Here is a 288,358-nt window from a genome sequence, read left to right as displayed (position 1 = left end):
CTCTCACTTCCCAGTCGTACAAATTAGGTGCGCCGATAAGAGATTCCTCTCATATGACAAACGTATTATCAGTAATCCCGTGTATGACACAGCACACGTGTTTTCCGGTGGAAGATTCGGTTGACTTGTAGCCTTGTCATCAAACTTTCGAGTTTCCCATTCGAAAGCCACTTCCTTTCCGCTGCTAATAGAGTATTTGTGCAGAATCAGCTGTCATTATAGGTACTATCTTAAACCTCGCTCAAGTTAACGGACGTTACACCATGATACAGACATGAATTTGAATAAAACGAAAAGCGGAAAAAATTGGTACGGGAGATATTTAAACACGTCTCACCCACTTGCAGTGCAGAACCATAACCACTTAACCACGACGCCATTTCCCTTGCCGCCTGCTCTATATTTTACTTCTTGCCTTTGGACCGTTCACTGTTTCTTTGAGTTCACTACACCTTCTTGCTGTTTTCATTCTTGATCTGTGTTCAGGTTTTGACCGGCTGTCCACTGGGCCCTCTTACCACTAAATCTTAAGGATGTGCGATAGAGTGTTTTCCTTGTCAGGTGCCTAGTCCACACTCTAAGTCCTTGAGCTATCCACAACGATCTGTTGCTGCTTCTCTACTGTACTGTAACACAATACTCCAACATCACCTTTTATTCCGGCGGGCCCGCGCTCTCGTGACATGTAGTGGCTAGTTCCACGTTTCATAGGACTGCTCGGACACTTCTAATGACACAGTGTGTGTTGTGAACATTAGATATCCTATTATACATTTTTGGATCACACCAGATGGTACTTTCGTTTCGGTGGGACATCCGCCGTCGGAAATATAACATGCTTGGTCCTATCAGCGAAATAGATCCAGAACAAATGACGTATCTGCGAAGATATGTGTCATTTTTAGTAACCGATGGTGCAGCTAAGTGTCTAACGCCTTTCGAAAATTTAAGACGACGGAATTCACCCTTCATCTACTTCAATTGCTTGGAACACACAGTGTAAAAATGAATCAACCATGGTACACTTCGAGTGAATCCGCGCTGATTCTTTGAGAAGCTTGTTTCTGTGCAGTGTCATCATAATGCTTGCGCTTAGAATGAGCTCTAGGAACCTGCAATGGATGGACGTCAATGACACTGCCCTGCAATTGTGTAAATCCAATATTTTACCCTTTTTTTAAACCGACGTGACCTGCGCTCTTTTTGAGCCACTCTGAAAGGTAGCCGTCTTATTTGCGTTGCCATTTCCAAGAAGTTTTGACCATACATTTAAAGAAAATTGTGAAGTTGATAAACGTACTCAACATTTGTAGTATCGATATAACCATATTCTTTGTAAATCTGTTCTTGAGACCACACATGTTGGTCAGAGAGGTTCCTTCTTTTCATGAGGATAACAGAGTGTAGTGTGTGTTAGACAGTCTGGAAATGTACTTGGTTTGAAAAGGATGGAAGTTGGGCCTCCATTTAGTGGAGGCAGCATCATTTAAAAATGATTTTGTGCTAATATGTTTTGAAGAAAGGAAACGATATTATATCAACAGAAGTATGTCAAACAGGCAGTTTTTAAGGTAACTAAGTTTTTTTATATATTGTAACTGTATAGTTTCTTTGCGACAGAACACAGCATATGATTGAAGTTTACGTAGGAATTTTATAATACAACATATGGTTTTGTTTTACAGTTGAAACAAATGTCAAGGAAAGGAATTGTACACAGGAAAGTTATTAACAGTCCAGCGACGCAGCTAATCACGTGAAATGCCCATGGTACGCTCATGATGTATGCAAGTAACTTTTAGGAGTTAGAAGCGAGCACAAAATGTCCTGTTGGGTGAAATAAACTCAGAAGGAGAAGAAAGGGGCAATATTTCGACGCAATTTAAAGGTAGGCCCTTTGAGATTGGTAGAGGTACTTTCCACTAGATGAAAGAAACGCTCCCATTGGTCTGAAAAAGCCACGACATGAAGCACGAAAGGTCACAGAGGGGGGACAGTTTGCTATGAAAGACAAGACTGAAAACTTCGGGGACTCTCCTCTGAACCATCGTCAAGTGTAGAACAGAGCGCATCACGCCTGTGTACGACGCCAAAAATGGAATTTTGTGTGAACACTGCGTTACTTTGGCTGACATTCAGCTAGAAATTAGCTGAAGAGTCGTTGAGCTCCAAAAGTAGAGAAACGGAACAGCCACATAGTTAATTGTTCTAGCGAGAACTGAGAGGGCATTGAAGAATACACACCGCACCATCTACACAAATGTATATTGCCACATTTTCCAAACTTGGGATGAGTGCATGTTTTATCGCGTAACTAGAAACATAGGACAGTTTCTACTGATAAGATCAGTAAAGATTTTGATTAGCTTCTTATAGGATCTTAAGAGGGTAAGAGCAGCCATGCAGCCGACAGCACATCGCAGCTAAAAGGTAAATGCCATTGGCAGAGGCGTAAACTTATTGGTTCACCAGCTTGCGTCCATTGTGAACTCGAGCAACCTTGAGTAATCTTTGGCTCATCTTGTCACAAAAACTAACCATCCTCAGCAGACTTGATTGTCATCCTAAATAGCACCGAACTTAGAGCCGGAATCGGATGATTTGTCGTAATATTGGCCAACTTTACGGTGTATAAGTAAGAAAAATCTTATAGAGAACCTCCTACTTAGATTTGATATTGTTCCGTTCAGTGTTATGTCTGCTGAACTAAAGGTAATGCATTATCTTGACAACTGTCCTGACACTGTCATGTCACAATCTATGTAAATTTGTGTACTTTTTTCACAATAATTCTGAAATTAAACAAATGTATACAGTTGAACACCAATGTGTTGTCATAGAACAAGGGTCCACTCCTAACCCCAGTCATTTATTCTAATGACGCTAAGGTACTCCCAGGGTGTTTTTGCTGATGTCTGACAAACTTAAAAAAGGAGTGGAGTGTCATAAAGGATAAGAGTTTACTAGTAGCAGGAATTACGATCTCTTTAACCTGACTGTCAGTTCAGTTTAAGTTATATCCTCCCATGTAAGTAGCTTCGAAACCGTCACTTTAACATTTGTCAGTTTCATAGTTATGTGTATTACATCTGACGACTGATTGCTTTCAGAATGCTTGAAAATGACCACGTGCTGAATCTGGAATCGCAGTGAATAATATTTTAACAAACTAAAGGGGAATGATTTCATTTAAAAACATACACAATGTTTTACAGTATGGAAAACCTCGACTCCGTTGTGTAGTAGAATACTACAAGCGACTTTCGGGACTACAGGTCGGTATTTTCCTATCGCCCCTGGTCTGCAATAACATTTGCCTGCCAGGAACTATCAGTAAGCAATAGAATGTTTCCAATTTCTATCAGCAGGAGATACTACAGACAGAGTGTGTTTAGAGCTGACTCCCTCTCCCCCCCCCCCCCCCCCCCACAGTTTACAAAGCCTTTTTGCATCATACTGTGTGTGTCGTTCTTTTTCTTTCTGCTAACTAACGTCAAAAAACAATTCTTTCTTCTTCACAGTAGTTGACTTATTAAACACATTTTTGTTAGGTCGCTTTCTTGGCTGTTTTTCTGTTCGGTAAAAAATTTTGTAGTTGATTTTAAGCTAAATTCCCAGGAAATCAAGTCTGTAAACTTTTCAATTTAGCTCAGAACTGAATGATAATGCAATATTAACTCGCTTTGTCCGGTGTGCGACGGGGTGTCCTATCTGTAAAATTGCTATTTTGCTATTTTTCTATTCCAGTTGTGCCGTCCTTTTGCGAGACACACAAAACCAATATATTGATTGACTCAGGTGAAGAGAAACTGGAGTTTACCTGAAATTTGCTACACATGTCTATTGTAATCTGATACAAATATTTGAAATATAGTGAGAAATTTCAAACACGCAAGTCTAAAATGCAGAAAATAATTATTTAAATGAAAAACTTTCTAATATAACACGTTTTTAAAACGGACTAAAGCGCATAAAATAATTTATCCTAGCCTCATGTCCATCCCTATCCCTATACAGTCTTGAAAATTTGTGCTTGTGACTGTTTAAAAGCTGTGACAATAGTTGTAACATTTAAAACGAAAAACACGGGGTGAATGCAACTGATAATTGCTGCATGAATAGTTCACCTAAGTCACTAAAGAATTTTATTGCAATGTAAATAATATGTACTGTTATTGTGACTTTTTTTACGACAGCTACTCTCTATGTTCCGTATTATTATCTGTTGCAGACGCCTCACGCTTTTTCATTTTGAATTTTACAAATATTACCATACCTATTAAAAATTGACAACCATAGATTTTCAGTGTACCATATGGGGCTTAGGAGAATTATTTTATACCTTTTAGTCCGTTTTGAAAAACAGTTACCTTAAAATTTTTTATTCAAATAATTATTACAGTTTAGACAATATCCAATAACAGATATTTTTATCTAATTATCTTCTTATTTAAGCACAGTGTAGGCTTTTTCTTTTGTCAGATATTGTAAAATCTAAATCACTTTTTGTATTCACATATTTGGTCAACTGGTGGTACGATACTAAAGAAAAATATCACGTGCAACCTTCGCTAAGTGTGACGGAAACAGATCAACATGTAAAATAAAGATTAAGAAGGCTCAGAAGCACAAAATCCATTACTATACTGCCTTAACGCTCCTGACAATTTGTTATTCGTCTTAAACTATTGGTTGTTTGCATTTAGACATCTCACATAGCCAAGTTTTGCTCCAGTCCTTGTCTTTATTTCATGTGGAATCTCCACATACACGTTCGCACCGTGCACCTTAAAGAAGACACCTATCAGATCCAAACTTATGCAGAGGTCGGACAAGAACCATGACATCTGCTTTACAAAGCAGATGCGAGTGTGGTTGAAACTGGAATGATCGTAGCTGCTCTCAGACACATTCCACCCACATCGGTGACTTTCTGATAGATTTCACATTCCACTCTCAACAGGCAGTGATATACTGGCGAAATGTTATGAAGTCTGAATTTTGACTAGGAAACTCTAAAACACTGGCAGCAGCTACCGGCAATATCTTTCGACGTGTTCTGAAGCCACAACAACACGCTTCGCTGGAAATCATGAGCACAGGCCTTCGACGTGTGCTGAAATCAAAGCGGCAAAACTTCGTTAGAAACCGACGCCAGCAGCTTTCGACTGGCGTGTGAAAGTGTACCCATTATTCGTATAATTCCTCGAAATATGTCAGTTATTTGGATTCCATGGGCACAGAGCAGCACATAAAAGCCAAGGTCATCCAGCTGAACGCTCGTCACCCATTACAACAGGGCACAGTGGGTTCGGAAACACAGCGTGATCGCTGGAGCGACAGTTTGTGGTGTTATCGCGTAGTACCCGACAAAGAGAGTTGAAGATCTGGTCAGGGTTGCAGTATCGTCGAGAAATCGGAAGCCAGAAGTAGTAATAGTGCACCCTCTAGTATCCCTACAAGTGAAATGCGGTCATGTCTGTATTTATTTTTTTTAACAATACTCATCACTGTCATTAAACTTACTCATATCTGCATGAATACACGTCTTGCCTACATATACCAGTAGCCACTTTAATTCTTACGCTTCGTTACTTCGAAAAAATCTGCTATAATTTATCTGTTTATGCGCCAGTTCTTGTCCGTCTGTCTTTCTAACACGTTTGCGCATAGCGTTCTCTACGGTTTCCTTTTCGCGTACTGTCGGACCTAGTACGCGAAAAGGAAACCCTATTACAAATCCCGTTCCAGAGAGAACAGTTTCTCTCGTGCTTCTTTGCTAGCCTTGAAGGCAAGTTATGAGCTACAAAAGCTGTTACGTATCGCAGGCTTGTAATTTCCTTGTATTTTATAATATCGAATAAATTTCTAGCTTTTTCGAGACCCTCAGTGGAATATTTTTTGTGTGCGCCATATTGTATCTTCACTGGAGTAAATATCTGAATCCCGCCGCAGTATGCATTGCGCTCCTATAGCCGTAATTTCGACTTACTCAACTTCGATATTTTTCTTCCACGTCCCGATAACTTTCCTGGCAGCATAGTCACTCCCTTGCCGGTCGCATCGTCAGTAAGGCTAATGACGTTAACAGAAAGCTGTAGGAATGCCAGCGAAGGCATTGTTCGCTATCACTTTCTTTTTGGTGAGGTAATTAGGGAATTGCCTTGAACTGGACTGTGGCTGTATTGACTGACGTGAAAAGTTAATTCGCACCACCGTGGGTTCTACGGTTCGCTTTGCCGAGTAATATGTATATGGCTCCGGCATATGTCATGCACATATTGTTTACGTAAGCACAAGGTTCCCATGAAAAACCTGCCACAAGACGCATTGTGGTATTGGTTCAAAATTCTAGATGATGTATTCGCGTAGTGGTTATATTCTTCGGTCTGTAGATGTTAAAGTCCATCTGAAAATAATTTCCTGTTGCCTATGTTGTGGCAACAATTTGGAAATTACACTTTCATTTTTCGATACGAAAGTGGTCCATTCGTAAAGCGTAAAGCATAAATTAGCAGTATGATGATACATCACTTGTTGAAATGAAATATAGATCAGGGCACCAACAGACACATTAAATAATCACAGAACTGTTTGCTACGTTGTGGGGAAGAGGGTAAGTTCTATTTAGTTAACTTTCTAGTCTATTTGTCAGTTGTACGATACATAGTAACGACACGAGACATTCACATTTGCGTGTTATTTAACGTAGTTCCTATTTAACCAGGATTATATGTCGAGCATTTGCAGATTAGTTCGAATCGTGAACGAGAGACAGAATTTGCCAGCCTAAAGCAACGACAGAACGTCGCAAGATACCTGTGATCCCTGTACATCCTCCAGCGCTTGAGAAACCACTAAAGGTTTAGTCTATACTGAAGAGAAAGGAGGAGGCTGTGGAAGACACGCAGGTGTTAACTCTGTAAATTCTAATGTCTTGGTAAAGCTGTTATATAGTATATAGTCAAACAATCATATAGAATACTTACTTTAACAAGTCATGAGTGCAATAAATAAGCTAAAAATTGTTAATAATAGACAGAGGTGCCCGAAGAAAAACAAAGAGAAATTAAGTTAATCTTAGTTGAAACTTTTTCTGGATCCTTTCACTTTGCTATCTATCTCTACATCCGAATTTTGGATTGTCTGAGACACATATTATATATGGTTTCACAATAAAACAAGTCATCTGTCACTTTTATATCAGCTTGTTGCCGCGACTATTAGAAGACGTATGTCTACAAATTGGTTCAAATGGTTCTGAGCACTATGGGACTTAACATCTATGGTCATCAGTCCCCTAGAACTTAGAACTACTTAAACCTAACTAACCTAAGGACATCACACAACACCCAGTCATCACGAGGCAGAGAAAATCCCTGACCCCGCCGGGAATCGAACACGGGAACCCGGATATGTCTACAATTTCGAATAGCAGTTTCTCGTTAATTTACACGAAACTCAATTTCATGTTCTTCGATGCGAAGTGTGCCTTAGATCCATTGTTCACATGCAAGATTTTGTTTACCGATGAGACAGGATTCACAAGAGATGGTGTGGATTTCCATAACCAACATGTATGCGCAGTTGTAAATCCCCAAGCAATTCAAGGAAGTGGGCATCAACACAGACTGTCTACCAACGTGTAGGCAAGCGCACTTCGCGATAGATTAATACGGCCATACGTGATACCACAAAGGTTAACTGGGGCGCATTATCCGGACTTTCTCATTAATGTATTCCCTACCTTGCTGGAGGCTGCGCCACTGCAGCAACAAATTCAAATGTAGTTCAAGCATGATGTCGCACCAGCACACTTTCGTCACAATGTGCGCCAACATGTGACGCAGACACTTCAGGACCACTAGATTGGTTGGGAGGACGGGGAGGGGGGAGGGGGGGGGGGAGGGGCACACCCAAGACCTCAATACCCTGGACTTTCACTTATGGAGACACTTTAAGGAATTAATCTACGGCACATCTATCAACAGTGTGGGAACACTACAGGCTCGCGTCTTCAATGCATACCAGCAGCTACACCAACAGCCAGGTATACTTCAAAGGGTGCGTCATTCCTTACGCTGGAAGGGCAGAGGGGTGCATTGTTATGAATGAACGCCACGTTGAACACCATCTGTAAACATATGTTTATCGCAGAGAGTATGCATTTCCGGACCCATATCTAATGAACGTGTTTTTGTTTTGATGAATACTACCACCACTCAAAGTATTGTTTGCACCACCCTGTATACCATAATATTCGGGAAGTATCTTAGAGCAGCTTCCGACATTTTTCGTGAAAATAAAACGTCAGTCATGGGATAAACGTGAAAACGAAACGTCGGAGTTGGGATGGTTACAATTTCATGTTACTCATCGTTCAGCATGTATTCTATGAAAGCACTCTCACAGTGAAGGGAAATCACAGAAGCATGGCAACCCCCTTCGACCCATAAATCAGTAAAACGGCACTGCGTAGGATCCTACGGTCTTGGCGTGCATCCGTGCGTCGCTGCGGTCCGGTCCCAGGTCGACGGGCACGTGCACCTTCCGCCGACCACTGGCGACAACATCGATGTACTGTGGAGACCTCACGCCCCACGTGTTGAGCAATTCGGCGGTACGTCCACCCGGCCTCCCGCATGCCCACTATACGCCCTCGCTCAAAGTCCGTCAACTGCACATACGGTTCACGTCCACGCTGTCGCGGCATGCTACCAGTGTTAAAGACTGCGATGGAGCTCCGTATGCCACGGCAAACTGGCTGACACTGACGGCGGCGGTGCACAAATGCTGCGCAGCTAGCGCCATTCGACGGCCAACACCGCGGTTCCTGGTGTGTCCGCTGTGCCGTGCGTGTGATCATTGCTTGTACAGCCCTCTCGCAGTGTCCGGAGCAAGTATGGTGGGTCTGACACACCGGTGTCAATGTGTTCTTTTTTCCATTTCCAGGAGTGTAATAATAATAATAATAATAATAATAATAATAATAATAATAATAATAATAATGATAATAATTAGTAGTAGTCTGAGAAAAGAAAGAATAATAATAATGACTGTATCTGATGGTGAATCGTCCGGGAGGTATGATCATGGTCAGTGTAGCTTTACCGTTCGTGATGTTCCGTCCAGAACTGTGATGAGTTCAGAGGTGCTCTTGGTTGCGCTGAATGTTGCCGACTGACCGATCGGACGTTGGATAGCGACATAAATAGTGTAAAAAAAAGGGGCGTGGTAGACGTTTGCACGGGATCGGCGAAGATAAAACTTAACTACAGAACTGTTGTCTGTTAAAGATAAAACTGATGAAGTGGGACTTTAGGTCGCAATGGCAAGAAATAGTTATCTGGACCTAAAGGATAAATTATCTACGCAATTCTTCCTTTAGTTACTTTCATTTCATCAAAAAATGGCTCTGAGCACTATGGGACTTAACATCTGAGGTCATCAGTCCCGTAGAACTTAAAATTACTTAAACCTAACTAACCTAAGGACATCACACACATCCACGCCCGAGGCAGGATTCGAACCTGCGACCGCACCGGTCGCGCGGTTCCAGACTGAAGCACCTAGAACCGCCCGGCCACTCCGGCCGGCTTTATTTTATCAATGACATCTAGTTAAATTAAATAATCTGAAATCGTATATAGGTATATTCAACCTGAGCGTTACGACGCCAGAGAAAAGCAAGCAAGCTGTCAGGGATTAAGAACGAATTACGGGTACTCTTTTAATAAGATAGGTATAGCTCTGCAGTGAGCTCTTCTTCTTGTGGTTGCTGAGCACAGGCAGACGTCATGGACTGTCAGTCATGAGTTGTCAGTTAAGGGGACATGGGAGGCAATGTCACCTAGTATTATGTATACTTGAAATTGTGCGTTCTGTTCTGAAGTTAATGTTAGAAATGTGTACTTCCATGAAGTGAAATAATAAGTGAGTTACAGACGATAAAAAATGCGTATCAGATATTGTTTCAAGTTGTGTCACAAAAGAGCCTTACAGTAAAAGAATTCTGGTTCAAAATGGTTCAATTGACTCTGAGCACTATTGGACTTAACTTCTTAGGTCATCAGTCCCCTAGAACTTAGAACTACTTAAACCTAACTAACCTAAGGACATCACACACATCCATGCCCGAGGCAGGATTCGAACTTGCGACCGTGGCGGTCGCGCGGTTCCAGACTGAAGCGCCTAGAATCGCTCGGCCACCCCGACCGGCAAGAATTCTGGACAAAGGAAATGAAGTCCATATAACTTCACGACGACTGAACTTCTACGCAGGATCTGGTGAACAATTCATCCACTGTGTGATCAAAAGTATCCGGACACCCCCAGAAATATGCGTTTTACATATTAGGTTCATTTTTCTGCCACCTACTGCCAGCTATCCGTATCAGCGACCTCAGTAGTCATTAGACATCGTGAGAGATCAGAATCGGGCGCTCCGCGGAACTTACGGACTTCGAACGTGGTCAGGTGATAGGGTGTCACTTGTGTCATACGTCTGTACGCGAGATTTCCACACTCCTGAACATCCCTAGGTACACTGTTTACGATGTGATAGTGAAGTGGAAACGTAAAGGGACAAGTACAGCACAAAAGCGTACAGGCCCACCTCATCTGTTGACTGACAGAGACCGCCGACAGTTGATTGGGGGTCTAATGTGTAAAAGGCAGAGAGCTATTCTAGACCATCACACATGAAGTCGAAACTGCGTCAGGATCCACTGCAAGTACAGTGACAGTTAGAAGAGAGGTGAGAAAACTTGGATTTCATGGTCGAGCGGCTGCTCATAAGCCACACATAGCGCCGGTAAATATCAAACGACGCCTCGCTTGATGTAAGGAACTTAAACATTGGACGATTGAACAGTGGAAAATCGTTGTGTGGAGTGACGAATCACGGTACACAATGTGGCGATCCGATGGCAGTTTGTGGGTATGGCGAATGCCCGGTGAGTGTCATCTGCCAGCGTGTTCAGTGCCTTCAGTAAAATTCGGAGGCGATGGTGTTATGGTGTGGTCGTGTTTTCCATGGAGGGGGCTTGCATCCCTTGTTCTTTGCATCTTTCAACACGATTGAGCACATGTTCATAAACCACGGCCTGTGGCGGAGTGGTTACACGAGAATAACATCCCTGTAGTGGACGGGTTTGCAGAGTTCTGACCTGAATCCTATAGATCACCTTTTGGATATTTTGGAACGCCGACCGACGTCGATACCTCTCCTCAGTGCAGCACTCCGTGAAGAATGGGCTGTCATTCCCCAAGAAACCTCCCATCACCTGATTGAACGTATGCCTGGAGAGTGGAAGCTGTCATCAGGGCTAAGTGTGGGCTTACACCATACTGAATTCCAGCATTACCGATGGAGGAGTCATTTTTTAGCCAGATGTCCGGATACTTTTGATCACAGTGTACATCACCGCCTCATACACAAAATAAGAGATACAAGGTACTGTCAAGACTGATCAGAAAAACTTATAACAGTAGAGAACAGTTCTGTGTAGAAAACATACTCTGTAGGAAGTCGATTTAACTACGCAGCGTCTGAGGACTAAATGATGGTACTGTAGGGCTGTATCTACAGGTATCAACTTCCAATTCAACAAATTTAAATACAGGCGTATACTCTCGTTTATATAATTAAATAACATCTCTTTATTGCTCATTTTTTGTAATTGCATTTTTATTAGATCCTGCTACACTGATCTTTCTTTCTGTACAGTTACTGTCCATAAATCAAGTTTCACAGAGAAACTATCGAAATTCATATCTTTGACCGAAGGCATTTCCAGAGTTAATTTTTGTTTCTGATAAGGATTATCTCCGTCGCTCACACATAAACTTCTACTACACTCTATTTTCATAGTATTTAACTGCCTCTCCGACAACCTAACCGTCAGTCTGCAACACTCAGCAGAATCACGAGCATTTGTGAAGATGTCTAGAGCAGCTGTGTACGAAATGTCAGGAAAGAAAAAGTTTCATGAATTAGGACGATGTAACACCGAAAATTCACCAGCGGCTAACACATCCGGTCGTGAGAGACTTCATTGTATAATTAAGAATGAAGCTTTAGAAAAATACGTCGTGCTTCAATCAGCCATTGCCACCGAAGTATCCGGCGTGCCGAGTAATTTGTGACCATCGCACCTGTTACACTTGGCTCCGTCGCCCTGGTTGCTATTTCGTGCGGGCCGACTTTATACAGTCTCCCCAAAGATGGTCCACCAACGTCACTGCCTTTTAGAGCGCGCCTGTGTGAGACATACCTTCCATTGCATGTCACACGATTCGAAAGCTCCATTCGATTGCAAAACACGATACGCGAGCCTCAGCGCAAAGGTTGGCTACGAGCTTGTTCCGAAACGCGCCTTCCGCCACTGTATCTATCTTATGATCAACGGCGACTATCTTCGTGAAGTATAAATTAAACAACTGCTATAGTCAATGTAAGACTCAACAAAATACTCTATACAATTGCGGCATATAGTATATTGCCTTTCCTGCAGCCTCCTGCGGCAGATAGGTGAACTTCTGTAACATTCTTGCGTAAGTCGTGAAAATTCCTTATTGACTTGCAGCTCCGCTACCAGCTTCTCTCATTTCTTCACTCATTCAGATTTGTCGAAGTCCTCAGAAAACGCGAACATTTACTTCAGGATAGATTAGGCGAGTTTTCAATGATTATTTGTCTACCTGTAAAGCAAGATCGTCCTCCCATTGAAATGTAGTGTCGTCTCATTGATCTCAAGACACAGCGATCGTCCTATCCTACATGTACGTAACTACTCGGCAATTAACACTTAAGTGCCCGGCAGCGACTGCATCAAACCACCTTTAGACTGTTTTTCTGCCATTCCTCTCCGGACCAAAGCTTGGGGAAAGTGTACCTTAAGTCTTTCTGTACAAGCTCTGATTTTTTTTCTTCGTATATCACTTCTGGTTTACTCGATGACTCTCCGTAGATTACTACGGACAATGATCTTTCTCAGGAGATATCACGAATCCAGTCGTATAACTGACAAGATATCCCAAAAATGGTTCAAATGGCTCTGACACTATGGAACTTAACTTCTGAGGTCATCAGTCCCCTAGGACTTAGACCTACTTAAACCTAACTAACCTAAGGACATCACACACATTCATGCCCGAGGCAGGATTCGAACCTGTGACCGTAGCAGTCGCGCGGTTCCAGACTGAAGCGCTTAGAACCGCTCCGTCATCGCGGCTGGCAGACGATACCCCAGGGGCAAGCAATTTGATTAGGAGTCTCTTTTGAGGAACGGTGTCAAAACTCTTCTGGAAATCTAAAAATCGAGAATCAACTTGAGATCCCTTGTCGATAGCACTCATTACTTCGTCGAATCAAGAACTAGTTTTGTTTCTGAATCCGTACCAGCTGTTAGTTTTCTTCGAGGTAATTCGTGATGTTCTAACACAATATATATTCCAAAACTCTACCGCAAAATGACGTAAGCAATATGAATCCAAAATTGAAGGCATAACTATTTCTTTTGAGTATTTGTGAGACCAGTGAGGTAGATCACGAACGATTCCTCCATTCGAGAAATATAAGGTTACTTACGCAACTTAAGACACTTCCGCATACGTTTTGAACCAACTACTAGTTGCTGCACCTAATTTTCTGTCAACATTCCTGAATTTCAACAACTCTCACTAGATAACGTTTCTAAAAAATGCCATCGTCTGCGGCGAATCCTACAGGGTTAGCAACGCTAATTATTAAGTCGCTTACACAGGTCTGCCGTTAAAGGAAATGAATACTTGCGTATTTACACTGAAGAGCCAAAGAAAGTGGCACACCTGCCTAATATCGTGTAGGACCCCACGAGCACGCAGAAGCGTCGCAGCACGACGTGGTATGGACTCGACTATTGTCTTAAGTAGTGCTGGAGTGAATTGACATCATAAATCCTGCAAGTCTGTCCATAAATCCGTAAGAGTACGAGGGTGTAGAGAACAGCCCATTGTAAGGCAACAATGTTCATGTCTGGGTAGGTTGGTAGCCAGGGAAGTGTTTAATCCAAGAAGAGTGTTCCTGGAGCCACTCTGTAGCAACTCTGACGTGTGGGGTGTCGCATTGTCCTACTGGAATTGCCCAAGTCAGTCGGAATGCACAATGGATATGAATGGCTGCAGGTGATCAGACAGAATGCTTACGTGCGTGTCACCTGTCAGAGTCGTATCTATAGGTCCCCCATATCACTCCAGCTGCACACGCCCCATGCCATTACAGAGCCTCCACCAGCTTCAACAGCCCCTGCTGACATGCAGTGTCCATGGATTCATGAAGTTGTCTCCATACCCGTACACGTCCTTCCACTCGATACAATTTGAAAAGCGACTCGTCCAACCAGGCAACATGTTTCCAGTCATCAACAGTCCAATGTCGGTGTTGACGGGCCCAGACGAGGCGTAAAGCTTTGTGTCATACTGTCATAAAGGGTACACGCGTGGGCCATTCGCTCCGAAAGCCCATATTGATAGTGTGGCGTTAAATGATTCGCATGCTGACACCTGCAGATAGCCCAGCATTGAAATCTGCAGCAATTTGCGGAAGGGTTGCACTTCTTTCACGTTGGATGGTTATCTTTAGTCGTCATTGGTTCCATTCTTGCAGGATCTTTTTCCGGCCGCAGTAATGTCCGAGATTTGGTGTCTTACCGGATTCCTGACATTCACGGTACACTTGTGAAATGGTCGTACAGGAAAATCCCCACTTCATCGCTACCTCGGAGATGGTGTCCTCCATCTCTAGTGCGCCGACTATAAAGCCACGTTCAAACTGACTTAAATCTTGATTATGTCCCATTGTAGCAGCAGTAACAGATCTAACAACTGCGCCAGACACTTGTCTTATATATGCGTTGCCGACCTCAGTGCCGTATTCTGTGTTTACATGTCCCTGTATTTGAATATGCATGCCTATCACAGTTTCTTTAGCACTTGAAAGTAGATATGCATGCTTTTGTAAGTATTTTCTTTTGTTCCTTTACAGTCTTCTTGTTGTAGAAGATAAATATGTTATAAATTATGATATTTGTTTTGTGAAAGAGCATTGGACAACAAACAGTGAATGAGTATGGGATAAGTGCAGTGACTAACTTGTGAGACGCCTGCGAATCAAGCTCGCTATTTGTGATTAAGTGACAAATTTGGTCTAAGTGGCTTCATGTTTGGTGCGGAGAACCAGTTAAAACTCGAGTAGGAGGGCATGGTGACTTGAACGCAAATTATGTGGCACTGTGATATAACGTCCATGTGTCGAGACACATCATGCAGTAATTATGTATAGACCAAAAAATTGATCGTCTTCATCATGGCCAGTTCTGTAGACTAATGTTTAAAAGAACTCGCACAAGATGATGGCGTTATTCTAAAAAATTCTGTTTGTCAAAACAACTTTCCAACTCAAACACTTTCGCCTTTATGATCCAACAGAAAATCTCCCTTTACAATACCGAACAATAATTTAATCACACTATAACAACAATTTATAAAACACTTCTTCCTTGCTGGACGAAGCTGAAAATTATGTTTCAATGTGTACCTACGCTTCAAGACAGAGAGGGTTTCTACTCTGACAAAGAGGGATGATCTTTCGATTATGCTCAACCTATGTGTGATTTGTTTGGGTGAGAATTGCGCAGTAAATGAATAGGTGAACTGTCACGACGATTCCGCGATTTAACCCCTGCTGAAATTTACTTTTAGGTGCGTTATTAAATGAGACGTTTGTGAAAGTAAAAGCCACACACATAATGACACCAAAGAAACCATTCATGAAGCGTGTCTTAACACCGACTACATCGATAGTTGTGGATTAAAAATGCTTTCCGGTGGCACTGCTTTACTAAAAACTTGAATCAGTGCTGAAGTTCAGTGACTAATACTTGGACAGAGAACTAATAATAGCAAAATGTATGTTACATCGTACTCTGAGATTACCACGAAACATCAGTACGCAGTGTGTCATTATTTTCAGTATTTATTCAGACATTCTATAACTATTGAAGTATTTTTGCAGCGGCAGTACTACAATACATCCACGAAGTATATTTGACGGTAACTTCTTTTCCGATGTTGGCTGCCAATCTAAAACGATATGCTGAACTCTACCTGTTATGGTATCCTGGATGCGGTTGTTGATCAGATCGGATAGTCTAAGCGCGAACTTTTATCTTATTACTAAATGCTGATGCGGAATTTATGTGATTCGCGAACAACGAAGCTTCAAAATACTGCCACACACCGTATCGAGGTGTGAAGAAGAAAAGCTAGGGAACGACTTACGCCTTAGCTGATACTTTAATTTTCCTGATTTACGTTCTGGCAGCCATGACCCACCTGGACTCAGAATTTCCAGTGCATTGGTATCAGTCAGTATTACTGATTAAGCTGAAGGTTCGTTTATCCACCGACTTCCTTCGCTCATACATACATCTGTTGCTCGCGAAGTACAAACGATGTGTCGTCGTGCGTCTACAATTATACACAAGAGCCTAGTACTGTCTGTACGGTTTACTGTTGAGTTTGTGTTGTCGTTGAGGGAAAGAAGAATCTGATACCCGTTGCGAGCACAGTCTTATTCCACTCTAGTTTTAGCGTTCTTATCTGACGGACCAAACACCAAAAGGCCGACATATCCGCTCCCAGGTGTGTACACCGGAAAAAAGGCTGGAAAGTTTTCATCTGGTAAAACACGGGGAACTTTTAGAATTCCAGAAATTTTTCATTCCTTTATTTTTCAGTTAAACTTTTGAAACTTTGACAGGTGAGAACTGAAGCCGAGACTCTGACAAAGAATTTTTCTACAGCCCGTTACCGCAGAATACTCCTCCAGCAATGAAGCATAAACAAGAGAATAATACCAAAATAAATCGTAAGCTGCAAAGAAAATGCGCCTTTTACAACAACAAAATACAGTGCACACACAAGAGTCTGCCGACAGTAAAAATATGTTTAAAACTTTAGAACGAAGACTGTGCAATCCTTGGTAACAACAAACTGCTTTCAACGAGCTTGACGTCACAACTGTTTAAATTTTTAAGTCGCAGAAAAGTATTGCGAATGGTGGTTTGAGAAGCGTTACTTTCAAAGTAAGTTTCCTTTTACGTAAGATGAATTATGCTACATGCGATAATGTGCGATGAATTTCTTAAATCATCTAGCGTTTGACTCTCAATCGAAACTTAACTCTTTGAAGACCAACCAGTTACAAACATCAGTGCTTCAAGATACCGTGCTGTATTTGATGGAATTCGTATTTATACTTTCGTGATACGAAAATATGCAGCGTACGCTTTGTTGTGGTTCAAAGATCTTTCCAAAACACGCAGTTTTTTGCTGTGTTTCGCTTCCTAAAACGCTGGGAAGCTCTACGGCGGTGTATAAAATCTTTACATTTCAAAGGATTGATAAATTTCACAGCTCTGAGCGAAATTATATTTTCACCTAACATGGGAGAAATTTACTTTTACCTTTAACATCGAGATCTGAGAAAAATCCAGGATTTTTTTTTTCTTGTCCGCATATACACCTCGCCCTCTCCACAAGGCACTGCGGAGACGTTCGGACATTGGCGCAAAGCACGGTAGTCACAAATTTCGCCTCTTATCAGGACTCAACCGGGTTACCTCCAGTCAGAGTGCCATGCCACGAGAGCGTGTTAACTCCCTCTGATTTCTCGTGCAACACTATCGTATTTTACGGACTGTAAGACGAACTTTTTCTTTGAAAAATTGCCTCCAAAATTCAGATTATCTTATATTCAAAATCAATATAAAAATGTCCAGTGTTTGCTTTAAAATTCCCGCCAGTCTTAAAATGTTCAAATATGTGTGAAATCTTATGGGACTTAACTGGTAAGGTCATCAGCCATTAAAATTGCTACACCAAGAAGAAAGACAGATGATAAACGGGTATTCATTAGACAAATATATTATGCTAGAACTGACATGTGATTACAATTTCACGCAATTTGGATGCATAGATCCTGAGAAATTAGTACCCAGAACAACCACCTCTGGCTGTAATAACGGCCATGATACGCCTGGGCATTGAGTCAAACAGAGCTTGGATTGCGTGTACATGTACAGCTTCCCATGCAGCTTCAACACGATACCACAATTCATTGAGAGTAGGGACTGGCGTGTTGTGACGAGCCAGTTGCTCGGCCACCATTGACCGGACGTTTTCAGTTGGTGAGAGATCTGGAGAATGTGCTGGCCAGGGCAGCAGTCGTACATTTTCTGTATCCAGAAAGCCCCGTACAGAACCTGCAACATGCGGTCGTGCTTTATCCTGCTGAAATGTAGGGTTTCGCAGGGATCGAATGAAGGGTAGAGCCACGGATCGTAACACATCTGAAATGTAACGTCCACTGTTCAAAGTGCCGTCAATGCGAACAAGAGGTGACGTGTAACCAACGGCACCCCATTCCATCACGCCGGGTGATACCCCAGTATGGCGATGACGAATACACGCTTCCAATGTGCGTTCACCGCGATGTCGCCAAACACGGATGCGACCATCGTGATGTTGTAAACAGAACCTGGATTCATCCGAAAAAATGACGTTTTGCCATTCGTGCACCCAGGTTCATCGTTGAGTACACCATCGCAGGCGCTCCTGTCTGTGATGCAGCGTCGGGGGTAACCGCAGTCAGTCTCTGAGCTGACAGTCCATGCTGCTGCAAACGTCGTCGAACTGTTCGTGCAGATGGTTGTTGTCTTGCAAACGTCCCCATCTGTTGACTCAGGGATCGAGACGTAGCTGCACGATTCGTTACAGCCATGCGGATAAGATGCCTGTCATCTCGACTGCTAGTGATACGAGGCAGTTGGGATCCAGCACGGCGTTCCGTATTACCCTCCTGAACCCACCGATTCCATATTGTGCTAACAGTCATCGGATCTCGACCAACGCGAGCTGCAATGTCGCGATACGATAAACCGCAATCGCGATAGGCTACAATCCGACCTTTATCAAAGTCGGAAACGTGATGGTACGTATTTCTCCTCCTTACACGAGACATCACAACAACGTTTCACCAGGCACCGCCGGTTAACTGCTGTTTGTGTATGACAAACCGGCTGGAAACTTTCCGCATGTCAGCACGTTGCAGGTGTCGCCACCGGCGCCAACCTTGTGTGAATGCTCTGAAAAGCTAATCATTTGCATATCACAGCATCATCTTCGTGTCGGTTAAATTTCACGTCTGTAGCACGCCATCTTCGTGGTGTAGCAATATTAATGGTCAGTAGTGTACAAGGGTTGGATCGACGAGGCTGGTTTATTAATTATGTTAGTTATGGATTAAAAGAGTGTGGGAGAGAACGAAAGGTGCCTTATTGAAGAAGAGCTCTCTTCTTGGGCTAGATGAGCTTAGCAGTCATTTGAAAAATTCTGTGAAACAGAAATTGAGACAGGGAAACAGAGTTTGCCGTTATTCCGGGACGACCTGCTTCATAATTGCAACCTCCTGATGTCTCGATAAATAAACCATTTAAAGTGTATATGACAGAGGAATGGAGCAAATGCATGAAACCCAATATGAATTCATGCTGAAGGAAGCTTTAAAAATGACCTACAATCAAGTAAGTGTGGCACTGGATAATAAGTCGTGGTCTAGAGTGAGAGAAGGCATTATTGCTAAAACTTCTAAGCACTGCGGAGTAAGTGAAAGCCATCTTATATACGAAGAGGACAGCGATGACGATTGAGAGGAAGAAGGAAGTAAGTTCAGATGACTTTCAGGGATTTTAAAGGTCACTTCGATTTTATAAACTAAGATATTTTAGTCTGGTTTTGCAAGCTAATAATAAAAATGGTAAAAATGCTTTTTTAAAAAAAAGAAATTGCTTAAAACTGAAGGAGCGTCTTGTAGTCTGCAAACTACGGTAAACAAACTGCTTTGTCCGCCATCAGTGTCATCCTAGTTTTGCGGCGATGCCTGCCAGCAGCTTATGTTCTTGGAAAGAGCGTGTTGTTGCAGATAGAAATACAATTTGGACTCCACGCAAGTACAACAAGGCAGAGAGGAACGGCTGTAGTGATGAAAGTACTGGCAAACTGCTGGACTGGCGGACACGTTGCAAGTTAGTCTCTCCACTATTCTCATAGTCTTGAGCGTTTCCTGTTTTGCAGCGCTATTTCAAAATACAAATGTACATCTACTTTTACAACATCCTTGTTCCAAAAGAGTTAATACGAGGGTGGTTTGAAAAGTTCACGGAATCAACGCGAGATGTCAGCGCTAGCGCAACGAGATGGTCACGTGACATTCATTGGACTGTTGCCTGTAAACACGTGCCACGTCACTGCTCTCGGAAGGCAGCTATGGCGGTGACGTGATTCTGTTGTTGTTCCCGTTTAGTAATTTGCGAAGATGTAAAAAATCGAGATTCGAGCAGTGATTACGTAGTTCATAAGGAAAGGTATGAAAGCAAAGGACACTCATGCCGATTTACATAACACACTGGGAGTCTTTGCTCCTTCATATTCAACTGTTGCCTAGTGGACAAATGAATCTAAATTTGATCGGGAGAGCTTAGATGATGATCCGCGCAGTGGTCGGCCAAAGTGTGTCACTACTCGAGAAATCATTGCAAAAGTGCACAAAATGATCATGGAGGATTGCCGATTGGAAGTGCGTGAAATTGCTCACGCTTGTCAGATGTCATCTAAAAGGGTGTTTCACATTTTAACTGCAGAATTAGAAATGAAAAAAATTATCTGCAAGATCGGTGCCGCGACTCTTGACGCTGGATCAAAAGATGTGCCGTCGCCATAACAATATTACACGAACTGAAGTACGAATTGTTGCCACACTCACCTTATTCACCTGATATGAAGTCAGCTTCCATCTTTTTCGCGAAACACAAAATTTATCTTGGTGGATGAAGATACACGTCAAACGAAGAATTAATAGCCGGAGTTGACAACTATTCTGCAGGCCTGGAGCAAACTCATTTTAGAGATACGGTCAAGGCACTGGAACATCGTTGGACCAAGGTGCATTAATCTGAAAGGAGACTACATACAAAAATTTAAAAAAGTTTCAGTGATGTAAATACTTTTTTTCTATTCCGTTCCGAGATCTTTTCAAACCACGATCGCAGATACTGTTACTAAGTCGCTGAGTTTGCTCGCAGATGATGCAGTCATTGTTAGAGAAGTGATACAGTTATCTTGGGAGAGTCGTTCAAGTTCAGAAATACTCACAGACAGTTGGACAGTGATGAAAATGGAACGCCAACTGCCGTAATATACTATTACGAATCACACCACAGTGGATGGCGAACCCCCTTACTTTATTCCAACTCACGAAAATGCTTCTGGCGAAGCAGCCATCGATAGCTGGACAGAGGCGGCCGGTGTGGCCGAGCGGTTCTAGGCGCTTCAGTCTGGAACCGCGCGACCGCTACGGTCGCAAGTTCGAATCCTGCCTCGGGCATGGATGTGTGTGATGTCCTTAGGTTTGTTAGGTTTATGTAGTTCTAAGTTCTAGGGGACGGATGACCTCAGATGTGAAGTCCATAGTGCTCGGAGCCATTTGAACCATTTAAGCTGGACAGAACACTGAACTGGTCCCCATACAAAATGGTTTCAAGCTGTTGATGTCCATCAGAACTTGCTTCAGAAGCATCAGTTACCAGCGAATACAAATTTTTCTTACGATGTTACGACTTCATGGGGAAATAATATATGCAGAGCTGATGACCCCACCTGAAGTGCAGTATACAAAAGCCTAAAAATGGGTAATATTCTGCCGTAGGATGACTGTATTACTTCCGCAGTTTTTGTGGGATTGTGAATTATACAACTCTAGTTCCAAATCAACACTCTTTCCAACCGAGAGTTATCGCCGGCGTGCGGAATACAGTCTAGCCGAAGTCGAATTTGTCTGCAGCCGATTCGCGTTGTGGACACCACTGCTCCACGGACTGGACCCTATCCTATCCTGTTAGGTACAAACAATATTTATATCTGTGGCAATGTTTTTCATTCGCTAACATTCGCTATCATCTTAGAGTGGTGTGACTGTAAACTAGATTTTTCTACCCTTATTTATGGAATGCTACTGCCACAGTTCATCACATCTACTACCCGTCAGACTGACTTACTAGGACTGGCATAGATTTATATTTTTAGACCATCAGAACTTATTTTTCGTAAACGTGACAAATCACCCAAGCAAAAATGACCCCTTGAAACCTCGGAACACTTTAAACGTTTAGTTATGTATTATTATTATTTTCACTTTTTTTGTATCTTCTAAGTCGTTTGGCCAATGCTTGTAATTTCTGCTTCTTTTCATCTCTTTGCTCTATCGCTTCTTGTTGTGAGATTGTACCTAACCTTTTTCGTTTTTGTCTGATATTTCATTTCTTACAAATTGTGTTAGCTGTCCGATGTCTTTTCTCAGTTTTTCTATTCTGATCTGTAGCCTGTGTTGCCATGCTGGTTTTGTGAGTTTCTTCTGTGTGTTGATTGGTTCTGATCTCTGCCTAGTGTGTATATTTAGTGTAGTGAGTGCTCCTATATAAACCAGTAGTTTTAACTCTTCCATAGTTGTATTTTCATTTCTTTTGTTGTGTATGATTGTGTTGATAGTTGTTATTGTTGTTTCGACTTCTGGGTTATTTGGTGGTCTGTGCAAAAATGGTCTAATGTCTGTATCTGTGTCTTTGTATTCTATATATGTCAGCTGAAATTTTTCTTCTATATCTAACATGTGTGTCACTTCGTGTTCTATTTGTGCTTGTTCTGGTGGCTGTCTTAAGATGTCGTTTTCCTCTGTTTAATTGATGCGTGTTGTTCTTTGTTTGTTTGCTCTGGGATGTTTGAGTCCATTACTGTATTTTCTTGCACATTATTTTGTTCCCGTATTTGTTGTACTTGTTGTTTGATGTTTTCTAATTCTGACCGGGGTATCCTGTTATTTTTTATTATTAGACGGATCTGATCAGCTAGTCGTTGTTCTGTTAAAAATTTTAATTCTGGGTATCTGGTAATAAATGTTGTGTATACTTGTGATCTCTAGCCAGTTGTGTTGGTTCCTAAGTTTGTTGCTTGGTAATAACAGAACATGAGGTGTCGATTAACTTCATCTGACCATCTCATCCTCTGTCTTTGTTTTCTTTCTAGAGTGGTTGCAGGAAGCATGTCCTGCAAAACACCACTATTTGGATTTAAATCGTTTTCCGTGTGGCTAGCAGTGTCGTTACCATTGTGGACGGGCATAGGGTTCAAGCCTCGTCCCCGACCATGACAGCGCTTGTCCGAGACTTCATTAGTTGTGTCCTGAACCAACTAATCACACTAAAAGGGGGGTTAGCCCTATTTGTGATTTGTTCTTTTCGTCGCCTTTTACGACTGGCAGAACATACCGGAGGCCTATTCTTTTCCCGGGCCTCCGCGGGTTTTATTATTATTATTATTATTATTATTATTATTATTATTATTATTATTATTATTATTATTATTATTAGTAGTAGTAGTAGTAGTAGTAGTAGTAGTAGTATTTATATGCCCCAATTCTATCAGTTGCCAGTACAAACGCTTGGAGTCTCAGTCTTCGCCTTCGATCGTCCCTTAAACTAAAAAAGATGTATACATCCTAAGTGTTCAGTTTACATACAGTTTTCTTTAGTTCACAAACAGAACAAATAATTTGCAAATCTACGAAATTAAATGGTATCTTAAAGTGCAACACTTCAGATAACAAAAGGCCCGTGACAAATTGTTAAAGTCCTAGCGACCCACTATAGTGGCAACGAAAAAATAAACATTACGAATTTAGGCAGCACCCAAAATTTAATAACGAACAGCTACCAACACCAGCCACAGTAGGAAGATGGATGAGCTCTCCTTCGGCCCGTCGAAATCTAGTTCACCATCTCAGTTGGAGATGGACGGGGAAGGAATCACCCATGTCCTGTCTTACATCATGTACCTTAAGCAATTTCGGACACATGGCAAGCCTCAATACACATGAATGATATGATAGCCGCTGCGTAAAAGGTCAAGCTCTGCTATACCATTCCACTTGAAGCTCCTGATCAGAGTCTGCTTCATTCTACGTGCCGACTACAACAGAGCGCCTCTCACTAAATTCCTCCATCTTTAGTGTACCACTTGAAACAACAGTGAAAGGAAAACTGCATGTAATTACCGTAAAATACTATCTCCTAGCCATGCAAAATCTGCATTGTAAGAAAATTGTCTACTTGGAATATTCTGAGTAAAGAAGAAGAAGAAATTAATTCAAAGGTCTATGCCCGCAAACAGCTTGCCTGGATGGTCTACACAAGAAACAGCAAGCGATTGCCGGCATAAACGTCCTTCTCAAGGTTGAAACTGGCATCAAAAGCAGGTTTGTAGAGACGAAGGCGACGAAAAAAAGCAGCAAAAAGTTATATAAAGGCTGCCGCAGTCGCTACTTCAGGAACAAGCATTGCTAACTACGCTTAATCCGTTCCCCGTGCGTGAACAGGTAGTTTATAAATAGCTTAATCCTGTTTGTCGCATAGCATAACGTAAATCTCACGACGGGCTCTTGATATAGTGTGACATAGTAGTTTGATCGTGGGACGGGTTTTCAACCAGTTCAGTCACGTCCTTCGCAGCTGATGTATGCACTTTCAAAATAGCTACAGCCTGTTTTACTTTTGTTTCTGCTATCACACGTCGTGAGGAGTTTACGTTTAAGAACGTGATTAATTCAAAAAAGTTCATAAATATATGTTAGTAACTAGACGGAAGTTGTAAAACTCAAACACTGAAATAACTTATAACTAAAAAGATGAGAGATACTTAGTTTTTGAAAGATGTTCAGTTGGCCATGAAGTTCGTAAACCGCTTCAGCTTCCACAGAGCGGCCACTTACCTACGAAAGAGAAAATTCATAAGTAAAGCATACAAATGTAGCGATAATATTGCTATTTATCACTTTTACGATTTATAACTCTAATATGAATCATGGTGTCATTTTATAAGTGGTAACGAGACAAATACTTCCTGAAATCAAACCTACCAACTAAGTTTCAATTTTTTCCAAGCAACAAGCTTCGATTTAGTTATTATTCGTTCCCAAGTGTATTAAGTAATAATTTTATTCCAGCTCACAAAGACACATTTCGACAGATTTTAAATTGCAACCACGCTATTTTATTCTCATAAATAGTTTAATTGACAACTTGCGCCTCTTATTTCGCAAAACACGCAATCAAAATTTCCCGAATAGCTCTGTCTGTTCGATGAGTGGTAAACTGTCTGTTCGATGAGTGGTAAACTCACTCTCTCTCATACCCATACCCACACACACACACACACACACACACACACACTCTCTCTCTCTCTCTCTCTCTCTCTCTCTCTATCTCTCTATCTCTCTCTCTCTCTATCTCTCTCTCTATCTCTCTCTATCTCTCTCTCTATCTCTCTCTCTCACGGAGGGATGGAGGGAGAGACTTTAGTTAGTTGAAACAAGCAATGCATAACATGAAATAAATTAGTGTTCAGTTCCTAGTTCGGTACAAACTAAATTTAGAATGATAATAAAGAGAGGAACAGTTTTATAACTGGGACACGAACGTATGTAGAGCAGCGAGTACAAGCTTTGTAACTAGAAACAAACTATTATTACGTCACAAAAAATCGGAAAGCAGCAGAACTTTTTACAGCCTCAATGTACAGCATACAAAACAAATTAGTGTAAACACCAAATATTTCAGGCCACTGATGATGCCTTTCAAATAATGAAGTCTAAACGCGTGTGGCACGAAACATTCTATTTATTAAGTTGTAATTATCAACATAATATTGCATGCAACTGAGGATTGGTTCAAATGGCTGTGAGCACTATGAGACTTAACGTCTGAGGTCATCAGTCCCCTAGAACTTAGAACTAGTTAAACCTAACTAACCTAAGGACATCACACACACCCATGCCCGAGGCGGGATTCGAACCTGCAACCGTAGCGGTCGCACGGTTCCAGACTGTAGCGCCTAGAACCGCTCGGCCACTTCAGCCGGCGCAACTGAGGATGGTAGGACAACAGAAGTCAAGAGTGGCATAGTAGTTACCGCATCTGCCTAGTGAACAGGAGACCCGAGTTCGAATCCTGGCCTTGCTACAAATTTTCATTCGTCGCTTGAGTCTGCGCACATACATCATAGATGTTTGAGAGTTGAAAAGTCTCTGTAACCAAATAGTTTGATTTGATTAAAGTTAGGAATGCTGCATTATTTTGTGGAAGATTGTCGGGATAAGGTATCGAGATGTTCACTCCTAGTGGTGGTATCGGCAGCAGGTGCATCATTACCTAGGAGCGTGGGCAGAGCGCGTGCCCGCGCTCCCTAGTCCCCAGCCCGGCTAATGAGGCAGGGTCTCCCGTTGTTGTTTCAATGAGCGCTGATGAAGAGCCGCCGTCCACAATCACCGTGTGACGCAACCATCACCGCAACGGCTCCGACCAGCATTGCTCGCAAACGCACTTCGCACAAGCCAGCTCCCGGGGACTCCAGTCAGAGTAGGCCGTTCGCACGCCTTGCGACTTGAAAGGAACGGAACGGGCTGGCGACTGAATCTGTGACTGATTAGCAACGCAGATCCGCACACGGCGCAGCTCCGAGCTGACAAACTGCAGTTGCCGTGTGCAAGCGTGGAGGAGAGCGAAAATCGATTGGTGCACCCGGGCATCTTTTAGGTACACTCGGCACGTCGGATACAGATTCAAGCTCAGGGACTTGATACTCTATAGGATGTCAAATCAGACACCTTTCAACCGTCTGATTTCCAAACTTATTTTGTTTGGCTACCAGTTTCGGCGATTTACTACATCATCCTCAGACCCCGGGAGTAGACAACATTCCATTAAAACTACTAATAGCCTTGGGAGAGCCAGCCCTGACAAAAAACGACCATCTGGTGAGCAAGATGTATGAGACAGGCGAAATACCCTCAGACTTCAAGAAGAATATAATAATCCCAATCTCAAAGAAAGCAGGTGTTGACAGATGTGAAAATTACCCAACTATCAGTTTAGTAAGTCACAGCTGCAAAATACTAACGCGAATTCTTTACAGACGAATGGAAAAACTGGTAGAAGCCGACCTCGGGGAAGATCAGTTTGGACTCCGTAGAAATGTTCGAACACGTGAGGCAATACTGACCCTACGACTTATCTTAGAAAATAGATTAAGGAAAGGCAAACCTACGTTTCTAGCATTTGTAGACTTAGAGAAAGCTTTTGACAATGTTGACTGGAATACTTTCTTTCAAATTCTAAAGGCGGCAGGGGTAAAATATAGGGATCGAAAGGCTATTTACAATGTGTACAGAAAGCAGATGGCAGTTATATGAGTCGAGGGACATGGAAAGGAAGCAGTGGTTGGGAAGTGACTGAGACAGGGTTGTAGCCTCTCCCCGATGCTATTCAATCTGTATACTGAGCAAGCAGTAAAGGAAACGAAGGAAAAATTCGGAGTAGAAATTAAAATCCATGCAGAAGAAATAAAAATTTTGAGGTTCGCCAATGGCACTGTAATTCTGTCAGAGACAGCACAGGACCTGGAAGAGCAGCTGAACGGAATGGACAGTGCCTTGAAAGGAGGATATAAGATGAACATCAACAAAAGCAAAACGAGGATAATGGAATGTAGTCGAATTAAATCGGGTGATGCTGACGGCATTAGATTAGGAAATGAGACACTTAAAGTAGTAAATGAGTTTTGCTATTTGGGGAGAAAAATAACTGATGATGGTCGGAGTAGAGGGGATATAAAATGTAGATTGGCAATGGCAAAGAAAGCGTTTATGAAGAAGAGAAATTTGTTAACATCGAGTATAGATTTAAGTGTCAGGAAGTCATTTCTGAAAGTATTTGTATGGAGTGTAGCCATGTATGGAAGTGAAACATGGACGATAAATAGTTTGAACAAGAAGAGAATAGACGCTTTCGAAATGTGGTGCTACAGAAGAATGCTGAAGATTAGATGGGTGGATCACATAACTAATGAGGAGGTATTGAATCGAATTGGGGAGAAGAGGAGTTTGTGGCACAATTTGACTAGAAGAAGGCATCGGTAGGTAGGACATGTTCTGAGGCATCAAGGGATCACCAATTTAGTACTGGAGGGCAGCGCAGAGGGTAAAAATCGTAAAGGGAGACCAAGAGATGAGTACACCAAACAGATTCAGAAGGATGTAGGTTGCAGTATGTACTGGAAGATGATGAAGCTTGCACAGGATAGAGTAGCATGGAGAACTGCATCAAACCAGTCTCTGGACTGAAGACAACAACTTCAAACCCCTAACCGACTTTTATGAAGATTCCACCATGTTTCTGGTCGAAGTAGGGGGCCAGCATTCACATTCTGATATTTGTAGATTTCTGCTTGCTATAACGATGAATTCAACCATTATCAACGGACCGTTAGATAAATAGTCGGCAGATGATGGCTGAAGTGATCGCTGCAGTAAGCAGAAATCTACAGATACCAGTATTTGAATGCTGGCCCATGTTTTGATCAGAACCGAGATCTTCCTACATGACAGTCAGGAGTCTGAAGATGGCGCAGTAAATCGCCGAAACTGGTAGCCAAATAAAATAAGTGTGGAAATTGGATGGTTGAAAGGTATTTGATTTGACATCCTGTAACAAACAGCCGAATCTCGCGACCATCTCTGAAAAGAGGGACATACAGACACTTGACACTCTTGTTAGTACACATTAACGAGAAAACGAAGAGAATTTGTGCTATTTCACCTGCAAATGTATTAGGAAATTACACTGAAGAGCCGAAGAATTATGATCACTGCCGCCTGAAGGTGTTGTAGGCGTGTTACGAGGTGTGGGAGTATAAGAGGGGTAGCGAAGAAGGGTCATCACTTTAGCGACTTTTAATGACCGCAAATGAGAAAATCCACCGACACAAGCGACTTCGGAAAAGGGCCAGTTAATCAGATTAGAATCTGTATGATCCCGTCATGAGAAGCGATCGTCGAATATAGATAATGGAGAAAAGAACAGCAATCGATCGCGAAAGCTAGATTTCAACTATTACGGAATCATCTTCAGCGCACATAACAGTAGTGACATTAGTAATGAGTGTCACAAAGTAAACAATATTGGTTGGTGTAGAGTGTATAGGAGTCTAACATGAAGATGACTATGTAACAGTTGACACCTAGCTCTGCTGAAAAAAAAAAAAACGACGCATTTCGTGGTCGATTGCTGTTCTTTTCTCCATTGTCTAACGGGCAGATTGTTAAGGCCTGACACCTGGCAACGACTATCTCTGAAACTGCGAAGTCGGTCGCCTTATTACACTACAAAACTGTAAGTCATTTTTGACATTCTTTATCTTCACATTTATGGTAGTAATTTCAGATTATAGATGTATATATTTTGTCATTTTACGGTCAGTACTAATTATCTGGAGCCGGCCGTGGTGGCCGTGCGGTTCTAGGCGCTCCAGCCCGGAGCCGCGCTGTTGCTACGGTCGCAGGTTTGAATCCTGCCTCGGGCATGGGTGTGTGTGATGTCGTTAGGTTAGTTAGGTTTAAGTAGTTCTAAGTTCTAGGGGACTGATGACCACAGCAGTTGAGTCCCCTAGTGCTCAGAGCCATTTTTTTTTATTATGTGGAGTACTGTAACGCAAATTTATTGCAAATCATTTAAAACTACTACTGTAAAGGAATGTATGAGGAACAGCCAGATGAAAACCGTACACTCACAACAACGGGACCATAGAATGGTTTCATTCAAAAGTATATAATATATATAAATGACCTAGTAGATAGTGTCTGAAGTTCCATGCGGCTTTTCGCGGATGATGCTGTAGTATGCAGTGAAGTTGCAGCATTAGAAAATTGCAGCGAAATGCAGGAAGATCTGCAGCGGATAGGCACTTGGTGCAGGGAGTGGCAACTGACCCTTAACATAGACAAATGTAATGTATTGCGAATACATAGAAAGAAGGATCCTTCATTGTATGATTATATGATAGCAGAACACACACTGGTAACAGTTACTTCTGTAAAATATCTGGGAGTATGCGTACGGAACGATTTGAAGTGGAATGATCATATAAAATTAATTGTTGGTAAGGCGGGTACCAGGTTGAGATTCATTGGGAGAGTCCTTAGAAAATGTAGTCCATCAAGAAAGGAGGTGGCTTACAGAACGCTCGTTCGGCCTATAGATGAGTATTGCTCATCAGTTTGGGATCCGTACCAGGTGGGGTTGACAGAGGAGATAGAGAAGATCCAAAGAGGAGCGGCGCGTTTCGTCACAGGGTTATTTGATAAGCGTGATAGCGTGTAAGGTCATGATGACTTTCGAATGCAGGAGTCCTCTACTCGCCGAGTTCCTAGAGAGTGGAATAACAATCTATGCGCAGCGCTATGAAGACACTTTGCAGAAACAGCGAAGCGCCATAATGTCTAAACGCCCAGAGGTGCCGTCTGACGGACCCATTCTGTTACACGATAACGTCGGCCCCCACTGCCAATCGCATGGGGGCTACGCGACAGCGATTTAGTTGGGAAACACTGCAACATCCTCAGTACAGCCCGAATCTTTCACCGTGTGATGTTCAAACCTTTAGCTAACTGAATAGAGGCACGCGTGGAAGTCGGTTTCAGTCGGAATAGGAAGTGTTGGAGTGGTGCGGTTGTGGATCCGTCAGCGGCCGATCGTAGTCTCGTCTCTCCGTGTGATAAATGCCCTAACGTGTGTGGTGATTACTTTTGAATGGAACCATTCCATGGTCCCGGTTGTTGGGTTTTCATTTGACTGCCCCTTACAGTAGACACTTTGGCAGCGTCAAAGTTTTCGCAACGTACAACAACCACCTCTGACTACAGATGATCTCTGCGTGGCACTAACAGCTTTGGTACGTGAGACCGCGCACATAGCGTTGGCAGTGAGAAAGATCGGACGTGTGTAATGGCGTAAGCGCTCGAGTAACAGTCTGTGATCTTCACAGTGATAAAATGTCGGGCAAGGCATTGTGGAAACAAGGAGTAGTTTTTGTTGTAGTAGTAGTAGTAGTAGTAGTAGTAGTAGTAGTAGTAGGAGACACAGAACCATAATTGCCGGCTGGTGTGGCCAAACGGTTCTAGGCGCTGCAGTCTGGAACCGCGCGACCACTACGGTCGCAGGTTCGAATCCTGCCTTGGGCATGGATGTGTGTCATGTCCTTAGGTTAGTTAGGTTTAAGTAGTTCTAAGTTCTAGGCGACTGATGACCTCAGATGTGAAGTCCCATAGTGCTCAGAGCCATTTGAACCATTTTTTGAACTATAATTATTTGAGAAGAGCTTAGAGTGTATTTATGGCCCCAAGTATTTAATTTTGTTCATAAACGAAAGGAAGAGACTGTTGCATTACCACCAGTAGGATCCTGATACCATAATTGTAATAACGTAGAGCCGCATAAATGAAACTACTACCAATTTAAATTTACGGAAGAACCGGACTGCAAACCTTAAATTTTGTTAGTTCACAGAAAAGTGAAGTTTTACGATTTAACTGACAATGTAGATTAATTTTGCAAAATTATCGAGTTTCATTACTTTTTTGAGAAATACATATATAAATCATTTACATCATTATCTCTGGAAAAATATTAGTACGTAATTTATTTCTACTGTGTTAAGTTCAAATGGTTCTGAGCACTATAGGACTAAACTTCTGAGGTCTTAAGTCCCATAGATCTTAGAACTACTTAAACCTAACTAACCGAAGGACATCACACACATCCATGCCCGAGGCAGGATTCGAACCTGAGACCGTAGCAGCCGCGCAGTTCCAGACTGAAGCGCCTAGAACCGCTCGGCCACTCCGGCCAGCTACTGTGTTATGTGAACATTGTCTTTTTTGTTTTGTGCTTCTAAGCTTTTGTGCTTTCGACGTTGCCTGTTTCCGTTACTGCTGATAGTGAGGTATTCAGTGCTAATTTATCGTGTTCCTAATAATGAGTTATGTTTACTGAAAAGGAATGATTAGGGAATATTGATGATACCGAGCATTAAAGTGAATCAACGTTCCTCTATCATAATCGTGTTACGTTTGACAACAATTATGAGTTGATGATTTTTGATACTGAGTCATAACAAAGCGTTCAGTGTAAAGCATTTTTAACCGAACTCTCGGGTTCACTGACCGTCACCGTTCACAGAAATTTCAGTCACCACCATCACCATCAGGTGTAGCCGATTACTCTTGTTTTGAAAACCCAGATATCTTTAAATGTATGTACTCTAAATTGTGGTGGTGGTGGTGGTTGTGTTTTTGTTCCTTAAATCATTTGTATGTCAACATCATTGTGTCTAGGCAGATCGGAGATTTGTGGTATTTCTGTCGTTTCCACCATTCTTTTGCACAGATAATGTAATTTTGCAGGACGACATGAGCGCCGCTAGTCACGCTATAGAATACTCCAGATTTTTAGATTCAGTATATGTGCAGTGCGGTACATACTTGCCATTTGGACTGCATGCCTAGTCGCTGCCAACACGTTGCTAACGATGTGCTGAAGCAGGGTCGTCTGCAGAGTTCCATACTCCCACAAAGGAAATTACTCGCAAGCGACCAGTTACAAACTCGCGTCGTCACCGAGTTTCATTTAAGTTGCCCCGTGTGTGGAGAGAGTCACTGCCAATTACCTATATTTCTTAGGCAAACAGTGTTAGGATGAACGGATTCGATTTCAAGCTGCCAAGGCTTTCTTGTTCATTTCGTATCAAGGCAGCAAACAAATCCTAAACTAAATTTGCGTAACGATTATTTTCTACTAGTAAACTGATCGAAAACTGTGCTGCGCCACGCTAGCAGAGTCCGATGCTTTATTTCTCTTTTTAAATCAAACTTTCTCAACTCTTTTGGCTACAGGGAATCATTACGCAACAGTGTAATGAGGTATTTCTGTGTGAATCTTGTGCTGACTGTACAGTCTGTCATCTTGCTTCTAACGATCCTTTCTGGCTTGGACCTTGCACAAACTGTCATGTTATGGGAAGAGGGGTTGTCAGCAAGAGGATGATTCCGACGAATTGGCGTACACCACATCCATCCGCGAGCAGCGACATCATTCGGACATTCACCCGTCAATGTGAGAGACGAACCAATGAACATTTGACTCTTAGCGGTCTTCTGCGGTCAACATCACCAGCTGCTGGTAGCTACCTGCAAATTATGACGAAGGTACTCCAAGACGGCAAGGGCAGAAAAGTGCAAGTAAGTACGGGAACTATCGCGCCATCAGCGTAACGGCTCAAACATCCTAGTGAGTGGCAAGAACAGTAAGCGGAAGAATGGAAGAAAAAGTTGAGAATTTGTATGATGATGATCAGTTCGGTTTTCAGAAAGGTAAGGGTACCAGAGAGACAATTCTGACGTTGCGAGTAAAAATTGAATATATATTTAAGAAAAATTCGAAACACGTTCCTAGGATCTGTCGACCTAAAAATGCATTCAACAACGTAAAATGGCGCAAAATCGTCAAAATTATCACAGAAATAGGAGTAAACTATAGCAAAATATGGGTAATATTCAGTATGTTCAACAATCAAGAGAGAAAAATATAATTTTTTCGGGCCTTGTATATATCGAAGAAGCAAATGGCGGAACTAAAAGAAGGGTTCACGAATGGGGTTAAAATTCAGAGCTAAAGGATATCAATGATAAGATTCGGTGATAACATTGCTATTCTCAGTGAAAGTGTAGTAGTATTGCAGGATGCAGAGAATGGAGAACATTCGAGTGACTGCAGAATGTAAATTAACAGTAAAACGAAAAAGTCGAAAATAATAATAAGTATTAGAAATGAGGTTAGCGATAAACTAAACATCAAAAGTGGGTGTCAAAAAGTAGAGGAAGTTAAGGAATTCTGTTATATTGCAAGCAAAGTCATAAATGACGGACGGAGTGAGGAGGATATAGAAATCACAGGCAGAATTGGCATTCCTGGCCAAAAAAATTTTTAGTATAAAACATCGGCATTGATCTGAGGAAGAAATTTATGATAATGTATATTTGGAGCACAGTTGTATGGCAGCGAAACGTGGATTGTGGGAAAGCTAGAAAAGAAGAGAATCGAGGGGTTTGAAATGTTGTGCTATACGAGGTAGCTGGAAATTAGATAGACTGGTACGGAGTGGTGAGGTTCTCCACCGAATCGACGAAGAAAGGAACATATGGAAAACAGACAAGAAGAAGAGGGAATGATAGGACATGTGTCGCGACACCAGTGAGTAACTACCATGGTACTAGAGGGAGCTGCAGAGGGTGAAAACTGTAAAGGAAGACACAGACTGTAATAACAGTACTTCCAATAAATAACCGAAGATATAAAGCGGGGGAACTACTGTGAGATGAAGAGGTTCCGTAACAGAGGAATTCAATGCAAACCGAAGTGAACTAGCCGCAAGACCTGATGGCTCACAGCACTGTGCTGCACGGAAAATATGAGCTACCGAACACCTGATACAGTACCTGTGTCAGTGACATCAGGCTCCCTTCATTGACGATCGCGGGGTTTTTCTGACGCCTGACGATTTAGGTAGAGATGCGTGCAGGTGTCCAGGTAACAATACACATACCGGGCATGCAGTGCCACAGGTCCAGAAGTGACGTGGGTCAGTAACTTTTTGGGCTGGTATCACAGATGTCGGAGGCCTGTCATCGGTATTGAGGGTAATTTGAGGGCTGTGCAGTACAAGACAGAACCCTCCAATTTATTGCCCAGCCCTAGTGTCTACATTTCAGTGACTGATTGGTCTTTCAATGCGATAAACACAAGCACAGCATTCACATCCCTGTAACATCTTCCTCCTGGCGGCGTCTGCTAACTTTGACCCAGCTGAGAATGCTTGGTACCATTCGAAACTTGCAGCATGTCGTCACAGACACATCCCCCCCCCCCCCCCCCACTGGATATTCTCAGGAAGACAGCTATCTAAACGCTGGTGCAGGACAGAGCAACAATTTATCTACGGTACGGCACACAGTTTTAATCTGCCAGGAAGTTTCATATCAGCGCACACTCCGCTGCAGAGTGAAAATCTCATTCTGGAAACATTCCCCAGGCTGCGGCTAAGCCATGTCTCCGGTATATCCTTTCACACAGGAGGGCTAGTTCTGCAGGGTTCGCAGGAGAGCTTCTGTGAAGTTTGGAAGGTAGGAGACGAGGTACTGGCAGAAGTAAAGCTGTGAGGACTGGGCTTGAGTCGTGCTTGGATAGCTCAGTTGGCAGAGCACTTACCCGTGAATGGCAAAGGTCCCGAGTTCGAGTCTCGGTCGCGCACACAGTTTTAATCTGCCAAGATGTTTCAAGTTTCAATTTATCTACTAGTTTTCGGATAGCATGCCCAAGAGGATACGAACACAGCCACAGTCAAGATTGTCAGGATATTGTAGAAGTACAACATAAAAACAATTTTCCGTTCAGTGGTTAAAATGAACATGCTTGGGTAATCAAAGGCCAACTATGGCTATGACCACTGGGCATCTATAGCATCAGTTTCTAGTGTGGGATGCAGTACATCAGCCAAACCGAGAAGTCTCCTGTGGCAGAGCACAGTATAAATGAAGGACACACATTTGTTTTAAACAGGTAAAGACGCTATCCCATTTCATTGTGTTCAGGGATTCGGTCACCAAAGAAGCAATGGAAATACAACTACATGACAGTTTTGTCAACCAGGACAGCGGTTGCCAACGGAGCTCTGCAGGAAATGTGGCGCTAGCGAAAACACATCAGGAACACTCTGATGGGGAAGCGGCGAAGGCAGCAAGCAGAATAGACAGGCAGCACCAAAACTGGAAGCTCAGAGCTCCTGTCCACCCTGCTAGGAGTTTGTACCCTCCCCTCTATCAGAACACCCTTCCTCCTTCCCACCCACCACCAGTCACTACATCTCTTCTGGAGGCATGCGACTGGCCCACGTCTTTGACCCTTGGCAGAAGTGTCTGCGGTCCAGTAGCTAGAAAGGAACAAACTGGGCATGGACCAGACACTTCGCCTGAAGGTAAGTAGATAACTCGACAGAACGCACATTGGAGGCAGAAGAAGTACAAACACTCTCTGCTACTTTGGATCGTCAAAGGGTTTTCATCAGTCCCTAGTCCTGGAAGCACGTTTTGGTATCACTGATGTATAAATACACAGATGGGAAAAAAATCCTAATACCAAGTAACAATTAATGTAAAATAATGAAATTTCGGGAATACATTTGTCTAGGTAAATTATTTAAGTGATTTTCGCTGCAAAATCACAAGTTAATGCAGTGCGAGCAAAGCCATTGAGAAATGCTGGTGCACTAACAACTACAAGCGGATTCGACTCGCCCAGAAAGCGGAGCGAGTACACGAGTTCTGAAGTATAATTGCAGACTCGCGCCACATTTTCAAAAGCTTTAAACGAAATTTCGGTCGTTAAACGGAAGACTACTGTTGATTTGCGCTGGACGAAATTTGTGTCTTCTTCCTTTAAAGCGGGGACTATAGCGCGCAACTTTTTCCTCCTCTAACGGAACGCACTTACAGTTGTATACTCCGCATCAATTAATGTTTTTCTTACATCGTCCACAGTCTCACAAAACCCAGCTTCCTGAGAGGTCATTTGATCCCGACAATTCATCATTTGGCCCTGACAGTGGTACTTCCCAGCAGCAAAACCTGTACTCATTTTCTGTATTAACAATAAGTCACAATTAGCCTTACACCTCTTCAGTAAGAGAAAACGAGTAGACGAGTACTCATATGAAGCAACCGCAGTGCCACAGTTCTCAGACTCGTACTCGCGGAAGTACAGCGGGAACTAAGACAGCCCGTTATCGCTGATATAATATTCTTAAATCTTTTATTCTTCTTGTTTCCTAATTGTTTGCACCAAACACGCATCGATTTAATAGCTGAAGATCTACTGAAGACTCTCACACAAAAGCGAAACGCCACAAGACCACATCTGGAAAGAATTTCGTGCCTTTCAGCAGTAAAGGCTAGAACCGTAAGGAAACAGATCCACATATACTGAGAGGAAATGTAAACCCTGTTGTACATGCAGTAGCTGCCAGGCTAATGTTTCATTGGCTGAACTGGGGAGGCCACATCAATTGTAATGAGACAGCTGTATGCAGAGAGATCTTTAGTGGGACCTCATACTATGCACATGACATTTCACATACATGAACTCAACTTAGCCCTAAGCTACCTGAACAGTAGTAAAGTCAGTGGAACTAATGGGTTGTGTTCCGAAATCAAAGACTGTTTAAGAAAGCTAAGTGATCGCAGTTACCGAAACCAGGAGAATAAGATATTGATGTGGCTACCTGTCAACCTCTCTGTCTACCCGTCACGTCGTAAATTACTGGGGAGGCTAATTCTCAATCGCATCGAAGATGTAATCGATAAAATAACCCCCGTCTAAAAGGGTGGATTAACAAAAAATTGGAATTGGTGCGATCATGTGGTAAAGCCTGCATATTTTCAAACTGGATATCAGACAGACATATGAAATCCGCTTTAAAAGTGTGTTCCACGTACTTGTAACCCTGTGGAATGCTACCGTGCTGTTCTTCGGTGTTCACTCCAAACATTTCATTCCAGTGTCCACTGTAATCTACACTGCGCAACACAGTTAAAGTACCACTTTCCCAAAACGCTGTGATTGTCTTCTATTACAACGTATAAGTTTGAAATCTGGCTGCAACCTTCCTCTGTAACCATGCAACAGCGTGGCGTCCTGCATACCATCCTCGGGCTCTGAGACGCTTCGAACAGCAAGGTGTCGAAACATGCGAAAAGAAGGCCACAGGTCAGAAGTTCATGAGAGCTGAAAGGTGGGTTAAAGGTGTCATAGTGGCACCAAATTTCACCACAATTCTGGCCAACGCCACCATGGATGTAACTTATGATGCAAAGATCGTCACACCCTCTCTTACCCACATTACACCCAGCGTTGAAATGACGCGGTTTTCTTACGCGTGACGAGGAAAACATTTCAGACACACCGGCGCCGATAATCGACACGAAAAGACCTCAGGTGGTGACTTAAAGGGCGTCAATAAAACCAACGGTTCCCATGGGCCATTGATTCCAACACATCTCGCGGTCGAAAGCGACAATACGCAATGCAATCAGCAATAGCACGACGTTCTTGAGATATCGAAAGTGCTGTAACCCCTGGGTGTCTCAGCATTACTCTGACATCATGGGGCTGTAACACCATTGAAGTTGATCTGACCCCTTTTGGAGTGTAGTGCAACTGCTCTGCTTGCTCCTGTATACTTGGTGGAACCACTAGGGACTGATAAAAACCCTTTGACGGTCCGAAGTAGCAAGGAGTGTTTGTACTTCTTCAGCCTCCAGTTTGCGTTCTGCTGCGGCGTGGTCACTAAGTGTTGCAACATTAAGACCTGCTGAATAAAACGACAAAGGGACCCCACAGTTCGGCAACATCTTCGGTGCCACCCAAGCCCCTTTCTGAAGCACGTTAAAAATGTACCTGCCAAAACCTTCAACACACGTTCAGCCTCTCGACCGCTCTAGCGTCTGCAGAAAGTCAAACCACACCTAAGGGGTGTAGGTCGAAATAGGTGGCGTAACCCCATGTCTGTTGTGTTTTCTGATGAAAATCGGTGCTTATCCCATGCACCATGACTACATCTTTGTACATCAATCTGGCAATTCGAACTGTTGTACAGCCATTAATTAACAGCATTCCAGGGGGTGTTTTCCAAAAGGATAACACTCGTCCACATACTGCTGTTGTAACTTAGCATGCTCTCAGATCTGTTTCCAGTCTAGCACACGTGGACCATCATCGGACGAGAACTATGTGATTCACAGTATTAATCGTCCATGTATTGACTAACCAAGTACGACAGGCACTCACTCAAGGACATCCCACCAACTGACATCCGCCTGTGCGACACAGTGCATGCAAGTTTGCAAGCTTGCATTCAACTTCTGCTGGTAACACAGCAATCTGCAACAATATTAAAATAAACACACTTCTTACATATGTAACTTCATTACAACCGTTCTGTGAGCACGTTTCTAAAAAGAAGAAAGCTTTTTTTCTGCGATTTGTGTGTCCAGTCTTTGCGCCTTGAATTTACAAGCCACCTTTTACACCGACCTGTCTGAAGGAAACCGACAGAAATTATAGCGACCACGTCTGCTACTATTTCAGCAGTTTGGAGCTGCACACCCAACCATTTGACGATGTGGAATAATAAAATCCAGAAAAACACGCTGATTCACTTTCCTACGCCACGCGAAGCGTACAACACTGTCCTCGGATTGGGATTCAAAATGGCGGATTGTTCAGCCCGCTATATACGGTGGTTTAGTCACAGCCTGCTTTTCTCGAGGGTGAACGACCTTCATCTTCATCTACATCTACATACATACTCCCCAATCTACCATACGGTGCGTGGCAGAGGGTACCTCGTACCACAACTAGCATCTTGTCTCCCTGTTCCACTCCCAAACAGAACGAGGGAAAAATGACTGCCTATATGCCTCTGTACGAGCCCTAATCTCTCTTATGTTTGTGGTCTTTCCGCGAAATAAGTTGGCGGCAGTAAAATTTTACTGCAGTCAGCCTCTAAATGCTGGTTCTCGAAATTTCCTCAGTAGCGATTCACGAAAAGAACGCCTCCTTTCCTCCAGACACTCCCACCCGAGTTCCTGAAGTATTTCCGTAACACTCGCGTGATGATCAAACCTACCAGTAACAAATCTAGCAGCCCGCCTCTGAATTGCTTCTATGTCTTCCCTCAATCCGGCCTGATAGGGATCCCAAACGCTCGAGCAGTACTGGAGTATAGGTCGTATTAGTACTTTATAAGCGGTCTCCTTTACAGATGAACCATATCTTCCCAAAATTCTACCAATGAACCGAAGACGACTATCCGCCTTCCCTACAACTGCCATTACATGCTTGTCCCACTTCATCTCGCTCTGCAATGTTACGCCCAAATATTTAATCGACGTGACTGTGTCAAGCGTTACACTACTATTGGAGTATTCAAACATTACGGGATTCTTTTTCCTACTCATCTGCATTAATTTACATTTATCTATATTTAGAGTTAGCTGCCATTCTTTACACGAATCACAAATCCTGTCCAAGTCATCTTGCATCCTCCTACAGTCACTCAACGACGACACCTTCCCGTACATCACAGCATCATCAGCAAACAGCCGCACATTGCTATCCACCCTACCCGAAAGATCATTTATGTAGACAGAAAACAACATCGGACCTACCACACTTGCCAGGGGCACTGGGGCCTTGGCGCAATGGTAACTCCCGTTCCAGTCAGATCACCGAAGTAAAGAGCTGTCGGCCTGGGCTAGCACTTGGATGGGCGACCATCCGGTATGCTGAGCGCTGTTGGCAAACGGGGTGCACTCAGTCCTTGTGAGGCAAACTGAGGAGCTACTTGATGGAGAAGTAGCGGCTCCGGTCTCGTAAACTGGCATACGGCTGGGAGAGCCGTGTGCTGATGACATGCCCCTCCGTATCCGCATCAAGTGACGCCTCTGGGCGCCGGCCAGAGTGGCCGAGCGGTTCTAGGCGCTTCAGTCTGGAACCGCGCGACCGCTACGGTCGCAGGTTCGAATCCTGCCTCGGGCATGGATGTCTGATGTCCTTAGGTTAGTTAGGTTTAAGTAGTTCTAAGTTCTAGGGGACTGATGACCTCAGCTGTTAAGTCCCATAGTGTTCAGAGCTATTTGAACCCTTCTGAACGCCTCTGGGCTGAGAACGAGACGGCGGCCGGTCGGTACCGTTGCGCCTTCACGACCTGTTCGGGCTGAGGTTAGTTTAGTTTGGCCTCGCAACAGACTTAGGTGACGAGTGGACTCAAAAATGGTTCAAATGGCTCTGAGCACTATGGGACTTAACATCTGAGGTCATCAGTCCACTAGAACTTAGAACTACTTAAACCTAACTAACCTAAGGACAGCACACACCCACGCCCGAGGCAGGATTCGAACCTGCGACCATAGCAGCAGGTCGGTTCCTGACTGAAGCGCCTAGAACCGCTCGGCCACAACGGCCGGCGACGAGTGGACTGCGGCGGTGACTGGCGAGCCGAGTCTACGGGCACACGGAGAAAGCGTGTTTGGAGATGACGTCACAGGATTCGCTAGCGAGTTTAAAGTGAGTATACGGGGCTTATTTCTGATCTCCTGTTCCCAGTCACGCTCCTGTTTGATGTTGCATTAGTTTGCCGGGAAACTTCAGTGGTCCCGGGCTACGCGAAACAGATCTGTAATCGCCCGAACCAATCGACTAGTCACGGCGAAACGGCGCGGCTGCCGCGTGGAGCAGTTGTTGACTCGTTCGGCGATGAGTGGAGAGGTGAGAGCCACTGGCCCCGGCGCACGATTCGTGACGCCGCGTTTCGCACAGCCCTCACGCACCAGCGCCGGCTGCGTTTGAACTGCCGCGAACTCCTCAGCCTCTCCGAGCGGCTGAGCAAACGGCGGGCGGCGGGCGGCTTCTGGCAAACGCACGTGCGGCACGCACAGTGCCAGAGGCTGGCCGAAGCCGCGGCCCGTATTTCACCGCCGTCCGGCCCTCCTCGAAAGTGGGGTATTTTAACTCCTCCGCGCCGCCGCCGCCGCCGCCGGCCCATATTTTGCCTATCTCTAGGGGAAATAAATTAAGCGGACAAACTTCGCTTTCGTGTGAGGTAGTCAAAACAAACTCCAGTAGCCGGCACTTTCTGAACTAGTGGCACGGCGTCTCCACACCCTGCGGACGGTTTGTCGCTGTTTTGCCGCAGAGAAACAAACAATGTGACCGTAGTTAATGATTGGTATTCCAGTTCGTGCAGCAGCCAAGTGTGTGTTCTTTCTCTCCATCCATCTGTGTCAGCTGGAAATACCTTCTGCACTTTATTCAACTGCGTGACTCACTCAGTTGATACAGTCGGTGCATCGTTTTGAAAAATGTTCAAATGTGTTTGAAATCTTATGGAACTTAACTGCTAAGGTCATCAGTCCCTAAACTTACACCCTACTTAACCTCAATTATCCTAAGGACAAACACACACACCCATGCCCGAGGAAGGACTCTAACCTCCGCCGGGACCAGCAGCACAGTCCATGACTGCAGCGCCCTAGACCGCTCGGCTAATCGCGAGCGGCGCAGCGTTTTGTACCGGGTCTCTCTCGCGTTCGTAATATCTTCTTTGTCACCGTTTTCTTGAAACTAAACCGGTTGATCTACGTCTACATACATACTCAGCAAACCAACATGCGGTGCATGGTGGAAGGTACTTTGCGCCATCACTAGAGTGGCCGTCACGAAATGAACACCTAAAGGTCACACCCGCTGCCTACAATTCTCAGGCGCCAACCACTTTTATTCACCCGCCTCATAGTTTTGTTGCCACGTACAAACTTAACAGTGCAATACGCCAGCGCCAGTTAAATAATCAGAGTTTCCGTCCGATATCGCGTGTTCGCCGTGTGGTTCAGTCTTCCGTGGAACGGTGCTTTGACTTTCGTTTGGTAGCAAGCGAAATGCAGGAGCAATGGTCTACGTGTATGGCTGCTTCGTTCAGAATGCGTAAAGAGCTGAAAGACATCCGAAAAAAATCCAAAATTGCCGTACCGAATGTACTGAAGTTCCTTATTTGTTTGGCCAGCAGTGAGGAAGCCACGAACAATATAAAGTTAAAGCAAGTTCATAAAATAACAAAGCCTTGTGGTATTTACGAATCGACTGTATTCCGCATTAACAGTGCAGTAACATCGGTAGACTGTCTAGCTGTGGGTATGTGTTTTGATTCCCCAAGAAATGGATGTAAATGAAAATGGAAATATACAAAATTTTTACGAGTTTCACCAAATAAATAAATAAATTAATTAATTACTGCGTACAACTGTGCTTCGATACGGCGACAGAGGAGAGTATACGAGGGCTATAAAAGTGCAGGATGATATGCGTGGAAAAAATTAAATATTTTGCTTCAGAGGCCTCCGTTCCTTGCCTTCTCCGCTAACTTTTTTTTCGATTCAGTAAGTGTAATGACGGACGAAAATTTTTAAGGGAATACAGGAACGCTACAGGACCAAGAACGGAGTTTTCTGTGCAGTGCACTTACTGCGCGCTGAGAACAATAATCCTGTAGTACACTTCGATAAAACTCAGGTTGCACATGACCGTACGGATAAATATATTTTTCTCGAATTCAACGGAGACATTGACTTGAAAGTAACTACAGTCACTTTTGTATACGGTACGTCGGCGGTTTGAATGATGGGTGCAGTGGTGTCGGGTCAGAAAGAGATCTAAACAGAAAATCTTCGGGAGGTAGGGAATAGTCTCGGTCGTATTAAGTACAGTCGTCAGAACTAAAATTCTGGCGCTGCACAGTAGATCTAGAGGGCTGCCGCGCATCTAGTCTCTCGTAAATAAAATGAATTTATACGTCACACACGACAATATTGACGCCGCAGGCGTTACCAAAAGTTCTATAGTAAAAATAGAGGTCATATTTTTTCAGTTTTACTAACATTTGAATTTTTCGCTAACTGGCAATGCTGGAAGATAGCGAGATGACCTTGAGGTGCCTGTTTTCGTGACGGCCACTATAGTCAGCCCCTTTCCTGTTCCACTTGCAAACGGAGCGAGGGAAAAACGGCAATCTATGTAGCTCTCTATGGTCTCTAATTTCTCTGGTCTTCTATTCGCTATCATTACGTGCAATATACGTTGTTGGCAGTACAATCGTTCTGCACACAGTTGCAAGATCTGCACTCTAAAGTTTCTCAGTAGTTTCGAGGGAAGATTGTCGTCTTTCCTCCAGGGAATTCCGTAATATCCGCGTGTCGATCGAGCATGCCGGTAACAAATCCAGCAGCCCGCTTCGATGTCTTCCTTTAATCCGGCACGCGAACAGATGACTGGTAGAGAAACGGGGTGACGTTACGAGTGTCTTTGCCAGCAGCCGTTTGATAGCTACTGTGGGATAAAGATGTCTTCAGTTACTTTCATCTGTTCTGAGCCAATTGTTTTACGTCATCGTCTGGTACTCGTCTTGGTCTTTCGCTATCTTTGGCGTTCAATAAACATTACTATTGATCCATTTACATCCACTCACCTGGCTGCAAGTCTCTCCCAACTGTGTTTCACTTTCATAACAGACAAAATAACGTCTTTCATCACAGGTCGTTCGTAGGTCCATTTGTTTGTTTTCCTGTCTCCTTTTCAATAGTTCCTGCCATTTATCTCTCCGCTGCTCGCTGAGCAATCTTCACCGGAGTGAAATACTAAAGAAAGTGCCGGGCCATTGTAACGAAAGCGCAGCTACACGTGGAGATCCAGTTTGAGCTGTAATTATTGTATGACATCGAAATACGGTAGATGTGCTAATGCAATAATGAGGAACCGATTTACGTTGGGAAAAAAATTAGTTCCGATACTGGGCATCAGGTGCAAATCTGGCGCCGTACCGCATCTCATCGACGTGTTTGGTAATTATATTGAACAAACTGTGTAAGTGGTGCTTAATTATAAAACCAAAAGGATGCTTTTCTCACTTGTGTGACCTTTTCTGCCCACCTCCTGTTCCTAATCCACTGCATATGGAAAACAACTCTGTATGTCTTTCTTGAATTCACAGCGCCAGATTTGCGCCTGGTGCCAAACCTGGAACTAATTTTTTTCCAGCATAAATCGGTTCCGCGTTTACATATTGGAATATCTACGAAGTTTCGCTGCCACACGACAATTACAGCCCACTCTGGACCTCTGTGAGTAGCTGCACTTTAATTATAATCGCCTAATGATCAAACTGCCCATCTTGACATTTTTTGGCGTACTGAATGAACGTTTTTTTATCGAGTGAGGTTTATCAGCTGGGCACCTTGCAAAATACACTACTGGCCATTAAAATTGCAACACCAAGAAGAAATGCAGATGATAAACGAGAATTCATTGGAAAAATATATTACACTAGAACTGACACGTGACTACATTTTCACACAATGTGGGTGCATAGATCCTGAGAAATCAGTACCCAGAACAACCACCTCTGCCCGTAATAACGGCCTTAATACGCCTGGGCATTGAGTCAAACAGAGCATGGATGGCGTGTACAGGTACAGCTGCCCATGCAGCTTCAACACGATACCATAGTTCATCAAGAGTAGTGGCTGCCGTATTGTGACGAGCCAGTTGCTCGGCCACCATTGACCAGACGTTTTCAGTTGGTGAGAGATCTGGATAATGTGCTGGCCGAGGCAGCTGTCGAACATTTTCTGTATCCAGAAAGGCCCCTACAGGACCTGCAACATGCGTTCGTGCATTATTCTGCTAAAATGTAGGGTTTCGCAGGGATCGGATGAAGGGTAGAGCCAGGGGTTGTAACACATCTGAAATGTTCAGAGTGCCGTCAGTGCGAACAAGAGGTGACCGAGACGTGTAACCAATGTCACCGCATAACATCACGCCGCGTGATACGCCAGTATGGCTACGACGAATACACGCTTCCAATGTGCGTTCACCGCGATGTCGCCAAACACGGATGCGACCATGATGATGCAGTAAACAGAACCTGGATTCATCCAAAAAAATGACGTCTTGCCATTCGTGCATCCAGATTCGTTGTTGAGTACACTATCGCAGGCGCTCCTGTCTGTGATGCAGTGTCAACGGTAACCGCAGCCATGGTCTCCGAGCTGATAGTCCATGCTGCTGCAAACGTCGTCTAACTGTTAGTGCAGATGGTTGTCGTCTTGCAAACATCCCTATCTGTTGACTCAGGGATCTAGACGTGGCTGCACGATCCGTTACAGCCATGCGGATAAGATGCCTGTCATCTCGACTACTAGTGATACGAGGCCGTTTGGATCCAGCACGGCGATCCGTATTACCCTCCTGAACCCACCGATTCCATATTCTGCTAACAGTCACTGGATCTCGACCAACGCGAGCAGCAGTGTCGCGATACGATAAACAGTAATCGCCATAGGCTACAATCCGACCTTTATCAAAGTCGAAAACGTGATGGTACGCATTTCTCCTCCTTACACGAGGCATCACAACAACGTTTCACCAGGGAACGCCGTTCAACTGCTGTTCGTGTATGAAAAATCGCTTGGAAACTTTCCTCATTTCAGCACGTTGTAGATGTCGCCACCGGCGCCAACCTTGTGCGAAAGCTCTGAAAAGCTAATCATTTGCATATTACAGTATATTCTTAATGTCAGTTAAATTTCGCGTCTCTAGCACGTCATCTTCGTGGTGTAGCAATTTTAATGGCCAGTAGATTATCATTTCCTTGTCGCGCCTGTGTATTCGTCCTGTGGCTATTACGTATACCAGAGCTGGGTTCCCAGCATCTGAGGGAAACAAGTTTTTCTGCAACTTAGTAGTGATAGGTCGATCTTTACCCCATTTCGCTAGATAGTTTCTGGTAAAAACCTATGAGGTGTGTTCAAGGGTGTGTGATTTTTCTAGGACAACAGATGTTTATTAGGAAATGTTGGAAATAAAGTTTTGAAAGGCCCTGTCCAAAAGCGGCAGTGGGCTGTTGTTAAAACGAACAGGAATTGCCCAGCAAAGTTGGGTGCTTCCAGCTACTGAATCCTGCTGGGCGAAGGTTGGATCGATTTGGAGCTCGCGACAGCGATCGGGAATCGCTCAGCAGCCCGCTTGGATTTGGGGTGGTAAGTCGTGGCTCTGAAGGGCAGAGCTGGTAACGTAATGTGTGTAGCTGAATTAGATTAGAGATTTCGCGATACTTTGTGATCAACGGAGTTACTTTTCCAGTAAGGGAACACTACAAGCATCAAAACTTTGTTTCCCGTGTATGGTCGTGGAATTTTGTTTAAGTCCTCTTCCGGTTTTCTAGGCGACTATTGACTTTCACTGAGCGTTCAAATACTCTACACGAAGAGATATATTGAGAGAGTGAAGATATTAGCCAGCTGGAGGTAATGTTTACTGAGCAGAGTGAACCTGGGAAGTTCAGTTGATGCTAACAACTTCCATTTCTTTCCATAGAAATTTGAGAGTGGTATTTTTGCATGTCCTTTTCCCTATTGTGGTTGTACGCCTTCCTGCTTTTGTTGTTGTGTAGGTCATCGATGGAACTTGCTAGAGACTAGCTGGTGGTGATGTTTGGGGTATAAGCTGATAGCGCTGTACAGTTCCAGTCCGGTGATCAGATACTGGAAACTTTCTGTCGTTAGATAGCTGCAGGTCTTTAATTACTGACATTGGAGTAGTGGCAGTCCTCATCTTTTCGCGAGTGAAAGCGAGGCTGCCGATCACAATTTAAACTGATTTAATAGTTTAGCAGTGCAGAGGGTGCACTCGGGTTCGCCAATAAACGTTTCCATGCACTGACTAGTCTTACACGCCGCACAGCGCCAGGAGAGTGCTAATTCTGGCTGCACCGTACGTGTGACGTCATGGAAGAAAAACTCTTCAGCCTGCTAGACATCTTCAGGGTCTGTTCCACCTACTATTTGAATTCTGGACGCTGCCGATCATGATGCATGCCTTAAATCGGCTGAAACGTTCGTTGGTCTGGGACAGTTTACGATAAAATATGGGGAGGTCTCATACTGATGTAATTCCACGGACAGAAGCTAGCTAGTTTACTCAAAACACGTTCTCTGATCGACGATTGCCTTTTTTTTTCTGAATGGCAAAGCTAGCAGCTGAAGATCCTCGAGGCTTAATTTCAGGATGAACTATCCGGAACAGTTTTCCGACACCTCCTTGGAATTTTTTTTTAACTCACTAGAACACGTCGGCACCGGAGATTTGAAATACTATAGTTGTATTAATTGTCATCTTATATTCAGTATTGTTGTGCGTATTGACTTTTCCAATATCTAATGTGCTTGTATTGCACATGTGAGATTTATTCGATCAAATAGAAATACAACAGACAACAATGCAATACAGTACTTCTGTTCCCAAGACAGCAATGTCTTAAAAACCTGAATTTCAGAGGAGTATTTTGTAACAAATGATTTCTCACAATAAATTTTATCATAAGTTTAAGCACAACAGAACCAAGAACAATGACCTGTCTCGGTTATCAGTCGTAGCTGCCATTTGCAAGTTCCCGACATGCCAGCTACCACTACTTGTTTTTGTTGTCTACAGTCGAAAGACTGGTTTGATGCATCTCTGTATGCTACTACTGCAGCCTACATCTTTCGAATCTACTTACGATATTCATCCCTTGATCTCCCTCTACGATTTTTACCCCCCCCCCCTCCCCCGCTTCCATACAGTAATAAATTGATAATCACTTGAGCTCTCAATGTGTCACATCAAGCGATCCCTTCTTCTAGTCAGGTTGTGCCACAAATTTCTTAGCTCCCAACTTCTATTTAGTACCTCTTCATTAGTTTCGTAATCTACCCATCTGATCTCCAGCATTCTCTGCTGCAGCACCACATTTCACAAGCTTCTGTTCTCTTCTTGTCTAAACTGTTTATCGTCTATGTTTTACTTCCATACATGGCTACTATCCACACGAAACTTTCTGAAAAGACGTCCTGACATTTAAATCTATACTCGATGTAAACAAAATTCTCTTCTTCAGAAATGCTATTCTTGCCACTGCCAGCCTGCATTTTATATCCTCTGTGCGTCGGCCATCGGCAGTTACTTTGCTGCCCAAATAGCAAAACTCAACTAGTGTTTTCAGAGCCTCCTTTCCTAATCTACGTCCCTCAGCATCATCTGATTTAATTCGACTACATTTTGTTCTTCTTGTTTTGCCTTTGTTGTTGTTCATTTTATATCCTCCTTCCAAGAAAATGTCCACTCCGTTCATCTGCTCTTCCACGTCTTTTGCTGTCTCTGATAGAACTACAATGTTATCGACCAACCTCAAAGTTTTTATTTCTTCTCCTTGGACTTTAATTCCTACTCCAAATTTTTCCTTTGTTTCCCTTACTGCTTGCTCAATGTACAGGTGGAATAACATCGGGGATAAGCTAAAACCTCTCTCGCTTTCCATCCACTGCTTCCCTTTCATGTCCCTCGACTCTTAACTCTCGATTCTTTGGTTCTGGTACAAGTTGTAAATAGCTTTTCGCTCCCTGTATTGTACCCCTGCTACCTTCAGAATTTCAAAGAGATTATTCCAGCCAATATTGTCGAAAGCTTTCTCCAATTCTGAAAATGCTGTAAATGTTGGTTTTCCTTTCCTTAATCTGCCATCTAAGGAGAGCCGTAGGGTCAGTATTGCTTCGCGTGTTCCTACATTTCTTTAGAATCCAAACTGATCTTCTCCGAGGCCTGCTACTAACGCCAAGAAAATCCAGTATGGAGATGACCTAGCGGTAATATATCAGAACAAAGATAATAGGTATTGTGAGAGTAGCCCGTGGTTCCTCTTCACACGAGGATTCTCCGGAACATTGCAAGAATGAGACCTCTCCCCAGCTCGCCGCCATACTCGTCAGTGATGGTCAAGCACGATAGCGCAAGACCGCGATTCATCGCCGATACCAATTCGACGCCATGTGTCAGCTGCCAATACTTCGCTGTCACGTCACCATTCGCAACGCAGCCGTTTGCGTTGCGACGTTAATCCAGCATATGCACGGGATGGTAATTCTCAAGTCTGATTGCTGCTGGACTCCGATCATTGCTGGGGAATAAAACAGAATGTTACAGTATGTCCATTACATGTTCTGGGATGACAGGTGCAGATGTGAAAGACTTACGATGTGCTTGGTGTGCAGTGCGGCCATTACCCATTCTGGTTGTCAGACATGGTCGATAACAACCTCGACGAAGAATGGATATTGCACGATTAGACCAGTCGGCAAAAGGGAGACCCACAATGTCGCCTCTTTCAAACTATGTCATGTGCTGATACCGCTTTCTCACATGACCACGCGTACTACTGTCAGTGATCACTCAACATCCGACACTGTTCACGCCCCCTAAATATTCTACTAGGCCTCATAACGACACTAAACAGGGAGGACTGTAATGTACACTGGTGGCCGGTCTACCTGTCACAAAGAATTGAAACTAATCATTTTACCGAGCGAGGTGGCCCAAAGGTAAGCACACTGGACTCTCATTCGGGAGGACGACGGTTCAAACCCGCGTCCGGCCAACCTGGTTTAGTTTTTCCGTGATTCCCCTAAATCGCTTTAGGCAAATGCCTGGATGGTTCCTCTGAAAGGGACTGCCTACCTAATGCGATGAAACCGATGACCTCTCTGTTTGGTCCTCTCCCCCAAGTCAACCAATCACCTAATTCACTTACACACCCGCCGATGATGTGTACTCGTACGAAGTCAGATTGACATTCTACTATGTCCTCTGGATGCTTCCCTTTTTTTTGTCAAAATGGCTCTGAGCACTATGGAACTTAACATCTGAGGTCATCAGTCCGCTAGACTTAGAACTACTTAAACCTAACTAACCTAAGGACATCACACACATCCGTGCCCGGGGCAGGATTCGAACCTGCGACTAGAGCGGTCGCGCGGTTCCAGACTGAAGCGCCTAGAACAGCTCGGCCACACTGGCCGGCTCTCTTCATATCATTATCATCATTTTTTTAGGATTTACAGTGCAGAGGTAACGAAAGGCTCAATAATTGAATCGGTAAGTTCACCTGATAAAGTATTAGCCTTCCTTTTAAAAACGCAGAAGGATCGAATTAGAGTGTTGCAGGCGGTGCGGAACTGGTACAAAGCGGTCATGTCAGTGCTCCAGTGCGACGTAAGTCATGTCAGTGAAGTGAAGTGAAGTGAAGTGAAGTGAAGTGTGCGTGTGTGCGCGTGCGCGTTTGTGTGTGTGTGTGTGTGTGGGGCTCATAATAAAAACGTACTATTTAGAGAAAGCTTTTATTGTCGGTTTTAGTTTTCTACAAATCTAATTCATGATTTTGCGTAATCGCCTTTCATATTATCGTGTGCACTGGTTTGGATTGCACGTTATATTTTATCTCCCCATATAACGTGTGGTACGAGCCGGTAATTAAGTCGAACAAACGCAAGGGTGTACCACCTCCATCAGAATTTTGCCGACTAAAGGACTCTACAGACCGATTCAGCCTTCAGAGTGAAGACGGCCTTTTTGTTTCACTCGAGTTTTATTCAGCTGTCTATCCGTTAGTCGCCGCCAAATAGCAATACGCGCACATAAAATTTAATCAAATGTATGTAAGTCATACAAATGACATGTAGCATTACCGTAATTTCTGTCGTGTGATTTGCGAAAAGTGCAACTGACATCAATTTCATTGGAAGCATAACGCCGAAATACCCATGGATTATCAGCGTCATACACACCTGAAAACCGGATATTTGTCAGGACTTCTTTTGTCAAGCCGCGTGCCTTACAGCCCATTTTTGAAATATTCCCCGGAGGATAGGAACGTGTTTCATAGAAAGATAAACCGGTTCTGAGATTTGCATATAGGCTGAAAGGCGGTATTTGGAAGTGAGAAATGATCAGCTGTTTGTGATCGTTTGAACGATGGCCGTAGTAATTTTTAGGGACGTGCTTAGAATCCGCTGAGCGAGCGGTATTCAACTGTTGCGAAATGGTAGCCGCGAGAGGGCACCGCTGTTTTGCCGGGCACCTGCTCCTCTGAGATACTGCTGTAGGACGACTTTCACAGAAGCATAATCAAAAAAGAAGAGAACTATGTGGCAGCGGCGGTCGACTGCTGTGTCATACACCTGATGACGAGCGAGCGGAACAAGTTAGAGAGGGATTAAAGACTGGCTACTTTTTGTCGCTACGTCGCTGCTACGAAAATGTCGCTCTGCCTAAAACTCATGTTTTTAAATAGAAGCCTGTAGTCGGGAGCTACTATTTAGTAACAGCTACAAAGCTGTGTGACACGGTACATTTTCGTCCCTAGTCATTAGGTACACGATTTTTCCAAGCTGTTTTTTTTTTCTTTTCCGTCGCGCTTTAATGTCTTTCTGGCAGCAGGGTCATTAGAGACCCTGCTAGTTCAGGTTCAGCCATTGTGGGTGGACGAAGCCTGCAGTATCCTTGTCGAAAGAGCTTTCTCAGTATCTGCGAAGCGTGGTTTTAGCAAACGACAGAACAATTCCGTTCAACGTGAAAGTTCTCCGACTGGCCCATCCTCTGAGTATTGTGCCTGCTTCTGCCTGCTTTACCACCACATGGAAGAACCAGAATGTGGGTTAGCGTTCTTAGTTACAACAAATGTACAACAGGAGCGGCCTGTAACTGCAGAACAATGATGGATCCACCCACGTCACGAGCAAGACGACAAACTTCCTGGACACACAGATTTTTCACAGCGTGTCCTGTCTTCGTACAATCCTGAGATTCAATCTGTTTGGCAGAATGAGGAAATATGTAGGGACCAGACGAATATATAGGATGAGCCATGTAACACAAAACACCTTTTATTTCTTGAACGGTTCAACACACCGAAACGAGGTTTTCCCCAGTTGATAACATGCTGAGGGGCACGTAACCTATGTGGACAACGCTCTGAACTCTGGTATCAACCAACATATTGAAACTGTGCTGGCGTAATCTGTCACCAGCACACCGGTCGGCAAAGAGCTTGCAAGAAGACCGAAAATAGGCTCTGAATCAAGCTCGCCTATCAGGATAGAGGCCAAAGACAGACTCGCAAGCAAAGGGCCATCAACACCCTCTCGACCGCCAGTATTTATATCGCCGCCGGGGACCGGAGGGCCCAGTCAGAGACAGTGAACCCACTCACAGACAGAATCATTTGCAGTCAGCTCAGTTACTTGCTCGGTCACAATTCTAGTTGGCGTTTGTCAGTTCACGTCACCAAATATGGGAGTGTAGTGTTTATAGCGGGACTTGTACTTCACCAGCAGTGAGGTCAGAATGGACTATTACGGAAGAGCTTGTACCACAACACATGGACTAGTTTAAAGATGAGTAGCTTCTTGTTCTTGTTAATAAAGAAACATGTTACTACATGTGTGCAGTTGTGTTGCAGAAAGGGGATACCGGCCACCAAACAACGTCCTCTCCCTTTCTTCCCCTGGTACAGGACTACAGTGTTACCGATGACACAGAAGAAACAAGTATGTTTTGTTTTACTGGGACTGTATACGTTTCATAACTGCATTCAGTATCCCTTGCAAACACAATTACAGTGATATAGGGATTGTTGGCATTGACGTTGATACCTTTCGGAAAAAAAGCCCGAGAAGTTCACTGAACTGGAAAGCAATCCGGCTAGGGATAACTACACTACTAGTCACTAAAATTGCTACACCACGAAGATGACGTGCTACGGACGCGAATTTTAACCGACAGGAAGAAGATGCTTTAATATGCAAATGATTAGCTTTTCAGAGCATTCACACAAGCTTGGCGCCGGTGGCGACACCTACAACGTGCTGACATGAGGTACGTTTACCAGCGATTTCTCATACACAAACAGCAGTCGACCGGCGTTGCCTGGTGAAACGTTGTTGTGATGCCTCGTGTAAGGAGGAGAAATGCGTACCATCATGTTTCCGACTCTCATAAAGGTCGGATTGTAGGCAATCGCGATAGCCGTTTATCGTATCGCGACATTGCTGCTCGCGTTGGTCGACATTCAATGATTGTTAGCAGAATACAGGATCGGTGGGTTCAGGGTAATATGGAACGCTGTGCTGGATCCCAACTGCCTCGTATCACTAGCAGTCGAGATGACAGGCATCTTACCCGCATGGCTGTAACGGATCGTGCAGCCACGTCTCGATCCCTGAGTCAACAGATGGGGACGTTTGCAAGACAACAACCATCTGCAGGAACAGTTCGACGACGTTTGCAGCAGTATGGACTATCAGCTCGGAGACCATGGCTGCGGTTACCTTGACGCTGCATCACAGACAGGAGCGCCTGCGATGGTGTACTCAACGACGAACCTGGGTGCACGAATGGCAAAACGTCCGTTTTTCGGATGAATCCAGGTTCTATTTACAGCATCATGATGATCGCATCCTTGTTTGGCGACATCGCGGTGAACGCCCATTGGAGGCTAGGATGACAGGCATCTTACCCGCATGGCTGTAACGGATCGTGCAGCCACGTCTCGATCCCTGAGTCAACAGATGGGGACGTTTGCAAGACAACAACCATCTGCAGGAACAGTTCGACGACGTTTGCAGCAGTATGGACTATCAGCTCGGAGACCATGGCTGCGGTTACCTTGACGCTGCATCACAGACAGGAGCGCCTGCGATGGTGTACTCAACGACGAACCTGGGTGCACGAATGGCAAAACGTCCGTTTTTCGGATGAATCCAGGTTCTATTTACAGCATCATGATGATCGCATCCTTGTTTGGCGACATCGCGGTGAACGCCCATTGGAGGCGTGTATTAGTTACTGCCATACTGGCGTATCACCCGGCGTGATGGTATGAGGTGCTATTGATTACACGTCTCGGTCACCTGTTGTTCGCATTGAGGGCACTTTGAACAGTGGGCGTTACATTTCAGATATTTTACGACCCGTGGCTCTACCCTTCACTCGATCCCTGCGAAACCGTACATTTCAGCAGGATAATGCACGACCGCATGTTGCAGGTCCTGTACGGACCTTTCTCGATACAGAAAATGTTCGACTGCTGCCCTGGCCAGGACATCCTCCACATCTCTCACCAATTGAAAACGTGTCAATGGTGGCAGAGCAACTGGCTCGTCACAATACGCCAGTCACTACTCTTGATGAACTGTGGTATCGTGTTGAAGCTGCATGGGCAGCTGTACGTGTACACGCCATCCAAGCTCTGTTTGACTCAATGCCAAGGCGTATCAAGGCCGTTATTACGGCCAGAGGTGGTTGTTCTGGGTACTGCTTTGGTTCAAATGGCTCTGAGCACTATGGGACTTAACATCTATGGTCATCAGTCCCCTAGAACTTAGAACTACTTAAACCTAACTAACCTAAGGACATCACACAACACCCAGTCATCACGAGGCGGTACTGCTTTCTCAGGAGCTATGCACCCAAATTGCGTGAAAATGTAATCACATGTCAGTTCTAGTATAATATATTTGTCCAATGAATACCCGTTTATCACCTGCATTTCTTCTTGGTGTAGCAATTTTAATGGCTGGTAGTGTATTTGAGTTGTAAACAACGCCAAGAAGAGCTCAAATGTCATGCTGCGTCGTCGTATGTGCAGCAAGATAGGCTTGTGCTGCTAAGAAAGAACCTCTTTTCCATTACGACATACGGTATGTCATCAAAAGTATCCGGACACCCTCAAAAACATAAGTTTTTCGTATTAGGTGCACTGTGGTGCCACCTACTGCCAGGTACTTCATACCAGCGACCTCAGTAGTCATTAGACAGCGTGAGAGCAGAAACGGGCGCTCCGCGGAACTCACGGACTTCGAACGTTGTCAGGTGATTGGGTGTCACTTGTGTCAGAAGTCTGTACGAGAGATTACCACACTCCTAAGCATCCCTAGGTCCACTGTTTCCGATGAGAGTGGAAACGCGAAGGGACACGTACAGCACAAAAGCTTACAGGCCGACCTCGTCCGTTGACTGACACAGGCCACCGACAGTTGAAGAGGGTCGTAATGTGTGATAGACATCTGTCCAGACCATCACACAGGAATTCCAAACTGCATCAGGATCCATTGCAAATACTACGACAGTTAGGTGGGAGGTGAGAAAACTTTGATTTCATGGTCGAGCGGCTGCTCGTAACCCACACATCACGCCGGTAAATGCCAAACGACGCCTCGCTTGGTGTAAGGAGCGTAAACATTGGACGATTGAACAGTGGAATAACGATGTGTGGAGTGACGAATTACGGTACACAATGTGGCGATGCGATGGCAGGGTGTGGGAGTCGGTGTGGGGTTATGCCCGGTGAACGCCATCTACCAGCGGGTGTAGCGCCAACGATAAGATTCGTAGGCGGTGGTGCTATGGTGTGGTCGTGTTTTTCATGGAGGGGGCTTGCACCCCTTGTTATTTTGCGTGGCACTATCTGTGCACAGGCCTACAGTGATGTTTTAAGCACTTTCTTGCTTCGCACTGTTGAAGAGCAATTCGGGGATGGCGATTGCATCTTTCAACACGATCGAGCACCTGTTCATAATGCACGGTCTGTGGCGGAGTGGTTGCACGACAATAGCATCCCTGTAACGGACTGGCCTGCACAGAGTCCTGACCTGAATGCAACAGAACACCTTTGGGATTTTTTGGAACATCGACTTCGTGAAAGGCCAGCGTGTGTAGTGCCAACAGTAAAATTCGGAGACTTTAAAGTTAAGGTGTGGTCGTGTTTCTCATAGAGGGAGCTAGCACCCCTCGTTGTTTTGAGTTTCACTATCACAGCCCAGGCCTACAGTGATGTTTCAAGCACCTTCTTGCTTCTCACTGTTGAAGAGCAATTCGGGGATGGCGATTGCATCTTTCAGCACGATAGAGCACCTGTTCATAATGCACAACCTGTGGCGGGAGCGGTTACACGACAATAACATCCATGTAATGGACTGGCCTACACAGAGTCCTGACCTGAATCCCTTAGAACACCTTTGGGATGTTTTGGAACGCCGACTTCGTGTCAGGCCTCACCGACCGACATCGATACCTCTCCACAGTGCAGCACTCCGTGAAGAATGAGCTGTCATTCCCCAAGAAACCTTTCAGCACCTGACTGAACGTATGCCTGCGTGAGTGGAAGTTGTCATCAAGGCTAAGGGTGGGCCAACACCATACTGAATTCCAGCATTGACAATGGAGGGCGCCACGACCTTTTAAGTCATTTTCAGCCAGATGTCCAGACACATTTGGTCACAGTGTTCTTAGATACACGGTCACCTTTAATTTTTTTATGTTGAACTACAGCATGAGCTGTATATGCTAGCCTCTGGGAAATGTAGAAGGAAAAATGACCTAGGGACAGACAACGCGGTTTCTGATTGTTCTGCATTGCAAACAAGTGAACAGTCGAAAGGTTTAATCATACAATGTAGGCTTTCATGGCCGGTGTTGTCTTCAGTTGAAACTTCCGGGCTGAGAGGCCGTGGTCGATGTATAAAATTTCCACCTAACGTTTCGTCTCCATCTGCGGGAGACATCTTCTGAGGTCGTCCGGCGACTGCCACTGAGGCTCCAGGTACTCTCGCATTTATAGAGGGCACCACCATTCGTCACGTGATGCCGACGGTATGCTTATCTTCGGAAAGCGTCATCATTCTCGATTAAGAGCAATCGATTGTCATTCTGCTGTCGCAACGTCGACATCCATATTTTGTCCAACTTTAAAACTTCCTCCTTTCTACTAAAATTACTGTGTGTTTGTGAATCTCTATTGTTTCTCTATACATGCGTGCATGATAATGGGATGTTCGTGCTAGAATGCTTGTCTCATTAAATTTAATTTCGTGGCTCCCATCTCGAAAAACATGCTCAGCTACGGCCGATTTTTCTATATGTCCTAAGCGACAGTTTCTTTTATGTTCGGCTAAGCGGGTGTTTACACTTTTTTTCGTTGTTCCAATATATACTTGTCCATAACTGCATCGAATTTTGTATACCCCAGGTGTTGCTATGGGGTGTCGGGCGTCTTTTGCAGTTCTTAAATATTCCTTAATTTTCGTGATGGGTCTGAAGATTGTTTCGATCCCATACTTTCCCAGAACTTTCACGATACGGCCCGTGATTTTATTAATGAACGGTAGGAAAACTTTACCAATACGTGACCGTTGTAGCTCTGGAATTCTGGCTTCTTTTCTTCTCTTATGGAGAGTTCGATCAATTTCCTTGCTGGTATATCCGTTTTTCATGAAGGCTGACCGTAAGTGACTTAGTTCATCTTGCAAGTAAGCTGGCTCGTAGATTTTGTTGGCTCTGTCCACCAAGGTTTTTTTGCCTAGGATGATGGTTTGATTCCTTGTGGAGGTATCGATCCGTGTGAGTGTTCTTTCTATGTACCTTGCGCCCCAGCGTCTTATTTTTCGGATTCCTTTGTGAATAGTTCCTACCCCAAAATTAACAAGCATTAAATCACCGTACTCATATTTTCAAGCTCTTTTGTAGGCCGTTAAAGTACAACGTTCCACACTGAAGCGCCAAAGAAACGGGTATAGGCATGCGTACTCAAATACAGAGAGACGTGAACATGCACAATACGGCACTGCGGTCGGCTAGCCTATACAAGACAAGTATCTGGCGCAGTTATTACATACGTTACCGCTGCTACAACTGCAGGTTATCAAGATTTAAGTTAATCTTAACGTGGTGTTATAGTCGGCGCACAAGCGATGGGACACCATCTCCGACGTAGCGATGAAGTTGGGATTTTGCCGTACGACCATTTCATGAGTGTATCGTAAATATAAGGAATCCGGTAAACATCAAATCTCCAACATCGCTGCGGCCGGAAAAAGATCCTGCAAGAACAGGACCAACGACGACTGAAGAGAATCGTTCAACGTGACATGAGTGCAACCCTCCCGCCAATTTCTACATATTTCAATTCTGGACCGTCAAAATGTGACAGTGTGCGAACCTTTCAACGAAACATTATCGATAGATCTATGGGGTTCCGGAGCAGATGGCCCACTCAAGCACCCGTGATGATTGCACGACACAAACCTTTACGCCTGGCCTGGAACCGTCAGCATCGACATTAGACTGTTGATGACTGGAAATATGTTGCCTGGTCGGACGAGTCTCGTTTCAAATTGTATAGAGCGGATGGACGTGTAGCGGTATGGAGGCAACCTCATAAATCCATGACACTGCATGTCAGCAGGGGACTGTTCAAGCTGGTGGAGGCTCTGTAATGGTGTAGGGCGTGTGCAATTAGAGTGATATGGGTCCCTGATAGCCTAGATATGACTCTGACAGGTGACACGTACATAAGCATTCTGTCTGATGACCTGCATCCATTCATGTACAGTGTGCTTTCCGACGGACTTGGGCAATTCCAGCAGGACAATACGACACCCCGCACGTCCAGAATTGGTACAGAGTGACTCCAGAAACACACTACTGAGTTTAAACACTTCCACTGACCACCAACTTCCCACACAAGAACATTATCGAGCTCATCTGGGATGTCTTGCAGCGTACTGTTTAGAAGAGATCTCCACCCCCTCGTACTCTTACGGATTTGTGGACAGCACTGCAGGATTCCTGGTGTAAATTCCAGCCAGTACTTCTTCAGACATTAGTCGAGTCGATGTCATGTCGTGTTGCGGCACTTCTGTGTGCTCGCGGGGGCCCTACACGATAATAGGCAGGTGTACCACTTTCTTTGGCTCTTAAGTGTATATAAACTGGAGAGGCATGCCTTAAGCAAGTCGCTTAAGCCCTGAGACTAGCCAGGAAATTTTACTCCTTGATGTGGAGAATCTTAGAGGGCAGCATTGTCCGTGAACAAATGGACCAACTTCTCTTCCGCTTGCTGCCGCATGGACTTGTTTAGTGTAGACGATGTGTCTTGTGATACTGAAATACACACACTGAAGTGACATCGTCAAAGACTTTGGTGATAAGATTGCTTGTTTCGGTGTATTTGCGTAATTGCGCATTACGTGGTTTTCCAGATTTGTTTACATGAGATACTTTGCGATTATATTTCACGTGGGCATCACTAGTTATTAGAGTTCACTGCTTGATTAAAACAGATGGAAATCTACATCAGCTGAAATTGGTTCTCACATTGTTCTGCAATCACTGAATAATATTATGGCCGTCAATATGAATGTGATGATTATTATTACTTTCCGTTGTCTTTTGTGAATGTATCGTCTTGTAAAATTAGATAGTCCATTCAAGAGCTCTCTTATGAGATTTTGTACACAATAAGCACAGATGTATTCAGTATTAAGGTATCCTTGTGAAGTTATTTTTCACTCCTCTGGTCTATTCAAATACTCACTTACGTTCTAATACGAACTTTGTTCATGAAAAAAATTCGTTCGTTTTCATTACATTTAAAGTCAAGAGAGAATAAATTGCTTTCAGAACAGACGATACTTTCACAGTGATGTTCAGCTAACGAAGTGTGTACGTGAAACTTCCTGGCAGATTAAAACTGTGTGCTGGACCGAGACTCGAACTCGGGACCTTTGCCTTTCGTGGCCACGTGCTGTACCACTTGAGCTACCCAAGCACGACTCACGACCAGTCCTCACAGATACAGTTCTGCCAGTACCTCGTCTCGTACCTTCCAAACTTCACAGAAGATCTTCTGCGAAGGTAGGAGACGAGGTATTGGCAGAACTGAAGCTGTGAGGACTGGTCGTGAGTCGTGCTTGGGTAGCTCAAGTGGTAGAGCTCAAATGGCTGTAAGCACTATGGGACTTAGCATCTGAGGTCATCAGTCCCCTAGAACGTAGAACTACTTAAACCTATCCAACCTAAGGACATCACACACATCCATGCCCGAGGCAGCATTCGAACCTGCGACCGTAGCGGTCGCGCGGTTCCAGACTGAAGCGCCTAGAACCACTCGGCCACAGCAGCCGGCAGTGGTAGAGCACTTGCCCGCGAAAGGCAAAGGTCCCGAGTTCAAGTCTCGGTCCGGCACACAGTTTTAATCTGCCATGAAGTTTCATAAAAGCGCACACTCCGTTGCAGAGTGAAAATCTCATCTGGAAAGTGTGTGCGTGTTGTTGTGGATCTTCAAGGCACGTCCTCGCACTGATGAAGACGTCGATATTTACCTAGCATACCAGCTCATCTTATTAGCTGTTGTAGGATACTGTATTGAAGTACATTTACATTGCACAAATAACGCTTAGGAGTGATTCATTAACACAAATGGGGAGTAGCAAAATGAAATCTGTTGTACGATTTCGGTTTATCTTGGGTTAGCTTATGTTAAATTCCCCTTTCATACTTCCGTTGTGCTATGAAAAAGAACTTTATCACTACAGTATGTAAAATACGTTTAGCTGGATCGGGTTTTTGTACATTTATGGGCCAGATTTCAGATAAAGAAGTATGTTTTCAGGGCTTTAGAACCGTAAGTATATTATGAACTCGCAGGCAAAAATGTGATGTAGTGAAGGTTTTCGTGGTTTATCGGAAGGATAACCTGTAATATTTAAAGGGTACCGTCCGGGAAAGCGTTAAAAATGCCTCCTACACACATCTCGCGCGAGACGAACGTGATGGTAAAATGAGATAAATTAGAGCTCATGCGCAGACACTCATCGACAGCTGTTCGTCCCACGCTCCATTTGCGAGTGGAACAGGAATAGGTGAAATTTTGGTGATATTGGGGACATACTGCGCCATACGGTAAGGTTTCTTGTGTAGCGTATGAATGTGAGCACTCCCTCGCTTCCTAAGGCCCGTTCTTGTCCGTAGAGTTTATGAAGTCCAACGCCATTCACTTGGCAAACGTCTCCCACGTTCTAATACTAAGGCTAGTCACGTATACAACATTTTTATTTTTTCTGATCTATTTTTGCTGGACTGGTAGTACATTTACACGATTTGGCAGGTCTGTGTGTAACGTTGTTGCTTTAATTTGTGGTGTATGAAAGCGGTGCTGATAGCCAATAAAAGCGGGTTAAAAGCTGTGAGCTGTCTGGGGAAGTTAACCTTGCATTACTGCGCAACTGTTTCACCAGGTGTTCAGTCTAGCTTACCAAATTCCCAACCAGACTAACATTAATTATAATCTTTTAATAGTCATACGACAACCGGTGATCTATATATAAAAAAGAGAATCTAAATTAAAAGAAATAAATCAGTTTATATTTGGAAATTTATTTTAACATTTATCATTGAAATTTCAGCATATTAAACGTGACTCATAACTAAGCTGGTGCCTTATTTAGGACTGTGAAAATGTGAGTTTGTAATCTTACGGAACACATCAAATATGGAGCCAAGATTGGGAGACTGCATACAACACTGCATTCATAAAATAACACACGAAGAACGTTGAAACATATGCAAGAGGAAATTAACCACAACCAACCGATTCAATTTACACCCAAAGAAGTCACGTTCGTAACACAATCCTGTCAGTCATGAAATTACCACACACTGGTATACTAAATTCATACTAACTCTCTGTGAAATCTTCCCGAAAAGAATAGCTGAGGGCTACTTTGATGATTACGCCACATGCTTCACGTGGTCAACTTGGTTTACACAAAGAGTGTAACTCCACAATAATTTTGATAATTAAAATAAATTACATCAAACGCGTTTTACTAAAGAAAAACCTCGAACTGGTTACTATCGTCTTACTATTAACCTGATGGGTCAAACAACTGTATAAGCACGTGGTACTGGTTTCACAAAGTACACCCCACGTGGGTTGAACATCAAGAAAATTTGCTATATTGAAAAATATTGTCAAGACGAGACGTTATAATCTCACGCACATTCGCATTTAAGATTGATGATCTTAGTTAGAGTTACTGATCAACACGTGGTTCCACTTTACTCACAAAGTAGTGACAAAGCAACTACCGGAAGATATTCTGAACTTCACACGCGAATTACACTGCGTTGCAATTTAAGATAACATTAGATATTTTAGAGCTAAACCTGAAATAAAGGTGATTAAATTTTCAGTTAGGCTGAACTTAAGAAATCCATTGTCCTACGGACTTAGCAGAGACGCGCTTAGCCGGAGATCTTACCACTTCAGACGCTCGCCACGGACAGACTGCTCTGGTCCCTTCCTGAGGGTGGCTCACAAATACAAACGGAAGTGGCCAGAGGGGCAGCTTCCTATACCAACATGACAAGGGACGGACAGGACTATACTAAGGATAGAAACCTCTTTGCTTTTAGAAAGCGTAGCTACCTGTTCCGACGTTGGTCCTACTGTTCTCTAGCAGACAGGCTTGTCTGCTACCCTCAAGCATGCAACTAGAAATACATTTGCTCATTCATCCTCTCACACACAGAAGAGAAGGGGGATGACAGTATCTTATCATATACAGTGTATAAAAGAAAGCGGGTGTAGGTTCCGTATGAGACTGTGTGACATGAATTACATATAAACTGTGTTTTAAAGTGTAGTAGTGTGACAGATCGTTCTTGTTTATGTGTAAAAGTAACACGTTCCACTACTCAGTCTCCTCCCAGATAGAAACGCCACAGTAAATTTAGAAGAAGAATTTATGCCGTAAATGACAACAGATTTAAGAAATTAACATGAAAGGAATCCAACAGAGACCTTTCATGTGCTACGATCTACTGGCTGTATATGTAACTGACTGAAATGCGTAAATTATATTATTAATTTTTTGTGTAACGTTTATACGTGTAAACCATTTGTCGCAGAAATGTAGCAAATCAGTGATAACATTTATATTAGAGAGTACTTTTAGACAACACCTACATTGCGAATGGTCAACAGGGTATTATGACACTTTTGAAATACACTCCTGGAAATGGAAAAAAGAACACATTGACACCGGTGTGTCAGACCCACCATACTTGCTCCGGACACTGCGAGAGGGCTGTACAAGCAATGATCACACGCACGGCACAGCGGACACACCAGGAACAGCGGTGTTGGCCGTCGAATGGCGCTAGCTGCGCAGCATTTGTGCACCGCCGCCGTCAGTGTCAGCCAGTTTGCCGTGGCATACGGAGCTCCATCGCAGTCTTTAACACTGGTAGCATGCCGCGACAGCGTGGACGTGAACCGTATGTGCAGTTGACGGACTTTGAGCGAGGGCGTATAGTGGGCATGCGGGAGGCCGGGTGAACGTACCGCCGAATTGCTCAACACGTGGGGCGTGAGGTCTCCACAGTACATCGATGTTGTCGCCAGTGGTCGGCGGAAGGTGCACGTGCCCGTCGACCTGGGACCGGACCGCAGCGACGCACGGATGCACGCCAAGACCGTAGGATCCTACGCAGTGCCGTAGGGGACCGCACCGCCACTTCCCAGCAAATTAGGGACACTGTTGCTCCTGGGGTATCGGCGAGAACCATTCGCAACCGTCTCCATGAAGCTGGGCTACGGTCCCGCACACCGTTAGGCCGTCTTCCGCTCACGCCCCAACATCGTGCAGCCCGCCTCCAGTGGTGTCGCGACAGGCGTGAATGGAGGGATGAATGGAGACGTGTCGTCTTCAGCGATGAGAGTCGCTTCTGCCTTGGTGCCAATGATGGTCGTATGCGTGTTTAGCGCCGTGCAGGTGAGCGCCACAATCAGGACTGCATACGACCGAGGCACACAGGGCCAACACCCGGCATCATGGTGTGGGGAGCGATCTCCTACACTGGCCGTACACCACTGGTGATCGTCGAGGGGACACTGAATAGTGCACGGTACATCCAAACCGTCATCGAACCCATCGTTCTACCATTCCTAGACCGGCAAGGGAACTTGCTGTTCCAACAGGACAATGCACGTCCGCATGTATCCCGTGCCACCCAACGTGCTCTAGAAGGTGTAAGTCAACTACCCTGGCCAGCAAGATCTCCGGATCTGTCCCCCATTGAGCATGTTTGGGACTGGATGAAGCGTCGTCTCACGCGGTCTGCACGTCCAGCACGAACGCTGGTCCAACTGAGGCGCCAGGTGGAAATGGCATGGCAAGCCGTTCCACAGGACTACATCCAGCATCTCTACGATCGTCTCCATGGGAGAATAGCAGCCTGCATTGCTGCGAAAGGTGGATATACACTGTACTAGTGCCGACATTGTGCATGCTCTGTTGCCTGTGTCTATGTGCCTGTGGTTCTGTCAGTGTGATCATGTGATGTATCTGACCCCAGGAATGTGTCAATAAAGTTTCTCCTTCCTGGGACAATGAATTCACGGTGTTCTTATTTCAATTTCCAGGAGTGTAATTATTTGTTGTGTGACGGTCACGCAGTAACAGAAATGCGACCAGACGTGTGACTAAGTGTTGAGAATTTTGTAAATGGGATATATCAAGATTCTTACAAGTGAGGAGAAGATGCCCATATCATTACTCGTGGAGATGCATTACGGTTAACAAAGTGTGAAATTCCTCATTGACGAAGCTGGGGGCGCTGGCAACATCTTTGTTGTCAATAGCTATTGTAACATGCTGAGGAACTGCTATAACTCAGTTAGGTCCCTGTCAGTTTTGTAGATTGATCACTCAGTAACTTTATACACAGAACTGGGAATATAGTACTTCACATGTACTTTAGATGTGCTCTGTCCACGTGGAATATTTTACGCTGAACTGAAGTTTTAAGTTCGGCATAGAATCCTATGTTACTCGTAGTAGCTACACGCTGAGACCATTCCCAGCAGTCGAACGGCGGATCACCTCCCCCCCCCCCCTCTCGACCCCACCCAATGGTACACGGGACGCCGAACCCAGCGCCAGGGTTAAGTGGTGGGGGAGGCAGCCGCCACTTAGGTATACAGAGCTCCAGGGCGTAACATGTATAAGTGAGACATTTGTATTCGTTGTAGCTTAATATGTACGCAGATGTGTGTGTCGGTTTTTTTCTCCTATGTCGAACAGTCTTCTCACACACACGTCACAAACCTGACGAATTGCTTTTTTTTTTCAGTCCTAACTTCGCCATTAAGTGAACTACGCCTAACAGTATAGACTACCCGTTTTGCGTTCATGTGTGTAGACTTCAATATCAGACCTGCTGCCTAGGGGAAAATAAGCGTTAATGGCTTGCTGTTGCCGCATGTACTTGGAGGTACTAAGCAACCTAGAAACATATGACTAGTGGTCGCTGTAACTATTAGCCTGCAGCTGGAGTAAATACGGACGTGGTGTTCAGTATGCTGTACTCAGTCGATAAAATTGTTTGCCCTATACCAGACACACCCAGAATATTTGGGACACCTGCATTATCATATCACTTCTCCACAAAGTGATCACAGTCACACTCATCAAAATGTAATTTTAAAGCAGCCATTTGGAAAAACCCTGAGACAGTTTCGTTTTCAGTATACTCCGGGAAAGCCTACATTCACCTATATTTCAGTTAATAAACTATTGCTACTTCACGCACGACAGTTAAAGTGCACACAACGCCAATGCGCATATGACAGTATAGGTTGTTTAAAAAGGAATGACCTGATTTCCGAACTCATTCATTGATAAAAACATTCTACAAGCATGGGATGAACTGCAAAATGCTCACAAAATCTTAAAGTTTTACCTATGCTATTACAAACGTTGTGTGTGTGTCCAGCAGCAGCAGCAGCAGCATGAACATCTAGACAAGCTTTACACAATGTATCTGCTTTTGCAGAAGTTATGGCAGCTGTTATTCTGTTCGCCGGCCGGGGTGGCCGAGCGGTTCTAGACGCTGCAGTCTGGAACCGTGCGACCGCAACGGTCGCAGGTGCGAATCCTGCCTCGGGCATGGATGTGTGTGATGTCCTTAGGTTAGTTAGGTTTAAGTAGTCCTAAGTTCTAGGGGACTGATGACCTTAGAAGTTAAGCCCCATAGTGCTCAGAGCTATTTGAACAGTTTTTTTTTTTGTTATTCTATTCTTCTCTTCTTCTATGTCACGAGGTATGAACATGAAGTGCTGCTTCATCACTGAAAATTAATCCGTGGTAATAATGTATCGTCTTCCATGTCCTCTAACGGAGCACTGCTTAAGTCTAACAGTTTCCTTTTATCGCCAACCCGAAGAGCTTGCACTATTGTACTGTATGTATGGTTTACATACCAAACGACCTCTTAACATCCGCCAGACGGTTGTATGGGGCATTGCCAGTCTCTGCTTGTGCTCCGAGTAAACACAAGTCGACTCCGTTCAAACGTCTGCCGAATTCTTTCCACCATGTCATCGGAAGGGCGAGGTCGACATGGACTCGTACCCTTGCACAACCATCCGCTCTCTTCAAATTGGCGATACCAACAACGAATGTTGAGTGCAACCGGATCAACGCCAAAACTCCGACGAAAAGCACTCTGGACCGAAATCACTGACTCACTCCTCACAAATTACAGAGCACAAAACGCCTTCTGTTGACCGGACGCCATCTTACTTCTGACTGACTGCTCGCGTATCATGTCGTTTTTGGAAACCCAGAATCTACTCTGTAAGAATCAACATGGATTCCAGAAACAGCAATCGTGTGAGACCCAACTCGCTTTATTTGTTCATGAGACCCAGAAAATATTAGATACAGGCTCCCAGGTAGATGCTATTTTCCTTGACTTCCGGAAGGCGTTCGATACAGTTCCGCACTGTCGCCTGATAAAGTAAGAGCCTACGGAATATCAGACCAGCTGTGTGGCTGGATTGAAGAGTTTTTAGCTAACAGAACACTGCATGTTGTTATCAACGGAGAGACGTCTACAGACGTTAAAGTAACCTCTGGCGTGCCACAGGGGAGTGTTACGGGACCATTGATTTTCACAATATATATAAATGATCTAGTAGATAGTGTCGGAAGTTCCATGCGGCTTTTCGCGGATGATGCTGTAGTATACAGAGAAGTTGCAGTATTAGAAAATTGCAGCGAAATGCAGGAAGATCTGCAGCGGATAGGCACTTGGTGCAGGGAGTGGCAACTGACCCTTAACATAGACAAATGTAATGTATTGCGAATACATAGAAAGAAGGGTCCTTTATTGTATGATTATATGATAGCGGAACAAACACTGGTAGCAGTTACTTCTGTAAAATATCTGGGAGTATGCGTGCGGAACGATTTGAAGTGGAATGATCATATAAAATTAATTGTTGGTAATGCGGGTACCAGGTTGAGATTCATTGGGAGAGTACTTAGAAAATGTAGTCCATGAACAAAGGAGGTGGCTTAAAAAACACTCGTTCGACCCATACTTCAGTATTGCTCATCAGTGTGGGATCCGTACCAGATCGGGTTGACGGAGGAGATAGAGAAGATCCAAAGAAGAGCGGCACGTTTCGTCACAGGGTTATTTGGTAACCGTGATAGCGTTACGGAGATGTTTAGCAAACTCAAGTGGCAGACTGCAAGAGAGGCGCTCTGCATCGCGGTGTAGCTTGCTCGCCAGGTTTCGAGAGGGTGCGTTTCTGGATGAGGAGATCTCCCGAGGAGATCACGAATGTAAAATTAGAGAGATTCGAGTGCGCACGGAGGCTTTCAGACAGTCGTTCTTCCCGCGAACCATACGCGAACGGAACAGAAAAGGGAGGTAATGACAGTGGCACGTAAAGTGCCCTCCGCCACAGACCGTTGGGTGGCTTGCGGAGTATAAATGTAGATGTAGATGTAGAAACTGAGAAGACGCATTGATTGACATCTAACGGAAATTTCCTGAAACTCTAGGCCACGCCCTTTCAAACAAGACATTTCCTTGCCGGCGCGTCCCACGTTACGTAATTATTACCGCCCAAACTCAAGGCAATTCTTTTTGAAATCTTGGTATTACGAGGAGCTTTTGAGTATAGAATAATTCCTATCTGTCAGCAGATGCTTCTGTCACTCCAGTCTGAAGTTCTATATGTAGCAATGATTTTCTCGGATTTCTTTGTAAGGTCGCTGCTAGCTCTGAAACGTTCATTTTCGTCCGTCCTCTTCAGCTTTTGTGGCGTCGCGTAAAATCTCAGTCGCGGCCGCTGCCAGAATCCACTTACTCTTGGCCGTAAGCGGCGCGCTACACAAAATATGCGACGCAATGCTCCGCAGATTTAATCGTCAACGTTTACTGATGGTCCCGGGTTAACTCTCTCTTCAGCTAAACTATCAAATCGCTCTAAGTAAGGGACACCAGTCTCGCGAGACAGGCTTAAGCATCTCATTAGTCCGACGTCAATTATCAAAGCCCAGCAGCGATCCAACTACTTGCAGCAAGATTCCGAGATGTGAGCACTCGAGTGGAACGTGTTCATGACAACGAGTTTAGTACACCGCCTACGACTGGCTACTGATATCTCCCCTCTATAATCACCGCAACAACAAAACAGGAACACAGTTTGTATTAACATGGAAAGAGCCACACACACACACAAAAAAAATCGCTCTCAAATTTCCACGGGTACAAATCTGCCTATTTCGCTAGAACACCACTCGCCAGCTAGCTGCAAGCTCCTCGCCGATTGTGCAGAGATCTTTCTCATTCCTTATCAGTCCATCAAATATTCAGCATCCTTCTATAGTACCACCTCTCAAGTGCTCCGATTTCCATCTGTTCTAGTTTTCCTTCTGTCCACGGTTCACTACCGTACAATGCTGTGCTCCAAACGTACACCTCCTGAAAGTTCTTCCTCAGATTAATGGCAATGCTTGGCACCACGAAACTTATCTTTATCAGAAATGCAGTCTTTTCCTGTGCTGGACTGCCTTTTAGTCGTCCCTGCTTCGCTAGTCCTGTGTTTTTGCTTCGACAATAACAGAATTCCTTAACTTCGGGTCCCCAGTTTTGATGGTAAGTTTAGCGCTAATTAAATTTTTGCTAAAGCTCATAGCTTTCGTTTTACTTCGGTTTACTCTCAGTCCATGTTTTATACTCATTACACTACTCATCCCAAACAACATGTCCTGTAATTCTTGTTCACTTTCACTGAGAGTAGAGTAAGCTGCCGATTTTTGAGGTGTTGGGGCTGGTGGTTTAAAAATTTTGATCTTTAAGTGTATATATTAAAACGGCTCTTTATATCTCACATAATTAAATAGCTACGTACTAGAACAATAACAAAATAGTTCTTTTTACTGTGGAATTAGACAAAGATCTAATTTAATTCAGTTTGTTACGCATAAATGCAAAAAAATCTTAATCATCATCAACAATAATTAGCTAACGCCTAGGAAAAAATGGACAAGGGATCCGGGATATGATTCAAATGAACACATATCTAGATAAACATTTACATTCACGAAAGTCGTACTGTGATTTCTGAAATTTAGTACGAAAGGATGAAACACCTCAAAGAAGAGTGTGCGTTTGCTCTACAGTCGGAGTTGAAAGCATGTTCAGCCTCTAACAGCAAACACATCTTCAGAATTTTCTTTCATTTCCGTCATTGCTTCTTTGATCTAGAGATCGAACAGCAAGGTAGAAATACTAAATCACTGCCTTACGTCTTTTTTAATCCGAACGGTTCATTCATTCTTGGTCTTCGAGTCTTTTTGTTATCTCTTGATTTTTATGCATATTTTGTATTATCCAACCTTCCCCATAGCTTAGTCCTATTTTTCTCAGATCTTCGAACCTCTTGATCATTTTTCATTACACAAATCTTTTTGTAGTTCGACAAATCCTATGTACGTGACTTGATTTTTCTGTTGTCTTGCTTCCGTCACGAAGCGCAATGTCAGAACGGTCTCTCTGGTGGCCTTACCTTTCTGAAAGCTTGACTGGCTGTCATCTGATGGATCCTCACTTTTCTTTCGTACATTATTCTTGTCAGTAATTTGGATGCATGAGCCATTAAGTTGATTGACCAATTGTTCTTGCACTCGTCTGCCTACCCATATCTGATATCGTGTGGATGATATCTTTTCGAAAATCTGACAGTATGTCTCCAGTCTCATTGAATCTGCGCTACACTTTCAACAGTGGCTTGGTAACTACTTGCTCATATGGTTTCAGAAATTTCAGAGGAACATGATTTATCCCTCCTGATTAATTTAATCGCGAGTCTTCCAAATCTCTGTTACAAACCGCATTCAGAGTAGTAGGCCATCATCTGGTAGTAACTAGCTAGCGTGCACAAAAGATTAGTGCGTAATGGTGCGAATCCTTTAGAAAGCCCAAAGGGGCATCACGTGCTTATATCGTGAATTTTGAGAGTTTTTAACATTACTGATCAGATTACATTCCGCTATTTGTGCAGTCCAGTTAGAGCGTTGTGACTGCTCTTCGAAGACGTTGGTAAACAGGTCACGTCACGCTGTAGGAAATTCTCCCTCGAACAAATGAAGCGCCCGGACGACAAGTTGTAATCCCAGTGCGTGGCTGGAATGTAAACCGGAGGCGTTCCCCCCCGGGGCCTGGTGTTGAGTTGCACCTGCGGCGCCCGTTCCCAGAAGCGTGTGTCTCTCAGCGCTGGTTGCGGGCCGCCGTAACGAAGGGCCGGCCCTCGACCTGCGCCTCTTAATCGCCGCGGCTCGCCCGTCCTATTCCTGGTCGCGTCTGTCCCCGTGTTGTTTGCGCCCCGCTCCACAAATCTCCCGATACCGGCAGCTGTATTTCTGTCAGCGCCTCGCGACATCAGGCGGCCTTCTCTGCTGCCGCCGCCGCCACGTTTCGCCTCTGCGAGGCGGAGGCACGCCACTGCATCAAACCACTGCCCGGCGGCTGTGGCTCTCCTGCCCTGTGGGGCCGGTTTCGAGAATCGGGGTATCCAGTCTGGAACTGAACTGCAATGAAGCACTGTGTAGCCCTCATGTGACTGTTGTACAATGTAAAACACTCCGTCTTCAGGCCACGAGTGGCCTACCGGGACCATCCGACCGCCGTGTCATCCTCAGGGGAGGATGCGGACAGGAGGGGCGTGGGAGCAGCACACCGCTCTCCCGGTCGTTATGATGGTATTCTTGACCGAAGCCGCTACTATTCGGTCGAGTAGCTCCTCAGTTGGCATCACGAGGCAAAGTGCATCCCGATAAATGGCAACAGCGCTTGACGGCCTGAATGGTCACCCATCCAAGTGCAGACCACGCCCGACAGCGCTTAACTTCGGTGATCTCACGGGAACCGGTGTATCCACTGCTGCAAGGCCGTTTCCTGTGTTGTGTTGTACAATATACCATTGCTAAAGCCTCTACAACCTCTACAAGAGACGTGATAGGAGAAATGTCAGTGACTACTGACCCTTTTCATCGCCGACATCATTTTCCAAAATCCTCCGAAAGGTGAAGTATTGTAGAATATATCATGTGAGCGACATTAACACCTTAAGTAAACGCATTTCGGGTTTCAGAAGAGTTGTTCAACTGAGAACCACATTTACGCATTCACTCGCCAAATTTTACAACCGTTAAACAACACACAGGGCGAGAATTATATTTTCACTCTGCAGCGGAGTGTGCGCTGATACGAAATTTCCTGGCCCATTAAAACTGTGTGCCGGACCGAGACTCGAACTCGGGACCTTTGCCTTTCCCGGGCAAGTGCTCTATCATCTGAGCTACCCAAGCAAGACTCACGCCCCGTCCTCACAGCCAGTCTTAATCTGCCAGGAAGTTTCATATCAGCGCACACTCCGGTGCAGAGTGAAAATCTCATTCTGGAAACATCCCCCAGGCTGTGGCTAAGCCATGTCTCCGCAGTATCCTTTCTTTCGGGAGTGCTAGTTCTGCAAGGATCGCAGGAGAGCTTCTGTAAAGTTTGGAAGGTACTGGCAGAAGTAAGGCAGTGATGACGTGGCGTGAGTCATGCTTGAGTAGCTCAGATGGTAGAGCACTTGCCCGCGAAAGGCGTGCGGTTCTAGGCGCTAGTCTGGAGCCGAGCGACCGCTACGGTCGCAGGTTCCAATCCTGCCTCGGGCATGGATGTGTGTGATGTCCTTAGGATAGTTAGGTTTAATTAGTTCTAAGTTCTAGGCGACTGATGACCTCAGAAGTTAAGTCGCATAGTGCTCAGAACCATTTGAACCATTTGAACCAACGAAAGGCGAAGGTCCCGAGTTCGAGTTTCGGTCCGGCACGAAGATTTAATCTGCCAGGAAGTTTAACATACAGGGCGAATTGAACTATATGAAATCAAATCGTCATTAGTTCTGAATGTTCAAACTGCACGGTAGATCGCGGGGCACGATGGGATATAGTATGCGCAAGTGCACGCGTCTTGTTGCTGTCGGCCGTGAAAATGTCTCGGTACAGACTGCGTGACCCTATAGCGCTTGTGAAAGCCTACTACGCGAGCAATAATAGCCTACCTGCGGAAGGAGGAAGTTTGCGACCGAGTTCAAGCTGAAGACAACCGGTCCAAGTGTGCTAGCAATTACGAATTAGAAAGTCTGAGAAATCGGGTAGTGTTCTTGATGACAGTGTTTCCAATATCGGTCGTCCAAAAATGGGGAAAACGCCTGAAATCATCGAGAAGACACGCGCTGTGTTTCGAACCAGCTCCAGGAAACCGATCAGACGAGCCGCACAACAGGTGGGAATCAGCTGGGATACACTGTGACAAATTGTTGTTGACGACCTGCTTCTCTTCCCATGGAAAATTCTAACCCATCAGCCATTAAGCCCCAGGACCGTGGAACAGCGGTTGTGTTTCGCTAACACTATTGTCCACAGAATTGACAAACAGGACTTTGACGTGAATATGGTTTGGTTTAGCGAAGAACGCCACTTTCATTTGGATGGGTTCGTCAGTAAGAAAAATTGGCATTTGGGGGATTGAGAATCCGCATTTAGCGATCGAGAAATCCCTTCACCCTCAACGGGTGACTGTGTGGTGTGCAACGTCCAAGCCGAACGTTGTGGCCCAGCGGTTCTAGGCGCTTCAGTCCGGAACCGCGCTGCTGCTGCGGTCGCAGGTTCGATTCCTGCCTCGGGCATGGATGTGTGTGATGTTGTTAGGTTAGTTAGGTTTAGGTAGTTCTAAGTCTAGGGGACTGATGACCTCAGATATTAAGTCCCAAATTGCTTAGAGCCATTTGAACCATTTTTCAACGTCCAGTCACGGAATAATTAGTACGATATTCCATGATGGCGCGGTGACTACCGAACAATACGTGAAAGTTTTGGAAGATAATTTCGTCCCCATTACCCAAAGTGGCCCTGATTTCAACAAGATGTAGTTCATGCAAAACGGAGCTCGACCCCACCGAAGCAGTAGAGTGTTTGATATCCTGGAGGAGCACTTTGGGACCCGCATTCTGGCTCTGGGGTATCCAGAGGTCACTGGCATGGGCTTCGATTGGCTGCCATATTCTCCGGATATGAGCATATGCGACTCCTTTTGTTGGCCTATATTAAAGACAAGGTGTACAGCAACAACTCCAAAACCACGGCTGACGTGGAAACAGCCATCCAGGAGATCATCGACAGCGTTCACGTTCCGACGCCTCAGCGGGTCATGCAGAATTTCGCTATTCGTCTGCGCCACATCCTCCCCAATGATGGCAGGCATATAGAACTTGTCATATGCCTACATCCGAATACCTGTAGTGAGTTGACGTGTTGAATGAAAGGTGTGCACGCCGTAGTTTGTAACTAATTTACTTTTTTCCGTTTTATTCAATGATTGTCACCCTGTAACAGCACCAGTTCGTATTTTCCGTAAGCTTGCTAGGGCATTTGATTGTATGAACCCCAATATTCCCCTGGATAAACTGAGGTTTCATGGAAATTATGGTACATCGAACCAATGGATGATGTCCCACATACCCAGAAGGATGTAGAAAGCTGTGATTAATACTTCTACCAATGTAATCAGTACAGATTCTTCTGAATCAGGAAAAATCAGTTGTGAGGTTCCACGAGGCTCAGTTTCATGCATGTAAACGACCTTCCACCCGATACACAACAAGCAGAATTAGTTCTTCTCGCGGATGACACTAGTACAGGGCTATTACAAATGATTGAAGCGATTTGATAAATTCACTGTAGCTCCATTCATTGGCATATGGTCACGACACACTACAGATACGTAGAAAAACTCATAAAGTTTTGTTCGGCTGAAGCCGCACTTCAGGTTTCTGCCGCCAGAGCGCTCGAGAGCGCAGTGAGACAAAATGGCGACAGGAACCAAGAAAGCGTATGTCGTGCTTGAAATTCACTCACATCTGTCAGTCATAACAGTGCAACGACACTTCAGGACGAAGTTCATCAAAGATCCACCAACTGCTAACTCCATTCGGCGATGGTATGCGCAGTTTAAGGCTTCTGGCTGCCTCTGTAAGGGGAAATCAACGGGTCGGCCTGCAGTGAGCGAAGAAACGGTTGAACGTGTGCGGGCAAGTTTCACGCGTAGCCCGCGGAAGTCGACGAATAAAGCAAGCAGGGAGCTAAACGTACCACAGCCGACGGTTTGGAAAATCTTACGGCAAAGGCTAAAGCAGAAGCCTTACCGTTTACAATTGCTACAAGCCCTGACACCCGATGACAAAGTCAAACGCTTTGAATTTTCGGCGCGGTTGCAACAGCTCATCCTCTTCGGATGCGTTCAGTGCGAAACTTGTTTTCAGTGATGAAGCAACATTTTTTCTTAATGTTGAAGTGAACAGACACAATGTGCGAATCTGGGTGGTAGAGAATCCTCACGCATTCATGCAGCAAATTCGCAATTCACCAAAAGTTAATGTGTTTGGTGCAATCTGACGGTTTAAAGTCTACAGCCCCTTTTTCTTCTGCAAAAAAAACGTTACAGGACACGTGTATCTGGACATGCTAGAAAATTGGCTCATGCCACAACTGGAGACCGACAGCGCCGACTTCATCTTTCAACAGGATGGTGCTCCACCGCACTTCCATCATGATGTTCGGCACTTCTTGAACAGGAGATTGGAAAACCGATGGATCGGTCGTGGTGGAGATCATGATCAGCAATTCATGTCATGGCCTCCACGCTCTCCCGAGTTAACTCCATGCGATTTCTTTCTGTGGGGTTATGTGAAAGATTCAGTGTTTAAACCAAGAAACGTGCCAGAACTGCGAGCTCGCATCAACGATGCTTTCGAACTCATTGGTGGGGACATGCTGCACCGAGTGTGGGAGAAACTTGATTATCGGCTTGATGTCTGCCGAATCACTAAAGGGGCACATATCGAACATTTGTGAATGCCAACAAAAACTTTTTGAGTTTTTGTATGTGTGTGCAAAGCATTGTGAAAATATCTCAAATAATAAAGTTATTGTAGAGCTGTGAAATCGCTTCAATCATTTGTAATAACCCTGTATTGTAATCAATCCAAACGTACATAAAACAACAGGAAGAAATAGTACATAACATTCTTGACAGTATTATTGCGTTCTTTTCTGCAAATGACTCCCTCTCTATTTCAGAAAGACACAGCATACTCAGTTTTGCACATCTAGAGGTATCGCACCCACATTAAGTGTAACACATGCTGAGGGAATAACTACAGTAAGATGACGAAAGTCATGGGTATACCTCTTAGTATCGTGTCGGACCTGCTTTTGCTAGGTGCACTGTAGCAGCTCGAAGTGTCAGGGACTCAACAAGTCGTTGGACGTCCCCAGCAGAAATTCCGAACCGCACTACCTCTACAGCCGACGACAATTGCGAAAGTGATGCTGGTGCAGGATTTTTTGCCCGAACTGACCTCTCCCCATAAATTTTCGATGACATTCATGTTGTGCGATCAGGGTGGCCAAATAATTCGCTCTAATCCTCCAGAATGTTGTTCAAATCAATGGCGAACAGTTGTGACGTGCTGACGTGGACGCTTCGTTGTTTGGGAACATGAAGTCCATGAATGATTCCAGATGGTCTCGAAGTAGCTGAGTATAAGCATTTCCAGTCAATGATTGGTTCAGTTGGACAAGGAGACCCAGTCCATTCCATGTAAGCTACGGCCGCAGGTTTGAATCCTGCCTCGGGCATGGATGTGTGTGATGTCCTTAGTTTAGTTGGGTTTAATTAGTTCTAAGTTCTAGGCGACTGATGACCTCAGAAGTTAGTCGCATAGTGCTCAGAGCCAGCCATTCCATGTAAACAAAGTCTACACCATTATGGGGCTCAAAAAATGGTTCGAATGGCTCTGAGCACTATGGGACTTAACTTCTGAGGTCATCAGTTCCCTAGAACTTAGAACTACTTAAACCTAACTAACCTAAGGACATCACACACATCCATGCCAGAGGCAGGATTCTAACCTGCGACCGAAGCAGTCGCGCGGTTCAGGACTGAAGCACCTAGAACCGCTCGTCCACCGCGGCCGGCGAAAACAAGGTAATCGAAGTGTTTGTGAAGTGGTGCAGTAGAAGAATGCTGGAAAATAGGGACAAATAAGATAAGAACTGAGGTGGTTCTCCACAGAATAGTCGAGGAGAGGAAATTTCGGAAACCACTGACAAGCAGAAGGAAGAGTATGACAGGAGATACTTTAAGACTTTGGAGAATAGCCTCCATGGTACTTGAGGGAACTGCTGAGGGGAAAAATGTTAGTGATAGGTAGCGATAGGAATGTATCCAACAAATAACTGTGGACGTTGGATGCAAGTGCTAGTCTGAAATGAAGAGGTTGGAAGAAAAAGAATATGGTGTTTGAGAAACTTCTTGACAGATTAAAACTGTGTGCCGTACAGAGACTCGAACTCGTGATCTTTGCCTTTCGCGTTCAAGTGGTCTACCGATTGAGCTGCCCAAGCACGACTCATGACCCAACCTGACAGTCTTAGTTCCCCCAGAACCTTGTCTCCTATCTTCCAAACTTCAATCGGTAGGGCACTTGCCCGCAAAGGCGAAGATCTTGAGTTCGAGTCTCGGTCTGGCACACAGTTTTAATCTGCCAGTAAACTTCGATCAGCGAACACTCTTCTAGAGAGTGCACGTTTCATTACGGTATGTGAGGTCTGCAGACGATATGGTCCTCCTAGCAACAGGTCAAAAACAATTACGGGCTGTAATGGATAACATTGATGCTAAAGGAAGTAGTTATGGAATGAAAATGAATACAAAGATAACGTAGGTAGTGGCACTGGGAGAAAATAAAAACGTAGAGATAATGCCGAATGGGCAAGTATTACAACACGAGGAAAACTTTATATACTTCGGAAATGAGATGCAAACCGACTGGAAGAGCAGCACAGAAATTAAAACTAATAGTAATGGAGAAAGAGGCATTTTATAAGAAAAGGAGAATTGTCTGCAGAAATACGCACATAAATTTATGTTAAAGGCTGATGAAATGTTTTATATGCAGTGTCCTCCTGTGTTGTGCTGAAACGTGGTCACTGAGGAAGAATACTGGAGGCTTTTGAAATGTGAACATGGCGGAGGATGGAAAGAATAATTTGGATGGCTAAAGTGAAAAATTTAGAGGTACTGAGAAGAGCGAGTAATAAACAAAAGAAACGACACTGGATTTGACATACATTAAGAAAGAAGAAGGAGGAGGAGAAGGAGTTATAAAAACAGTCTTAGAAGGCTATGTGGAATGGAAGAGAAGGCGATGGAGGGAAGAGGTTTCAGATTCTGGATGATGTGATCGAGGGAACCACATTCACCGACATTGGGAAGGATGTAATGGATCGCATGAAACGGGGACACAAAGGACCTGCTAATATAACAGAAAACTGATGACGATTATTAGGATCATCATGATCATAATCATCATCATAATAATGAGTATAAATTCAGGTTAGGGTCAAAGATTATATTTTAAGGTAGTCGTGATCGACTTGAACAATAAGCGATAGTCGACTATGAAACTGTATCACAACTGGGAGTTTGCCACTTCTTAAAACGAGTACGTGACGACCGCTAGGCTGATATGCAAGGACTGGCGAGCGCCCTAGGTGGGTGTTCGCCGTCAACTTATTGTGTAGTAAACTGAGGGGCGGTCTCGCTTCACCTCCCCTCCATCCCCACCCCCCGTGCACCGCTCTCCATTGAGTAGAGTACAGAGGGAGCCGGCAGCCGGGCAGGGCAGGGCCACAGAGGGCCGCTGATTAGCCGGGCCGCGCCCGCCTGTTTACCGGCCGTTTCCCCACACCACACCACACCACACCACACACACTGGCCTAGCGGGACCCCCACCCCACCTCGGCAGCACAATGGGTGCGGCGCGTGCCCGCCAGCTCGGCGGAAGCAGCTGCCGAAGCCGGCACCACACGGGCCGACAACTTTCGCCTGTTTTGAACGATACTCGCGACTCACGTTTCGAGACCAGCTGACGACGGCGCCCGTCTCCGACAAACACTGAGGAGTCAAAACATTACAACCACCTGTTTAGTAGCGTGTCGTGCCATCAATGAGACACAATACAGTAGCAGTTCTCTGTGGCACGGATTCGACAAGTCGTGGTTTACCTTTGCGGAGGTACGAGGCAACAGACGTCTAAGCACAGTTACACAATTCCTATAAATTACCAGCCCTGGTTTGTGGCCCGATAGAGTTCCACATGCGGTTCATCTCAGGCGACAGCACTGAAATACCTAAGTCGAAACAAGACCCCGGAAATAGGTATCATTCCGTTAGAACTACTGATAGGCCTGGGAGAGCCTGCCACGGCAAAATTTTTCCATCTGGTGAGCGAGATGTATGAGACAGGCGAAATAGCCTCAGACGTCACAAAGAATATAATAATTCCAAATCCAAAGAGGGCAAGTGCAGACATGTGTGAGAATTACCGAACTATCAGTTTAATTCGTCACGGTTGCAAAATACTAACACGAATTCTGTACTAACGAATGGAAAAACAGGTAGAAGCCGACCTAGGAGGAAGAGCAGTATCGATTCCGTACAAAAGTAGGAACAAGCGAGGCAATTCTGACCCTACGATTTATCTTAGTAGAGAGGTTAAGAAAGAACAAACAAACGTTTATAGCATTTATAGACTTACAGAAAGCGATTGGCAATGATGACTGTAATACTCTCTTTCAAATTCTAAAGATGGCAGGCGTCAAATACAGGGAGCGAAAGGCTATTTACAACTTGTACAAAACCAGATGGCAGTTAGAGTCGAGGGACATGAAAGCGAAGCAGTGATTAAGAAGGGAGTGAGACAGGGTTGAAGCTTATCCCCGACGTTATTCAACCTGTTTATTGGGCAAGAAGGAAAGAAAAGAAAAATTTCGAGTAGGAATGAAAATCCAGGGAGAAGAAATAAAAACGTTGACGTTTGCCGATGACATTGTAATTCTGTCAGAGACAGCAAAGTACCTGGAAAAGCAGGTGAACGGAATGGACACTGTCTTGAAAGGAGGTTATAAGATGAACATCAAGAAAATCAAAACGAGGATAATACACTACTGGCCATTAAAATTGCTACGCCAAGAAGAAATGCAGATGATAAACGGGTGTTCATTGGACAAATATATTATACTAGAACTGACAAATATATTATACTAGAACTGACAAATATATTATACTAGAACTGACAAGTGATTAAATTTTCACTCAATTTGGGTGTATAGATCCTGAGAAATCAGTACCCAGAACAACCACCTCTGGCCGTAATAACGACCTTGAAATGCCTGGGCATTGAGTCAAACAGGGCTTGGATGGCGTGTACAGGTGCATCTGCCCATGCAGCTTCAACACGATACCACAGTTCATCGAGAGTAGTGACTGGCGTATTGTGACGAGCCAGTTGCTCGGCCACCATTGACCAGACTTTTTCAATTTGTAAGAGATCCGGATAATGTGCTGGCCAGAGCAGCAGTCAAACATTTTCTGCATCCAGAAAGGCCCGTACAGTACCTGCAACATGCAGTCGTGCATTATCCTGCTGAAATGTAGGGCTTCGCAGGGATCGAATGAAGGGTAGAGCCACGGGTCGTAATATATCTGAAATGTAACGTCCACTGCTCAAAGTGACATCAATGCGAACAAGAGGCGACCGAGACGTGTAACCAGTGGCACCCCATACCATCACGGCGGGTTGATACGCCAGTATGGCGATGACGAATACACGCTTCCAATGTGCGTTCATCGCGATGTCGCCAAACACGGATGCGACCATCATGATGCTGTAAACAGAACCTGAAAAAAATGACGTGTTGCCATTCGAGCACCCAGGGTCGTCGTTGAGTACACTATCGCAGGCGCTCCTGTCTGTGATGCAGCGTCAAGGGTAACCGCAGCCATGGTCTCCGAGCTGATAGTCCATACTGCTGCAAACGTCGTCGAACTATCCGGGCAGAGGGTTGTTGTCTTGCAAACGTCCCCATCTGTTGACTCAGGGATCGAGACGTGGCTGCACGATCCGTTACAGCCATGCGGATAAGATGCCTGTCATCTCGACTGCTAGTGATACGAAGCCATTGGGAAGCAGCACGTCGTTCCGTATTACTCTCCTGAACCCACCGATTCCATATTCTGCTAACAGTCATTGGATGTCGGCCAACGCGAGCAGCATTGTCGCGATACGATAATCCGCAATCGCTATAGGCTACAATCCGACCTTTATCAAAGTCGGAAACGTTATGGTACGCATTTCTCCTCCTTACACGAGGCATCACAACAACGTTTCACCAGGCAATGCCGGTCAACTGCTGTTTGCGTATGAGAAATCGGTTGGAAACTTACCTCATGTCAGCACTTTGTAGGTGTCGCCACCGGCGCCAACCTTGTGTGAATGCCTTGAAAAGCTAATCATTTGCGTATCACAGTATCTTCTTCCTGTCGGTTATATTTCGCGTCTGTAGCACGTCATCTTCGTGGTACAGCAATTTTAATTGCCAGTAGTGTAGAATGTATTGTAATTAAATCAGGTGATGCTGAAGGGAATTAGATTAGAAAATGATACACTTAAAGTAGTAGATGAGTTTTTCTATTTGCACAGCAAAATAACTGATGATGGTTGAAGTAGAGAAGATATGAGATTTACACTGCCTATGGCAAGGAAAGCGTTTCTGAAGAGAAATCTGTTAATACCGAGTATATATTTTAGTGTCAGGAAGTCTTTTCTGAAAGTATTTGTATGGAGTGTAACCCTGTATGGAAGTGAAAAATGGACGATAAACAATTTAGACAAGAAGAGAATAGAAGCTTTTGATGTAGTGCTACAGAAGAATGCTGAAGATTAGATTGGTAGATCACATAACTAATGAGGAGATACCGAATAGAATTGGGGAGGAGAGGAATCTGCGGCACAGTTTGACTAGAAGAAGGGATCGGTTGATAGGACACGTTGTGAGTCATCAAGGGACCACCAATTTAGTATTTGAGGGAAGCGGGAGGGTAAAAATTGAAGAGGGATCCCGAGAGATGAGTACACGAAGCAGATTCAGATGGATATAGGTCGCAGTAGTTATTCGGAGGTGAAGAGGCTTGCACAGGATAGAGTAGCAAACAAGTCTTTGGACTGAAGACCACAGCAACGTAAGTTGAATTTGGTGACCAAGACAACAACGTGAGCCGGCCGCGCTGGTCTCGCGGTTCTAGGCGCTCAGTCCGGAACCGTGTGACTGCTACGGTCGCAGGTTCGAATCCTGCCTCGGGCATGGATGTGTGTGATGTCCTTAGGTTAGTTAGGTTTAAGTAGTTCTAAGTTCTAGGGGACTGATGACCACAGATGTTAAGTCCCATAGTGCTCAGAGCCATTTGAACCATTTGAACATCAACGTGAGCTCACCATCATGCTCCTCACAAGACTACCACGATACTGGCCTTGTGACACTGACAGTTATCATGCTGGAATACGCCATCTCCATCCCGGAAGACGTGGAGTATGAAAAATGAAAGTTGTTCGTAATAATGGGAGTGGTCCACTTCTAATCTGGCTCGGAAACGGGAGGGTCGAGCAATATGTGGTGTAAGTTCGCGAACCTCTTGTTCACCACTGTTCAGTAGACTGAAAATTCTGACAGTGGCCTGTCAATACAATTTTATTTAATGTCGTTTGTTGTTAACTATATCAGCTTCTTTCCAAGAATTAGCAGCTTTCACTCAGTTAGTCGAGGCAGAAATCCAACCTGCATTTGGAACACACCTCCTTCACTTTTGTACAGAGAGACGTGTAGTATTCTGCTGCATCCATTTTCAACAAGCTTCCACAAAAATTCAAAAATCTTAGCAGTAATCCGAGCATTTTTAAGTCTAAACCGAAGAGTTCCCTCACGGCTCACTCCTATTCTGCTGGGAAAATTTAAAAATTAAGCAAATTCCCGTGTTAAGTAGTTGATTATGTTTATTTAAACTTATGGCTTGCCGTCTGCGTACGATTCATACATGTTACATTTTGTCTATTACTATTCTTTTGTTGTAATTTCATGTACTGACTCGTTCCATGACCATGCTGATTTGTTCCTTAATTTCGTCCTACGGAACATTACAAAATTAAAAAATAACGTTCGCGTAGTACACAGGTGTTGTGGTGCCTTCAATTACTACCTCAAGTCCCATAAAGTCCTTGTTAATTTCCGCTATAGCATAGTTAAGTCACTCGCCTCAGTTACACTATGTCGGCGATTGCTGCGCAAACAAGTTCTCCACGTACGCATACACCACCATTACTCTACCACGCAAACATAGGGGTTACACTCGTCTGGTGTGAGACGTTCCCTGAGGGGTCCACCGTAGGCAGAACCGCAAAATAACGCTGGGCTCGGTGTGGGGGCGGCGGAGCAGTGAAGTGGACTGCGGTAGTCGTGGTGTGGTTGTAGACCACTGCGGCTGCGGCGGGGACGGAGCCTCTCCGTCGTTTCTAGATCGGTAGATCATCTGAACGATTCTTTTATCGAAAGGATGTGGAGCGAGTAAATTTACAGGTTATGTGTAAGTGATTAGTGTTAACTCTAATGAACTTTTTTTTAACCCTACTCACAGAACTACACTTAGTCTTTTTTTTTACAGGCTACCAGATTCCAAATAGAAATTTATGGCATAGAATGAATTGTCCTGGAGAAATAATTTAGGTAACATTTAAAATTTGCTTTTGTACCTGTTATACAGTTCATGTTTTTTGGCCAAATGATCGAAGACTTTTGTTAGTGCATATTGATCTCCTTACGGAGCCAATGACAGCTTCGATAATCTATAATGAAGTTTTTTTTCCTTCTAGTGTTGTAGTAACGGATCTCACTGTTTTTCTCAAATTGTGATGGATTATTTATGACGAATTTCATTAGCGAACATACTGTATTGTGACGGCGCAATTGAAACACCTAGCTCGTTGAAGAAATTCCTACATGACGCCCGTCGGTGAACGTCACATATTATCCTTACTGCTGCCTTTTATGGAATCCGTACAGTCACCCCAAGAGTTCAGTTATCCCACAAAACTGTTCCGTAACACGTTATTGAGTAGAAATATGCAAAATATACATAGGAATTTCACGAAGAGCAGAAGCTGCTGAACGCAGTAGTATGAGCATCTCAGTAATATGCTTGTGCCACTTCAAGTTTTCATCAATACGAGGTCTGTTCAAAAACTTCCGTAACTTTGTGCACAAAATTTTTTCTGAGCTTACGCTTTAATTATTGTGCATGGTCTCCTCCGAAATACACCCCTCCGCAACTGATACACCACTCCGCTCCAAATTCCGTTTCCACTTCCGGAAACAGTTTTGGTGCGCCTCTTGCTGGATCACGCGAAGCGCCGTCTGTGAGTTTTATTTTATCTCGTCTATCGTTGCAAATCTTTGTCCTTTCAAAGAGATTGTCAACTTTGGAAATTAAAAAAAAAAGTTTCTTCAGGGGCTAGGTCTGGAGAGCACGCAGAACGAGGTAGCACACAGATTTTTTTCCCCTCTTCAACAGTCACAAACCAACAGGGGTGAATGTGTGGGTGTGTCATCGTGATACAAGAGCCGTGACTTGTCTCGCCACATTTCAGGCCGTTCCCTTGCCACATATTCTCGCAGGTGTCGCAACACTTCCCAATAGTACCATCGACTGACAGTTTGTCTCTGATGCACGAATTCACGATTAACTAATACTTAAGTAAAACAAAACTATCAGCATGGCTTTTACATTTGGCCTAATTTGACCAGCCTTTCTTGGTATTGGAGAGCCTTTCTCGGCCCACTGAAGACTGAACCTTCGTCTCAACATCATAACCGTAGACACGCGTCTCACCACCAATTATGATTATCATTTGCGCGATCCAATAGCTCTTCACAGATTGCGAGACGTAGATGTTTCTGGTCTTGGTTCAAATGGCTCTGAGCACTATGGGACTTAACATCTGTGGTCATCAGTCCCATAGACTTAGAACTACTTAAACCTAATTCACCTAAAGGACATCACACACATCCATGCCCGAGGCAGGATTCGAACCTGCGATCGTAGCAGCCGCGCGCTTCCGGACTGAAGCGCCTGGAACCGCTCAACCACAGCGGCCGGCCCCGTTCATGTGCTACGTCAGTTGTTGACATGAAATTGATTCAGTCAGGTAACAGTTTCCAATTCATCCAAGCAGGAATCCAGATGGCACGGTGCCCACTGTAATCTTATTTGACGACACCGTTATATCGACACTAGAACACGTTGTAGCCGCGTGCTTCTGGTCCCATGTACAATAATGTGTGCTGAATGGTTTGCTGGTGTGCTCCGAAGTACTTTTGCCTGCACCAGCGGTGTACTCTTACCAGATCAGCCACAGATCCCGTCCTACCCTGCTTTACGGAGCAGGCACGCCTCCGATCTCCACGTTACGTGACGAGGCGCGGACGTCCGACAACTTGTCGCTCGCTTGTGCTTTCACCGTCCTTCAGCCGCTTTTCTTAGACCGTCACAACAGCAGCACGTGAACAGCTGACCTGCTTAGTCCTTTCCGAGATGTTCGTTCGCAGGTGCCAGGCCTTAACAACGTGCCCTTTGTCAAAGTCCCTTAGGTCAGTGGGCTTCTCCATTTGTGTCCCGTATTGTCGCCAGAATGATACGCCTTTTGTATCTGATCTACGAGGTGCATTCAAGTTCTAAGGCCTCCGATTTTTTTTCTCCGGACTGGAAAGAGAAACATGCGCATTGTTTTAAAATGAGGCCGCGTTCAATGTCAATACGTCCCAGAGATGGCAGCACCGTACGGCAGATGGACTTTTACCGCCAGCGGCGAGAATGAGAACTGTTTTAAATACTTAAAATGGCGACGTTTTCCTTACTTGAACAGCGTGCAATCACTCGTTTTCTGAATTTGCGTGGTGTGAAACCAATTGAAATTCATCGACAGTTGAAGGAGACATGAGGTGATGGAGTTATGGATGTGTCGAAAGTGCGTTCGTGGGTGCGACAGTTTAATGAAGGCAGAACATCGTGTGACAACAAACCGAAACAACCTCGGGCTCGCACAAGTCGGTCTGACGACATGATCGAGAAAGTGGAGAGAATTGTTTTGGGGGGATCGCCGAATGACTGTTGAACAGATCGCCTCCAGAGTTGGCATTTCTGTGGGTTCTGTGCACACAATCCTGCATGACGACCTGAAAATGCGAAAAGTGTCATCCAGGTGGGTGCCACGAATGCTGACGGACGACCACATGGCTGCCCGTGTGGCATGTTGCCAAGCAATGTTGACGCGCAACGACAGCACGAATGGGACTTTCTTTTCGTCGGTTGTGACAATGGATGAGACGTGGATGCCATTTTTCAATCCAGAAACAAAGCGCCAGTCAGCTCAATGGAAGCACACAGATTTCGGGTAACCCCCAGTGCTGAAAAAATGATGGTGTCGATGTTCTGGGACAGCGAGGGCGTAATCCTTACCCATTGCGTTCCAAAGGGCACTACGGTAACAGGTGCATCCTACGAAAATGTTTTGAAGAACAAATTCCTTCCTGCACTGCAACAAAAACGTCCGGGAAGGGCTGCGCGTGTGCTGTTTCACCAAGACAACACACCCGCACATCGAGCTAACGTTACGCAACAGTTTCTTCGTGATAACAACTTTGAAGTGATTCCTCATGCTCCCTACTCATCTGACCTGGCTCCTAGTGACTTTTGGCTTTTTCCAACAATGAAAGACACTCTCCGTGGCCGCACATTCACCAGCCGTGCTGCTATTGCCTCAGCGATTTTCCAGTGGTCAAAACAGACTCCTAAAGAAGCCTTCGCCGCTGCCATAGAATCATGGCGTCAGCGTTGTGAAAAATGTGTACGTCTGCAGGGCGATTACGTCGAGAAGTAACGCCAGTTTCATAGATTTCGGGAGAGTAGTTAATTAGAAAAAAAATCGGAGGCCTTAGAACTTGAATGCACCTCGTACTTACACACTTCCGTCACCGCTACATTTGAACTGAAAGTGAAGAGGGGAAGAAAGAAAATGGAGCAAGGGAATCACTGTCGTCAGCTACATCCGGACATTACGCGGATCTGCGGCGATTGAAAATGTGTACCGGATTCGAACACGGGATCCGCTGTTTACTAGACAGGTACGTTAAACACTGCACCATGCGGGGCCCAGCGTTACTGCAACCGCGCGGACTATCTCAGCACGCCTCACGGCCGACCCACATTGCCACCGAGCGCCACATATCCGCACTACCCGTCCATTTCCTCCATGTTCGCTCTCAGTAGGAGGGCGGACGGATTTGTGCATCCGCACTGAAGAAGGTGGACCGATTGCCCAGCCAGGCCTATCAGATTATAGGAATGCGGACAAATCCGAAAGAACAGTGTAAGTAGGCTCTTTATGCGTCTGTATGTTGGCAGCGCTATATAGCGCTCTGCATTAATAACTCAGACAGCGCTGTGCGCACTCTGTAAGAGACTCTGTGGCTGTTCGGACTAGCAGTTGGAGGTGAATCGCCAGCAGTGATGGAAGTTGGAGGTGAACAGCCAGTAGTGATGGAGGTTGGAAGTGAGTAGTTAGCATTGATGGAGGTTAGAGGTTTGAAGTGTTAGCGAAAGCGGACGATCTGTACGTGTCCGACTTGGAGATTGAATATTATTCATGATTGTATAATTTTTGGAACGGGATATCACGGTCGATTATACAGCAGTTAGAGCCCTCAGTAGAGCTAGTTACAATCTTTTATTAAGCTGGCAGTAATTGCGCTTGCTGTATTGCAATTGTTCGTGTAATGAAGATTTTTGAGAGGTAAGTGACTTATGAAGTGTATGGGTTACTGTTAGGATTTCATCTTATTCAGGGCCATTCCTTTGAGTTAATTTGAAAGCAGTCAGATCACGTTACCTTTGAATTTTGTGGGTAATTAATGAATAGAAAAAGTTTGAGCTGTATTAATCAGGGAAAATTCTGTGGGTCAGTGTTGAAATGGAACGATAAAGACAAGTAAAGAGACAGTATGTCCAATTTCACTCAGCGATACAAGCAAACAGAAAAATTAAAGGAGTTCCGACAGATAAGACACATTCATATAAATCCGTCACCGCGGCAAGTGTCCGCAGTCCCACTACACGCCACCAGTCTAGCTGTGGGATGTGATCACGATGTTTTCGTTACCGCTGTACGCGCAGCAATGCCATAAACTGCCGTCTACATCTATTCTCTGCAAACTTTTGAGAAGTGCATGGCAGAGGTTACTTCTCATTGCGCCACTTACTACGGCTCCTTCCCCGTTCCATTCCCAGAAGCAGTGTGTGACCATTAACTGCTTCAGTCCTTCTGTGTGCGATGTAATTAGTGTAATTTTGCATTCGCGGTCCCTACAGGAGGGACAGGCAGGTACTTGTCCTATAACCCTAGGTTAATCGCTGAAAGCCGGCGTCGAAAATTCGTAATTAGTCTTTCACGAGACAGTTTGCGTTTGCTTTCGAGCGTCGGCCATTTCAGGTTTCTTAGCATCTCCAACACACTCCAGTGGGTCATAGAAACTTGTGACCATTCGTGTCTCCTTATTTGTATACATTCAATATTACTATGTTTGAGACACACATAATAGAGCAATATTCTAACACTGAATGCATAAGTGACTTGTAATCAGTTTCCTTGCTTATTCTCAAGTATCTTGTCAATGAACCGAATTATGGTTCAAATGGCTCTGAGCACTATGGGACTTACTATCTGTGGTCATCAGTCCCCTAGAACTTAGAACTACTTAAACCTAACTAACCTAAGGACATCACACACATCCATGCCCGAGGCAGGATTCGAACCTGCGACCGTAGCAGCAGCGCGGTTCCAGACTGAAGCGCCTAGAACCGCTCGGCCACAACGGCCGGCGAACGGAAGTATGGCATCAGCTTTGCCTTCTACTGAGCCTTTGTGATCACTGCGTGTTTTATATGCACTTAAATTGCTGTACCTATGTACACTTTATTTTTCTTAAAGTGGCACTCCTCGAATGAATTATCCGAATGCGACGGAAATCGGTAGATGTGACGTTCATGTACAGACAAACAAATGATTACAATTTCAAAGAAACTGGATGATTTATACATGAGGAAGGGCTCCAGAAATTGAGAAGCCCAAAGCGTTGGTCCACCTCTGACCCTTATGCAATCAGTTGAAGGGCCTTCCCCAAAATGCTCCGAAGTTCCTGAATTGGAGAGGGGTCGATCTACCTTCCTGGACGAGGTAGGGTTTGACAAGCAGTAGAAAGTCTCGCAGTGTGCGGTCTGGCATTATATTGCTGAAATGCAAGCTCAGGATGACTTGCCATAAAAGACAACCAAAAGGGGGCGTAGAATGTCTTCGACAACGTAAGGGGTCCTGCGCTGAAATGAAATGGCACCACAGACCATCACTCCTGGATGTCGGTGCGCATGGCGGGCGACAGTAAGGTTGATATCCCAACGCTGTCTGGGGCGTCTCCCTGACACGTCTTCGACCTGGACTCTCATTGACTGGGTTAAAATTGTCTTTAGTGATGAGTCGCGCATCGAACTGAGCCCCGATGACCAGCAACGACGTGGCTGGAGACTCCCCAGACAGGGCCGGCATACCAACCAGATTGTGTCCCGCCGTACAGCCTGACAAACAAGAGTGGTCGTCTGGGGTGCCACTTTATTTCATAGCAGGACCTTTTGGTTGTCGCCGGCCGGTGTGGCCGAACGGTTCTAGGCGCTACAGTCTGGAACCGTGCGACCGCTACGGTCGCAGGTTGGAATCCTGCCTCGGGCATGGATGTGTGTGACGTCCGTAGGTTAGTTAGGTTTAAGTAGTTCTACGTTCTAGGGGACTGATGACCTCAGATGTTAAGTCCAATAGTGCTCAGAAGCATCTGAACCTTTTTTTCTTGGTTGTCATCTGCGGCACCCTCATAACGCAGCAGTACGTCGACGGTATTCTACGCCCAGTTTTGTTGCCGTTCATGACAAGCCATCCTGGGCTAACGTTTCAGCAATACAATGCCCGTCCGCACATGGCGAGAGACTCTACTGCTTGTCGTCGAGCTTCCCATATTATAACTTGCCCAACAAGGTCGTCGCATCACTCCCTAATTGATAACGTTTGGAGCGATATGTGCAGGGCCCTCCAACCAGGTCGGGAGTTTTACCATCTAACGCGCCAGTTGGACAGAATTTGGCACGATAACTCTCAGGGGACATCCAACAATTCTATCAATAAAAGCCAATCCGAGTAACTGCTTTAATAAGGTTCCTATGGCTCTGAGCACTATTGGACTTAACATCTGAGGTCATCAGTCCCCTAGACTCAGAACAAATTATACCTAACTAACCTAAGGACATCACACACATCCATGCCCGAGGCAGGATTCGAACCTGCGACCGGAGCGGTCACGCGGTTCCAGACTGAAGCTCCTTTAACCGCACGGCCACACCGGCCGGCTTTCTATTATTTCCCAAGTATTAATAAGCAGTAGAATAATAAACAACCGCAAAACGAAAAGACAGACGAAGCACTTCGGTGATCTTCAGATCGCGCCTAACTTGGATGGCGGGCGAAGTGGCTCGGCTGTTGTTGTTGTTGTTGTTGTGATCTTCAGTCCTGAGACTGGTTTGATGCAGCTCTCCATGCTACTCTATCCTGTGCAAGCTTCATCTCCCAGTACCTACTGCAACCTACATCCTTCTGAATCTGCTTAGTGTATTGATCTCTTGGTCTCCCTCTACGATTTTTACCCTTCACGCTGCCCTCCAATGCTAAATTTGTGATCCCTCGATGCCTCAGAACATGTCCTACCAACCGATCCCTTCTTCTAGTCAAGTTGTGCCACAAACTTCTCTTCTCCCCAATCCTATTCAATACCTCCTCATTAGTTACGTGATCTACCCACCTTATCTTCAGCATTCTTCTGTAGCAGCACATTTCGAAAGCTTCTATTCTCTTCTTGTCCAAACTAGTTATCGTCCATGTCTCACTTCCATACATGGCTACACTCCATACAAATACTTTCAGAAACGACTTCCTGACACCTAAATCTATATTCGATGTTAACAAATTTCTCTTCTTGAGAAACGCTTTCCTTGCCATTGCCAGTCTACATTTTATATCCTCTCTACTTCGACCATCATCGGTTATTTTACTCCCTAAATAGCAAAACTCCTTTACTACTTTAAGTGTCTCATTTCTTAATCTAATTCCCTCAGCATCACCCGACTTAATTCGACTACATTCCATTATCCTCGTTTTGCTTTTGTTGATGTTCATCTTATATCCTCCTTTCAAGACACTGTCCATTCCGTTCAACTGCTCTTCCAAGTCCTTTGCTGTCTCTGACAGAATTACAATGTCATCGGCGAACCTCAAAGTTTTTACTTCTTCTCCATGAATTTTAATACCTACTCCAAATTTTTCTTTTGTTTCCTTTACTGCTTGCTCAATATACAGATTGAATAACATCGGGGAGAGGCTACAACCCTGTCTCACTCCTTTCCCAACCACTGCTTCCCTTTCATGCCCCTCGACTCTTATAACTGCCATTTGGTTTCTGTACAAATTGTAAATAGCCTTTCGCTCCCTGTATTTTACCCCTGCCACCTTCAGAATTTGAAAGAGAGTATTCCAGTCAACATTGTCAAAAGCTTTCTCTAAGTCTACAAATGCTAGAAACGTAGGTTTGCCTTTTCTTAATCTTTCTTCCAAGATAAGTCGTAAGGTCAGTATTGCCTCACGTGTTCCAACATTTCTACGGAATCCAAACTGATCTTCCCCGAGGTCGGCTTCTACCAGTTTTTCCATTCGTCTGTAAAGAATTCGCGTTAGTATTTTGCAGCTGTGACTTATTAAACTGATAGTTCGGTAACTTTCACATCTGTCAACACCTGCTTTCTTTGGGATTGGAATTATTATATTCTTCTTAAAGTCTGAGGGTATTTCGCCTGTCTCATACATCGTGCTCACCAGATGGTAGAGTTTTGTCATGACTGGCTCTCCTGAGGCCATCAGTAGTTCTAATGGAATGTTGTCTACTCCCGGGGCCTTGTTTTGACTCGGGTCTTTCAGTGCTCTGTCAAACTCTTCACGCAGTATCGTATCTCCCATTTCATCTTATCTACATCCTCTTCCATTTCCATAATATTGTCCTCAAGTACATCGCTCTTGTATAAACCCTCTATATACTCCTTCCACCTTTCTGCTTTCCCTTCTTTGCTTAGAACTGGGTTGCCATCTGAGCTCTTGATATTCATACAAGTGGTTCTCTTCTCTCCAAAGGTCTCTTTAATTTTCCTGTAGGCAGTATCTATCTTACCCCTAGTGAGACAAGCCTCTACATCCTTACATTTGTCCACTAGCCATCCCTGCTTAGCCATTTTGCACTTCCTGTCGATTTCATTTTTGAGACGTTTATATTCCTTTTTGCCTGCTTCATTTACTGCATTTTTATATTTTCTCCTTTCATCAATTAAATTCAATATTTCTTCTGTTACCCAAGGATTTCTATTAGCCCGCGTCTTTTTACCTACTTGATCGTCTGCTGCCTTCACCACTTCATCCCTCAGAGCTACCCATTCTTCTTCTACTGTATTTCTTTCCCCCATTCCTGTCAATTGTTCCCTAATGCTCTCCCTGAAACTCTCTTCAACCTCTGGTTCTTTCAGTTTATCCAGGTCCCATCTCCTTAAATTCCCACCTTTTTGCAGTTTCTTCAGTTTCAATCTGCAGTTCATAACCAATAGATTGTGGTCAGAATCTACATCTGCCCCAGGAAATGTCTTACAATTTAATACCTGGTTCCTAAATCTCTGTCTTACCATTATATAATCTATCTGAAACCTGTCAGTAAGCTGTCGGCTGTAAGATGAGAGATTATACGGTAGTCTCGCCGAGGTATCAGTTAAGACTTACTTAGCACTGTCTAGTGTGCAAAATCAGAGCCGATTTGGTAGTGTCGGAAGAAAGACACGCAGTCTGCCACGTTCACTATTAGTTAAGACTTTATTAGCAAGGTATGGGTATTCGGACATATAGTTGAGAACAGTGTGATACTAATTACGGAAATATGCAGTTCATTATTTTGTTGAAGAATAAAAATCATTTGTGGCTCGTAATTGTGCAGTTTCTAGTGTTCTGCTAATAAAAAGCGAGTGCCATTCCGTATACACAAAACTCATTGGAAATTTAATCATTTCTAAAACAACAGTTCCTTGCTAAGAATTTCTTACAGCCTCGAGATTATGGATTCACGACCTAAATACTGTTTGCTGCGCAGACTGCAGGCTGGTGAACTTTTATCAGAACTTGTGCATTCCGCTCAGGGCGGCGGAAGCAAACAGGCACCTCGCGTGTACAGCGATCGTAGTACAAATGAGATCAGTGACACGTCATCTGTGCTAACACAGAGGAGGTATGGAGAAGAGAAATATTTTTGTGTGAAAGGTCTTACCGTATATCACGCCCCCCCCCCCCCTCTCTCTCTCTCTCTCTCTCTCTCTCTCTCTCTCTCTCTCTCTCTCTCTCTCCCCGTACATGCTACAAATGCTACAAACACAGACTTATTGACTGTGGATAGTAGGGAAAAGATGTAATTTCTTTCTCACGCTCAGTGACTCGACCTTCGACTTTTCCAGTCGTGTCACTAGGACACTAGCGCGTTTTTTCTATAGCGAAAAGGAAAGGCTGTGTTCCCGCAGGGTTCCTCCCCGCCTAACAGAAGACATGAAGAGTAACGAAGGACTATCTCTGCGGAGTTGCTTGCTAGCTACAAGGCTGATCGTGATAATTTTTTTTTTTTCGGGCAGAGTCACAGACGATGAAACATGGCTTCGTCACTTCGAACCGGAAACAAAACGGAAATCCATGGAGTGGCGACACCCCTCCTCTCCTCCGAAGAGGAAGTTCAAAGCCGCAGCCTCAGTCAGCAACGTCATGACGTCGATTTTCTTGGTCTCTGTACGGGTATTCTGTCTGATGTCCTCTTTCATGATGGATCGATCAACTCCAAAGTTTATTGTGCTACCCTAGAAATAGAAAAAACTTCAACTGTTCGTCGCCAAAAAATTCAAGCGAACTTCTCCTTGTCCAGGATAACGTAATTTCTTTCTCACGCTCGGAGTAGTGACGCAACTTAAATCACTTAATAAAAGCAAGTCTTCTGTTCCAAACTGTATACCAATAACGTTCCTTTCAGACTATGCTGGTGCATTAGCTCCGTACTTAACAATCATATACAACCGTTCGCTCGACGAAATATCCGAACCCAAAGACTGAGTTGCACAGATCACACCAATAGGAGTAATTCATTTAATTACATGCCCATATCATTAACATCGATATCCAGCAGGATTTTAGAAGATTTATTGTATTCGAACATTATGAATTACCTCGAAGAGAACGGTCTAGTGACACATAGTCAACATGGGTTTAGAAAAAATTGTTCTTGTGAAACACAACTACCTCTTTATTCGTATGAAGTGTTGAGTGCTACTGACAAGGGATTTCAGACCGATTCCGTATTTCTGTATTTCCAGAAGGCTTTTTGACACTGTGCCACATAAGCGGCTTGTAGTGAAATTGCGTGCTTATGGAACATCGTCTCAGTTATGTGACTACATTTGTGACTTCCTGTCAGAGAGGTGACAGTTCGTAGTAATCGACGGAAAGTCATCGAGTGAAACAGAAGTGATTTCTAGCGTTCCCCAAGGTAGTGTTATAGGGCCTTTGCTGTTCTTTATCTATACAAACGATTTGGAAGACAGTTTGAGCAGTCGTCTTAGGTTGTTTGCAGATGACGCTGTCGTTTATCGATTAATAAAGTCATCAGAAGATCAAAAAAAATTTCAAAACGATTTAGAAAAGATATCTGAATGGTGCGAAAATTGGTAGTTGATCCTAAATAACAGAAAGTGAGAGGTCATCCACATGAGTGCTAATAGGAATTCGTTGAACTTCGGTTACACGAGAAATGAGTCAAATGTAAAGGCCGTAAATTCTACTAAATATCTGGGAATTACAGTTACGAACAACTTAAATTGGAACGAACACACAGAAAATGTTGTGGGGAAGGCTAACCAAAGACTGCGTTTTATTGGCAGGACCCTTAGAAAATGTAACGGATCTACTAAGGAGACTGCCTACACTACGATTGTCCGTCCTCTTTTAGAATACTGCTGCGCGGTATGGTATCCTTACCAGATAGAACTGAGGAGTATATCGAAAAACTTCAAAGAAGGATAGCATGTTTTGTACTATTGCGAAATATGGGAGAGAGTGTCACTGAAATGAACAGGATTTGGGCCGGACATCATTAAAAGAAAGTGTTTTTCGTTGCGGCGGAATCTTCTCACGAAATTCCAATCACCAACATTCTCCTCCGAATGCGAGAATATTTTGTTGAGACAGACCTACATAGGGAGAATCGATCACCACGGTAAAATAAAGGAAATCAGAGCTCGTACAGAAAGATATAGGTGTTCGTTCTTTCCGCACTATGTTCGAGAGTGGAATAACAGAATTGTTGTGAAGGTTGTTAGATGAAACTTCTGCCAGGCACTTAAGTGTGATTTGCAGAGTATCCGTGTAGATGTAGAACGTAAGGCCTCCCAATGTCTACGCACCCTAGAGGAGCTCACGAAACTTCATTGGACTGTTCTTCCTCATCCATCCTACAGCCCGGGTCTCGCCCATTCCGACTTCCACATGTTTGGCCGTATGAACGATGGACTCCGCGAGAAGCAGTACTTGGATGATTGGGAGGCGATTGATGCAGGAAGAAGTTGGCTCCGAGGTCGACCAGTAGAGTGGTACCATACCAGCATACAGACCCTCCAAGCAAGATGGCGTAAGGCCGTCACCCTGAACGGAGATTATGTCGAAAAATAGAGTTGTGACACTGACGTCTGGAAGAAAACGGCTGCTCTAGAGAGACTCAATACAGAAACTTCAAGGGCGCTGCAGTATTTTCACTTGTAACGAGCAGTCCGTTGAGACAAAGTCGATCGTGCAAAAGAGGCAGTTCAGTAACTGCGGTGCGACGACCACCCTAGTCGTACATGGGGAGAGTGTCTCAGAGCAACGTCCGGAAAAGTTTCCAAATTGCAAACTGCGAGGGAGCTGGTAGACCCCCCTTTGTCTGTGGCCTTACAGGGATGCTGGGTTTTCCCCCCGCATCTGAGCATAGGGAGGCACACGTGGTGCGTTCAGTGCGCGAAGCACTCAGACGGTCTCTCTCGCGTGGCAGTGGAAGCTTTCCTGGTATTTAACTGGCTTTTGGGAGAATGGGGCTAAAGTCTACAAAGAGAAAAATAATACACAAAATCAGCGAAAGTCACGTGAGAGTTTTAAAAGCGCAAAGTCAAGAAAGATGAATTAGTATTAAGAATTTGTAAATCAGAGTTACAATTTGTTACATCTGCCGTTCAACTTGTACGTCGAAGCAGTAGTGAAGGAAGGGATATAATATTTTGGAAGAGGGAAAGAACGTGTAAGCGGAACAAATACAGATGCCAAAGGTCGCAGACGATAGAAACTTTCTCGCTGATCGTAAAGGAGTCTCGGAAGACATGTTGGGAGAAATGAACATGTAGCTTTTGTGTCTCGGAGCTCCATGTCAGGAAACTTTGCTTTTAAAATAATATTGAATGACGAGTAGCGTGTCTAGGGAGGATGATTTCAAAGATATAGTCAGATTAAATGGTGAATTAACACTTACGGTCACTAAGACGTAGATATCCTCTGAGTAGTAAATCAATTTCAGTCACTTAATAAAAGTAAGTCTTCCGGTCCAGATTGTGTACCAATTATGTTTCTTTCAGAGTATGCTGATGCAGTAGCCCCATTCTTAACAATCATATACAACCGCTCGCTCGACGAAATATCCGTACTTAAAGACTGGAAAGTTGCACAGGTCACACCGATATTCAAGAAGTCAACAGGCGTAATCCACTAAATTACAGGCCCGTATCGTTAACGTAGATATGCAGCAGGATTTTAGCACATATATTGCGTTCGAACATTATTAATCACCTCGAAGGGAACGGTCTATTGACACACAGTCGACATAGGTTTACAAAACATCGTTCTTGTTAAACAACTAACAATTTACTCACACGAAATATTGAGTGATATCGACAAGGGATTTAAAATTGATTCCGTATTTCTAGATTTCCAGAAGGCTTTCGACAGTGTACCTTACAAGGTTATGAGGCTGGATTCGTGGTTTCCTGTCAGAGAGGTCACAGTTCGTAATAATTGACGGGAAGTCATCGAGTGGAACAGACGTGATTTCCGGCGTTCCACGAGGGAGTGTTGAAGACCCTCTGCTGCTGATTATCTATATAAACGATTTAAGAGAGAATCTGAGCAGCCGGTCCCGGTGGAGGTTCGAGTCCTCCCTCGGGCATTGGTGTGTGTGTTTGTCCTTAGGATAATTTAGGTTAAATAGAGTGTAAGCTTAGCGAATGATGACCTAGGCAGTTAAGTACCGTAAGATTTCACACACATTTGAACTTTTTTTTTTTGAGCAGCCATCTTAGGCTGTTTGCAAATGATGCTGTCGTTTATCGACTACTAAAATCATCCTAAGATCAAAACCAGGTGCAAAACAATGGAGAATGCCTACACTACGCTTGTCCGACCTCTTTTGGAGTGCTGCTGCGCAGTATGGGAGCCTTACCAGATAGGGTTAACGGAGTACATCGAGAAAGTTCAGAGAGGACCAGCACGTTTTGTATAATAGAGAAATAGGGGAGAGGGTGTCACGGACATGATAAAGGATTTGGGGGTGTACCTTATTAAAACAAACGCGTTTCTCGTTGTGGAGAGATCTTCTCATGAAATTTCAGTCACCAGCTTCCTCCTCCGAATTCGAAAATATTTTGTTGACGCTGAATTAGATAGGGAGAAAGGATCATCATAATAAAATAAGGGAAATCAGAGCTCACACGTGTTCGTTTTTTCCGGTCACTGTTACAGAGTGGAATAACAGAATTGTTGTGAAGGTGGTTCGATGAAACTTCTGCCAGGCACTTAAGTGTGATTTGCAGAGTAACCATGTGGACGTAGATTTAAACTGGACCTGCTCCCCTAAATACTACTTCCACTCCTGTCCTTAGATAAATGATAGCTTACCTGGAGATACACTGAGGTGGGGATAAAAACTAATGGGCAGAAGATAGGCATGCTACGTTATGCAGATGATATTGCTGTAGTCACGGAGACAAAAGAAGAGCTAGAGGAAGTCCTCTTAACAATAGGAAAAATTCTATGTAATCAGTATGGAATGAGAATAAACAAGAAAAAGACTAAAGTGATGGTATGCAGTACAGGAGCAGAATGTGACCCTTTGAGAATGAGAATTGGAAGAGAGGAGATGGGAGTGATAGAAGAATTTACTTACCTGGGAAGCAAAATCACAAGAGATGGTAGAAGCTGGAAAGAAATTGCGACCAGAATACAAAAGGCCAAAATGGCATTTAATCGGAGAAGGAACTTACTCACCAGCAACAACATCAGTCTGAAAATAAGGAAACGTGTCATGAAAGGTTTCGTTTGGAGTGTGGCCCTATACGTATGTGAAACTTGGACGATTGGAAGAGAACAGAGAAGACGGCTAGAGGCCCTGGAGATGTGGTGCTATAGAAGGATGATGAAGATCAGCTGGAGAGACAAAGTAACACAAATTAAGAGGAGTTTAGAAGAGTACAGGAAACCAGATCTCTGTGAAGGCACATCCAGACAAGATACAAACTTGTAGGGTACATCCTACCACACAACATCATCATTGGAACAATAGCCGAAGGAGCTACTGAGAGAAGGAATCGACGGGGGCGACCAAGGATATCATACATGCAACAGATCATGAATGACGTTGGATATAAGACATACGTGGAAATGAAGAGGAAGGCAGACAGAGGAGAGGAATGGCGCTCTGCTGCAAACCAACCTCAGGGTTGAACACTAAAAGAAGACGACCTGGAAATCTTAACGTGGTAGTATTTGTGTTGGAACCCACAGCAGGTGCTTCAGTCAGAAAATATCGTAGAATAAGTGACATGGGAAGGACACAAACACCTAAAAGTAAGGCACAAAGTCAATTGTTGAACTCAACTGAAAACAAAAGAAAGCGTGCCAGTATTAGGTTACGGGATGACACCAGGCCACAATTTCGGATTTTCTGTCTTATCACTACTCCTCTACAGGGATAAAATTTGTAAGGAAATTCATCAAAGTTGAGTAAAATGTTCAACTGGGATATAAGTAGTCCTCATAACGGGAAACCACGTTGAGAAGGAGATGGGAGATATTGTCGACTATGAGAGAAACGCGGATCAGGATTTGTGCGCTCGTAATGCTGGTGACTGTGGTGGGCGCGTGGATCCTCGCGCAGTATGATGGGGTTGTTAACGATACACACTGAAATGACGAAATTCATGGGATAGCGATATGCACGCATACAGATGGTGTTAGTATCGCGTACACAAGACATAAAACGACAGTGCACTGGCGGAGCTGTCATTTGTACTCAGGTGATGCGTGTGAAAAGGTTTCCGAAGCGATTATGGCAGCACGATGGGAATAAAAAGACTTTAAATGCGGAATGGTAGTTGGAGCTCGACACATCGGACATTCCAACTTGGAAATGGTTAGGAAATTCAATATTCCGAGATCCACGGTGTCAAGAGAGTACCGAGAAAGGCATATTTCAGGCATTACCTCTCACCACGGACAACGCAGTCTCCGACGGCCTTCAGTAACGATCGAGGGCAGAGGCTTTTGCGTTAAGTTGCCAGTGCTAACAGACAAGCAACACTGCATGAAATAACCGCAAAAATCCATGTGGGGCGCGCGAAGAAGGTATCCGTTAGGACAGTGAGGCGAAATTTTGAGTTAATGGTCTTTGGTAGCAGTCATCGACTGTATAAAACAAAAGTAAAATTTGCACTTTAGACTGCTTTTTCCTTCTACTGATTAAGAGCAGTTGCTGATCGACAGCTACTCTTACATGCAGGAAGTTCACACGGAGCGAGGTTCGCCGCAAGTTTGCGAGGTGGCGTGCATGCCTTCCGGCTTGCAGGGAAAGAAGCCGGCTATCTTCCATGCCGAAGCTCTCCCACGGTGCAAGATCGGCAGCTAGTTGTGTTGTGATCGGCAGCATGTTGTACCGAACGAAGACGGCTGCTTCAAGTACAGATGTTCAGAGCAAACTGGCGTTATTAGCTGTTTTGGTGCTAAACGATGCAGAAATGCATGCTAATGAGAGAAGAAGGAAGAAAGAATGGACGAAAAACTAGATTTAGAGGAAAAACGCTGGAAAAGGTGTGCTCTCCATGCTTCATAAGGAGTTGTGGTTAGTCGATAGAAGATCTTACATCCTTTGCAAATTTTAAACGAATAGATGTGCTTTTTCTTGGCAAGTAATGATCCGCCAAAAACAGTTGGAAAATGGTTCAAATGGCTCTGAGCAGTATGGGATTTAACATCTGAGGTCATCAAGTCCCCTAGAACTTAGAACTACTTAAACCTAACTAACCTAAGGACATCACACACATCCATGCCCGAGGCAGGATTCGAACCTGCGACCGCAGCGGTCACGCAGTTCCAGACTGAAGCGCCTGTAACCGCACGGCCACACCGGCCGGCTCCAAAAACAGTAACTTATCATAATACCATAAAGATGGTTTGTATATCTGCAAAATTGTAAGTTCATATTAACATAGTAAAATGTTCGTGGGAAAGCTACATCGTAATCCATTACCATTCAAAATTATGTGCTTTCAAAAATCGGGTGAATATTCAGTGTGATATTTCTAGGAAATAGTCTTAAATGTGTCCAATTTTTGCAAGTAGTAGGTTTTTACATTCAACACAAAATTCATAGTTTTGTACTTACGTCGTTTATCCCAGCGCCACTACTTTTCGATGATTTTACTTTGGCGTGCTCCACTTTAAATTGAGCACGCAAATTGTGCATTTTGCTGTAGCACTCCTTGGTCGTCGTATATGGTCGAACAAGACACACGACACTTGCAACTCTTTCGAGTGCTTCTGCACGCAGTGTTTATTATAATAGTTCGCGCTTTTCACGACACTGTTCTTCCCTATAAGCACATATCAATGCTTCAGTCGCTTCCTTGGACCACTGCGGTGCCATTATTTAATAATTATAAGAACTCCCTACCACACCTGACAAAAGCAGAAAATCGACTATCAACAAAGGCTTCCCGCCCCAGCTTTCCGCGTCTGACGTCACAAACGAAACGTCTCATGATTGACCAACGCAGGTAGCACGCAGGGAACCTTACAAGAAAAATAGCACCGGACCTATCCTGGAAATCTTACAAGGTTCCCAGCAAGGTAGCCCGCTAGCAGACGACGGAGCCCGCAAGGTAGCAGTCGGGCGAGCCAGCAAGGAAACTTACAGCGGATCTTGCTCCGTGTGAGGCGGGCTTAAGAGCGTGGGGATACTGTCTGCGAGGACTTTCGGGAAACGAGCTCAGAAACCGAACCAGTGCAGTCGCTCGGAAGAAGGCAGGGGCGGCTGTGCTTTTGGTGCGGTCGTGATCCCAAACAAGAGGAGGAGGAGAGGAAGAAGCGGGGAGAAAGGCGACAGGGCGCGGTGCGAGGTCGCCGGGTGGCCTTGGCAGGAGGTGCGCCGCGGCACGGCACGGCGCAGCACGCGTGGGCGGCCCTGCAGGGCAGGGGCAGGGCAGGTGGCCGCACTGTCGCGGAAGACGGCACGACCGCCCGCCCTGAGGCTATGCTGTCTTTTGCTCTCTTCTCCGCCACCGGCGGAGCGCCACCTGAGTTTCGGTCCATGTACCGTAAGCGTGCGCCCAGTGGCCATAACTTCCGCAAGCACCTGTTGCGGCGTTTACATTCTACACCTGCATCTGCACTGCGCATGCCTACTTGCGGTGTATGGAGGTACTTAGTGTACCAGTGTCACTCTCACACCTTTCCTCTTCCAGTCGCGAACAGGTCACGGCTCAGACGATGGCTTTCTGGCAAGTCACCGTGTGAGCTCGAATCTCTCTCTAATTCTATCTTCGTGGTCCGTTCGCAATATGTATGAAGACTACTTGGAAAGTAAGGTCCGATAGGGTCCGAAATGGAAAACTCGATGAAAATCCGATGAAACCTTGCACATATGTTGGGCAGTGTCTCTAATATGCCCGTCGATAGCGTCATGTCGCGCTTTTCAGTTCTGGGCGCACAGTGAGCAAGTAAAAATGCTTAGAGCGATGTGTCTCCCGCCAAGTACGAGAGCCTGGTGTGACATTTCGCCTGACGGCACGCAGCTCACATAACGTAACTGTCACATGTTTCCTTCTAGGCCGCATTCTGAAGCGCCAGTGAAGATGCTCCTGCAGCGCTTTCGATCGGAAATGTTTGATCACCCACAATAGAGCCCGTAATTGACTCTCCCTGAGTTTCATCTTGGCTCACATGAACCGCTAGCTATGAAGGCAACGTTCTAGCACTGACAAAGAGCTGCAGACCAGCGCCTGGAGTTGGCACAGACCGCTTCCTACTATGACGAGGGTATTGGAGAGTTGGTAGGACGCTACGACAAATGTCTCAATCGGAGCGGAGACTATGAAGAGAAGTGGCTGGAAGGCGTAGGTAACTATTGCAAATAAAACATTTTTGATCTTCACAGTGATTTCCATTTTGCAACCGATCGGATCTTACTTTCCGAATAGGTCCAGTACGTAGGAGATGATGATGATTGGTTTGTGAGGGCGCTAAACTGCGCGGTCTCATCAACGCCAGTGCAAAATTCTAATTTTTACACAGTTCAATTGTTTTTACGCAGTCCAATTGAGACACAGTCACGAACGATGATGATGATGATATGATGAGGGTCAGCCGCGGTGGCCGAGCAGTTCTAGGCGCTTCAATCCGGAACCGCACGACTGCTACGGTCGCAGGTGCGAATCCTGCCTCGGGCATGGATGTGTGTGATGTCCTTAGTTTAGTTAGGTTTAAGTAGCTCTAAGTTCTAGGGGACAGACGACCTCAGATGTTAAGTCCCATACTGCTCAGTCACATTTGAACCATTTGAAATGATGAGGACAACACAAACACATAGTCCCCTGGCGGATAAAATGCCCAACCTGGCCGGAATCGAACCCGGGACCCCATGATCCACAGTCAGCACTGCTAGCCGCTAGACCACGAGCTGCGGACCCGTACGTAGCAAAAAGCACCATATATTTGTTGACTTTTCCGGGAACGCAGGCTCAGGGAATTTTAAATGTAGATCACACTGTGAAGCACAACGATTCTCTTATAGAAACAGCCAATGGAATCGGCTGAGAATCTCAGTAACGCTTTCGTGCTTACCAGATGTACCTGTAACGAAACGCTCTGCACTTGCTATATTGGTCCTATCTGGAACGAATTCCAGACCGACGAGCAATATTCAAGTATTGGTCGAACGAGTGTTTTGAATGTTAACTCCTTTGTTTTACGGGCTACGTTTCCCGATTATTCTCCCAATGACTCTCAGTCAGGCATCATCACCCTTACCCCCCATTTTTTGTATGTGATCATTCCATTTCTAATCGCTCCAAATGCGTACTCCTCGACATTTTATATTACTACCTGCTTCCATTGATTGTTCTGCAAACGTGTAATCTTACAACAAAGTGTCTTTCTGTCTTTGTGTTTGCAACACTTTACATTTGTGTATGCTGCGGGTTAAGTAATTGCCACTCCCTGCAGCAAGCATCAACTCTCTGCAGGTCATCCTCCATTCCTCTAGAATTTTCAAGTACAACAGCATTATCCTCGAAAAGTCACATGGAACTTCCGATGTTGACTAATATGTCATTTACATATACCCTCGTAAGGACTGGTCCTGTAACACTACCTTGAGACGCGTCCGAATGACATACTGCATTCTGTTTGCTAGAAACTCTTCAGTCCAGTCACACAGTTGATTCGTTACACCGTACGTCCGTATTTTGTTCACTAAGCAGCAGTCCAGAAATGAATAGAATGCCTTCCGTAAATCAAGAAACACAGCATCTACCAGGCCGGCGGTGTCTATTAGGTTGGTGCTTAGGTTCGTAGCGTTTTTCGTGAAATTAATGAACACAACAGATACACATAACAGAGATTCTAGTCGTCAATAATATGTTCTGCTTGACAGTTCACAACAGCCTGCCAATAGTAGGGTAACTTTGCGATTCCGCGATTGTAGAGATCACTTCGTTTTGAGACGAAGAACTCTACGAGCCACGTTCGGCGTGCATTTTCGTCCGGAACGGAATTTCCTTGAAAGTTTTTCTACAGAGAATGGAGAAGGTGAAAATCTAAGGGCGCAAGATCAGGTGAATGAGGTCGGTGCGGAATGACTTGCGAATTCGAACAGGAATTAAATTTATACCTGGAAGTGTGCGAGATACTTGGGTTAAAATACTGGGTAAGAGACTTCTCTCGCCCTAAAGTTTCCATTCAAGTAACTAGATATTATTCAGTCATAACAGTTTAACTTCAGGTTAATGGAGAGAGGAGTTAAAAAGAACACTGCTAGAAGTCATATCAACTGATTAGTGTTCAGATAGACACCACAGGTAGCACATTATTTGATTTGTTTTTACCGTTTTCGATCATCAGACATAAGGGCCACTATGTAATCGTTGCCTTAGTAGCAAGTCGTGGCTTAAGGGCAACGCTCGGTTGATGAAACGTTGACGATCGAACTCTCTCACTGGCCACTCGGTAACGACCGGCCGCCCTGTCATCCTCTGCCAATGGCGTCACTGGGATGCAGTACAGAGGAGCAGGGTTCAGCACGTCACTGTCTCTTGGGGACCGCTACTTCACACTAACAGCTCGTTAACTGACCTCACGAATCCGAGTGCAATCTGTCCACGTCTTCCCACCAGGGAAATAAATATGTAAGAAAGCCCACGGCTGATGAGTGGAACGAGTCAATAAATCGAACAGACGATGGGTCGCGGTTTATTTGAAAATTAATCGCAACAGTCGCTGTGTCCACGACAGGACACGCCTACGTTTCGTACGCCATTTTTTTAAATTTCCTTTTGACGTGCAAGAATTATTGTTTGCCATTCATGATATTTGTTTTATTCTGTTTTGTCGCTTTTCGAACTCTGGTGAGGACAAAGAATATCAGACTCGTGTCTATTCTCATTTAGAAGGGACAAAACAACATCGCCTGACGAAAAAAGTGTAACACTCAGAAAGAGAGGAGGAAACGAAACGGTTGAGAGGGTATGTAATGTTATTTCAGTGATCACAATATCGAGTCAATTTTAGAAAGATTTCCTAGTATGAGTCCACTTAACAGGACGACTCTGCACCATCTCTGGTTTTAATGCCTCCACCGATTCACTTGTGGAGGGTTTCAAAGCCGTTGCATCCTCTCCTGAGGGAAGCTGGCGCACGATTGTCGTAACAGGTCCTGCATATCCTGGATAGTGGCACAGGACGAAGCTGGGACCACAAGCTGGTCACATACTAGTTCTATCGGGGACAGTTCTGGCGATCTAGCCCACAGCAGGCTGTTAACGAAGATACGAGCAAACGGAGTAAGTTCGCAGATATGTGAGTGGCTAGAAGACTTTTTAAGCAATAGATCTCCACGGCCCGAGAGTTCAGAGAAAATGGTACGGTTATGGCTGCCCCAGGGAAGTGTGATAGGACCGCATCGGGACTCAGTTCGCATTGCACCTCAATACGTTGCACTGTACTCTAGTCTTCCACAGTGATAGTCGTCGCTCGCGTTCCCGCGAGGGAACGTTAGTCGTTGACTAGAGTGGTGAGATGGACTAGAACAAGATTCAAGAATTACACTACTGGCCATTAAAATTGCTACACCAAGAAGAAATGCAAATGATAAACGGGTATTCATTGCACAAATATATTATACTAGAACTGACATGTGATTACATTTTCACGCAATTTGGGTGCATAGATCCTGACAAATCAGTACCCAGAACAACCACCTCTGCCCGTATTAACGGCCTTGATACACCTGGGCATTGAGTCAAACACAGCTTGGATGACGTGTATAGGTACAGCTGTCCACGCAGCTTCAACACGATACCACAGTTCATCAAGAGTAGTGAATGGCGTATTGTGACGAGCCAGTTGCTCGGCCACAATTGACCAGACGTTTTCAACTGGTGAGATCTGGAGAATCTGCTGGCCAGGGCAGCAGTTAAACATTTTCTGTATCCAGAAAGGCCCTTACAGGACCTGCAACATGCGGTCGTGCATTATCCTGCTGAAATGTAGGGTTTCGCAGGGATCGAATGAAGGATAGATCCATGGGTCGTAACACATCTGAAATGTAACGTCCACTGTTCAAAGTGCCGTCAATACGAACAAGAGGTGACCGAGACGTGTAACCAATGGCATCCCATACTATCACGCCGGGTGGTACGCCAGTATGGCGATGACGAATACACGCTTCCAATGTGCGTTCACCGCGATGTCACCAAACACGGATGCAACCATCATGATGCTGTAAACAGAACCTGGATTCATCCGAAAAAATGACGTTTTGCCATTCGTGCACCCAGGTTCGTCGTTGAGTACACCATCGCAGGCGCTCCTGTCTGTGATGCAGAGTGAAGGGTAACCACAGCCATGGTCTCCGAGCTGATAGTCCTTGCTGCTGCAAAAGTCGTCGAACTGTTCGTGCAGATGGTTGTTGTCTTGCAAACGTCCCCATCTGTTGACTCAGGGATCGAGACGTGGCTGCACGATCCGTTACAGCCATGCGGATAAGCTGGCTGTCATCTCGACTGCTAGTGATGCGAGACCATTGGGATCCAGCATGGCGTTCCGTATTGCCCTCCTGAACCCACCGATTCCATATTCTGCTAACTGTCATTGGATCTCGACCAACGCGAGCAGCAATGTCGCGATACGATAAACCGCAATCGCGATAGGCTACAATCCGACCTTTATCAAAGTCGGAAACGTGATGGTACGCATTTCTCCTCCTTACACGAGGCATCACAACAACGTTTAACCGGGCAACACCGGTTAACTGGTGTTTGTGTATGAGAAATCGGTTGGAAACTTTTCTCATGTCAGCACGTTGTAGGTGTCGCCACCGGCGCCAACCTTGTGTGAATGCTCTGAAAAGCTAATCATTTGCATATCACAGCATCTTCTTCCTGTCGATTAAATTTCGCGTCTGTGGCACGTCATCATCTTGGTGTAGCAATTTTAATGGCCAGTATGTAGTATATGTTATTTGATTGCTGTTAACCACAGAGCACACTGGACATCATTGAAGCTAAGTACTCAGTTGGTTCCTGTAATAAAGTGCATTTTAACCATGTGTGCATTTTGTGTTGTAGTGAGAGGAAACGGCCACCCACCTATCATACCACCCTCTCCTCATCCATCCAGGAACCACAAAGCATTAGGAGCACATCCACAAGACGACCAAGGGTGCGGAATGACACATTACTACAGCGAGTTCATTATTTGTTTCGCATGGTGACTGAATATTTGAAGGGATTAACGATGCGCTTGCAGCACAATTCGGAGATCCTCCGTTGCTTGGGTAGATTTGGCTGACTGGAACTTTGACGCCAAGTATGCATGCCCTTACGTTCTCATGCTAGCCAACATCGAGTCACTGCCACATCTGAATGCTCCGCAAGTGTGGATATTACTAGATTCGACAAGCCAGTCAAATGAGAGACTCATAATGCGACCCGATTCAGACTCTGCCAGGAGCTGATAGCGACGTCGCTACACGAATACGCGGCATCCCCGCCTGGCTCTCTGATCATATGCGCTATTAGGCCTTGTAACACCATTAATGCAATCTTGTTGTCATTCTGTCTCTTCCACCCCCTAAAACGAGATTAATACGAGTATTTCTCGTCTGTGATCTTCGACCCAACTCGTATATTCCTAGCTTCTGAAACTTCCCTCTGAAAAAATTTTAAACGTCTGTGCTGTTAAACTTCTACGTTATTTGATACAGAAACAACTGAGGAAAACTGAACTTGCTCAGACATTTCTCTCTTTACTTATTCTGATCAACACTAAACTGACACACAATATTTTTAGCGCAACGCAATCTGACTTTCAATAATCCCTACTAAAGAATGGCCCTGACTAACAATAACCCATACATTTCATGAATCACTTACCTCACAAAAACTTCGTTACTCGAACTACTGCAATACAGCGAGCGCCAATACTGCCAGCTAAATAAAAGATTCTAACTATTGAAAGCATAAACTACTGATAGGCATAGTTAGCAGATGAAAGATTTTGATAGAGAACAAACAATGTATTTATCTTAATGATGTTCAGAAGTCCTTCATATATCTATCAATTCATGACAAGCAGCTTTACAGATTTCCTTTTTCGGGCGGCGACACGTCCAGATCGCCCGCTTATATTAACCTCTCAGGACTCTGGCATCTCTCTCTCCACATCCACCACTACTGGCGACTTACCTCCAACTGCCCTACGCTACGCGCTGTTCACATCCAACTGCCCGACACTATGATAGTGTATATTCCAACAATGCCAACCAGCCACAGACTGCCACAGCACAGTCAGTGATTTTCATACAGAGCGCTACGTGACGTTACCAACATAAAAACCTAAACAGCCTACTTACACTCCAAACGACTCTCTTCAGGACAACAGCACATTCACTGCTGTCCGTCTATACAATAATCTCCTCCCCTCCCCCTCCATTCCCTTTCTATCCACCGCAGCCGAATATTAAAAGAATCTCAGTTTTAAATTTATAGTGTCTCGGTAATTTCTTAAAAAATTCTTCCTCCCTTACTACCCGACCGGATCAGACGCCCCAGCAACCGCACCCCCGCGTTTAAATGCATGCATTTACACCGAAATAATTTGCATATATATCGTGTGTAAGTAAAGCCCACGGAGCCGGCGCGCGCTGGAAGTTACAGTGGGCACATTAGTTGGCGCCCCGCTCGCGTCTCGGGTGTTGGCCCTTTTGTCTCCGCGTGATAGCCATCGCAGGATGGGTCTTTTACTTACGCCTTATCGCCCTCACACATCGGAATAATAATGTCCGCCAGAAGGACGACACACGACCGTGCCGGCGAAAGGAGAGCTCTTTAACTCTGTTGGAAGCTGGTCGTCTCCTCAGGACTCGCAAGAACCAACTGGAGTCTGTCACTTCTACGCTAGTGTCTGAGAGAACTTGCAGGAAAATCAAAGAAGATCTCTGGGTAGCTTAAATGGTGTAAGAGAGATGACGATGACACAGGTCCTGAGGCAGAGTGTCATTCGTCTCGCCAAGAAGCCCCATGCCTGAGTCTTCAGTGGGTACTACAACACGTTATCAATTATTTTTCGCGTGCCACTTGGACTGGGCTGATAAAGAAATATTTAAGCAACTCAATACTATAATTTTACTACCCATGCTGAGAAAATGCCTCATGGTTTCAGTTACAGTTGGTAGTTTCCGAATTCAAGAAGGAAGGTCGCACACACTGCAACAAATACCAGGGAATATCATTGCTGTCTCACTCGGGAAAGCTGAATACTCTAATTCTCCAGAATCATACTATGCCCTTAACGGCAGAGTTAATACCAGAGATCCAGTGTGGCTTCTGGGCTTCTAGAGAATCGGATATGCCGGGTGATCAAAAAGTCAGTATAAATTTGAAAACCGAATAAATCAAGGAATAATGTAGATAGAGAGGTACAAATGGAGATACATGCTTGGAATGACATGGGGTTTTATAAGAACCAAAAAAATACAAAAATTCAAAAAATGTCCGACAGATTGCGCTTCATCTGATCAGAATAGCAATAATTAGCATAAAAAAGTAAGACAAAGGGAAGATGGTGTTCTTTACAGGAAATGCTCAATATGTCCACCATCATTCCTCAACAATAGCTGTAGTCGAGGAATAATGTTGTGAACAGCACTGTGTAGCATGTCCGGAGTTATGGTGAGGCATTGGCGTCGGATGTTGTCTTTCAGCATCCCTAGAGATGTCGATCGATCACGATACACTTGCGACGTCAGGTAATCCCAAAGCGAATAATCGCACGGACTGAGGTCTGGGGACCTGGGAGGCCAAGCATGATGAAAGTATCGGCTGAGCACACGATCACCACCAAACGACACGCGCAAGAGATCTTTCGCGTGCTATCTGTCAGACATTTTGTGAACTTTGTTTTTTTGGTTCTAATAAAACCCTATGTCATTCCAAGCATGTGTGTCAATTTTTACCTCTCTATCTACATTATTCTGTTGTTTATTAAGTTTTCAAATTTATACTGACTTTTTGATCACCCTGTACAAGGGTTGGACCAAAATAAGGAAACATTGCGAGAAACATACACATGATCGTAAATGCAGGTGCTAGCCAAACCTCCATATTGCGCTGCTGTATTTCCCCACGAACGGAACCTGTACGATGTACTCAACACGTTGCAAGAGCCAGTCGTGGACAGAACAGTCTTCTATTTAGTCTTGAGAGGATTATGTTGGAGCGAAGTTGAATTCGAACGTATGCAGATAGTTGCTGCTCGTATGGTGCGTGATTCTGTAACCAAGTGAGCCGAAGAGTTTCGTATTTCAAGAGGCACCGCGTCGAAGATCTGTGCCGCATAAAGGGAAAGGGGAATATCATCACCTGCTAAGTTGTAACGGGGACAAAACTGTGTGTTGAGTGATAGTGACAGATGGTCACTGAAGAGGATTGTGATGAAAAATAAGAGGACGACTGCTGCAAAAGGTGACTGCAGAACTCAATGCCCTGTCTGTACCAAAACAGCACGAAGGCAGCTTCATAAGCAGGGAACTGCACGGAGAGCTGGAATCCCAAAACCACTCACCATTGACGGAGGAAAATCCTGTAGATGGAAAATATGACGTCGAAGCCATAAAACCTCGACTGTGGAGCAATGGAAAAATGTTATTTGGTCAGATAAGTCTTGTTTCACACTGTTTTCAACTTTTGAAATATGGCGAGGGTTGAGTGATGATGTGCGAAGTTATGTCGCGGTATTCCATGGGCTCCATGGTTACTCTGCAAGGTCGCATTACTTTCACGGGTTGTGTTACCGTTTTGGATCATCACGTCCATCCCATGAAAGAACGTTTGTTCCCCAGTGGTGATGCTGTGTTCCAAGACTGTACAGCTCCTCTCCAGACAGCTGACGTCACCCAAGGCTCGTTTTTTGAGCACCAGGATGAATTTTGGCATCTCCCCTGGCCGCCATAGTCACCAGATCACAGCATTATTGAGCCTTAGTGGCATACTTTGGAGAGAGGCGTTCGTGATAGCTATTCACCTCCGTCATAGTTGCCTGAACTTTCCAATATTTTGCGGGAAGGAGGAGGGCATAAGATTCCCTTAAAAACCGTACGGAAACTATTTATCCACTGCGAGATGACTGGAAGTTGTTTTTAATGCCAACGCGGTTTTCCTACAACGTATTATGCAATGTCCTGTGTTTCCATATTTTTTTTGGCACTTGTAGTATCCAAAGTCCATCAGCTTCAGGAATTATGCAGGAACAAAACAGACCTCTTTACACTGTATTTACTCACCTTACTTACGAACCTAACCATGAAGCTTTGTGGAAGATTTTACCTCTCCGTATTAGAAATTTATTCCAATCTTGAAACTGCTCCCCACAGATATGACGAATTTGCCATTAGTAACTACTCTTGTCGGGAAGTCATTCCATGTCAATATCCCCCCCTCCCCCTCCTACCACTGTTTTTCTTTTATGTAGCAAGTCAAAGCTGATCTATCTTGATTGATTGGTTGGGTTGGGTATAAAAGGACCAAACTACAGGGTCATCAGTCCCTTTTTCCTGACGCAAACAAGGCTCAAGGTGAAGCAACATCCAAATTAAGTTTGGATAAGTAAAAAGGGAAAAGTAATGGGGAACGAAGGAAACGAACAAAAAACGGGAAAACGTACACCACAAGGGAAAGTAGAGGAAGGTATTAAAATCATAGAAAAGATCGTTTGGGCTGTCTGATCACAAGAGTAAGAGACGATGAGACAGTCACTGTGCACCGCACTAAAACGCCCCCCCCCAAAAAAAAACAAAAAGACAACACGTAGAGAAAAGACGAACACCATGTCAGAAAGCACAGATCCTTCACCAACCATCACCTCGGGAAGGACAGAATGAAACCTTTCCTTACCTTGGCAGTATTTTCTCTCATTAAGCGTAAATATGGATTTGGGAATTCAATACAGAATTAACCGACTAAAATCTCGAGTACTTGATAATCTTGATATCAAAATACCAACAACGATCATCGTGCACACTTCAGTAGTAGTTCCGGTGCTGCACAATGGTTCGGAATCCTGAAGGTTTTGCTGCTACCTTGAAAAACTGGAACGATATCACCAGCCATGCTTGAGGATTGTGAGTATAACATGACAAAACAAACAAATGTCAGCATCCTTAAAAATGACTCTGAGCACTATGGGACTTAATGTTTGAGGTCATCAGTCCCCTATAACTTACAAGGGAACCTCCCCATCGCACCCCCCTCAGATTTATTTATAAGTTTGCACAGTGGATAGGCCTTGAAAAACTGAACACAAATATATCGAGTAAACAGGAAGAAGTTGTGTGGAACTATGAAAAAAATAAGCAAAACATCCTAACTGAGTAGTCGATGCGCAAGATAGGCAACATCAAGGATAATGTGAGCTGAGGAGCGCCGTGGTCCTGTGGTAGCGTGAGCAGATGCGGAACGAGACATCTTTGGTTAAAGTCTTCCATCGAGTGAAAATTTGACTTTCTATATTTTCGCAAAGTTATGATGTGTCCGTTCGTTCATTGACGTCTCTGTTCACTGTGTCTGTTTTGCTTCCGCACCGCAAAACTGTGCGATTAGTAGACGAAAGGACGCGCCTCTCCAATGGGAACCGAAAACATTTGATCGCAGGGTCATAGGTCAACCGATTCCTCCACAGGATAACACGTCTGATATATTCTATACGACACTGGTGACGGCATGTGCGTCACATGACAGATAATAATTGTCTGAAAGTAAAAAAATTAAACTTTTCACTCGAAGGAAGACTTGAACCAAGGCCCTCTCGTTCAGCAACTGCTCACGCTAACCACGGAACCACGGTGCCCCGGAGCTCTCATTGTCCTTGATGTTGCCTATCCTGCGCATGGCCTACTCAGTTTGTATATTTTGCTTATTTTTTTCATAGTTCCACACAACTTCCTGTTTTCTCGATTGATCTGTGTTCAGTTTTTCAAGGCCTATCCACTGTGCCAACTTATAACTAAATCTGAGGGGGGTGCGATGGGGAGGTTCCCTTGTTAGAACTACTTAAACCTAACTAACCTAAGGACATCACACACATCCATGCCCGAGGCAGGATTCGAACCTACGACCGTAGCAGTCGCGCGGTTCCGGACTGAAGTGCCTAGAACCACTCGGCCACCGCGGCCGGCTCAGCATCCTTAAAAGACACACATCCAACCAGTACATAAAGATAGTTTTAAGAAGACGGTTATGATAGGCAGGGCATGTAGTCCGCGTGCTGAACAGTCTTATTCCTAAACAAGTGTTTACTCTGATCTGGCAACGACAAAACGCTGTGTTGGAGGTCAGAGGAAACGATCTAAGGATGTACTTAAAGCTAACACGAAAATGTGTCACAGCCGGCAGTGACTGATTAAAGGTAGCGTAGGGAAGGAAAGGAACTGGTGCATTTAAATGAATGGATAGAAGCTGCTCCACCTGCGACGATCACTCATCACTGGGCGAAGTGTGTACCTCCCACATCGGGCCATACTCACGGAACCTACTCGCCTATGAGTGTTTATAATGACTGACTGCATCTGCACGAATACACCACACTCACCTATATAGCACATGATGGATGGTATGTTGTAGTAATACGGTCCCACGTCATACACAATTATACGTTTGCGATGTTTCTACGCGTAACAATGCATGGAAAGTTATTTACGAGGGTAGTATATCCACATCTGCTGTAAACGATCACACTGGCTTTGAGAAACGTTGCATGCAATGCCATTGCATAACTTTTTTATATTTTAACTTTCATTCAACTCTTCTCTGTTATGTTTGTAGTTGAATCTGAGAACGAAAAAAATCTAGCTAATAGTGCTTAATAAAGTACTATTTTAAAATTACAGGCTGGTAGAATACCCGTGAGATCGGATTAGAGGAAGGCATTTAAGTATTTTAGAACCATACTGGTAGATGAGTTACCGGTAAGTTCGATCAACGCATGATTTTACAGCGGTGCTAGTTAACTCAAATGGGAATCCATGTAGGGAAAACGATGTTCTTTTCACGAAGTTTAGAGAACTGGCATTTGCGACAGACTGCAGAACGATTCCACTGCCACCAATGTACATTTCACGTAAGGGCCACGGAAATAAGAAAAGAGAACTTAGAGCTACTACAGAGGCGAATGTCAGTAGTGTGTTGTAGCTAATGGTAATTACATTGAAGGCCAATAAAGGTAATTTGCTTGTAATTTTTGTTTCATTTCATTTCTGTGTCTGTTCACCGATCTATCAAAGAAATCTAACCTAGTATGGCAATATACAATGTATCTATGAAGATCAAGTAAATACTGTGATACAGAGTTGCGCTTATACGAAAATACCAGGAGGAAATATGAACGGTTATCACTGGAACGTTAAGTATTTTTAGACCGGAAGCGACTAGAGCGTCACAAAAAAGGTCTGCAGCTATTGTGAAGGATCGTAACAGATAGTACGAGTTAAGGAAAATGCATCGTAATGAAAATAAAATACTAAATCGGGTAAATATTACTGTTATTCGCACTGAAACAAAAACGCAAGATTTTGTTTTCACTATACACCAAAGATTAAAAATATTATTCCTTTCGAAACCTACGAAAATATCAAAATGAACAGCGCTATAAAACAATGCAATTCAAAATGAGCTCCAAGAAGTGACATCACGGCAGCCATTACCATTACGTCAATGGACATAGCTGACTGCTATGATTAAATTTCCCTTCGATCCCTAAAGACAATATTTTTATGGCAATTCCCTCCCTTGGATACCTCCCGGTCAAAAGCTCTTTGATTATATAAAATACTATCCTCAAAAATATTTTAACAGACTATTTTACAGACTTTATTTATAGTGAGTAAGTGAATGCATTATTTCTTGGCAGTCCAAAACTCTAAAGTGACATTAGCTGATGTAAACCTGACATGAAAGACAAAACGCAAAGGGCATCCGTAGGACGCAAACATTAAGCTTGGGGACACCTATTCTAACTAAGTAGTATGCTACATTTGCCGATTCTGAGTTTCACACTCTACCACAACTCCCCGTGTCTACAACGTTGTCTGGGAACTACACAATACACGCACTCAGCAAAGTTATCTAGCATGTAATAATGACATGTGGTTTGCCTTGAGAAAGTTGCACAGATTGACTAATGCTCCCCTCAATAAGGACGAGTACAATAATGATCTACAAATAATCAAACAAACAGCAGTTGAAAATGCATACAAACAGACCCGATAGACAAATTAAAACAAAAATGAAAAGTGCACCCGGTCGAAACAAAACCACACGCACACAACACGAACACAATCAACACATCTGAAAATTAAGCATCTACCACCACCACCACCACCACCACCACCACCACCACCACCACAACAACAACAACAAAATGGCACATACTCACCTACAACAACAAAGCAGCTCACAGAACAGGCAAAGACTCAAAAAAGAGGGACTGAAAATTGGCTACAGAAATACAACTCCATACAAAAGAAGCTGAGGCCAACTATCTACAGAAAGCGAGTACACACATGTACGTAAATAATCTGCTCCCCGCCCGCAATCAATATTTCACAAAGCCTAATCACAGTCACCATACATTTCAACACATTTTTCGAAAAATATTACTGTGACTTAAAAAACGCAAATCGAAGGGTAAATAATTAATCTTTGTTTACAAAACTTAATATAATGTCAATAGTGCTATAAGAAAAAATCGGTATCACATTAGTCCTAAAATTACGTAGCAAAACATTGACAAACATTATTAATTTCAATTAACATACTGGAAGGCAATAATTATAGCTGTGCTGCAAATAGCAGACAGACTTGTGAGCATCAGTACGCGATAGTAAGTGTGCAGTCAATCGGGGTAGCTTAGTACTGGACACAAATTACGCATCACAGAAGACACTGTAATATTTTACATCTGTAGTTACTGAGTGCTTGGAAAAGTTAAAATGTGTACTAACTATGGCCTTCTAGAGGCAAATGTCAGTTTCAATGCTGGCACAAAGTTACACTGTCATTCAGGGTAACTTTCAACCAGTCTTAAAAAACAAAGAATTTTTCCTATATCCAATGCTCTGCATAAATTTAGATCAAACCAGAAGGAAATCAGATGCTAATAAAAAAATGAAAACCGCAGGCTTACTTTGAAAAATCGAGACATTTGTATCGACCTGCCATTGTTCAACTTTAAACACTGTTGCCAGCTGCTCTCTTCACAGTCAACACAAAGGATAGTCACAAACCTGAAAGGTTGTAGAAAGTTGCGAAGACAACTGAAATACTAACTAGAAATCACAGAGGTAATAGAACTGTCCTTTAGTACAAAACAAAGGTGGAGCAGCAGCTATTTGAAACAAAAATTGTAAGTGGTACGAAGATACCCTGACATAAAGTTACTCCGCTTGACTGTATATTCATTCTTCATGTAAATATTTCTGCAAGTACTATACTCTCAAAAACTGTTAAATATCATAATGCATAAATAAATGCTTTGTGTATTGTTCAACAGATAATAAATAAAAGCCACTGAAGGTCGAGAAACTTCTAAGCATATACGGACGGTAAAACAAGAAAAAGTTTTTACTCAAGGCAGCACCACATTTTCTTATTGCGTATTGGGAAGCAAATGCGGACAAGGAGTGAGGTTCGATCACAAAAAGTTTTTCTAGACTGTTCCATTGCACAACACGCAGGATGCGAACTTAAGCTGGGGTAATTGCGTCCAATTGAAATGTGAGCGGCGAGGAAAACAAATACAAGATACCAAGTACTATTGTTACCTTGTGTTTCGTTTAACCTTGAGCCGCGGAGACGTCGCGGGATGTGCACCATCGCGGATACCAGCTAATCGAAATTTCTACATCACCACGACTCGAGAAACAACGCTGACCGTTCGTAACTAGGCAACGGTCTTCGCATTGTGCCGAGTGGCGGACATCGCCGATGACTTCCGACGTAGGTCGATTGTGAACCGTGACAACATTCTAAAGCGCTACATATAACGAAACACTATGTACGCGTGATATAAATAACGGACTGCATGCTAATCTTTTAGCAGGACCTCTAAGATCCCCGTAGGATATGCAGGGTTACATTAGTCGATGGTATAGGATAACGTCACTACACGTGCACCAGTTTATCGGCCGATTGACCAACAAAATGTGCGAGTGTAGGCTTGTTGCCCGACCTATCGAACGATTTTTCTTGTCGAGGGTTCTGTTGGGAACGACCACCCGACAACAGGAGCATAGATTTCTCTCTGCTTTCTTTGGCTTTGTTAGCTCTGAAGCAGCCAAGGCAGTTCTTTTGTCTGCGTAAGACTAATCGGTGTCTCGTAGAACATAACCACAATGGAAGTAAGAAGCAGTTCGCAACTAGCGATAAGAACAGGGCGGCGCTGTAATCGCTGTGTGCATGTGTTCGGACAGTGTGTAGTCTGCCATGAAATTTGTTCATCTACATCTACATGGGTACTCTGCATATCACATTTAAGTGCCTGACAGAGGGTTCATCGAACCAGCTTCATAATTCTCTATTATTCCAATCTCATATAGCGCGCGGAAAGAATGAACACGTATATCTTTCCGTACGAGCTCTGATTTACCTTATTTTATGGTGGTGATCGTTGCTCCCTATGTAGGTCGGTGTCAACAAAATATTTTCACATTCGGAGGAGAAAGTTGGTGATTGTAATTTCGTGAGAAGATTCCGTCGCAACGAAAAACGCCTTTCTTTTAATGATTTCCAGCCCAAATCCTGTATCATTTCTGTGACTCTCCCTCCCATATTTCCCGGTAATACAAAACGTGATGCCCTTCTTTGAACGTTTTCGATGTACTCAGTCAAGGATCCCACACCGCGCAGCAGTATTCTAAAAGAGGACGGACAAGCGTAGTGTAAGCAGTCTCCTTAGTAGGTCTATTACATTTTCTAAGTGTCCTGTCAATAAAACGAAGCCTTTGGTTAGCCTTCCCCCACAACATTTTCTGTGTGTTCTTACCAATTTAAGTTGTTCGTTATTGTAATACCTCGGTATTTAAATAAATTTACGGCTTTTAGATTAGACTGATTTATCGTGTAACCGAAGTTTAACGGATTCCTTTTAGCACTTTTCTTTATTTAGGGTCAACTGCCAGTTTTCGCACCATTCAGATATTTCAGATATCGTTTTGCGGTTTGTTTTGCTCTTCTGATGACTTTATTAGTCGATGAACGACAGCGTCATCTGCAAACAACCGAAGACGGCTGCTCAGATTGCTGTTACTTATCTATATACACGATTTGGGAGGCAAAGGGCCTATAACACTACCTTGGGGAACGGCTGAAATCACTTCTGTTTCACTCGATGACTTTCCGTCAATTGCTACTAACGGTGACCCCTCTGACAGGAAATCGCAAATCCAGTCACATAACTGAGACGATATTCCATAAGTACGCAATTTCACTACCAGCGGTTTGTGTGTACAGTGTCAAAAGCCTTTCGGAAATCGGGGAATACAGAATCGATCTGAAATCCCTTGTCAATAGCACTCAGCACTTCATGTGAATAAAGAGCTAGTTGTGTTTCACAGGAACGATGTTTTCTAAACCCATGCTGACTGTGTGTCAATATACCGTTTCCTTGGAGGTAATTCATAATGTTCGAACACAATATATGTTCTAAAATTTTGCTGCATATCGGCGTTAACGATATGGGCCTGTAATTTACCATTACTCCTACTGCCTTTCTTGAATATTGGTGTGACCTGTGCAACTTTCCAGTCTTTGGGTACGGATCTTTCGTCGAGCAAACAGTTGTATATGATTGTTAAGTATGGAGCTAATGCATCAGCATACTCGGAAAGGAACCTTATTGGTATACAGTCTGGACCAGAAGACTTGCTTTTATTAAGTTGGTTGTTCCGTCAGTCGGCCGATAACTTGGTGCCTGTGTAGGACTTTATAGGCAGACGCACGCGTGCTCCTGACCATTTAGAGGGATCCAATTGCTAGCAATGCGTCGTTCTGTTTGTCGTACAAGACGAATGTGGCGAACACAACCGCAGACTTCACTGAAAACCAATAATGAGCACATGCGTAATACGTTGCTGATCCTCGTTTCGAACGTAATACAGCAGAGATTCTACGTGTCATGGTTTCGACTAGCCCTTAGTAGGTTTCTGGAAGTATTTAGCACTACGTGTCACGCAATTTCCATTAATTATGGGCCGTTGGTTTCTGGACGCGGTGCTGCTCGATGGCTTTCCAACTGTGTTCCAAAATGGCTCTGAGAACTATGGGACCTAACATCGGTGGTCATCAGTCCCCTAGAACTTAGAACTACTTTAACCTAAGTTAACCTAAGGACATCACACACATCCATGCCCGAGGCAGGATTCGAACCTGCGACCGTAGCAGTCGCGCGGTTCCGGACTGAGCGCCTAGAACCGCTCGGCTACCGCGGCCGGCAACTGTGTTCCATAGAGTTCATATCGGACGAATGCCAAGATCTCTATGTTAGTCCACTGCCGTTCTGCTCAAACCACTGTAACACGATTCTGCACTTTTGACACAGACAATTAACGTGCTATAAAATGCCGCGATCGTCGGGAAAGACATCAACCATGGAGAGATGCAGGTGATCCGCAATAATGCTGACCTAGTCTACAGTTGCCATGCTGTATTCTATTACTACTACAGGTTCCGGAATCCCAGACGAATGTCCCTTATAGCATAAAACCGCTCTCTCAGCCTTGCGTCTTGGATGCGATGCATGTTTGGAGCAGCCGTCCCCCTGGATAATAGCATATCCGGACACGACCATAGACCGGGGTTGAGCAGAAACGAAAGTTATCCGACGAGGCAATACGTTTCCATCGATGAAAGATCCGAACTCAATGATTCCGCGCCCGCTGCAGTGTTAAGTGACGATGTGGTTGGGGTATCATGGGAATACGTATTGTCTGCCTCCTGTGGAGCGCTATGCCAGCATTGTGCTCTGCATGGTTTGTTCCCAGACACTCGGGCCTGCTGCAGCACTGCACTCTGTTGTCAGAACTGCCACAGATCGCCGCCTATCCTATTTTACAGAGCGGCCAAACCTCTGACCACCACCTGCTAGAGGTGCTGACTAACACCTTGTGGCCCACTCATACTTACAGCGTTCTTCAGTCACCGACCAGAGATGCTCACGAAAGTAGTAGTACAAACAGCCAACTAGCTTCTCTGTTTCCGAGAAGCTTGTTTCCAGGCCTCGTACCGTCACTATAGTGATTTCCTATTTGTCTCCGCTCCGCTTATATAGTTTTCTTTACCGCGCCTTCCGAGCCCCTCCCCCCGCCGCCCCCAACACCGCCGGGCGGCATTCAGCATAGCGATGGACGTTGGTCGTAATATTTTGGATCTCTGTGTATTACCAGAACGAAGGGTAAATTTATGTTTACTCTCGATATAAATACAACATAGCAGTACAACTCTTATACAAAGTCTCCAATGTGCTTACCAACAAATGGAAGAAGCGATCATTTATAAACTGCTGAAAGAATGGTTTGCTCCGTCCTCACGTGTCTTGCTGTCGGCAACACCAGCTGGTGACAGCTGTCCGCGAATTATACCTCCTACTCACCCCTAACAGATAGGAAAAGAACCGCATGTTGCCTTATTGGAGACAACGCAGCCGTAGCCACACGGTCACTTTGGCCTCCAGGTGCCCGTTACAAACAACAATACAGAGTTCCAAGCACCGTGGTGCACTTAGAAAGTAGGCAAAGGAACCCGTGGGATGGAATCTGGATAAAGCACCTAAGATTCTTCTCACTAACGAGAGTGGGATTTGTCTGACATCGACTCTTAGCACTGTGTTGAGGTAGCCAGCTGCCAAATTACGACTCAGACGTGTAGTCCACGGGGAGGAGAAAAAAAAAAAGCTTTCGACGATTACCTCCATCGCCTTTGTCAGAAGCAACTGACTGTCGTAAGTGCTACTACAGTAACCTGATATAGAGACCCTGTATAGGGAGACAGTGGCCAACCGGACGATACGGCGGCCATTTTTCTGCCAAACTGCGGGCGGGACTTTTGAATGGCCAGTAGTGGAGTAGAGTACACACTCACCGAATCAAAAGAACAAGACAGTATGGCGAAATCATTCGTTAAATGCCTTTCTTTACAGCTATAATATACTCATAGTAGCCTACTACGTACAGCACAGGAAAATTTGATACAGTGGCTATAAAAATTATTCGCTATTTGTTTTGTATCGGAAGTGCATAACGCTAAGAAAGTCGTAAGCAGTTTTTTACTTGTGACAGGCAAAAAGTGTGAGACTTATTAGTACTTCTTGTCACGTCTTCAAACTTCTTGCGTGTCACAAGTAAACAACTGCTTACGACTTTTTCATATACTGAATACCTCTCGTAGACAACAAGCGGAAAAGATTACAAAAATCAGGTAATGTTAAATGTAGGCTACTGTAATAACGACCAAATATAACTAGAAAACTACCGTATCCCTTGCACCCCACAGTAAGGAGGCCTATTAAAAACTGTCTTGAAGAGTATCTACAATTATTTACTACGAATAATGTTTCAGCAACCACGACAGCTGCGGAAAACGTGCTTACAACTTGCCTGCGTCAACAGTCAGGCAATAATACTGAAACCAAAATAATGGCTAGTGTTCTGATTTGCAACGAAATAATGTTTGACGCTATAAAGTCGAATGAGCATGGCACAACAATTACAGGAACTTTCCGTTTCCAGCAAGGACTGTCAGATATTGCGTCCGCTGAACTTCAACTCAAAAGCAAGGCTAACATAGGAAGCGCGAGAGACGTTTGGCAGAAAAATGGCGCCAAAGCTAATCAGCCAATCACGGGCAACTTCACCTATGGCCACTCCCTCTGTATACAGGCTCTCTAACCTTATGCAGTCCATGGACGACTTCTGATGATCGGCAATCACGTCATACTGACAAAGACGCTGTCACCGTCTGTTCTGTTGTAGCCGCCGCTGCCATAGAGCGTGAACAACGTGGCGGATTTCTGTTTCTTCTCAGCATGGAGAGATCACTTCCACGCGCCACTAGGATTATATCTGCTGTCCCGATTGAAGTTACCCTTTGCACATCACATCACAGCAGCAGGCGCCACAGTCAGTTGCTTCTGTCCCGGATGATGGTGGTTATGGTCGAAAGTTCGATGTTTTACCCAGAATTTACACTGCAGGTAGTACGATAACCCACTGATATGCAAAATTAAGGAAGAAAGTAACTTTTGCATGATGTGTCACTGCCAAGTAACTTAGTTCGATATAATTTGGATCACATATAGAGAGAATTTGTACAATATATTACAGAAGGTAACTGAAAGAAACGTACAGTGAGACAAACAGAAATGACACTACATCTATATCTACATGGTTACTCTGCAATTCATACTTAAGTGTCTGGCAGAGGGTTCATCGAACCATTTTCGTACTACTTCTCTATTATTCCACTCTCGAATGGCGCGTGGGAAAAAGGAACACCTAAATCTTTCCTTTCGAGCTCTGATTTCTCTTATTTTATGATGATGATCATTTCTCCCTAAGTAGGTGGGTATCAACAAAATATTTACGCATTCGGATGAGAAAGTTGGTGATTGAAATTTCGTAAATAGATCTCGCCGCAAAGAAAACCGCCTGTTTCAGTGAGTGCCACCTCAACTCGCGTATCATATCAGTGACACACTCACCCCTATTGCGAGATAACACGAAACGAGCTGCCCTTCGCCGGCCGGAGTGGCCGAGAGGTTCTAGGCGCTACAGTCTGGAACCACGCGACCGCTACGGTCGCAGGTTCGAATCCTGCCGCGGGCATGGATGTGTGTGTTGTCCTTAGGTTGTTAGGTTTAAGTAGTTCTAACTTCTAGGGGACTGATGACCTCAGATGTTAAGTCCGATAGTGCTCAGAGCCATTTGAACCACCTGTGAGTTGCCCTTCTTTGCACTCTCTATGTCCTCCGTCAGTCCTACCTGGTAAGGATCCCATACCAAGCAGCAGTACTCCAGCAGAGGACGGATAAGTGTAATGTAGGCTGTCTCTTTAGTGGGTTTGTCGCATCTTCTAAGTGTTCTGCCAACAAAGTGCAGTCTTTGTTTCGCCTTCCCCATAGTATTATGTATGTGGTCTTCCAAATTTAAGATGCTCGTAATTGAAATTCCTAGGTATTTAGTCGAAACGACAGCGCTTAGATTTGTGCGATTTATCGTATACCCAGAATTTATCGGATTTCTCTTATTCCAAGACAACAGTTACACTGAAGTCACTGCGATTTATTATGGTTCCCAGGACATTTCAAAATGCGCGACCTGGTTCTTGTTCAAATGTGTGTGAATTCCTAAGGGACGAAGCTGCTGAGGTCATCGGTCCCTAGACGTATACACTACTTACACTAACTTACGCCAACAACAATACACACACCCATGCCCGAGGGAGGACTCGAACCACCGGCAGGAGGGGCCGCGAAATCTGTGACATGGCGCCACAAACAGCGCGGCACCTGGTACTTACTAGGGCGTGTGAGCACTGTGGGCGACAAATTGCATGCTCTATAGCGCGCTCCCATGCTGGCCACGAGGTTCATAAGTTCTTGTGGTAGGGCGTTCCATTCCTCCAGCAGTGCAGTTGGTGGCTGCTGCATTGCCGTATGTGCATGTGCAGCAGTGAGTCTCCCCAGCTCATCCCACACCTGCTCGATGAGATGGGAAGTCGTGAGGAACGGGTAGGCTAGTCGATTCGCCGAATATCCTCCGTTTCTAAGAGCTGCTTCAGCGTCACAGTCCGATGGGGACAGGTACTATCAGCCATGAAAATAAAGCCGGGGCCGAATGTACCCCTTAAAAGATGCATATGGAGAAGGCGTACAGTGTCACAATAACGTTGACTAGTGAGAGTTTTATGTTCAAAGATATGAAGATCTGTACCCCAACACAACATTTTGCCTTCCCACATCACAACAGCTGCACCACGTGAACGATCATGTTCGACGATGTTCCTGGGCACATTATATTTTCTTACCTCTCGCCATATAAGGGTACGTCGAGCATTCTCGTCTTGGTGGTGCAGGTGTTATGGTTTGGAGAGGCACAATTATCCGTGTGCGAACAGATCTCCAAAACTACACTACTGGTCATTAAAATTGCTACACTAAGAAGAAATGCAGATGATAAACGGGTATTCATTGGACAAATATATTATACTAGAACTGACATGTGATTACATTTTCACGCAATTTGGGTGCATAGATCCTCAGAAATGAGTACCCAGAACAACCACTTCTAGCCCTAATAACTGCCTTCATACGCCTGGGCATTGAGTCGAACAGAGCTTGGATGGCGTGTACAGATACAGCTGCCCATGCAGCTTCAACACGATACCACAGTTCATCAAGAGTAGTTCAAATGGCTCTGAGCACTATGAGACTTAACTTCTGAGGTCATCAGTCGCCTAGAAATTAGAACTAATTAAACCTAAGTAACCTAAGGACATCACACACATCCATGCCCGAGGTAGGACTCGAACCTGCGACGGTAGCGGTCGCTCGGCTCCAGACTGTAGCGCCTAGAACCGCACGGCCACTCCGGCCGGCTCAAGAGTGGTATATAGGTACAGCTGCCCACGCAGCTTCAACACGATACCACAGTTCATCAAGAGTAGTGAATGGCGTATTGTGTCGATCCAGTTGCTCGGCCACCATTGACCAGACGTTTTCAGTTGGTGAGAGATCTGGGGAATGGGTTTGCCAGGGCAGCAGTCGAACATTTTCTGTATACAGAAAGCCCCGTGCAGGACCAGCAACATGCGGTCGTGCATTATCCTGCTGAAATGTATGGTTTCGCAGGGATCGAATGAAGGGTAGAGCCTTGGGTCGTAACACATCTGAAATGTAGCGTCCACTGTTCAAAGTGCCGTCAATGCGAACGAGAAGTTACCGAGACCTGTAACCAATAGTACCCCATACCATCACGCCAGGTGATACGCCAGTATGGCAATGACTGTTACACGCTTCCAATGTGCGTTCACCGCGACGTCGCCAAACACGGATGCGACCATCATGATACTGTAAACAGAACCTGTATTCCTCCGAAAAAAAATTACGTTTTGCCATTCGTGCACCCAGGTTCGTCGTTGAGTACACCATCGCAGACGCTCCTGTCTGTAATGCAGCGTCAAGGGTAACCGCAGCCATGGTCTCCGAGCTGATAGTCCATGCTGCTGCAAACGTCGTCGAACTGTTCGTGCAGATGGTTGTTGTCTTGCAAACGTCCCCATCTGTTGACTCAGGGATCGAGACGTGGCTGCATGATCCGTTACATCCATACGGATAAGATGCCTGTCATCTCGACTGCTAGTGATACGAGGCCGTTGGGAACCAGCACGGCGTTCCGTATTACCCTCCTGAACCCACAGATTCCATATGCTGCTAACAGTCATTAGATTTCGACCAACGCAGAAATGTCGCGATACGATAAACCGCAATGGCCATAGGCTACAATCCGACCTTTATCAAAGTTGGAAACGTGATGGTACGCATTTCTCCTCATTACACGAGGCATCACAACAACGTTTCACCAAGCCACGCCGGTCAACTGCTGTTTGTGTACGAGAAATCGGTTGGAAACTTTCCTCATGTCAGCACTTTGTATGTGTCACCACGGGCGCCAACCTTGTGTGAATGCTCTGAAAAGCTAATAATTTGCATATCACAGCATCTTCTTCGTGTGGGTTAAATTTCGCGTCTGTAGCAAGTCATCTTCGTGGTGTAGCAATTTTAATGGCCAGTAGTGTATGAACACAGTACAGTGACCAGTCAGCGTTGTTACGCTGAATCCTTTCCCTTGTGGATGTTTTTAGAGGTGCATTCAGCTCTGACTTCATCTTTATGGCTGACAATACGTGACAGCATCGAACTGTGTAGGTGGAGCAGCTCTTTGAACGAGTGAATACTCGGGAAATGAATTGGTCTGCACATTCTCAAGGATGAAATCCCATTGAATACGTAAGGGGTGCGTTGAGGATATATACTGCAGGACAAAGACCATCCAGAAATGGTTCAAATGGTTCTGAGCACTATGGGAATTAACATCTGTGGTCATCAGTCCCCTAGAACTTAGAACTACTTAAACCTAACTAACCTAAGGGCATCACACACATCCATGCCCGAAGCAGGATTCGAACCTGCGACCGTAGTAGCAGCGCGGTTCCAGACTGAAGCGCCTAGAACCGCTCGGCCACAACGGCCGGCTACCATCCAGAAGTTTTAAGCCGCGCTGGTGGAGGAATAGAACGTCCTAAGACAGGAACTCTTTACCAACCTTGTAGCCAGCATGGAAACAGGTTTTAGAGCATGCATTGATGTCCGTGGTGATTACACACTCCACCAAGTACCACATCCCACCTTTTTAATGCCCAGGGAATTATCATGAACCGCGCTGACTTGAAAGTAATATTATCGTCTTTAAATAAAATAGTTATTCTGTTTGTCTCATTGTGTATTTCCTTCACTTCGCTCTTTTACATACTGTAGCAATTCTTTTAATGCATGGTCCAAGTTTCATCGAGCGAAGCTTTTTGGCAGTGATTTATCGTGCGAAAGATACTTCCGTGTGTAAGTTTTGGGTAGCAGTTTATCTCATAGAAGACTGACGTCTTGAAAAACTTTGTTTTCATATAAAAATCTCTTACTTCTGTACATCTTGAATTCTAGCGCCTAAGTGAGAACCGAAACAGTCAGATTGGGTAACAGCTCGCCCAGCGCCGGTGCGTAGTGTTTTTGCTAACAATGGAGAGTGCTGTGAGGATCATCCATCCCATTCTCTGGCTGAGAGAGTCCGGAGAAGAACAAAGCACAGCAGAGAGGAGCGGATTCTAACGAGAGCAGGGAACAGACAACGAGTCGTGACGGAGAGCCGGTCCGGTAACGCGCCTGCCGCGCCGGGGCGTCGCCGGCCACAAACGGGGAGTAAGCGCTGGGCGTGAGGCGCCGCCCACGCCCGCCGGTAGCCCCGGGGGCGGCATTGTGGCTCGGCCCCCACCTGCTATTGGCCGTCATTATCGAGGAACATGCGAGTGGAACGAGGAGGTCCATTCCGGGGCGGCTGCGCCTCCTTTATGCAAACTGCAAGTTGCGAGGGCGTCGCTACTGCACGACTACCCAAGTTTCTACCTTGCTTGTTTCTTCCTTTCGACGGATCTCCTCTCATCTGATCATAAGTATCAGGACACCCACTGACAACCAGACGTCACAACAGGTGGTGCACCAGTATGAAAGGAAGAGGGAAGTAATGAGTTGTCAATAGGGGAGCAGTGACAGCAGAATGTGTTGGTTAGGAGAGCTCACTGACTTTGAACGTGTTCTAGCTATTGGATGTCACATGATTAAATCCATTAGGGACATGTCGACCCTTATAAAACTGCCCGTGTTGACTATTGGTGATGTGATTGTGAAAATGAGGCGCAACTGCAGCTGAAGCAAGACTAGACAGATCTCCTGTAGTGACGGACAGGGATCACTGAGCGTTACCCATAGTAGGTGTATAAAATCACATGAAATCAGCGATAGGTATCACTCCCGAGTTCCGAAATGCTACCAGCATGCCAGGTAGCACAATGACTGCACGTAGGTGGTTTACAGATAATGGTGTGCAATGGTAGACCAGTTCCTCGTAAGCCGCACATTTCTCTCATCAGTGCTAAGGGACGCTTGAGGTGGTGTAAACAGCCACGTCACTGAACAGTGGATGAGTCGAATCGAGCAATTTGGAGTGCTGAATCAGAGGCTCCATGAAGTAAAGCACGTCAGTTTCTTTTGTCCTGCACTTTCTCCCGTAGACTTCCCAGTTTGGAAACCTTTACTTCTTGGATGATACCGATCCATCTCATCCTCTGCCTTCATCTTCTCCTCGTGCCTTTCATCTTCCCCGCATAATCTCTTTTTCCAGGGAATCGCGTCTTCTCATAACACACACAAAGTGTGCCAGTTTTGTTTCAGTATCAGACCTACCAATTTGATTTTATTTATTGTAATACTGACCCATTCGTTCTCTTTGTAGTCCACAGAATTTTAAGGAGTTTCCTCCAATATCATAATTCAAAGGTATCTATGCTACGCCGTCCAGCCTTACTACCCGCCCAGGTCTTCCATCCGCATATTACAAGCAGGAAGGCGATATTCGATTTTGCGGTGCCTGCGTTATTCTGAATTACGATGCAAAGTTCCTATGGACATGCAGTCATGTCCATGCATGTCCAGAGGAACATGCACTAGGGCAACTACAGCCATTATGAAATACATTAAATATATTTGCAATACGGACAACTGTCAGCTGTAGAATGGAATGACGACAATGAAAATTTGTGCTGCACCGAAACTCGAACCAAGATTTCCCACTCTCCAGTTCATCGAACTTTGATTTTAAAATCGCATTAACTTCAGTATCTTCAGTGTGCAGTTCTTTCTTATATAGATCAACAAATATCAATGTCCTACTCTTTTTTCGACTTTTACCTTTTCTATCCCTTATTCCAATTACCTTTGGAGAAAAGAGAACCACTTGCATGAATATCAAGAGCTCAGATGGAAGCCCATTTCTAAGCAAAGAAGGGAAAGCATGAAGGTGGAAGAAGTATATAGAGGGTAGAGGGTCTATACAAGAGCGATGTTCTTGAGGACAATATTATAGAAATGGAAGAGAATGTAGACGAAGATGAAATGGGAGATATATGATCCTGCGTGAAGAGTCTGACAGAGCACTGAAAGACCAAAGTCGAAACAAGGCCCCAGGAGTAGACAACATTCCATTGGAACTACAGACAACCTTGGGAGAGCCATGCCTAACAAAACTCTACCATCTAGTGAGCAAGATGTATGAGACAGGCGAAATATCCTCAGACTTCAAGAAGAATATAATACTCCCAATCCCAAAGAAAGCAGGTGTTGACAGATGTGAAAATTACCGAACTATCAGTTTAATAAGCCACGGCTGCAAAATACTAACACGAATTCTTTACAGACGAATGGAAAAACTGGTAGAAGCCGACCTCGGAGAAGATCAGTTTGGATTCCGTAGAAATGTTGGAACACGTGAAGCAGTACTGACCCTACGACTTATCTTAGAAAATAGATTAAGGAAAGGCAAACCTACGTTTCTAGCATTTGTAGACTTAGAGAAAGCTTTTGACAATGTTGACTGGAATATTCTCTTTCAAATTCTGGAGGTGGCAGGGATAAAATACAGGAAGCGAAAGGCTATTTACAATTTGTGCAGAAACCAGATGGCAGTTATAAGAGTTGAGGGACATGAAAGGGAAGCAGTGATTGGGAAGGGAATGAGACAGGGTTGTAGCCTATCCCCGAGGTTATTCAATCTGTATATTGGGCAGGCAGTAAAGGAAACAAAAGAAAAATTCGGAGTAGGAATTAAAATCCATGGAGAAGAAATAAAAACTTTGAGGTTCGCCGATGACATTGTAATTCTGTCAGACAGCAAAGGACCTGGAAGAGTAGCTGAACGGAATGGACAGTGTCTTTAAACGAGGATATAAGATTAACATCAACAAAAGCAAAACGAGGTTAGTGGAATGTGGTCGAATTAAATCGGGTGATGTTGCGGGAATTAGATTAGGAAATGAGACACTTAAAGTAGTAAATGAGTTTTGCTATTTGGGGAGCAATATAACTGATGATTGTCGAAGTAGAGAGGATATAAAATGTAGAGTGGCAATGGCAAGGAAAGTGTTTCTGAAGAAGAGAAATTTGTTAACATCGAGTACAGATTTAAGTGTCAGGAAGTCATTTCTGAAAGTATTGGTATGGAGTGTAGCCATGTATGGAAGTGAGACGTGGACGATAAACAGCTTAGACAAGAAGAGAGTAGAAGCTTTCGAAATGTGGTGCTACAGAAGAATGCTGTAGATTAGATGGGTAGATCACATAACTACCGAGGAGGTATTGAATAGAATTGGAGAGAAGAGAAATTTGTGACAACTTGACTAGAAGAAGGGATAGGCTTGTAGGGCATATTCTGAGGCATCAAGGGATCACCAGTTTAATTTTTGAGGGCAGCGTGGAAGGTAAAAATCGTAGAGGAAAACCAAGAGATGAATACACTAAGCAGATTCAGAAGGATGTAGGTTGCAGTAGGTACTGGGAGATGAAGAAGCTTGCACAGGATAGAGGAGCATGGAGAGCTGCATCAAACCAGTCTCAGGACTGAAGACCACAACAACAATATCATTCCAATTTTCCCCTTGCATCTTCCTCTGCTGTGTGAACACTTCTGATCCGATAGTGTATGTCTTTCCAGAGAACCTTGTCCAGAAAATCCAGGCGCACGGTTTCCTACAGAGAAGCAAGGTGAAGAGGAGTCATTCAGTTGGGTAATGGAGCCGGGAATGCCAAGTATCACGATTCAGGTAAGTTTCTCCCGATTTTCCTGTTAAAAAACTCCACTAACGATTAAACCTTTAAATTTCTGATTACACCTAAACAGATGATTTTTACTTTTCTGAGGAAGGCATGAAGAGTTCAGGCAAAATATTTGACTATAGCCTGATTAGAGAATTAATGGTGTAGATGACCTGTTCATCTGCATGACTGCTGTTTCGTCGTTTACTCAACAGAGAAACGCAAAGGTTCCTCTCAGGAGATTGAGAAGTCAAAAAAATGTCACTAAAGTTCAATTCATGGCTTTTACGCGTATGTTGTGTCATACGTGTAGTTCTAACACCCTAACTAGTGAAAATAATAAACCAGTAATCCTGTTAAAATAAGAAATCACCACAACTGTGTTGATAAACATTTATATTGTGAAAACCGGTTTCGTTCAAAAGAACATCCGGTTATACTGCCAGTGTGGCCTGATGATAGTCTTTTGAACGAAACAAGTCTTAACAATGTAAATGTATCTCAATACAGCAGCAATGATGGTTTCTGATTAATACTATAGGAAATAAGTGTGTTCCACAGGTCTCTTTGCAGGCTTCTAGGGATAGTGGAGGGGACTTAGTGGATAATGTTTAGGTAAGGTACCTATGTCCAAAAACGTACCGTTTGGTAACGAAATTAGTTAGAAGACGGTATCACTTTCAGACGTCCCGCTTCACGGTATGCACACGAAATGATAGGAGGGCGCTGTCGTTAGTCCCTGTTTTAATGTTATGACGTCATATACCAGTTCCGTCCAACTACAAAAACGGCTAAGAATGTTGTCTATGGTGCTCCAGCGATACGCTTCTCTCTCTCTCTCTCTCTCTCTCTCTCTCTCTCTCTCTCTCTCTCTCTCTCTCTCTCTCTCTCTCTACTCTGAAGAGGACGTCCTTCGTCACGTAGGAGAGAACCTGACGATTACTCGAAACATTGCCCGTCCCATGGGGACACACATCAGAGTTCATTATACACAATGTGTGCGTACACTGAAGCGGGAGACTTGAAACATCCGATCTTGAAACTTATTTTGCATCCATACAGCATATTTCCGGACAAAAGTTCCTCATCAACTGTACCTGTGAAGTCCTCTCTAGAACCCTCACCAGTCTTTAATAATAATTGTGCAATACCCCGTGTATTTAAATTTTAGACCTGTATTTGTTAATTATAGTTTTGGAAGCGTCAGTCCTGAAAAAAATTACTACATTTTTCAGTTTTGAAATGTGTGGATCGTGAAAGTATCCGAACTGTTTTGATAAATATCTCCAACTCTCAGTGGAGCACGTCGACATTTACCATTACAGGTAGGTGTATCTTACAATCAGTTCCACACTGTGAATATTTTAAATCTTGTGTTTTCGATTTAAGAGCCTCAAGTTTTATGTTGTTATAAAGTCAACTGTAGCATTTACGTCCACTTATTAGAAACGCTGGTGTGTACATTAGGACTTTTGATATTTTTAAAACTATCGAGAATCTGATATACCTATATTTAAGTATCATTACCGTCTCTCGATACATCGACAGAAAAAAGATACCGACAAATCTGCCCGTAAAAATATAGGCTGCACATTGTGAAAATACTGCTGGTTTTAGAGCATTATATTTAAGTACTTATTTATTATTAGAAATTCTGTACATCAACAAGCTAGCAGCCTGCCTGTACCCCTTAGAGCAAGAACTGAAAGGAAAACCATGCACTTTCACGCTTGGTGATAACCATTCTGCTAACATAACTTCACGTAAGTGGCACAATAAAAGGTGTCCGATGGGTTCGTCGTTCGGTTTCGTCACGTAGCGGATTAGTCAACTTGCTGTTTTTTTTTTTTTTTGTTAACCACAGCGACCTAGCAGTCGTAGCGTCGAAATTTCATGGGGGAAGCTAAACGTTGCAGTTTCTGTTGGTACCACCGAGTGCCGATTACGCCATCATTTCCCCTCATGCGTCTCCGTCCACCGTAAGGATCAATCTCATCAGTTATATTTTTGTTTATAATTTCCAACAACTGCTTTCGAAGAATGCCGATGTAAAGAAACAGACCACTAGTTGCGTTAAATAATTTTAACGCAACTGGTGTACTATTTACTCACATCGAAAATCTTGTTATTTCATTCACACCGCAACTAGTAAGACTCCTTAAAACAGTGAAAATGAAATTAAGTTCCACTACAATTTCAAAAGAATAACTTTAAATACTTATCGAAAATTGTGAAAAAATATAATAAAAATATCGGTACTCTATATACAGTTTTTTTATATCGCTATATCAGGGGAAAAATATCTCCGATGAAAATCGCTGTTTTCTGGAAAAATATCCATATTTTATTGACGGCACTTAACATTGAGCGCTCCTCTACTTGCCTTCTTCGTTGTACTTTCAGCGAAATTGTTGTTGAGATTCTAATTTAGTTTCTCAGTAATTTACTATTCCACTTTTTTCTTTTTAAATAGAATAAAAAATAACATTCTATTAAGTGGGAAGCGGTTATTATACCGTTTGAGTGATCAGAGGCCGGAAATACGCAATTTTTGTTTAGTCTACGGGACAGTCAATCGCTGTGTTCACGTTGAGCACTATGCCTAGTCCATGTAAGATGCTTTAGATCGCTTTCATCCTGTGTAATAATGTGCCTTGAAAATGCGATACTTGTAATTTGTCTTAACAGTGCGCCTTATTTTCATTGCACGTTGTCTGCATGTTGATAAGATGGAACTAAGTGATTTATCCCGAGAAATGACCTCAGTTGTAGGCGACTATTAAACGGATGAAAAACGAATTTAAAATTTTGCAAGCAATCAGAAGCATCCACTCCCAGGGAACAGATTTCAAAGCTTCATTGACTGATTTCCTTCCCTTTTTTGTATTAGTGGTCTGCCAGTCATATGTACATCGAGATATTCTTACTGTATTTTATCCAGCTATCCTAAACTTCACGAATCCGGGTTTCATAATATGATTATCACTGTTTTATTTTATATCCTTTGGGTCTTTCTGAAAGAGAAGGCAATATTAATTATTAATAAGTCCTCAGGGGGTAAGAAGACGAATGTGTAATAACATTGTGCACCCACCACCTGACATGTTCGCAATGGTGACAACAGCGACAGCGATTCTAGCAATGAGGTCTATTTCCACAACGGTTTCATACACCAGTGCTTCATATGTATCAAGAGGAAAAATCCAGACACGTGAAGTCACGTGACGTGGATGGCCAGATCGGCGTGTCACCTTGGCCGGTTCATTGATTCTCGAAGGTGACACTCAGACGATTACTTACAGCAGTGCTCCAATGAGCTGGCATCCCATCATTGTGGAAGTACAGCCTCTATCTAATAAGTTTCCTTTAATTTACGTCTATGGTCACAAACGTTTTGAAACCAGGGACAAAGTGGACTTAAAAATAGAGACTCTATGAAGAAAAATGAGAGAATCGTGGAAGATCAGAAGGAACACTCAAATGAGGCAGAATGCAGTACGTGATCTTACAGAGTCTCGACGCAAATAAGAATTTTATGTATATATTATATATACTATTAATGAAACTGAATTTATGTAAAATCACGTAATGTACGACATGCTGTGTAACAACAGGCAGCAGGTCTTTACCTGAGAAATAAACAGATAAAGCGTGCCTACCTTTGCACTCGTTGGCGTGCGTGGCGGTGGCGCGGCCCCAGGGCCGGTCGAAGTGGAAGGGCTTGCAGCGCTCGCAGTCGCGGCCGGCCGTGTTGTGCTTGCAGTCGCAGGCGAGCTGGCCGTCGCGGCCCACGGGCACGCAGCGCGCCGCGTGGCCGTTGCACTTGCAGCGGCCGCCCACCGAGAAGTCGCTGACGGCGTAGTGGGCCGGCAGCGGGCCGCCCTGCCCCGGGGGCGGCGGGGGCGGCGAGGCAAGCGTGCCGCCGCGGTACACCAGCAGCCCGTTGGCGCCCGGCTCGGCCGAGATGCTGGCCGCCGCCACCGGCAGAGACTCCGGGGGCGGCAGCGGCGATGGCTCCCCGCCGGGGCCCGGCGCCGGCCCGGACGCCGCCCCCGCGGCCTCCTCCTCGTCCAGGCTGTGCGGCAGCGTCAGCCGGTTGAACACCACCTGCCACACGCAACCCACTCCGCGTCACCACACTCCTATGTTTGCTTAGGGCGCTCAACATCGTGACTACCAGCATAACACTTAGGAGATTCATGTGGTTAAAATACGTATAAAGCACATATATCGTAAGTTACCCAACATCACACTTCCAGTCACTCACTCTTTTCTTACATTAAAATACAGTCACTCTCCACCTGAACTGCACAAGAGAATGAAAGGATCAGTTTTTGGATTTTCTCTCTTCACTTGCTGCCACTTATTTAATGATCCATATTCAAATTGCTTATGGTGGGTCTGTAAGAGCCTCTTGGCCATCGTGACTGGTTCAAAATGGTTCAAATGGCTCTGAGCACTATGGGACTCAACTTCTGAGGTCATCCGTCCCCTAGAACTTAGAACTATTTAAACCTACCTAACCTAAGGACATCACACACATCCATGCCAGAGGCAGGATTCGAACCTGCGACCGTAGCGGTCTCGCGGTTCCAGACTGCAGCGCCTAGAACCGCACGGCCACTCCTGCCGGCCATCGTGACTGGCTTCGGGGATAGCTATATAATACCACCCCGGCTCTCGCTTCCACTCATCCCGTTGCCCGTCTTCTGCCACATGGTGGCGGGCTCTTCTTTCTTCGGATTGGTTGGTTGCTTCATTTGGGGCAGGGGAACCAAACAGCGAGTTTATCGGTCCCATCGGATTACCGAAGGCTAGGGAAGAAAGTCGGCCGTGCCCTTTCAAGGGAACCATCCAGGCATTTGCCTGAAGTGATATAGGAAAATCACGGAAGACCTAAATCAGGATGGCCGGATGCGAGTTTGAACCGCCGTCCTCCCGAATGCCGGTCCAGAGTGCCACTTTTTGGAAACCCCGTAACTGTCTCCCATTGCGACGCATAAGTTTGAAGTGTGGCTCAAATGTGCCTACAGCCTCCTTCTGTGATTGTGCAAAAGCGTGGCGTCCTACGAATTCACTCTCTGGGACGACGACGCTTCTAACAACAAGGTGTCGACACAAGCAAAAGAGAAGCCACAGCTCTGAAATCCATGTGACGTGTACGGTGGGTTAATGATATCACAGTCACCAATTTTCACAAAAATTTTGCCCAACGCCACCGCGTACGCGACACACGATGGGAAGGTCATCAACGCCCATGTTACCAACATTTCATTTCACCCCTTCCTTTGGCGCTTTTGGGATGTCTGGCCGAGGACGGCATTCCAGACACCACCGCTCACAATCCACACGAAAAAGCCTCATGAGGTGGCTTAAAGGGCGTCAATGAAACCGGCCCTTTCCTTGGGATATGTATTCCCACACGTTTAGCGGTCGAAAACGACAGTTTGCAGAGTCATCAACAAGAGGAAGACTTTATTGACCGTAATTTTTGTTGTGGTGTACAGGATAGACCCATTAAGGACCACTAAAACCATTCGACGAAATTTGAACATGAGCCGAAGCAGCAAAGGGTCCTTATGCTTTTTCAGCGATCCTGCTTCACTTCCTCCTATCGTGTCATCACAGAGGGGGTGCAACGTTAATACATGTATGAACATAATGGCAAAGGGTTCCTCTAACAACCTGCACTTCGGAAAAACTCTAAGTGGCACCCACCCATATTCACTGAGAATTTTAAAAACGTGCCTTTATCGACAAAACAATTGAAGTAGTACTAGGAGCCAGCAACCGGGCAACGACTTGACACACCTCTGGTGACAGTTGTCTGCCTGAAGACGCCTAGGAGTACTTCACAGCTGCCAACGAGGGTTTGGCCGAAATGGGATTCCTACAGCGGGACACCTTGCCATTGCTTTCATGCATGTGTCAATGTCGCGCTCCTCTGTGATCACCCCACAATAGTGCTTGAAACAGGAGGGTCGAGAAAGCATACGCACCCTTTGCTGCTTCCGGTCACGTTCAAATTTACCCTGTACATCTGAGTAAAAATTGCGGTTGCACTGCACTCCAAAGCCGTGAGGTCACATTCAATGGGGTTGCTACAACACAATGTCCTCAGAGAAGGATTGACGTCAGCATCGGCAATGACTGCAAGAACATCTTCCTGTCGCTCATCGCACTGCAAACTGTCATTTTTGACCGCAAAATGTATGGGGATCCACGTCTCTAGGAAAGCGGTGGCTTCGTTGACACGCTTCATGGGACCTACCGAGGCGTTTTCGTGTCGGTTGTGAGCGGCGGACTGTCTGAAATGTTTTCCGCAGCCACACACGAGAAAAACAGTGGGCATCGCGGTTCTGACTTCCATCGGAGAGGCGTCAGAAGACGGAGTGAAATGTGGCTAAGAGGGTCTGTGTGGACTTTTCCATCGTGTGACAGGTCCAAAATGGCGTTGTACCCATATGACATCATTAAATCACTTTACAGGTCACATGAACTTCTGAGCTCTGGCCTTTATTTATCATGTGCTGTGACTTTACTGTGTGAAGTGTTGTCGGGGCGCCACACTTTTGCACAATTATAGGGGAAGCTTGTTGGCGCCTTTGCACTAAATTTCACGCTTATGGGTCACAATGGAATACAATTAAGTTGAGTTGAGAGCGTTATCTTTTAATTCCCTTACGCCGTGTACATCTGCATGTATACTCTGCAAACCAATGAAGTGCATGGCCTAGGATACGTCCTACTATAAAAGTTGTAAGGGTGAAATCACAACTTCAGAGACTTTACTGGCTTCATACAGATATGATTTTTTATGTATACAGACTGAAGTAGCGAGAAGAAGATTTGTAGCAAGTCCGGGTATCGAAACCCGTCTCCTGTTTATTAGGAAGATGCTCTAACCACTAAGCGAACTTGACACAGCAGTTTGCACAATTGCACGGATTACCTGAGCAGCCTCCCCTCATTCACCCAAATTCGCATTGCCACCCCAGTCTACTTTAAATTCCTCCTTACACAAGAACAGAATCGACGAGGCTGTCCATGTTCTGGAATAGCACCTCAGCATCGAGCGTGAATGAGGCATCCAGCCTGAAACCCAGGTGCAAGTACTAATACAAATGAGATGACAATTTGACAGACTTTACTGGTCTCTTACAGGTATGATGACTGAAGCGGCGAATGAGGGAGGAGGGAGGCGTGCCAGGGTAATCCGAGCAGTTGGGTGAGCCAAGATGGCTTAGTGGCTAACGCACCTGCAATAGCAAGCAGGAGACCCGATTTCGATTCCCGGACTTGGGACATGTTTTCACTTGCCATTGCAGTCTATATACATAAAATAGTTGTAATGGTTTTTCCCATTCCATTTACGTACGGAGCACTGGAAGACTGTTTGAACGACTCTGTCTGTGCTGTATTTTAATCTTGCCCTCAAGATCCCTACAGGAATGACATGCAGAGGGTTGTAGTATATTCCTACAGTCATCATTTAATGCCGGATCTTGAAACTTTGTAAATATTCTCTCTCGGCATAGATTCCGTCTATCTTCGAGAGTCTGCCGTACTCTGAAAACCGGTGTGAAAATGTTCGATAGCTGGACAAATCATTCGCTCGAATTGTCTAGAATATTCTTCAATCCCATCGCGAACATTGTGGCCCGGTCACGTGGCGCATTGCAATCCATAAAAATTCCATCGTTGTTTGGAAACATGAATTCCATGAACGAGTGCAAATGGTTTCCAAGCAGCGGAACATAACGACTTCCAGTCAATGATCGGTTCAATTGGGCCAGGGGATCAAGTCCATTCCATGTAAACACATCCGACACTATTATGCAGCCACCAGCAGCTTTCACAGTTTCTTGTTGACAACTTGCGTCCATGGCTTCATGGGCCCTGCACCACACACTAACCCTACCATCAGGTTACCAACTGAAATCGTGACCAATCTGACCATGACACTGTTTTCCCGTCGTCTAGGGTCCAACCGATACGGTCACGAGCCCGGGCGAAGCGCTGCAGGCGATGTCATGCTGTTAGCAAAGGCACTCACGTCAGTCGGCTGCCGCCTTAGCGCATTAATGCCAAATTTCGCCGCACTGTCCTAACGGATACCCTCGTCGTTCGTCCCGCACTCATTTCCTGCTGTTATTTCAGTCTGTTAACACTGAAAGTTCTTCGCAAACGTCGCTGCTCTCGGTCGTTAAGTGAAGGCCACCGGTCAGTGTTGTGTGTGTAGCGATAGGTCATGCCTGAAATCTGGTATTCTCGGCACACTCTTGACACCGTGAGTCCCGGAATATTTAATTGACTAACGATTTCCGAAACAGAATGTCCCATGTGTCTAGCTACAACTACCATTCCGCATTCGAAGTCTGTTAATTCCCATCGTGGAGCCATAATCACGTTAGAAATCACCGAAGTACAAATGACAGTTCCGCCAATGCACTACCCTTCTATATCTTGCATATGCGATACTACTGCAATTGTCTGTTTACATATCGCTATCCTATGACCTCTGTCATCTGTTATATAAAATACCTTCGACTGTTTATAATTAACTTTTCCGTTTTTAATGTGCACTGTGCACCGAATTGTCTAAGCGATGTTTAATGTGGGTCAGTTTTTGCGTAAGAGGACAAGAAAATCAGGAGTATAAGTTTTTTTTCCAAAATTCGTCGTAAGTTAAACAACAGAATCTATTGTTACAAAATTGCACGTGTTTATACGTTAGATTAAACGTAATAGAATAATGCAGCAGCTTGCACATCGCAGTTATCACGCGTACATGTCAACACATGAAAAAACGCGCTTTAAAATGGGAATCTTTCCCGAAACGCGTCGTACAAGAAATAAATCGAACAAAATCGTGACTGGCAGAAAGAGAAAATGGACACTAAAAAAATGTAGCTTACAAACAGATACGTAGTATAAAATAACATTTTAAGTCATTTCATTTGCCGAATAGACTTTAGCAGGGATATGAAATGGCAATAATAATTAACAAATATCGACAGATGAAACTGCAGTACTGTCGCATGTCACAAAACAATGATGGTGATAAGACTGCTTTTCTCTGTTGTTACTTCGGGCCACTGCAAGTCTTAACACTCTTCCTAGCGCAACAGCCACGAAGTCAGCCTGACACATATGCAACGTGCTAGTCACGCCCGATATGCACGTTGCGTATGAACGTATTTCCATCCTCGCTGGACAAAACGAAGAAGAAAGAAGCCCAAGGAGAAGGAAAAGGAAGGGGAATCGACCCTCTAAGACCAGGTCCCTGGGTACAGCTGCAACGAAGAAGCCACTCCACTTCTGCCGTCTTACTGTTGGATCAGAGAATCCGTTCGCTGCGAAAACCCGTCTTTTAAGATTCGTACCCGTAAAGGATGGGCCCCTTCGGTAGTATTTAACTGTTGACAGCAAAGAACGAAATTGTACGAATGCAGAGACATCTACTGATCTACATTTACCCATAAATTGTGATTTAAATAACTGTAGAACTATAGTAGATATTAAATTGTTTTCAACTTATGAGATAACCCATAAAGTCTTTTACCTTCCAGGTGCCGCAATTTTGATGCAAAACTGAACTTAAAAGCCTGTTAAAATGTGGTGGACACCACAGGAGATAGCTCAGTGTGTGGCCTGGTTCTTACTGGCGACATCCGATAACCAAGCGCAACGCGGTATGGAAAGCAACCACTGTCCCCACTAACTGTTCGGGTTTGGCATACGCATTTATGGAAACAGGCAGCGTTCTCCATGAAAAGGGGGTGGGTCTCCCATCTATTTCAGACGTCAACGTGGATGAAGTACGACATAGCGTTTGCAATAAGTCCGACAAAATCGGTACTTACGGCGGCCAGAGAGTAGGAAATGAGACGATCAACAGCGCACAATGTTTTGCATAAGAGGCTACTACTTTATCTCTGCAAAGTGCAGCTGCTTCAGGCATTAAAGCCTATGGACAAATCTCCACGCTAATAGTTTTCAGTGGATTTTCTAGGCAAGACTGACGCAAACAATGATCATTTGGAAAAAATTTGTTTCGCCAATGAGGCAACGTTTCATGTATCCGGCAAACTGAACCGTCATAACGTTCTATGGGGGTTCGCACCATCCTCACGTTACACGTTAAATGGAAAGGGAGAGTCTCAAGGTCAATGTTTGCTGTGGACTGAGGGAAAATGGCGTCATTGTTACAAAAGGTAGCTGTGCCATTACTGGAACATCTGCAAGCTGATGTATTCCAGCACGATGGGGCACCACCCCCACTGGACCCTGAATGTCCGTTAATTTCTAGAAAAAAAGTTTCCGGACTGGTGGTTTGTAGGAGATGGTGCAATTCGACTGTCGTCACGATCCCCTTATCTCACACCACTAGGCGTCTTCCAGTGGGGTTTTTTGAGAGGTCTGGTGTACCGAACCAAGGGCTCGAAGGCACGCATTCGAACATGTGACCGTGGAGATCTCGAATTCTACATGGACAGAAATGGAATTTTGACTAGACATATTAAGTGTCACTAAGGGTGCACACACTGATCTGCATAAATGAGGAAACGAAAATTTGTGGGTTATCTCACCACATGTTAAAGAACAATTGTTAATATACTAAGTTTCAAAGGTATTAAAGTCTTAAGTTGTAAAGATAATTTATGGATTCCCCGTGTATTACTACATAGCTAACGACGTTCATTGTTCATGGCGCACGTTTCAATTACAAGCTGCCTATTTAACAGCTTCCAGGGCTAACAAAAGTTTGATTTTCAATTTTTCACACAATTACTGATATAATTTAAAATGCGACCATAATGTTCTCATTAAGACCAAACACGCCCGCCCGGTTAGTCGTGCGGTCTAACGCACTGCTTTCAAAGCGGGAAGGCGTGCTGGTCCCAGGCACGAATCCGCCCGGCGGATTAGTGTCTACGTCCGGAGTGTATGGTTGGTTTTTAAGGCGGTCATCCATCTGCCTTGGCGAATGCGGGCTGGTTCCACATATTTCGCTTCAGTTACACTATGTCGGCGATTGCTGCACGTACGTGTACACCATAATTACTCTACCACGCAAACATTGCGGTTAACTCGTCTAGTGTGAGACATTCCCGGGGGAAGGGGGTGGGGGGGGGGTCCACTGGGGTCCGAACCGCACAATAACCCTGCGTTCGGTGTGGGGCGGCGGTGGGGTGAGTAGACTGCTGTAGCCTGTTGTGGGGTTGTGTACCACTGCGGGCTACGGCACGGACGAAGCGTATTCGTCAGTTCTAGGTCCCCAGTTCCATACAATACAAGACAAGACTTAACACACTAAGAGAAATATTACAATTATAAACTCTGTATGTGTCTTCAGGCATCGTAACTCAGCGGCGCAAATACACAAGCTTGATTCATCCAGTATTTGAGAATTAGAGCACTTAGACACTTCCAAGTAACTTTAGACATCTGAAATCTTCCCTAAAAGTTTTGATACTTACATGCTTCAGGTCAAATATCTAACACAGTAACTCATTTGTAAAGTAATCAGACGTCTGAAGCTGTTTTATACATGGTAGTTAGACTAACAAAATCGTGGGTGGCGAGTTTAGTGGCTGCTTACTAAGCCACAACAGCAGTCATTTTTCTTCAGCACTCGTCCGAGTCTGGGTGATAAACGGTGGTATCTTCGAATATTTGTACTCCCGCCATTTGCGAAGTGCGCGCTGCTCAAATTGATCAGATGTTCTGTCAGGTTTATGGCCTACAGGTGTGAGAGAATGAACAAAAGGCCCGGCAAGTGCTAGTAAGACTCTCATTCTAAGGGTTCCGTACGTCCGTAAAAACTTAATTGGGCAGATGATGACGATAATTTCTGATGGTGTAATAACCTGGTGCAAGTCTTTCAATTGAACGCCGTTTCGGCGACTCACGTATCCCTAACGTACCCCAGTTATTGCACCGGAGAATACAGCGAAACTGGCTGACACCGGTATTGCAGACGACTACCTCCAAAGTCTTGACACTGCTAGAAGAGTACGACGGTGTGAGATGATACAGAATGTTAACTTCAGACATTCAAGTAAAAAGGCATGGAAGCTTCTGCGTAAGCTGGGCGGAGCCTCTAATAAACCCGGGCAGAAGCCTGGTATTTCAGGTTAAATAAATCGCTAACCATATGGTTAGAACATCCAGATCATACAGTGATAAACAACATACTTCCAAAATAAAACGAAAACTCACCTCTCTAAAAGCTCAGCGCCCAAACGAATCAAATTTCTCTTCACGATTTATACTGACTGCAGTGGACGAGACCTTGAAACAAACTAAACATGGTGAAACAAATGTCTGGATAATATACACCCGGAATTCCTGATAAGCATGGGTAATGTGGGAAAAATGGCTGGTCCGTTTCTTCTCCAACATCCTAGATAGTGGATCACTGCCTAACAAGCTAAAGAGAACAAAAATGGTGGAAATTGGGAGACCAGGTAAACCAGCTGACCACTCAAAGTTTCAGACCAATTTCCATTTTGATCTGTACTTATATACTGTTAGAGAGGCTCAATCATAACAGAATTAGCAGCTTCATTCTCGAACATATCCCAGCTGAGAAAGCGGGTTTCAGGTCCCAGCCAAGTTGCTGCAACCAGGTATTGGCCCTAAAAACTTTCATAGAGGCTGAGGTCCAAGAAAACTTGACGTCTGTCGCGTTCGTGGATCTAACCACGGCATATGAAAGTTTGGAAGGAAGTGATATACAAATTACTAAAAACAATCTGAATCCGAAAAACTGTAACTCTCGTTAATACCGTAATAACCAATAGGTATTTTCACGTTTACCTGGGAGAAAATGTGAGCACGGAGAGGAAATTAAGTAATGGTGTACCACAGGGATCCGTCTTAGCCTTCCTTTTATTAAACTTTTATATCTCCGATCTCTCCAATACCAGGTCAACAAAATTCTGCTACGCGAACGATATTGCTGTTACTTCTAGAACCAAGGATCTCGGAAAAACGAAGATAATTGTCACAGAAGATCTAGCCGTTATAGGCTCCTATTTCAGAAAGTGACAACTTAAACCCAGTACAAGTAACACATTCCATTTGAACAACAATCAGGCTAACGCAGAGCTCAGAGTGAAACTTAACGGAAACCCTCTTTGCCATAAGAGGTGCTCTAAGTACCTTGGTGTCACCCTTGGCTGCAGTCTTTCATATAGAAAACACTTTGAAAATGCTGCTACCAAGAATGACATGGGGAGCTTTAGCAGATACGTTGCGCACATAATCCGTTGCGCTGGTCTTCCCAACAGCCTAATATTGTGGTTTGGCTCAACAGCCACTAATGCACACGTCCACCTCTTTTTCCAAATAAGCTATAAAATCTGAAATTTAGACATACTGTAATCAACAACATACAATTCAGCAGACCAGTAATGCGTATCTGAGCTCTGAAATGTAAACAAACCATGTACTCGTGTAATATTTGACAACAATCACTTCATTCACAAATTTAGAAATTTTGTACCAATTGTTTTCCCAAAACGTTAATATGTAATAATTTTACGGAAAGGAAATAAAGTAACCTTCCGAAGACAGCACAAAAAGTTCTGAAACATAACTGGGTAAAGCAAAGCTCTGAAGGTTTCTTGCATCAGACGGAGTTCCTCATCTAATTTTCTCAGCAAGCACGAAAATAAGAAGAACTGCAATAGCACAAGATGAGAGAGAAAATATTTGTAAAATATCTGAAATAACACGTAAGCTGTTGAAAGCGGTTAAGTATTCTCATTCGAAATACTGGGTGGATACAACTGGGTAAATTGCCTACCGTGAATTACACTGCACTGTGTCATGACGTGTAGACACTGTTTCTGACTGTAATACTAGACGTATTGTGTAACACCTTCAACGCGAGATTGTACCCTCTAATGAACATATGACAGCACTTGAATTTAAGTTCGGTCAACAATTGTATGAAATGCTGAAAATCAAATTTAGGTCGCCCCTGGAAACAGCTTAATAAGCAACCTATAACTTTGGGGGGGGGGGGGGGGTGACCGTTTTAAGATGCTACTGCGCTAGTTTCCGGGACAATGACGTACGGGGTGATTCACGAAGACGTGCAAATGTTTTAATATGTTAGTCTGCAAGTAAAACTAAAGAAAAAACGTGGTATAAACATAGGTCCGCAAATGTTTAGTTACGGAGTTACAGCTAATAAAAGATTCTGCCTGAAATTTAGCAACTTCGCTAATACGAAGCCATCGCAAAGCTGTACGAGGTTAAAATAAAACACAATTTCCATTTATTTTGCTGGGTCTGGTGAATCTAATAAAACATGCCCCAGACGTGTATCTGCAGTAGTTTTCCATACCATCCAGAGAAGCAAAGACGTAATCTCGTACAACTTTTAATTTATCAATTACTTGGCCTAATTTGTTTTTTAAATTCCAGACAATTGCACAAAGTTTTCATCAGAAGTTGTAGAGAGTTTAATTTTGGAAAAAAATGATGGTAATAACGTTAACTGAAACTGTATGAATTTGTGAGATAATCTGCTTTCATTAATACCATAGCTCACGTGAATTCATGAAAAAAAACAAAGCTCAGTGTTAAGGAAGTTGTTCAGCGTACATACAATTTCACAATACGTTCACTATAAATGTTGCAAAATGTCTCCACCGAGTTCAAAGTATTTAGCTGCACGTGTTTGAATAGATTTTGATGCTCGTATCAGTTTCGCAGGGTTGTTCCTAATTTTATCTATTCTATTCATAATGCGAGCAAGTAATGCCTCATGTATTGACTTCGTCCGTACCTCATTATCATCACATTTGTCATAAATGAACACAATATCGGCGTATTCCTCTGTCGTAAATTTGAAACGCATCCCTGTTTCATAAATAATGGACGAACTACAACAGTTACTATGTGGAATCACTTAAATAGACTTATTGTGTTCTTTCACTAAACAATACAGAAAACTAACTCGTTTCAGGGTTAGGAAACGACTGAAAGAACTCACTAACGGTTGCCAACAACCACATAAACGTTTATACATTCTTAATGGAAAGTAAACAAATTTACTTGTATAATAATCTTTGCTTCTCTGGATGTTCTGAAGAACTATTGCAGATACACGTCTAGGACATGTTTTATTAGGTTCACCAGACCAATAACATCAAAAGAAATGGAAGTCGTGCTTTACTTTAACCTCTTACACTTTTGCGATGGCTTCATATTAGCGAAGTTGCTAAATTTCAGGCAAAATCTTTTATCAGCCATAACTCCGTAACTAAATATTTGTGGACCTATGTTTGTATGAACTCTTTTCTTTAACTTTAATTGTAGAATAATATTAAAATATTTGCATATTTTCGTGAATCACTCGATATACAGGCCCTGCAGCGAACTTGTGACGTCACACTAGCAGGCTTATCCGCCACACTTCGGGAGTGCTCGGCACCGTGCAGGGCCCACGAGAAATCAATATTTAACTGAAAAGGTACGCACTAAAGGTCTAAATTTTGTCGTGTGCTATCGCTATCGCGAATATGCCGCCAGAGACGGTTGCTGGCAAACCCTTTGCTTTACGATATAAGTTCCGTTAGTGTGAGCCGTAAGTGGCTGCAAGGGACGGATGCACCTTACGATTCCCGGCGCTTACACACGCTAAGGTTGCGGTGCACTACGCCTGGTGGCGTCCGAAGTCGTGCACACGCCCTCGGGATTTGTAAGTACGTGTGTGAGATACCAGTAACGTGACATTTCTACAGGTATCATAAATAATGACGATTAATTGTCCATTGGAAACGAAACATTAATTGTCTCAAACGCAACGATGTATTCACAAACGTTTTATTTACCTTTATAAGCAAACATACATTGATGAAATACATCTTAATAATAATATTCACAACAATGCAATGATCTAAGACTGTATAATATTTTGTTCAAAACATTCTGGGACCTGTTACGCCAGTACGTTGGCAAACATTTTTTCAAACGCTACGTCTTCACTATCCCCGAATTTCATAGTCTTCCATTGTATGATATCGTTCAAAACAATCTGGCACATGTAATGCAACCCTGCACTTTTTGCATTCCCACATTGTTTCGCAGCGTCATTTATGCTTTCTGCACAGTACACAAGTTCTCGCAGGATTTACTTTTGGGATCAATATATTTGGGAAAATGTGCCCAATGTTGCGCGTGCAGTCTTTGTGGTATACCGTCGGATGCTAATCGTCCCTGCAATGTGAATCCTATACTCTGCGTAGCTCTGTCGTTTGCCGCAATGTATTTTGTAATATAAAATGTACGTGTTAAATAAAACAACATCAAATAGGTAAAATAGTATCTTGCGGTATCCTTTCATACATTTTCTCATCACAGGGAAGCATGCGAGCATCTGATCTTGGTAATCGATTCCAATCATGCCTCTATTGTATTCGACGACACATTTCGGTTTCCACGACGCATTGCGGAGAGGTGTGTCTGTGGCAATTACTTTTGCTGTTGAATGTTTTGTGGAAAGCATGTAACCGTCTCGTTTATCTTTCCATTTTAGTGCCAATATTCCATTACAACTCCTCACTGTATATTCTCCCTCCTTTAATTTTGCCTTCAGTAAGTCTGTGGGCGTATTTCTTCTGTTTGAGTGCACTGTTCCAGTCACGTTAGTTTTGATTTGTAAATAATAGATTTCAGCTATAAGTCGTCCTTTCGAATTTTTATTGGCAGATCTAGATTCCGGCTAGCAACTAGCCATTCTCAATGCACTATCCTCAATGCACTGTGTACAAAGCCAGACCAACAGGCATTACATGCATTGACCAAAAAAAAAGGATAGTGCATTGAGAATGGCTAGTTGCTAGCCGAAATCTAGATTTGCCAATAAAAATTCCAAAGGACGACTGATACCAGAAATTTACAACTCAAAAATAACGGTCGCTGCGTGCAATAGCCTCTGAATGGAGGGTAACCTGATGCACATTAGTTTTATTAGTGAGGAGAGATTTGAAAAGTTTCGGTGAAGAATACCAGTTATCTAAATATAGAGTATGCCCTTTGTGTAATACGGACTGTGATAGTTCTATAACTACCCGTGTATATCTTAAAATCATAGCAGTATCCTGTACTTGACACACAATTTATAAATTTTAATACCAAACCTCGCTATTTTTGAGGGATTAAATTTTTTGTAGGATAAGGACCCCTTAAATTTCATTAATGATTCATCATTGGCAATATTCTCTTGCATTGTGTACACTTCCTTAAATTTTTGATTGAACATATCTGTGACTGGCCTTAGTTTCTACAGCTTATCTGTGTTCGCTAAACTGTTATTGGCTAGATGCAGAAATCCACTTATGTACAGAAATGTCCTGAATGGCATCGTCTTCCTAAATATTGGCGTTTCTATAATGGCGCTCCTAGACCAATACATCTGAATAGACGGTTTCCTTACTTCAGCCATGATTATATACAGCGCCATGTATATTTTTATTTCATTAGAGCCGATAGGAGACCACTTTTGGTCTATTTTTCGTCTCTTCTGTTCATTGTTGAGTACGTCTTGTGCATATCCATTCGTCTCAGTTACGATGTTTTCCAAAAATTAAACTATTAAATATTACATAGAAAACGTCTAATTCTCTTATGCTTGTACTCACTTGCTGTAAAGCTGCTTCCTTTATTCCGAGAATTTCCGTATACGTCCAGATTGTTGGTTCATTGACTTCCTTTTGCCACATCCACGACTGATTGTTGCTGGTAGGTTTGCTCTTCTTCGTCAGTATTATCTTCAACCACCAACCACTTAACACTGTTTTCGTACAGGAGGTAAAAAGTCGCTACCACTGTCACTGCCGCTGTCGCTGTCAAAATATCCTGCAAAATCACTGTTGGCTATGCCACCACGTGTCTCCCTTTCCTCGTGAGCCGTAGCGCTCGTTACTGGCGCGCCAGACTCTTGGATGTCCATTATCGATCCTTCGATGTTTCTTATCTTTGCTTGCCTTGTTTTCCGCATTCGCGGGGCGAGTGGCAGTTGACGTTTGCTCGGGCTACCTGTTGAGACGCCGCGAGGTACGAGGTGGGAAGCAACCACGTATATGTGGAGTTGGTTGTACGCGGTCTGCCGGTTCAGCATGGAGGATATGTGTTGGCTGCCTGCCTGTCTGCTCTCCTGATTTTGGCTCGCCGTGCCTTGCGACCGCCTAGCTTGGGTTGCTGCCTGGTGTATTCTACACGAGCCATACCGGACGTCCAGCAGAAGTTAAGCAGCCTTGCGTTTCTTTAAAGAAAAGGAGCACATGTATAAGACCTTTTGTAACCAATTTTGGTGGCCTCTTAAGTGTGGCCTTCGCGTTTACACTGTCTTTGGGGAGAGCTAATTCTTTTAAATTTAAATAGTTGAGGTTCCCTGTCCTTTATAATCTTTTGGAGGTTTTATTTGAATTTTCTCTTTGGCGTTCCTTCCTTGTGTTTGGTTAAATGTTTACTCGTATAGCTGGAAGTGACTCCTGGTTACAACTCGGAGAAGGTGTTTGATGTTGCTGCCGCTTCCGGCATTTGTCTTTTCAATTAAGTGTTGTCATCCCTTCGAGCGACCTGGTGTCACTCCTCGTTAATTAATGCTGGGTTATGTGTACTTAATTTTGAATTGGCCATTTGAATTAATATTTGGGAGCGCAGTGTAGCACTAAGGCAACCTCACTGTATACCACCTTGTGCCCCGGTCTAGTACCTTAATTTTCAGTGGCACGAGTTAGCTCCACTACCGGTTTTACTAATGTGCTCCCTTCAAAATCTTGTCTTGTATAAGTTTGCACCATGTGTGTCTGGGAATATGGAGATGAGCTTTAGTGTGACTTCAGTGCTAGTCAGTTAAGGGAATCTTCATTTTGGCTTGGCTTCCACTGAAGAGTTTGAGTGGAGCGTTGTGTGTTTGATTTGTTATTCATTTAATTACTGTAAGTTTGTTTATTTAATAGGGAGCAAGACATTTAAAGACTGTTGGTATTAACTCCCCTAGTTGCGGGGTGGTGCTAATTCGTTCCAAATGGCCTACTACTTATTCAGTGGCAAGGCTGTTGATTAGTTGGTTACTGTGAGTACAAATTCACGCTATTTATTTGTTACTGAAATTATTGAATTGTCTGTGTCGTGACTGAATCACTAGCTACGTGGTTGAGCTAAATTGATATAAACCTTACATTGCCTTCTTAAAATTTGTTGCCAGCGGAAACCCTTAAGACAACTAAGTTTTGTCACTGCTTATGCTAACCTTTACTGGGAACAATATTTCATGTAGTAAAATTTTGTCTTAAAATGTGTATTTCTCTGATGTAATAAACGAGTGATAAAAGAAAAAAGCAAAGGGGCCTGGTCCTTCCCATTGTGTCCAGTTTGTAACACGTATCACCTCGTGAACACGTTTGCGACACGTCGGGAACATTGTCAAAGTATTTTTGTAATGTCGGCAGGTCCGAACGCCGCGAAGAACACTTCGTGTATACCGCGTGTACTCTATCAGCTCCGCAACGTGTCAGAGACGTTCTGTTTACATTTTGCGCGGATGACCGACAACGTCTCTAACACGACTTGCGCTTGTTCGGCGCGGTAAACGTACCACGTCTCTGATACGTCAAGGTGATGTTTGGCCAGGTCGGCACGCTACATCTCTCACACGACATTGTAAGCTAAGGCTCGATTCACACGGTGGGTAACGTCACGTCAACGTCACTCCACTTGCATTCCACTTGCAAATCCACTTGCATTCACACTGGACGGAACGTCAAGCGACGGCAGAACTTCAACCACGTTTTGGCGCGTTATTGGAAACTCGCAGAAGTGTTCACGAGAGAGGATGGCGGACATTATATTTAGTCTTGATGAACTTGCTACGATTGCAATTGCTTTAGATGATGAGGAAAGAGAGCGGAAATTGGCAAGGCAATCAAAACGAACGTGAATTTGTGAAGGCGAATATCACATTGTATAGAGAGTTGGAAGAAGAGGAGACGTCATTTTATAAATATTTACGAATGTCGAGACAGCAGTTTTTTAATTTGCTGTCTTTGATAAGCAGCAGCATCAAGAAAGCAGACACAAACATGCGCCGTGCAATTTCTCCACCAGAAAAACTAATGGTTTGTTTGAGGTGAGTCTGAAGCTTCAGCTTTACCAATTCCTTTGAGGGTTCCTGTTCTGTACCTTTACGTATTTTATAGAACAGAATATTTATTGTAATACTCCACACTATCAACAAACTGATCTATATGCTAAACATTCACAATTTATGGCCCCTTGTTATGTAGATCTAAATCTGCTACAGTTCGTCCTGCACGAACTTTGGCACTGCAGAGAAACAACTGCACACTGTATATGAATGTGGAACATCGAACTTTTTACTGCAGTGTACTTAAATAAGCTGTAACCATACGAAAAGTTGAGCGAGACTCAATACCAGAAAGTATGTAAATAAATACTATACAGAAGTAAACTACTAGCCAAAATGATTATGTGGCGTAGAATACTCATATTTGCTTCGGAATGATAAGTATTACACATAAACATGGTCGAAATAAACTTTCACGACTCGCGAATAATTGTGAAATTGGAAAGCAGGAAGGCTCTAACCTCTGCTAAGCGTTTTCACCTCCTAATCGTGAGTACATACATACATAAATAGATGCAGGTGCGATGTTATACATCTAAATAAATTACATACAAAATAAATATAATCTTCAGTAGGCCTACAATATTCATACAGTTATTTACCTGGGCGACCGATAACCAATCCAATTTTCTTCCATATTTCTTCTTTAAACAAAGTGTCGCTGTATTTTTTTGCAGCTCATGTCATACAACTCCACATTTTGGCGAACAGGTTCGATTAACTTCTGGTCGTTCATGTTTATATAAAAACATTTTATAACTAAAAACTCAGTAGATATCTTCGATGTAGAGAACACTGTTAGCAGAATCAAACTCGTGCCATGCGAGCAGCTGCAGAACAGATAGAAAAGTAACAGCCAATCGTAAGCAGTTCGCCAACCACGTGACCCCCCAACGTCAACGTCTAACTATTCTTTGGAAGTATACCGGCCGGCAGGCAAACTGACGTTGACGTGACGTTGCCCGCCGTGTGACTCGAGCCTAAGGGGTTAAGAGCTGAAATGTCACGTGCTGTGACGTACGCTCCACGGCCTGTCTTGCTCGTGGGCCTCGGCTAGTTTTACATGACGCGTGTCGTATTTTCCGTTTCCATGACAACCTAAATCTGCCACAGCGGCTGAGATTGGCGTCTTCTCATGCCTATCCAGAGGCCGAAGGTCTTTGTAGATTTTTGCTGTAACTGTAGACGAAAGAGGCGGGCGGCTGTCAATCCTGGCACCGCCAGTGCAACCCTGAACTGTCCAGCTGACAGCGCGTTACACAGTGGCGGAGAGAGGCCTGCGGAGGGAAGGCGGCGCAGCAGCTGCGGCAGTAAACTGCCGCCCCGAGAAAGTAGCGCCGCCGTCGATTTGCCGCCTCTCTTTGATCCAATCTGCGACTGTGCCGTTACAGAGCCAAGGCGACAGAACTACCAGAATAGCCAAGTGGTGGCAGGCAGGACCTATTGGCACACAACCAGCACCGATTCAGAAAATATCGTTCTTGCGAAACAAAACTGTCTCCTTACTCACACTAAGTAACGAGTGCTATTGACAGGAGATCTGAAGCTGATTTCGTATTTCTAGGTTTCCAGAGGGCTTTTCACACTTTTTTTCAAAAGCGGCTTCTGAGCAAATTGCGTATGTGTGGAGTATCGTCTCAGCTGTGAGGATGTATTCCAGACTTCCTGTCATAAATGCCACAGTAGTAGTTGACTAAGTCGTATAGTGAACCCCCAAGTTACATATGGGGTTTTCCAAGGAAGCGTCACAGGTCCTCGACTGTAATGTAGAAACGACTTATAGCGCAACCTTAGCAGCCGTCTTGTTTGCAGACGATGCTAGCAAAGTCATCAGAAGATGAAAAGAAATAGCAAAATGATTTGGACATGCGGAAAGTAGGAATGGATCCTTGATGTTTGGTTTGTGGGGTGCTCAACTGCACGGACATCAACGCCCGTACAATGTTCCAGTTTTTACACAAATGGTTCAAATGGCTCTGAGCACTATGGGACTTGACATCTGTGGTTATCAGTCCCCTAGAACTTAGAACTACTTAAACCTAACTAACCTAAGGACAGCACACACATCCATGCCCGAGGCAGGATTCGAACCTGCAACCGTAGCGGTCGCTCGGCTCCAGACTGTAGCGCCTAGAACCGCACGGCCACTCCGGCCGGCTACAGCAATTAAAACGTGATGAGATTTTTTTCAGCAAATTTCATTAAATCTTTCAACACTGGCGATGTCTGCCTCAAAGCAGCAGCACCAGTGCCTTTCGGAGGAAACCACCGATGTTATTGCAAGACAGCCACATCTAGTGGTACACTGAGGTGCTTCTACGAATGTAATGCTCTGTAGTAGTCATTTACAGCGCTCAAAGCAACAGTCGGCCCGGAGATTCAGCTACGTGATATTTGGAGGCTGTGACATGTCCTTTTTTAATAGTGATCGTACTCAGGAACTCAATGACAATGAAAAAAGGTATATCTAGAATTACTGTAAAGTAAATTTAAGTTTGTGTTTCTATTTTTATGAGTAGTTTCGAAACGACATTTCCTGGGTAGCATAAACTTTTGTTGCTAATTTATTAAATTTTGGTCTCATTTACTTGTTATTTAGGATTCGATTTTCTTTTGGACATCATGAGTTCACAGAAGTTTCTAGATGTAGAATAGTGTCTAGGGAAAGTGGGGAATTGCTTTCAGATGCATCTCGTGCAGTGATCGGTGGTTGAAATCTGCATATCCCAGTGGCTCCAAAGTGAAAGCACAACTTTAAAACAATAGATTCTTTATTTTTTGCCAATTTCTTTTTGTGCTCGTTGCCTACTATGGTAATAAAGGTTAATTTTGTGAAAACTTTCAATTAACATAATTATACTTGATTATATATTAATATTGTTGGGAATCAACTTTCATCTACAAATGTGAAAATATTTTACTACTCTCACCTACATCAAAATGACCATCCTGACAAACTAACAGAAATCATAGCTGACGTTCATTTCACCCACATGGTATGCGAGAGTGGCAATGTCCATAACTAGCCAAAGTGGTTCTAGAAACACTCTGCCAAACACTCAAGTGTGAATTGCACAGTAATCATGTAGCAAAACCTGGTGGGAAACGGAAAGGCTTCAAAGCAGTACTGATATCAACCATCTATGTACACGTATGACACCGAAATGCAATGAGCAGTTAACTGCAAAAGATACTTCATACGGTTTTCTGTCTTCACATCTACGTTCGTTAACATATCGTAAATTTAAGTACCCCGCCGCGTTTTTCAGTCATGTTTGAAGGTTAATCTCAATAACTATTGTAGGGATTCTGACGCGATTTTCACTCATAGATACACTGATTCACGAGGGATTGCCGCCATTCCAGACAAGTCGTCCGGCTGTAATCACTTGGTGCTACCCGTCACTAATTCGTTGACAATGCGAAGAAAGATTATTGCCTCTATCGCTTCCTGCGCACCCTAATCTCTTATGTCTTCATGGCCTGTAGATTAAGTGTAAGATGCGATGTTCCAATCGCCAGAACTAACTGTAGCTCTTTGTAGTTTGGTAAAAAGCTTTCTATAGCCGAGATCGCATAGATATTTATTTTCGACAACTGGTTTCGATAGGCTTTCTGTCATCTTCTGGTCTTCAAAAAAGAATTTTTTGTTTCAAAACGTGTTCATTGCGAGTTAGAACATCATGCCAAGTTGTCGTATCAGTAAACAGAAAATAGCACTTTGCGCTACTGTTTGTCAAAAATAAAACGTTTACAGTCAAAAGGCGCCTTGTGCACGTGGCCACGTCTTTAAATGCAGCGCTCACAGATGATTTTTAAGTCTTAAGAAAACGCAATATACAGTAAAATGTACAAGAGCACATGTGTTTACGTTAGCTTGACATGTTCCATTAATTAATGAACCACCTTAGACGGCGTATATTGGCATGGTGGTATCGTGTGTGTCGTCTAAGATGTTTCATCAATTAATGGCACATGTTAAGCTAACACAAACAGATGCACTATTGTACATTTTACTGCATATTTTTTTTAAGGCTTAAACACCTGTGAGTGCTACATATACCGACATGACCATTTACACAAGGTGCCTTCTGATTGCGAACGTTTTACTTTCGACAAACCGTTGCATGATGTGCTACTACTTTTTATCTACTAATACAACAATGAACGCGTTTTGTAAAGAAAAAAAATGAAGATCTTAAGATAACAGCACAGCCTGTCGAAACCGGTCGTCTAAAATACTTATCTATGTGATCATGGCTATACAAAGATTTTTACCGAGGAATACAGACCGTTCCTTCTCAGTTCAACATAATAAATTTCAGTCATATGTCTTTTCCTTAGTTGTTGCTTTTGTGAAAAAAAGGCTTCCAGTATATCGTTCTCATGGCTAACAGAATATATCGTTGGGTGTGTTGCATCAATTGCTCACTACTGTCCTGTTTCCATACTATACTGAGGCTCCCGGCGTAACTCAAGAGGATTTTTAAAACTCCTATGTAGACTGCTCTGCTAGTTCGTGTGAAAGCTCTCTGTTGGATTCCTTTCATGTTAATTGTTTAAAACTGTTGTCATTTACGGCATAAATTCCTCTTGTAAATTTAGTGTGGTGTTTCTGACTATCTGGGAGGAGACTGAGCAGTGAAACGTGTTACTTTTTACACATAAACAAGAACGATCTGCACACTACTACACTTTAGAACACAGTTTATATTTAATTCATATCACACAGTCTCATACGGAACCTACATCGGGTTTCTTTTATATACTGTATATGATAAGATACTGTCATCCCCCTACCCTTCTGTGTGAAAGGATGAATGAGCAAATGTATTTCTAGTTGCGTGCTTGATGGTAGCAGACAAGCCTGTCTGCTAGAGAACAGTAGGACCAACGTCGGAACAGGTGTAAGTTTGCTGTTTATGTTTTTATGTAAGTAGGCTGTTTATGTTTTCTTTATGTAAGTTTGCTGTTTATGTTTTTTTTATTGGCAACGTTATGTAGCACTCTCTGTATGAAAAGTTTGAATTGTTGTCTGCCATTGTTGTCATGAACTGCTATAGCTGGATGCGAACAGCGCGTAGCGCTGGGCAGTTGGAGGTGAGCCGCCAGCAGTGGTGGATGTGGGCAGAGAGATGGCGGAGTTTTGATAATTTGTAATACTGGATGTCAATTATGAATATTAAGGTAAATACATTGTTTGTTCTCTATTAATATCTTTCATTTGCTAACCATCCCTATCAGTAGTTAGTGCCTTCAGTAGTTTGAATCTTTTATTTAGCTGGCAGTAGTGGCGCTCGCTGTATTGCAGTAGTTCGAGCAACGAAGATTTTTGTGAGGTAAGTGATTTCTGAAAGGTACAGTTTAATGTTACTCAGGGCCATTCTTTTGCAGGGATTTTTGATAGTCAGATTGCGTTGCGCTAAAATTATTGTGTGTCAGGTTAAGCACAGTCTTGTACAATTATTCTAAGTGGACATTTCATATGTCAAAATGTTCTAAGGGGGCGTTTCATATGTCGACCCTTAGCCTAGGATACCTCACTGGAATCTTCTGATTTTTTTTCTTGTAGTTTGTGTATTTAGTGTAGCTTTTGTTTATTGCTAGCGCGTAATTGTAGAGAGAATCTCCTTTGTAGTTGCAGTCTTTCATTGTTGTAATGTAAAACAGTTGTGGCATGCATGTAGATTTGCAACAAGTATTTCGCAGCTGCGCTTGTAATTAACTACATATTATTTTCAGTGCTATGTTAATGTGTTCTCTTATTTTTGCTATTCAAATTGTGCTTTTCTGTGTTATCGTGTGAAATATTGTGACAATAATGGCGTGTGAAAAACGTAACACTCGGCTCCAAAGTAAACTAAGAAATGACAGTGAAGACGAAAGCAGTGTGTTGGCCCCACCATGTAATGAATTAACTAACATTCAAAGTAGTAATTTGGTAACTGTGCATAGGGAAATGGAGCGGGCGTCAAACAATGGCGTAGACAGTCAAACAGGTAGTGAACAGGGAAGCATTATCGCTCGATCGGTCGGCAACAGCTCACCTCAGGAATCCGAAATGATAGGACACAATTTTGCAAATACTGTAGATTCAGGTTTTGCGTCCTCACCGTTTTCTCAAATAAGTCAAGACACATTTTCAGCTTGTCAAAATGTGAATGTTGCCGGTGCAAATGCACTGCCGAAAAGAGTAGAGGAACAGATTCCAGACACTAATGCATTGTTATTACAACTAATGCAACAAATGGAACAAAATCAGAGACAAACACAGCAAAAGCTTCAAAAGTTAGACACAATGGAACAAAATCTTCGGAAGTTAGACACCACACTTGAACAAACACGTGAAGATTTAACTACTGAGTTACATAACATCGAATCGAAATGTCAAAAAGCCTGTAATGACGTAAAAATACAAATTTGTGAGCATTTCCAACCTATTTTTTCGCGGCATGAAAATGCATTACAGAATCACGAAGCAGCCATAAAAGCGCTGCAAACCATTGTTCATGAAAATCATGAGACCTTGTGGGCTAAAATTGACTCAGTTGCATCTACCGATTCGGTTACGCAACTGGCAAAAACTCAGGAAAACTTAAAGAACACAGTAGATTCGATTTCAACACAATTGGACACTCTGAAACTTGGTTCAGAAAAACACACTGAGGAAATGTGTTCACTATCGGAGAAAGTAGCTGAACTTTCGGATCAGGTCACTAACTTATCTACAAAGGTAGATGATGATCTGAATGACACAAGACCCGTAGCCTTCACTGACACAGAAGAGTATGAACAAATAAGAAAATTCAAACAAAATCAGAATCAAATTAATACGCAATACAAAAGAGAAATGCGGGAAGTACAAGATCAGCTGACACAGGTAATACAAGAATTACGTATTTCAGAGGACACTCGCGCCCCAATAAGGGAAGAGGGACATAGAAATACGGAACAGCCACAAAATAATAACACAGGGCTTTTCGGTAATTATGAAAGAAATTGGCAAGGTACACCGAATTTTGAGATGGAATCGCCGACACGACGTAACAATGACCGATATGCTACTCGCCGACACGATGATTTTGATTATAAGCTGTTCATTACTACACGTAAATTCAAAACATTTAAGAATTCTGCCAACGACATTCATCCACAAGCGTGGCTCCATCAATTCTCTCATTGTTTTCCTCCCAACTGGTCATTGGAGCACAGATTAGAATTTATGTGTGGCTATTTGGAGAATGAACCAGCTGTAAGAATGCGATCGGTCATTCACGATTGTCACAGTGAAGGAGATTTTTATCATGCCTTCCTCTCAGCATATTGGTCTCAAGCTACACAGGACCGTGTAAAACATAACATCATAATGATGAAACATTTCGAACAATCTGAATTTTCCAGTCTTGTGAAATATTTTGAAGACATGTTGCACAAGAATCAGTACCTGTCAAACCCATACAGCCCCTCAGAACTCATCCGCATTTGTTTAATCAAACTGCCTGAACATTTACGACATATTATTTTAGCAGGACGTTGCAAAGACGACATTGAAGCTTTTCAGGGACTGTTACAAGAACTGGAAATTGACACTGACAATCGCGGAACGCGAAAACAGGAGTACAACAATTACAGGTCACATCTGTCACAATTCCGTGACGACAGAAACGATAACTGGACGCGACAAGGCTATTCTCACCACACAAATCGTGACCAAAATCGACACCACCCGTATGACAACCGTTGGCAGAGGAGTAATAATTACAGGGAAAGATCACCTCTCCGCAGTAATGACTATCACAGAGACAATCAGAGAAACAGACAATATGGGAACCAAAATAATTATTATCAAGGGAGACAGAATAACTTTAGACGCAACGGTCCAGCACGCAGTTACGATTCAAGGAGAAATTCTCCACCATGTGACCGACAAGAAAGAAACTATGGAAACTACCGACAAGACGACAGACGATGTGATCGTAACGACAGACGTGAATTTCATCAGAACTGGCGGGTTTCTGACAGAGCTGGGCCCTCTCGGCAAGGCGAATTTGTGGAAGTTAGGCCTCCTAATCCCAGTAACGGCGCGCGCCAACAAAGAAACAGACAATGACTCGCACCTCAGGCAGCCACCTGCGGCGGCTGGCTCCGAGAAAAATAACATTGACGCTAACCTTGAGCAAAATTCCTGTATTCTTTACGGACTAATACTGCATGATAATTGCATTCAAGTTGAAACTCTGCGTACTGAGAAGAGCAAAAGGTTTACACCACATTTCTCATGTCAAACCATTTATTGACAGATAATTTGCTTTTTAACTTAGTCTTTGCAATTTTCACTTCACGCTACTTGTACAATTTGTCAGACTTAAGAAACTGTTAACATGCAACATTTTGGTTTGCTTACGAGTGGATTCTGGATTTGAGGTGCTTTCTGTGAAATGCCAGATGACACAGTGGTTAGTTTATGTGACAGCTACACGATTTTATCACGACGCTGCTACTGCGTGACAATTTACAATGTTGCTTTTGCGGTGTATCTGTTTGATATCTGCACAGTTTTTCTGAATTCTTCTGTAAAGTAAAACATGTTTTAGTGGTGACTTTTGTGCTATTGCTACAAGGAGACAGCCTTTTCCGTAGGACAACAATACGTTACAGCACAGTACTTTCTTCATCACGGCAATAAGCGTAATAACTAAGTTATCTATACGCAAAGCATTTCACTTTTGTGTATCATGAGGTAAGTACATTGACTTCTGCAGAACTTAGCTTTCGGAGGACAATAACTACGACACTTCCCAGAGATTATCTTACAGCAAGACGCATATTTAGCGCTAAAGGACACGTATTTGAGTGATTAATTTTGTACTTAAAACATTTATTTTTAAAGATTTTTGAATTACAAAGAAGGTTTTTCGTGATACATTTCATTCCATAGCTGTAATCTGTAACACCTGAGGGTGTAATTACAATAAACCTCAGGGGGGTACACGCTTACTTTGTGTACCATGTGTTTGGCAAGCACAAGGAGCCCTAGCTAATATGGTATTTGCTTATACAATTTAACACATCGGTACCATATTTCTCTAACACATAAATTACACAGCTATCTGATCATTTAACAGAGAAACGAACATTTTTTTTCTACGTCAGTGACACATGTTTACGCAATTACAGAGTTGGATTACTTCACACTTAAGAAATTGTACTTTGTCTATACTTTGTGAACTGTTCATATTTTTTCGGAACCATTGTGATACTATGAGAGCTTTGAATGATGTATTTGGTATGAGATCATGATTTTTAAAGTACGTTTGAGGTAGATGACACTACTGAAATGAGCAGAGAATTTTCTTTAGGTTTTGAAACAATTGCAGAAAGCTACGACGTTTTTGAGATTTGACTGAGGTGTTATGATGTTATTATTACGACGACGATGTGTATTATGCTGTTGAAGTATGTTTATGTCAATAAGATGATGCTACCATATATGAGGAAGGTGATTACCTGTTTATATGTATATGAATAATGAATAGAAGATAGGGACTCTTGACTTGTGAAAAAGGTTGTTGGAAACCAAGAATCGTACTTTAAGAGTTATGAAATGTGTGTGTAAATGCGTGAATGAGACTGTCACTGCAGCGGAAACTGCTGTCGTAAATATTTCCGTAAGAAAGTGACCACCTGCACGTGCGTCGTCGGCACACAGCTGTGTCAGACACCTGGAGAACAAGCCATTAGAGTGAGGGCCTTTCCGGAAGCACAGGTAGAAAAACAAAAAAGGGGTTAACCAATGCTATTGACAATCCTTTGTAGAGGGCATCGCTAATGCGACACGCTCGTTACTTGAAAACATATGATTTTTGTAATGCGTTGGGGGCACACAGCTGTGTCAAACACCTGGAGAATAAGCCATTAGGATGTGCCTTTCATCGCTAATGCGACACCCTCGTTACTTAAAAATTTATGATATTTACTGAAATGCCTAACAAAATGACAAGAAATATTTTTACATCTGCACACCTGATTATGACAAGAGTCTTTGTACGAGAGTTGAGAGCCATTAACTTATGAAATGAAATGTCACATGACTACTGAATGATATTTTTATGCTTTGGTTTGTGTAATTGCTTATTTCATTTGATATCTGGTTTCCAGCTGTGTTGCAGCATTGCTTTTATAAAATGAGATGCATTTGCTAATGTGAACTCTTTCTGTCAACAGATCTATTAAATGATAATTTTGTAATCCACATTCTTTAAAGAAGGAGCACTTGGAAAGGAAAGAACAATACGAAGCAACTCGTAACAGTAACACTTAATTTTCTTTTCAGGTACATGGTAATATTTTTTTACAATAAGTTGTTATGGTGCACCACTTTAATTACATAGACATTAAGATGTGAATATGCATTTCCCTTGTCTGCATTGTTGTTTTTACTGTAATATTTTTTCTGCTTGAGCTATATCATGTTTAGGTATAGGTTGCTGCTGTTTGTCAGGCATAGTGTTACTGAATTTGACTTTGTGTTACTCTTCTAAGCTAGTTTTTCTTGTTTCCTGCATTGCCTTATATTAGTTGTAATATTGCACTTGCTTTGCTAATTTATGCTGCTTGCTTTGCCATTTCTATTTTTTGTCATTGATGTTTGTGTTAATTATTATTTTTTGCTGCATTGCCTCGTCCCTTGGTATATATATCTGAGCTCAGTAGATTTAAGTTAGCTTAAGAGGGGGTAGACTATATAAGAAACTGACTATGGAGAATAGGTAAAGAATGCATTGCGAAGAAAGATTTGGGCCCCAATGAGTATTGTACAATCAGAAATAATTATTTTGAAAGAAATATGAATAGAATACAGGAACGAGGTATAGGTAGGATTTTCTTGTAAATAAATGATGGGGTAAGCAATATGTGAACATATAAATACAGAAAGCATGCTTAGATAGGATTTTTTTGGTGGAAGCAGAGGTTGAAATAAGACGAACGATCTATGGAATGAAGGGAGATCTCCAAGCAAAATACTGCAGTAAAACAAACCCTGTCCTTTCCTTTTGTGTTATTCCGCTATATGTTTGTGTACCCTTGTGTATTTGTGTTTTTCCTGTCCTTATGTGTTTAGCTGATGAGAGCTATGTTGTAGAATTTTTCTAATATTCTGTTATTTTCTTTGTAAAGATGCTTAGACTTTATTTATTCTGCTTTGTTTTAATGCTCATGTGTGAAGTTGACGTTTCAAAAGTTATTCTGATCTTTTATGTATGTACTCATGTCATCATTCCTGTAACACTGATGTATATGTTTATTTCTATTCTTTTGTAAAGCCCCTATTACTACAAATATTATCTGTATTGTTATGTTTTTAATGATGTATTTTGTATCTTTGTAATTGTATTCTTATGTTATATAATTGTAATTGACACCAGTTCATCATATTATTAACTTGTAAGCATTCATTTCACTGCACACATTCTGTTGGTCATAGTATATGGACAATATGTGAGAAGTAGGGACTGTTAGTGTTTGCACGTGTGTTACTAATTCAGCAAGGGACTGGATAACAGCATTGCTGGTTCTAAGGACAATTCCCAAAAACTTTGTGCGTGCACAAGTGGTGGTTTATGGACTTGCTATCTTCTCTGCAAGACTCTTCGATGGTGATTGTGCACCTGCACAGTCGCAGCATATGGCTGCTGGCCATCTCTACCAGGGCTACAGTGGGTCTACACCTTTGCTGACTCACCAGTACCACAGTTTCTACAAGGACTACAGTGGGTCTACACCTTTGCTGACTCACCAGTACCACAGTTTCTACAAGGACTGCAGTGGGTCTGCACCTCTGGTGGCCCACCAATACCATACTCTCTACCAGGACTGCAGTTGGTCTGCTCTGTGATGACCTATCTACCAATATTCGTCAGAACTTCGAATGACTCTGCTGTGGGTTTGCTCCATTGTGGCCCATTACCTGTCAGCATTTCAAGAGTCAGCACTGTCTTTCCGTTGGAAGGACAACACTACTTCTTCAATACTACATGGAAATCCACTACTTCTGTGTGCAATTTCTTTTACTAATGAGAAACTGTAATTACTATTATGATGAACAATCTGGACTGTCTTTATGGACTGTGAGAAAATTTTAGCTGTTGACCAACATTGTATTAATAAGTGTGTGCATTTGATATCTTTGTGATTGTAATTATGAAAAATTTTTTCAAATCTGTATTGGCCAGTGCCCAACACCATTTGTAAAAATTTTTTGTGGGGAGCATGGGGGCTATGTAAGTTTGCTGTTTATGTTTTTATGTAAGTAGGCTGTTTATGTTTTCTTTATGTAAGTTTGCTGTTTATGTTTTTTTTATTGGCAACGTTATGTAGCACTCTCTGTATGAAAAGTTTGAATTGTTGTCTGCCATTGTTGTCATGAACTGCTATAGCTGGATGCGAACAGCGCGTAGCGCTGGGCAGTTGGAGGTGAGCCGCCAGCAGTGGTGGATGTGGGCAGAGAGATGGCGGAGTTTTGATAATTTGTAATACTGGATGTCAATTATGAATATTAAGGTAAATACATTGTTTGTTCTCTATTAATATCTTTCATTTGCTAACCATCCCTATCAGTAGTTAGTGCCTTCAGTAGTTTGAATCTTTTATTTAGCTGGCAGTAGTGGCGCTCGCTGTATTGCAGTAGTTCGAGCAACGAAGATTTTTGTGAGGTAAGTGATTTCTGAAAGGTACAGTTTAATGTTACTCAGGGCCATTCTTTTGCAGGGATTTTTGATAGTCAGATTGCGTTGCGCTAAAATTATTGTGTGTCAGGTTAAGCACAGTCTTGTACAATTATTCTAAGTGGACATTTCATATGTCAAAATTGTTCTAAGGGGACGTTTCACAGGTAGCTACGCTTTCTAGAAGCAAAGAGGTTTCTATTCTTAGTATGGTCCTGTCCGCTCCTTGTCATGATGGTATAGGAAGCTGCCTCTCTGGTCACTTCCGTTTTGTATCTGGAAGCACCCTTGGTAGGGGTGCATGGCAGTCTGTCCGCAGCGAGCGTCTGAAGTGGTAAGATCTCCGGCTAAGCGCGTCCCTGCTAAGTCCGTACGACAATGGATTTCTTAAGTTAAGCCTAACTGAAAATTTAATCACTTTTATTTCAGGTTTGGATCTAAAATATCTTATGTTATCTTAAATTGCAACGCAGTGTAATTCGAGTGTGAAGTTCAGAATATATTCCAGTAGTTGCTTTGTCACTACTTTGTGAGTAAAGTGGAACCACGTGTTGATCAGTAACTAACTAAGATCATCAATCTTAAATGTGAATGTGCGTGAGATTATAACGTCTCGTCTTGACAATATTTTTCAATATAGCAACTTTTCTTTATGTTCAACCGAGGTGGGGTGTACTTTGTGAGACCAGTACCACGTGCTTCTACAATTGTTCGACCCATCAGGTTAATAGTAAGACGATAGTAACCAGTTCGAGGCTTTTCTTTTGTGAATTGCGTTTCGATGTAATTTATTTTAATTATCAAAATTATTGTGGAGTTACACTCTTTGTGTAAACCAAGTCGACCACGTGAAGCATGTGGCTTAAGCATCAAAGTAGCCCTCAGCTATTCTTTTCGGGAAGATTTCACTGAGTGTTAGTATGAATTTAGTATACCAGTGTGTGGTAATTTCATGACGGACAGGACTGTGCTACGAACGTGACTTCTTTGGGTGAAAATTGAATCGGTTGGTTGTGGTTAATTTCCTCTTCCATATGTTTCAACGTTCTTCGTGTGTTACTTTATAAATGCAGTGTTGTATGCAGTCTCCCAATCTTGGCTCCATATTTGATGTGTTCCGTGAGATTACAAACTCACATTTTCACAATCCTAAATAAGGCACCAGTTTAGTTATGAATCAAGTTTAATATGCTGAATATCACCGGTTGCCGTATGACTATTAAAAGATTATAATTAATGTTAGTCTGGTTGGGAATTTGGTAAGCTAGACTGGATACCTGGTGAAACAGTTGCTCAGTAATGCAAGGTTAACTTCCCCAGATAGCTCACAGCTTTTAACCCGCTTTTATTGTCTTCAATATCAGCACCGCTTTCAGAACAAATTAATGCAACAACATTACACGTGTGTCCAGCAAATACAGTCACGCTTCACCAGATAAGTGCAATTTCAGGAGCAAACTGGCAATCATGCATGCATCTACTGCAGCAACCAGTTTTAGTAGTGACATCGTGCAAAAGTATATGAACCGGTCAGTCGTTGCACTGTCGTTGTTTTGCAAGGTTTCAGTCTGAATTTTTTCACAGTTCTGTGAGTAGATGATACTCAGGCACCAGCCTAAAACGCCAAATGGGGCAACGATTTTCCGGGGCTTTTGTTCCGAGCACGCTCCTAACGCGTGTAGATCGGCTGAAACCGAAACTCCATCTGCCACAGTCCGTACAAAGCATTATACAGCGACCCTATAATCCCCAAATGCGGCTTACACCAACATTCACTCTTCCATTCACTGCGTGAATTGGCGTCGCGTATTGTCTAAACAGATTTGTTACAATTATAGTGGCACTCCTTTCTGTTTATTCAATCCCCTTATATGCTGAGCTGGCAACAGTCCCAAACCGTTAGCAGTACTGAATCAGTACAGATTGTACCAGTGTCTTGATCGCAATTGCAATGCCGACGTTGGGTTCAGTAGCGACTGAGAACAAGTTCCGATTGGATAGTAAATGGGGAAGGAATCAGCCCTAGCACTGACGAAGCAACAATACGGAATGTAGAAATAAGCGAAATTAGGATGTAGAGGTTAGAATTTTTTTTTCTCAGCTCTATCCGGTCACACACCCAGTGTTAACCACGGCGCCACATCGACAGGCGTGTGAAGTGAATTCGAATAACTTGACGGCTGGCTGAAGCAGCCAAGTGGAACGCAAAATTGTGTAATCGATACGGTTTTCGCGGGTAGCAGTTGCCTCTTCCCTTCCTCCGACCAGCGATTATTACCTCAATAACGAAGAAAAATCGCGGCAATAACGGTGAAGATCCTGTCAGTGATAAAATGAACAAATACACAATACAGGAAGTCTAGTCATGGGTGAATTACATTCACATGCTGTGACATGGAATGCAGTTTGCTATTTATCGTTTTTCAATCCTCACGTTCAGGAACTGAACCTCATCATGCTATTACCAAACTCGTTTGCAGATATTAATATTATTTCCATTTCGGAGTTGGCCAAATAATCAACAATCAAATTCGAAGACTATTTCTCTTCATTCAATAAATGTGTGTGTAACGCAGTGGTCGGCCGAAGTGGCCGAGCGGTTCTAGGCGCTGCAGTCTGGAACCGCGAGACCGCTACGGTCGCAGGTTCGAGTCCTGCCTCGAGCATGGATGTGTGTGATGTCCTTAGGTTAGTTAGTTTTAATTAGTTGTAAGTTCTAGGGGACTAATGACCTCAGAAGGTGAGTCCCATAGTGCTCAGAACCATTTGAACCATTTTGTAACACAGTGAAGTAAGTGAAGCGAAGTATCTGAGTCAGTACAACAGCAACGATTATTAGCCAAAATGATATAAGAGGTATCAAACTAAATAAGTGACTGTACTGCGGTTTCTTCGCAGCGAAGCTGCAGTAAGTTATTTTGGACGGAGAGTCATCAGCAGATGTACGCTTGGTAGACGTGTTACACTTGTACAAGGCGTGTTTTTTAAGTAAGGTCCGATTTGTTGTAGACACTAGTAGTTCGCGCTCATACCGCAACGAGCGCGTGCGTCATGTACCGGCATGCCTTGGGAGCAACTGTATTCAGTTTCAGCTCTGTAGCTAACCTGTACGTTTCTGTTCTGTGCTTTCAAAATGTTTAAGGCTATCAACTCGCCTGCCGAGTGTGATGTTCGCTCAGTGATGCGGTTTTTGTCAGCAAGTAACCTGTCTGCTGCACAAATTCATCGACAGATTTGCGAAGTGTACGGTGATACTGTTATGAGTGAAAGCAAAGTGTGTACTGTAAGTGGGTACGAGAATTCAAAGATGGCCGTGATAACGTCCATGATGAGGACCGCTCCGGTCGCCCTTCTTTGATTACAGACGATTTGGTGGCTTCAGTTGAAGCGAGGATTCGCGAGAACAGGAGCTTCGCAACAACAGGTCTCTCAAACGAATTTTCTGACGTGTCGAGATCAGTGCTTTAGAACAGTGTTTCTGAACACCTAAAGTTTAGGAAAATGTGCTCCTGTTGGGCCCCGAAACTCCTAACAGAGGACTACAAAAACCAAAGATTTGAGTGTGAGATGAAGTTCTTGACTCGTTATCACGAAGAAGGTGACGGCTTCTTGAGTCAGATCGTAACTGGAGACGAAACATGGGTTTCGCATATCACGCCCGAATCGAAGCAACAGAGCATGGAATGGAGACACACACACACACACTCGTCTGTAAAGGTGAAGGCCAGACAGACTCTGTCCCAGCGCGAAATCATGGCGTCTGTTTTGGCATAGGCATGGTGTTTTTTTGGTCGATTTCATGGTACAAGGAACCACTATCAGTGCAGAAGCATACTGTCAAACCCTGAGAAATCTAGGCAGAGCAATTCAAAACAAAAGACGCGGCATGCTGAGAGAGGGAATTGTCCTCCGTGATAATGCAAGACCTCACACTGCAGGTCAGACCCGCGATTTGTTGGACAGTTTTGGCTGGGAAGTTTTAGACCACCCACCCTAAAGGCCGTATCTTGCGACGAGCGATTACCATCTGTTCCTCCACCTCAAACAACACCTCAGTGGCAACCGTTACAATGATGACGACGACATGAAAACGGCAGTGAACTCTTAGTTATCGGAGCAGCCGGCAAGTTTTTATGAAGAAGGTATTTTAAAATTGGTTGAGAGGTATGCTACGTGGTTCAACAAACTTGGCAACTATGTCGAAGAATAGACTGAAGTATGTAGTTTCTGAAAATAAATTTACTTTTCTGAAATAAACTTTCGTTATGTACTTATGTTCAAACGGACCTTACTTAAAAAACACGCCTCGTTTATTAGTAAGTTGGCAGATAGTGTTGACAGTTAACAAAAGCTTTTTGCAGTTGATGCAGTTATCTACGATACATTATTACAAGAATAAAAGCTGCACAAATGATCAGATCTTTAAATGTCGTGCAAAGACACGCAACTTGCTCATAAAGTTCATAAATCGAAAATTACACACTTCACAAAACGAAGAACGTTGTGTCCTGTGACAACAATAGGAATGACTCACAACTGGAATCATACAAATAATTGGATGTAACTATTTGAGGGCGTACTAAATGGAAATGATGAGATAGGTTCAGTCTTAGGTAAAGCCTCTGGGCACATTTCAGTTCATTAGTAAGTTAATGGGGAAAATGCGATCAGTCTATAAAGGATATAATAATGCAGAGTCTCGCAGCGGTATCATTGAATAAAAAGTTCTCGGGTTCCAACAGCGTCTAGTGATTAAAATTACACGAGCTTTCGGCCAATCACTACTTGGCCATTGTTAAGTAGTACGACTGCCACTGGGCTACTGGCACGCCCCTTATATACACTAACTGCCGGATGTGACGTCACTGGTGTCCGCAGCATCGCCATACAAGGGCGTATGTTGGACTCCGTGTTCGATGCGCCCGCTTCCACCACGCGATCGCTGGATCCCACGCTGTGCCGAGCTGCAGGCCACCGGCTCTGTTTAGGGCGTTATCGATGATTTTCATTTCGATGTCTTCTTTAACTACACATTATAAGCGTCCGATATCATTCTTGCACGCTGTACAAATGTTTGTAAAACAGTGCGCTTCAGTGCCGAGTGATGATGGTTGATGGCGTGCAAGTACAGATTGGTGTGCATGGGTTTTGTATAGACGCTGTGGCGAGAACGTCGAGGAAAGGCAATGCATCGTCTTTTTCTACCTCCATGGTAAACTGGATTGTACTGTTAATATAGCTGAGGTGTTTCAAGAACTCGTCAAGATTCTCACGTCCGTGGGGCCAAATGACGAACGTGTCATCAATGTATCGAAAGAAACAACTAGGCTGTAATGGTGTGGTGTCTAAGGCAATATCCTCAAAATTCTCCATGAAGAGGTTTGCAACAGTTGGAGCTAACGGGCTACCCATTCCAATATCGGCCGTCTGACAGTAATACTGGCCGTTGCACAGAAAGCAAGAAGTTATAAGAGAGTGCTTTAATAGATTGACCACTTCACTTACAAAGAACTGGTATAATAAGTCTACACAGTCTGTGACTGGCACATCCGTCAACAGCGCCGCGGTCTCAAAACAAACCTTAATGTCACCCTCACTAAGCCGAAGACAGTTAATTTGGTTGATAAAATCTGCCAAGCTCTTCCCCAGCTCTTATGTTGGTGAAATAATGTGGATGCGATGACGCGGAATGGCGTATCGTCCTTGTGTATCTCCGGTACACCTTAAGCAGTAGGACGTCTAGGTGTCTGGGGGGGGGGGGGGGGAAGATTCTTCCACCAAAGAGAGCTTGAGAAGTTAATATGTCGTTCTTATTACTACATATGTTGGGTCGCGTGGGAGTCTGCGGTAAGTATCTTCGTCCATAAGTGCGCAGATCTACTTATCACAGTCCGCGCATTTCATAATGACGGCTGCATTCCAGTTGTCAACAGGAAGAACCACAATGCTTTCGTCATTGCGTAGCCTTCCCCGGCCATTGCGCTCAGCCCTGGTCATGCTGGGTGCTGGTAACTTTGCAGCCGTAATTGTGGAATAAGCGGACTATGATACGAAGATCAGAGCGCTACTGGACGAGGATACTTATCGGAAACTCCCACGCGACTCAACATCGAGAATAATACGAACGACATCTCAACTCCTCAAAGCGCTCTTCGGTCGAAGACACTGTGGTCAAGAATCTTCTCCCACAGGCACCTAGACCACCTGTTGCTTATGCTGTACCGAAGGTCCAGAGGGATGGGATGCCATGCTGCTTCACTGTATCCACCGCAGGTTCACCAACGTACGAGCTGGCGAAGTGCTTGGCCAGTCTCATCGCTCCACAGGCAGGACACTGCGAACATCGTATTAAAAATCCAGTAGATTTTATCAACCGAATTAACTGCCATCGATTTAGGGAGGATGACATTATGATCAGTTTTGATGTGGTGGCACTGTTTACGAATATGCCTGCCGAAGACTGGTGAGATCTAGTATCAAAGTTCTCTGTAACTGAAATGGTCGATTTGTCTAGGCACACACTTACTCATTTTCTGTAAAACGGCCAGTATTACGATTAGACGAACGGCGTTGCAATGGTTAGCGCGTTAGCTTCAGGACTACAATCAGCTGTAGAATGAAATGACGACAACGAAAATTTGCGCCGTAGCGGGACTCAAACCTGGATTTCCCGCGTATCGCGAGCGGTCGCTTTACCATTTGGCTATCCATGCACGACTCACGGTCAGACCCAAAATTCCGTACATCGTCAACCTTACGTCTACGACATGCATGCATGTCCAAAGGAACTTCGCATCGTAATCAGAATAACACAGGGACAGCAATATCGTATTGATCATCCGATACAGGGCAAGCTACTTTCAAGTACAACGTCTGACCTGTACGGGGTTATTGTTAGATTTATTTGTTTTCGCCAGGTTGATTTGAAGTCTTTAATTACTTGTTGTTCTGTCGCTTATATAAGAATGGTTATACTTAGATTGATAACTATACGTAACGGATGTATGAGTAGAGACCGCAGACGCATGGTTGACGACATACTGAAGTCTGTATCTGGCCGTGAGACGTGCACGGATAGCCCAATGATAAGGCGACCGCTGACGATAAGCGGGAAATCCAGGTTCGATTCCCGGCCCGGCACAAATTTTCACTGTCGCCATTTCATTCTACAGCTGATTGTAGTCCTTACTCGGAATTGCGAATTCATTCGTCGTGCTAAATAGAGAAGGTGGCCTGGAGTTCAGAACGGCATCGAGCGCAGCCGCAGGCAGCAGTGACATCACAGCCGGCAGCTACGAGGTCTACGAGAAAGTAAGGCCACGGCGTGTAAGTCATGAAGGTAGGTCTGAGCTCGCTCGCTCAACTCAGCAAAAAAAAAACTACGTATCTACACCTGTTAACTCGTAACTAGGTGTGTACGTACAAACGATAATTGCATCTTCTTCTGTAATCCGCTTTTATGGAGTCTTATGGTATTAGTCTACAATGATCGGAAATCCATAGGCCTACTTACAATTTGTTACGGCTGTACTGGGGTACAATATAATTAAAATCATGCCAAAATGATTTCAGTTGCGTAACGCACCACTTCCTGCAAGAAAAGAGAGCTGTTAAGCAGAAGAGACTAAATGCAATAAACAAGCCGTCATTCCATTTATATCGATTATTGATCTTAAATTAAATTTTGTTGTTGTACTGATGATCAGTAAGACTTCGTAACAGCAGATTCCAGTGAAAGATGCAATTCTCGTTAGTACGTACACGCCCAGCTGCGAGTTAACAGGTTTAGAAATGCATTTTGTCTGCTGAGCTGAGCGAACGAGGGAGTTCCGGCCTACCTTCGTGACGTACGCGCCTCGGCCTGTCTTCCTCGTGGGCCTCGCGGCAGCTAGTGCATCTAAGGAGCGTACCAGCAGCCCGCTGGCAGTCATGCAACTTGACAATGGCCAAAGATTGCTTGGCCGAAAGCTCGTGTAATTTTAATTACTTGACGCGTTTGGAACCCCGAGAATTTTTTATTCAGTCGATGAAGGAGCTTACTCACAAAACACTCGTCCGACCCATTTCAGAAGCTCACTCAAGTGTGAGGGACTTACACCAAAAAGGACTAACAGGAGATACTGAGTGAATATAAAGAAGGCAGCAAGCAACACATGTCGTCGCAGGTTTTTATGATTCACGGCGGAAATGATGCAACACCCGAATTAACACACGCATGAAGGTAGACGGCCAACTGTTCCGCGAAATTCTAATAATAAAGTTTCGAGAACAACTTATGCATCGTCCGAAGCTCGTGGTGTTGTGGCTAGTGTTGCTCCCTATGGATTATGGGGCTCCGGGTTCGGTTCCCGGCCGGGTTGGGGATTTTCTCTGCCCGGGAACTCCGTGTTTGTGTTGTCCTAATCATTCCATAATCAACATCATCATCATCATCATCATCATCATCATCATCATCATCATCGTCAGTCAGTCAGTCAGTCAGTCAGTCAGTGTTCCCGTATGGTCTGCGAAGACAAGATTGCACCAGTTTACACCACACACCAGCCCCCCCCCCCCCCCCACTCCCACTCCTCCCCAACCACCACCACCACCACCACCACTACACATATTCGAATGTTAACTCAGTAAGGATGTCTGATTACATGTAAGGAACAACAGCCTTAAGGCCATAATACTGTCAGATAAAATAAGTATAGGCAGGTAAGGAGCTGCAGATACTTGCATAACAACATTTGAAAAATGTGATATGGTTAGAAAAAAGCGCCTTTCGACACAAAATTTGCCCAGTTTCGTCTTCGAACTATCTCCTAGATCTCGTGCTCAGTGCTTACAAGGGAACCTCCCCATCGCACCCCCCTCAGATTTAGATGTAAGTTGGCACACTGGATACGCCTTGAAAAACTGAACACAGATCAATCGATAAAACAGGAAGAAGTTGTGTGGAACTATGAAAAAATAAGCAAAATATACAAACTGAGTAGTCCATGCGCAAGATAGGTAACATCAAGGTTATTATAGCTCAGGAGCGCCGTGGTCCCGTGGTTAGCGTGAGCAGCTGCGGAGCGAGAGGTCCTTGGTTCAAGTCCTCCCTCCAGTGAAAAGTTTAATTTCTTTATTTTCGCAAAGTTATGATCTGTCCGTTCGTTCATTGACGTCTCTGTTCACTGTAATAAGTTTAGTGTCTGTGTTTTGCGACCGCACCGGTAAACCGTGCGATTAGTAGACGCAAGGACGTGCCTCTCCAATGGGAACCGAAAACATTTGATCGCAAGATCATAGATAAACCGATTTCTCCACAGCAAAACGCGTCTGATATATTCTATACGACACTGGTGAAGGCATTTTCTTGTGGATGTGATAATCACTCGCAAAAAAGTGTTGAAAACATAAGACTTTGTCACATAAGCTGAAAAAAATTAAAGTTTTCACTGGAGGGAAGACTTGAACCAAGGACCTCTCGGTCCGCAGCTGCGCACGCTAACCACGGGACCACGGCGCTTCTGAGTCCAATTTAGCCTTGATATTGCCTATCTTGCACATGGACTACTCAGTTTGAATATTTTGCTTATTTTTTCGTAGTTGCACCCAACTTCTTCCTGTTTTCTCGATTGATCTGTGTTCAGTTTTTCAAGGCCTATCCATTGTGCCAACTTATAACTAAATCTGAGGGGGGTGCGATGGGGAGGTTCCCTTGTTAGGTTCAAATGGTTCAAATGGCTCTGAGCACTATGGGTGTTAACATCTATGGTCATCAGTCCCCTAGAACTTAGAACTACTTAAACCTAACTAACCTAAGGACATCACGCAACACCCAGTCATCACGAGGCAGAGAAAAACCCCTGACCCCGCCGGGAATCGAACCCGGGAACCCGGGCGCGGGAAGCGAGAACGCTACCGCACGAAGTGCTTAGGTAATGCAAAGTTAGTTGCTCTTCAAAGTTACGTTTGATATAAAAGCAATGGGTAGAAATGGGAAACCACATATAAGAATGTTCAGATACAAGGTAGTCAGTGATAGAATATTCCTGGCAGTCCGAGAACAAAAGCAAAAGACGGAAGGCGGATATTAATTAATCGTCCTCTCAACTTCTAAATCATCAGAACGGTGGACGGGTACAGTAAAACAAAAAAGGGAAGGAAATCAATTGCTGCCTTTACAAAGGAAGCTGGCCAGCACTCGCTTAAGGCGGTTTGGAAACTCACGGAAAGCTTTAAACTGGATGTCTGGATGGAAATTTGAACTTCGACCATGCCGACTGCAAGTTAAGTGTTTTAAAGACTGCACCACCAAGCTCGGTAGTTGATAACCACTTGCTAATTTACGCAAAATGGATCCCTTGCAAAAAAAATTAGCAAAAAGGGGAGAGGTCCACCTCGAAACTGCATGTTGCCTTAAGAGGTGGTGCTATAAAATGCTGAAGTTTCTTCTACGTTAGAGGATAGGTTACACAAGACGAATGTTAGGGAAGACGTTGCAACACCTAAGAACGCCAACTAAATCTGACAGCTACGTGTACCCAATACGGTAACGAGCAATTTTGCAGCAAGAAAAAGTCGCTGAAACTTTCTCGCAGATTAAAAGAGTGTAACGGGACGCCTTTCGCTGCAATCATTTTATCTTACTGGCTGAGCGATCCAAGCACTACTGCCACTTTCAGTTCTGCAGCACGTCTTTCGTACTTGCCGAAATTCGGTGAATCTATGCTGCATACCTCGCTGGACTCCTAGGTTTGCTGGAGTAGAAATCCTGAAAAGAAAATATCTCGGAGAAATGGCTCGGTCACAGTCTAGGACAGCGTCGGCCAAATGCTGCACACTGTGGAAATGTGCCGAAGTGCGGCACAGGTGTGCCCATCTCAACCAACGCGCAACGCGAAACAGCAACGTCGGTGACTAGATAAGTATACTAAATGAGCAGCGACAGTTCCTCTTCCTTGTTTGTCCGGTACCAGGTGGACCGAAGCACACCGACTCTTGCTTCCCTCTGGCGACTGTACCCTTACGTAAGCCTTACTGAGAAAAAGTAAAGGGCGGGAGATCTGTGTTCTCAGTCATTTAAACACGACTGGGAATAGCAATTTTTTCTTAATAGCTGTAGGTGAAAATTCATAGTATTTGCTGTGCCGCCGAACAATAGGCGGCCAGCAAAAGTTCACGATTGAAAGACACTACAACCAGTTTTATAAAGAGGAGTATAGTGTACTGAACAGTGAAGAAAGACAAGCCAAATCAAGTGCACGTAAGAAAATGGATGAGACACATCAACAGGTTCTTAATGCAAATCATGCTAATTGATACCTCTTGAACTATCCGTTTCTTGTGTTACATTCGTAACCACACACATCAAAAAAACTTTTGCTTCACCCCGATTCCTAGAACTCATGAAGATAGACGTTGAATATGGATATTGTATCAGACACAGACTGTGATACAATGACTGTACAGAGATGTCACTAAGCCCGCCCAAAGATGTAAACAACCATGCATGAGCAGCGCTTATTAGACAGAGGGGGTCAGACAGCCGTTCAGTTCCAGTCATTCCACCAGGAAGGAGGTACACAGCTCGTGTTGTCTGTAGTTCAACCATGCCTAGACGGTCAGTACCGCGGTTCGATGGCGTCCGGATTGTTATTTCGTGCCAGGAAGGGCTCTCTACAAAGAAAGTGTCCAGGCGTCTCGGAGTGAACCAAAGCGATATTGTTCGGACACGGAGCAGATACAGAGAGGCAAGAACTGTCGGTGACGTACCTCACTCATGCCGCCCTAGGGCTGCTACTACTACAGTGCATGACCGCTACCTACGGATTATGACTTGGAGGAACCCTGACAGCAACGCCACCATGTTGGATAATGCTTTTCGTGCAGTCACAGAACGACGTGTTACGACTCAAACGGTGGTCAATAGGCTGCATGATGCGCAACTTCACTCCCAACGTCCATGGCGAGATCCATCTTTGCAACCATGACACCATGCAGCGCGGTACAGATGGGCCCCAACAACATGCCGAATGGACCGCACAGGATTGGCATCACGTTCTCTTCACGTTAGTGTCGCATATGCCTTCAACCAGACTGTCGTCGGGGACGTGTTTGGAGGGAATCCTGTCAAGCTGAACGCCTTACACACACTGTCTAGCATACGGAAATGCCATCCTCCGACCGATAGTACAACCATATCGGCAGGATATTGGCGAGGCATTCGTCTTCATGGACGACAATTTGCGCCCCCATCGTGCATATCTTGTGAATGACTTCCTTCAGGATAACGACATCGCTCGACTCGAGTGGCCAGCATATTCTCCAGACATGAACCCTATAGAACATGCCTGGGATAGATTGAGAAGGGCTGTTTACGAACGACCTGAGCCACCAACCACTTTGAGGGATCTACACCAATCGCCCGGTTCTAGGCGCTACAGTCTGGAAACGCGCGACCGCTACGGTCGCAGGTACGAATCCTGCCTCGGGCATGGAAATGTGTGATGTCCTTAGGTTAGTTAGGTTTAAATAGTTCTACGTTCTAGGGGGACTTATGACCTCAGCAGTTGAGTCCCATAGTGCTCAGAGCCATTTGAACCTAATCGCCGTTGATAAGTGAGGCAATCTGGATCAACAGTGCCTTGATGAACTCGTGAATAGTATGCCACGACGAATACAGGCATGCATCAATGCAAGAGGACGTGCTACTGGGTTTTACAGGTACCGGTGTGTACAGCAATCTGGACCACCAGCTCTGAATGTCTCGCTGTACGGTAGTACAACATACTATGCGTGGTTTTCATGTGCAATAAAAAGGGCGGAAATGATGTTTATGTTGATCTCTATTCCAGTTTTCTGTACAAGTTCCGGAACTCTCGGAACCGAGGTGATGCAAAACTTCTTTTGATGTGTGTATGTTACTGTACGTACTGTTCCCATTTACCCAGAATAACAATCACCGTACATCTGCAATGCGAGCGAATTTCAAAATTGTATTCAGAATAGCAAGACCAGGGAAACTATTTTCCTAAAGGGAGCCTGTAAAAGACTGTCTCATTGACGCTGCAGAATATTTGTGTACCAAGAACGTTAGCAAGTACCAAGCAATCGGTATTCCAAAACAAACAGTGAGGAGTCGACTAAACTAAACTCCGTCGAACAGGGCGTACACGTGTTATGACCGACGATGTGCATAGGCGGTTAACAAATAAGGCTAAGGACTTCGTTGCTTTCTCTGTTGCGTTGGATGAAGCAACGTATCTTACAGATACAGCTCAGGTAGTGACATACAAATCAGGTGTTGGTAACGCTCTGCGTGTAACAGAGGGCGTTTTGGACTTAATACTTATGAATGGGACTACGACAGGTGTAGACTTCTGCTCGAATCTTTTGAGCAAGCGAGTGATGGTGTAGGTATGGATTGGAATCGGTTAATCCCATCGACAACGGCTGGAGCACGTGCAATGCGAAGCCACAGAAGACGACTCATAGCACTGATGCACAGACAGCTAGGACGCACAAAAGAGACGTTGCATGGAATTCACTGCATTCTTCATCGAGCGCCGCTTTGTGGAAAATTACTAGCGTCAGGAAAGTCACGAAATTTGATGTGCGTTCTTCAGACTAGCCGGCTGCGGTGGTCTAGCGGTTCTGGCGCTGCAGTCCGGAACCGCGGGACTGCTACGGTTGCAGGTTCGAAACCTGCCTCGGGCATGGGTGTGTGTGATGTCCTTAGGTTGGTTAGGTTTAAGTAGTTCTAAGTTCTAGGGGACTTATGACCTAAGATGTTGAGTCCCATAGTGCTCAGAGCCATTTGAGCCATTTTCTTCAGACTAGCTGAAGACACTATGCATCGCCAGTTTCGGCAGTTCTTTGAGGAAATAGCAGAGGTGTACGACGACATACCTTACTACACCGAAGTTTGCTGTCTCAGTCGAGGTAAGATATTTTTTGATGGCTACAGTTTGTTTCTTACATGAGAAGGGAAAGAGTGAACCGAAATTAGAAGACCCTTGCTGGATATCAAACTTTGCATTTCTCACGGAGATTACGGTTCAAATGAACTCCCTGAACGTCAGTTTGCACCGTGAAAATTGTTTACATTCTGACCTGTTGGAAAAAGTAAATGATTTTGAAAGAATGCTTGCTCTTTGAGAGAACCAACTACACGTTTCTCTATTCTTGGTTTGGTCCACGAACGTGCTACATTTCAAGAATACGTGTCAATAAATGTAAAACTTAAGGAGCAATTTCGAGCACGATTCGTAGATGGTACGAGTGTGCCTCCTATCATTCGTTGCTTTGCACGGCCGTTTTCAGCGTCAGTTGATGCTCCGATGTCCATGTTCGGATCTACTTGTGTGTGTGTGTGTGTGTGTGTGTGTGTGTGTGTGTGTAAGATATTTCTCATTAACGAAAACGAACTAATAAAGATTTCGATCGAGTACAGTTACGAAACTCTTCGCAAGTGCTTGCGTTTATCAATCTGCCGTCCTTTTGTGGCCGACATTAACTTTATACGCCGCGCGGGATTAGCCGAGCAGTCTAGGGCGCTGCAGTCATGGACTGTGCGGCTGGTCCCGGCGGAGGTTCGAGTCTCCCTCGGGCATGGGAGTGTGTGTTTGCCCTTAGGATAATTTAGGTTAAGTATTACGTAAGCTTAGGGACTGATGACCTTAGCAGTTAAGTCCCATAAGATTTCACACACATTTGGACTTTTCTTTAACTTTATAGTTTTTAATCACCAATGATAAACATATTACGGATTTCTTTCTTTTTCCTAATTTACTATTTACTAACTGTGCCTCATCCTGCTCCATGTTACATTGGCGAATGTCGTTACCTGAAAAAATTTGGTTGTTCAGGGTATACTTAAATGGTTAAAAATTATCCTTTAGTTATTGAGAGAAATGTTTGATACGCTTGCCATGAAGGGTATTTAGATATCTAACGTGACCGTAAATCCAATCCGGCATATTTTTGCACCATTTGTTTATATATTTTGTTTTAGAATCGTGACGTTTGCTGATAGGGCTATCGAATAATACGATACTTTCCGTTGACTGCATTGCACACAGTGAAAAGAGCACGGGAGTGCCCCAGGTACAATGTATCCCAGCTTGTGGGTAATGCGAAGCGGTGACATCTGTGCTGAGAGACAAACTAAATGAGTGGTAACGGTTCTGATTCCCTGTTTACACGTCTGGTAAGTGTGCAAACTGTGACCAGGAAGTTGCACATGTGCAGCAGTTACGCACGTGCGCAGAATTTCTGACCGGCCCTGGAATGAGCCCATCCCTCTAGTGTGGAATGTGAATTTTTCTGAAACGTCATGGTAGATCAAAAATGTATCGGATCTACACCCGCTGTTCGGGGGCAATGTTTCAATAAGTCGCTATTTATACAGTATATAAAAATCTACTAATGGTTTGAGTATCTTTAAACAACTTCTTGTGAAATATTACATGTTGTTGTTGTTGTTGTTGTTGTTGTTGTGGTCTTCAGTCCTGAGACTGGTTTGATGCAGCTCTCCATGCTACTCTATCCTGCGCAAACTTCATCTCCCAGTACCTACTGCAGCCTACATCCTTCTGAATCTGCTTAGTGTATTCATCTCTTGGTCTCCCTCTATGATTTTTACCCTCCTCCCTGCCCTCCAATACTAAATTGGTGATCCCTCGATGTCTCAGAACATGTCCTACAAACCGATCCCTTCTTCTAGTCAAGTTGTGCCACAAGCTCCTCTTCTCCCGAATTCTATTCAATACCTCCTCATTAGTTATGTGATCAACCCATCTAATCTTCAGCATTCTTCTCTAGCACCACATTTCGAAAGCTTCTATTCTCTTCTTGTCCAAGCTATTTATCGTCCACGTTTCACTTCCATACATTGTTACACTCCATACAAATACTTTCAGAAATGACTTCCTGACATTTAAATCTATACTCGATGATAACAAATTTTTCTTCTTCAGAAACGCTTTCCTTGCCATTGCCAGTCTACATTTTATATCCTCTCTACTTCGACCATCATCAGTTATTTTGCTCCCCAAATAGCAAAACTCCTTTACTACTTTAAGTGTCTCATTTCCTAATCTAGCATCACCCGATTTAATTCGACTACATTCCATTATCCTCGTTTTGCTTTTGTTGATGTTCATCTTATACCCTCCTTTCAAGACACTGTCCATTCCAGTAATATTACATATTACTGTTATTAACGGAAGTACGACCATATGGGAGTATACACTGACTTGCGAATTTCTTGGTAGGGAAGATGGAACCTGTTATCTTGGGTGGGAGTCATCAACAGAGAGAAGTAACTTCAGTTCACTGTACATAAATATTCATGTCTTACGTTTATCGGGTGAACCGCATCTTGCTACTGTCAATTTTCTCTGTATTTTTTTAATTTTATTTTGGACATCTAGTTCTATACGACGAAACTGAGGAGCTAATCTCCAATGTAATGGAACGTGTCAGTGCATGAAATTACAACATAGAAGTAATAGCAGATAAAATAAAATGTTTATGAACCCAAAAAGACAAGCCATCAGTTTATGCTACCGCAATCAACAATATAAAACAGCGATCAGCTTAACATTTCAACGAACTCCTCTACAGTGAAACGTGAGGCAACTCATTCTCGTGATATCTTATTGAAAATTGATGCAGCAGTATACTCACGTCGTTCTGCACAAGAGTTAAGAAAGGGCAGATTAGATTTCTGCCTGGTATTAACTGAGTGAAAGCTGCTAATTCTTGGGAATAAGCTGATATTGCTAACAAAAAACGAGAGTAAACTAAGTATATATTGAGAGGGCAATGTCAGAATACCTAGACTAGTGAACAGGGGTCGACAAGAGGTTCGTGAACTCACACCACCACTTTTTGCCCCCCTTCTAACAGCCGTGTACCGCAAGTCTCTAGAGGAACGGAAGGTTCCAAATGATTGGAAAAGAGCACAGGTAGTCCCAGTCTTCAAGAAGGGTCGTCGAGCAGATGCGCAAAACTATAGACCTATATCTCTGACGTCGATCTATTGTAGAATTTTAGAACATGTTTTTTGCTCGAGTATCATGTCGTTTTTGGAAACCCAGAATCTACTATGTAGGAATCAACATGGATTCCGGAAACAGCGATCGTGTGAGACCCAACTCGCTTTATTTGTTCATGAGACCCAGAAAATATTTGATACAGGCTCCCAGGTAGATGCCATTTTCCCTGACTTCCGGAAGGCGTTCGATACAGATCCGCACTGTCGCCTGATAAACAAAGTAAGAGCCTACGGAATATCAGACCAACTGTGTGGCTGGATTGAAGAGTTTTTAGCAAACAGAACACAGCATGTTGTTATCAATGGAGAGACGTCTACAGACGTTAAAGTAACCTCTGGCGTGTCACAGGGGAGTGTTATGGGACCATTGCTTTTCACAATATATATAAATGACCTAGTAGATAGTGTCGGAAGTTCCATGCGGCTTTTCGCGGATGATGCTGTAATATACAGAGAAGTTGCAGCATTAGAAAATTGTAGCGAAATGCAGGAAGATCTGCAGCGGATAGGCACTTGCTGCAGGGAGTGGCAACTGACCCTTAACATAGACAAATGTAATGTACTGCGAATACATAGAAAGAAGGATCCTTTATTGTATGATTGTATGATGGCGGAATAGACACTGGTAGCAGTTACTTCTGTAAAATATCTGGGAGTATGCGTACGAAACGATTTGAAGTGGAATGATCATATAAAATTAATTGTTGGTAAGGCGGGTGCCAGGTTGAAATTCATTGGGAGAGTCCGTAGAAAATGTAGTCCATCAACAAAGTAGGTGGCTTACAAAACACTCGTTCCACCTATACTTGAGTATTGCTCATCGGTGTGGGATCTGTACGAGGTCGGGTTGACAGAGGAGATAGAGAAGGTCCAAAAAAGAGCGCGTTTCGTCACAGGGTTATTTGGTAAGCGTGACAGCGTTACGCAGATGTTTAGCAAACTCAAGTTGGAGACTCTGCATCGCGGTGTAGCTTGCTGTCCAGGTTTCCAGAGGGTGCGTTTCTGGATGAGGTATCGAATATATTGCTTCCCCCTAGTTATACCTCCCGAGGAGATCACGAATGTAAAATTACAGAGATTAGAGCGCGCACGGAGGCTTTCCGGCAGTCGTTTTTCCCGCGAACCATACGCGACTGGAACAGGAAAGGGAGGTAATGACAGTGGCATGTAAAGTGCCCTCCGCCACACACCGTTGGGTGGCTTGCGGACTATGAATGTAGATGTAGAACCGCCCGTTTCTGAACCAAAAATATACATTGAGAATGGGAAGATTTACCCCAAAATATAAACCATACATCATAAAAGAATGAAATTAAGCAAAGTAGACCACTTTTCGTATCGAACTATTATTTATTTCAGATACCGTTCGAATAGTAAAAACGGCTGCGTTAAGTCTTTGAATAAGATTCTGAACTTGTGCTTTCACGACAGTTTACTATCTATCTGAACACCTAGAAATTTGAACTGTCCTATTTCACTAATCATCCGCCCATTCTGTGATATTACTTTGGATTTTGATGAATTGTGTGTTAGAAACTATAAAAACTGAGTCTTATTGTGATTTAGTGTTAGTTTATTTTCTACAGGCCATGAAATTGTGACTTGTTATTTCCACTATATTAGCGATTTCCGAATCGTTAAAAAACGTTTATTAGCAAAAACTTCAAAGATTCTATTTTTTTTCATTCAAAAAAACTCATTGTGTCAATACGCAACAAATCAGTAACGATAGAGACCGAAAAACATTTGACTCAGTACCACACAGACGCTTATTATTAAAAGTGCTATCGTATTCGTTATTAAAAGAAATTTTTAACTGTAGTGAGGCTTCCGTCGCTAGGGAGTACGCAGTATCTTATCTCGGACAAACATCTTTGACAGTTAATGTTAAGGGGGTGGCAGAAGTCTTGCAGTTGATGCTGCTAATGGAGTACTGTCTGAAGAGAAAGATCCACAACAAAGATTTATTTCAGCTCTCACAGAGGCATTTAAGCATTTACTCTAACCGCACTCCGTACCTGAATGGAATGGTAAGAAACCCTCATGTATGGTACAGTTGGGAAGTATCCTCTGCCACACATTCCACAGCGCTTTCCTCACTGTGAATGTAAATGCACCAGGTCATAATTTCTAGACGGATATATGTGTTATACATACATCAAAAAAGGTTTTGCATCACCTCGGTTCCGAGAGTTCCGGAACCTATACAGAAAATTAGAATAGAAATCAACATAAACATAATTTCCGCCTTTTTATTGTACATGAAAACCACACATTGCATGTTGTACTACCATACAGCGAGACCTTCAGATGTAGTGGCCCAGACTGCTGAACACACCGCTACCAGTAGCACGTCCTCTTGCATTGATGCATGCCTGTATTCGTCGTGGCATACTGTCCACAAGTTTATCAAGGCAGATTGTCCCACTCCTCAACGGCAATTCGGCATAGATCCCTCAGAGTGGTTGGTGGGTCACGTTGCGTGAGAAAATATATGCATGTAAACATACTAAAAATATTTAAATGGCAATATATTACGCCATTTCTAATTTGTTCTTTGCGTCTTTTCTTTCTAATTGCCAAATAACTTCGAAAACACTTTCTTCCTCTAGAGAGCTGACATTTATCCTGTTGAATATATTTTCTTTATAAAACCTTTTATCTATTTCTACATTATCTTGTATTGTAAAACCTAACTCATTTTTAGTTTTCCGGTATTTGGTCACTGTTGAGGGACCACACGAACAGGAAAAATACAATCTTGTTACCTTCGGAATGTCGTGAAAACTAACACACGATGAAACAGAGACTGAGATGAATTAAAAGCGAAACGTTCACCGCCATAACATGATGGAGAGTGGTCAGAATAGCTTGACCTTCGATGCTGCCAGACGACGTCAGTGTCAAAACTTTTTTCGTGCGAAACCTTGACGGCGACGTTCAGTTCCAACATCTTGACTGCCTTTGTGAATGTCGCCATTTCAGAAGCATTGTGGAATGTTTCGATGTTCCTTTCCGTAACGTACAGTCTGAATCGAAGCTTCCAATGCAAATTCACAACGTTGTATGTACGCCTAACAGCACATTTTGAAACTGGCGCAAGTAACGCAAATGTACCAAAACAAGCCTAGTGGAACGACAGAAACGAACAGCATCCATAAAGCTCTCAAAGAAGTCTTCCCTGAACGTAATAAAGTAAGCGAATTTCTTGATTCCTGTATGGCGTAAACTTCTTAATTTGAACATGAACGATAACACGATATTAGAAATAGAAATGTAACGAGCTAATCAAAAAATTATGGAATAAAATAATCGAGAAAATCGGCGACTTTATAGAAGGATTTACTTTTACACTAGGATGTGTTAACGACTTTCGCATTGCTATTTATGGCTAGACTGAGTGAAGAGAGTGTAAGGGCAGAAGTGCATTTTTGAATGCAGGGGAAGTGGGTCTTTAATTTATTATTTCTTGTCAGGTGAAGAATCTTCCTCACGATATATCCACATTTTTCTTTGAGGAGTCATTGTACAGCGTATGGTGTGGAATACTTAGTAGATTAGTCTTTCCCTGACATAGGCTTTCGGGAATAGAGGGAGAGAAATACGAATGTGTGTATCCCGCGCCACGTTCCATAACCTCTGTTATGATGCCTAAAATAAGGTACGAGACTTGTTGTCCTGTCCCTCTCGCATACACATTTCTAAATTTACCCAACATGTTTTCGCGTAATCGTCGATGGCTTTCTTCCAAAGAGTTTATCGCCTAGACCCTCGTATACAGCAGTTTTATTTTCCCGCAATTTTCCCAACAATTAAAGTTTTAATTCGCCCTTTCTACTATTGATTTCCCGTAATAGTTCGATTTAATATTATAATACTATCTCAGAGCTAGATCATAAATGTAAGGACTATGGTATGAAGATTAGCATCTCCATAAGGAAAGTAATGGCAGTGGGAAAGAAATATAAACGGATTGAGTGCCAAATAGGAGGAACAAAGTTAGCACAGGTGGACGGTTTCAAGTACTTAGGGTGCATATTCTCACAGGATGGCAACATAGTGAAAGAACTGGAACCGAGGTGTAGCAAAGCTAATGCAGTGAGCGCTCAGCTACGATCTACTCTCTTCTGCAAGAAGGAAGTCAGTACCAAGACTAAGCTATCTGTGCACCGTTCAATCTTTCGACCAACTTCGTTGTATGGGAGCGAAAGCTGGGTGGATTCAGGTTACCTTATCAACAAGGTTGAGGTTACGGATATGAAAGTAGCTAAAATGATTGCAGGTACTAGTAGATGGGAACAATGGCAGGAGGGTGTCCACAATGAGGAAATCAAAGAAAAACTGGGAATGAAATCTATAGATTTACCAGTCAGGACGAACAGGCTTAGATGGTGGGGTCATGTTACACGCGTGGGAGAAGCAAGGTTACCCAAGAGACTCATGGGTTCAGCAGTAGAGGGTAGGAGGAGTCGGGTTAGACCGAGGAGAAGGTACCTGGATTCGGTTAAGAATGATTTTGAAGTAATAGGCTTAACATCAGAAGAGGCACCAATGTTAGCACTGAATAGGGGATCATGGAGGAATTTTATAAGGGGGCTATACTCCAGACTGAACGCTGAAAGGCATAATCAGTCTTAAATGATGATGATGATGATGATGATGATACTATCTCTATATGTTCCCTCAATGTGCCAGGGTCCAGAAGTTTACTACGAAGTTAAATACGCCATTTGATCAATAGTACTCTGACATGGCTGTGTAGTTCGCCTGCTTAGATGGGTGGTAACGTGCTTGCCTCCCGTGCAGTGGGCCCGGGTTCGATATTTTCTCCGTTCGTAGACTGGATGTTGTGTTCTCATTTCTTCATCACGAGCACGCAGGTCGCCCAATGTGGCGTCGACTGGTGTAAGACCTGCACTCGGCGGCCTAAGTTTCCCGCATACGGCCTCCCGGCCAACAATGACATACGCTCATTTCATTTCACCGCTGTGTAAAGCGGGATTGACCATTACATATATCACCAGAGGCGAACCGACCAGCGTCAAAGTCGGTGGGGGTATTGTGATTTTAGTAGACAAGCAGTAATAGCTGAGTGGATCAGTTATGAGAGACTGACTTCGAACGTGGCCAAGTCACTGACTGTGCTCTGACTAACAGTTCCATCAGGGACATTCCAACCCAAATCAACTGTTGATGATGTGATTGTGAAGTGGAAATGCGAAGGAACAACCACAACTAGACCAATATCAGGCAGACATGCAGTGTCGGACAGGGACCGTTGAGCGTGACGTGAAATCAGTCACTCGTTAGTTCCAAAGTGGCACGAGCAGTCCAGCTAGCACAATGATAGTTTCAAAAGGAATGGGATATAATGGTCGAGCAGCTCTTTATAAGCCACGCGTTTCTGATTCCTGCAGTCAATTCTGACTCTTGGGATGGCGTAATAAGCGACGCCACATGACAGTGTATGACCGGAAACAAATGATTTGAAACCTATGGCAATTCCATGGCAGGCTTTGCGTTTGACGAATACCTGGAAATCGTTCCCTACCAGCATCTGTAGTGCCAACAGTGAAGTATGGAGGAGCTGATATTACGTTATTTGGGTTGTTAGGATGTGTTCCCCATTACTGCGCATACGAAAAAGCTAAATGCGGAAGGATATCAATATTTTAGAGCACTGTGTACGGGATACAACAGAGGAACAGTTTGGAGATGACTGTATCAGTATGACGATTTACTCTTCTGCCATAAACCATCATCTGTGAGGCAATGGTACTTGTTCAGTAGCCTTTCTGGAATTGACTGGCCTTAGCAGAGCCCCGACCTGAACCTCAAGAAACACCTATGGGATGAGTTCGACCGCTGGCTTCGTTCCAGATCCCAGAATCACACGTCACTGCCTTATCTGATTTCACCTCTGGGAGAACAATGAGCTGTCATTCTTCCGCAGACATTCACACCCGTCATTGAGTGTGTCCCTAGCAGAGTTCAAGCTGCCATAAAGGCGGAGGGGACACACTATATTAGTGTCCACTATTAGGTGTCTGGACACTTTTGATTAGACAGTGTATAGGCCAATCAATAGCTTCCTCTTTCTTGAGAACAGGAACAATTCCGTGTTCCAACAGGAGCCAACTTCTCATTCGCCGGTGACCACCCATAATGGTACATAATACAGGAACCAATAGACAACAAAGGTTACGCTCTCCCTCCACTGCAGCAACCTATTAAAATAAAGATCCCTTTCCTTCTTCCTTATGTGACCAATTAAATGAACGATCACCAGAAAACTTATGTCGAATTTCATGTTTCCTTCCAAAACACAACAGAACACTTATTACCCTAGTACCACGCACACTTCGCTCGTGTGGGCTATAGGAAATATGTCTAATGAATGTTGTTGGGTTTGTACAAAACGGTACGTTTATGTGGCCAAAATAAAAAATTCTCAAAATATATCCCTGCGCAACCGGACATCAGGCCGGCCTTTGTGGCAGAACGGTTCTAAGCGCTTCAGTCTGGAACCGCGCGACCGCTACGGTCGCAGGTTCGAATCCTGCCTCGGGCATGGATGTGTGTGATGTCCATAGGTTGGTTAGGTTTAAGTAGTTCTAAGTTCTAGTGGACTGATGACCTCAGATGTTAAGTCCCATAATGCTCAGAGCCATTTGAACTGGACATCAGCATTTCGTGCAACACGAGATGTTGCCTCATGTTGGGCAACACCACTGGAAAATAAGTGCAGCAACACAGTTCCAGGCCAGAAAAGTTAACTGTCCACGGTAGTACGGCAGAAAATAGACGAAAGCAAGCGGATGAAAGTGGGTGCGCGGCTGTTATACTTTTTTAATCCTCATTTCTAAAAAAAGTAAGGGAAAAATAACGCAGAATTTTAAACTGAGGTTAGATACATGTCATTTTCAGAATGTCTGAACACGTTTTTGAATTTTTGTACATGACATTAAATGAAAGGATGCAAAGACTTATCTAATATGAGGCACTGTATACGCCTTAAATCGATTAGCTGTAACGACGATTTTGGCTACCAGTGATTTACACAGAGGTTTGAAGTTTCGGTGAAAGTGCATCGTTCATCGATATACGTATTCTTGCCAGAAATTTGTAACGGCTGCGTAAAAGAACGAAAATAATTTATGTAGGTTTTAAATAACTTTGAAGTACTACTATTTTACGAAAAAGTCTTTAGTACTGTGTTTAGTATCCTGAAATACTGAACATATTCAACTAATAGCTATAGCACCATTGCACGTCTTTTATAATTAGCTGAAGCTGCAGTGTCATAAGCTTTCCCGTGTTTCTCACGTGACTATTTTTGCATTGCGCAGTGGGGTCATTGAAGTTTCTAGTAACGCGACAGGCTTCGTGACAGAGTAAGCATGTGCATATAAGTCAACGCTGATCTATTCCAAATGTAATGAGTAGACGCAGAAAACTATTCACGCTGAGGATGAAGCATCTACATAGCTGTAATATTTTGATTCCAAATCTTGAGCGCATACAGTAATAGTAGCAAGATACCTTGGTGCAAAGGGTGGGACGGGAGCATTTACAAAGCCAGAAACGCGTACGGCTCAGTCACCTGCAGTATCGTCCAGCCCACGTGCGCAACTCCAACATTTACAATGTCTGGCCACGACGTTCAGATCATGGTTTTACTTCAGACTCCGTACGTTTTTAGCAGTCCATTACGGGAACGTAATGTGCCAACAGTAAGGCGTACTACTTAGGCAATATCGAGAGAACCTCAAGAGAAGTTCTACGCGTCAAACATGAACCCGTGCGTTGCTACTGAGCACGAGATGGGAGCTGTTAGGCGGTTAGCGCTCGAGTTCCGTAATCGGTGGCTCGATGGACCGCGTCTTCCTGAACTTAGTTTTCAAACGTATATTTTTTCCACTACTGGTCATGTTTTATATATGATGTAATGAAAAAATACATGTATTTGCACGAAATTTTCTTGCATTTCCGATGGTATTTGTTTACTGATTCTAATTGCTGCAACAACTATTATACTTGTAATTATGAACAAGTAAACGACCGAATGCATCAATTTTTTTCTGAAAACGCCGAAAACAGCAAAACAACATTGGAAATCTAACAAAAGTTCATTCAAATGTACGTGTATTTTCATTATACCAGCTTTCAAATGTCATATATATAAATTGTGACCAATGCTAAAGAAAGATACATCTAAAAAACAAAAATATAGGCGGGGCTCGATCCAGCGATCCACCGATTGCGGAACTTTAACGCTGACCACATGACTGCTGCAATCTCATGCTCGGAGTCGCAAAACACCAATTTTTATTCGAGGCGTAAGACTTCTCGTGCTATTTTCTCGAAATCGCCTAACAAGGGAACCTCCCCATCGCACCCCCCTCAGATTTTGTTGTAAGTTGGCACAGTGGATAGGCCTTGAAAAACTGAACACAGATCAATCGAGAAAACAGGAAGAAGTTGTGTAGAACTACGAGAAAAATAAGCAAAATATACAAACTGAGTAGTCCATGCACATGATATGAAACATCAAGGATAATGTCAACCAAGGAGCGCCGTGGTCCCGTGGTTACCGTTAGCAGCTGCGGAATGAGAGGTCCTCGGTTCAAGTCTTCCCTAGAGTGAAAAGTTTACTTTCTTTATTTTCGCAAAGTTATGATCTGTCCGTTCGTTCATTGACGTCTCTGTTCACTGTAATAAGTTCAGTATCTGTGTTTTGCGACCGCGAGCTATATTAGCTAGATTCATATTGCCCACGGAATACATCTCACGTATTTAATGCACTCTCGTCGAAAGTAGCGAACAGTCAACTGCCAGCCAGGGAGCCTCGTTAGCAGAAATACTCTTTCTTCCGTGCGCTGTAGTCGACTGACGTGCGTTTCGATGTTTGTTTAGGTGTAGCGTCCCCATACTACGGCGCAGTTACCTCGCATCGGACGGACGGACAGACAGATAATTGTCTGAAAATAAAAAAATCAAACTTTCCACTCGAGGGAAGAGTTGAACCAAGGACCTCTCGTTCCGCAGCTGCTCATGCTAACCACGGGACCACGGCGCTCCTGAGCTCATGCTATCCTTGATGTTGCCTATCTCGCGAATGGATTACTCAGTTTGTATATTTTGCTTATTTTTTCCACAGTTTCACACAACTTCTTCCTGTTTTCTCGATTGATCTGTGTTCAGTTTTTCAAGGTCTATCCACTGTGCCAACTTATAACTAAATCTGAGGGGGGTGCGATGGGGAGGTTCCCTTGTAAGTAGTACGCCTGTCTACTTGCACATTATGTTGTCCTAACGGACTACTGAAAGTGCGAAGTTCGACGTCCGTCCGTGATGAGAACGTCGTGGCTTCCCCTTGTTAGACAATCACCTGTTCTTGCAATAATGTGGCCGGGCCATCAACACATAATTAATTCGGGTATTGCTACAACGAAAACTATCTCAAAATTTAGCCCGTGCAACTAAAATAAGACCTACTGGTATTGCCGCCGCCCCCCTCCCTGCATTATTATTAGGTTGTAACTTAAATGTGCATAGGACGCGTCGAAATATTTGTCTGAGATTTGTCCATTATATAACAGGTTTTCTGAATTTATCTTGCAATTTTAGTTTTTATGACTAAGTGCGAGCGAACGTAGAGCTTGGACTGCACTATAGACATCTGTCAGCACAATCTTCATTTGACATTCAGATTCATTTGTCAGGCCAACGCTCAACTAAATTATCACCTACAAGCAATTTTTGTATTGTGGAGATCCACAGATGTAGAACTACACCATGATAATTGCACAACTTAAAAAAAAAAAAGATCGAACTAGTTTCGCGGTTGAACATTTTTATCACAACGGGACAAAGAATGTTCAGTCTTTTACTGGTTATCGTTTGAAGTAAATAATGAAATAAACACGCATTCCTGAAGATATGACCAATATCGAGAAACTAGTTGGATCATAAATAAATGTTTGGTGGTGGTGGTCATTGGTTTGTGGCTCGCGCACAACTACGTAGTTACAAGCGCTCGTACAACGTCCCAATCTGTACACAGTGCGCTTTCGCCTCTTTCCCGAATGATGATAAAGTGATGGGGACACCACAAACATCCAGTCCCAGGGCGGAGAAAATCCACGACCTGGACGGTAGTCGAACACGGGATCCCGTGAGATTTGTCATACAGCTGAAACTGTCTTTTTCATCATGATACGACCTTCCAGCATTACCTACACCTCGGGCTACGTAGCTACAGATTAGTCAGTGACGATAACTAAGTTTGCAGCGGAGTGGGGCAAGGGGGATATTTACATCACATTCTAGTCATCAAAATGCTCGCCAAAAATTTCTTTCTGAACGTGACTTGCAGTTTTAGATTAGATTAATACTTGTTCCATAGATCATGAATACGACACTTCGTAATGATGTGGAACGTGTTATTTGCAAGGTAAAGTGAGTTAAATTTGGTGCCATGCTATAGTTCAATTAATTATCACAGATCTGTGACTCATTCATATTCGTCACCGTCCAGTAGTTCAGTCTTTCACCGTAGACACGATTTCGATGCTGGGAAGAGGGGGAACTATTTTGGAAACGCGCGTTTAGACACGAACACCGCCTATTTCTTGTACTACCATCTCTATCCAGCTCAAGCTAAAGTGTTCTCCTAATGAGCATGAGTGTCGTTGAAGTCTAGCAGTTATCGAGTGCACGCGCACGCCAGGGCCAAGCGAACTACCGCGCCCAGCGCTGTCAAACAACGCGTCGTGGCTTGGCGCGTCGGACTGACCTTGATGTCTGTGGCGGTGACCCAGTCCTGCAGCACCGGGCTGTTGTCGAAGTCGGCGGCGCTCGGCCGGCCTTCGAGCGTGCTGAAGGCGATGCGCGACGCCCCCAGGCCGCCGCCGCCCCCGGCGCCGCCTCCGCCGCCCCCGGGCAGGCCGTCGCCGAAGCGGTGCGCGTCGGTGCACAGGGCCTCCTGCTCGTTGGCGCGCGTGATGGTCGCCCGGTTGGGCCGGCCGTACACCTTGCGGCACTGGCCCGAGTAGAACTGGAAGGGCTGCCACGTCTTGCCGTAGTCGACGCTCTTGTAGATGGCCAGCGAGTCGGGCTTGGCGGCTCGCGGGCAGAACTGCAGGCTCACGTACGTGATCTCGTACTTCTTGCCCAGCGAGAGCGTCAGCGTGACGTTGTCACCCGCGGAGCCGGCCGGCGGGTGCGACGGCTCGGAGCGCCAGCAGGTGACGTTGTTGGGGTTGTTGAGGTCGGTGAGGTAGGCGGCCGGGTGGCGGAGGCGCGCCTTGGCCTGGTCGCACACGCGGCACGCGCCGTCCGCGTCGCAGTAGCGCACCGGCGCCGACACGCCGCAAGTGCTCGACGCGTGCACCGGCGCGCCGAACGCCGCGTTCACGAAGTCGGGGATGCAGCGGCGCGGCCGGTGCTCGTCATAGCAGGGGTCCTGGGGCGCACCCTGCTGCGCCGCGAACAGGTCCAGGTAGGAGTCGTGGTGCACCGCCGCTGCCGCCCAGGACGACAGCAGCAGGTGCGGGAGTAGCAGCAGCAGCGGCGGCGGCGAGCGCATCGCGAGGACAAGACAGGACAGAACAGCAGGTAGGCGACAGACGGCGTGGCGCGCGCGAGCAGTCGTCCGCGCGGCGACCAGTGCCTTACTGAGGGCGAGACGTCGGCTGTCCCTCGGTACCCACTCGCCGCGGCATCACGACGGCGACTGGGGCGGCGCGCGCAGGCGGGGAGCCGGCGCCCCAGCCCGGCCGCGGCCCGCCAATGGCGCGCTGCGCTGCCCCCCCACCGCGCCCCGCCGCCCGCCAATAGCGGCGTTCGGCGCGCGCCCGCGACACTCCGCACGGAATTCGCAGGTGAGGCGAGGCGCAGCGGAAGCGTCTTGCGCCTGCGGATTGCCGAACCCACCGGCCGCCTGGCTGGCGGACTGCTCTCCGGTCGGGTCCGCCAAGATTTCGTACGTGATACTATGGGCAGGGCCGGTTTTAGGCCCAAGCGGCTGCTTCGGGTGCCGAACTGAGAGGATCATCAGAGGCGCCCAAGTGTAAGACTTATTCAGAATTTTTGTAGTCCTGTCTTCCTCAGTCGCGTATAATGTTACGGTATATTGATAATTTTTATTTATGGACCGTCTGACAGCAACCGAATAAGACACAATTTTAGTGCCATATGCGTTTCGCCTTTATTTTCTGCAAGGCATCATCAGTGGCCTGGAATATGTACATATGTTAGCTATTTAATTTACATTTTGGTCACTGTGCCTATAGGTTATAAACAGTTCTGGTGGTTGGTATTTCATATTAAGTAGTAATGTTTTGAACTGCACTTACTTACTTCAATAATTACATTCGTAAGTTTGGCGATAACATTCGATCTTTGGAAAAAACATTTGACATTCCGCAACAGAAACCAAAACATTGCACTGAAACAAGCGTTCAGTTCATAGTGCTGTGGAATGTGGAAAAAAAAACCGAAAATTGGCATTAAGAAGAACACCAAAAATGCAACAGGAGCGTAATATGTAAGAAATTGTCCACGCAACCTGTAAGTACAGTTCAAAACATTACTACTTAATAGGAAATACCAACCACCAGAACTGTTTATAACCGATAGGCACAGTGACAAAAATGCAAATTAAATAGCTAACGTATGTACATATTCCAGGCCACAGATGATGTCTTGCAGAAAATAAAGGCGAAACGCGTATGGCATTAAAATTGTGTTTTATTCAGTTGCTGTCAGACGATCCATAAGTAAAAATTATCAATATACCGTATTATTCAGAATGTTTCGTAATTAGGAGCGAAAACTGACAGGGGAGTCGAAAAACTTCTTTCCACGAATCAGTACGGACATAGAAAGCATTGCTCGTGCAAAACACAGCTTGCCCTTTTCTCGCACGATGTTCTGTCAACCGTGACTGAAGACCAACAGGCAAATTCCATACTCCTAGATTTCCCGAAAGCGTGCCCCATTGCAGTCTGTTAACGAAAGTTCGAATGCACCTAATAGATTCTCAGATATGTGAGTGGGCAGAAGACTTCTTAAGTAATAGCAGCCGGCACGGTGTCCTGGATGGCGAGTGTTCATCCGAGTCGCCGGCAGTGCTCCAACATGTTCTCAACATACGTAAACGATCTGGCGGGTAGGGCGAGCAGCAATCTGCGACTGTTTGCTGATGATGCTGTAGTGTACGCCAAGCTGTCGTGGTTGAGTGACTATAGAAAGACACAGGATGCTTTAGACAAAATATTTGTTTGGTGTGAGAAAATGCCAGCTTCCCCTAAATGTAAAACAATGTAAGTTAAGTCCACGACTCGTGGTGTAGTGGCTAGCGTTGCTACCTCTGGATCGCGGGGTCCCGGGTTCGATTCCCGGCCGGATTGGGGATTTTCTCTCCCCAGGGACTGGGTGTTTGAGTTGTCCTCATAATTCCATCATCATTCGTAATAGTGGATAGATTGGACTCTGTACAGATTTGGAATTTGTACTGGCGCTGATGATCACGAAGTTGAGCGCCCCACAAACCACACATCAACATCATCAATGAAAGGTAACGGAGATGAGTAGCAAAGACTGTCCGGGAATATTCGAATATAGCGTTAGTGGTATGATACTTGGCACAATTGCGTCAATTAAATATCTGTGTGTAACGTTGCCAAGCGATGTCAAACGGAACGCGTACGTAAGGTAGGTAGTAGGAAAGACAATTGGTCGACTTCGATTTATTGGGAGAATTGTATGAAAGTGTAGCCCATATATAAAGGTTCAAAATGGTTCAAATGGCTCTGAGCACTATGGGACTTAACATCTGAGGTCATCACTCCCCAGAACTTAGAATTGCTTAAACCTACCTAGCCTAAGGACATCACACACATCCATGCCCGAGGCAGGATTCGAACCTGCAACCGTAGCAGTCGCACGGTTCCGGACTGAAGCGCCTAGGACCGCTCTGCCACGCCGGCCGGCAATTATAAAGGAGACTGCGTATACAGTGTGTTCGGGAATTACCGTTACAAACTTCTAAGACTTGCATGCCGGAGTGAGTGCATAATATTTTGATTAGGAACCCATGTCAGGAAACGTAATTCAGTGAAGCTACGGAGCGCCGAAGTTAGAGGCCCGTCATCTCTATATGTACGTATGTACAAGGTGCTTCTATCATCACGATACAGACTTTCAAGGATGTTGAAGAAGGATAAATATACCAATTTGAGGTAAGGGTCTTTGTACCGGAAACGATTGTGTCGAAAATCGTTCTGATACCTCTGACAGTAGAATACATGTACTGGTACTGTTGTTGCTAACATTGTAGGGTAGGCAGCTTTCAGGGGTGGTAGTATGGACCAAAACAAGGAAAAAATGTCCGGTAAACAAGGGCTCTAAAGTGCATACCTGAGGAGATACGTGCACTTGTTTATCTTCGCTACTGTGAAACATATCTTCTGCATTGAACAAGTGTTCGTAGCTCTTAAGATATGCATTATAGAGCCCATGTTTGCTATACATCTTTTCTTGTTTTGGTCCATAACACTACTTCTGAAAATTGTTCCTCCTGTAGCCGTAGCACCAACAGTACCAATACGTGTATTCTACTGTTACAGATATCAGAACGGTTTTCGCTTAGAAATTTCCAGTACAGAGACCCTTACCTCAAACTGACACATTTATTCTCCTCCATCATCGTAGACTGTCTGTAGAATCATCATGGACTCACCTTGCCGGGAGCTGTGACCGAGCGGTTCTAGGCGCTTCAGTCCGGAACCGCGCTGCTGCTACGGTCGCAGATTCGAATCCTGCCTCGGGCATGGATGTGTCTGATGTCCTTAGGCTAATTAGGTTTAAGTAGTTCTAAGTCTAGGGGACTGATGACCTCAGATGTTAAGTCCCATAGTGCTTAGAGGCATTTGTACCATTTTTGACTCACCTTGTATATACATACGCCACTCTGTAGCGTCGTTGGGTGACGTTTTCGGACATCGGTTCCTATTGAAAATATTAAGTATTCACTCCGCTCTACAAGTCCTGGAAGTATGTAAAGGGAATTTCGGACCACCTTGTAGAACAATAGCTCTATCCATACCATAGAACCACTCGAGTGTTTGCGATCCCATCAAGTCGGATGAAAGTAACAGTTCAAAAGAATTCAGAGCCATATTGCTAGATTTGTTACCATCAGGTTCGATCAGTAAGCGAGTGTTTCTGTGAAGCTTGGTGAACTCAGATGGGAATCCAGGGTGAATAGACGAACTTCTTTCCACGAAAGACCATTGACAAAATTTAGAGAACCGGCATTTCGCAGCTCGCTGCTGAACGATTCTACTGCCGCCAACTTAGATTTCGCGTAAGGTCCGCGAAGACAAGGTAAGAGAAATTAGAGGTGGTTCGAAGTCGTGCAGACAGTTGCTTTTGCCTTTACGAGTAGAACAGGAAAGGGATTGACTAGTAATGGTACAAGGGAACCTCCCCTATGAATAACTAAAAGCACGAGGAATACAACTAACGGCAGAGGTAAGGGGTAGCGGGGAGGGGAACGCCAACTACGTCGCCTGTGCGGAAAAATGTTCTGAATTACCCCTGAGTGTGGGGACGCGTCAGTCTTCAACAAACCCAGCGTAAAATACAGTCAACGGTGGTGTAGTATCCAGCATCTTCCTTGATAACCCAACACAAACTTCTCAAAAAGTACGTTCGCTGCACACTTAACGGAAGGGAACAGCAAAATATTCCACAGTGCATTTCAAATGACCGCTTTTACTGAAGCTGCTGTAATATCTCTTTATATTCGATGAATTATTCTGATACAATTCTACCCTTGAATGACGTTTACTAATTTTCTATCTTCATACTCGCAGAATGCATGCTCAAAGTAGTTTCATACAATAGCTATGCCATGAGCGCATAATTATTCTTTGTAGTACTCTCTCTGGTGGTTGTTAGAAAAAAAAGCTTCCGAGATTGTCTTCGTGCCGATTAGCCTGAGCATTGTTTGAAGAATTGTAATCTGAATATTGAGATTTATGACAAAAGATAACTAATACGAAATTGTACGATTAAAAGGGTAATATATATATATATATATATATATATATATATATATATATATATATATTGCTCCTTCATACGAAAAGTGTGTAACAATTTACATTATTTGACATTTGAGAATTAATCATATTCATCGATATATTGCGTAGTTGTTCATCAGAAGGGAACTGCCGAAAGACCGGATACGAACCTGCATTTAATAATCCAAGAGCTCCATCACTTCTTCGGAAGGTTAAACTTCATCAAAGCCAAATATCCGCTTGATCTGAGGTTTCCCGATTGATTATACCATGCTCCCAAAAATACGAGGCATTTTATTTGTACAGATTAGCAGACTGCCGCAAAGCACGAGCCTGCAGAGAAGAAGAATCATCGCCTGATTTCATTCTAACAAGTAAAATTTCTGAATCATTTTCAGTGACTGAGTTATGACTGTGTTTCCTATTATGAATGATTGATTGCTCGAACGAATTGAGAACTACATAACTACATAATTACATAGATAGGAGGAAAAATTACAGTGGCGCCAGTGTGACAGGACTCTCTTGGATTGTTATATAATATATGTATTTTTTGTTTCATGTAAACCAACGAGAACGAAAGGTAACTAATCTGAAGAGAGATTCGGTGCCCATAGTAAAAGATTGCTGGTACGAAGGAACGATTTCAACTATTGGAGAAGACCTATACTGCAGAACAAGGCCAGATAATTCCAATTTTTACATTTTGTAGTGAAAATAGTTTGAAATTAATTTAGAAAGAACTTTTTTGCAGATAGTAGTCAGGTTGTAGAACTGTATATTGTGTGAGTTTCGTATCTGGACATTGAACTTTATACCATCTGTGAAGTAATTTGAAAGTTAAGTGTGTCTACGACAGTAAATGTGAAATTGTATTTAGTGACTAGAACCTGATATTGACAGTTATTTAATGGTATTGACTAGAGCGGCATTTAAAATGTCATTGAATCAGCTACGAGACGTGCAACAGCCTTCAGCTGTTGGCGCAGAAGCAGAGGCCACGGATAGCAATTCTGAGACTGTTGTGGCTAGCGGTAGCAAAATAAATAATCCCGCTGGTTCAGAAAACATTCATACAACATCTGATCAGACTGTTGTTGACCCATTAGTTGTTATTATGCAACAGTTGTCTCTATTAGCCGAAAATGTGTCAAACCTTGCGAAGGCTCAAGCAGAAATTAAACGAGATTTTGCAGAAGCCCAAGCGGAAGTAAAACGAGACTTATCCATTATACAGTCTGAAGTAAAACGAGACTTGTCCGTTGTACAGCGAGATTTTGCAGAAGGCCAAGCGGAGGTAAAACGAGACTTATCAGCCATACAAAATGAACTCCAAAACCAATTAGCCAAAAATCAAACAGAATTACAAAATCAGTAAAGAGCAACCTTTACCGAATTAGATCAGAGATTAAATACCCAGACACAGGAAATAAAAGAACAGGCAGAAAGGACCGAACAGAATCTTATTGCTCAAATTGAGCAGGTCCACCAACAATGCCAAGAAAACAATAGTAAATTAAAAGCGGAACTAACCGAATATGTATCCGTCAAAATTGACACGATACAAAAACAAGTAGAACTGTTTCCTCAAGTAATACAAGCTCAAGAGGACATACAGTGTTCCGTAGCTATACCAGAAATTATAGAATCCCAGGATAATCTAAAGAAGCAATTTGACGAAGTGAAGGAAAAACAGACGACAGTGGAACATAGAATGAATATACTTGCGGGAAAGTTTTCAGAAATGACATTAGAGCGGTAAAATTTTTCTTCGGAAACGATAGAAGAAACTGTGAAAGTAGCTTTACAGTCAATTTCAGAGAGTTCCGAAGAGAATTTTTTCAACAAAGGGTTAAAGGAAGTTCGTGAACAACTTGGCGAAGAATTCTCGCGTTGGAAAGAAAATATCGAAAGATCACTAAATCTCTCGCAGGAGGATTTAGAAACAGCGAGAAGTAGGAAACAAAATTCTCAATCTGCGCGTGACATTCCGTCCACGTCAAGATCCGATGTAGACAGAACTGGAACGTCACAAGTTAGATTCGATGTAACGGATAGCCACAGGGAAGAGTACGAACAGGATGATTTTTGGACTCGTAGTACCGTTGAGGAAAAGATGATTAAACAGAGACAATTTCAGATCTTTAACCCTGACAAAAGGAATGTTCATCCTGTAGTCTTTATTCGAAGTTCCAGAGGTCTGTTTCCACGATCTTGGACAGAATGGCAAAAGATTAGTTTTGTATCTGGATATATACAAGGATCAGGAGCATTGTGGGCATCCGAAGAAACATCTTCTTTTAAATGTTATAAAGAATTTGAGCAGGCTTTTCTAGCAAAATATTGGTCTGCTGGAATACAAGAAAGACTTAGGCAGGAAGTATTATATGCTGAGCCTGTCTCACTTTCTAGAGGATCTCTAAAGAGATATTTTGAGAAATACATTAATAAATCTTTGTATTGGGATGTACCGATTCCTTTGCCGGATATACTTAGGATACTCAAGTCCAGACTACCCACCAGTATAAGGAATCAGCTGTTATATATAAATGGTAAGGATATAGACTCATTTATGACTACGCTTAATCATATTGATATAATTGAGGAGGACAATAAAAGGTCAAGAGAAATGTCATATGAAAGAAGAGCAATAGAAGCGAATCCGAGCTGCAACTCGAATGGGAATGGCAGTAATGGTAGCAGTAACAATAACCATAACCAACTACACATCCGAGGAGACTTAGAAATGGACAAAATGCAAACAATAATTATTACCATAATGGAAACTTTAGTAATGGTGCAGCGAGTTGCTATTTTAGGAACAATAGGAATTTTAATCGATATAATCCAATGTATGGCAACACAAGACAGTTCTACCAAAACCAGCAGAACAACAATAATAATTACATGAATCAGGCAAGACAATATAGACAGAATTCACCACAACAACCGATAATCACTGAAGTAGCTGAAGAGACAAATACCAATCGGACCAACAATCAGTCAAACTAAACATGACCGCACCGTGCCCCGGAGGAGCGGTCAGGGGATCTGTTAGGGGCGAAGCAGTAAAAGTACAATTGTTAAGATATAATGATGGTGAGCTGTTGACTCAAGAGTTAACAAAGGATTTAATAACGTGTCATAACGACAGATAGAGTGTTCCGGTATCGGAAGTATTTGTTGAAGTAGAGGAAGTTCCAACGAATGTGATATTAGACGCCGCCGCTTCAGCCAATGTCATCTCATGCACTCTTTTTAGGAGAATTATTAGGAAGAAGAAGGTACTAATTTTGCCGGTACAGAACTGCAAAATCATCGGAGCTTTTGGAACACGCTCTCCCAATGTCAAAATACAAAAAAAAAATTAGAAATTAAAATGGGAAATGTAGCAATAAAACGCACGTTCCTTGAAGTGGAGAAGTTATTAGTGGGCTGTATTCTTGGTATTGGGAGTGTGCAGGAGTACGATTGTCAGATTGATTTTTTGGAAGGAATAGTTAAATTTAGATTAAATGGAGAAGAGATAGCACTGGATTTAAATAGAAAGGAGACGGTGCATGAGAAATATTGTCGCAGTGCCATAATTCAATTAATTGACACTGCAAACGGTTGTTGGAAGGAGCTTTCAAAGGATTTGATGCAACAGGAGGACTTTAACCAAACAACAATGATAAAAGCTAGTGAATCAAATCAGCTTACCGGAGAACAAAGGCAGCAGCTTCATTATTTGTTAGAGGCATATGAAGAAATTTTTGATGAGAAACCAGGAATTATTAAAGGGTATATTTGTCACCTACAAGTGAAGCCACATCAGACTTACTGTTACACGCACTATCCGATCCCCTAGCATTTAAGACAATCTGTTCAAAGGGAGATAAATAGAATGTTAGAATGGAACTTGATTGAGCCATCAACTAGTCCATATTGTTCTCCGCTCTTAGTCGTTCCAAAACCTGGAGGCAACGTAAGATTAGTTCTGGATGCGAGAGAGATTAATGAAATAATAGTACCTGTAAGAACTCATCCGGAAAATATAGATGAATTAATTCAAAATTTCCAGGACGTTTCATACTTAACTAGTGTTGATTTGAGAAGTTCGTACTGGCAGGTCCAAATGGATGAAGAGTGTAGGAAATATAACGCATTTATCTATGCCAGGAGAAGTTACCAATTTAGAGTTGTCCCGTTCGGACTTAATATTAGTGCCGGAATATTTATTTCAGCGTTGGATTATGTTCTTGGACCAGAATTGCGTAGTCGTATAACTGTGTTTGTTGACGACTTATTAATAGCCACGAAAACATGGGAAGAGCATTTGCATATTTTGGAAAGGATTTTTACTGTTTTCAAGAAAACCGGAATTACAATAAACTTACAGAAGTCTCATTTGGCTTTACCACAAATAAAGTTCTTCGGACATATGATAGATGCGAAAGGTATCCTGCCTACCAAGAAGATAAGTGCAATTCGAAATTTTCATCACCACGGAATAAAACACAGCTGAAGGGATTTATAGGTATGGCATCGTTCTTCCGTCGTTTCATAAAGAATCAAGCCATGAATTCTGAGGCATTAAACCGGCTTCTACGGAAGGATGTGCCATGGCAATGGACTGAAGAATGTGAACTAGCTTTTCGAGACATTAAAGACCAACTCGTTAACGCATCCTTATTATATCACCCTGATATGAATTGTGAGTTCTGTCTGTCCACGGATTCATCGGATGTTGGATTAGGTGCTTGTCTCTTCCAAATAAGGAAAATAAAAGGGGTACCAACATTCTGCCCGATAGCATTTGCTAGTCGAGTGTTATCGCCCTGTGGAAGAGCCTATACGACCACAGAACTTGAAGCACTTGCAGTTATCTGGGCATTCAAGAAGTTTAACTATTATTTATATGGTTCTAAAACAATAGTGTATTGTGACCATTAATCACTAACCTTTTTGCAATCATGTAAATTATTACATCCCAGACTGTCACGTTGGACAATGACACTACAAAAGTACCAATTTAAAATTATTCATGTGTCTGGCAAAGAAAACATTATTGCGGATGCACTGTCAAGATCCCCAGAAGGTTTAACGCCGGAAATAGAATCAGTAAATACTTCGGATTTTCCAGTATTACTGTTGCAGGACAATATCTACAAAATTTATTATGTACATCTTTGTAGAGATATGGGAAATTTACAACGAAAGACCCTCAATGGAAGAAGATAATTCAGCTAAAGGAACAACAAAATTCAAGGGCTAGTTTAGATCATTATAAATTAGTAAATGGAGTATTATTCTTCAGATGTGGGAAGGACAACAATCCACGGTGGTGTGTATGTATCCCGAAGGAATATGAGGAAAAATTAATTTGGTTTACCCACTTATCATGGGGTCATTTTGGTGTGATCAAATGTGCCAATAAAATAGGAGCATACTGTTATTTTCCGAATATTCGGAGAAAAGTGCATCAAACAATACAAAACTGTTTACTCTGTCAAAAGGCAAAACCGGATAATAGAGGTAGTAAGCATGTTCTGCATTCAGTTATTCCACGAGAGCCAAGGGCGTTAATTTCGTGTGATATCTGCGGCCCTCTCCCACGATCAAGAGGAGGAGTCAAATTCATTGTTGGATTCTTTGACGTATTTACAAAATGTGTAAAACTATATCCATTAAAGTGTGCTACTGCCAAAGCTGTTGTAGTGAGATTGGTGCGTGACTATCTTCCGCATGTAGGTTTACCTAAATCCATAATTACAGATAATGCCAGAATTTTTACCGGATTTAAATGGAAGCAAACATTAACACAGCTTGATATTCGACAAATTTTGACATCATGTTATCATCCACAAGGTAATCCAATAGTACGAGTTTTCCGAGAATTAAACCGATTCATGCGTACATACTGTCACAGTAAACAAACATCATGGGCTGATTATTTGTCATAATTTCAACAAATATTTAATAATCTGACACATACCTCAACTAACTTTACTCCAACAGAGCTTATGTTTAGTCAGATTGAAAAGAACTTCTGGATAAACCATCTGCCAATGTATGAAGACCAGAATTTAAAATGGGAGGAAAAGATTCGACTCGCACTTGTCAATTTAACTAAAAAGGCAATACAACGGAAATTGACATATGATAAACGGATTCACCGGATTCAGACGTTTCATCTTGGAGAAAAGGTTTTATTGAGGCGACACATCCATTCCTCTAAACTGATGAAGAACATAAAGAAATGGAATCTTATTTATACCGGACCATATGTTATTGTAAATATACCAAATCCTGGATCATACTTGTTGGCATATCCCGAATCGAAAAGAAAAAGGGATTATTCCCGCATAATGATAATAAGAAATTTTTTGAAGGATCGTAGATCTGTGATACCAAATATGAAGAAGAATTTAGAGTGGAATTTGACTATGAGTCGAATGTGTATAGAAATATCAAGATGTTTATGTTGTTTAGAGGGTAAGAGACAGTGAGATTACTCCTGTGATAGGTTAAGAGACAGTGAAATTACTCCTGGGATAGTTTAGCACAAAATTTTAAGATAGGTAGAAGAATTTGTTAATTACTAGTGTTTGTAAGTGTGGACTATGAGCAGAAGCCATAGTGATATACAATGAAAGTCCATCTACATTTCCTCAAGACACGGCACTTATGTGAGAATTGCGTGTGAAACTTGAACAGTGCAGGATATGTAGGTAAATACGCTGTGAGTATGATGTGCGCTGTTCGCGCAAGAAAACAAATTAATTGTGAAATGAAGCAACAGTCGATAATGTCAGTGGTGCAAACAATTGAAGAAACTCTCTGGTTGCCCGAGAGAAAATTATTATAATTTTTAGATTTTTTATTATGCCTTCTCTACCAGGAGAATTAATTTAAGTATTTTAATTAACATTTTAATAACAGCAGCTTGTGTGTTTCATATTATGGACATCATTGTTGAAATATATTTCCATAAATGTTCATGAGTGAATAAAGAAGATTCTGCGAGTGGATGATTTGTTAAATGAACATACGTCATCATTAATGATATTTATTTGCAGGTAGATCCATAAATCAATTAATTATAAGAACAACGAAAAGTTTTCAGAGAATTTTTTCTAGAAATTATTCCTTTTGTGGAGTCAGTGTCATATGCCTATGATTAAAATTTTTTATCAGGTGTAAACTTATATTTTATCCATAATTTCGTAATTGAAAGCAAACCTCGGACAGATTCAGTGCTCTACTTCCACCTGTACTATAACAAAACGAAGATTAGATTTTAAAAAATGGAGAGGAATACATTCGATATGAGCTACAACAAAATTTAAATGCCCACAGTCTATTTGGCAATGTTTTGGACAATCAGCAGTTGTAATGGAAAACAACTTTGGTATTGAGGACTACAAAAAAATTCGCGATTGTCAGGACTGATGGATGTTCCAGTCTAGTACAGATGGAAGAATATAAGAATCCAGTCCGATTTTGAGTTCAACGATGAAATATGGACTTCGTTGCCTTAATCCACTCTCTTCCAGGGATTTATTCATTCAGAACCTTTTCTTCGGTTCAAATGGCTCTGAGCACTATGGGACTTAACATCGATGGTCATCAGTCCCCGAGAACTCAGAACTACTTAAACCTAACTAACCTAAGGACAGCACACAACACCCAGCCATCACGAGGCAGAGAAAATCCCTGACCCCGCCGGGAATCGAACCCGGGAACCCGGGCGTCGGAAGCGAGAACGCTACCGCACGACCACGAGATGCACCTTTTCTTATTCCACTTTAAACCATCTGTTCCTGAGATCATCTTGCTGTTTCTACGGCACGTTACCAGCTTCTGTCCTGCACCATAAGCCATCGCCTGTCCTCCGTACCGCCTCCACCAAAAGCTGTACGTCGCCTACCCGCTGTCCGTACCCAGTGTTCCTGTTCCATCGACTTAACGACAAGATCCCCGGCTACATCGTCGAAAGAAGAATTTTGAAAATTTTTTTGAGTACTATTGTAAAATTTTTTTTGGCTATGATGCACTTTTCCTTCGATCTAATTTATGGAGCTTCTATATATTTCAAAATTACTGGATTTAGGCTTTCCTATCCTCTTTAATACTTGAGCTGGGGTCTATTCTTCCGGGTTTTCCAGGGTTTCCCTGTGAAGGCCAGTTCCCAAATGGGTAGACCTTTTTCGTAATTACACCAATCTACATCTTCCCTGGTTATGTACTCGGGATGCGGGTATACCCCGGTACATGTAAAAGCTACAGCTTAGGTATTCTCGTAACTTACTGTCTTAACATGTTACCCATACTCTCTATAGTAAAATTTTATTAATTCAAAATATTCCTCTTTTGAATAAACAAACCAACAAATTTTTTCTGTTAGCTCGCAAAATGTATTATCATTAGCTACGCTCGCTGCGAGGGGCAATTGTAATATCTCTTTATATTCGATGAATTATTCTGATACTATTCTACCCTTGAATGACGTTTACTAATTTTCTATCTTCATACTCGCAGAATCCATGCGCAAAGTAGTTTCATACAATAGCTATGCCATGAGCGCATAATTATTCTTTGTAGTACTCTCTCTCGTGGTTGTTAGAAAAAAACGCTTCCGAGATTGTCTTCGTGCCGATTAGCCTGAACATTGTTTGAAGAATTGTAATCTGAATATTGAGATTTATGACAAAAGATAACTAATACGAAATTGTACGATTAAAAGGGTAATATATATATATATATATAGCTCCTTCATACGAAAAGTGTGTAACAATTTACATTATTTGACATTTGAGAATTAATCATATTCATCGATATATTGCGTAGTTGTTAATCAGAAGGGAACTGCCGAAAGACCGGATACGAACCTGCATTTAATAATCCAAGAGCTCCATTACTTCTTCGGAAGGTTAAACTTCATCAAAGCCAAATATCCGCTTGATCTGAGGTTTCCCGATTGATTATACAACGCTCCCAAAAATACGAGGCATTTTATTTGTACAGATTAGCAGACTGCCGCAAAGCACGAGCCTGCAGAGAAGAAGAATCATCGCCTGATTTCATTCTAACAAGTAAAATTTCTGAATCATTTTCAGTGACTGAGTTATGACTGTGTTTCCTATTATGAATGATTTATTGCTCGAACGAATTGAGAACTACATAACTACATAATTACATAGATAGGAGGAAAAATTACACTGCCAACGTCAAGGATTTTCGAGAAGAAAGTTGTAACATTGTCAATACAGGAAAGGCAGGGGGGAGGGGGGGGGGACGGTGGTGTCGTCTGCTAACGTTGAAAATTAAGCTGCTCGTGCCCACTCGCGTTGTTGTAATGGACATCGTGGCTTTTTTGAAATCTATTTTATTGTTTGCTTTGTTTTTCAGATACATAGTAAATGTTCCGTGATGAGTGTTAGAACAACATGGTTATCTACGGGGTGATTCAAAAGCGACTGTACAAACTTCTCGTGTGTAATGCATGAATCAGAAGTAGTTAAATGTCAAATCAAGTTTTGTTTGAAAACACTTTATTTCCGAGTTATGATGCTCAACTTCATGAGCCAGTACAGGCTTTTGGCGTCTAGTGTTCACCTGCATATCGACTGATGCTGCTTCGTCGACGGTGCCCCTGCACATTTCAGTCGGGAGGCTAGCGAGTACCTCGTGTTGTTCATCCGAATGAGTGGACAGTTCGTGCAGGACCAGCTGCTTGGCCCGTCGATCACCGGGTCTTGACCCCTGGACCTCTGCCTTCGGGGACGTCTCAAGGAGCTCGTGTTTGGTTTTGCAACTGAGAATGTAGCGCAACTACGGCATTGGTTTGATTCTCACGAGGACAACTGTTATTCCGTTTCAAATCTTAAACCTTCAGGTGACTAAACGCAGTCCGATTAACATCCATTAGCATACACGATCACTGTGAAATTTAATTCCTGTCACAGGAGTAACATCATCAGAAAACTGAGGCACTGAAAACCATAAGGGCCCAAAGCACAGAAACAAAGTTTCGTTTTTCAACGAAGTGTCAACATCCTGTACTTCGTAGAGTAGCCAATTTATGTAATGAAATATTGACTAATATTTAATATTATATCTATTATTAATGGTAATTCACGAAATTCCCAGATATGGGATAGTGACAATAGCATCTTTTGACAGTTGTAAGTTTGTAATTAATGTAAAATTAGGATCAGAACATAAAGAGGAGATACAACAACGCACACAATTATGGCCTATTCCAACACTTTATGATACCTATATAAGGAAGGCTCTGAGGAATGTGAATGCAGATAAAAACATTATTGTTCTTACCGAAGACAAGGATAATGCCACGCTCCTTATGAGAGTGAGGACTGTCATGAAAATATTAATAATATTTTGGATCCCATCACTCATAAAAGAAAACTTCAAAAGGACCCGATTACGAAGATTTTAAAAATCACTAATCGATTGGTGAAAGCGTCTTCACTCACCTTTGACGATAAGAAGCCACAATGCAAAACGAAGGAGTATCCGCCTACGCTCTATGGATAACCGAAGGTACGCGAACCACAGATTCCTTTCAGGCCTATTATGGGAGCTAATGGGTCTCCCACCCACGAATTAGCTAGACACCTTGCCTCATTGATCCAGCCTCGTGTAGGTGGAACTGACTGTCATATCAGAAATACATATAATTTCATTGACAAATTAAAAGAAATGCACGTGGGCCAATCTGATAAATTTGCTACTTTTGATGTCGTGTCGTTATTTACCATGATTCCAGTGAACGAAGCTATCTCACGTATAGCGGATATTTTTCCAGCAGATACTGTGGCGTTACTCAGACACTGCCTCTCCACGGCCTATTTTCAATACAATAATGACTTTTATGAACCGACTGACGGGATGGCCTATTTGTTAACGAAGAACTTTGAACAACGGGCGTTGTGGACTACTAGTAAAAGACCAGCCACATGGTACCGTTATGTCGATGATACTTTCGTAGTATGGATACACGGTGCGGAGGAATTGGATGCCTTCCTGATACAGCTCAACAGTATTAATCCAAAACTTGATTCCCTATAGAGACGGAGAATAGTGGCCGATAGAATTTCTTGGATGTGTTTGTTCTCATGCGAGGGGACAGAACACTGGGCCATAGGGTATACATACAGCAAAGCCACGCATACTGACCGTTACCTGCACAAAGATTCTAATCGCCACCCCTGACAAAAAACAGGTATGATTAAAACCTTGGTGGACAGGGCGCACAAAATTTGTGAACCGACTTATTTAAAAGATGAGCTTCAACATCTACAGTCGACATTCAAGAAGAATAGTTTTTCTGACAAGGAGATAGATCGAGAACTTAGCCCTAAGGAGAGAACCAGAATCGAAGATGAACGACAGCCGCAAAAGGAAAAGTATGCCTTCCGTTCATCAGTACGATTAAAGATCGTTTTGGGAAACTGTTGAGCAAGTGTCGTGTGGAAACTACCTTCAGACCCACCAGGAAGATAAAAGAATGTTCAAGATCGCCAAAAGATATACGACATCCTTGGCTACACCGGGTATATATATATATATATATATATATATATATATATATATATATATATATATATATATTACTTGTAGACTGGTTTATATAGGTACCACAAGAAGCAGTGTTGACACTCGTCTGGCTGAACGCAGGAGGAACTGCTGCCTGGGACCTACGGATAAATCGGCTGTCGCGGAATATCTTTATCTAGACGGTGATCATGAAATAAAATTGATTGAGATATGTGTCATATCGAAAACATCACATTATCATGCCCGTATATACACTCCTGGAAATGGAAAAAAGAACACAGTGACACCGGTGTGTCAGACCCACCATACTTGCTCCGGACACTGCGAGAGGGCTGTACAAGCAATGATCACACGCACGGCACAGCGGACACACCAGGAACCGCGGTGTTGGCCGTCGAATGGCGCTAGCTGCGCAGCATTTGTGCACCGCCGCCGTCAGTGTCAGCTAGTTTGCCGTGGCATACGGAGCTCCATCGCAGTCTTTAACACTGGTAGCATGCCGCGACAGCGTGGACGTGAACCGTATGTGCAGTTGACGGACTTTGAGCGAGGGCGTATAGTGGGCATGCGGGAGGCCGGGTGGACGTACCGCCGAATTGCTCAACACGTGGGGCGTGAGGTCTCCACAGTACATCGATGTTGTCGCCAGTGGTCGGCGGAAGGTGCACGTGCCCGTCGACCTGGGACCGGACCGCAGCGACGCACGGATGCACGCCAAGACCGTAGGATCCTACGCAGTGCCGTAGGGGACCGCACCGCCACTTCCCAGCAAATTAGGGACACTGTTGCTCCTGGGGTATCGGCGAGGACCATTCGCAACCGTCTCCATGAAGCTGGGCTACGGTCCCGCACACCGTTAGGCCGTCTTCCGCTCACGCCCCAACATCGTGCAGCCCGCCTCCAGTGGTGTCGCGACAGGCGTGAATGGAGGGACGAATGGAGACGTGTCGTCTTCAGCGATGAGAGTCGCTTCTGCCTTGGTGCCAATGATGGTCGTATGCGTGTTTGGCGCCGTGCAGGTGAGCGCCACAATCAGGACTGCATACGACCGAGGCACACAGGGCCAACACCCGGCATCATGGTGTGGGGAGCGATCTCCTACACTGGCCGTACACCACTGGTGATCGTCGAGGGGACACTGAATAGTGCACGGTACATCCAAACCGTCATCGAACCCATCGTTCTACCATTCCTAGACCGGCAAGTGAACTTGCTGTTCCAACAGGACAATGCACGTCCGCATGTATCCCGTGCCACCCAACGTGCTCTAGAAGGTGTAAGTCAACTACCCTGGCCAGCAAGATCTCCGGATCTGTCCCCCATTGAGCATGTTTGGGACTGGATGAAGCGTCGTCTCACGCGGTCTGCACGTCCAGCACGAACGCTGGTCCAACTGGTGGAAATGGCATGGCAAGCCGTTCCACAGGACTACATCCAGCATCTCTACGATCGTCTCCATGGGAGAATAGCAGCCTGCATTGCTGCGAAAGGTGGATATACACTGTACTAGTGCCGACATTGTGCATGCTCTGTTGCCTGTGTCTATGTGCCTGTGGTTCTGTCAGTGTAATCATGTGATGTATCTGACCCCAGGAATGTGTCAATAAAGTTTCCCCTTCCTGGGACAATGAATTCACGGTGTTCTTATTTCAATTTCCAGGAGTGTAGATAGAGGCTATTGAGATTTATAAACACAGTAATAATTTTAACAGAAAAGAGGAAGGTGTTAAATTAGATAAAAGTTCCTTGTCAAGATTGCAACGTAAGAATGACGATCGATTACTTTGTCAACAATGTTGCCACTACCAGAGATAACCTCGTAGCCGACGTCACGTAATGGACTGTGATGCCTTCTACACTGCCCGTGTATTCGACGCTCTCTCGAGATCTGGTTGCAGTTCGACACTTTAATTCTGAAGATGCCTTCCGCAGTCGGAGAGGAAACGTTAGGAGAAAGTTTTATACACCGACCACGGTCTATTAGGCCGGAACTTATAAGTGATGAATATTAATCTAATAAAATCTTGGCGTATCGGACGTACTGGATCAAGAAAAAAATATGTCAATAATCGGGCTAGTACGCTAATTGTAATGATGCAGTGCCCAATGATTGTCGTAATGTTAATTGAGACATGATAGTAATACAGAGGGCGAAACGTCATACTTGTGATCGCAGTTGAAAGCAACTGTTCACCTCGTTAAAATGCATGGCTTAAGAGTGACGCTTGAAGCAATCGAATTACTTTAAAATGATTTTAATGGCCCTACGCATCGTCTCGGTGTTGCGGTCCGATCTCAATAACCCTGTGGTGCATGAATTTTACTGCAGTGGACAACTTTTAATGGTCAATTCTCTGGCGTTTTCAATCAGTTATGAGGCTGCAAATGCATGCAGGACACAACACCAGTAGGGAGTGCCCACTGCGGTGAACTGTGTGCATTTGCAGCCTCAGGACTGATTGAAAGTGCCAAAGAAGCGACCATTAACAGCTTTCCCCTGTAGCGGACGCTATGCGCCACAGGATTAATATTGCAGGCGGTGGCTAAAGTGGCTGCGGAATCGATCATTGGCGGAACCAATGACCCTCGTCAGTGGATGAGATTAGCCAAAAAAAATTGTAAGTCTCCAGTGCGTCAGATCTGGCAGTTCGATAGCAGGTAGCGTCCCTCTAAGTAGGAGTCTGTGGCAGAGACTCACGAGGACCGTCACGAAGGTTGGAGATGAAGTCGGAATCTGATTTCTGATCGAAGGTTAGTTACAAGTAAACCTGGCATTGCCACCTCTTGCGTCTGTCATTGACTTTTGATTGGTGTGGTTCCACATCTTCTGAACAACGACTCGTCACACTGCTTCTCACTGAGGACTACGTGCTTCCTACAAGTCTTTGAGATTTTTATCTCTAGGTTACAGTACTATCTGGGGATACAGCCAGCTTTCTATATTTTGAGTACAATGGCACCTTCTACTAAAAACTGCAATCCTCCTCACTGCATTTGCAGTTCATACATGTTTCTGCCAGGAGTTCGCTCCATGGGAGATGCTATCTGTGTTCCTATACAAAGGCTGACGTCCATCGGCTGCACACCAAATCAATAGCCGTTGGCCAGTGGGCCACTGACCTTCCCCCTGCAGCCTTCCAAGACCTGGCTCCGAGGCGCTGCAAAGTTCGCTAATTCTGGCGATCCGCGTGACGTTGCTTTTAACGTTTTCCCACTTCTACAGGGTATAAGCTCCCGTCTCCTTGAAGATTATATGGATTAATTAATAACTATTATGTTACACTACTGGCCATTAAAATTGCTATACCAGCAAGAAATGCAGCTGATAAACGGGTATTCATTGGACAAATATATTAACTAGAATTGACATGTGATTACATTTTCACGCAATTTGGGTACATAGATCCTGAGAAACCAGTACCCAGAACAACCACCTCTGGCCCTAATAACGGCCTTGATACGTCTGGGCATTGAGTCAAACAGAGCTTGGATGGCGTGTACAGGTACAGCTGCTCATGCAGCTTCAACACGATACCACAGTTCATCAAGAGTAATGACTGGCGTATTGTGACGAGCCAGTTGCTCGGCCACCATTGACCAGACGTTTTCAATTGATGAGAGATCTGGAGAATGTTCTGGCTAGGGCAGCAGTCGAACATTTTCTGTATCCAGAAAGGCCCATACAGGAGCTGCAACATGCGGTCGTGCATTATCCTGCTGAAATTTAGGGTTTCGCAGGGATCGAATGAAGGGTAGAGCCACGGGTCGTAACACATCTGAGATGTAACGTCCACTGTTCAAAGTGCCGTCAATGCGAACAAGAGGTGACCGAGACGTGTAACCAATGGCACCCCATACCATCATGCCAGGTGACGAATACACGCTTCCGATGTGTGTTCACGGCGATGTCGATAAACACGGATGCGACCATCATGATGCTGTAAACAGAACCTGGATTCATCCGAAAAAATGACGTTTTGCCATTCGTGCACCCAGATTCATCGTTGAGTAAACCATCGCAGGTGCTCCTGTCTGTGATGCAGCGTCAAGGGTAACGGCAGCCATGGTCTCCGAGCTGATAATCCATGCTGCTGCAAACGTCGTCGAACTGTTCGTGCATTGGGCATTGTCGCCCTCCAAAGAACAACCACTTACAGATACTACACACCAGTACCCTCACAAGTGTATGCAAATATTAATTAAAGGTAACAGAACAGTAAGGCTGCATTATTTATTTACCGACAATTACTAGTACTGCTGTTTATCATATTCTCCGGGGTCATTTAAGTATTCTGATGAAATGTGGTTCCCCTTAGGAATTTGCGTATTTTAGGAGTGTGTTTTTGGAAAAAAGGTTCCGTAACACGGTAGTTTTTCATATCAAGTAGGCGTAGTCCATGGTGGATCATACATACATTCTAAAGACTAATATTTCATATTCTTCAGAGAGTGTAGATCTTTCGTTAATCATTATTTATAGGGACAGAGAATGAGAGATGATTCTTTCCAGACGTTGTCTGCATGGTATTTTCACATCAACTGGAGAGCTAATGTTACGCCATGATATTTTGGATTTGAAGTCTACTGTACTGAACCGCTTGTCATTTCACGAGGACAATCGTCTGACTTTTAGCGCCACTAAACTTAGTGCACCCATCTTTCGCTCATGTTTCGATATCTCTGCATACATTTCGGTGTCTTCTCCTTGTCACATTTCGTCGCCTATGACTGCATTTGACTATGGTATCGTCTGCATATATGTATTTGCTAACTTGATGGGACGACGCGAAATCTGTGTCCCGGTACCTGGTGACAGAGCTTCCCACATACTTGGCGAGTTACTGAACTGTAGTTTTCCTATTTGAAAAATTTATATTCGTGGAGATATGTACCGTCTACGCAACTAATTGAAGGTAGTTTGTTCAGTTGCCATACATTTGCCATACATCAGCATATGTTGATCACAGAAATGGAAAGTGCAAATGATATACGCGATGTGACAAATGTGGGTGAAAGGACGCCAGAAATTGGCCAACTGGAGTATGGAAAGTAACGAATATATCTCCAGAACCACACATATCAATTAACAGAGCTGTAAATCGCCATTGTTGATGCTCCCCAAATAAAAGAAGAGAAACGCGTATGGTAACTAAACAAACTGCCTTCATTTAGTTGCATAGTCGGTGCATACCTCCACGAATATGAAGCAACTAAGGGAAAGGCGGAAAACAGAAAAAATTAGGAAAAATTTATAAATCAACAAACCTGTCAAATCCGCTGGAGACGTCCACTAAAATCATTTCACAATACTCTGTGTAGTTAAACATCGGGGTGACTTCTTCCACCACTCGATGCTGTTAGAGAGGCGCGGAACATCCTTCACCAGACACGAATTGCTCATCGTGAAGCACAGTTTTGCTGATCAGCTGCAGGCTCAGCACTTCAGCTGAATCCGCTTGAAGGCCTTACTGGGCGTAGAGAGTAGCTTTTAGCACCTGCAGGGATTTTCCCCGTCTTTGGTATTTCTATAACAACGGTTCTACACTCCTGGAAATGGAAAAAAGAACACATTGACACCGGTGTGTCAGACCCACCATACTTGCTCCGGACACTGCGAGAGGGCTGTACAAGCAATGATCACACGCACGGCACAGCGGACACACCAGGAACCGCGGTGTTGGCCGTCGAATGGCGCTAGCTGCGCAGCATTTGTGCACCGCCGCCGTCAGTGTCAGCCAGTTTGCTGTGGCATACGGAGCTCCATCGCAGTCTTTAACACTGGTAGCATGCCGCGACAGCGTGGACGTGAACCGTATGTGCAGTTGACGGACTTTGAGCGAGGGCGTATAGTGGGCATGCGGGAGGCCGGGTGGACGTACCGCCGAATTGCTCAACACGTGGGGCGTGAGGTCTCCACAGTACATCGATGTTGTCGCCAGTGGTCGGCGGAAGGTGCACGTGCCCGTCGACCTGGGACCGGACCGCAGCGACGCACGGATGCACGCCAAGACCGTAGGATCCCACGCAGTGCCGTAGTGGACCGCACCGCCACGTCCCAGCAAATTAGGGACACTGTTGCTCCTGGGGTATCGGCGAGGACCATTCGCAACCGTCTCCATGAAGCTGGGCTACGGTCCCGCACACCGTTAGGCCGTCTTCCGCTCACGCCCCAACATCGTGCAGCCCGCCTCCAGTGGTGTCGCGACAGGCGTGAATGGAGGGACGAATGGAGACGTGTCGTCTTCAGCGATGAGAGTCGCTTCTGCCTAGGTGCCAATGATGGTCGTATGCGTGTTTGGCGCCGTGCAGGTGAGCGCCACAATCAGGACTGCATACGACCGAGGCACACAGGGCCAACACCCGGCATCATGGTGTGGGGAGCGATCTCCTACACTGGCCGTACACCACTGGTGATCGTCGAGGGGACACTGAATAGTGCACGGTACATCCAAACCGTCATCGAACCCATCGTTCTACCATTCCTAGACCGGCAAGGGAACTTGCTGTTCCAACATGACAATGCACGTCCGCATGTATCCCGTGCCACCCAACGTGCTCTAGAAGGTGTAAGTCAACTACCCTGGCCAGCAAGATCTCCGGATCTGTCCCCCATTGAGCATGTTTGGGACTGGATGAAGCGTCGTCTCACGCGGTCTGCACGTCCAGCACGAACGCTGGTCCAACTGGTGGAAATGGCATGGCAAGCCGTTCCACAGGACTACATCCAGCATCTCTACGATCGTCTCCATGGGAGAATAGCAGCCTGCATTGCTGCGAAAGGTGGTTATACACTGTACTAGTGCCGACATTTTGCATGCTCTGTTGCCTGTGTCTATGTGCCTGTGGTTCTGTCAGTGTGATCTGTGATGTATCTGACCCCAGGAATGTGTCAATAAAGTTTCCCTTTCCTGGGACAATGAATTCACGGTGTTCTTATTTCAATTTCCAGGAGTGTATTTCAATCAGAGCCGTAGGTTCTCCGGGCCATGATGTTGGTAAATGTGCATGTTATGCGTGTGGTCGCTACTTGAGGCAGTTCCTTGAGCATCTCGGCTTTGTTTTGGTCTCCTGCAGGTGCCTTTTTACGTGGTGGGTGCTTAAGACTTCGCAGACTTCCTTTTCAGTGATTTGTTTAGTCCCCTGTTTTTTGTATTATGTTCTCGCACGCTCTCCTGTTCTTGCACCCTCGGCATAGGCTAAATAGAAACCCAGTGAGTACGTTTCATGTAATAACAGTCTATAGCACAAGTTCCTAAACCAGTCACAAGCACAAGAGGTAGTCATTAGTCCATCAGTGATACTTGGTGAAGCTGCTTGTCCGTTCTTGCCGTTCACCCATCAGTGCACCCAGTACTTCCTGATGCAAAAGAGTTAGCGGACGTTGGTTGCAGAGGTCAGTGGTTTGGCTGTTCAGGAAACACTCCACCTCGGAAATCGGATAGTCATCAACCCAAAAATACCTCCCTCACTACAGTATCTTCATCAAAGAAACGTGGAAGTTGACACTAGGTGCCACGCAAGGAGGATACAGGGGCGAGGATAAATTTGATAGCCCTGAGAAGCAACACGTGTAGCATTATCCTATGCTGATTGAATGGGGAAGTTATAATGGAGAAATACATCCCCCGAGATTGCTTCACGCGATGCTTCATCTTGACAACCACCCGCAACCTCGCCAGGAGATTTTGATAGTATGTTCCTTACGACTATAATCTGTTAGCACTACAGCATGACAGACCCCCCCCCCCCCCCCCCCAAAAAAAAAACATTCGGAATCATCTAGCCCAATGATGGTTAGGCCTTCGCCTTTCTCGGCGGTGGTGAATCCTTACATTTCCATTTCCTGCTTGGCTCTTATGTTTCAGTGTCGTAATGATATACCCAGAACTTGTCCTTGGTGGCTAGATAGCTAAAGAAGTTACACGGATTGGCCTAACACAGCTGCAACATTTTCGCTGCTGCCTCGCTTCCGCTGGCTTTTTAAATGAGTATGACGCCCTCTCATATCCAAAATTTAGACACATGAATATATACATAGTAAAGTGATTCGACTGTAGTTGCATCATAACTTTATACCGACTGTAGAAACAGTTAAGAAAATAGCAGTTTTTGCTTATGGCAAAATCCACTCTATGTCGAATCGTTAAATGCTAATCGCAAAGTGTAACTGGAAATAGATTCGCCAGAATAGGAAGATCATAGCAATGAAGTTTTAAATGTTTCGAAAATATTTAAATAGAAAGAAATAAAATACAGCACTCCGTCTTCAGACCACAAGTGGTCCATCGGGACCATCCGAACGCCGTATCATCCTCAGCTGAGGATGCGGATAGGAGGGGCGTGTGGTCACCACACCGCTCTCCCGGTCGCTATGATGAATTTCTTTGACCGGAGCTGCTACTATTCGGTCTAGTAGCTCCTCAGTTGACATCACGAGACTGAGTGCATCCCGAAAAATGGCAACAGCACATGGTGGCCCGGATGGTCTTCCACCCAAACGCCTGCCACGCCCTACAGCGCTTAACTTCGGTGATCTGACGGGAACCGGTGTATCCACTGCAGCAAGGCCGTTGCCACAAATAAAATACAGGGTGGTTATAATTAAACTTTCGCTACTTGAGTGAGCGTAGAACGAAAAGTATTTGCCATATGCATATCACACTTTGTAGGAATGATGTTCAGACTGTGTGCTGCAGGACTTGTGTTGTTACCAGTGTTAGTGTCATGACTTGCCGCTAGACGCTAGAGTTGGTAGAGTGACGTAGGGTTTGAATATAAGCGTCATTCAACATTACAGTTGCAGACAGTCAACATATGTCTGCACAAGGTGAGCAGAGCTTTACTCGTAAAGCAGTTTTATCAAAACAACAACAATAGCGCAGCCGCTTTTCGCGAGTGTCGGCATGTTACAAGAATACGGAGATGTCTTCTTTCTGCACCAAGGCTGAAAAACATGATTCGGCAATTCTAATTAACTGGCAATTTGGGAACTGCTCCTGAGAGAGGCCGATGGCCAATTGCGCCACATATTGTTGAAGAAGTTACTGTTGCCATGGCTGAGATATTCAAGCAGTGCACGAACTGTGGGGACATTCCATAGGCCACTGTTGTTTGTTGAGGCATAAGAGCAATCTGTAATGAGGTTCCAGGCAGTCGTGGATGTAGATGGTCGTCACAATGAGCAACACCTATAACCTGGAACGTACACATGGTACGCAATTAACAAATGTTATCCTCTCATGTAGGAATTAAAATGTGTTTCTTTCAATGGTTTTTGTTTTGTTTTGTTATTTCTCATCCTCATATCCTTACAAATGTTTCCACAAAGTTTCATTGTCCTACAATCTCTCGTTTGTCATGGGAGTCTTTTTAGGTAACGAAAGTTTGATTGCAACAGCCCTGCATTTCTATATAGTTAAGCAATGATGACACATACATCATTATTTCAAAAGGCTGCAACTTCAAACAAACGAAAATCTGTACATCTAAAATCACATTGGCTGGGGATGTCATGAGTGTAAACGCCCTACTACCCGGGTGGATTAGTTGCAAATGTGACAGACAGCGAAAAGTATATTTGAAATGTATTCTGCATGAAGGACAGCAGAATACCTTCCAAACTGATCGTTTAACGTCCTACTAAAAGTGATAAATTAAACATAGAACTATTGTCTACAACAGAACGGACACCTTGTCTTCTTAACACAAAACCGAACAAAATACAGGATTATTCGAAATGATGGACCCATTTTCAAAAATTCATACGTATTCAGGTACAAATCAAAAATGAACACGCTTTATGCCAATGTAAATGTCGTGTGACTACGGCCTTCCGTCGGGTAGACCGTTCGCCGGCTCCAAGTCTTTCGGTTTGACGCCACTTCGGCGGCTTGCGCGTCGATGGGGATGAAATGATGATGATTAGGACAACACAACATCCAGTCCCTGAGCGGAGAAAATCTCCGACCCAGCCGGTAATCGAACCCGGGCGCTTAGATTGACATTCTGTCGCGCTGGCCACTTTTTTTTTTCTTTTATTTTGGGGTGGTAATGGACCGGTGGGGGCTCGGGGGCAAAGTGGGCAGGGGTCGAAACACGAGGCCTGGCCACACTGTTCCCCTCACCACCACCGAGCCTGTGGTGCTTATGGAAGTGGGAGACACGGGAATCAACAGTAGTGGAAGGCGTTGTTGTTATTTATTTATTTGGATGTGTTTTCTAATATTCACTATTATCAAGAAATTACGTGAACACATCGCCGAAAGAGAAAAGAAATAGAAATTCTTGTTAAAGAAAAAGAAAAGAAAAAGAAAAAGAAATAAAATCCGCGCAATCTGCGACGCGCTCTCCCATGCGCGGAGGTCAGAAGTAGAATCGATCGTAGGCGATTTAAACTCAGACACCGCCGGGGGAGGAGGGGTAGGTGCCCTCTGAGCCAGGCACCCCCCCAACTCAGTGGAGATCTAACAAAGACCGCTCGAAGATAGTTAGCATGGGCTGTTCGTAAATAGGTCCAGAAGTCGAGGCGGGATTTAGGTCCCTCATGAAAGAGATAAGCGACTGCCCACTCTTTGACCCGCGTAATAGCATGACATTTGGCGGAGGGAAAATGTCTGTCCTCCGGGTATAGAAGCATTCGAGGTTCGATTGTGTCTGGTGGCACCCGGAGATAGCAGGCAATGATTTTCTGTACGAAGTGCCATACATCTTGCGATGAGGCGCATGTCAGACGGTGTTCATCAGTGTCCAGTTGCTCGCAAAGGAGACAAAGAGGGGATTCCGACAATGTTGTGCAGTCGCTGCTTCGTGGCAAATTTCCTGTTGACTGTGATACCACAGTGCCCGGACGTTCGTAGGGAGGAAGGGCTGGTAGACGGTAGACGGTAGAGCACACTATGGACCATTTAGTGAAACACCCTGTATATCAGATATTAGACTATTCATATTGAGTTCTTTCTAGCATCATTTGCTTTCATTTAACACGGTACTGGATTCTGATATTGTCCGCCCCTGTAGCTGAGTGGTCAGCGCGGCAGAATGTCAATCCTAAGGGCCCGGGTTCGATTACCTGCTGGGTCGGAGATTTTCTCCGCTCAGGGACAAGGTGTTGTGTTGTCCTAATCATCATCATTTCATCCCCATCGACGCGTAAGTCGCAGAAGTAGCGTCAAATCGAAAGACATGCACCCGGCGAATGGTCTACCCGACGGGAGGCCGTAGTTACACGACATTTAGATTTATTTACTCTGATATTTTCTGGATAATTTCTGTGTGCATGGTAAGGCACAGTGCACAGGGTTTGGGACAGGCAGGACAGTGAATGCAGTGAAAAAAGCAGCCTTTTTGCCGTCAGCCCAGGTTGGAGCCTCAGGCGTTCGTTTCAACGGAAGTCAGGATGCCGAAGCCAACTGAGGGGGGTGGGGGCAGGGGGGGGGGGGGGGAAACAGACCATGATGTATTTTACAACTGGGTCCTGGCCAGCGACCAAACTGAGAACATGGGATGATTCTAGTAACAAGAGAGCGGCATTTTCTCATGTTTTGCAAACAGCCTTTTGAAGATATGCATCTTACTGTTTTCAAAAGAAACATGGTTTGCTATAAATAATGGTAAGCCTCAAGAGCAACTTTCTGTTTTCCCAGGATTCGTGATTTGAAGCTAGCTGCTGGGTGAGAAAATGCGCCAATAAATTTGTCAGTTGGTTGGTTGGTTGGGTTAAGGATTAAAGGGACCAAACTGCAAAGGTCATCGGTACCAAATTTGTCAGTAATTTAACACAGAAGGAGCTGAAACGGCAGTTTTTTAGGTCTAGACGGGCGATGTGTAGTGTGACTGGCTTTTTATAGTGACACACTGTCCCGCCGGGATTTTGTGTGCTTTAAGAAACTGTTGGATAGCCGTGTATGCATTTTCTGCTATTGGTGGGCATGTATGGTCCAGTGGGAAGCAATAGCCGGGGTTAAGATGCTTAAAAAATAGCACAGAGGCGAGGGAGAGCAGATCAGAGTCCATGGCCAGATGTACTAGTGAGAGCATCATTAGAGTTCTGTCGGAGACTTGGAGCTGTGAGCACCGTTAGCATATCGGCAGTGTACACTGCAGACGGACAGCGGTGCGCATCTTAGCATACGAGCGGGGTCCAGACTTGTGACGACGGCACAACACTCAGCCTCTGAAGCAGAGCCATTCACACGACGGTGGCGTTCTGCACCGCTCTCAAGTGAATAATTTCGTTGAACATAATTAGCAGCACTGGCGTGACAGGACGTTTGCTTGCTCCGCACTTGCAGAAGTCAATACGATCAACTGTCTCAGGTTCAGCATTGTTGTGGAGAACGTAAGAGTTTTTCATTTACCATCCGATTAACAGTCACTTTTTTCATTTGTGGCTAACAAGATTTGAGAAAAAAATTCAGACTTCCATTAGCATCAGAGGGACATATTCGTGCTGCTTCAAGTAACACTGCAAATGAACGTATCCATTCGTTAGAATTTACATAAAGAATTTGTAAAACATTTCACATTCGTTTCATGATCTCTGGGAATAATTACGTCTTTACTAAATAAATTACTGTGTTAATTGAGAGACTGTTTTCGCTAAACCTCTACCATTCATATTAAACCTCCGCTTTAGGATCTATAGCTAGGGATCTGTAAAGGTTTTTTTTATTTTTTTTATTACCGCTACCAGTCACAAAGTTTGTCAACGATTGTATTACTTATTTATTTAGCGACATGTTTCGAGGGAATCCCTCATCCTCAGGCTACATGGCATTACGAAAACAACTTTACAATCAGACCGTACTGATGTTACATAGTCTTTTCGTAAATGCTGTGGTCATCTTTGTTCTTCTGACGTGGCAGTCTCCTTGTGATGTGCTGACCTGTTTCCATTTCCATGGCTCACTTGCTCACTGTTCACAAATTGTCACAAACATAACAGTAACTTGGAAACACGATCACGGAAATGGAAACAGGTCACCGCATCACAACGAGAGTGCCACGCCAGAAGAACAAAGATGACCACAGAATTTATGAAAAGACTATGTAAAATCAGTATGACCTTATTGTAAAGTTGTTTTGTAAGGCCATTTAGCCTGAAGATGAGGGATCCCTCGAAACATGTCGCTAAATAAATAAGTAATACAATCGCTGACAATGTTTGAGACTGGTAGCGGTAATTTTAAGAAAGAAAAACCTTTACATATTTCTTGAAACAGTCAAAGTTGAAAAATGGTCAAAATGGCTTCAAATTCTTCTATAGCTAGTATTCTCCATTAAAGTTGTGTATACTAATTTTTAGCTTAGATCTTAAAGGCATATCCAGCTCTTAGTTAGTTTTCTGGGTCAGGGTAACATTATAAACACAGGGAGTTACACATAAATTGGCGAAACTGTGGATAGAATTGTTCGGATCTTCTGGGAACCAATCAGAACTATTTTTATTCATTCATTTTGTGTTCATTGTATAACTTGACAAGATACAGTACATCAGCTGCAGTAGTTTTACTAACTGCTGGCGCAAATTAATAACTCATATAATTCCTTTTCTCTAGATTTACGTTCGTGGTTCAGTGAATTATTCGCCAGTCTGGTGGTTTCTCTGTGTTGGAAATCAGCATTGCAAGGTTTTAGATGGGAATGTATTCTGTTGAGGGAATCTATGATAGGCTACAATGAGTATAAGTATCAGTGGTAATATAGTTATGTCAATTTCTGTTTCACTTATTAGTATCTCGTCAATTTTGAACGCTGGCAGGAAGGTAAGCATGACTTGAATTAAGTCAGGATGGTAACAAAACAGGTAGCATAATGAAACATGGTAGAGCTATAGGTTCTTGTAAGCAATGAGAGTATCAGATAACATGCCAACGAACAGTCAAATCCAATAGGCGGCGTCCACATAGATGGTGAAATAGATGCCACAATGTTAGGAAATGTGGACCGTACAGCGAATGGCAGTATATGTGATGAAGAAGATGAGGTCACACCACAAAATGTGAAAGTGGCAGTACTGATTTACAATATTTTGGAAGAGAAGAGCAAGGAGCCGAACCAGGTAGCGATAGATGTTACTCTGACAGGATCACGTGCAGCTTCACCAGACCATATTTGCGACGGAGGAAGTGAAGAATTTAATATCGTAAAAAATTTGAAGGCAATGAGGAAAGAAAATAAAGAGATTGGGGAAAAGTTACAAAAGAAAACAAGGCAAGAAAATAAAGACATTGGAGAAAACGTAAGGAAAGAAAGTAACGATATGGGAAGAAAGATAAGGAAAGAAATGAACGGCAAGGGAGAAAAGCAAATGAAAGAAAATAACGAGATGAGAGAAAGGAGAAATCAGGGATATAAAGAGAGAAACGAAGAAAATATCACAAGACGTGAAGGACGAAGCCCTAGAAGCAGAAAAGATAGCGAAAGAGATGAAAAAAGAGAGTAAGAACACAGATCAGAAGAGTCATGAGGCAATCTAGAAGACATGAAAAAGAGTCGAAAGCACGGAGACGTGACAAGAAGTAACAGAGAAAAATATAAACGAGACGTTGGAAGAAGCGACAAAACATTAGCGAATGAAACTTGAGGTAAAGTAGAAAGTGAAATGCAGAGACTCAATACGGAAGCCTATTTGACAAACCTGATACCTGTTGCGGAAACTGAAGAAGGATTGGCACTTCTCCTATTCAAAAATCGACAGGAGGTTATCAACTCCTGACAGGAAAAGAAGATCGAAGAGGCATTGGAAAATTACGTAAAACTGCAAAAGGACAGGGCCACATCAGGGGAGGATGCCGGACCGAGCAAGTCAGACGATAACAAATCACTGGTTGCAAATCACGATCACGGTGACAGTGAATATAGCTTTGGGCTTAGCAGTAGTGGGCACTCTCACAATGTACCAAGTCGAGCAGATGTGAGAAGAGTCAAACGAGTATCGCGACTATCATAGTGAGCGAAGCATCGATTGATTATAAGCACTTCGTGCAAGTTAGGAAATTCTAAAATTACAAAGGTAAGGGAAACAAGCTACATCTAAAAAATTGGATTTCGCAATTTGATGTACTGTTGGTCACTGATGTATAAGCTCGAATTTGACTATGGTCACCGGGAAGGAACGGTAGCAGAGAAAATGAGAGGCACAGCAACTACGTTTTGCTCACACAAAGAATTTAGAGACAGATTCCTCGAGAACTACTGTTCAAAGGAAAGACAGTAGAGAATGAAGCATGAAATGATTGTAATCAGAGATAATGTGGGGTCAGGATTAAAAAGTCCTGAGAAATTCCTTGAGACAATGAGAAAGAAAAATCAGATCCTAGACATGGGAGATTACTAGTTTCTGTGTCATTACTAGCAAGTGTTAGCAGGCAGATGCAACACACTGCACGAGTTCTAGTTTGCTTTCAGCAAGCAGCACAATCGAGAATGAAGGCACGATAATGAGAGAGACTTCTCCAGACCGAAATGTCAAAATAACTAAAAGTACTACAATAACAGAAACGGACACTCAAACAGTGGGTACCATTTCCCATGTGCATCAGGCGGCGGATACGGTATATATATCTATGGTGGTGTAACCATGGACCATAAAACGGATGGTGGCATAATGAGAGGAGAAACAACTACAGACCACATAATGGAGGGTCGAACAGTCAGAGAATTAATAATAATGGACCTTGTAACGGAACATATTAAAGGCTTTACTGTACCGAAGTATGCGATACCCTCCAAATTCAACCAGTTTAACGAGTATTTATGATCATAGAAAAGTTATTGTGTATGTTAACAATGATTGCATAACATGTCTCCATAAACAGTCAACCCATTAAATTATACTGAGTAACTGACCCACACAAAAGTTTATATCACTTGATCACTGATACAGCAAATGTCATCATGTAAAAACACTGAGTTCATCTTAAATAATTAATATGAAGTACGAAAAATAGTGGCCAACTTAGGTATTTTGGATCTCCTTAAATAAAAATCACCCAGTGAAACCTATTTGTTCACTAGGAGCGTTTTCACTCAGTATTCATGTAATCAATCCTATTTTAGACGAAAACCAATGTAATTCTTAATAATTCATGTTACTTACTTATTTATGCAAATTAGAGAAGTCAATTGACAAACTTCTAGAAAACGGACTTTTTGTAACAAAGAATTATTCTGTCAAGTCAACAAATCTGTCTGTCATTTTAATAACATGTTAAATTATGTCACTCGATACAAATTAATAACTTTTCTGCACAAATTATAACAGATGTACATGTGACTTGTAAACTATATCTCTTTTTAGTAGTTCTTTGACAATGTTATAAATACAAGCAGCAAGAACGGTCGGGGAGGCAGTCGGAATGTCACTTTGGTAAAGTGTGTTTGTGTGTTATTGTTTGACGTGGATAAACAAAGCAAAGAACATGTAAAGAAAGTACTACTTTGTGTTGTGTCATGGTCTTTGGTGGACAGTGGAATTAAGATGGCCACCAGAGTAATAAATATTTGAAGTTTACATATTTGTTGGTTTCGCTCGTTCTTTATCATCAAAAGCACATAAAAAACACGGGACCTCATGTTTTTAACCCTAGACAACCAGATTTAGAGGCAGCATCAGTATCGAGACACAGCAGCGATCCAGCAAGTAGCAGCGATTACCACAACACAATGCATTTTAATGGCGCCAACCTAACATCAAGTGCTAACAAGCTCCGTAAATGGGAGTGAAATAGTGCGATTATAGCAATTAGCTATATCTACGACCAGGCGACCATTACAACCTCAAAACGGAGGATTGTATAATCACAGGAATAACTACAGGTGGTTTGTGCAGAATAACAAAGGAGCAGATATGAACTGAGGACGGGCCAAAGTTACTGAAATTCGGGGACCAAACCCACGCAAAACCAGGGAGAAAACAGCCCGATTTGGCACTGAGTGCTAGAAAATACGGGAGATGCCAATTTTGCAGTAGTCACATCAGTTGGGACCAGACTTATCAATGGGATCAAATATGATGACATTTCGAAATTATTACTAGGAGAGAGGGAAGTGATAAGAAAGAAGGAGATCCATCCAGAGATAAATGTGACAATAGGAGAAGTCGAACTGTGAGGTATCGTGGACAGCAGGAGCCAAATTTTGGTGATAGCATAGACCACATTCGATAGACGCAGAGTAAACTTTAATTGGCCTGAACGTTCGATAAGAAAAATTAGAGTAAAGCGTACACTTTTGGGGAAAGTTCTAGAACTAAAACAGACAGGTGTGGCTGGAATGGAGTGCCAAGGACACACTCTAATAAGAAATTTCCTTGTAGCTCCTAAATTGGCGACAGAGTTAATAGCCGATATTCACTTCCTCAGTGACTACGGTGCACTGCTAGACGTAAGACACGGCGAAGTGATTTTGCAAAAAGGGAAGAAGATGCATTTTCGATCTGAGGAATAGACCATCCTTGCGCAGATACTGGTAAGCTTATTGAAACTGTGTATGGAGAAAAGAGATTACAGGACAAGAATAGAGAAGTTCGAGAGATTCAGAGGATAAACGATAAGAAAGGAAATTGGTCGAGGTATCAATCAGCATTTGGAACACATTACAAGCATCAGTGCAGAACATTGAGAAGAGAGTGAGAAATATTATTTGACTACCAAGTTATATTTATACCAAAAACTTGGACAATTAATAATTTTCAATACACTTTCGGCGTAAAGGACCACTGAAAATTCATTGTACCTCTTCATGAAATTCCACTAGAGTATAGACCGAAAGTGAGCCAAGAAATCGAACATATTTTATGAGATGGGGTGATCTAACATGTGGTTTCTACGTATAACAGCTCTCTCGGAGTCGACGGAAAGAAGGACGGGTCTATACTTCTAGTATATGATTCAAGACAAATTAACACAATTATCACGCCGGAGATGGATGGATCAAATGGCTCTAAGCATTATGGGACTTAACATCTGAGGTCATCAGTCCTCTAGACTCAGAACTACTTAAACCTAACTAACCTAAGGACATCACTCACATCCATGCCCCAGGCAGGATTCAAACCTGCGACCACCGTAGCAGCAGCGCGGTTCGGGACTGAAGCGCCTAGAACCGCTCGGCCACACCGGCCAGCCCGGAGATGGACAAGCTAGAGAAACTAGAAGAACTCTTACAAAGATTTTACGGAAAGTTTCTCATGGATCGATCTTAGACCGTATTTCTGGCAGATAGAGCTGCACCTGCCTTGCTGCATGTATGTACAGGGTGAATCATCCAAACCGTGAACAGCAAGTGTTGCGGAAATGGAAAGTGGCGTTGATGTACAGATTCCACATAACAGATTGGTAGCCAGGGGCTCGTATTGTTAGCCAGTCAACAGATTATAATAATACATAGAAAGTGTATTTTTGTGCAAATATACACTTTTTAAATGGAACAATGCCTATTGATATTAACATACTAAAACTAGGGTAAAATAGAATGTCATGGTGTTTGTTACAGGATTCTAGTTCGAGTCGTTTACAAGATACCGCACTTTGAGAAGTTCCCACGCCGACACTTGGTCAATACCTGTGGTAGCACATAGCAAAGAACAACACAGGTGCATAGACTAGTTATGTGGATTCTGAGCAGTAACGAGAACAGTTGAGCATAACAGGTTGTGTTCAAAATGGCCACAGGAAGCAGCAATACATGCTTCCAGTCTGGTGTGGAACGACTGTTGCAAACATGCTAACATTTCAGTGGAGAATTACGAGCAGGCTGCAGTAATACGTCGTTGCATATAATCAGGTGTAGTTGGTATGTCCCTGTAGACAGACAGCGTCTTTCAAGTTTCCCCACAGGATAAAATCTACTCGCGTAAAATCTGGGGAACGGGCCAGACAGGATACAGGTCTTCTGCGTCCAATCCAATGATTTGGAAAACAATTCGCAAAGACATCCTGTAGTACTTTGTACACTATGAACTGGACAGCCATCATGTTGGTACCACAGGTTCCTCCCAGTCTGCAGAGGAACGTTTTCTACCATCCGTGGAAGATGGTGTTTTAGGAGGCTGCAACACTCGTGCGCGTTCAGTATTCCATCTATGAGAAACGGACCCATGAGCTGATGGTTCACTGTCCCACATCACACGTTTACGCTCCATGGACGCTGACCTTCCACCTGAAGAAGCCAATAGGGATTGTCAACAGACCAATAGTGCATGTTTCGGCTGTTTACCTGTCCATGATTGGTAAATGTGGCTTAATCACTAAACGAGATACTTGATACATCTGATGATGATGATGTTTGGTTTGTGGGGCGCTCAACTGCGCGGTTATCAGCGCCCGTACAAATTCCCACCCTTTGCTCAGTCCAATCTCACCACTTTCATGAATGATGACGAAATGTGGAGGACAACACAAACACCCAGTCATCTCGAGGCAGGTGAAAATCCTTGACCCCGCCGGGAATCGAACCCGGGACCCCGCGCTCGGGAAGCGAGAACGCGACCGCGAGGCCACGAGCTGCGGACGATACGTCTGAAGTCTCCTCTCTTGCTGCCCATGTACAGAATTTAACACGATTCTCATTGTCGTTTCCGTACAGCTCTTGATGGAGATAGATGTGATACGGATGGAAACTATGTCGATGGGTAATGCGTAGGTCACTTACCTGACTCGTGCCACTTCCTCGTGCGACTGCGGGGGAGCTAACGTGCGGATCAACCGTAACAGCAGCAAGAACATTAATTTCCCCCTCTTCTGTCGTCACTTGTTTCATTCTGTGACGTTGTGTAGTTGTTACCAACTACTTTAAAGTGATTAGTTGAAGAGGTCGATAAAATAACTGCTGAGATGACTGACGTCTTTTGTGATATCTTGCTGCATAAATTGTACATGAACGAACTGTTTTCTTCTTACATTCATCATACACTATGAGCATGTCGGTTTTTTCTGCATTGGCAAATCCTATCGTCCACTCACAACCCACGTCTTTGACTGCACACGTTAATTGACTAGCTATTCTTAATGCACTCAAGGAACACATAGGCACACTGTAAGCAAAGATAACAGCATCGTACCTCGCAACTACAGAGGTTGAATGGCACAAATAAGTGCTGGTGTGGAAATTTTTCAAAATATGATGTCTTGCAGACGACTTGCGCTAGAATCCTACAACAAACACCACTGACATTCTAATTTACCCTACTTTTAGTTTTTTAATGTCAACAGGCAATGTTCCATTTAAAAAGTGTATGTTTGCACAAGAAAATACACTTTCTAGGTATGATTAGGACCTATTTAATGGCTAACAATATGGGCCCCTGACTACCAATCCGTTCTGTGAAAAACCGCACAAAAATAGCACTTTCCCTTTCCGTAATATTTGCTGTCCAGGGCTTAGGTGATTCATCCTGTTTATTGCTTTTCTTGTATTTGGTCTGCGCTATCAGTTTCGAGAACTAACCTTCAGCCTAAATATATCTTCGGTGCCTTTATTCGTGGGTGAAGGGAAATTCTTGATAAATCAGTAAAGCAAGACATCACCTGCTACGTTGACAACCTGTTGATTGTGAATGAGACATCGAGAGATCACAACACAGCGCTAATGCATTACTTTGTGCTCTAAAGAACTAATCGGTAACCACCAATTTCTAGAAATCTTGTTTCAGCACAATGAAGATGGAGTTTTTGGGACATATTGATTGTATCAGAGAAAGGAATAATACCGAACCTGGAAAAGATAGAGGCGATCAGTTCCCGAGACCTTGCACGAGAAAGTATTCGAGAGGGTTTCTTGGAGTCATCAATTTCTATGAAAAATGTGTCAGGGCGGACATGTTAGCAGCACCGAATCTTTGTGCATTAACAGGGGAGAAGACACTGTGGGTGTAGGATGCGAACGCAGGGAGTGAATTTCAGGCACTGACAGTGCACTGGCAACTGCTCTGATACTGTCACATCCCAACTTGTCAACTGATTTCTGTATGATGTCTGACAGGTCGAAGACACGCATCAGTATCATAATCTTCCAGGAGATTGAGGAAAATTGAGGATCATAAAGAAGACAACAGCGTTTGGTACTCGGGTGCTATTGAAATGCAAGAAAAAATATTCAGTTAGAGAATTCGATGCTTTAGCCGCGCTCTGTGGCTTTAAGAAGTTTCGGTATTTCCCTTTCGGACACAAGACCAGAGTGTATATCGACCACAGAGCACAACAGTGTCTGAAGACAGCCAAATTAACCCACGATAGAGTGACGCGCTGGGTTCTTCTTCTGCAGGAATTCGACTTCACAATCACATGTGTTTAGGCCATTGGTCCCTAGACTTACACACTACTTACATTATCTTATGCTAAGAGCGACGCACACATCCATGCCCGAGGGAGGTATCGAGCCTTCGGCGGGAGGGGCTGCGCAATCCGTGACATTGCGCCTCAAACCACGCGGCCACTTTGCGCGGCCATGTGTTCCAGGTGCAACAAAAATAATAGCAGATCCTTTATTCCATCACCTGTAGGCTTGAAGGAAGAGATAACTGAGGAAGTTGAGGATGATCACTTCAGTTTATTTTATCTTTGGACAATGGTCTTTGAGCCTTACATCGCTGTGTCACTACAGGAAATAGTCAAGGAGAAATACAATGATCTGGCACTTAGAGAGCTGAAAGAAAAATGAGAAGGTTGCGGGGGGGGGGGGGGGGGGGAGGAGTCACAATCAGACAATTTTATTTGGTTAGAAATAGAATTCTGTCCCATCATCATCATCATCATCATTTAAGACTGATTATGCCTTTCAGCGTCCAGTCTGGAGCATAGTCCCCCTTATAAAATGCCTCCATGATCCCCTATTCAGTGCTAACATTGGTGCCTCTTCTGATGTTAAGCCTATTACTTCCAAATCATTCTTAACCGAATCCAGGTACCTTCTTCTTGGTCTACCCCGACTCCTCCTACCCTTTACTGCTGAACCCATGAGTCTCTTGGGTAACCTTGCTTCTCCCATGCGTGTAACATGACCCCACCATCTAAGCCTGTTCGCCCTGACTGCTACATCTATAGAGTTCATTCCCAGTTTTTCTTTGATTTCCTCATTGTGCACACCCTCCTGCCATTGTTCCCATCTACTAGTACATGCAATCATCCTAGCTACTTTCATATCCGTAACCTCAACCTTATTGATAAGCTAACCTGAATCCACCCACTTTTCGCTCCCATACAACAAATTTGGTCGAAAGATTGAGCGGTGCACAGATAACTTAGTCTTGGTAGTGACTTCCTTCTTGCAGAAGAGAGTAGATCGTAGCTGAGCGCTCACTGCATTAGCTTTGCTACACCTCGGTTCCAGTTCTTTCACTATGTTGCCATCCTGTGAGAATATGCATCCTTAGTACTTGAAACCGTCCACCTGTTCTAACTTTGTTCCTTCTATTTGGCACTCAATCCTTTTATATCTCTTTCCCACTGACATTACTTTTATTTTGGAGATGCTAATCTTTATACCATAGTCCTTACATTTCTGATCTAGCTCTGAAATACTACTTTGCAAACTTTCAATCGAATCTGCCATCACAACTAAGTCATCCGCATATGCGAGACTGCTTATTTTGTGTTCACCTACCCTAATCTCACCCAGCCAGTCTATTGGTTTCAACATATGATCCATAAATAATATGAACAACAGTGGAGACAGGTTGCAGCCTTGTCTTACCCCTGAAACTACTCTGAACCATGGACTCAATTTACTGTCAACTCTAACTGCTGCCTGACTATATACTTAAAGACCTTTAATTGCTTGCAAAAGTTTGCCTCCTATTCCATAATGACGTAGAACAGACAATAACTTCCTCCTAGGAACCCAGTCATATGCCTTTTCTGGATCTATAAAACATAGATACAATTCCCTGTTCCACTCGTAACACTTCTCCATTGTTTGCCGTAAGCTAAAGATCTGGTCCTGACAACCTCTAAGAGGCCTCAACCCACACTGATTTTCATCCAATTGGTCCTCAACTAATACTCGCACTTTCCTTTCAACAATACCTGCGAAGATTTTACCCACAACACTGATTAAAGAGATACCTCTGTAGTTGTTACAATCGTTTCTGTTTCCATGTTTAAAGATTGGTGTGATTACTGCTTTCGTCCAGTCTGATGGAACCTGTCCCGACTCCCACGCCATTTCAATTATCCTGTGTAGCCATTTAAGACCTGACATTCCACTGTATTTGCTGGCAACAATCAGAGCAAAATTCTGTTCCATTGTAGGAATATTACTGATCCACTGTGGTCCCTTTGTATCGCAGAAGATTTGATGAACGAAGAGATATGTGCATGAATTTTGGGCCAAATAAATATTTTCTGAAACTGAAGAACTTCCATCTGCAAGGCACGCCAAAAGGTGAAACCAAGTATTCAGATGATGCAGGCCCCAGTGTATCCAGTTGTGGCCAATAAATTGTGACACCTTACGGTAGCAGTCTTACTGGGACCAGTGCTCGAAACACGGCACAGCTTTCGGTACGTGTTAGTTGTGCTGGAGCTCATATCAAAATTTGTGACTCAAACCGTCACGCAGAGCTGCCGCTCTTACCATATCAAAGGCATTGTGCGAGGACCTCCTGAGGTGGGGTGAGTTGATAATAGTATCACAGACAATGGACTTCAGTTTGAAGACACAGGATGCAGCATACGTACATCTGAGATACCTCCCGAGTTCGAACCCTGTAGAATGCATCATGAGGGGGCTAGGTAACTGGTGCCAAATATACTGTCAGAAACAACACAACACTGTGACATACCATTAAGGGATTTTCAAAATGTCACTAACGAGATACCGCACAGCTCAACACTGTTTCCACGATCAACCATTCTAAAGAATCAGACGCCTTCTGAGAAAGTGTGAGAAATAATTGACTACCCACCGAGACCGAGGATACAACTTCGACAAGTAATTAGACAGGCACTGCGCGGGATCCGGGAGGTGGGAAGAAAGAGGAAGGAGAGAGTGAATAAGAAGCTGAGGGTAAGAACGTATCAGGTTGGGCAGAACGTATTTGTCAAATCATTCCGACTGCCAAAACAGTAGAGGTCGAGCCACAAGTTTTTCTCTGTGTGCAGCAGGCCACTAAGAATCTGATGTATAACACATGCATATTTGTATGAGTCAAATGCAATTAACTCCAAGAAGTCAGTTGGTGTGCATCACATAAAAACATCAGGCTTTTCATAGAGCAGAGAAACGATAAATACACTCATGTTAAGAAAAGAAACACCTTGAACGACTAAAGATAGGACGTCAATATTCACAGGAGATGTACATTAGTATGATCTGAAGAAATGATTAGCATTTGAACCATGGCGGTCTGCGGGTACGAGCTCAACATCGATATCGCGTCGCAACAACACCTACCGGTAAAACGTGCCTGCGGCTCTCGTTGTGGCTATAAACCAAGGTAATGAGGGAATGGCGCAAATGGTTCAAATGGCTCTCAGCACTATGGGACTTCACATCTGAGGTCATCAGTCCCCTAGAACTTAGAACTACTTAAACCTAACTAACCTAAGGACATCACACACATCCATGCCCCAGGCTCGATTCGAACCTGCGACCGTAGCGGTCGCGCGGTTCCAGGCTGTAGCGCCTAGAACCGCTCGGACACTCCGGCCGGCTGAGGGAATGTGACTTGAACAGACGTTCAGTATGCCTCGCAGACGTATGCACCAAACGTACCGTTAAATCAGTGAGTTTGAAAGGGAGAGCAGTATTGGCATGAGAGAATGTGATGCATCCATCCGGGAAATTTCTGCTCCTGTGGAACGAAGCGTTTCGGTAGTGTACTGGTGTGTCTGCGGAATGGCCGTAGAGGGCTGCAGAACAGGACGAGGTGGGTCAGGTCAAACCACCCAGGCGGCCCTCCGAGAAGTTCGACGCCTCATCCCAATGGCATTGCAGGACGGATCTGAGTCATCCTTGGCTCTGGCGTAACAGTGAAACAGTGTGACACATCACACACTATCAGCGGTTGCTGTCCGTCTCCATTTAACACGGCGTAAGTTACGTGCGCGTCGTCCACTTCTCCGCGTATCTTTGACGAATGTGTAGGAACAGGCTACAAGGCAATGGTGTGTAGAACGACGTCGCTGAAGACAGGTTCTGTTTGCTTGAAACTGATAGCCGCGTTTTGGTTCGCCGCGGACAGGGGGTGCGGCATCGCAGTGACTGCATTCACACAAGACATACAGCGCCAACTCAATACCTTATAGTGTGGGGTGTTGTTGGGTACAACCACAAATCACAAGTCCAGCGCACTGTGACCAGTGTGACCTACGTGAATGACATCCTGCTAACTGTAGCCATACCCTTCCTGCACAACGCCGCAGATGCCATTTTTCAACAAGACAATGCACGACCACATGATGCTGCATCCCCATGCCTTGGCCCGCCAGATCACCAGACTTATCGCCGATCGAAAATGCGTGGAATATGGTGAAATGACGGGAGCAGCACTGTGACCATATGCCAACCACCACAGATGAACTTTGGAACCAGGTGAATGCAGCACGGATGTCTATACAACACGACACCTTTCGTGCCTTAAACAAGTCGATGTCGTCACGCATGGAACAGGTCACCAGGGCCCAAGGCGGACGCTGTGCGTACTAGGCAATAGGATACACGCTGAACTCAGGTGGCTGAAATGCTAATCATTTCTGCAGAACATACTAATGCACATGTCCTGTGAATATGAGCGTCCTATATCTAGTCATTCATGGTGTTCTGTTTTTTCCTGAACATGAGTGTACAACAGAGCAGCAGTGAATTTGAGGAGAGATTCAAGGTTCAAAATGGTTCAAATGGCTTTGAGCACTATGGGACTTAACATCAAACAGAGCAGCAGTGAATTTGAGGAGAGATTCAAGGTTCAAAATGGTTCAAATGGCTTTGAGCACTATGGGACTTAACATCAGAGGTCATCAGTCCCCTAGAACTTAGAACTAAAGGACATCACACACATCCATGCCCGAGGCAGGATTCGAACCTGCGACCGTGGCGGTCGCGCGGTTCCAGACTGAAGCGCCTAGTACAGTTCGGCCACAGCGGCCGGCCAGATTCAAGGAAAAATGATTATTGTTGTACCGTACGGGAGTGCACAGACATGGAAGCAATGTCTAAGTGTGAAGTGCAAACGATGAGAGCGTGTATCAAAGAGTAGCATTCAGTAAGAAAGAGAGGCCGGCCGGAGTGTCCGAGCAGTTCTAGGCGCTACAGTCTGGAACCGGGCAACCGCTACTGTCGCAGGTTCGATTCCTGCCTCGGGCATGGACGTGTGTGAAGTCCTTAGGTTAGTTAGGTTTAAGTAGTTCTAAGTTCTAGGGCAGTGATGGCCTCAGCAGTTAAGTGCCATAGTGCTCAGAGCCATTTGAGAAAGAGAGAACCTACGTAAACATGTTTACTGTACCCCATCGTGCTGAGATTCACAAAAGAGAAAGTGTTGCAGTCGATTCCAAAGAGAACATGACGCACCAACGTCTGGGACATGACGGATGGGTAGTATCTATATGGCGCTATGGTTGGCCCGCTAGATGGCACTGCCATAGGTCAAACGGATATCAACTGCGTTTTTTAAACAGGAACCCCCATTTTTATAACATATTCGTGTAGTACGTAAAGAAATATGAATGTTTTAGTTGGACCACTTTTTTCGCTTTGTGATAGATGGCGCTGTAATAGTCACAAACATACGGTTCACAATTTTAGACGAACAATTGGTAACAAGTTGTTGTTGTGCTCTTCAGTCCTGAGACTGGTTTGATGCAGCTCTTCATGCTACTCTATCCTGTGCAAGCTTCTTCATCTCCCAGTACTTACTGCAACCTACATCCTTCTGAATCTGCTTAGTGTATTCATCTCTTGGTCTCCCTCTACGATTTTTACCCTCCACGCTATCCTCCAATGCTAAATTTGTGATCCCTTGATGCCTCAGAACATGTCCTACCAACCGGGCCCTTCTTCTTGTCAAGTTGTGCCACAAACTCCTCTTCTCCCCAATTCTATTCAATACCTCCTCATTAGTTACGTGATCTACCCATCTAATCTTCAGCATTCTACTGCAACACCGCATTTCGAAAGCTTCTATTCTCTTCTTGTCTAAACTATTTATCGTCCATGTTTCACTTCTATACATGGCTACACTCCATACAAATACTTTCAGAAACGACTTCCTGACACTTAAATCTATACTCGATGTTAACAAATTTCTCTTCTTCAGAAACGCTTTCCTTGCCATTGCCACTCTACATTTTATATCCTCTCTACTTCGACCATCATCAGTTATTTTGGTCCCCAAATAGCAAAACTCCTTTACTACTTTGTGTCTCATCTCCTAATCTAATTCCCTCAGCATCACCCGACTTAATTCGACAACATTCCATTATCCTCGTTTTGCTGTTGTTGATGTTCATCTTATATCCTCCTTTCAAGACACTGTCCATTCCGTTCAACTGCCCTTCCAAGTCCTTTGCTGTCTCTGACAGAATTACAATGTCATCGGCGTTTTTATTTCTGCTCCATGGATTTTAATACCTACTCCGAATTTTTCTTTAGTTTCCTTTACTGCTTACTTAATATACAGATTGAATAACATCGGGGAGAGGCTACAACCCTGTCTCACTCCCTTCCCAACCGCTGCTTCCCTTTCACGTCCCTCAACTCTTATAACTGCCATCTGGTTTCTGTACAAATTGTAAATAGCCTTTCGCTCCCTGTAATTTACCCCTGCCACCTTTAGAATTTGAAAGAGAGTAGTCCAGCCAACATTGTCAAAAGCTTTCTCTAAGTCTACAAATGCTGGAAACGTAGGTTTGCCTTCCTTAATCTTTCTTCTAAGATAAGTCGTAAGGTCAGTATTGCCTCACGTGTTCCAATATTTCTACGGAATCCAAACTGATCTTCCCCAAGGTTGGCTTCTTCTAGTTTTTTCCATTCGTCTGTAAGGAATTCGCGCTAGTATTTTGCAGCTGTGGCTTATTAAACTGATTGTTCGGTAATTTTCACATCTGTCAACATGTGCTTTCTTTGGGATTGGAATTATTATATTCTTCTTGAAGTCTGAGTGTATTTCGCCTGTCTCATACATCTTACTCACCAGATGGTAGAGTTTTGTCAGGACTGGCTCTCCCAAGGCCGTCAGTAGTTCTAATGGAATGTTGTCTACTCCCGGGGCCTTGTTTCGACTCAGGTCTTTCAGTGCTCTGTCAAACTCTTCACGCAGTATTGTATCTCCCATTTCGTCTTCATCTACATTCTCTTCCATTTCCAGAATATTGTCCTCAAGTACGTCGCCCTTGTATAGACCCTCTATATACTCCTTCCAACTTTTCTCCTTTCATCAATTAAATTCAATATTTCTTCTGTTACCCAAGGATTTCTGCTACCCTTCGTCTTTTTACGTACTTGATCCTCTGCTGCCTTCACTGCTTCATCCCTCAGAGCTACCCATTGTTCTTGTACTGTATTTCTTTCCCCCATTCCTGTCAATTTTTTCCTTATGTTCTCCCTGAAACTCTGTACAATCTCTGGTTTAGTCAGTTTATCCTGGTCCCCCATCTCCTTAAATTCCTACCTTTTTGCAGTTTCTTCAGTTTTAATCTACAGCTCATAACCAATAGATTGTGGTCAGAGTCCACATCTGCTCCTGGAAATGTCTTACAATTTAATACCTGTTCCTAAATCTCTTTCTTACCATTATATAATCTATCTTATACCTTCTAGTATCTCCAGGATTCTTCCATGTGTACAACCTTCTTTTATGATTCTTGAACCAAGTGTTAGCTATGATTAAGTTATGCTCTGTGCAAAATTCTACCAGACGGATTCCTCTTTCATTTCTTTCCCCCAATCCATATTCACCTACTATGTTTCCTTCTCTTCCTTTTCCTACTCTCGAATTCCAGTCACCCATGACTATTAAATTATCGTCTCCCTTCACTACCTGAATAATTTCTTTTATCCCATCATACATTTCATCAATTTCTTCATCATCTGCAGAGGTAGTTGGCATATAAACTTGTACTACTGTAGTAGGCATGGGCTTTGTGTCTATCTTCGCCACAATAATGCGTTCACTATGCTGTTTGTAGTAGATAACCCGCACTCCTATTTTTTTATTCATTATTAAACCTACTCCTGCATTACCCCTATTTGATTTTGTATTGACAACTCTGTGTTCACCTGACCAAAAGTCTTGTTCCTCCTGCCACCGAACTTCACTAATTCCCACTACATCTAAGTTTAACCTATCCATTTCCATTTTTAAATCTTCTAACCTACCTGCCCGATTAAGGGATCTGACATTCCACGCTCCGATCCGCAGAACGCCAGTTTTCTTTCTCCTGATAACGCCCATCCTCTTGAGATAACAAGTAGGTTTTCTAAATTAAAATGGAGAACATAGGTACGTTTGAACATTTTATTTCGGTTGTTCCAATGTGATACATGTATCTTAGTGAACTTATCATTTCTGAGAACGCATGCTGTTACAGCGTGATTACCTGTAAATACGACATTAATGCAATAACTGCTCAATGGTGGGACGGTGCAGGTTAGTATCGGCTGATCGGTACATTCAACTTCGCCTCGCTCGCTCTGCACGTTCGGCCTACGAAGAAACCACAGGTCGCAGCCGTAAGAATAGCATTTGTTGGTATTTTTTCCTTGCAATATATCGCCCTACTCCTCCTCTTACTTATAACTCGTGCTTATGCCAGTTGCTTGAAACGGGTCTTACAAGGAGCGGTCCCCAGTAGTGCAATCAACTTTTTGAAACTATCTATACGGTGATGTAGGTTAAGATCCCAGGCATCACACACTGCAGCCATTCACCTTGGTGGGCCCCCATTTGTAAATAACTGACGAAAAAAATAATTCGAAATGTTGTAATAGCGTTGAAAAGTTTCACAGTGTAGTCTAGTTGCGTGGATGTAATGGAGAGGACAACAGCTACGCATGCAACAGATTGTGGGAACGAATTACATCAGGTGTAGTAAGTCACTTCCTTTATTTTTAAATCTTTCTCGAAATGACTTTAATCATCATTTTTATTCAATTAATTGATTTAGAGGTAATTTAATCATCATTTTTATTCAATTAATTGATTTAAAGGTAATTTTTTAGTTCTATTCCTTTTTCACATAATTTTATTCTTAATATCAATTTCTTCATTCTTCTTCCTCACATTCTTTCTCCATTTTAAATCTTTGTTCATGGGTTTTAACTAATTTTTTGTATTAATTTCGATTTAATTTTTTTGTTTTATCGCCCTGTTTTTTTTTTTTTCGTCTACATTATTGCGTTCATTATATCAGTTTCTCGATTTGCTTGAATTTCGTTCTACTTATAAACGTGCCTTTCATTTAAATTTTCAACTGTATTATTTTGTCCATAGTGCAAAAGGTGTTTAGGCTATTTTTTTAAATGTTTGTATGACTATTACCGCGCAAAAAGAAAAATTGCATATCTAGTAACAAAGATACATTTTCACACCATTTCACAAATATAAGTAGATTATTTCGTCTTTTGTTTTTGAACTGATACATCGCAATTTTCAAATAATTGGTTATTATAATAGATAAAAGTAATTAAATTCATATTCACAAAAATCCCATTGGATCAGGAATGATGTAAATAAAAAATGAAACAAATGAAAAAGTTCGTACGGTGGTTAAAATAATGGGACAAAGGAACAGAAAAATAAAAATTAAATTTGAACTAATTAATTGAATAAAAATAATGATCGAAGTAGTTTCGATAAAGATTTAAAAATTTAAAAAAGGTTCGTGCGATTTACGAGAATCGAACCCACAACCACCTACATATGAAGCTGTTATCCTATCCATTACACCACACAACCACACGGTACACTGCTGCTTTTTAAACACTATTGAGTAACACACAAAATTCCGAATTTTCTTTTCGTCACTTACCCGGAAACGAGGGCCCTCCAGAATGAATAGCTGCAGTGTGTGATAACTGGGATCTTAACCTACATCGCCGTATAGATAGATAGTTTCAAGTAGTTGATCGCATCGCGGGTTGCCTGTCCTTGTTAGCTGCTCTTTCTCTACTTCCTCGCCAAAACGCCTAACAAACGCTGTACGGGCCTATAGATATGGTCATCCCGACCGTAAAATGTCGTTCACGCCCGGCTAAAGCCGGTCTCCTGACAAACCTAGTGGCGTGGACAATAGGACGGTACGCGTGAACGTGCAGTGCCCATTTTATTGCAGAACGGTACCGTTCCTAGTCCGTAGAAGTATTTTACGAAGTGCGGTAGCAACAAAGTACTCCACATGCTTCAAAAGATTAAAAACAGGACGAGGCACAACACATTTGGTATGTCACATAAGGAGAGAACATTCACTAAGTTCCTTGGAAGAGAAGATAAATTCTATTGATATACCTATAATTTGTTGACTTCCTACAAACTTGAGATAATAATTGAATCCCTAATTCTGTGGTTGGTTCAGGGTGAAAAGTGATACCATTCAAAAGGTGAAGTCATCATCTCGTGTTCTTCCGCTCTTACTGCAGCCACACCTGTCTCCTTCATCTTCGTAATCTTTGCTCGAGACAATGGAACCGATTTCTGCAGCAGCTTCAATACCATATCGGTCGTGAGCTCCTATTCCTTCATTTTCATTAGAATGTTTCAGTCTTTGTAGGAAGTCTATGATCGCTACTAGAAATAAAAGCCGAAACCCAAAGTTGATTATTTCAGAAACCGATTATTTTGAGTAATTTTAACAGCCACGTTAAACTGGGACGAAATGAACAGTTGTAACTGAAAACCGGTTTTTCAACAATAACCGCCCATCCCTAGTACAAAACCGAAACTGCAGTCTAAAAATGGAAATTAATATTATATTTATTAAGCAGAATATAAACAACACTAGAGAGTCATTTAGGTGAATATCAAGGTCCTTTTAGGAAGGGAAGGTCATGCTCAGAACAAATATTTAGTCTCAAGTCAGTAATGCCCCACAGATTATTTAATTCAAAGGACATTGTAGTTATGTTCGTGGATTTCAAAAAGGCTTTTGTTTCTGTTGACAGTGAAACTATACATAAAATAATTCGAGAATTTAACGTAAAGTCTAAACTGGCAAATCTAATCCATGAAACACAGATACAGTCTGTAAAGTAAAATTTATAGAGAAATTTCACAGCCTTTCAAAATAAAAATAGGTGTATGACAAGGTGACGGCCTATCTCCAATACTTTTTAATAGTGTGTTAGAGAAAACAGTGCGAATTTGGAACGAAAAAGTTATTGAACACAACATCTCGCCTATAAGTTTAGGAAGAGGGATCAAAAAGATCGAAGTAAACTGTCCTGCGTTTGCAGATGATTTTGCTATAATTTTCGGAAATAATGGCGTCTGCTATAACACAAATGTCCTGTAAAAAATAGCCAGCAGGGCTGAATAAAGAATTTCTGCAGAAAAAACCTAAAAAATTTCAGTAGCAAGCCAGTAGGTGTGTTGGACCTTCCATCGAGCTACGGACCCCCTTGAAGATGTCTCCCGCAGTCGGAGAACAAACGTTGGGAATTGACACAGAATTCATCAGCCGACCACGGCATAACAGCCCGGATAATTATAATGGACATGATATTTACGGCCGTGAAAGTCTACATTTTAGTATCCTAAAAAATTTGTAGCAAACGTTAAGGATGTTCCAAAATTCCTGAAAACAGATATTGGCAAATTAGAAAGGGTAAAAGGATTCAAATATCTAGGGGAGATAATCCAAGAACATGATTTGGGAAAATCTGCAATAGAGGAAACGTTGCATAAAATATGGAGAGCATATGGTGTCACAAAAGACCTCTACAATAAAGTGCCTATCCAAAAATGCAAAAATAAGGCGTTACAACACAGTAGTGAAACCAGAATGCCTATATGCAAGTGAAAGCCTGGCATTAAACTATAATTTAGGTAAATTAGAAATACTAAAAAGGAGAATTATAAGGAAAATATTAGGACCACAAAACACAACAGAAGGTTGTAAATTACGAACTAATGCTGAAATATACCAACATATAGAAAATATTTCAAACGTCAAGAGGAAGATAAGACTCGTGTTTTGTGGACATTTATTTCGAACGCAAGGCAGCAGACTAACTAATAAGCTTTTCAAGTATTTGTGGGGTAAGAAGTCCACAACAAGCTGGGTCAACGAACAATAAAATGACTTAGAAAGAAACAATATAAAAACAGAAGAAATAAACAACAGAGAAGCCTTTCGGGAGAAAGTATTGAAAGCGGAAGGGTTCCAAGGCAGGATAACTAAAAAGACTGGTTCAAAATTATCTGAAGGCACAAAGAAGAAACACAGTGAACAGGTGAAAGCATACTGCAAGAAAAGAAAAGAAGGAACAAGGAAGAATCGAAATAAAAAGCAATAATAAATTAATGAGTAAAGAATTTTAGTATGCAACAGAGGATGCAGAACTTTTTGAGCGATATTCTTTGCTGTCTATTTGGTGTTTAACAAACTTGGAGAAGATGAAGTATTTTAGGTGAAAACTACGACACTGCGTACGACGAGATGCAACGCCTGACACGTATAGAGAGACCTACACTTCAGCACAGTACTTGTATTTTTCACACAGGTGAAAGAAGCCACAGGTGATAGAAACAGTATCTTAAGGCCGACCAGAGATCGAGCTCCGAAATGTTGAATACCAAGTCTGGTACTTAGTCACCCATGCATCGAGAAACCACCTTGCATTTTCTACTATATAAATTAATAATGTACCCCGTTTGAGAGCCAGTAAACTGTTTGACTTGTGCACAATTTACCTCATACTTCCATTAGCTATGCCCTTGGGCTCCACGATATTTTCTGAAAAAGGGAAGACTTTACAAACTAGGTTGCTGTGTGCTTCGCACACTGGACAAGACTGGTTTTTACGTAAGCGACCTCTCACTTATTTTCCATCGGCTTCGGTTTTATAGTCAGGTGCGTAAAGAAAAACACTGAAAGTAAGCTATACACCTTGCTGGATATAGCAAAAGTCGCCTGATGAATGTCCGGTATCTCACAAAGGAATCTGGAACCATTGTTCGCCGAAACACAGCGCTACGGTGAATAAAGCAAGATTTCCTCTCAAGACGATCGCATTGTGCTGCCATTTTGAAATACTCGCTTATTGTTAGATACGTGCATTTTCTGAAGTTACGTATGTGACTCCAGAAACGTGTCGTCCATGCGGTATCGAAATCAGCGCTTTGAATATTTTACGCTGAATTCGGCGTTATGTGGAGTATGCAATAAACAGTTGAAACTCGTTCTACAGAATAACACCAACAATACATATATCGTTTGCGCTATTTTTTTTCCACTGGTGGACAAATGTATCATCCAGATTTTTTCTTATATTTATTTATCGTGCCTTACCTCATTCGTATCAGAAACTTGTCTTTTTCTGACCTTCCCCATTTATTAGTCCTTCTTGGCTTTTGAGGATAGATTATTTGACTGTCTCTGTACTTTCACCCTCATAATTAGAATGAAGAACTCATTTCATTCCCGAGAACACTGGTGATAACGAGTCAGCGCCACGAAAGATCGACAGATTAAGATAGTTGTAATATTACACCTTGTAAGTCAGTTATGACGTAACGTATTTCCGTCAGTTTGGCGGTCAGAAATAGGCTGAAAAGCTTGTAAGGGGGTTCAGGGTAGGTTGTACAGAGAAATAATTGTTAAGAAAAAAATTTAATACGTTGCACCGTTTCCGAGTTAATTAAAATTGAAGTAAGCTAATCAGGCCGTTGCGCGCGCAAATTCAAGAGGCCCGCCAAACACAATTAGTGTCAGTTATTCTCATAGCGTTGATGTTAGCGCACGAGACTGCTCAGCCTTTAGCTCTGGTTCGATCCTTACTACCGTCCCATATCCAGTTTTAGTATCGCTCTCAGGTTCTGTTTTAGGAACCCGAACGAACAACAAGTTTGGAGACACAGTCTTGGCGATCCGGTTGAGTTTGAGCGTGAAACGGCCTGATTGGGTAACTTCAGTGCTAATTACATCAGAAACGGTGCAAAGCATTGAATTTTTTCTTAAGAATCATTTCCCAGCACAATATACACAGCAACGCCCTTACAAGCTTTTCACGATGTTTCTGATGCTCGAAAACATACTGACCACCTGATTAGTAGAGAGCTTGTCCACCTTTGGAAGGAATTGAAGCAGCTATTCTGCGTGATATGGATCGTAAAGTGATTGGCGGGTCTCTCGAGGTATGTGGCACCAGATGTCTATTCAAAGGCCTCGCAATTCCCTTGAATTACGATCCACTGGTTTGTAGGTGCCTAGCTGGCATTCGATAGCGTGTTCCGTCGGGTTCAGCTGTGGTGTATTTGGAGGCCAAGATATAAACGTGGCCAACGGCCTTGCCGCAGTGGTAACACGGGTTCCCGTCAGATCACCGAAGTGACGCGCTGTCGGGCTGGGCTAGCACTTGGATGGGTGACCGCCCGGTCTGCCGAGCGCTGTTGGCAAGCGGGGTGCGCTCAGGTCTTGTGAGGCGAACTGAGGAGCTACTTGATCGGGAAGTAGTGGCTCTGGTCTCGTAAATTGACAACGGCCGGGAGAGCGGAGTACTGACCGCATGCCTCTCCATCTCCGTCTCCAGCAACGCCTGTGGTTGTGGATGACACGGCGGCCGGTCGGTACCGTTGGGCCTTCATAGCCTGTTCGGACGGAGTTTAGTTTTTATTTAAAGATATCAACGTGAGTTCACTACCGTGCTCCTCAAACCACAGTATCACGACTCTGGCCTTATAACACGCGTAGTTACGAGGCTGGAAGATGCCATCGCCATTAAGGAAGGTTTCATACATGAAATGCCGCAGATACTCCGCAGTAATGGTTACATAGTCCACAACTGTTACCATGGTGTCGATTCCCTACATCTACATCTACATATATACTCCGCTAGGCACCAAGCGGTGTGTGGCGGAGGGCACATTTCGCGCCAAAGTCATATTTCCCCCCCTCTGTTCCACTCGCGGATCGCGCGAGGGAAAAACGAACGTCTGAACGCCTCAGTACTAGTTCTAATTTCCCTTATCTTTGGCCGGCCGGAGTGACCGAGCGGTTCTACGCGCTTCAGTCTGGAACCGCGCGACCGCTACGGTCGCAGGTTCGAATCCTGCCTCGGACATGGATGTGTGATGTCCTTAGGTAAGTTAGGTTTAACTAGTTCTAAGTTCTAGGGGGACTGATGACCTCAGATGTTATGTCTCATAGTGCTCAGAGCTAGGGGACTGATGACCTCAGATGTTAAGTCCCATAGTGCTCAGAGCCATTTGAACCAACCTTATCTTTGAATGGCGAACATTGCGCTATTTGAAAGTTGGTGGTAATAATACATGCTCTACATCCTCGGCGAAGATCGGATTTCGGAATTTAGTGAGCAGCCCCTTCCGTTTAGCGCGCCGTATATCTGCAAGTGTGTGCCACATCAAACATTCTATGACATCTGTAACGCTCTCGCGATGGCTAAATGTACCAATCACGAATCTTGCCGCTCTCCTTTGGACCTTCTCAATCTCTTGAATGAGACCCAGCTGGTAAGGGTCCCATACAGACGAACAATACTCTAAAACTGAACGAACGAAAGTATTGGAAGCAATTTCCTTTGTTGAAGGACTGCATCGCTTCAGGATTCTACCAATAAACCGCAATCTAGAGTTCGCCTTACCCGTTACTTGGGTAGTCTGATCATTCCGTTTGAGATCATTTCGAATAGTCACACTCAGATACTTGACGGACGTTACCGCTTCCAAAGATTGGACATTTATTTTGTACTCGTACATTAATGGGGATTTTCGCTTTGTTATATGCAGTAGGTTACACTTACTAATATTGAGCATTTATTTTCTGCAAATCCTCATTGATTTGTTCACAACTTTCGTGTGACACTACTTTCCTGTAGACTACAGCATCATCGGCAAACAGTCTAATGCCGCTGTTAATACCATCAACCAGATCGTTTATGTAAATCGTAAAAAGCAGCGGACCTATTACGATGCCCTGGGGCACACTTGATGTTACGCTTGTTTCTGTTGTAGTCACCCCATTCAGGACGACATACTGCTCTCTGTCTGTTAGAAAACTTTCTATCCAACCGCATATATCATCGGATAGATCGTAAGCGAGCACTTTTTGGAGCAAGCGACAGTGCGGAACTGAGTCGAACGGCTTTCGAAAGTCTAGAAATATGGCTTCAACCTGGCAGCCGGTATCTAGATCCTGTTGTATATCATGCACAAAGAGGGCCAGCTGTGTCTCGCATGACCGCTGTTTCCTAAAACCGTGCTGGTTTCTGGAGATGAGCTTCTCAGAGTCTAGAAAGGTCATTATGTCTGAACACAAAATATGTTCCATGATTCTACAACAAACTGATGTCAGTAAAACTGGCCAGTAATTATGTGCATCCGATTTTCTACCCTTTTTATAGATTGCTATGACCTGGGCCTTCTTCCAGTCCCGTGGGGCTTTCCGCTGTTCCAATGATCTCTGATAGATGATGGATGAATGGCGCTATATTTCAAGCAAAGGCAACATATAACAACACAAGACCCACGGAAGCTCACGTAAACATCCCCCTTAGTGTAATATTGCTTCCATCGGTCTGTGTCCGTGGGGCGATGCGTGTTTCGAGCAGCCGTTTCCATGACGACGGCTCATCTGGACACGACCATCCACCTGCGGTATCAAAGAACGTGATTCATCCATCCAGCGGTCTTCCGCCCAATCTCTTTGATACCGTGACCACTGCCGTCATAATTAACAAAGTCGTTGAGTCACCAAAGGAACACGTAGGGGTCATCTGGTGTGGATCCCAATGTTCAGCAATGATTACTGAATGGCGTGCTCCGAAATACCTGCACTGCACTGTGTCATCATACCTGACGCAAATCGTCACCTGTTCTACTTTACAGAGTGGGCAAGCCTCCGACCTCCACATACCGTGCTGAGGCGTAGACGTCCAACACATTGTCGCCTACTCGTAGTTTCAGCGACCTTCAGTCACTTTTCATAGACGCTGACGACGGTAGCACGTGATCAACCGGCGAGTTTGTCCATTCCCGAGATCCTCGTTCCCAACTGGTGGGCCATAACAGTCTGTACTTTGTCAAAGTCGCTTATGTCAGTGGATTTTCCCATCTGATGCCCCGTATCCTCGTCGCCTTATCTTCTTCTGTCTCCACCTCCAGCCAGCTGGACGTTAAGTCTTTATTTTTCTTTATGAGCAATTACAGTTTCTCCTACACTGCAACCATGTCTCCAGTACGCTGGACATTTTAGCTGTCTTCAGAATTTTTTTCTCAGTGATATTTAGTTTCCGCTGTTGGCTACACCGAAATGTTGCGCTCACTGTGTCATGGCGGCACAAAGAAGTGGTCTGCATGAATCTTCTTCCATTTCACTGGGTTGGCGGTTGTGAAGTCATGGACTGAGTATAGAAAGGATCAGCAGGCACTAGGTAATAGCAAGAAACCAATCATGGATCTACTGGTTCAAAATGGTTCAAATGGCTCTCAACACTATGGTACTTAACATCTGAGGTCATCAGTCCCTTAGAACTTAGAATTACTTAAACCTAACTGACCTAAGGACATCACACACATCCAAGCCCGAGGCGGATTCGAAGCTGAGACCGTAGCAGTCGCGCGGTTCTGGACTGAAGCGCCTAGAACCGACTGACCACCGTGGCCGGCCATGGATCTACTGGATTTTAAGATTTATTTTTGTGAATCCCTGAATTTAACGGCAACTACAGCACCACAGGACATTCACTCTTCAGACTCCGAATCTGAATCTCAGGGAGTAGCTCCTTGACTTCACGAACAGATCAAAAACCAACTAAAACTCGAGTGTTTTCTTATATAGTGCAGTAACGTCAACGAAATGAAGAAGACTCTCAGATATCGACAACATCACATAAAAATGGTATAACAAAGACAAAAAACGCACTTGAAAATGGGAATCGTTTCCCGAAACGCGTCGTGTGAAAAATAATACGAACATCGTGACTGGTAGCAGATGAGTTATTTATAAACAAACGTATTGTTTCCATAGACGCAGGCTTTCAGAACCATTTATAAGGGATCAAATCAGAGACATTAGGGAAAAAGAGAGTAGACATCTGCCTCTATGCCCAATCACAGACCAAAAAAAAATGGAAGAGATGTCGAAACAAGAGCTGCGTAGCTAAAACCAAGTTCATATGGTCAGAATGAGAGAACACGTTTCTTTGACTTCCGCAGCTGGAAAGAGATTGTGATGTACTACCAGAATTTCAGAAATATTTAATGACTTAAAGTGCTTTTCTTGTGTCATACTTTTGTAATACTCAGTAAGTAATGAATCTAAATGTAAAATAAATATTAAAAGACATAAATCTGTCTTATTATGTTCATGGCCATATATCATGAATAGTCGCTTTGAGTATCAGTGTCCAACCGTCTGGACATAGGATCGTCTCTATCGGGACGAAAAGTAGCAAAAACCAACAATTACAATGCTCACTTATGATATTCACGTGCCACGCCTTTATCAAAAGATAATTGAAATAACAGAAAAATTCTGCGTGGGTCTGAACAGTTTTTGGGTTCACAACGCCTTCGAGCCGCATCAAGTCTCGTCGAGAGCAGTGATCAGAATGTTTTGCAACTTCAAAGTGTATGCTTATTATTTTATTATTTTTGTCTATTGCAAATCGATTAGGCGCATACTTGAGTAAACTATATCTCCGCTTCGAGTCATTTTTATTTATCACCAACGAAACATAAGGCGAAAGGTGCTAAATAAAAAAAAGCTTATTCTGTCTCCCTTGTCTTGTGGCAGTCGTAACGAGCGGACACAAGTCAAAAGCACGATCGCATTTGTATACAGTTTCAATCAATACGAACCTAAGTTTACACCACAATCACGTCGCCCACACTTTTGAGACGCATATAATCATATTGTTGTATTTTTAAGTACTGCCACTACGGCAGTCACTGAAAACTTGAAAGTTGACTGTCACTTCCACAACTTCCAGTACTGAATTACTCTTGCTTGTTCTGAAATCTGTAGAACACTACAAAGATACAGTCTGTACATAGCTATCAATCACTGCATAACTGTCTTTGACCATGCCCAATAGAAGGCTTGTAAGATGCTCTTTGAAGAGGCGAATCATGGTAGCCAATCTGTGTCGAAGGCAGAACGTGGCTCGTAGGAACGCTTGGGTTTTGAATGCACCATTGATGGTCCAGTCGGGAGTAGTTACTCGAGAGAAGTGGATATGGTAAGATGTTTCATGCTTGTGTAAGATCTGAGTACAGTTGAGATCACTAGCGTGTACTGACCAGGTAACGTGTACCTATTTTCTGGATTCTTTTACAAGATTTAGATGGTCTTCACGGTCTTTTCATAACTTTAAAACCTATATTCTAAGTTGAGATATTACGTTCGCTGTTGTGTAAAGTGGGTTATTTTCGTTGCAATTCACAGAATCTATTTACCCATCCGAATATAAGGGGTAATGAGGTTTTTCTTACATTCTTTGAGGAAGATAGAGTATCTTTCTTTCAAGTCTTTCATGTAGTGTTCTACCACGTGTCCTAAGCATGAATGTTGCGTATGCCGTAGTGGACTGACGGCATTTTGGGATTAATTACACGTTGTCCTCCTTAAACTTTCTAAAAATCATTCACACTTCCTTGTCATTATTTTTATAATTTCTGACGATTTTACTCGCGATTTGCGCTTGACAGTCGGTATCAAAATATTTCAGGTATGGTGCTTATTGCCTTCAGCAAAGGCAGTAGCTACTTGAACTGTTTTACAACCATCCTTAAGCTACTCGATGAATACGTCGAGCCATATGCTCCACCATACTACTCATGCTTTTTCAGAATGGAAAGTGAGCTGGTTCCTGCCGTTGCTGAAAGAATGGGCGTTCATCATCATAATCTCATATGCAGGCTGACTGTTTTATGTCTTGCATTGGGAGGATATGCTGATAAAATGGGTCCACCATGCCCCAACAACAGAACTGTGCTATCAGCACAATTGTTTTTACATTGTTTAATTTATTTGATTCATGTAAATCTCTTAACTGTTTTCTATGCTCATTATAAATACTTTGCGGAAAGCAAGTATGTACTGGTCATGGTCAAATTTCCTTAACAAAGAAAACTAATCTTTAAATATGAGAGAGCATTTCATTTCACTATCTTTATAGGGTTTACATTTGCATGTAATCCAATACAACAACAACATAGGCAGCTTAGAAACTGAATAAAAGGAGAATAAAATTTTTTAAATGTATATTACAGTGGACTTGCATTTTAGTGACCGTTGATTCAGGTTCCCTTTGGATCATCCATATTTAGAGTTTGTATTTTTTTCTCGATCATATCACGTCACAGCAAGATCAATGACACAACTAAAAAATTCAGTACTTGGGAAAAGCCGACTTAAAGAACTCTATAAGTATTGAAATAGTGTAAGCGTCCTTTAAATTTCAAGGAAACAATTCTAACAGTAAATTCCATTCTAGTCTATACAACAGTACATCTACATCTACATCTACATGGATACTCTGCAAACCGCATTTAAGTGCCTGGAAGAGGGTTCACCGAACCACCTTCAAAATTCTCTATTATTCCAATCTCGTATACCGCGCGGAAAGAATGAGCTCTAATTTCCATTATTTTATCGTGGTCATCGTTCTTCCCTATGTAGGTCGGTGTCAACAAAATATTTTCGCATTCGGAGGAGAAAGTTGGTGATTGGAATTTCGTGAGAAGATTCCGTCGCAACGAAAAACTCCTTTCTTTTAATGATGCCCATCCCAAATCCTGTATCATTTCTGACACTCCCTCCCATATTTCGCCATAATACAACGTGGACATGTAGTTTTGTATTCGTCGAATGTGAGGTGTCATCAGGTAATTGTTAATTAATTCTTTGAGTCGTGTCACTTTTCTTGATTTTCTAAATTTTTTTTTGTTATGTCTCCTCATGTAATACTTTTTCCACTTTTTTACCCCAAATAATATCTAGGCCGCCAGGGAAAAAGAGTATAAGTCAGCAAATTGCCAAAAGGTCTTATCCTCTTTGGCCTGGTCATGGAAAGTGATGCAAGTGATGACTGGCGCAATGCATGCTACCATTACAGAATGTCCATGGCGTATTGTTACCTCTCTGAGTACTATTACAAGCTGTGAACATTTAATCAGAGTTCTCAGCATTATTAGTGTACAGTATAGTGATATCTGGTGGTTAAATCACATGAATAAGACAGAATAATAGCAACAGAAAACAGTATATTCTTGACGATGTCTGCTACGTCGTTAAGAATATTATAACGTGCAAAGACATCTTTAACACAGAACAAAAATGATGAAACAGGTAATGCTCTTGATAATGTTCAGTATGGAATACACGAAGCAGTATTATCATAAGCAGCTCTTTCACTGTCAAAATTTCCTGTTATTTAGAACTTGTTTCAGTGTATGTAAGCCTTTTGTTTGAGTGTATTTCAGCTCTTAATGAAATTAATAGGAGAAAGATGGTAGTTAACCTGAAAAAACAGGAAGATATATTTTCACATGTGCCATCTGAGCCAACTGAGGAGCTATTAGGAGTAATCCAGGATGTTGAGGTTCCTTTGTCAGACATATCTGTTGTTTGCGACATTGATGAAGGCTATGTACCGGAAGAGAAAGTCAACTGAGGCTGAGGATACGAATGTGTGTAAGCTAGTGACCCCCGGCAGACCTTAAAAAAGGAAGAAAATTGACGGTATTGCACAGGAAGTTGGCTATGTAACTGCTGAACCAGAAAAAAAGATCTGCACCAAATGCTGTGAAAGGTATTAATTCTCTAAAAACGAGAAAGGAATGAAAACGAAAGCGGGAAACAGGACAAAAATAAATAACGGACAAAGGGAAAGAGGTTACAAATAGAGCTTTAAAACTGTGCCTTTTGAAATGTAAAGAAAAACTAGACCAAATGAGTGATGAACAGAACACGATTGGGACATAAATATCTAATAGTATTGGGCTCTTGGTAATCGAGACAAAAGAGTAAGCTATGCGGTCAGCCTCATTGACTCAAAAGCACCTGTAACACCATAGGAAAGGGCATGGGATCCCGAAGAAGCAAAATGCCGTATGGTTCCTTATTTGTTTCGTTTCTGAATAAAAGTAGAACCATTTCGCGTTTTGCAGAGGATTTTTCATGAATACCTTTCATAAGTCCCGGATGTTCATAATATTTGCACTTACCAGTTGACAGGCTAATTTGTTTTGAATGTTAAGTGATGACTACAGGGGGAAAACACCACCCAGTAACAAACACTTTCCGCAGAAACTAAAAGAATTAAGAGATCACATTTCATCATTTCCTCATTATAAATCGCACTACACACGTAGAGAAAGTAATAGAGTTTATCTACTATCGTATCTGTATTTGCATACTACGTACAAGCTCAACTGTGGTGGAAAGGATAGGTCAGTTTGTAGAAGAATATACGAGAGAGAGTTCTATAATATGAACCTCACATTTAAAGAGCCTAAAGTGGATAGCTGTCATAAATGTGATGTCGTACATGCTAGAAAGAAATTTGCATCAGTGAAAGACGGTTCTATGGAAGAAAATGGCACCGAGTTAGCTGCTTTTTACACTGAGGCAGACAATGCGTAACTTCAAAAGGACAAAGACAAGAAACGTTCTAGCTGAAATAGTTCGTTGCTATGTTATAATTTCGACCTACAATAATATCAGCCGACGTAGTTTTTGAGTACTTCAGTTGCTTTCTTATAAACGGTCACTGCCTACGTACAATTCGATCATGCATTAAGCCACTACAGGCAGCGTAACTTGCTACATGTGACATGAAGCAGAGTGTGTTCGTTGTGGGAATCAGATTGCAGTGTTTGTTTTCAAGGAACTCATATCAGTTCCTTCAGAAGTGAAACAAGTGACATTATGCTGAGACACCCACGAAGGATAGAATAAAAAACTCTCACGAGGTTGCAATATTCTTGTTAGTCATACAGGAAAATCCAAATCTGAATGCAGTTTATCATAAATTCATGGTTAGTGGCCACAGACACTCAGAATGTGACGCTGACTATGGCCTAGTCGAAAAACAAAAGAAGAAGTTGGAAGTACCAGTGTCTCATCCATATGACTAGGATCAAGTGGTACCCTCAGTTGTCAAGAAAAGGAAATTGGAAGTTGTAGTACCGTCACATAGTGACTTCTTGGATTTTTCTGGTGTTCTGAGACACTTTACAACTTCGAACGAAAGATACACAGGGAAATCAATTTAAGTGGTATGATGTTTAGTTTTACGAAAGAGTATGGTACAGAATTTTCAAAAAGAGTCTCAATGAGGATGAGCTGTTTCAGTTAATAAGCTTCATTCGTAGGAAGAAGATAGGTGTTCGACTGCAACTTGGAAAATGTTATCATGGAACACTACCAATTTCTAAAGAAGAAAAGAAAGGCCTTTTGGATCTCGTCCCGCTTCAATTCCATAACTTATACTAAGATCTCAAAATAGCTGAAGATAAGGACAACTACCCTGATGCAGAAGAATTCCATGTTGATTGAATTCATGCTGCCAACCTGTCAGTCATTTAGCTGTAGATTATGTGAGAAATTATTATTTCTTTTTATTTTCATTATTTAGAACTATGTTCATATTATTGTAGTCAAAGGTCACCATTGTATAGGTTCTTAGCATGGCAAAACTGGCTAAGTTACATAAAACTTTAAATACGTTACTTGGAATATAAAGCTCTTCTAGGTAATTATATGAGTCTAAGTCATTATTATTAATAACGTGGAAAAAGTTCTTCCAGTTTTTTGTTTAACTAAAGTCAATAAAAGATCTCCTGAAAAATGTAATTTTTGGACTTATACTCGTTTTCCCATATATATATATATATATATATATATACTGAAGTACTAATTTCCCCTGATGGAGATTCTAGTGTATTATACGTTACAGTATATACACATATAATATAAACTTATTGTAACGTATAATACATTAGAATCTCCACCAGGGAAAATTAGTATTTTAGTTAAAATAAAACACGTAAAACTTTAATTTATGAAAATTAATGCAACTTAATAAGGAACATGTATTAAGTACAATTTGAGAAACATCATATACGAAAAGATAGAATTATAGGCTGGTTTTTATAATGTAAGTGCACTTTTCGCGTAAAAAAAGATTCAATATGAACTCTCTTTATAGCAGAAATCTCCATTTTTTTCCTTGTTCGCTGCAACGTACGAAATTTCGTAATGTTTACAGTAGCTGTAATCGTCAAAACAGTGTATGTTCCTTCAGATATGCATGCATGTCTGCAGGACATTGTAATGTAAAATGCAGACACTTATAAACACATACATTGTAATAATCAGTTATATTAAAAAATACATTTAACTTCCCTTATACAAGAAAAGTTTCAAAAACTCAGACTACGCCACTCTTCTCGAATGGCCCGTGTAAACCTGCCAGTAGCAACGCCGAAGTGATACAGTGGTGGATCGTGAAGTAGCCCGCAACAAAACTGATAACCACCCTGAAGCGGACAAATCGCAAGATAGAGATGTGACGCTTTTAGTGTACTTTGGAAAACTTCGCACTTATTTTTGAGTGACGAAACCTAAAAATTGACTTTTTTTGACTTGTGTCACTTTTCTTGACGATTGCGAAATTAGGGAAGGAAAAGCGACCAAAACATTTACAGTATTCTCTGTGGAAACTAGCGCCGACAAGGAAAGAAATATGTGGTGTTTACGCCATTCTTGACTCATAGCGGAGTAAAATTGCAACAGATGTGCCATTAAAAGGGCTGCAGAAACAGAGCTAAAATACTCGTTTTTCAGTGTTTGCGGTGATTACTGAGGCACAATTCCTATTCAACTCCGCTCAGCAGTTGGCGCCAAAGTTGGAGTTTTCTTGCTGTGGGGGTGAGGGTGTAGGATTGTCAAAGCTTAGTGACAGGTGCAACTGAGGGACTCCACCTGGAAGCAGCAGAACAAGTGGGACACGGCGCAAGGAAGGTACTTTGTGGCTGGCTGCTTACCAGCAGGACGAGAAGCACATAGTGCCACCAACTACACGGAGGAGAGACCGATTGGTGTTAACCCGGTGATGAGATGGAAGTGACTGCCTCTTGTGATGTGTACCCAATACTCAAGGCTCTCCAAGTGAAACACGCATATTTGACAGCCCATCGCTTTCTTATAATGATTCTGAAATGACACCCGGCTTTCAATGTTGAATGTTATGTACTTTAATTCACATATAGCAGTGCATTTGTAGTGCAGTGCTCGTTTCCTGTAGAACTTACAGAACATTTTGAAACATCTTTTTTCTTTTAAACATGTGCTCGCCTACATGTAGCCTTATTCTTGTCTTATTGTTGTTCACTTACTGTGTTTCTTGTTTATAAAGAAATCCGAGAAAGAGGACAGTTGAATTTGATAATAAGTTTGTGTTGACTACTAAAATATATATGCACGCCCAAAAATGCCCAGTCAGTTCCACTTCTCAGCCTACTGCTGCTGCAAAATCTAGTCTGTCAACGGTAGCAGAGCGTCGTTGTGTGTTGTGAGGGCGGAGTAGCTATAGAATAGAATAAAAGTTTTGTGAATTCCGTGCGGTTAAAGGCGCTGCAGTCTGGAACCGCAAGACCGCTACGGTCGCAGGTTCGAATCCTGCCTCGGGCATGGATGTTTGTGATGTCCTTAGGTTAGTTAGGTTTAACTAGTTCTAAGTTCTAGGGGACTAATGACCTCAGCAGTTGAGTCCCATAGTGCTCAGAGCCATTTGAACCACTTTTTTTTTTGTGAATTTGCGTTTTCCAGCCCTGTGTTGTTTCTGGAAAGGCTGCTAGAGGCTAGAGACGTACCCGTATACTGCCACGAGGATAACATGACTCTAAGTACTGGCAATTCAATATTTAATTTAGTTTTGAGCGATCCTGATTCATTTATTAAATTTATGTAAGAGGAAATGCGCTGCCAGCCCCATCTCGGGAGGTTGCAGGCCAGGGTAGCACATTATGTAAATTTTTTGCGTTATTTGTAGCATGCAAAGAAGGAGAGAAAAATGATGTTGTGGAGTGTCCTTAGGTAAACGCTGCACAAATAGAGTTATCACTGAATGACCTGTTGTCGGTATCTTTGGTACAGGGTAAAAGGGCTTTGCTAAATATGGAGCATGACAGCGAAGGTTGCCAGGATCACGTATTCGCAGGTATTCATTTAGATACTGGTCTGCGGAACAAGTAATTTCAAAGTTTCCTCATCCTCTTTTGCGAATGATGAAAGGATTAATGTTTTCCGTCTATACACTTGCAAATCCTGTGCAGTTTTTGTATTACTTGGTGTCGCTCAGTAAACAGAAATGAAAATTTGGGATCTGGGGTACTGGAGTGTTACAGATCTTGTGAGCACACCCAAAGACAGCGGCTGCCTAGGCTCATGGTATCACGATAAACAGTTGACACTTGTCATAAATTTGCTTTAAGGTAATTCTCACTATGTTAGTACGACATTTGACTGGCACCCGCTATGGTCATGAACAAGATGTGGGGAATCCTTTGACGAGTATACGAATAGAGATGTTACGATACCAGTTCGATGTACCCCACTGTCCATAGAGAACTGAGCGGTATGCCATGTTATAATAGCTGGCAGCTGTTGCCGAGCGGTTCTAGGCGCTTCATTCCGGAACCGCGATGCTGCAACGGTCGAGGGTTCGAATCGGGCCTAGGGCATGGAAGTGTGTGATGTCCGTAGGTTAGTTAGGTTTAAGTAGTTCTAAGTCTAGGGCACTGATGACCTCAGATGTTAAGTCCCACAGGGCTTAGAGCCATTTGAACCATGTTATAATACGCGCGAAATGCCGTGGCCGCTAGATGTGCAGTCGGCTGGGGAAGTGTTGGGAGAGTGACAGCGGTGGGGAGTCGCTCAGAACGCTGTAGGGGAAATGTCAAGTACTGGAGGGGAAGTGCCGATATAAACTGAAACCTACACTCACATTTCTTGTTAATATTAATTGAGGCACCTCCACGCCCACGCTTGCATGGTAACTATTCAAAAAGATCTGCTGTGACCTCCGCTTTCGTCACTATCCAAAAGGAATTACGCCGAAGATGCAGCCATTTATTTTCGCCTGGCTTCTTAACCATTTATAACTTTCAGAGAAGCGTCATGAGTGACGAATTTAGAGTAAAACCTACACATTTCTCTGGTTGCCATGTCAAAGTTTGCTTCTTTTTCCAACCCACAGCGGAGTTTACATTGTCTCACCTCACTAACATATGCAGACACAATTGCGAGAGAATTCTGAAGCAGTGGTTTATTAAATGCATGAAGTGGGGAACTAAGGAAAAATAAAGTCAGTAACTTATGAGAAAGCACACACTCAGTACTGAAAACGTGTAATATCTTCACATATGTTGTTCCAAAACTTAAAGCATTTTTCGTTTTACCTGCTGTCGATGGCCCTTGAAAATTACATTCTTTCATCGGAAAAAACCTGTGGCAGAAGAAGAACACGCTCCTCTTTGAGTGCTATCATTTGCCAAAATTTGATTTCGATATCTCAAACCGTTTATGAAATATGAGGAATGTTGTGGATCGTGTATGGTGTGTATTGAACTGGGGACCTAGAAATGACATAGAGGCTCCGTCCCGCCGTAGCACTCCGTGGTTCAGAGGCCCCACAACAGGCCACAGCAGTCCACACACCCCACCGCCACCCACATCGAACCCAAGGTTATTGTGCACCTGGTGACAGTCGGTCACACACCTAAAATTATACGAATGTACGGTGTCTGTCCGAGAGAATAGACACCATGCAGAATCCGCGGCTGTGAAACGTTGCATGTAAACTGAAGAGGGATCAGTGCTGTCAGCTGCAGCGGGACATTAAGCGGAATCAGTTCACTATCACCGCACATTCATATAATTGATAAGCTGGCCAATGGATCTCGTTTCTTCACTACGAATGCACACATACGCCCGACCTCCTGTAGGAATCTCTGAGTAGCGAACGGGAGTATGCCGGCCGCTGTGGCCGAGCGGTTCTAGGCGCTTCAGTCCGGAACCGCGCTGCTGCTACGGGCGCAGGTTCGAATCCTGCCTCGGGCATGGATGTGTGTGATGTCCTTAGGTTAGTTAGGTTTACGTAGTTCTAAGTCTAGGGGACTGATGACCACAGATGTTAAGTCCCATAGTGCTCAGAGCCATTTGAACCATTTGAACCATTTGAACGGGAGTATAATGGACAGGGACTGCGTATAGGTGGCGCACGGTGGGAGTGTAGATCGTCCGTGAGGTGTACCGAGATAGGCCGCCTAGGTGGAATAACGCTGTGTCGTCAATGGCGCAGTGGTTAACACACGTGCCTAGAAAGCAGGAGCCGGCCGAAGTGGCCGTGCGGTTAAAGGCGCTGCAGTCTGGAGCCGCAAGACCGCTACGGTCGCAGGTTCGAATCCTGCCTGGGGCATGGATGTTTGTGATGTCCTTAGGTTAGTTAGGTTTAACTAGTTCTAAGTTCTAGGGGACTAATGACCTCAGCAGTTGAGTCCCATAGTGCTCAGAGCCATTTGAACCGTTTAGTAAGCAGGAGGTCCTGGGTTCGAGTCCCAGCCCGGTACACATTTTGACTCGTCGCAGCTGATTCCGCTTAATGTCCCGCTGCAGCTGACTGCAGTGATCCGCCTTCAATTTACGTACACCAAAAATTTCCTAGCCAATCATTCGGTTTGTTGCCAATAATGGCCAATGGTATAATTTTGTAATGTTTTTCATCCTCTCTCCAGTGACTCCTCTCCTAATCAACTTCCTTACCGCCATTCTCAGTCTAAAATGTCGAACTCAGGACCAGCCTCAGAGATCGTCTACCAATGACAGATCGTGCTTTTCCCGCTGATGCGATTTCGCCATCGTGGAAAAACAAAAAGAAAAAAAAGAAATGTTGTACTTCCTCGGAAACGGACTGGCAAGCCACCAGCCGCATAATATAGTCACAATCGGTGGTCATTTTTGGTATGCTTCCTAAAAATGTTATTTGTGGCCAGAGACTACGCTTTTTCTGATCCTGCATACCATTTCTCCGAAATCCGTCACACCACCAGAAAATTTTTCCTTGTCCACCTGAGGTGGTGTATGTGGCCTGCACGTTAAACGGGGGGCGGGGGAAGGAGTGCAGTGGGGGTGAGGTTGCATCTTTAGCAGTGCAACTGCATCCCGCCATATTACCATAGGCCATGAGGTTTGCGGCACCGGCCTAGTGACTTTCCGGCTGCCTGCAGAAAGTCCTGTTTTCTCTTTTTCATCAGCCGTGAGTTCACTGTCCAACTTTTGAATGGACATCGCTGCCCGCATCCCAAGGGAAGAAGATGCTGTAAGATGATGAACAGTTCGGCTCTAAGAAACATAAAAGCATCAGGGTTGCAGTTCCGAGTTACATTTAATTATGGAAGCAAGACTTAAGGAAAAACGAAGCATTTCCATAGGATCCGTCGACCTGGGTAAATCTTTCGACATTATGAAGTCTAAGAAAAACAGGCAAATGTTTCAGGAAAAGACAGTTAATACACCACAAGAAGAACAACCAAGAGGAACAATAAGACTGGAAGACCAAGATGGAAGTGCATGAATTAAAAATAGATACAGTACAGGAATGTATTCTTTCTCTTGTACGGTTCAACCTGTATACCGAAGAAGCAATGAAAGGAATACAATAAAGTTTCTGATGTGTGTTTCAAATTGAAGGTGAGAGGATATCAATGATAACACTCGCTAATGACGTTGCTTCTTAACTGAGAGAGACAATGGAGCCAGGGGAGATTAGAAGAAAAATAATGCAAGCAAAGAGAGCATTCGCGTTAAAAAGAAATCGGCTAGTATCAATTACAGAACTCAGTTAGAGAAAAAAATTTCCAAGAGTATACGTTTGGAGCATAACGTTGTACAGAAATGACTCATGGACTGGGAGGACACCGAAGAAGTAGAAAGCTGAAACACTTGAAATGTTGTGTAACCAGAGGAATCAGCAAGTCAAGTGCACAAATGTGTGTGTGAAATCTATGGGACTTAACTGCTAAGGTCATCAGTCCCTAAGCTTACACACTACTTAACCTAAATTATCCTAAGGATAAACACACACACCCATGCCCGAGGGATGACTCGAACCTCCGCCGGGACCAGCCGCACAGTCCATGACTGCAGCGCCTGAGACCGCTCGGCTAATCCCGCGCGGCCAAGTGCACAAATCAAGAAAAGTGAGAGTCTGTAGAAACGGCGTAAATTGCACTTTGTGGAAAACACTGACTAGAAGCAAAGATCGGGATGATAGGACATGTATTAATACATCAGGGAATTACGTCCAGGGTACTAGAATAAGCTGTCTAATGTATAAATGATAGGAAAAGAGAGAGACGGATGTTAACTGCTATTCTGGGATGAAAAGATTGACAAGGTAGAGGAAGTCGTGGAGGGTCGCATAGAACCAGACAGAAGACTGATGACTCAGATGGGAAAAAGATGCAACAGCCTTACACGATGGATCAACGAGAATGCATCAGAAAATGTCCAGGTAAAATCATCAGTCAAGCATCTCACATCAGCCGTATTTATCTCTCTCTCTCTTGCGTTTATTATTCCGTGATAGCTATCATTCCCTATTAATGTAAATGATACTTCAGATTTAATGTTGCTTTATGGTACTGTAAATTCCAATTTTGTGGAACTACAGAATGTTCTGAATGCTAGTACTGCATCCACTTAATGGACTGAATACCGCTAGCTGCCGTTATTGAAGTGTTTACCAAATATGCTCTGAACAGAAGCTGGAAGTCTTCTGTTACAAACGCAGCAAGTCACTAGCAAGGTTTGAAGGCTATTTGTTCACTGTTTTCGTCTGCTACGGGACTCATATTACAGATCAGAAACGACTCGACTAATGTCTGATGTAGTGCTGGAGGGAATTGGCACCATGAATCCTGCAGAGCTGTCTAATGTAAAGGGTTGCATACATTGTAAATTAAGGCACCGCTCTTACGACAGTGCTATAATGGTTTCCTTCCACCCTGCTGTGTTTCCAAGCCTGAGAACAGTGACGCTGCAGTCGGTGCCTACGAGGACAGTCGATATTTCTAAAAATATCGGAATTCAGATATATTGATATTTAAAACATATCATTATCGGCTCTCGGTATATCGAAAAAAGTATCGCTGTATCGATACATCGCAGGGAGAAATATCGACATAATTGCCTATAAAAATATCGGCCGCACATTGTAAATACACTCCTTGAAATGGAAAAAAGAACACATTGACACCGGTGTGTCAGACCCACCATACTTGCTCCGGACACTGCGAGAGGGCTGTACAAGCAATGATCACACGCACGGCACAGCGGACACACCAGGAACCGCGGTGTTGGCCGTCGAATGGCGCTAGCTGCGCAGCATTTGTGCACCGCCGCCGTCAGTGTCAGCCAGTTTGCCGTGGCATACGGAGCTCCATCGCAGTCTTTAACACTGGTAGCATGCCGCGACAGCGTGGACATGAACCGTATGTGCAGTTGACGGACTTTGAGCGAGGGCGTATAGTGGGCATGCGGGAGGCCGGGTGGACGTACCGCCGAATTGCTCAACACGTGGGGCGTGAGGTCTCCACAGTACATCGATGTTGTCGCCAGTGGTCGGCGGAAGGTGCACGTGCCCGTCGACCTGGGACCGGACCGCAGCGACGCACGGATGCACGCCAAGACCGTAGGATCCTACGCAGTGCCGTAGGGGACCGCACCGCCACTTCCCAGCAAATTAGGGACACTGTTGCTCCTGGGGTATCGGCGAGGACCATTCGCAACTGTCTCCATGAAGCTGGGCTACGGTCCCGCACACCGTTAGGCCGTCTTCCGCTCACGCCCCAACATCGTGCAGCCCGCCTCCAGTGGTGTCGCGACAGGCGTGAATGGAGGGACGAATGGAGACGTGTCGTCTTCAGCGATGAGAGTCGCTTCTGCCTTGGTGCCAATGATGGTCGTATGCGTGTTTGGCGCCGTGCAGGTGAGCGCCACAATCAGGACTGCATACGACCGAGGCACACAGGGCCAACACCCGGCATCATGGTGTGGGGAGCGATCTCCTACACTGGCCGTACACCACTGGTGATCGTCGAGGGGACACTGAATAGTGCACGGTACATCCAAACCGTCATCGAACCCATCGTTCTACCATTCCTAGACCGGCAAGGGAACTTGCTGTTCCAACAGGACAATGCACGTCCGCATGTATCCCGAGCCACCCAACGTGCTCTAGAAGGTGTAAGTCAACTACCCTGGCCAGCAAGATCTCCGGATCTGTCCCCCATTGAGCATGTTTGGGACTGGATGAAGCGTCGTCTCACGCGGTCTGCACGTCCAGCACGAACGCTGGTCCAACTGAGGCGCCAGGTGGAAATGGCATGGCAAGCCGTTCCACAGGACTACATCCAGCATCTCTACGATCGTCTCCATGGGAGAATAGCAGCCTGCATTGCTGCGAAAGGTGGATATACACTGTACTAGTGCCGACATTGTGCATGCTCTGTTGCCTGTGTCTATGTGCCTGTGGTTCTGTCAGTGTGATCATGTGATGTATCTGACCCCAGGAATGTGTCAATAAAGTTTCCCCTTCCTGGGACAATGAATTCACGGTGTTCTTATTTCAATTTCCAGGAGTGTATACAGCCGGTCTTAGAGCCCTATATTTAAGAATTGATTTATTATTAGATATTCTGTAAATCAACACGCTAGCAGCCTGCCTATTCCTTCTAGAGCAAGAAATGAAAGGAAACCGATGCACGCTCACGCTCGGAGATAACCACTTTGCTAACTATGGTAACTGCACGTAAGTGGCACAATAAAAGGTAAACGTGTCTGATGGATCCATAGTTCAGATTGTCACATATCGGATTTCTCCGGAACACTTCATCTCAACTTCCTTGTTCTTTTTTTTTTTTCATTTCTGAAACGGCAGCGACCTAGCAGCTGTAGTGTAAAAATTGCGTGGTGAAGCTAAACGTTGCATTTTCTGCTGGTAGCGCCGAGCGCCCATTACGTCACATTGCCCCTCGCACGTCTTAGCCCACTGCAAAGACTAATCTTGTCATTTAGATTTTCAGCAACTCTTTTTGAAGAACGTCGATGTGAAGAAATAGCACATTAGTTCCGTTAAAAATCGTTTTATTCCATTCACGCCGCCACTCCCCACAGTGCAATCGGACTTCTTCTTTTTTGTGCCACATATACTTGCTTCACACGGTCAGAGAGACAGACTGGACGTGATGAAAGCTCGAAAAGTAGTAAGACTCCTACTACAATTTCAAAAGAACTATTTCAAATATTTTACGAATATTATGAAAAAATATAATATGAAATAAAAATATCAGCACTTTATGGTGCAGTTTCTACCTATATATCGGGGAAGAAATATCGCCGATATGTAACGATATTTTTAGGAAAGTATCGATATATTTTATCAGGAGCAGCACTTCCTACTCGTCAACTCGTTCTCTCTTACTGCAGCGTGCAGCACTGTAAAGTAAGTCGTGACTTAGCATGATCAATTGTCAGATGGTTTTTAACAAACTTGAATTGGGATTAAATATTGAAATAATTTTACAGAAGTCTTCAAAAATGTTTTATACACTTCCATATATAATGCATTCATAGTCATATGAATAAGAAGAACAATATTCGCTCCTAAGAGATCAGTCATTGAACTGATAGACAGGGTGAACATTAATAAAGCCAACAAACTGCAGGGACGAATTCTTGACTGGAAAAGGAAGAAAAAAAGATCACATGAACATGTGTTCGGATATGCATCATTTCTACGGTAGACGGCGCTGATTAATGAATGTTCCTCTGACCACGTGCCGTATCTGTAGCGCACCGATGCCGATTATGCAGATTGATGATACCAGTTCCGTAACGGTTGCTTCGTCTTTAAAGAGAACTGATGACAGACATCCCATAATTGTAATGATCTAGTGCAAAAACCATCGATAAAATCCTTCCCGTAAAGGGAAATCCATTGCTGATAACCCTTGCACTGGTTGCAGATGACAGGGCTAATAGCGTTGTCACGCATGATACACATAAACGTAGTTTGGCTACACCATGTCGGAGGACCAGTTGCTTGCAGCTTGTGCTAGGTTTCGTCTGAATATCCTGTAGAGCTTGGTCCTCCAAATCTGATGTACGCACAGGCCACAGCCTACCTGCACGTTCGTCTGGCTGAAAGAACCCACGATCACACGAACGCCCAAAAAGGGCTTGAAATGTTGTGTGATGTGGCTGGTATCTGTGAGGGTACATGTTTTGGTGCTGCCTCTCGATCATTTCCACATGTTTAGCCGTACACAAACACCGTCTAGACTTGTTCCCGACATGAATACCAGACCATTCTGCTGCTTACAGTACGCTGCGTCAGTCACACGACCTGCAACACACAAGGAACAAACGGCACGTGGTCAGAGGAACTTACAGCTGTCAGCGCCAGCTACCGTGGCAACGATTCATTTCCGGACACATGACCAGAGGACCTTTTTTCCTCCATTTTCAGTCAAGAATCCGCCCCCACAGTTTGTGGGTTTCGGTTTCATTAATATTTATCCTATATAGTAATCATCATGCCCAACAGCTGCATATGTAATGGAAAACGAGTTCTCTTTTGTAGTTGAGAACTCGTTTAGTAGCTCTGGTTTCTACGCTGGTATAGTCCGCTTACACTGACAACAGAATCAAGTGAAAAGTTTTCGTTTAAACGGGCAGCGGCGGAGACACGCAAGTCTGGTCTCCGAGCACACGGACACGGCGAGTTCGGAGACGAAGTCACAGGACCCGCTGGTTTTTTTATAGCGAGTATACAGAGCTTAGTTACCATCTCTAATTCACGCATCTCGTTGTAGAGTGGGCGGGTACGTCAGGCGGTGAAGCGGCTATGTTTCGAATTCGCATCATCCATGTGGACGCAGGACGCTGAGAAACACTTCTTCATGGCTCATTGTTTTCTGGCTCTGGACGTTCGTACTTGCTCATACAATATTTTTCTTCGCGTGGTCGGGTACTGCTGCATATATCTTATTCTATTTGTTAAATTCAGACATAACTTCTGTGTATTACTAAGCTGGGCATTTCTACACTACTGGCCATTAAAATTGCTACACCACGAAGATGACGTGCTACAGACGCTAAATTTAACCGACAGGAAGAAGATACTGTGATATCCAAATGATTAGCTTTTCAGAGCATTGACTGTTAGCAGAATACGGAATCGGTGGGTTCAGGAGGGTAATACGGAACGCCGTGCTGGATTCCAACGGCCTCGTATCACTAGCAGTCGACATGACAGGCATCTTATCCGCATGGCTGTAACGGATCGTGCAGCCACGTCTCGATCGCTGAGTCAGCAGATGGGGACGTTTGTAAGACAACAACCATCTGCACGAACAGTTCGATGACGTTTGCAGCAGCATGGATTATCAGCTCGGAGACCGTGGCTGCGGTTACCCTTGAGGCTGCATCACAGACAGGAGCGCCTGCGATGGTGTACTCAACGACGAACCTGGGTTCACAAATGGCAAAACTTCATTTTTTCGGATGAATCCAGGTTCTGTTTACAGCATCATGATGGTCGCATCCGTGTTTGGCGACATCGCGGTGAACGCACACTGGAAGCGTGTATTCGTCATCGCCATACAGGCGTATCACCCAGCGTGATGGTATGGGGTGCCATTGGTTACACGTCTCGGTTACCTCTTGTTCGCATTGACGGCACTTTGAACAGTGGACGTTACATTTCAGATGTGTTACGACCCGTAGCTCTACCTTTCATTCGATCCCTGCGAACCCTACATTTCAGCCGGATAATGCACGACGGCATGTTTCAAGTCCTGTACGGGTTCTTTCTGGATACAGAAAATGTTCGACTGCTGCCCTGGCCAGCACATTCTCCAGATCTCTCACCAATTGAAAACGTCTGGTCAATGGTGCCTGAGCAACTGGCTCGTCACAATAGGCCAGTTACTACTCTTGATGAACTGTGGTATCGTGTTGAAGCTGCATGGGCAGCTGTACCTGTACACTCCATCCAAGCTCTGTTTGACTCAAGGCCGTTATTACTGCCAGAGGTGTTTGTTCTGGTTACTGATTTTTCAGGATCTATGCACCCAGATTTCGTGAAAATGTAATCACATGACAGTTCTAGTAGAATATATTTGTCCAATGAATACGCATAATGCTGGTATCACCAGGATGTGTTCTTCCTCCTCACCCCCGTGGCAGTAATTGAATTAAGAGTCAGCCGGGAATAACGTTTAAATTAATTGACGACCATTGAGCTAGCGCCACGAATTTTCAAACGTCCTCTGCCATGTATTCTGGACTGCTGGTGACAGTGTTGTTTGCTAGCGTTGCATCGGCGTAGTTCTGCATCAAATGATTTTCAGATATACAAATGTGTTTTAATTACACGCTAGCATAGATATCTTTGTTCTGATCGAGGCTTTGTCCATAGTACAAGGACGAATGTCTGGTTTTCATTACGTCATCCGTGAATATTGGTGGTGTTTCACGTTACTTTCTCACTGGTTTCATAATGTTGTCGGGATCTGAGAATATAAACGGTTCATTTTCTGTTGTTTTCGAGAATGCGTGGTATTACACTTCCACGTGGTCCGATGGAGGACGTACGTATCACTTTTCTGTGAACTTTCGGCTTACTTCTTGAAAATAACGTGAACTAATTTCAAGTCTATCTTTTGAGATTTTTCATCCCGTAGATATTTCTAAGCTTTGCGGCATTTATGCTTGATTTACATGTGCTGATTTATCTTTTGCCCACGTCTATAGTTAATGCGTGCATTGCTCATCGAAAACAATCTGCCTCCAGAGAGGTAATATAACCAGAAACTGTTTTCGGCAGGTACAGTATCCTTCTTCTTTGTACGCTGTTTGCAGCCAACTTAAGTTAGGTTTGAGCTGGAGAGAACATCCAGACACATCTTGCAGTACTGAGGACATCGAGAATTAGTGCTCTTGATATTCATGGTTCTTACAAACAGGAGTTAGACAATATAAGGTGCAGTCGACATCTGCGTGACACTAGCTTTCGCCACAAGAAGGACGCACCTACACTTATTGATTGTATTACAATGACTGAATATTTTCGGCTACAATTTTGTATTACTTTAACATTTGTTAGAGTCCCCTTCGCATATTCCGTTGCGCTATGAAAAAGTGCTTACTACCTAACATTTCACTTACAGACATCTGATTGCGTTGTTGTTCTTTCATGCGCCAAAATTTGTAACGTATTCTTATTGTTTATGCAATCAGGCTGAGGCAAACAAGTAGAAGCCGACCTTTCAGTGTATTACTGTGCTCAAAATATACATAAGCGAAGAGCCCAAATTTGGCTACCATTTTATTTCTGACTGTTATTATCTTTCTCAAGTGTTTTTCTTATAAACTACTAATTCTTTTAAGTGATGGGGTATAACTCTGCCTTCCAGTTACTTATCAGGTCCGGTGCTTCGGGGACAGTAATTGAATCAGTTCCATGAATTCTGGTAGAGCCTCTGGGGTCTATAATCAGAGGGACCGGTTATCCCACACATGTGGTATTACAGCACATTCTCGCGACAAAACCTTTGAACATTAACTGAACGTATGTAAATATTTTGTCGTTCATGCTCATGGCAAGTGGTTAATTTTAAATCCTCCCCAAAAAGTTATCTGCAAAATTAATAATGACATTTGCTCTAATCTCACTAAATTCAACAGAATCTTTCGCTTAACGAGAGGTGAATGTTAAGGAAAATGTAAAAGGTAAATGCACGTGTACCCATGGTGGACATATCAGCCTTAAATCCCCTTAATATGAGTAATTTCTTCTTTAGAAATAGTCCAGATGTCATTCACCAATTCTGTACAATATCTTCAGTTACGAAGGGGAGTAAAACTTTTAAAATATGTTGCATAATTTTTTGTACTGTATTTACCATTTTGTGAGTAATTATGTAAATGATGTGATCTGTAACGTGTATACAGAAATTACCGCATTCCTCCAAAATTTCCAATTTAACTGTAGCAGTCACATCTGAGATAAAATAAAACCGAAATTAACAACCTTGTTATAAAACCTGAGACTGACCAGTAATGGTAGGAAAAAAAGTAACCGTAGCGTCTGTGCCAAAAATAGCTATGACAGCAACAAATTAGCGACAGGGCCTACGTGAAAAATAGTCAAGAACGAATTAGTAAGGCCAAAGTAAAAAGTGCTGACAAGAATTACGTAATTACGCTGAACCATGTAAGCGTCACTAAATATAACACTTGTGAATGTTTGCACAGATTCATGGAATGAGAGCATGTCGAGTGAAATAAATAGACTGACTGAAATGGTGCATCTGAACTATTGTAAAACTTCTATTAGTGAACGCCTAAAATGGTGACAAGGTCACAGTCTAAACTGCAGGTTGCTCATCTAGGAGCAACAAAAATTTGATTTTCAGTATTTTATATTACTGTTGACTGTGAGAGTGGGATTTATTTTGTGGGAGTGCACATATGATAAATTAAATAAATAAATTGTCATTCTTTCCTACACTGGTATCCGGCTTCGCTGTATTAATTGAAATTGAGTTATTTTACAAAAAAAAGTGTTGTTCTGACAAAAATAATGAAGTATGTTGTACCTATTTTCAATGTCGGGCGGTACTGTACCCTTTCAACTGAACTTACAGATTTGAAATGTTGTCATAATCTACTCGTTAGAAAGTATAATCGTACACTGAAGATTGTGACCGCTCAATGTCATTCAATACGATCACGACGACACCCCTCGATCGACGTTAACACTCGTGGTGTCACTCGCCTTCATACATGGCAGTGGACGTTTGAAAATTCGTGGCGCTAGCTCAATGGTCGTCAATTAATTTAAATGTTATTCCCGGCTGACTCTTAATTCAATTACTGCCACGGGGGTGAGGAGAAAGAACACATCCTGGTGATACCAGGATTATGCGTATTTAGATGTTCGATTAATCTGAATGGTTGCCAATGTTCCAGCGATTCTATTCGAACTCTATGCTGATGTACCGACAAGGACCATTTTCGCAGATAAACATGCAAGTACGTAATGGATGTTCAGTTTTTCAATATAGTTCGTCGCACTCACACATTATACATCTGCTGTAAGAACAATATCATGCATTTACATTTTTGGTGTCCCACAATATTGGTTGGCTAAATATTATGACGATACGTTGTATACAATTTCCACAGACGTTGTTTATCATGTAGTCAAGACTACGTAATGAAGCCAAAATCGTGGATAAAATTGAAATTTAGTTTGTTTATTATCACTTTTCTTCTCATTAACTAAATATGAAATATGAATCGGGATTGGAGGTGATGATCCTATCCTTCTTTTCAGTATTCAATTTAACGGTGTATGCACTGTTTTTAGTATTTTAGGTCCCCGTTAATTAATATCTGGTAGTTAATAAGCGAACTATTTTTATGCTGCCGCGTTGTTTGTGTCAGTTACCCCGGCAACCGTCCAAGGATAAGATTCTCTTAATGTTCCGCGCACACGCGTTTCACAATTTTATAAAATGCAGAATTACGTAAACTATAGCTTTCCGCTGCGTACAACTTTCGTGGGTTCCACAACCACAGTAGTTTCCCAAGAGTATTTTTCCCAGCTAACACAAAGTTCGAATTATGTTGTCGGGATCATTTTCACTTCACCCGACAATAAACTCCTCTGATCACTTCGTCACACGCAATGTATTTTAAACGTGCTTGAAGATTTTTTAAATAATGTCCTTAACGAATTTTGCAGTGGCGTACCACTTTATCATCGACTAGCCCGATCGTGATAACTGGATGTAGAGAGCTAAATAATGGGTTACAGTTCTTTTATATGTATTAAAAAACAAACGCGCCCCTATATCTTTCTGTCCCGCTTGGTCTTTGCTACTTTTCTTTTTATTACTTTTCATTATATTGCTTCTTAGTAATACTGTGCAGTTATTTAAGTTTCGTATTACTTTCCCCTTTTTAATTCTTCCTCGATTTTAATTAATATGATGTTAATTGACACGCCTGCCCGCAAAGTAAAGTTATAAGATTTACCACAATAAATCAAGTATTGAAGGTAGAAACTATGTGTCCTTCTTAACGCGCCGTAATTCACAGCCCACGAATTACCCACATTATATTCATCTAGTATTCGAGAATAAGAGCACATGGTGACTTTCAATAAACTTTAAACACAATTTTAGACCTTTTCAAACTTAATTGTTGACACACCTCACAAAATAATGTACCATTTGGATATAAAATAAGTTTCAAGAGCTGATCACTTTAATCCCTTCCGCTTCACGATACCCACACAAACTGAGAAGAGGGCGCTGTTGCAGTTACGACATCACATACCATTTTCGTCCGACTGTAACAACGACGGCAAGAAACTGTTAAGTTCACACCTGGTCGGGATCACTGTGGTGTTCCATGGACGCGCCACACTCTCGACTTTGAAGAGGACGTCCTGCGTCACATAGCAGAGGACCCGGGAACGAGTACTCGAAACACTGCCCATTCCGTGTGCTCCTGTAGAGCACACAGGTCACAGCTCATTGTCTCTGCAGAGCGAAGAGGGAGATTTGAAAGTGACCCAGTTTTCAAAATTACACTACTGGCCATTAAAATTGCTACACAACCACAGGAAGAAAATTCTGTGGTATGCAAATCATTAGCTTTTCAGAGCGTTCACACAAGGCTGGCGCCGGTGGCGACACCTACAACGTGCTGACATGAGGAAAGTTTCCAACCGATTTCTCATACACAAATAGCAATTGACCGGCGTTGCCTCGTGAAACGTTGTTGTGATGCCTCGTGTAAGGAGGAGAAACGCGTACCATCACGTTTCCGACTTTGATAAAGGTCAGATTGTAGCCTATCGCGATTGCGGTTTATCGTATCGCGACATTGCTACTCGCGTCGGTCGATATCCAATGACTGTTAGCAGAATATGGAACCGGTGGGTTCAGGAGGGCAATACGGAACGCTGTGCTGGATCCCAACGGCCTCGTATCACTAGCAGTCGACATGACAGGCATCTTATCCGCATGGCTGTAACGGATCGTGCAGCCCCGTCTCGATCCCTGAGTCAACAGATGGGGACGTTTGCAAGACAACAACCATCTGCACGAACAGTTCGACGACGTTTGCAGCAGCATGGACTATCAGCTCGGAGACCATGGCTGCGGTTACCCTGTTGCATCACACACAGGAGCACCCGCGATGATGTAATCAACGACAAAACTGGGTGCACGAATGGCAAAACGTCATTTTTTCGGATGAATCCAGGTTCTGTTTATAGCGTCATGATGGTCGCATCCGTGTTTGGCGACATGGCGGTGAAGGCACATTGGAAGTCTGTATTCGTCATCGCCATACTGGCGTATCACTCGGAGTGGTGGTATGGGGTGCCATTGGTTACACGTCTCGGTCACCTCTTGTTCGCATTGACGGCACTTTGAACAGTAGACGTTACATTTCAGATGTGTTACGACCCGTGGCTCTATCCTTCATTCGATCCCTGGGAAACCCTACATTTTGGCTCTGAGCACTATGGGACTCAACTGCTGTGGTCATCAGTCCCCTAGAACTTAGAACTACTTAAACCTAACTAACCTAAGGACATCACACACACCCATTCCCGAGGCAGGATTCGAACCTGCGACCGTAGCAGCAGCGCGGCTCCGGACTGGAGCGCCTAGAACCGCACGGCCACCGCGGCCGGCAAACCCTACATTTCAGCAGGATAATGCACGACCGCATGTTGCAGGTCCTGTACGGGCCTTTCTGGATACAGAAAATGTTCGACTGCTGCCCTGGCCAGCACATTCTCCAGATCTCTCACCAATTGAAAACGTCTGGTCAATGGTGGCCGAGCAACTGGCTCGTCACAATATACCAGTCACTACTCTTGATGAACTGCGGTATCGTGTTGAAGCTGCATGGGCAGCTGTACCTGTACACACCATCCAAGCTCTTTTTGACTCAATGGCCAGGCGTATCCAGGCCGTTATTATGGCCAGAGGTGGTTGTTCTGGTTACTGATTTCTCAGGATCTATGCACCCAAATTGCGCGAAAATGTAATCATATCTCGGTTCTAGTATAATATATTTGTTCAATGAATACCCGTTTATCATCTTCATTTCTTCTTGGTGTAGCAATTTTAATGACCGGTAGTGTATTTTTTATCAGAATAGTACATTTCCACACATGGGTTACATACCGAAACTTTATCTACTAAGTCCCTCTACAGCGCCTGGAAAACTGTTAAAGGAATTGTGATCTATGTAACTTACAAACAAATATGTGAACGGAATACGCTGACTTGTCAAAAGTAGACGAGGTGAGAAACGTAGCTATGATACAACTGTAATGTTTGTAATTTAAGCAACAGCCAGGCAAAAGTAGAGCTTAAACAGATTTATGTAACTCAAACTATTACTAGTTTCGGGTTTATTATAAATGCATCTTCATATGGCTTCTTACAGCTTTCCTTCTTTTGTCGCTGGAGCCTCGGGTAGTGTTCGTTACAAGTGTGCTGCACCAACGTAAACAAAAAGTTTTTCGTTCTATATCCACCATACCAATAACAAACAAAAGGCCCCAGCAAGAAATAAAAGAAAGCTGTGACAGCCATCTGTAGATGGATTTGCAATTAATCCGAAACCGGTTATGGTATGACTTACAAAACTTGTTTAAACTATTGTTGTACCTGGTTGCTGCTTAAATCGTAAACCTAATAAATGAAAGCAATATTTTTTTTAGAAAAGGTAACATTTATTTAGATAGGAACATTGGGGCTCCGTAATCTCTCCCAGTGCAGTAACTGATGATATTCACATCGGGTCTCCAGCCGGAACATAACGTCATCTTGACACAATATTTCAGCGGTCCATCTGGCCGCCATCTTCAGGTGGCACTAACTCGCCGGAATGGAAATCAAACAGCAGCGCTGGCTCCTGAAGCAGAAGGTTATACTGACAATCAGATCCGTCGGGCTCTACAGACTGTACCTCTGTGAGAAGCTACAGAAAATGCAAGCAAATCGGTGGCGCTCTTTCCTTTTGCGGGAGGCATTTCTTCAAAAATACGAAGAACTTTAAAGAGGTTCAATATTAAAAGTGCATTCCGTCAGCCAGCTAAGAAGAGCGCTGTTTGGGTCAGTAAAGGATAATCTGGGTTTGAGGAAGCCCGGTGTCTACAGCATTCCCTGCCATTGCGAGAAAGTCTACATTGGACAAAGAATTCTTATTGTCCAGGATCGATGCGAGGAGCACCATCGCCACACGCGTTTATTTTCGCCAGAAAAATCTGCGCTTGTGCAACATTGTCTTACTGAAGGACATAAAATGTTGTATGATAAAGACATAAATGGCTGCCCCTGAGTCGCGTTATTGGGAAAGAAGCTACTGAAATCCGGCTATCTGACAATAACAGAGATAAGTGGTACCCGCCAAGTAATACTTCGAACCCTGTTTTGCTTGGCATTAAAAAGTAAAGTCTTTGATCGTTCATCGAAGGGCGTCAACAGTGCTTGATATTCGATTTATCGTTTAGGTGAGTTTTCGCCACCGGTGCACTGTCGTGCTTTTCGCTAGAGAGCAGTTACGTTCACTCACGCCCGGCGGACCTACAGGCAGAGTATTAAGGTGCCGCTGCTGCAGTTTGCTTTCAGTTCCAGTGAATTAGTGCGACGGCTTACTAATCTGAAGATGGCGGCCAGGTGGACCACTGAAATATTGTGTCAGCATGACATTATGTTCCGGCTGGAGTCGTGGTATGAATACCATAAGCAGCGCTTCTCTTTCTGTGTAGTTCTAAACGTAGTTTATGTAGTTATTTTTCAGAGAGTTACCAGGACTTACAATTTCTTAAAATAACGAATTATGTTTCATATAACTAAAGAAACTATCCATATAGTTCTACAGAAAAAGTAACATTTCTTACCTGTCAAAATATCGTCGCTTGTCGACGACATCATCTACCTACATTCCCGTAAGTTATTTGAAAATTGTATAAGCCGAGAGAAACTCAGGTCTAACATTTCTTAGATTTACTTAAATAATTATAAATATTTCTTTCACTGATTGTTTTATAAATTACTGACAGAAATGCTTTATCTGAAATATTAAATAAAATTTAAAATTTAAATGCGGTAGTTTACAATAGAAGAACTTTCCGTATTTTATGAGTAGTCAAAGAAAGATGACAGCATATTTTTATTAGACATCGCATATGCACAGTAAATATCGAGCGAACAAGTCGTAAAGACGAAAGAAAATTATTTATGTGTGGAGCCTTATGATAGTTAGTAGTCTGTATAGCATCGTTGTCCAACGAGCGCTGTTCACGGAGGTAGTGCATGTATTAATGTGATCGATACTTACATGGAATGAAATGGGGCCTCTGATGCATCTATGGCCGTCGCTCACCGTAAAATGTAACAAAATGTCAGACTTTCATATGACACACCAAATTAATTTTTCAGTCTCGACTGAATTAGTCCAAACACAGAAACTATAGCCTCCCATTGCTCTTGATACGTTGGACAGTATTTTCCAAAAGCAAATAATTCCAGGCGTACATATTCTGTGTGACTAAATTTTTTTTGTTCTATAATAGTGGGCGTACGAACCGACATGCGCCACAGCCGTGTGGTCATTGGCTTCCGTTTTCGCACACCTGCTGGCGTCGGGCAGCGGTCGGCGTCTAGCGTGTAGTCAACACGCGCAACGCGTCGGCTCGGCGGGTAGCAGCGGCGACCGCAACAGGGGCTGCTGGCCCGGCCGCAGACCGCAACACAGCGCGCAGCCCGGCCACCCCGTCTGCTCTAGGCTAGAAACTAGACCGGCGGCCAGCGCGCGGCGTAGCCAGTTCAGCTGCTAAGTCCCTGCCCCAGTTTCCAGATTCAGTCACAAAAATTGAACAACTTCTTCTCTCTCTCTCTCTCTCTATCTCTCACCCTCCACAATTCTACCAGTAATATTATGAATTTCATGTGGTCGTAAGCCTAAAAGTTAGGAACAGTGGCGGTTGCTGTGTAAGAGCAGGTGAACACCCTAATTTGTGACACCTTGGGGATTTATTGTTTTTTTTCCTTTCAATTCTGTTATGTAGTTGCGGTAATCTGAAATAAACGCCACTAAATCTATCGCGCTCTGCTACATACCGCTTCTCTAGACTCAGTGAAACTTGGCATCAGGGTCGCGAGCCCATCTTCACTTGTGCACGTTCTAAGCAGCTTCTGTGCATGCGCAACTGGCGTGACGTGTTTACCTTATGGGCCAAATATGTACGGAATTAAATTAAACAATTGAATTTAAACAATGTGCACGGTGTACGGCGTGCACTGCTGGCCCTTACCACTCAACTACAAGTTTAAGTCAATGGCATCAGGTAGCAGCACACTCGCTTGACGTAAACCCCACTAGTCGGTAGCACACTCCACAGGTGTGCGAATTCACTCACTGCGTTGCAAAATTAGATCGCAAATCAGTATATGTGATATTTATACTGATATAAAAATTTATTTTGTAGTATTCTGAATGAGATATAGTACAGTAAGTTTTGGATTTTATCATAGAGTAATCCATTTGAGGTGCTGAGAACCATAAAGCACATCACAGTCAGTTGCGAGACTGTAGCCTTTATTCACGCTTCTGACGTCTGTTGATCTTAAGGATAGGTCAGGTTTATCTGTACTGTAGGCCCACATTTTACGTATATCTGAACATTCATGAAATGCAGTCTCACTGATTTCTCTGATATTCACTTAAACATGAGGGTCGAAAACGGTGTGTTTTTGGCCCTTATGGCTCTCAGCGCTTCATTTGTGTTCTAGCAAAGTGACGTTGTTAGTAGATAGTACTGCTTTCATTTAATCATTTCCGCAAACGGCAGTCTGTGTTTGTCTACTGTGCAGGAATCGTTTTCCCGTGGAGTTCAACATGAACCATGTTGTACCTATATTAAGCAGTAACAGAAAGAAAATTACCAGAAAAAGTTGAGCGCAAAGAAACTAGAGCGTACCGGACCAGATCCAAGGTCTGAGAAAGTAACGAAATCAAATAAGCCTGACTACAAGCGTAAGTTGTTGTGTTGGTGCAATGTAAGAATGCCTGATTTTCAGTCCAAAAGTTAATTCGTAAACTACTACATGAATTAGGGATCTTATACATTTTCGCACCCTCATATTTATCTGAATTTAAAAATTTGTGAACACCCAGAATGTATACCAACGAACCGCCATAGATTAGGAAAAAAGGCATTCGTGTCTGAAGCATTACCGAAACGAGATGGCGAAATGTACATACATTCCCGAAAACTATTGTCTTCTTCCCTACTCAACATCGAAGTAATGTATGTCGCGATTTTGAAAAATGTAGTCCAAATCACCACGTGTCTGAATTAGCGGACATGCTCACTGATCGCCAAAATAAAAACGAACAAATCAATACGGTAGGGATGGCGGTTTTCTCTGAAACAACCGGTTTTCGGTTACATTGGTCTTTTCCAACACTAGTTTAACCGGACAATTAAACCCGCCCAAAATAACCGGTTCTCAAATCATCAATTCTCGGTTTCTCTTTCCAGTTATTTTCTGTAATAAACATAGAAACTAAACAAACATTAAAAAGTTTTTCCCTCAGTTTCAAGATACATAGACTCAAAATATTAAATAAAATATGCAATTAAAAGAAAAATTTGTGTGTCCACACTTCGCTTCTTTCCTCTTAATGTGACTAGATGTTGACTAGTGCAAAAATCACCGGTATGCTCCTACTGATTCTAATTTTTTGAAACTCTGATCAAAAACCATGTTGTAATCGGAGTTCATACCACTATTTTGACATTACGAATAGTCATTAGTTTAGGGTGAAAGCCGAGGTTGGAGAACCCTGTTTGTTCTTGTTAATTTGTCCGTTTTCAAGACCTAAAAGCAGATAGAGACATGCTATATAGACACGGGCAGGTGATCAGCTGCTTTCAATTCTTTTTGTAAACTGTTAATGAAATGTTAAGTTTTACGTTTTTTCCTTATGTTGGGTCAGAAGCTGGTTGCGGTTCTTCAAGATTTTAATCATTTACAGCAACTGGAGTGTTGTACTTAATTGATAATGTACTTCGTAAAATACTTCCAGACTAGGGATGGTGGCATTCTGTAATACAACTGATGTGCGACGGCGACAGTGAGAAACTACCATGTAGACCAGATGGGGCAAGTCTTGCACAAAGCACGTACTTGTGTACTATCTAATAGGCCACGCCATGTGGTAACAGGTACGTTACTGTCTCAGCAACGCTGTCGCAATTCTTGTGCCGCATGTTTCCGGCATTGTTATTAAAATAGCACTAGTCGCTTTTCTGATTTTCTGTAATAACGAGATATTTCAAAACAAAGCAAATTTTACGAATAAAAATTACTCGATTATTGAAACTTCCTGGCAGATCAAAACTATGTTCCGGGCCGAGACTTGAACTCGGGAACTTTGCTTTTCGCGGGCAAGTGCTCTACCGTCTGAGCTACCCAAGCATGACTCCCGCCTCGTTCACACAGCTCTACTTCTCCCAGTATCTCGTCTCCTACCTTCAAAAATGGTTCAAATGGCTCTAAGCACTATGGGACTTAACATCTGAGGTCATCAGTCCCCTAGACTTAGAACTACTTAAACCTAACTAACCTAAGGACATCACACACATCCATGCCCGAGGTAGAATTCGAACCTGCGACCGCAGCAGCAGTACGGTTCCGGACTGAAGCGCCTAGAACCGCTCGGCCACAGCGGCCGGCTCCTACCTTCCAAACTTCAAAGAAACTCTCCTACGAAACTTGCAGAACTAGCACTCCAGGAAGAAACGATATTGCGCAGACATGGTTTAGCAACAGCCTGGGGGATATTTCCGGAATGAGATTTCCACTCTGCAGCGGAGTGGAAATCTCATTCTGGAAACATCCCCCAGGCTGTGGCTAAGCCACCTCTCCCCAATATCCTTTCTTTCTGGAGTGCTAGTTCCGCAAGTTTCGCAGGAGAGCTTCTGGAAGTTTGGAAGGTAGGAGACGAGATACTGCAGAAGTAAAACTGTGAGGTGAGCTTGGGTACCTCAGACAGCAGAGCACTTGCCCGCGAAAGAGAAGGTCCCGAGTTCGAGTCTCGGTCCGGAAGACCGTTTTGATCTGCCAGGAAGTTTCATATGAGCGCACACTTCGCTGGAGAGTGGAAATCTCATTCTACTCAATTATTCTTCTTTAGGGCCAGCAGCATAATATAGTCTGATAACGGTATGATTATTACAACAGATGCACCAAAGTAGCTACTTATAATAACAAATCTTTATTTTCGACAGGCTGTTTCGGCATTTATCGCCATTGTCAAGTACGTCTAGACTGATGTGGCGTCCATATTACGTCGTTAGTGAACTGTCTTATAACTGTCACTGTCCTAATAAGATGGTAAATCACGTAATATGTTGAAAATAAAACGTTAATTACGGTGTAACAGTAGTAAGAATGGAACTGTCAAACTACTGTCACACCGTAAAAGATGTTTTATTTTCAATTTATTTTGCCGTTTATCATCTTAGTAAACAGTGTCGCGAGGAGTGGGCGCGAGGTTTGAGGTGCCATGTCACTGATTGCGCGGCCCCTCCCGCCGGAGGTTAGAGTCCTCTCTCGGCCATGGGTGTGTGTGTTGTTATTAGCATAAGTTACTTTAAGTTGTGTGTAAGTATAGGGACCGATGACCTCAACAGTTTGGTCCCTTAGGAATTCACACACGTTTGAACGTTTGAACAAAACAGTGGCAGTTACAAGTTCACTAAAGTCGTAATATGGACGTCACATCAATCTACACGTACTTGACAATGGTGAGAAATGCCGAAACATTCTGTCGTAAATAAAGATTTATTATTACAAGCAGCTATTTTGGTGCATCTAGTCCAATAAAAATTACTCGTTTTTTATAAAGGTTTATTTAAAACCGAAAAAATTTAGCACTGCTGTTATCACTAATTGGTATTTTTATTTTTTACACAATTATTAGTAAAAAGTAAAAATAGCTGGTATAAACGAGACCAAACAAATACCGAAAAATACAGATTATTCAGAACTGAAATAGCGGTATTACTTTTAGACAGACGGTTTTTCCAATCCCTACAATATGGTCGTCAGTCTACTGCGGACAATGCCACTTATAACGACACTATCGCCACCTTTCCTACACTCGAATATAGTGTTCCCTTTTCTTTAGTTTTTTCTAGAGCCTGGTCGCGTCTATGAAGCAGACTGACCATGTTACGACTTGATCTGTCTTACGTATCGTCTAAAAGTGGAATCGCGAACCCGAAGTACAATATTCGTTCTTTCAACACTATCCACTGTTTGAGTAACCTTGACCTTGTGTTTCTCTCATTAAAATTTAATTTGGCTACTGAACTTCTTTTGAAGACTAATTTAAGGGTTTTAAATGTGCCAGTTTCACAGAGAATCGTAATTAGGATTACATAAAGTAAACATGAGTAAGCCATTCTTCAGCTGACACGTAAGTGTAAGAGTCCTTAGGTTCGTTGTAACTTGTGCTTGTTGTTTTGAACTAACTGAACTGCTTCCTATTTGCTGACTTTCGTGTATGTCTCTATTCAATATTAACCTGAATAATGCAAGTGGACCGAGCGAGGTGGCGCAGTGGCTAGCACACTGGACTCGCATTCGGGAGGACGACGGTTCAATACCGCGTCCGACCATCCTGATTCAGGTTTTCCGTGATTTCCCTATATCGCTCAAGGCAAATGCCGGGATGGTTCCTTTGAAAGGGCACGACCGAATTCCTTCCCCGTCCTTCCTTAATCCGATGATACCGATGACCTTGCTGTCTGCTCGCCTTCCCCACACAACCCAACCCACTGCAAGTGGTGTGATTACGTGAACGCTATCTGACAAAAACGTCGCCAAATCCAACTAGAATTATTGTCCAGTGCAGTGAACAGCGCTACAATGCGAGACGTCACAGTGCATAACATTCAGTTCCAACATACAAAACGAACAGAGTAAAAACTCTACTTAAACTCGCAAATCGAATTTTGAAGGGATAAATGTCCGCCCTAAATGTAAATTTACTCACCAGAGGTGACTAAATAAAATTCCAAATATTACGTAACACACACGCAAATGTAACTCTCCACTGTAAGAGTAAAAATAATGAAATCTGCGCTGTACTTTATCCAACCTAAACCTCATGACATTTTTGAAATGCAATGCTTGACTGTGAATAATCTTATTGTGTCCTGACTGAAATTTTAAACTGGCCCTAACAAATTTTCATGGCTTGCTTGTGGCAAAGGAAACTCTGTACCCTCGAAAGTGATGAACATTAAATTCTAGTGCAGCAGCAAACCAGCTAAAGAAAAATCTTGTCAAGTGCAATGCAAGGGAAAAACAGCTATTCTAAGGAGATCATGTTTTTACTTTTGTACAGCTGTGTTGCACTCAGTGCCTTGCTCCTTCCGACAAACCTCAGATGATCCAGCGGTAGCGACCGAGCGACGTGTCACCTTCAGCCGATAGACATCACTGGATGAGGATATGGAGAGGCATGTGGTCAGCATATCGCTCTCCCGTCCATTGTCAGTTGTCGTCACCGACGCTGCTACTTGTCGGTCAAGCAGCTCCTCAATTGACCTCTCAAGGACTGACCGCACCCCGCTTGCCAACAGCGCACTGCGGACACGGATGGTCGCCCATCCATGTGCTATCCCAGCCCGACAGCGCTTTACTTCGGTGATATGACGGGAACCTGTGTTACCCTGCGGCAAGGCCGTCGGCTCAGCCTAATGCGGCGACACACAATTAGAAAATAAAATTTTCGTGAGGAGATGTTGAAAGATATTGGATCTACTAGCATTGAAAAACTGATTTGAAACTCTGATTCCTTAGCAGAGGCGACCATCTTTACAAAAACCACTTATACGAAAATGTATCACTCTGAAATCATAAAGGAGTGTTGCGTTTATAGCTCTGAGTGCAAGCAATGTGAACGGATAACTTTGTTTCATCGCGTTTGGGCAATAAAACAATAAAGCGAAAAATCGCTGAAAATTTGCCTTTCACAACTCATCATAAATTAGGCGCTAGCAAGTAATTCAGCGACAACATTACCTGAAAATCTTCACAGTTCTCAAATCAATATTTATCAAATTGTATTTCCAAAACGCAACATCCTCTGCATTTTCATGTCTGTGTTCGGTAAGATTTCCAGACCGAACATTAGCGTAACCAATATTCGAATCTCTCACTTCTCCTTTAATGCTAATGACAACGACAAATCTACTGACAATCAAAAATCACATTGCTTGTATTCATAGCATCTGTGACGTAACATACCGACTATTGAAGAGTTCTGTTTGAATAAATCCAGCATACAGATATGAAGCATGACGCATCACTTTATTGAATACTAAAAGGTAAGCTAGTAATCTTATGCCATCTAGGGGACTAATGACCTCAGAAGTTGAGTCCCATAGTGCTCAGAGCCATTTTTTTTTTTAATCTTACACCATGAGCAGGATTTTGTAGGACGTTCAGTTATCAATTTTACTCAAATCCTTAGTGACCTCCAGAATGAGGTTTTCATTCAGTAGGGGCGTGTGAGCTGATATGAAACTTCCTGTCAGATTAATCCAGGTGCCGAGTTCGAGTCTCGGTCCGGCACACAGTTTTAATCTGCCAGTAAGTTTCATATCAGCGCACACTCCGCTGCAGAGTGAAAATCTCATTCTGGGAACATCCCCTAGGCTGTGGCTAAGCCATGTCTTCACAATATCCTTTCTTTCAGGAGTGCTAGTTCTGCAAGGTTCGCAGGAGAGCTTCTGTGAAGATTGGAAGGTAGGAGACGAAGTACTGGCGGAAGTTGAGCTGTGAGGAGGGTTCGTGAGTCGTGGTTGGGTGGCTCAGTTTTGCCGGCACGGCAGCTCAGCGTGTTCGGTCAGAGGAATATCTGCCCTCTGTAATAAAAAAAACTGAGTGAATGGATCAACGATGAACTTGAACAAGTCTCATGGGACGTCCGCCCCGAGCAAATATAACGATCAATACTGAACAAAATGAGATTAAAGAAAACTTGTTGGTAGAACAATTTCCCGCGCAAGGCAAAGGTCCCGAGTTCGAATCTCGGTGCGGCACACAGTTTTAATCTGCCAGGAAGTTTCATTACTAAACTCTTTCATGGAATAAATATTATTTTGATCTCAGCTGCGTTGTCCCAGAAAAATGTGCCATAGTACAGAATTGACTTATGTATCCCGTCTGTAAGTCGACACAACGAGAGACACTTCTATGTGCGAAGTCGGAGGAACTGGGCATTTTAATTACCTTATCCACTTCCCACGGTATACATCACTGACTGATCTCTATTTAGGGTGCCTAATCACCATTTTTATTTGTTTTCTTACGGTTGTGTCTTGTGTGGATTTCTTTGGGCCCCTTACCAACATCATCAGTAACATCATAGCTTTTGATCATTCCTCCTATGTCCTAGATTACCAACAATTTACATTGCGCAAGAACAGGTCTTGACCTACGACCGCACATTGTGGGGTGTCATATTTTATGTTTCCCTACTCAGAATTTAATCCTTTTCCTGTCGTATCATTTATCAATGTGACACTGTCTTTTCTGTTGTTAGGATACGACTCAATTCCTGCAAGGGGACAGCAGTGCTCAAATGGGCTGGTGTCCATCGTGTTGGAAGTGCATCCTTTGCCTAACATTCAGAGGTACATCCTCCAGCAGTTTTGGGAACACATGTTCCACGAAGATGCGGTATCTCCGTACGTTGAAGCGGACTGGTAGAATGAATGGTCCAGTCAACCTATCACCAAGAATGCCGGTCCACTACCCACACATTAACACCGAATCGCTATCGATGAGCATGAGGTCGAGTGGCTCGTGGATTCACATGAGCCCAAACATGCTAATTGTGGATATTTAAATGTCAGTACACATTCCACGTCAACGACGCTGACAACAGGTTACATCAGCAGCATTAACAAAATGTTCCCTAACATTACAATTTCACGTCAGAGACCAATGTTCTTTATCGAAATACACTGAAGAGCCAAAGAAACTAGTATACCTACCTAATGTCGTGTAGGGCCCCCGCGAGCACGCACAAGTTCCGCAACACGACAGAGAATGGACTCGACTAATGTCTGAAGTAGTTGTGGAAGGAATTGGCACCATGAATCCTGCAGGGCTGTCCATAAATTCATAAGAGTACGAGGCGGTGGAGATCTCTTCTGAACAGCAGGTTGCAAGGCATCCCCAAATATGCTCAATATATTCTTATCTGTGGAGTTTGGTGCTCAGCGATAGTGTTTAAACTCAGAAGAGTGTTTCTGGAGCCGCTCTGTAGCAATTCTGGACGTGTGGGATGTCGCATTGTCCTGCTGGATTTGCGCAAGTCCATCGGAATGCACAATGGACATGAATGGATACAAGTGATCAGACAGGATGATTATGTACCTGTCATCTGTCAGAGTCGTATCTATACGTATCAGGGGTCCCATATCTCTCCAACTGCACACGCCCTACACCATTACAGAGCCTTCATCCTCTTGAACAGTCCCTTGCTGACATACAGGGTCCATGGATTCATGAGGTTGTCTCCATAACCGTACACGTGCATCCGCTCGATACTATTTGAAACGAGACTCGTCTGACCAGGCAATATATATCAAGTCATCAAAAGTTCAGTGTCGGTGTGGACGGGCCCAGGCGAGGCGTGAAGCTTTATGTCGTGCAGTCATGAAGGGTACAGGAGTGGGCCTTCGGCTCCGAAAGTCCATATCGTTGACGTTTGATTGAACGGTTCGCGCACTGACACTTGTTGATAGCCCAGTACTGAAATCTGCAGCAATTTGCGGAAGGATTGCACTTCTGTCAATATGACAGAATCATCCTCTTCAGTTGTTGTTGGTCCCGTTCTCGCGGGACCTTTTTCCGGCCGCAGCGACGTCGCAGATTTGATGTTTTACCGAATTCCTGATATTCAAAGTACACTCGTGAAATGGTTGTATGAGAAAACCCCCTCTTCATCGCTACTTTTGAGATGCTGTGTCCCATCACACGTGCACCGACTATAACACCACCTTCAAACTCACTTAGATCTTGATGACATGCCATTGTAGCAGCAGTAGCCGATCTAACAACTGCGCCAGTCACTTGTTGTCTTTTATAGGCGTTGCCTACCGCAGCGCCGTACTTTACCTGCTTACATATCTCTGTATTTGAATATGTATGCGTATACCAGTTTCTTTGGCGCTCCAGTGTAGTTTCCAAAGTATAATGTTACGATATACTTAGTCGATAGCCTTCAAAGTAATTGTAATTTGTATCGTTTTTGAAGAAAACCCTATTTTAATGGTATACTCTTGCAATTTCATTCATTCTCTTTTCCGATGTTCTGTATGCAACATGTAACTTCCACCCTGTATGCTAAGTTATTTGAATAATCATTATAATATCTGATATATTTCCGTGTCTGCAATTTCAGTTCCACCATCTATCCAAATTCTTCTCATGCAAATAATATTCACTGTGCTTTTAGATTTTTATTTCAGGCTTTAACTAAGAGATGGTGATGACGAATTGTCCGACGGCAAATGGACGAACGACAATCGAGTTCTCTCGTGGCTAAAGCATTCCTGAGACATTTCGTAGCGATCAATCTTCAATAGCTTACGAGATCCTTTTCGTAAGAATTGTAGTATGTTGAACTATCGCCCAGAGTATGACTTAAATTCTTTGTATCACGTATGTTAAATTGTGAGTGATCATGTTGAACTCTGAACTATTTTGAGTTGGTGAATATTTCTTATAATGTGATCACGAAATGGTTCATGTTTTCACATATCTTTGGTGACTATTACCTCTGCGGAATTTAGTGCCATTCTCATAACGCTCTTAATGTAATTTTACTGGATTTGATAAGGGTATTTTCTGTCTTCATTTTAACTCAAAATCGTAGGATCACTTCCCGTTCATTTGAGATGTCCTTTCTTGAATTGAAAGGGTACAGTACCGCCCGACGTTGAAAATAGGTACAACATACTTCATTATTTTTGTCAGAACAACACATTTTTTTGTAAAATAACTCAATTTCAATTAATACAGCGAAGCCGGATACCAGTGTGGGAAAGAATGACAATTTATTTATTTAATTGATCACATGTGCACTCCCACAAAATAAATCCCTACATCCAGTTTGGTGAGATCTGTGAAATGAATGAATGTATGGTCGTCTGCTAACTGCAGATAGTGAATGCGAATATATGATCATCTTTGAGACGATCCTTTGGTCACCTTTGGCGGGACCAAAGACATGAAATTTACCTGAGCTTTGAGCGCCTGAAATGTGGCTGACCAATACGGTAGCAAGGTGCTCCCCCACTTCGACAGAGGTGCGAGAGAACCTGAAGAACGGCCATGTTTCAGCACTCTGCCGCTGGATCTTGTGCTGTTAAGACCTGTCTTGGGTGTGCTCTGTAAAGACAAAAGAGTGGAGACATGGTATGCATGTGGAATATTTAAGAGTAGTTTGAAATAATAATTTCTCTATTTCAGGAACTTTTGTGGGGAGAATTAAATGTCAGGAAGGTAATATTAATGGGATTGTAGTAATCTTCGGAAGTGACCAACGGTCACAATGAAACCACGTGTAGCAATAAGTTGAAATACTTCCGTGTGCTTAAGTTAAGCTGAATTACTAGCGTGTGTACAATAAGTTGAAATATTTAAGAAATAGCGTGTGTACCATAAGTTGAAATATTTAAGAAATGGCTTGTGCAGGACTTGAAATTAGAGACGAGTACTTCCACGTGGTGAGTACTGTGTGAGTCTCAAACTGTGTATGAGACAAAAAGATAAAGAGAAGTACTCGTCCATGGTATCAGATGAGGACTCGCGTGTGTGATGAATACATTCTTAATATTACTTTGCGTGATATGATCCCGTGTGAGGCTAGATTCAAACTCTGAGAGAGAAGCAAGGTGAGTCGGCCGTCTATCCAGCAACGCCACTTGGCTTGCATTGCACAGGAAGACGTGCATATATCTCCAGAGTTCATAGTAGGAAGGTAGAATTACGAAGTGGGGCAGTGTCGTGTGAAACTGGGATAAATATTAATTGAAGTGGGAAAGCTGAAAGTGATAATGTTGTGACTATTCCCTGTGTAGTATTTCACATTGTAGTGTGGTGTATGTCATGTAATTTGGGTATGTGTGGTTTGCATGGGAGACTAGCGAGGTAGTTTCAAAAGATTAGTGGGTTATGCGTGTTCCTTTTGTACTGCTCGGTCTGGAGGAAAGTTTCGTGATGATGATTGTGAGAGTCGAAGTGTGAGAAATAATAAAAGATCCACCATCCTGTCCAGAAAGTGCACTGTAGCGTTAAATAATTACGAGACCATAAGGTAGAGAATCACCAATGTTAAGCCATGCCCACTGGGCGGAATTTCTCATGTGTTATTGTTGTAGGTTATAGAATTTGTGTGTTTAGGTTATAGAATTTATCGGAATAAATAAGATAATGAAAAGAAAAAGATTGGTGGCCTTTTCCTTCGAATTGTATGTTGTCATGATATCCAGAATTTATAATGTGTGCGCCACTCATATTCAGTGCGATGGCCACGTGTTCATAAAAGCCGTTAAATAAAAAGGAAAGAAAATGTGGTACTGCCAGTGCGTAGTGAACAGTCAGAGTTCTGTAAATTGCTGATAGTCAGATGCGTGTTTCCGTTGCGTATTATTCATACAGGAGGATAATTTGTAACTTATTTGCGAGTACGAGAGTTCATATTACTCGATAAATAGGAATGAATCCACTCGCTTGGCAGACCACTCATCTTGCAGGCCTGACTGCTTGATGCCACAGTATGAGCAAGGCATGTGGGTGCCTCTCAGAATAAACGTAATCCAACATTATTCTCTGTCGTCTACATCTATCACAGACGTTAGAATAGAATCCTTGTTATTACATATTCATTTATATTTTGTTTTATATTTCCGTGTATTTTATTAATTCGCAATTCTAGCCGATACATAGACTATTTGACTGCAGGATCACAGCTACAGATTATTATTTGTTGCGAGTTAACTGCGGAGCATGAAATCATACGTGCGCGACTCTACCCAATGACAACATCCAGTTATTGTTTTTAAACAGAGCCGTGCACAGCACAAGGACCTGAAGTGCGAGTAAACGCAGATAAAAACGTAATTGGTTTGCTCGTATGGAATTCTGTTAGGAAGAGCAACTACACCAGCAGTAACCGATAGGTACTGTCGCAGGCTGAATGGAATGAAAAGTCTGATAAATACAGGGTATGGATTGAGAATAAATACAAGAAAGACGAAAGTAATGAAATGGCTCTGAGCACTATGGGACTTAACGTCTGTGTCATCAGTCCCCTAGAACTTAGAACTACTTAAACCTAACTAACCTAAGGACATCACACACATCCATGCCCGAGGCAGGATTCGAACCTGCGACCGTAGCGGTCACACGGTTCCAGTCTGAAGCGCCTAGAACCGCAGGGCCACACCGGCCGCCCGAAAGTAATGAGAAGTAGCAGGAATGAGAACAGCGAGAAACACATCATCAAAATCGGTGATCACGAAGTAGATGAAGTTAATCAATTCTGCTATCTAGGTAGCAAAATAACGCACGGTAGACGGAGCAAGGAGGGTATAAAAAGCAGACTAGCACGGGCAAATGGACATTCCTGACCAAGAGAAGTCTGCTAGTATCGGACATCGGCCTTAATTCCAGGAAGAAATTTCTGAGAATATATATTTGGAACACAGTATTGTATGGTAGCGAAATATGGACTGCCGAGAAACCGGAACGGAAGGGAGTCGAAGCATTTGAGATGTGGCGCTGCAGAAGAATGTTGAAAATTAAGTGGACTAATAAGATAAGTAACGAGGAAGGAATAAATGGAAAACAATGGGACGAAGAGCCAACGGCCTTGCCGCAGTGGTAGCACCGGTTCCCGTCAGATCAACGAAGTTAAGCGCTCTCGGGCTGGGCTAGCACTTGCGTGGGTGACCGTTCGGTCAGCCGAGTACTGTTGGCAATACACTCAACAAATAACACAGGACGAAAGTTGCAAGCGCTACTCTGAGATGAAAAGGCTGACACAGGAGACAAATTCGAGGCGGCCGCATCAAACCAGTCAGAAGATTGATGACTCAAAAACAAAATGTCCTTATAATAATAAATGAAAAGCACCAGTTTGCTTTTGTTCTACAATTTCCAACATTTTAGAAATTTCTTCACTTTTAATCTACAGTTCATAACCAATAAATTGTGGTCAGAATCTACATCTGCCCTTGTAAATGTTTTACGGTTTAAATCCTGATTCCGAAATCTCTGTTCAAAATGTTCAAATGTGTGTGAACTCCTAAGGGACCATCTGTCCCTAGACTTACACACTACTTAAAGTAACTTACACCAAGAACAAAACACACACCCATGTCCGAGAGAGGACTTGAATCTCCGGCGGGAGGGTCGCGCAATCCGTGGCATGGCGCCTCTAACCACGCGGCCACTCAGCGCGGCAAAATCTCTTTGTTATCACTATATAACCAATGTAAAGCCTTCCGGTGTCTCCAGGTCTCTTTTACGTATACGACCTTCTTTCGTAATTATTCAATTAAGTGGTAACTCTGATTCAAATCTGCTCGGAGTAAAATTCTACCAGGCAGCTTCCTCCTTCAGTCCTTTCCCCCATTCCATATCCACCTACTGTCTTTCAATCTTTTCCTTTTCCTACTATGGAATTCCAATCCATCATCACTATTAATTATCAGACTAATTTATTTTATCTCATCAAATATTTCTTTAATCTCTTCATTATCTGCGGAGTTAGTTGGCATGTAAACACGTACTAATGTGGCAGGAGTAGGCTTTGTATCTGTCTTGGCTACGATAATCCGTTCGCTATGCTGTTGATAATAGCTTACCCGCATTCCTATTTTC

General features: G+C 43.5%; 1 protein-coding gene and 2 pseudogenes across 1 annotated transcript; 1 reads left to right on the top strand and 2 right to left on the bottom strand.

The window, feature by feature from the left end:
* Positions 1–71,150: 71,150 nt before the first annotated feature.
* LOC126176308 (netrin-1-like) lies at positions 71,151–192,155 on the bottom strand. The gene is made up of 3 exons (XM_049923458.1): positions 191,232–192,155; positions 134,160–134,607; positions 71,151–71,299 (listed from the first exon to the last, which is right to left on the bottom strand). Exons 1-3 carry the CDS (start codon positions 192,021–192,023, stop codon positions 71,151–71,153), a joined length of 1,389 nt encoding a protein of 462 aa, XP_049779415.1. The 5' UTR covers positions 192,024–192,155.
* Positions 192,156–216,549: 24,394 nt separating this feature from the next.
* LOC126177654 (5S ribosomal RNA) lies at positions 216,550–216,667 on the bottom strand (annotated as a pseudogene).
* A 26,855-nt stretch (positions 216,668–243,522) lies between these two features.
* Positions 243,523–243,640, top strand: LOC126177621 (5S ribosomal RNA; annotated as a pseudogene).
* The last annotated feature ends 44,718 nt before the right edge of the window (positions 243,641–288,358 follow it).

The sequence above is a fragment of the Schistocerca cancellata genome, chromosome 3, assembly GCF_023864275.1.
Source record: "Schistocerca cancellata isolate TAMUIC-IGC-003103 chromosome 3, iqSchCanc2.1, whole genome shotgun sequence".
Classification (NCBI taxonomy): domain Eukaryota; kingdom Metazoa; phylum Arthropoda; class Insecta; order Orthoptera; family Acrididae; genus Schistocerca; species Schistocerca cancellata.
The sequence above is the reverse complement of the archived record's forward strand: the minus strand, read 5'-3'. Positions and strand labels throughout refer to the sequence as shown.

Excerpts from the sequence above, each read along its gene's own strand:
- LOC126176308 (XM_049923458.1), bottom strand. The coding sequence starts at position 192,023 with ATGCGCTCGCCGCCGCCGCTGCTGCTGCTACTCCCGCACCTGCTGCTG. Across the intron at positions 134,608-191,231 it reads TCACCGCCACAGACATCAAG|GTGGTGTTCAACCGGCTGAC; the intron begins GTCAGTCCGACG and ends TGCGTGTGGCAG. Across the intron at positions 71,300-134,159 it reads GCACGCCAACGAGTGCAAAG|TTCAGTTCCAGACTGGATAC; the intron begins GTAGGCACGCTT and ends GCTTCATTGCAG.